The 288358-nt window shown below is 44.8% G+C and overlaps 1 protein-coding gene, 1 long non-coding RNA gene and 1 pseudogene across 6 annotated transcripts; 1 reads left to right on the top strand and 2 right to left on the bottom strand.

Moving 5' to 3' along the window:
- The first annotated feature begins 131092 nt into the window (after positions 1-131092).
- On the top strand, positions 131093-271647 carry ST3GAL1 (ST3 beta-galactoside alpha-2,3-sialyltransferase 1). 5 transcript variants are annotated; one of them, XM_061606950.1, is made up of 10 exons: positions 131093-131432; positions 193308-193381; positions 215645-215839; positions 244750-245628; positions 248331-248527; positions 251527-251706; positions 258967-259012; positions 263928-264047; positions 267498-267588; positions 271437-271647. In XM_061606950.1, the coding sequence occupies exons 4-10, from the start codon at positions 245314-245316 to the stop codon at positions 271475-271477; spliced, it is 990 nt and encodes a 329-aa protein (XP_061462934.1). In that variant the 5' UTR covers positions 131093-131432; positions 193308-193381; positions 215645-215839; positions 244750-245313; the 3' UTR covers positions 271478-271647. The 5 variants fall into 5 exon arrangements, with proteins under 5 accessions (XP_061462934.1, XP_061462927.1, XP_061462923.1 ...); XM_061606943.1 differs by lacking the exon at positions 271437-271647 and having other exon boundaries at positions 131097-131432; positions 193313-193381; positions 267498-268489; XM_061606939.1 differs by lacking the exon at positions 271437-271647 and having other exon boundaries at positions 131097-131432; positions 267498-268489.
- LOC133376160 (uncharacterized) lies at positions 151223-166120 on the bottom strand. Its single transcript, XR_009760411.1, has 4 exons — positions 166030-166120; positions 153972-154066; positions 152381-152545; positions 151223-151830 (listed from the first exon to the last, which is right to left on the bottom strand). It is a non-coding gene; the product is annotated as an uncharacterized LOC133376160 (long non-coding RNA).
- LOC133375837 (5S ribosomal RNA) lies at positions 184453-184572 on the bottom strand (annotated as a pseudogene).
- Positions 271648-288358: the final 16711 nt, after the last annotated feature.

Genomic DNA, 288358 nt, shown 5'->3' with positions numbered 1-288358 from the left:
GAAAAGCTGTTTCAAAAGGGAGGGAGGGGAAAGCGCAATACCTAACTTATCAAAATTACACAGTGGAATTATGGGCACAAGCAAGAGGAACGTCGATCATCAATATCAGGTTGACTCTCCTCAGACAGGGAAGCTATTATCTCAACGACAAAGATTCCTTTGAAATGGAGAGATGGCCATCTGAAAGACAGCCTTCGCTTTGTCATGCATAGCACATGACCTGCTCTGAGGGCCAAAGTAAACGTGACTAGGGAAGATCCATGTGTTTAAAGGCAGATCTGTCCCAATCACTCAGAAGAAGGCCAGGTGTCTGTAATGGGACCCATGGGAAGACCACTGAAATTTCGAGAAGTAAGTATGGTGTAACACCATTGTTCCCTTCAGTGTCTATTCCTCCTATTTCTCCTTTTGTCTTGGTGTTTGTAGCAACAGAGCTACATGCAAGAAGTTTCCCTGACAGCTTCGGACACAGCCTGGCAACCTCATATCTGTTGTTTATAGTGAGGAGGGTTTTCAAGGCTTGCAACCGCCTGCATTATACTTATGCAGAGTCTCAAGGCCAGCGGCCACCTGCATTATCAATCAGATGTGTCCGATTATTCCAGTCATGGGGCGCTTGTGACTGCCTGGGAAAGATCTCATCATCTCTGAGAAACTCAGAGTGGCAGGTAACTTTGTAGAATAAAAAGGTGGGGGAACACTGTTCGAGGAACTTCTCCATGGACTTGGACACGTGTGTGCCACAGTCCATTGGCCCTGGAGTTCATCTCTTGCTGTTAGGATTGTCTTTCCTTTTCTCGTTCTTACCTGTCCCCCTTCCTCTGAATAAAATCATTTAGAAAGGAATAAACCCAGTGTGCTTGTTGCCTTGTCTGAATCCTCGTGAACCACTGCCCCTGGCAGAACAGTGTCCTGAAAGCAAAAGGGATGCCTTAGCAAGGACGTTCTCACCCAAGTACGTAAGTAGAGCCTCGCAGGATCAGACTGTAGGCCCATCTAGTAGACCAGGGCTGGGGAAGGGCTGTAGCTGAATGGAAGAGCATCTGCTTTGCATGCAGAAGGTCCCAGGTTCAGTCCCCAGCATTTCTAGGTAGGGCTGCCTGAAATCCTAGAGAGCTTCTGCTAGTCAGTGTAGACGAACCATTGGTCTGACTCTCTATAAGGCAGCTTCCTATGTTCCTATGCTATGTTCCAGGCTATTAGTTCTGGGCGACTTCAACATCCACGCTGAGTCCTCACCATCTGGAGTGGCCCAGGATTTTATGGCGGCTATGACAACCATGGGGTTGTCCCAATTAATTTCGGACCCCACACATGTTGCAGGCCATACCCTTGATCTTGTCTTTTACGCGGGATTAGATGAGAATGATCCGGGAGTAGAAAGGCTCTCAATAGTCCCTCTATCATGGACAGATCATTCTTTGATTAAATTTAGATTATCCACAATTTGTAACCTTCGTGAGTCGAAGAAATCTACTAAAATGATCCGCCCTAAAAGACTATTGGATCCTGTTGGTTTCCTCTCAGCTCTCGGAGAATTCCCTATCTCTCGAATAAGTGACTCTGCAGAAGCCCTGGTCGAGTTATGGAACGATGAGATGACTAGGGCAATAGACTCAATTGCCCCTGAACGCCCCCTTAGATGTGTTCGGGTTAGATCAGCCCCATGGTTCTCCAGTGAACTGTTGTCTATGAAACGCACATGCAGAGGTTTAGAGCGTCGTTGGCGGAAATCACGGAGTCTATCTGATAGACTCTGTGTTAAGGAATTTTCTAGGATCTACATGGCATCTAGGCACGCTGCACAAAGAACTTTTTTCTCACCTTCTATTTCTTCAGCTGACAACCAACCAGCAGAATTGTACCGGGTGGTTAAAAGTCTTCTTAATCTTGACCATCATGAACCCACCACTGACCATTCAGATGATCGTTGTCAACAATTTGCCTTGCACTTTGAAAACAAAGTCGCCCAGATCCGCTCAGATTTAGATGCCAATACTAATGCAGTTTCTGGGGAAGTACCTTTGGCCTCTGTTAGTTCCATTAAACTGGATTCTTTTCAGCTTGTTCATACCGAGGATATAATTAATGTCCTTAGGGAGATGAAACCTACCACCTGCCCGCTTGACCCTTGTCCCTCTTGGATTATAAAGCAGGCCAGAGAGGGATTGGCTAATTGGGCCTGGAGGATAGTCAATGCCTCGCTTCAACAAGGCTACCTCCCTGGTTCTTTAAAAGAGGCTATTGTAAGACCATTGTTAAAAAAAACCCTCCTTAGACCCTCTTTGCTTAGAAAATTTTTGCCCAGTCTCCAACCTTCCATTTCTAAGTAAAGTTATCGAGTGAGTAGTTGTGACTCAACTTCAGTGTTTTCTTGAAGAAACGGATTATTATGATCCATTCCAGTCTGGTTTCAGACCTGGCCATGGGACTGAGACGGCTTTGGTTGCCTTAGTTGATGACCTCCGCAGGGAATTAGACAGGGGGAGTGCGTCCCTGTTGGTTCTCCTCGATCACTCAGCGGCTTTTGACACTATTGATCATGATATCCTTCTAGATCGCCTCTCTGGGATGGGACTACAAGGTACTGCTTTGCAGTGGCTTCGTTCCTTCCTGGAGGGTAGAACGCAGAAGGTTCAACTCGGGGACTTCTACTAGAATTCCTGGCCCCTAACATGCGGGGTTCCTCAGGGCTCAGTGTTGTCTCCAATGTTATTTAACATTTATATGAAGCCGCTGGGTGAGGTCATCCAGAGGTTTGGAGTGCGTTACCACCAATATGCAGATGACATCCAACTTTACTTCTCCTTCCCTCCAGATGCTAAGGAAGCCGTCCGGCCTCTGAACCAGTGCCTGATCTCAGTGATGGACTGGATGAATATGAACAAGCTGAAATTAAATCCGGATAAAACAGAGGTGCTCTTCGTTAGCTGTAAGATTGACCTAGAAATAGGGAATTTACCTATGTTGAATGGGGTTGCACTCCCCCTGAAGACTCAGGTTCGCAGTTTGGGAGTACGCTTGGATTCAGCTTTAAGCCTGGATGCCCAGGTTTCGGTGGTCTCCAGGAGTGCTTTTGCCCAGTTAAGACTGGTTCGCCAACTGCGCCCGTTTCTGGAAACATCTGATCTAACGAAGGTAACACACGCCTTAGTTACTTCCCGACTGGACTATTGCAATGCGCTTTATGTAGGGCTGCCGTTGAAGACAGCCTGGAAGCTTAAACTAGTTCAGAGAGCGGCAGCCAAAATGCTAACAGGAGCTGGCTTATGGGCCCATACAACTCCACTTCTGCAACAATTGCATTGGCTGCCGATCCGCTTCCGGGCTCAATTCAATGTACTGGTCCTAACCTTTAAATCTCTGCATGGCCTGGGCCCTGGTTATCTATCTGATTGCATGTCCTCTTATGAACCTGCTCGGCCTTTGAGGTCTTCTACTGACCCCCGTCTTGTGATTCCATCAACATCTCAAGTTCGTCTAATGGGGACCAGAAATAGGGCCTTTTCTGTTGTTGCCCCTGATCTCTGGAACTCTTTGCCAGTGGAGGTGCGGTTGTCCACTTCCCTTGGCATATTTCGTCGCCAGGTCAAAACATTTCTATTTTGCCAAGCGTTCAATTAATTAATATATAGGATGCCTCATAATTTTACTATGTTGATTATATGTATTTTAATATTTTAATATAGTTATTATTTTGCCAATTTTATTTTTTATAATTGTTCTTTGTACGCCGCTCTGAGTTCTCTGAAAATAGAGCGGGTTATAAATGTTTTAAATAAATAAATAAATGTACCAGGCGGCCAGATGCCTATGAGAGGCCCACAAGCAGGACATGAGTGCAGTCTCCTGCTTGTGATCATAGAATCATAGAATAGAATAGGTCTCAACTTAAAAGACTTGTTAAAAGAACAAGTTCCTTATCACTTCAGGGTACAGTTTTCCCTGGTTGTGTAAGCCTCATTGAATACATTGGGACTTGCTTCTGAGTAAACAAACATAGGATTGCACTGTAAATATCTTTACAGGTTGTATAAATAATAAACATATTTGATAGTCATGCTTATATAAATATTTTCATAGAATCATAGAATAGTAGAGTTGGAAGGGGCCTATCAGGCCATCAAGTCCAACCCCCTGCGCAATGCAGGAATCCAAATCAAAGCACTCCCGACAGATGGCTGTCCAGCTGCCTCTTGAATGCCTCCAGTGTTGGAGAGCCCACTACCTTTCTAGGTCATTGGTTCCATTGTTGTATGGCTCTAACAGTTAGGAAGTCCAGTCGAAATCTGGCTTCCTGCAACTTGATCCCATTATTCTGTGTCCTGCATTATGGGACGATCGAGAAGAGATCCCGGCCCTCCTCTGTGTGGCAACCTTTCAAGTACTTGAAGAGTGCTGTCATATCTCCCCTCAGTCTTCTCTTCTCCAGGCTAAACATGCCCAGTTCTTTCAGTCTCTCCTCATAGGGCTTTGTTTCCAGTCCCCTGATCATCCTTGTTGCCCTCCTCTGAACCTGTTCTCTGCAGGTGGTACACAGAAGCATCCTGCCTCTGATACTGGAGAGAGTACATAGTTGTGGCAACTAGCAGACATTGGTAGCCTTCTTCCTGCATAAATTCATTTAATCCCCCTTTACATTCATCGACGGTGGTGGACATCGCTACCTCTTGTGGGAGCAAATTCTGCCTTTTAACTCCGTACTGTGCGAAGTACTTCCTTTTGTATGCCCTGCATCTTCCAACATTCAGCTTCATTGGATGTCCCCAGGATGCCCATCCTAATCCACAGGCCCAAAATTCACCACACACACATACACACACATGGGTGACTGTGTGTCCAGTTATACAGAGGGCAGTCCTCTATTTCAAGGAGTCCTGTATTTGAAAGCCTGTCTAGTCTGAGCAACTGAAGCCTTAAATTTCCCCATCAAAAGTTAGCACCTGGACGGCAAACTGAGCAGACGCACAGGTCACCTGGCCAGTCTTTCCCACTATCGTGAGATACGTTGCATTTCCATTTAGATTATAGTAATGATTTTTAAATTGGCATCTATGCATATAAATTAGCATTTGACAAATTATGCAAATCCATGTCATTTTACATCTATTTTGAAGATGTCTATAAGTGGCTACCTACCACCCCCACCAGATACATAATATTACACAAACACACTACTCTTCCAACACACACACACTACTCTTCCAAAAGGAGCTGATTCTTCTTTTTTGTATTGATCTCTTCGGTTTTTCCAGCAGGGCCTATGTGTGACTGGAATAACTTGCTTCCCCAAAATACGATTTGTAGAATAATTATTACTATAATGATGTTTAATCACTAATTTGTAAATTAGTATTGATGTACAATGTAATCAACATATAATTATAATTAACACAGTTATAATTATTATATACTCACAAACAAATTGATATAAATATATTAGCATATGATTATTACAATTAACTCAATGTGAGAACCACGGATTTGGGATTTTTTAAAGGGAATTCAGGTTCTTATTTTAGGTACTGCCATTGGTTTTGTTTAATTGTTTTGTTTTAAGGGTATAATCCTTTGCACATTTACTTGAGAGTTAACTCCACTAAATACATTGGGACATCTCAGATGATAAGATCAGTGAGGAGGGGCTTTTACTAGTTTTACCACCCTCAGAAGCTTGGGGGGCTGTCCTGGCAGAGGGCATTCTCTGTGGCAGCTGAGGAACTCTCTCCCCACAGATATGTGTCTGCCAATTCCACTGTACAGTTTTTGGTGAATGCTGAAGATGCACCTCTTTACTCTGGCCTTTGACACCTGAGATGTATATTTTAGGGACCCACCCTATTTTTGTGATTGTAAATTGTTCTAAATTGTTTTTAAGGATGTATTTTAAATTGTTATGACCCCCCCCCCAGACCTTGGGGTGAAGGGTAAGTAATACATTAAATTATTAATAAAGATAAAATCCATCTGAGTAAACAGGCATAGGGTTATAAGGTTGTTGCTGTTGTTTTGCTATTTATGTTTATATGTTTATGTATAGCACAGTGGGGAGGAGAGCCCGGCTGGGAGTCCAGAGTCTGTGAATTCAAATTACCGCTCGTGTCTCTTGGGTGTCAAGGGCCAGCTAAAGATCACCCCCACAGTGAGTGGCAGTCCATTTTTTTCATGTTTACAAGTGGGACCTCACCTCCTAACAGGAGTGCTCCTGCTTAGTATTCCAGCCACCCATGCCCTTTTCCAGGATGCTCCATTCCATCACCCCGACTTTCCCCCTCCTGCTACACAGAGGTTCAGCATTTCCTGGCTACTGAGCATGCTCCTTGGTCCTCATTGGGCTTTTGGGGGAGGGTGTACCTTTGAAGCATTCTTCTCCTTAAAGTGTTTCTTCTTCTGCAAATGCCGAGGTTCCTCTCTCTTGTGCATGAGTGGTCTTGTTTTGGCTACATAAGGATTCTACAGTGGGAGAATGAGTTCACTATTAGTATGTAGGATGTATTGATTCGTAAGACATGTTGAAACTGTAAATAAAATCTAGACTTTCACCTGAGGGCGTGTGTCTGGGTACCTGGACTGCTGCTTCTTCACTGCAGAGGAGAGCAGAAGCAAGCAGAGACCCTTTCCTGCTCACTGTTCCCCCCCCCGGCCAGGATTCCCAGATAGAACTTACGGTGGCATCCACTGCCCCAGAAGATCTGCAGGACTATGACGCTTGGGAGCTATAGCTGCAGCGTTGGAAGGTCTGCAGGCCAGACCAGTTGGTCGGCCTGCCGGTTGCCGCCGCCCTGTTTTCACTTTACCAGTGGCGTCGGTGTCCTGGGCCGGGGCATGCAGACGGAGACCCCCAGTGTTAAGCTGCACTACTCCTGGGCTGAGCCGCAGGCCATCGCCGTTTTGGACTGGTGTACCGGCCCTTGAAATAGCTGTAAGTTCCTGTGAGACGGAATGCCTTTCCTGGATATTTTTTCTTAATTAATGTTATTTGCTATTTAATTTTTTGTACAATGTATTGCTTTACTGATGTATTGCCTTGTTGATGTATTTTTATATTTCTGTTTACTTTTTGTAAGCTGCCTTGAGGGCCGTTTGGCTGAAAGGCAGGGTATAAATAAATATTAACATAACATATATGTTTGCTCAGCTGCACTAAGTGGGGAAGGATTATGGGGAGTAGCAGTGTGCAAGGGAAGATTAAGCACCCCTCCCACTTAGCGCCCTTCCCCTGAAAATCCTCCTCACGCTCTGCTATGTACTATTGGGGTTCACAAGGCCGGCCTTTGCAGCTGCAAGTATAGTTCAGGGGCAGGGGCAGATTATCCATTAGGCTTAGTAGGCTGAAGCCTAGGGGCCCGGAGCTCTTGGGGGCCCGTGGGGCACTGGCTCGAGGGCCCCTGGAGCTACAGGGGGCCCTCTGCTCTCCTTCCGCAATCTGCGGAAGCATCCGCAGACCACCATCCCCCCGCTATCCCCCCGCTTTACCTACCTTTCCCTTGTTTTTTGCGGCACGCAGATTTGCCATCAATAAAGATGGCGGCTGAGGTTTCCTTAAGGGGCTGAAGCCTCTGCCTCCATCTTGGCTGATGGTACACATGCGTGCTACAGGCGCACGTTGCTGCCATCAAGAAAGATGGCAGCAGAGGCTTCGGCTCCTTGGGGAAACCTCGGCCACCATCTTGATTGATGGCAAACCTGCGTGCGCCACAAAAACAACAGAAAGGTAGGTGAAGCATGGGGACAGGGGGGCCCAAACACCAATCAGCCTAGGGGCCCTCCTCAGCTTAATCCAGCCCTGCTCAGGGGTAGGGAACCCGGGCCCAGGGCTCAAATGTGGCCCTCCAGGCCTCTACATCTGGCCTTCCCTTCTAACTCTCCCTGGTCCACACCGTTCACTGTCTCAAAAGTGCACCCCTAGTGTTTTTGCCTGGCCGGACTGTGTCTGTGGACTCTTGCTTGACTGGATAGAAGATGGGGAGAGGTGTGCAAGTGTGCGCAGAAACCAGCCTACTGTACACTGGTAAATTTTGCATTCATGGCTCTGCCCACTTTTGTGTCTGACCTTTCCCAGTACTTGGAAGTGGCCCTTGGAAGTTTGCCCAGGAGGAAGTGCAGCCCTCAGGCTGAAAAAAGTTCCCCACCGCTGCAGCAGATCATCCCTGAGATGCAGTTTTAGGCCAATCCTGAAGATGCACCTCTTTACCCTGGCCTTGACATCTGAGACATGTATTTTTAGGAGCCACCCTATTTGGGGATTTTAGGTTGTTTTAAAATTGTTTTTAACGCCATATTTGAAAATTGTTGTAACCTGCCCTGGGATCTTGGGTGAAGGGTGGGTAATAAATGGTGATAACAACAACAACAACAACAGGTCCTGGGCTATAGAAAATGGCATGTCCACATGTGCCTGTTGCAAACAGCGTGGCTAGGAGCCTAAAATGCAAGATCGGTGATCCTAGCTGCACGATTAACTTGCCAGCTCCAGCAAACATTGTGAAAGTAGCTTGGGCGTCTTTGCCTTTTGGGGGAAAAACACGTCATGGCCAGAGAGAATTCCCTGGCAGAGAGGGCATTCCCTTGGCTACACATGAAGACAAAGCCCTTTGTATTGAACTTGTCAGACCGTGGAGAGCAGACAAGAAAGAGGATGTGGGTTCAGTTTGGAAAGGGCAGGGCAGGGAAGGATTTTCTCGGTCAATTACTCTGCCTATCATGCATATCGAGGCTTAAGACACCGAACAACAGGAGACTGTTTGCTCATTTGAAATAGATAGATACTGTAGATAGATTCAAAAAGAAGAGATCTGTGGGTAGAATTTTCACTTTACCTAGTGTAAAGACAGGAGATAGGTAGGAAATCATATTTTCCTCCGATCCCCCAGGATATGAAAACAGGAGCCCCTTCACACATCTGGGATACATAAGAAAATAAGAAGAGCCTGCTGGATCAGGCCAGTGGCCCATCTAGTCCAGCATCCTGTTCTCACAGTGGCCAACCAGGTGCCTGGGGGAAGCCCGCAAGCAGGACCTGAGTGCAAGAACACTCTCCCCTCCTGAGGCTTCCGGCAACTGGTTTTCAGAAGCATGCTGCCTCTGACTAGGGTGGCACAGCACAGGCATCATGGCTAGTAGCCATTGATAGCCCTGTCCTCCATGAATTTGTCTAATCTTCTTTTAAAGCCATCCAAGCTGGTTGCCATTACTGCGTCTTGTGGGAGCAAATTCCATAGTTTTACTATGCGCTGAGTAAAGAAATACTTCCTTTTGTCTGTCCTGAATCTTCCAACATTCAGCTTCTTTGAATGTCCATGAGTTCTAATATTATGAGAGAGGGAGAAAAGCTTTTCTCTATCCACTTTCTCAATGCCATGCATAATTTTATACACTTCTATCATGTCTCCTCTGACCCACCTTTTCTCTAAACTAAAAAGCGTCAAATGCTGCAACCTTTCCTTGTAAGGGAGTCGCTCCATCCCCTTGATCATTCTGGTTGCCCTCTTCTGAACCTTTTCCAACTCTATAATATCCTTTTTGAGATGAGGCGACCAGAACTGTACACAGTATTCCAAATGTGGCCGCACCATAGATTTATACAACGGCATTATGATATCGGTTGTTTTATTTTCAATACCTTTCCTAATTCTCCCTAGCATGGAATTTGCCTTTTTCACAGCTGCCGCACACTGGGTCGACATTTTCATCATGCTGTCCACTACAACCCCGAGGTCTCTCTCCTGGTCGGTCACTGCCAGTTCAGACCCCCTGAGCGTATATGTGAAATTAAGATTCTTTGCTGATGACACGCAGCTCTACTTCTCCTTTTCATCTTCTTCAGGTGAGGCTGTCGATTTGCTGAACCGTTGCCTGGCCTCGACAATGGACTGGATGAGAGTTAACAAACTGAAGCTCAATCCAGACAAGACTGAGATGCTGTTGGTGGATGGGTTCTCTGATCGGATGGTGGATATATACCCTGTCCTGGATGGGGTTACACTCCCCCTAAAGGACCGGGTTCGTAGTCTGGGAGTCTTTTTAGACTCTTCCCTCTCACTTGAGGCTCAAGTAGCCTCGGTGGTTAGGAATGCGTTTTACCAACTTCGGTTGGTAGCCCAGCTACGTCCCTATTTGAGTAAAGAGGACCTTACATCAGTGGTACATGCTCTGGTAACCTCACGTTTGGATTACTGTAATGCGCTTTACGTAGGGCTACCTTTGAAGACAGTTCGGAAGCTACAACTAGTGCAAAATGCGGCGGCCAGATTGCTGACAAGGACCAAGCGGTCCGAGCATATAACACCTGTTCTGGCCAGCTTGCACTGGTTGCCAATATGTTTCCGGGCTAGATTCAAAGTGTTGGTATTAACCTATAAAGCCTTATACGGTGCGGGACCACGATACCTTGCGGAACGCCTCTTCCGATATGAACCGGCCCGTGCACTACATTCTGCTACGAAGGCCCTCCTCCGGGTTCCAACTCACAGGGAGGCCCGGAGGGTGATGACAAGATCTAGGGCCTTCTCAGTGGTGGCCCCCGAACTATGGAACAGTCTCCCCGAGGAAGTACGCCTGGCGCCGACTCTGCTCTCCTTCCGGCGCCAGGTCAAAACCTTGCTATTCTCTGAAGCATTTTAAGTTACATTGATTTTAAAAATGTTTATTGTATTGTTGATTGTATCTTAATATTATTTTGTTATTCATTGTATTTTTATACTATTTTATGTTCACCGCCCAGAGAGCTATCACTAGTCGGGCAGTATATAAATTTAATAAATAAATAAATAAATAAAAATAAAATAAATATGCATAATTTTACACTAGTTTATATTGAATTGCATTTGCCATTTTCCCACCCATTCACTCACTTTGGAGAGGTCTTTTTGGAGCTCTTCACAATCCCTTTTTGTTTTAATTACCCTGAACAATTTAGTATCGTCAGCAAACTTGGCCACTTCACTGCTCACTCCTAATTCTAGGTCATTAATGAACAAGTTGAAAATTACAGGTCCCAATACTGATCCTTGAGGGACTTCACTTTCTACAGTCCTCCATTGGGAGAACTGTCCGTTTATTCCTACTCTCTGCATTCTGCTTCTTAACCAATTCCTTATCCACAAGAGGACCTCTCCTCTTATTCAGTGACTGCTAAGCTTCCTCAGAAGTCTTTGGTGAGGTACCTTGTCAAATGCTTTTTGAAAGTCTAAGTACACTATGTTCACTGGATCACCTCTATCTATATGCTTGTTGACACTCTCAAAGAATTCTAGTAGGTTACTGAGACAGGACTTTCCCTTGCAGAAGCCATGCTGGCTCTGCTTCAGCAAGGCTTGTTCTTCTATGTGCTTAGTTAATCTAGCTTTAATCATACTTTCTACCAGTTTTCCAGGGACAGAAGTTAAGCTAACTGGCCTGTAATTTCCGGGATCCCCCCTGGAACCCTTTTTTAAGATTGGCGTTACATTTGCCACTTTCTAGTCCTCAGGCATGGAGGAGGACCTGAGGGACAAGTTACATATTTAGTTAGCAGATCAGCAATTTCACATTTGAGTTCTTTGAGAACTCTCAGGTGGATGCCATCTGGGCCCGGTGATTTGTCAGTTTTTATATTGTCTATTAAGCCTAGAACTTCCTCTCTCGTTACCACTATTTGTCTTAGTTCCTCAGAATCCCTTCCTGCAAATGGTAGAACACCAAATGGGTCCACCTTCCGGAACTGCCTGTCAGAGTCAGAAGGAGAGAGAGGCCAAGATGAAAGGCTTCCCTATGCTTCTCAGAGGAAGCACAAGGACCTAGCTCAGGGCTCGAGCATCTGCTTTGCATGCAGAAGGCGTCAGGTTGAACCCCTGGCATCTCCCGGTAGGATAGGGAGAGACTCCTGCCTGAAAACCTGGATTGCTGCTGCTAGTCAAGGTAGACAATACTGAGCTTGATGAACCAATGGTCTGCCATTAGGCAGCTTCCTATGAAAGAGCAACTCATATCAGTTTGGATTGGAAGCCAGCCTATTGGAAGATGAAAGCTTGTCTTTCACATGCTTCAGATATCCAGACGCATCATTAGCTTCTGTTTGTTTGTTTAGTACTACTACTACCATCAAATTTGATGCTCCTCAAATGCCTCTCTCTCTCTCTCTCTCTCTCTCTCTCTCTCTCTCTCTCTCTCTCTCTCTCTGCCTCTTTAGACTCAGGAAGGGACATGAACCCTGGAAAAGCGCTCGCACTTTGATATTGTACAGATCACCAGCTCTTTATCTGTCATTGTGTAATGCTGAGCTAGGACACAATGGGGCAAGCGTTGTGAAAGGGACTCATTACATCGGCACACAATAAAATAATGTTGAGATGGGTTGCAGGGTTTTGCTCCAAATAGTATTTGGTGCTGCCGGCCAGGCTCCTTTGTTGGCTGGCCAGTCCGAAATGGCATCCTGTGCCCCCCACCTCCATTTAGTAGCAGTCATTCTGGAATGCAGCTCAAATATAGATAATTATATAAGTCATCCTGGGTCAATCGCTCATCTAGCTTTGGTGCATGTGTTTGATTTCTGGCACACCCTAGCCACCAGGGGAAGGGCAATTATCAGCAGGAAGTCAGTGAGGGGCCTCAGTCCAGACTGGAAGCACATTCAGAACCAGGCCCCCACAGTGGCAAGCTGAAGCATGCTTATTGTTTTCTAAAGTGAGCATAAGGTTAACTTGTATTAAGGAGATGGGATTGGAGCTAGGGTTGCCAGGTTCAGGGCCTGAGACTGATCCTGTGTCTTTAGGAGAAGAGAAAGTCAGCCAAGTGCAGGTGTTCTTGCAACACTGTAATGGGAAAAACCACAAGGTGGAATTCTCCCTTCCCTCTGCACAACTTGGTGGGTGGGCCTGGCAACCAAGAGGTCTGTATCTTTAAAAGACCTAATAAAAGGGAAAAAGACAGTCAGAAGCAGTCCTTAAAAGTCTTCTTAAAAATAAAGATCTTCATAATCCTTCCAAATAACACAAAGGGGCTAGCCTGATGAGCTCCTCAGGGAAAGAGGACACATCCGCATCTTTCATTTAAAGCACAGTTATACCACTTTAACAGTCACAGCTTCAGCCAAAGAATCCTGGAACTGTAGTTTGTTCAGGGTGCTTAGAGTTGTTAGGAGACCCCCATTCCCCTCACAGAGCTACAGTTCCCAGAGTTCTCTGGGAAGAGGGGCTGACTGTTAAACCAATCTGGTAACTGTAGCTCTGTGAGGGAAATGGGTCTCCTACAAGCACCCTCAACAAACTACACCTCCCAGGGGGAAACCATGGTTATTTAAATTGTTTTGTTTATGTTTGCTGCCCTGGGCTCCTTCTCGAGGAAGGGTGAGATATAAATTCAGTAAATGAATAAATAATAAAGTGGCATAAGAGTGCTTTAAATGTATGGTGAGGATGTGACCACTGTTATAACATGGGAGCCACCACTGCCGAGGCCCTGCTCCTTCTCACTGGATGATCTGGAGCAGAGGCTCATTTGACAATACTGAAGAGCAAGAAGGGCTCATACAAGAGAAGGGGGTTCGGATTGATACTAAAGTCAAGGAGCAAAGGATTTACACGTGTGGATTGCAGTTTCAGTTTACATCCACTGGAGGGCTCTCACCAGCTTAATTAGTTTTTATCCCCCCCCCCAAAGCCCCAAGAAAATTCCTTAACAAACAACAGGAAGAACAGCAAATTCGTGAGCTCGTTTAAGCAGGCAACTAATTCATAATGCAGTATGGCATCTTTAGACACAAAATAATTGTAAAAGTGTCTGGTAGGTTTCTTTTAAAAAAAATATTCCAGTGAACCTATGCGGTACATTTTTAATGAAATAATACCACTGAAATCCCTTGCATTTTGCAAATTTATACCTCCCAAATAATTCAAAGTGGCATCTCCAGAAGTAGCAATGATGTAGTTCCACAAATTGATAATTATGCGGGATGACATAAATATGCCATCTGACAAGCAGTAAATACACCCCCTTCCAAATTCTATTTCACAAAGCAGTATTGGTAATTAGGACGAATGAAGGAAAATATGTCATCTGATGTATATCAGAAATGACACCTCATGAATAATGCAGGACTTTCTCTATTAATCTTGATACATTGTTTCATGGTTTGCCAAGTTTCCCCCTTTCTTGCTTTCTTTCCCCCCCCCCCTTGCTACTAACCAGCTGCCTGTTGCCCTCCCAGAGGTGACTGGAAAAAATCCATCGGTGGGCAGAAAGCTCAATGATTCAGCTTACGGTTTCAACAGCACATGGAGTTTATTTATTTATTTATTTATTGTATTTATATACGGCCCCATAGCCAAAGCTCTCTGGGCGGTTTACAGAACCTAAAAACATTAAAAAAACAAATATACACATTTAAAACACATCTTTTAAAAACAATTTAAAACACAATTTAAACATTTAAAACAATTTAAAACACATGCTAAAAGGAGTTCCTTGGCTGGAAAGCTGCTAAAGGAATCCATGAAGGAGACAGTCTGAAAAGAGTATGGTCCACCACCACCACCCCCGAGGGAGCATCCACTCAGGCTTTCTAGAAGCCGCCAAACATGTCATTAGTGTGAACAATGAGTTGGGGGCAATCCAAACCACAATCCAAGATTGGTAGCCTGGCCATTGCATTGAGCAAGCCAGCCAGCCTCAGGAAGGATACCTGCAGTTTCCAATATATCCTTGTTAAACTGCTGGAACTTAGGATACTTAGTATAGGGAGGGACGGATCTGTCAATTCAGGTTCTCTCATTTTCTCATTTTTCCATTCTTAAATTCAGTTCTCCACATTTCTGCAGCAATTTGTGATTTTTTTAAAAAAAACAGCATTTTAGTGCAAATTTCTCCTAATGCTAATTGTTAATTATTGTAATTAATTGTTGTAAACCGCCCAGAGAGCCTCGGCTATGGGGGGGGTATACAAATGCAATAACTAAATAAACAAATAAATAAATAAATAATGCACACATATTCTTTGCAGTTTTTACTAATTTACACATTTTTGCACAGATATTTTTGTATGTTGTTTTCACTAATAATTCATTTTTATGCTCACTTTTCCCTGATATATGCATTTTTAAAAACATTGGTTGGTTGGTGACAACAGGATACTGGACTAGATGGGCCGTTCGCCTGATCCAGCAGGCTGTTCAGGCTGTTTTTCTGGAGAACTGCATTGTAAAATTTGGATAACTACAGTTCCTAGAGTTCCCTGGGAAAAGGGGTTGATTGATAAAACACTCTGAGAATCGTAGCCCTGTGGGGGGAATAGGAGTGTCCTCACAACTCTCATCACCCTTCACACACTACACTTCCCAGGATTCTTTGGGGGAAGCCATGACAGTTTAATGTGGTATGATACTGCTTTGAACATATAGTGCAGCTGGGGTCAATGATACAGCTAGGAAATTTTAGAGCCTGGACTTTATGGTCTTTTTGGGAGGTGGGGGGAATGTTAGGCAGTCATGTATGTTACTTCCATTGTGAAGTAATGAACATTCCTCTTCCTCACCACTACTGTCACTATCCCATGATACAGTTGCTTCTATACTGCCATAAGCTTTGATGCACATCTATTTTCATTTTATTTATAAAAAATCCTCCTCTAGGGTGCACACCTTAATGTGCTGAGGGGGTTTGAGAGTGTTGAAGAAGCTGAGAGCAATGCCATCAGGAATCTAGACCAAGAGGCTAGACTCCTAGCAGGGGTACCCAAGGCGGAATGGTCAAAGCTGAAACACCAGACTAAGATGCATCCAAACTCAGAGGAAGGCAATGGTAAGCCACCTCTGAATACCTCTTACCACGAAAACTCAATGAACAGAGTATGAACAGAACTTATAAAAATGCTTATGTATCGCAATTTTATTTTAAAAAATCAAAGCGGTGTACAACAGCACACATCAACCCCATATAAAAACAACCAAATCAAACTGTAAAAAATAGGGTTTTTTCTTTAACTGTTTTTTTTCTTCTTTAGCCTGACGGGATAGAAAGGTTTTTGATAGATATCTAAAAGTCAATACTGAGGGCGTCTGCTGAATCTCTATCGGAAGGCTATCCCACAAGGCTGGGCCAATGACACTGAAGGCTTGATGTTGATACCGGATGAGATTCACCAACTCAGAGGACAACCATCAGCACTCCTGCAGTTAATCCCAGTGGTCAAGCTGAGGTATAAGGGTTCAGGCAGTCCCTAGAGCAAATCCCCCAGGGAGCTATAGGATTTGATGACATCCTTTCACTCCCTGGGGTCAAGGGGAATTGCCCAGAAAAAACATGGCTGCTCCCAGTGTTTACACGGCAGAGAGTGCACTGGGTTAGAAGAGCCAATAGTCTGACTCCATATAAGACAGCATCATGTGCTCAAAATATGTGTGATTTACAATTTGTACCACTGATACTTTATCAGTGTAACCTTAGAGAATGAACAAGCAGTATTAAAAAGATGACTGATGCTATTGCTTTTAAACATATATTTCAAAAAACTAATAGATATAGACTATTTATCACTAACAGTGACAGTAACAACTCATCATTTCCTTGAGGCATGTTACATTTGTGTTGCAGGCACTTAGCAAAGCAGCACATTCATTTTGGACGAAGGATGAATGTGAATCTTAGGAGGTATTTGGGCAACTTTGGAATCTGAAGCAATTTGGGGCTAAGGTGGTCCAAACCAAAGCATATAGGTCCCAAAGTTCTGGAACTGCTTTGGAAAGGTGTTTATGATTTTTGGCCAATTGGGTACATTCTTAAACCTCCTCCAAACCATCTATAAATGGAAAACACCAAGCAGAAAGGTCTGTGGTGTCGTGCTTTGATCGGCAGGCTTGGTTTCCAATCAGAAAATAAATTTACTCCTTTTCATTTCCAATCACATTTGGGAGGGATATAAAGGGGCCATATATCAAAAGCTATTATCAGCTCTTTGTGACTATCTGGCGGCGGCAGCAGCAATGATGGCTTCCATGAATGTCTTGAGAACATCATTACATGTGTGATAGGAATATAGGAACACAGGAAGCTGACTTATACCAAGTCAGACCAATGCTCCATCTAGCCCAGTGCGGCCTACACTGACTGGCAGCGGCTCTCCAGGGCTCCAGACCAGGAGTCTTTCCCAGCCCTACCTGCATATGGCGAGGATTGAACCTAGGACCTTCTACATGCAAAGCAGATGCTCTACCCCTGAGCGACAGCTCCACTGATGCCTGTTCAGTGGGTGGCTGACACCAAACTCCTTGATCAGGTATTTGGAGTTTCACCATGTCCCCACTATCTGGATCAAGCGCCCCCAGCACTTTTCCCCTGGCTGCCCAGTACAGCAGAAAACAACACATTGCCTTCCTGCTAAAGGTGGGATGCGCTGCATGCCACCAGCTTAGAACAGGGAACCACAAGCCGCATCAGGCGATCAGGTAAGAAAGCCAGGAGGGGAGATCTAATCTTGCCACCAGTAGTGGATGACAGGGTGGGATGGTGGCTCTTACCTGACCTCCTGGCAAGTGGGTCACTGCTGCTTACTGGGAGGGAGAGTGGGAGGGCCAAGGTGGGGGAGATCAGTACTGTGCAAATGCATCAACAGGGTTAATATGATACTCCTGCTGGTGCATTTGCACAGCCCCAACCTCCCCGCTACCTGCCCTTCTCACTCTCCCAGTAAGCAGCAGCGACCCACCTGCTGGGAGGTCAGGTAAGTGTCATCACCCACCCTGCCATCCATTGTTGTTTGTTGCTGCTGCTGCTGCTGCTGTTGTTCTTAATATCCCACCTTTTCTTCCAAAGGAGCCCAGGGCAGCAAGCACACCACCACCACCACCATTTAAAAACATTCTCTCTGCCAGTGAATTCAGGCTTGCCAGGGACAGTGCCTTTTTAGCCATCAAATGCTTGAGTAAAAAACAGGAATGTTTTAAAATTCCTCTTGAAAGTCAATAATGAGGGACACAAGCACACCTCACCAGGGAGGGCATTCCACTAATAATAATAATAATAATAATAATAATAATAATAATAACAATAATAATAATAATAATTTTAATTTATAAGTCGCCTATCTGGCCGATGGCCACTCTAGGCGACGTACAACTCAATTAAAATACATCATAATAAATACAGTACAACAATAAAACAGTAAAACAGTGACAGTTCAGAGTAGCAGGCAATTAGTCAAAAAGATTAACCCTCCCCGGAAGTCCCGAAGGCCTGTCTGAAAAGCCAGGTCTTCAAGGCCTGGCGGAATACATTCAGGGAAGGGGCATGTCGAAGATCATATGGGAGGGAGTTCCAGAGAGTGGGGGCCGCCACTGAGAAGGCCCTCTCTCTAGTCCCCACCAGCCTAGCTGTTTTAGTTGGTGGGACTGAGAGAAGGCCCTGTGTGGCTGATCTTGTCGGGCGGCATAATTGGTGGCGTTGGAGGCGCTCCATCAGATAAACTGGGCCGAGACCGTGTAGGGCTTTAAAGGTTAATACCAACACCTTGAATTGGGCCCGGAAAACAACTGGGAGCCAGTGCAGATCGAGCAGCACTGGGGTGATGTGCTCCCGGCGACGACAGTTTGTAAGTAGTCGACCCGCCGCATTTTGTATAAGTTGTAGTTTCCGGACCGTTTTCAAGGGTAGCCCCACGTAGAGCGCATTACAGTAGTCCAAACGAGAGGTGACCAGGGCATGTACCACCAATGGGAGCTGATGAACAGGGAGGTAGGGTTGCAGTCTACATATGAGGTGTAATTGATACCAAGCTGCCCGGCTCACTGCCACAATCTGAGCCTCCATGGACAGCTTGGAATCAAGGACAACCCCTAGGCTGCGGACTTGGTCCTTTAGGGGCAGTTTCACCCCATCGAACATCAAGTCAATATCTCCCAACCTTCCCTTGTACCCCACGAGTAGCACCTCGGTCTTATCAGGATTCAGCTTCAACCTGTTCCTTCCCATCCATCCACTCACGGATTCCAGGCACTTGGACATGGTCTCCACAGCCAACTCTGGTGAGGATTTAAACGAGAGATAGAGCTGAGTGTCATCTGCATACTGGTGACACTGCAGCCCAAATCTCCTAATGATAGTCCCCAGCGGCTTCATATAGATATTAAATAGCATGGGAGAGAGGATAGAGCCCTGTGGCACACCACAATTGAGAGGCCAAGGGTCTGAAACCTCCTCCCCCAATGCTACTTGTTGATGCCTATCGGAGAGAAAGGAGCGGAACCACTGCAGTACAGTGCCTCCTATTCCCAGTCCCTCCAGGCGATGTAAAAGGATACTGTGGTCGACAGTATCAAAAGCCGCTGAGAGATCGAGGAGGACAAGAAAGGTGAATTCTCCCCTATCTAATGCCCTCCTCATATCATCCACCAGAGCGACCAAGGCTGTTTCAGTTCCATGTCCAGTCCTGAAACCCGATTGGTATGGATCCAAATAATCCGTTTCATCCAAGTGTGCTGACAGCTAATTAGCCACCACTCGCTCAATGACCTTGCCTAGAAATGGTAAATTTGAAATAGGGTGAAAGTTATTCAAAACTTGGGGATCCAAGGAGGGCTTCTTTAAGATGGGCTTCACGACTGCCTCCTTGAGGGCTAATGGCATTACACCCTCCTCTAGGGATGCATTAACCACCGCCTTAATCCCCTCGCCCAATTTCTCTTTGCAGCTCACAAGGAGCCACGACGGGCAAGGATCATTTAGACATGTGGTAGGCTTTACAGTTGAGAGCACCTTGTCCACATCCTCAGAAGGGAGAGGCCGAAGCCGATCCCATTTAACCGGCTTGCAACTGGCCAACTCTGGTTCATCCACTGTATCCACGGCGTACAGGATCAAGTTCCGTAAGTGTTCGATTTTATCAGCAAAGTGCTTTGCTAATTTGTCACAGGAGGCCTTTGACTGTTCCAAGGGTTCCTGAGCAACTGGACCGACCAGGCTTCGGACCACTTGGAACAACCTCCTGGGACAGCACTCTGCGGACGCAATGGAGGCAGCAAAGAACTTTTTCTTTTCTGCCTTCACTGCCACTTGATAGGTAGCTACTGCTACTCTAACCTGTGTCCAGACATCTTCGGAACGTGATTTCCGCCACCGGCGTTCTAGTCGTCTCACCTCTCGTCTCAGATTATGCAACCGTGGTGTATACCATGGTGCTAACTGAGTTCTATTCAGGGGGAGAGGATGTTTCGGAGCCACCCGGTCCAATGCCCTGGTGATTCCCTCGTTCCACTCTATCACCAGGGCATCGACCGGGCGGCCTTCAGCAGGTTCCAATTCCCCAAGCGCAGTCAGGAATCCTTCTGGATCCATCAGGTGTCTGGGGCGGACCATTCTAATAGGTCCTTTTCCCCTGCGGAGGGTGTGTGGCATCGAGAAGTCTATATTTACCAAGTAGTGGTCTGACCATGACACGGGTGGAAGAAACCACCCCCAACTTCAGAGCACTTCCCTCCCCTCCCAGGACAAACATAAGGTCGAGAGCATGACCAGCTACATGGGTAGGCCCAATATTACTAAGGTGCAGTTCCCAGGAAGTCATGGTTTCCAAGAAATCCCGAGGGGCTCCAGTGAGAGTGGTCTCGGCATGCACGTTGAAGTCACCCAGCACCAATAATTCTGGGGACAACGCCCGTACAGCCGAGACCACCTCCAGCACCTCGGCCAGGGAGTCTGCTGTGCAGCGGGGTGGGCGGTACACAAGCAGAATCCCCAAACTGCCCTTCGGGCCCAACCTCCAGTACATGCAGTCAGCAAACTTGGTCCTATGAAGAGGAGGTCTGGTAAAAACTAAAGACTCCCGATAGATGACTGCCACTCCCCCTCCCCGCCTTCCTACCCTTGGCTGCTGTGCGTAACGGAAACCCGGCGGGCACATGGCCTCAAGAATGGGGGCTGAGGCCTCATCCAGCCAGGTCTCCGTAATACATGCCAGGTCTGCCCGCTCATCCAGGATAATATCATGGATGTGTGATGTTTTTTGTACTACAGACCTGGCATTACACAACAGCAGTCGAAGGTCGGTAGGAATCCTGCATCCCCCAGTTGTCGTCTGGTTCTGGACAGACCCGGAACATGGGATGGGTATTAAGCATCTATCCCCAGTTCCCCTAATCTGGCCTGGTCTGCCAGCAGTGCCATTCCAGCGTCTGCCGCCCACTTTTTCTATAGTTTGGCCCCTCACCCTCCCTGTCACATCCCCCCCCCGGTGAACTGCCACTCAAAAGGTCCTGTAACAGGTCAACACCAACCGGGCAGCCCCCATAGCAGCACCAAGGAAGTCTCACCTGGTGATTGTAGAGCCTGAGATGGTTGGTTTTGGAAAGGCACCCTTTTTAGCTACTGTTTGCCACCTCTGCTGCATCTGTACTTTGCCTCTGGTGCTGTCTTTCTCACTACTCTTAAAGTAAATGCCACAGCGTCGAGCTGGTCTTCTCAGTTATGAAATAAGAGGGAGAAAGATCCAAATCCCTACTTTGTCTGGTAATGTAGGAGGATGGTCTGTCCTAGGGCTCATCCAAACGGAGCGAGATAATCCACGTTTTCCATATCCGGTTCGTCATCTGACAGTCCTCACTTTGCCTGTTTGTTCACTCTTTCCCGATTAAAAAAAACACGCTTTTTTTTCGCCCGCACACGCAGCGGGAGGACTCGTACTTCTTCTCGCTTTTTCCCAGCTCAACTTGATGCTCCATTGCCTTCACCCCCCTCCTTCCCCCTTTCCTTCCTGTGGCCCTGTACAAAGCATCAGGCTCTCGCTTTTCTCTACTGTGTGTGCCTGTGTGTGTGTGTCTGTCTCCGAGTGAGGAGGAAAGAGCAAAGCGAGCTCCCTGCACCAACCAGCCGCACTTGAGTGAGACCAGCCAGGAAAAGGGGGGCTTTACAAACAACCACAATTGCTGCCCAGTTCACACGCTGGTTAAAAATTAACGGCTGCTTCTGCTTCTGCGCAAATGCACTTTTTTGCATCTGCGCAGTAGAAGTTGCAGAGCCCCCCCCAACACCACCCCATTGCTCTGATTGGTTCAGTTTTCCCGGGCTTTTCCTGGTCATTTTTGAACATGCGCAAAAGTGGAAATACATGATTGGCTGTGAATGAGAGAAGGGGTATGGGGAAACGCCCACGGAACACCTCCTGCTCTAAAGTCCACGGTATTGCATCCTAGCGCCTGAAGGTACAGCGGATGATTCCCGGTTTAAAAAAGCAAATCGCATTTTTTGCGGTAATGCCAAAGCAGATTTAACAGTAAGAAAATCCGCTTTAACAGGTGATGTCGTATGGACCATGGAAAATAAATGAACACGCAAAGTGATCATATCGCAGATTATACTGTCATCTGGATGAGCCCCTAGTGAGCACCAATTATTAGAGCATGCATTACTCTAACACTGTGGTGAATAACAGTGACACAACACACACACACACCAAGTTGTCCTCAAATTAAAACTACAAGGAGGAGGGTATTTTCCTTTTTTTAAAAAAAAGCTTAACATTTAAGTGTGCCTAGAACAAAACCTTCTGTATCTTATTTGTCTGCCATTCATCCCGCAAAATGGCTATGTCTGCAAATTTCATCCAATTCTGCTCTGCCATGAATCCAAAGAGGAGGACAATGTTAGCCTGAAGTACCCTAACATAATGACCCACTATCAAAAGTGGATTTCAAAATGAGTATTTTCTCCACAACAAAGTAAGGAAGGTTAGGATGAGACAATGATTGGCCTAATGTCAACCAATGTGCTTCATGACCAAACAGGGATTGGAATCGAGGCATCCCTGGCTGAAGTCACCTTAGCCACTACAACACACAGTGCCAAAGTTGTTCACTTGTCCGTCCCTGCTATATCAAATGCCTTCCTTAGTCATTCAGATGTAGCAGACTGGGAAAAGTGATTCTATTCTTTTCTGATTTTAACCACTTTTGCATGTCTCCTCCCCAATTCTACTTCATTCCATTTTCACATTATCCTGCAATTTAAAAAGAACCCTCTCAAAATATATATTAAAATATGTATTTTAACACATTTAAATGCATAATTTCTCACACAATATTTGCCTATATATTTTATGACAAGTTTAAGCAGTTGATATTTTTTGTCACAACATTAAGAGAAGCATGAAATCCAGCATGAAATCTACACCACACATTAGTCCAAGAGGTGTAGATCAGGTCATCTTGTATAAAAAGAGGCAACGATCTAATTCCTCACCCATCCACAGTGGCAGGAAGTCCCTTTCCTTGCTGGAAAGGGAGGGGGGAACCCAGACTCTGGGCTCATCCAGACGACTGCAAAATGTGTGACACGCGCGCTGTGTGTGCTTATTATTTTTCGGTCGTCCAAATGACGTTGTGCGGTGTCACGCATTTTCGCTGGTTACATCCGCTCCTTCCAATACCGGCAAAAATGCGATTTGCTGTTTGAAATCGGGAATTTCATTGGGACATTTTTTTCATTGGGAAACAGCGAACAAAAAAGCGAAAAGTGAGGACTATCAGCTGACAATCCGGATATGGAAACGATGAGTTATCCCGCTCCGTTTGGATAAGCCCTCTCTCTGCAAGTCCTTAGAGACTTGTCTGCTCTAGTGACCTAAATTGAGATGAACCAAAAGTTTTGACAAGATTTCATGTCTTAAATTCCTTAAATTTGAGGGCATGTTGCAGAGCAGACTCTATTCAATCAGCCGGAATTGTGCACAGCTAAAGAGCTTTGTTTATTTTTCCTACAAGATGTTTTTATTAGACACATCTGCTCAGTAGGGATCATGGATCTGCATGCTTTGCATGCTTTGCAGTAATGGAAGTATTCTGAAACTGGAGTCTAGCCCTCATTTCTTGACATTTTCCTAGGCCGCTACTGCTTCCTAGAAATACCACCAAACTTTTATAGTCTCCTGAGAATCAAACTGTTGCTGATGTTAAGCATTTGGTTGCATTGTGAATAACAACATGCTAAACGTCATTCTTTAGGGAGGTCTGCCTATAAGTTAACAATAAACTCAGCATGTTTTGCAGTCTAAGTAAGCTGTTTGTTTTCAAAGGCAGTTTCATTTGATATGTCGCTCTGTGCCATGTTCCCATTACAAGGCAATAAGACACGCTTTGCTGATGATTGAGTGCAAACTGACAAACTCAGCTCTCAATGTTTCACTCAGTGATGTGTTAACTTTGGGATGGTGGCCAAGTACTGGTTTGGGGCATGGATATCTTGGAGAAATGATCAGTGTGAACTGAAAATTGCAAATATCCTCTACTTGATATGCATGAGAAAATGGTTGCCACTGTGGTCAGATCAGAGCTTGGAAAAGTTGCTGTTTTGAACTACATCTCCCATCAGCCCTAGCCAGCATGGCCACTGGATTGGGCTGATGGGAGTGGTAGTTCAAAAAATTAACTTTTCCAAGCTCTGGATCAGATGTCCTATCTCTTAAAAATAATATTTTAAAGATGAATTGCTAATTTGGATTATGTCAGCAGCACTGAGGGAATGAGTGGGTTAAATGGGTGGGGAAGGCCATAGCTCAGTGGCAGAGCATCTGCTTTGCATGCAGAAGATCCCAGTTTCAATCCCCAACATCTCCAGGTACGGCTGGGAATTGTTCCTTGTCTGAAACCCTGGGAAACTGTTGCTAGTCTGTGAAGATAATACTGAGCTGGATGAACCTTTGGTCTGACTCTCAGTATATGGCAGCTTCCTATATTCCTATATCATTCCCTACCACAACCATTTCCTCTGAGGAACCCCATCACTCCAAGCTGCTATTTGCTCTGTTACAGAAATGGGCAGGTCACCATACATTTACCCTGATGGAGCAAATAACTCAGTGGAGGAGTGATTTTCATAAGGAGAAAGGGGGTGATGAGTTATATAATTAAAGAGTTGGAGGGGACTCTGTAGCCCATTAGTCCAGCTTCCTGCTTTATGCAGGAAATCCAGAGGACGCGCCTCTCTAAGAGATGTCTCTCCAGTCTCTGCTGAAAGTGAGGGAGAGCCAACTACCTTTCTCCTGCTGTTAAGAAGTTTCTTCTGAATTTCAGCTGAAAACTGTTGGAAGTACAAGAGCAGGGATCATTCAGATAATAATTTAAGGGGTTAATTCTGTAGTGCTGAAGTTAACTAAACAAGAGGGGTGGTGAAGGTGTTGCCTAGCAACCAGTCAAAATGAGTGATCCTTGCTTGAGCTAACACATGCTCTGATTGGCTGTGTAGTCCTGAGGAAGTTTTCCCCTGTAGGTTTAGTGGTGGAATTCTTCCTGATATGTACCAGGCCTGACCTCAGAAAGATAAAATCTTTCTGTTTATTTCTACTCAGGTTATACCCTGTTCTTGTTCAGTTTTGTCAGTAAAGTATTAGCAGTTTCTTTCTCTCTGGGCTCTTTTTCAATTCACTCTGCTAACAAAAACTACCCTCATGTAATTTCAGCCCATTAGATTTCATCTTGCCCTCTGAGGCAGCTGATCGGCAGCTTGGCGAAGGGGGGGAACGGCTGCCTAATGTGGAGCAGCCAGAGCAGAGAGCAAAAGAAAGAAGCAGGCGGTTGCAGAGCAAGCCTGGCTGCTGGGGAGGAGGTGGTGGTGGAGGGGGAGATGGGGGGTGGCAAGGGCTCTCGGAGGGGTGCCCCATCCCCTGCGAAGCCCCTGGAGCCCTTGGCCCCCTCCTCGGGAGAGCTGGAGGTCGTTTTAGCCGCCCCTTCGCTCCAGCCGCTCGTAGAGCGAAGTGGTGGGCTAGAGCACCCTGGAAGCCCAGGGGTGGATCAGAGAGAAGCCAGCCAGAGTGGCAAAAAGGGGAGGAGAGGTCAGGCGGCCTGGCAGCAGCTGGCAGGGGGTGCTGCCAGGCAAGGCACCGAGCAAAAGGGGCAGCAGGCGATGGAGAAGGAAGGGATGCCAGGTGCCTAGGCGCCCCTTCCCCCTCTCCAGAGTGCATTCAGCATCCTTTGGCTGGGATTTCATTCTTGCCTGCAGCCTTCTGCTCTCTCTGCTGATTGAGACTTGCCAGCCCTGTCTATCTCCAGAATGTTTACTATGCATAAAGGCAAAAACACATACATTCGTTTTTGCGTTATATTGCAAATACAAGCACACAAAAATACAGGAATTATTGGCATATCAGCACCACCACCCCCGCCGGCCCTGCTGCAGAGTGGCGAGCGGCAAGGAACTCCATTACACCCACAGGAAATTCAAACTTTTGCGCTGTTACAGTCAAGCGCATGTGCGATATTGTGCTTCGTTGCAAAGGGGAGAGGAGCATACGTCATATTTTGCGGACCAATTGGCTGATAGGGGGAGTGTTATGGGCGGAGCTGGGAAAAAGCGAGAAGAAGTACGAGTCCTCCCGCTGTGTGTGCGGGCGCAAAAAAAGCGTGTTTTTTTTAATCGGGAAAGAGCGAACAAACAGGCAAAGTGAGGACTGTCAGATGACGAACCGGATATGGAAAACGTGGATTATCTCGCTCCGTTTGGATGAGCCCTAGGACAGACCATCCTCCTACATTACCAGACAAAGTAGGGATTTGGATCTTTCTCCCTCTTATTTCATAACTGAGAAGACCAGCTCGACGCTGTGGCATTTACTTTAAGAGTAGTGAGAAAGACAGCAGCAGAGGCAAAGTACTCTTTTACTTGACAACCTTCCCAGGATTTGAAGAGCATCGTCTTATCCCATTCCCCTCATCCTCAGACCCCATCTGCATGATAAATTTAAACCAATTTTATACCACTTTAAAGAGTCATGGCTGTCCCCCCACTCTGAAATAATCCTGGGAACTGTAGTTTGTTAAGGGTGCTGAGAGCTGTTATGATATCCTTATTTCCCTCACACAGTTACAGCTCTCAGAGCAGCTTAACAATCAATACCTCTTGTAAAGGAACTCTGGGAATTATAGCTCTGTGCAGGGAGGTGATACTACCAGTTAGCAATTGTTTGAGTTGACAATATGATATTCCCAATTTAAACTTAATTAAGAACAGAGATTCTAGCTTAAACTTAACAGATCAAGAAATATTTTGCCTCATTCAGGCAGAAGCATTCAGATCACACATGCTGGGTTGCTGAAGATAATTATAGCTTAACTCTTAAGAGGGTTATCCGTGGAAGTAGAAATTGGCACAATGTGACACAATTATAGTGTACAATGACAATTTGGAGTGTGAAAATCACAATAACTGCCAAAAGGCAAATTTGACTCATTTCTAATTCATGTATTGGAAACCCCACAGAAGTTCCCGAAAGGTCCAGCTAACATAGTATCCTGCCATCAGCATATTGATGACAATAGGTTTTATCAGTCTGTAATCACATCCTTTTAGATGACGAAACAACATACTTTCAGAGGAGGAGAACATGTAGATCTGATGGTACTGGCATGTATCTCTTCTATGCAAATCTTAGGTGAAGTCACACCTTAACCTTTTCCTGGCCTTTACACATTGGAGCACCTCTTACATATCGGGGTACCTTGCAGATTGCCTCTAGGAAGAAAACTTTCCATCCAAACATTGTTCATCCAGTTTCCATTTAAAAACAAACAAAAAACATGTCCTCCAATTTTAGCAATGTAAGCATGGCATAGCCCAGGCTTCACTGTCCTCCTGGTACCCTCCAGATAGTTTGGACTGCAGCTCTCATCAGCCACAGCCAGTATGGAGTTGAAGTTCAAAACATGTAGGGGGCACCAGGCTGGGGAAAGGCTGACATCGCTGGTCTATCAATCTGTCAGGAGCTGCACTGCATCACTTCCAAAGGCAGGCAGACTCAAAGACAAGCCTCCGAGAGAGATCTTAATGAACCCTAAATAACTGAGTGGAACGTGCTTGCATGCTGGTTTTTTCCAAATCAGATCAAATGTTTTAATGTTTGTTCTTCTCTCCTCCTTACAAATTGTGTATATTTGCTTGTCCAACACAGGGATGGGCAGACGTCAGGCTTGTCAGTTCTAAAAGCCCAAGATCTGCCAAACAGAGCCAAGTGCAAAGGAGATACAGGCTGCCTTCAGGCAGCAGCTTATTTCATTTTCTCAACGTTTCCTTACCTGATAATTTCCGCATTTTATTTGATCTTTCACACGACTTAAAGCTACTTCTGGAAATCTAGCAGAATATAGTGGAAGTTTAGTATTCATTTCTGTTGTTAAGCGCTTCCAGAAAAAAAAAATCAGTTTGCAACCCCATTAACCCAGAAAAATGGGGGAGTTTAGTGACAAAATTTGGGGCAGTTTATCGGCATACAGCTCTTTCCTGTGGTTTTCAGGGGGAATCATGGGGGACAAAATTGGGCATGTGTGACAAGGATGGGGGAGTAGCAACATGTTCAATGACATTCATTGTTGTGTTCACACGGTGCTCTAGTGTGAATGAAATTTGGTGCAACTTGGAGGTATATTGGTCAAGAAGCCACCGCTCCGTAAGGCAACAGATACTGCAGCGTGAAAGGAATGTTAGAAATTGGGACAGAAGTGCTACCATTATAATCAGTAAAACTAATGCAATAAACCCCATGTCTGAATGCAACAACATTTAGAGGTAGAGAACAGGGTGTCTCTGAGACCACTTTGAGCCTAGGATTTTGTTTTCGGTGCCAGAATTGTAAACACAAGAAGTAGTGATGTGATGTCTACTAACTCTGAGGATTAGACAGATTTATGAAAGATAAGACTATCAATGGCTGCTAGCCCCAATGGTTATGTTCCACCTCTGCTGTCAGAGGCACTATGCTCCTGAATGCCAGTTGATGGGAATCACAGCTAGGCAGAGTGCTGCTGTTGAAATCAGGTCTTGCTTGCAGGCTTCCCATGGACATCTGGTTGGCTGCAGTGAGAACAGGATGCTGGACTAGATGGACCACTGGCCTGATCCAGCAGGGTCTTCTCATGTTCGTGGAACTCACCTCTTAAGACATTTTACACAAAAGTCAAATTCTGGTTAGCTTTCAGCAGCCTAATTCAGCTGGAAAAAGTTGTTTGTTAAATAATTGGGGCTCAGAAGCCCTTTATCAATCTGTGGCATATTACACAAAGAACTACCCGTTGATCTCAATCTATCTTCTGCCCACTCCTAGCTTAACATAAAGTGTTGTCTTTTTTTAATTATTAACATTTTTAAAAGGCCAAATCCTAGGTTCAATTCAAAACACTGGTGAAGGGCTTCACAGTCCTTTATAGATTAAAATTGAGCATATCTGAAGGACCGTCATCTCCCATGTGAACCTGCCTGCTGATATTGAGATCCTCAAGAGAACCCCTCCTGCATGTCCCACCGTTCTCAGAAATATACCTAACTGGGGAGAAAGCCTTCAGGGACTGTATCCCGCCCTAGGAACTCCCCCTCCTCTAAGAACATAACATAAGAACATAAGAAGAGCCTGCTGGATCAGGCCAGTGGCCCATCTAGTCCAGCATCCTGTTCTCACAGTGGCCAACCAGGTGCCTGGGGGAAGCCCGTAAGCAGGACCCGAGTGCAAGAACACTCTCCCCTCCTCAGGCTTCCAGCAACTGGTTTTCAGAAGCATGCTGCCTCTGACTAGGGTGGCAGAGCACAGCCATCACAGCTAGTAGCCATTGATAGCCCTGTCCTCTATGAATTTGTCTAATCTTCTTTTAAAGCCATCCAAGCTGGTGGCCATTACTGCATCTTGTGGGAGCAAATTCCATAGTTTAACGATGCGCTGAGTAAAGAAGTACTTCCTTTTGTCTGTCCTGAATCTTCCAACATTCAGCTTCTTTGAATGTCCACGAGTTCTAGAATTGTGGGAGAGGGAGAAGAACTTTTCTCTATCCACTTTCTCAATGCCATGCATAATTTTATACACTTCTATCATGTCTCCTCTGACCCGCCTTTTCTCTAAACTAAAAAGCCCCAAATGCTGCAACCTTTCCTCGTAAGGGAGTCGCTCCACCCCCTTGATCATTCTGGTTGCCCTCTTCTGAACCTTTTCCAACTCTATCATATCCTCTGCCGAGGGAGACTCATCTCAATCCCTCTCACTCAGATGACCTTCCATAGAACAGTTAAAACCTTCCTTCTTAGGAAAGCATTTGGACAATAATGTCAGTTTAAAATATTGTTGATGGTTCTTGTACTTTTTATTTTGTTTTCCTGCAGTTTTAGTCTCATATGGCTGCTTTACAGTGCAATCCTCTACATGTTGTTGCTATTTATTACTGATACCCTGCTTTTCGCTCCAAAGGCCAAAACTTGTACATGTCTACTCAGACACAAGTCCCATTGAATTTAATGCTTCCTCCCATGTAATTGATATAGGATTGCAGCCTTCTGCATTAATGTTTTAAGAAATAGCTAAACAAACAGCCATACCTCCATGGGGTATGATAGCTTACATCATGATATAACCATTTCTTCTGAAGGACATTCCCTATGGGCCCATGTGGACATCCATCCAGGATCAGCCCTGTGATGCAGCAGAATGTGGCACTTACCTCAGGTGGTGGATTAGAATGGGTGGCAGATCATATCTGCTGCCTGTGGGGCGCTTCTTGCCCCTGACATGCTGTGGGCACCTTCACCACCCACCCACTCACTGTGGCTAAGGCTGCTGCGGTCACTGCCCCTGCAGCTACTGCTGCGATGATTGTGGCACCCACCTGCCCATCATGGAGTGCCACTGCTGCCCAGTCAGTGATGCTCCTACAGGCTTCTCTGTGACCACCACAACTCCACTGTAAGGAAAGGGTCCTTCCTCAGAGTGAGGCATTGTGAGTAAGGTGGCTCCAGAGATCACCTTTGCCTCTGTTGCTTTCCCACAATGGTAGAAAGCCCTGTTTAAAGTTGAAGAGCCTCTATTAAGGAGATTGTTAAGCAGAAAATAATGGCGAGTGGCAATATGGGTGGCGGCCCAGCTTGTAATATGCAGGCCCTGCACCTATCACTGCTGGTTAACAGCTGTCCAGATAAAATATTGTGGAGTGTGACTTCATACCTCCTTATATGAAGACAGACAGAGACTGAGACACAGGATGGTATTCAATGCTAATGCTACTCAGAGTAGACACATTGAAGTTAACAGACATAACTAACTTAGTTTTATTTATTTTAATGGGTCTACCATGAGTAGGACATAGCTGAACACAGACCACAGAAGGTGACAATAGCCATAGACCAAGGCTTCCCAAACTGTGGTCCATGGACCACCAGTAGTCCACAAGCTTCATTCAGGTAGTCTGTGGCATGTCCATATTGAATACTCAGATTGACTTTTAATTCTATTTTTGTTGCTTCAATCATACAGCATTTAGCTACAACATCCAGAAAAATCATTAAGTGGTCCACCAAGACCATCAAACAATTTTCATGTGGTCCATGGGTTAAAAAAGTTTGGGAACCACTGCTGTAGACCATTTCACCTCTTCCACACTTGTGATCAGGTTGTGGCTTCTCGTTTAGTTTAATTTCCCATGCCCATGTTAATTGTGAGTGCTGCTGAACTCTCCCTGCTTTGACAATAATGTGAAATATCCCTGCGTGTCAGGAGTAAATCTTTCACTCCCATTTGGGAGTTTATTACAGGGGACTTCCTCATTCTTAAGTTCTTCCAAGAAACTGTGGGGGGAAAAGCATTGCAGGAATACTACGGATGAAATTGTATTCTCACACTGAGCTGAGCCCTTTAAAGCCACAGTTCACATCAGATTAAATTGACAGCAACATTTATATTAGCACCTGCTAGGAGAAAAGGAACTATCAAATATCACAATTGAAGACATGAACGAATAATAGTTTGTGATAGTGCATTATAACACTATCTAAGTAGATTAAACACAATTTGATAATGCAGTAAGAATGCTCTTCCCCCCCTCCATGAAGCTCAATTGGTTTCCTCTTGATGTGTTTCAGTGGATGTTCAACACATTTTTATTCCATCAAATCTTTGTTTCATAGATAATGTTCTATCCCAGGGGTGAGGAACCTGTTTGGTCCGACAAGCCAGATCCTTATCTCCCTCCACACTGTGGGCCAACTTTGGTAGGTTGGCTGGGCCACTCATGGCTTAATCACCTGACATCCTGATGACATCAGGTCACTGATCAGTGGGTGATACTGCACTCTTGTCAAAGTTGATCCATGGAGTGGGGATAGGGGTCTGCTTCACCAGCGAGTGCCCTGCAAGAATCCTTCTGAGCAAAGCAAGAAGGACTGAACTCTGTGCTCACCAGCTGATGAGTAGAGGGCACAATCCTGCTCTCTGCAATGGTCTGCTTTGCCAGCAAATTCCCCACTCAGCAGGATTGAACCCCACCACTGTCCATCAGCTGATGTCACCCAGTCACATCAGCTGTTAGATAGGTGTGGTTGGGGGAAATAGCCTCATGGGCCAAACTGGACCCTCTGGTGGGCCAAGGTTTGCCAATAGGCTAGAGCAGCCTTTCCCAACCAGTGCGCCTCCAAATGTTTTTGGACCACAACTCCCATCAGCCTCAGCCAGCATTGCCAATGGGAGGCTGATGGGAGTTGTGGTCCAACAACATCTGGAGGCACACTGGTTGGGAAAGGCTGGGCTAGAGGTTCCCCGCCCCTCTTCTATCCAATGTGTTTGCTGAGCTTATGTTATCATATTGTTTCTTTTATGGAATGGAATCATATTTTTTCAATGGTCTTACTTGTTGTAAGCAGTTCTGAGTGATGTGCAAGCACTAGAAGGGCAGGATATAAAACATTCTATAAGTAGATGAATAAATGATTCAATTCAGGATACTGCTGAAGATGGCACAAATTTAATCAAAAGTAAGGCTGAGTTGAGTTTTCCCATTTGGCCCTTTGAGCAAAAATTAGCTATTGCAATTGAGGAGCAGTGGTGTAGTGCTCTTGTTGATGACCCCCCTAGCAACTCCCCACAGCCATACCTCTTCTTCAATTATGCAACAAAAATGGACCTTTGCCCAAAGCAAACATTATGGCTTCAATTCCAAGCCATGTTTTTTTCTCACTCCCTGCCTCTCACTTTGCTTAACATGCAGCTTGATGAAGCGTTTCAGTGGACTGAAAAGCTCGCTCGACTATTTTGTGACGTTTTGGATGGTCGTAATGAAGAGGCTTTGGAATGTTTCAAAATAAAAGTGGCAGTTTATGCTTTAGCCATGCATGCTAACATAACTTACCCCTTCCTTGGAATAGCTTTTATAATGGGTTTTTCTGTCTGAGGAAATCTAATTTATTTGGCATGCGGAGGATTGGCGTGCATCGAGCCCCTCCATGCGAGGAGGTACCTGCCACAATCACATACCCCACACACAAGCGCAGGAGCTCTACAGACATACATCAGTATGCCTGCAAAACGCTTTCCTAGGAAGATGCCTTAGACCATTGGTCCACCTAGCTCAGTATTGTCTACACTGACTGGCAACAGCTCTCCAGGGTTTCAGGCAGGAGTTTTCCCCAGGCTTACTTGGAGTTGCTGGGGATTCAATCTGGGATGCTCTGCATGCAAAGCAGATGCTCTGCCACTGAGCGAAATGTACAGCATGCCTGTAAAGTTTTGCTGTGTTAGCTAAACACACAGATGGCCGTGAAGCATTTTTGCTGCAGGCAGAAGGGCCATGGCCATGTCACTTATCAGCAGTGGGGGCAGGAATAGCTCACATGCCATCATGCCTCCCTCCCACATACCTCTGTGTGTGTGTGTACACCTCTCTAGTAAGGCTGATAAAAATGGTCAGTGGGAGCATGCGATATTCCCTTTCCTATTCCTTTCACTAATGCAGCCAGCACAGACTCAAATGAAACAATACTTTTCCCCTGAGTTTTGCACAAGTGACACTCAGACCTAGCAGCAAACTCATGGGATCGCCTTCCTGGATTTGATACGTGATCTTCACTAAGCACTTTTGGGGGAGATGCTCAAGAATTCAGCACAAATTCAATGTAAACCCCTGCATGGCACTCATGGTAGAAGGAAAGGCTCTAAATCAGTTAGGTATGACATTTTTTAAAATTACATAGAAACCGTTGGGAAGTTTGTAATATCCAAATGAGGATTTGCATGCACTGTAACTAAAGCACTCAAGATCTCAGGCTTCTGCTGACAAGTGCAGAGTCTGATAGGGGAAGGTTTTTGGAAAATCAAGACCTAAGAAAACTCCCTTGCTCCATTGGTGCCATCACCTCTCCTGCTTCCTCTGCAGATTTCCAAATGCCTAATCCACCCCTTCTCTCTACATAATAATTACTGCTAATCTTTGGTTTCTGATCTCTGTTCTTCCAGCAAAAGAATTCTTCTCTGTCATATGAGCTGAGAATTTGCGTGCCTGCATATCCACTTCAAGTTGCAGTCTAATCTAATCAGGTACAATTAGAGGGTTCCCCATTCCTTTTCTCACCAACAATAATCCACTTTCCTTATTGGAGGTATAATCCCTTCTGCCTCATACATTATCCACTGGATTATGTCCTCATTGAATGACGCTGTTCTTCTCAGTTGTCTCTCCAATGAAGTCAAGGTCAATGGTAGCTTTAGAAATTAGTCTCTGAGGGAAGGCTACTATTGTTCACCCCAGTCTGTTGGTTTGCACTTAATGGTATCATAAGGTCAGGCCCCAGCAAGTGTCAGGTATAGTTTATGAAAAAAAGAGAAGGGGAGACATGTCTAGGGGAGACATGACAGAGGTTTATAAAATTAAGCATGATGTGGAGAAAGTAGATAAAGAAGTTATTTTTTCTTTCCCTCATAATCCTAGAACTTGTTGTCCAATTAGGAGCGTAGGAAACTGCCTTATACAAAGTCAGACCATTTGTCCATCTTAGTTTTGTCTACAGAATTGTACTCAAAGAGTGCTTATCAATGGTTCCTTCTCAAACTGGGCAGAAGTAATGAGTGGTGTACCGCAGGGCTCAGTCCTGGGCCCAATGCTCTTTAACATTTTTATTAACGACTTTGATGAGGAGGTACAAAGCATGCTTATCAAATCTGCAGATGATACAAAATTGGGGGGCATAGCTAATACCGTGGAAGAGAGAAACAAAATTCAAAGGGACCTTGATAGGCTGGAGCATTGGGCTGAAAACAACAGAATGAAATTCAACAGGTATAAATGCAAAGTTCTACACTTAGGAAAAAGAAACCAAATGCACAGTTATAAGATGGGGGATACTTGGCTCAGCAGTATGACATGTGAGAAGGATCTTGATCACAAGCTGAATATGAGCTAACAGTGTGATGTGGCTGCAAAAAAGGGAAATGCTATATTAGGCTGCATTAACAGAAGTAGAGTTTCCAAATCATATGACCTCTGTTCAGCACTGGTTAGGCCTCATCTTGAATACTGCATCCAGTTCTGGTCTCTGCACTTCAAGAAAGATGCAGACAAATTGGAACGGGTTCAGAGGAGGGCAACAAAGATGATCAGGGGACTGGAAACAAAGCCCTGTGAGGAGAGACTGAAAGACCTGGGCATGTTTAGCCTGGAGAAAAGGAGACTGAGGGGAGATATGATAGCACTCTTCAGGTACATGAAAGGTTGTCACATAGAGGAGGGCCAGGAACTCTTCTCAATCGTTCCAGAGTGCAGGACACGGAATAATGGGCTCAAGTTCCAGGAAGCCAGATTTCGACTGGACATCAGGAAAAACATCCTAACTGTTAGAGCCATACGACAATGGAACCAATTACCTAGAAAGGTAGTGGGCTCTCCAACACTGGAGGCATTCAAGATGCAGCTGGACAGCCATCTGTCGGGAATGTTTTGATTTGGATTCCTGCATTGAGCAGGGGGTTGGACTTGATGGCCTTATGGGCCCCTTCCAAGTCTACTATTCTATGATTCTACACTGACTGGCAGCAGCTTTTCAGGGTTTCAGAGAGTCTCTCCCTCTCTTGGAGATGCTGGGAATTGAACCTGAGATCTTCTGCCTTCAAAGCAGTTGCTCTCTGTCATTGAGCTACTGATGGACAATTGCTTAACAATGGGAGTAGGCCATTCAATTCTGCTGCTGTGTTATTTGTGCCACATCAATAGACTAGAAAAGAAAAGAATGCCAACTCTTTTCAGGCTGGTCTCCATGGGTAGATTATTACTCGTCATAGGTGAGCAGTAGGGATGGGATCCATTGGCTGGTGATGGTTTGAAAGCATTCCATCAACCTAACAGGCTGGTATCAATTCAAGTTTGTTCTTTGTCTGCAAGCTGCTGCTTTTACTGATCTGTTTTTCCCCCTCAGAAAAAATATTGATATTAATATTGATCTTTTTAAAGGAAATATAGATATTTGTAAAGAAAATATCAATATTTTGAAAGGAAATGTTAATAAATTAAAGGAAATATCAAGAATTGAAGGAAATGTTGATAAAATATTAATATTAATATCAATGTTTTACTTGCGGATTTAAAAAAAAAAGTTTCCAAAAATAGCTGCAGAAAATCAGTTCATAAAATCCAGTCTGCAATGATGGCGGATAAGCAATTTAATGGAAAATTTGGTACCAAATCAGGCAGAATTGTGGCACATCCTTATGGTATGTGCAAAGCTCTTCTCCAACACCACATTTCAAATGAGTTGATTTTTCTCTTATCCGCTGTTTTCACTGTCCAACTTTCACATCCATACATAGAGATCGGGAATACCATGGTCTGAACGATCCTGACTTTAGTGTTCAGTGATACATCTTTGCATTTGAGGACCTTTTCTAGTTCTCTCATAGCTGCCCTCCCCAGTCCTAGCCTTCTTCTGATTTCTTGACTATTGTCTCCATTTTGGTTAATGACTGTGCCGAGGTACTGATAATCCTTGACAAGTTGAATGTCCTCATTGTCAACTGTAAAGTTACATAGATCTTCTGTTGTCATTACTTTAGTCTTTTTGACGTTCAGCTGTAGTCCTGCTTTTGTGCTTTCCTCTTTCATCAGCATTCATTTCAAATCATTCTGGTTTCTGCTAAGAGTATAGTATCATCTGCATATCTTAAATTATTGATATTTCTCCCTCCACTTTTCACACCTCCTTCATCTTGGTCCAATCCCGCTTTCCGTATGATATGTTCTGCGTATAGATTAAATAAATAGGGTGATAAAACACACCCCTGTCTCACACCCTTTCCGATGGGGAACCAATCGGTTTCTCCATGTTCTGTCTTTACAGTAGTCTCTTGTCCAGAGTATAGGTTGCACATCAGGACAATCAGATGCTGTGGCACCCCCATTTCTCTTAAGGCATTCAATAGTTTTTCATGATCTTCATAATCAAAGGCTTTGTTGTAATCTACAAAGCGCAGTGTGATTTTCTTCTGAAATTCCTTGGTCCGTTCCATTATCCAGCGTATGTTTGCGATATGATCTCTGGTGCCTCTTCCCTTTCTAAATCCAGCTTGGACATCTGCCGCTTCTTGCTCCATGTGTGGTAAGAGCCTTTGTTGTAGAATCTTGAGCATTACTTTACTTGCATGGGATATTGATAATTACTGCATTCCCTGGGATCCCCTTTCTTTGGAATTGGGATGTATATTGAACGCTTCCAGTCTGTGGGCCAAGCTCACTAGTGAGTCTTTTTAAAAGTCAGCAATTCTCATTATGTAAACAGATTATTAGTTATTTTATTTTGTTCCGAGAAACTCTGCCCAAGTGGGAGTGTAGCATGGTACAAGAAAGTGCAACTTTAACCTTGAGAACTGATCTGATGGTTACAAGCTTTAATTGGTTTTGTTGATTAATCAGTATGAGCCTATTTTAATTGGTGTGGTTACTTGTTTTACAAATACTAATTGGTATGGTGAGTGGCCTAAATGTACATTTGATCATTTTAAAGGATCACTTCAGTTCTGATGTGTTGTGGCAACAAGGTGTGGAAAAGAAAATGTTACAGAATGCCTTTTCTAAAAATGAGTTGTAACTCTTGCTTAGGCTCAATTTGAGCGGGTAGTACGCCTTTTACCCCACCTCCCCGTGGGAATCTTAAGGTTTCCCTTGTGACCACCTTGCTCAAGACCTCACAAGGAAGTAAGTAGAATGACTGTCACCCATGCTTTATCCTTGCCTTGCCTCTTGGAACATAGGGGCATACTGTATACTGGGACTTTATGTCTGAAAGAATGAGACTACGTATAAAATCATGGTTGGGGTGCTCTAGTAGCTAAGTTGAAACTGCTTTAATTTTCTTTTACTCTTGCAATATTGATTAGACATGTAATCTATAATATGTTATGTTATACTTATGGTGTGGAAATAGTTTTTGTGTTGTAGTATTTGCTATTTGTGATTTTTTTCTATTCTGGTTGTATTATTTTGCTTGAAATTGTTTTGTAATTGTTTGCTTTTATTGCAAGCTATTTCAGTTATGTTCTTCCTTCCTTTTTGTCAGTCGCTTTGAGTTCTATTGTTGAAAAAAAGCGACTAATAAATAGTAGTAATAATAAATAATAATAATACTGGACCCATCTTGCCCAGTGTTGACCAGCAGCAGCTCTCCAAAGTTTCAGACACCTGTCTCTCTCTGTCGTACCTGGAGATGCCAGAGATTGAACATGGGACCTTCTCCAGGGAAAGCAGATGCTCTCCCACTGAGCTATGGCCCTGTGCTTCCTCTGACTCTGAGAAGCATAGGATATCCTTCCATGTTGGCTTATCCCTCCTTCTGACTTGGACAGGAAGCTCTCCAAGGTGCACCTGTTTCCTGTTCCATTCCAGACCTTCATACATGCAAATAAGCTCTTGTTCACAAAGAGATCTCTGCTCATGGGTTGTCCTTTATTCCCAATAAGCTATAGTCCAGGGGTGGGGAACTTTTTTAGCCTGTGGGCCGCATTTCCTATTGGGCAACCTTCCAGGCAGCGGCGTCACTAGGCAGGTGCGGGGAGTGCGGACCGTACTGGGTGACACCATGAGAGGGGGGTGACACCCAGAGCCACCCCTAGGCACCAGGAAGCAGGGCAGGCAGCTAAATGTTCCGAGCATGACTCTGCCCCTCCTCCTGGTGCGGTGCTTCATTCACCTCTCGCTCTCGCTCTCCTCAGCTCAGATGCCACCTGGGTGGAGCGCTCACGTCACTGCCATGCTCTCGCTCCCTCCACCCCTCCCCTCTGCCTTTGCAGTTCCCTGTCACAAATCGATGTGGGCCATGCTAGAGCAGAGATTGGCAGAGGCGTGCAGGCAGTGGGTGGGGTTGCAAGCTGCTGTCTTGGACCTGAGCTTGGGGAGGGGCAAACCCCGGGGATCACCTGCGCTGGGGCCTAGGGCGCAAAATCGGCATGGGCCTTCGAGGCAGGTCGCAGCCTAGAGGGAGTTTGCCTGTGCACAAAGTTTGGGAACTGCTTAGCAACAACTACAGGACTCGTGGGCTGAGCCGATCCGGAGCAAGCCAGCAAGTGGGCGCAAACTGGGGTGTGTGTGTGTGTGGACGTGAATATCTTTGCCCCCCCCCAAAAATGGGGGCAGCCGGTTTATCAAACTCTCCCCTTTACCTGCGTGATGCAAAAAGGAATCTCCCTACCGCCCCCACCCCCCGTCACCTACTCGCGCCAGACCCGATTCTGTGCCTGCCCTAATATGTCAGATTTCAAGGCTGGCTATTTCTTTCTTGCTGTTCCTACGCACTCATGCCCTCTAGGCCTCTCCTTTTTTCCTTCTTTTGAGGCCAGGCCAGGTCAGTTCCTGGGTTCCTTTTCTTCCCATGAGCTCAGGGTTCAAGAGTTAGGTTGCTGTAAAGTGGTATCCGATTGATTTCATTTTTTTTCCTTTTCAAAATGGGTGTCTTGGGAATTTGCCTGTAAAGGGGGAAATGGGTGGAGGACGGAGCGGGAAGAATTTCTGCGTTAACCAGGCGTGAGGTGTTGTTGTTGTAGCTTTTAAAAAACCCGGGTAAAACTCAGATCAGGATGATGGAAGGAAAGAGACAGCTGTGAAAGATGCTGAGATCCAGGGCTCCACATGTTTAAAACTTACCCTCTCCTGAAGGGGGGTAAAAGGCCTTCTTGTTTTCCTTTGATTTCCATGACTGTGATGTTGAGAAGGTCATACAGGAATGGAAGGGGAGGAGAGGTACAATGTTGCAGCACAGAATCCACATGGGACTACATTTGAAAGTATGATATCCACACATCTCAATTTGTTATTCCTATTTCATATTGCCTCTGCTTTAAAACAGCTAACAGAATGATTTCTGGTTGCCTGAATGGGGCATCATTATAAGCTCTGTATGGAATGTAAAGGATACCCTCTTGCATGTCAGAATATCCAAGTTTCATAAGGTTTTGTATTGCTCATGGAATTTTGTCTGAATTTGTGGTTTATCCTATTGGGCCGGTGCCACACTCCCCTTAGTTCCTGAGGCCAGTGTTGTTGTTGTTTTTAAAAAATCCTCTGTGTTTTCAACAAAGCATCTTAATGACACAGACACAAACGTTTATCTAATCCACTGTTTGGGAATAATTGCTCTACAGAAATGGAGGCTGCACTTTTAGAAGATCCCTTGATTGTGATGTTTTGATTTGTCAGTATCAAGAATCCTATGACGAGATGGTGGTACTTTGGGTTGAAATCAGAGCTTGGAAAAGTTACTTTTAAACTACCACCAGCCCCAGCCAGCATGGCCACTGGATTGGGCTGATGGGAGTTGTAAGCTCTGGTTGAAATGGCAGTAATATTCTAGGGCAGCCTTTCCCAACCTTTGGATCCTTAGACGTTGTTAGACTACAACTCCCATCAGCTCAAGCCAGCAAGGCCAATGGTCAAGAATAATGGGAACTGTAGTCTGACAAACATCTGGGGATCCAAAAGTTGGGAAAGGCTGTTCTTGGGGGTTGCTTTAGACTTTGAGAGTTAATCTCAGCTGCAATATTGTTTCATTCAGTGGTTTTGGTCAGCAGGCTGATGAGAGCTGGAGTTCAACAACATCTAGAGGGTCATAGATTCCCCCATCCCTGGTTTAGGATCAAAAATTGCTAACTGTAAGTGTGATAGAAGCTTATAATAGTATGAATGGGCAGAGAGAGAGAGAGAGAGAGAGAGAAAAGAATGTATTGGCTTCTAAATACAATGAAATGATAGAATTTCACTATCAGAAGACAGCACTAACTTAGATGGCTCTTAAGGATTAGAGAAATTATTGGGAGATAAGACTTCTCAATGGCTATTAGGTATCATAGCTAAATGGATCCCCCATGTTCAGAGATAGTATACCTCTGAATACCAGGTGGTTGGTAGGACAGAGGGCTGTAGCCTTCATGCCCTGGTTGTAACCTTCAGAGGAGACTAGAAACATTGTTAGATCAGGTGGACCCTCCCAAGATCCAGCAAGGCAAGTCTTAGAATTATGCTTCCCCACCCCCACAATTTTTGGTTCTATAGATGAGGAAAGAGAACCTCACTTTGGATTCACAGCATACTTCATGACTACACTTTGTCCTGGTATACAGAATCACTTTTTTTATTTGCTGATTAATGTCAGTAAATTAATGTCAAGTCTTGCTAATATCAAAACTGCTGTGTTTCTCTTGACTTGTGTTCTCTTTCTCACAAGAGACTTTTATGCTTAGAGTTGTATATAAGTAATTGCTGGATTTCATAGTTTCATACATGGGGGAATCAGTTATCACTTGTCCCTTTGTCCCAGTAGCCCTAAATGAAACCTAAGATCTCAGTGTATCTACCAATACAGGCTGTAATCCTTTATGTACTTACTTGGGAGGAAGCCCCATTGAACCCAGTAAGATTCCGGAGTAAACGTGGATAAGATTGCATTGTTAGGTCTGCTGTCTTATCCGGCCCCTCATTTTACAAAAGTGCAGTTCTATGCATGTCTACTAAGTTCACTGGGATTTACTCCTAGGTAAGTGTATGCGATTGCAGCCTCAATGCAGACGTAGCAGCTTCAAGCCAGCTTTCTCTCTTGCATCTCATCATTCCTTGGCTTTTGTTTAATATTCAGCCTGATGAAAAGTTTAGTGGCCTAAAGCTAGGCTTAGTCCCTTGATTGGACTGTAGCTCTAAAGTTTTTCTTCCCTTCCCATTTTCACTAAAAGAAGCCCTAATCAGGTGGCTGTAGCTCACACAATTCCCATTACACAAGAGGAAAAGCAGGAGCACATTTGCTGGCTCTGTCCTTCTGATGCCTACCAATCACTTGACCATAGCACTCTCCACCTCACCCTCCTGATCATGCAGAGTTCTGAATTATGCAGGGAGCATCCAAGTGTAGATCGGGCTGCCATCTTCAGATCTTCCCCCCAACATGGGTGGGGAGGAGGACCACCATAGGATATGATGTGTGGGCAGAGACATCAAGAGCAGCTTATATCCGTATTCTATAGTGTTCTAGATTGTGCTAATTGGAAACTGGATTCTGCTCAAACAATTTAGACAATTGATAGACATGGCTGCAAGAAGGCACTTCCATTTTCTATTAGCTATAGTTTGCTGTGCTATCTGAACTTGGACTACTGTGGTTAATCTTAAGTATGGTTAGTAACAACAATCTAGCTTCAAACCATAATTTATGAGGCTGGTTTGTTCTCTCTAACTGTAGTTGAGATGAACCACAGTTTAAGGGTTAGCAGACATAATAAATGACTGTTAATCTAAAACTGAAGTTTCCAATCTCACATAGGGTGTGGTTTTGTGTTTTCTGAAGAAGAATACTAACGTTCCTCAATATGTTACACAGGTGTGTATACATCTAGGGATAAGGCTAGTGAGATCCAGTGCAGTGTAATGTTTGGGGTGTTGGACTATGATCTGGGAGACCTGGGTTTGAATCTCCACTCAGCCATGAAAGTTACTGAGCGACCTTGGGCCAGTCACTGTCTCTCAACTTGATCTACCTCACAGGGTTGTTGCAAGAATAAAATGGGAAGGGGAGAACCATGTACATCACCTTGAGCTCCTTGGAAGAAAGTTGAAAGATAAATGTAAGAAAGAAAATAGATAAGGCACATTCAAGACAGTATTAAGCACATATACAATGCAATCCCAACCATGTCTACTCAGCAGGAAGTGGATAAGTGGAGTTAGGATTACAGCCTTTGTTCCCTTGCATTCAGTGGGAGAGTCACAGTGTAATTCCATACATGTCTACATAGAAATGAGTTCCATTGTGTTAAATGACATTTACTTCCAGATCAGGGTGTATAGGATTGCAGTGTTAAGTCTGGATGGCTTTAAAAAGAGGATTAGACAATTTCATAGAGAATGGGGCTATCTGTGGCTACTAGCGATGATGGTTATGTGTTATGCTCCCCTGTCAGAGTCGGTATGCCTTGGTATACCAGTTGCTGAAAATCACAAGTGGGGAGGCTGTTGTTGCACTCAGGTCCTGCTTGCAGGCTTCCCATAGGTGCCCACTGTGAGAACAGGATGCTGACTTAGATGTGCCTTTTGTCTCATCCGGCTGGGCTTTTCATATATTTTTAAGTATGCTTACTTGCTCCCTGCTAATATGCACATTCTAGAGCTCTGCCTTCCATACCTGATTACTTATGGCAAGTAAGGATTGCTAGTTTATCATTTATAGATTGCTAGTTTATAGATATGGCCCTCCATGGCGCAGGAGTTCGATTCCAATGGAAGGAGGAAGTCGAATCTCCGGTAAAAGGGGTCGAGGTCCACTCAGCCTTCCATCCATCCATGGTCAGTAAAATGAGTACCCGGCATATGCTGGGGGGTAAAGAAAGGCCGGGGAAGGAGCTGGCAATCCCACCCCATATCTATGGTCTACCTAGTAAATGTCGCAAGATGTCACCCTAAGAGTCGGAAACGACTCGCACTATAAGTGCGGGGACACCTTTACCTTTTTTTTTAGTTTATAGATGTCTATAATGGTAGCACCAAAAGAATCAGAATGAACACATGAAGCTATCTTATATGGAGTCAGATGGTGGTCAATGTTGCCAAATGTAATCTAGTGCCAAGCCAAAATGATCCCCCTTCCATTTCACTGCCCTAGTCACAGGCAGCAACACTGTAGTGACAAAAGCCCCCCCCCCACAAAATTCACAGGGAAGGCCTGGATTGAGAGGGTGCACCCCCTCCCCCCGGACCAAGGTCTTCAAGGAAGGACCCTGGTTCAGGGGCCACCCCAAGCCCTCCCACCGGGGTGGGAGAGGACGACTTCCCTCTTGCCCCACCAGGAAAGCAAGGCGGCCAGAGGCCCACGAGATGAACAGATGCGGGGGTGACACCATGAGTTACTGCACTGGGTGACACCAACCCTAGTGACGCCACTGCTTCCAGGGGCCACGTGCCAGTGGTGGGCAGAGTCTGTGGCAAAACTGGATGGAGAAAAAAATGCACATTACCTTTGTACAATAGGCCAGTTTCTTCACACACTCCTCTCTGGCCTCCAGCTAGACAAGCAAGAGCCATTATCAGAATTCATGGACATATTCCAGCCAGGCAGAAACACTCAGTGGGTGCAAACCAGAGCCAGTGAAGCGCATAGTCTGGGAAGAGAGTATGGAGCCTATAGGCTAAATAAGGAAGCCTGGAGAAGGCCCCTGGTTCTCAGTTCCTCTCCCACTATTGTCCCTGAGTGAGAGAGTGTTGCAGCCCAGTAGCCTCATACTCCGCTGGACAAGTCCAGCTGCTCCTCTGTGTGCTTCAGTTCACCTCTTCAGTTAAAATGGCCATCACCCCCCCCATATCGCTCTCTCTCTTTCTCAGACATGGACACCATTCCCACAGCTAGGAAGCTTGGTGCAGGATCCCTGCAAGACTCCGCAATTTACTAACCTGTAGTTATCTGAACTGTCATCAGTATCTGAAAAAGTCATGTTTATTACGATTTTGGTAATAGTACAGCATGTACTTAAATGTAAACCTTGGAAGAAGTGAATCTGTCTTATTGCCAGTCTGCATCCCTTGGTCTTTGTTTTACTCACAATGCCATTCTGGTTTTGCATTCGTCTGTGAAGCTTTTTAAAAAATAAATAAATAAGAGCATCTCCAAATGCATATTTTCCTCTCAAGAGGAAATATTTATTTATTTATTTATTTATTTATTAATGTACCGCCCCATAGCTGAAGCTCTCTGGGCAGGTTACAATATGCAATGTATGTTTTAAAATATGCAATGTAATCAATAGATAAATGTATCAATAGATAAATTTAATTGATAAATCAGTTAAAATTCTTTCAGTCGTATTCAGTGCAAGTCATACTCAGAGTAGACCTATTGAAGTTAATATATATGACTAATGTAGGTTCACTGATTTCAATAGTTCTACTCTCAGTAGGACTTGGTTGAATACATCCCTTTAATTGGATTGCCACCCTAGTCTCAGCCTGATAGCAGTGAGGTGAATAGACACATAAAAATAGCACACCTCTGGTAGATCAGATAATCAAACTATAATGCAGATGTGGGGGAAAAGTGGCCCTCCAATGATAGCTCAGCCAGTGGTTGGGGTTTATGAGAGTTGTAGTCTAACAACATCTGGAGGGCCACAGGCTCCTCAACCCTGTTCTACTAGTTCTGTCTGGCCCAGGTTGTATAGCTGATGAAGCGATCGAGTATAAATGCAATTCAGTTCACATTTAAATCTGAAACTATCAAATTCACACTTTTCGAAACAATATGAGGACCAAAATACAACCAACCTTCACAATTCACACTGAACCTGAATGTTGTGAGGCAGTTTTCCAAACAACCAATGTTGACAAAAATGTATATTTTAGGGGGAAATGTGCTTAAAATTGAATATCTTAGTGAAAATCACAAAAAATGCATTAGGAGAAATTGCTTGCAAAAATGTGTACATTGATCAAGAGGGCATACAAAAATGTGCTTATTAAGAGAAATTCACACTAGAATGTGGATTTTTTTAAAAAAAATCTGCAAATTCGTACAGAAATGTGAAGAACTGAATTTAAGATTGGAAAAATGAGAAACTGGGAGAACTGAAATGGACAGATCTTTCCATCCCTAAGCTGATCACAGCAAAACAACCTAAATTGTAATCTAAATTGTAAGTGTTGCCTCCTGATGACCTAGATACATGTTACTTTCCATTTTTTCCTCCACCCACCAACATAATGTATTCCTCCAGCTCCTCGTGTAATTTACTCCTCCTCCACTGCTTTCCAGATTCATCTGCACACACAAAAAGAAGAAACCGGAGTGTTCACTCACTGGCAAAAAAGGCAACATTTTATCTTCTGTTTACTCTGCTGTTCAATAAGTGAGAAGGGACATTGGTTTTAAGACTTTCAAAGCCCACGCATGAATTACTTACCTTGGTGATTCAGATTCGATGCTGCTTCCAGACTACCGTGGCAGGCCCACAAGGATGATTTTTTTTAAAAAATTATTTGTATATTTTCTTCCTTGGGAGAAAACAACAACTGGGGATATTAATAGGTGTATTTATTTCTTCCCTAACCACAGACTGCTTAACTCATATGTTTGGCTAGCAAAAACCAAGTTGTTTTCATTAACGACAGACACAAGAGATTTGTAAACGTGTAACAAGAGGGGGAGCTGGGGGGCTGCAGAAATTTGCAGGACAGCTGGAGAGCATATGGAAAGAAGAGACGATGAATTGTAGAGTTGGGAAGAAGCTTCTGGCTAATCTCAGCTAGCACTGCTCAAGCAAGGGGGGCTCCAGGGACAGCAAAGAGGACCAAGCAGACCTCCAAAAAAATATTTCCCACTAACTGTTCTGCTGTCCCACATGTCTGCCCGAAAAAAGCATTGATTCGAGAATCACAGCCAATTGACAGTCACAGCAGATTCACGTCAGAGATTGAATTTGAATGTTTTAAAGCCCTTGTGTGGTCTTAAATTAAGAAATGCAGTTTTCCACCCACCCACCCTTCTCTCAACACCCAGCAAGAAGGAGCCAGTGAAGCTGGCTGGGAAGGATGCAGGTTCCCCAGCAGTTGGTGCACACAACCTCTACTGCCGTCAGCTGACTGATCCAGAGACAGGATTGGGGGGGGGGAATCCTTGGTTCCCAAAAATAGCTTTGGCAGCCCAAATAGGCTGGCCACTTATGAATGCCCCAAAGAAAGAGGAAATGCAAAAGAAAGGGACACAGGTGTGTATAAAATCTGCATACACCAGTTTATATGTATAGATGCAAATGTAGACAGAATTACTGTAATTTAAATAGAAAGGCTGTACATCTTACCATAGTGGGGAAGAGAGCGACCAGTTGACCTGTGTGCTTCCTTGCTCTGCTGTCCAAATGCTCGCCATTGATAAGCAACTTCCAGGCCTCTCCCTCCTGAGTATCTTTAAATTGGTCTTGAACCAGGCAGCCCTTCAGATAGAGGGCAGTCCTTCAAACAGAGGAGTGTGCTCCATAAAGTGGGGCCTGTGGCCATCCTATATCAGGGATGAGGGAGAAATTTGATTTAGTTTACATTTGAAGGTGGGCCTTCCTCATGCACACCCTGTGAAACATGTGAGCTGAAACACAACCATTCTTCAAATTCACACTTCTCTGAATATTGCAATGCAGTTTGCCAGCCAACTAATGTGTACAAAATGCACATATTAAGGTAAAGCGTGCATAAAAATGCATATATAGGGTAAAAATAACATACAAAAATGCATTATATTAGGGGAATCTGCTTTTCAAAAATATGTATATTAGGCAAAATAACATACAAAAATGTATAAATGCACACTAAAATGCTGATGAATTTTCATGAGGACCTTTTTTTAAAAAAAAAACTACAAACTGATGGGGCAAGGTGGAGAATTGAATTTTAGACTGGAAAAATGAGAAACTGAAATTGACAGATCCGCTTTTCTCTACCCTACTCCCATATGAATTATTCTACAGTGGTTTACTTCCCAAGATGAATTGTTCTAGACTGGTCCCTGTACTCATGGTATGAGATGAGCAATTATATTTATTCAGTTGCATTGATATGGTTGACGTACTCTGGTGGCCCATGCAAATACATTTCTGTCTCTCTACTGACGAGAAAAGATTCCAGGGAGAGGCACTGACCTTTGTCAGGAAATAGGAGGCTTCAGATCCTCCCTCCCACTTTCTAGGACTGAGGCCTGGTCTAGCAGTGCAGCAAAAATCCAGAACAGGTGCAGTCACATAGCTGAACCTCCCTGCACAATTGACCACAAGATGAATTGAGGCAAGCGTAGCCATTTGTGAGCAGGTCACCTGCCCAGGGCCAGCCCTAGACATTTTGCTGCCCGAGGTGAAGAACAAAATGCTACCTCTCCCCCGTTACAAGTACAAAAGCTGACTAGGACCACATTTGCACCATACATTTATCCCACTATTATTCCACTTTAAACAGTCCTGGCTTCCCCAAAGAATCCTGGGAAATTAGTTTGTGAAGGGTGCTGAGAGCTGTTCGGAAGCTCCTCTTCCCCTCACAGAGCTACAATTCTCAGAGTGGTTTAACCATCGATCCTCTTCCTGTAGGTCTGTGAGAGGAGCAGGGGGTCTCCTAAACAACTCCCAGGACCCTTCGCAGACTACACCTTGGATTCTTTGGGGGAAAGCCATGACTGTTGGAACTGGAATAAAAGTGGAATAAATGTATGGTGCGAATGTAGCCTTAGCCTGGCAGTTGAATCTGACTCCGACACTGGCAATAGGGCAGAGCCGTCCAATATGCCTGAGGGTTATCAGAATAGCTTCAGGGATACAGCGCAGGCCACACAGCTCTCTCCACTCTTGGGCCCTTAGCTTCTGCTGCTTAAGGCAGATGCCTCACTCTGCCTAATGGTAGGGCCAGTTCTTTGCCCACCTCTGTTCTGCTCATACCCCCCTTCTCCTCCTTCCCTATCACCCTTGGGCCAACAATACCCACCTTATCTTGTGAAAGGAGAACAGGTAGAACAGAGGTAGGGAACTCCTGGCCCATTGGCCAATGTTGGCCAGACAGGAGGTCCCATTTGGCCTAAGGGGCCATTGTCCCCCAAAGTCAGGTGATGGGTGGAAGAACAGGACTGAATCCTGCCTTACTATGCACTCTATTCCCAGCAGGGAACAGGATCGCACAGTCAAGGCAGCAGGATTTAAAGCCTGCACATCAGCTGATGGGTGGGGGTTAAACCCCTTTGCCAAAGCGTTCTTTGAAGCATTCACTAAGGGAATGGGCATGTGACAGTGGTGGGGGGTGGTGAGAGAGGAGAAAGAAGCTGGCTTACATAATGGCATAATGTGACTAACAGGTGGGCAACTGATAAGGATCTAGCCGTGGAGCCAAAAAGGTTCCCCACCCCTGGAGTAGGTGGCGATGGCAGCTGATCTCATAGATTGCGGGTTCTAGGATCCTTGTAGAAGAGAGCTGAAGACACCCTGTGTGTGCTGCCAAGCAGAATTTGCATCACCTGGTGTTTTTGTAGCCAAGATTCATAAACCAGATGAAGAGGTGGGTAAGAACCTTTCTCCCTGATCTGCTAGCTTTCTATTTTCAGAGAGCTGGGCTTTTTTTTAAAAAAATGAGGGAGATTCAGAGATGGTATCCCCTATCTGCAGTCTGAAGTGATAGAGTCCATTCTTCCCCTCCTTCTGCTGCATGTGTAGACCAGGCCTGAGTTTTGATTGAGCCAGGATTTATGACTGATTTGTATTACTTGCTTGCCCATCAATCAACATATCACTCAAATGAATCGCTGATGAAGTCACAGGAAGCTCATTGAAAATGTCAGCTTTGTATGCAGCAGCAGTAAAATTTAGTGTTGGGTATGATTAGAGATAGGGCTAAGATTGCAAGCTGACAAGTAGCATAGTGGCGCTATAATATAGGATGATTCAATGTTGTAGACACTTACAGAAAACTGTGTAGAGCTGTGGTCACCTCATCTGAAATAAAAAGTCGTCTTAAAACTGGAAAATAGACCCAGAAGTGTGATTAGAATGGTCAGGGGGTTCAAGCATCTTTTCTATGTGGGGAGTTAATCTCATAGAACTTGACCTTAAGTTTCATCCATGCACTTGTTCGTGCATGTGTGTGAGCACATGCATGCACACACATGCACACACATTCATATAATTTATTTATTTATTTATTTCATTAAACTTATAGACCGCCCCATAGCCGAAGCTCTCTGGGCGGTTCACAAGACAAGAAACATCAAAAATACAATAAACGTGTAGCAATATAAAAACACATTAAAAGTTTAAAATGTTAAAAAAATTAAAACAATATCAGCGCATACTAAACATGTTGAAAAGCCTGGGTGAAGAGAAGAGTTTTAACCTGGCGCCGGAAAGATAGTAACGATGGCGCCAGGCGTATCTCCTCTGGGAGATCGTTCCACAGTTCGGGGGCCACCACAGAAAAAGCCCTTTTCTGCGTTGTCACCCTCCGAGCTTCCTTATGAGTAGGAACTCGGAGGAGGGTCTTTGATGATGAGCATAGTGTACGGGCAGGTTCATAATGGGGGAGGCGTTCCAACAGGTATTGTGGTCCTGTGCCATATAGGGCTTTGTAGGTCAAGACCAGCACTTTGAACCGGGCCCAGAAACAGATAGGCAGCCAGTGCAGGCGGGCCAGAATCGGTGTTATATGGTCGAACCGTCTGGTCCCCGTTAGCAGTCTGGCCACTGCATTCTGCACAAGCTGCAATTTCCGAACCGTCTTCATAGGCAGCCCCACGTAGAGCGCATTGCAGTAATCTAATTTCGAGGTTACCAGCGCATGAACTACTGAAGCGAGGTTCTCTCTGTCTAGATAGGGGCATAGCTGGGCCACCAGCCAAAGTTGGTAAAAAGCACCCCGTGCCACCGAGGCTATCTGAGCCTCAAGTGACAGGGATGGATCTAAAAGAACTCCCAAGCTATGAACCTGTTCCTTCAGGGGGAGTGCAACCCCATCCAGAACAGGTCAAACATCCGCCATCCTGTCAGGAGAACCACCCACCAGCAGCATCTCAGTCTTGTCTGGATTAAGCCTCAGTTTGTTAGCTCGTATCCAGTCCATTGTCGCAGCTAGACATCGGTTCCGCACATCGACAGACTCACCTGAAGAAGATGAAAAGGAGAAGTAGAGCTGCGTGTCATCAGCGTACTGATGGCAACGCACTCCAAAACTCCTGATGACCAGACCCAGCGGCTTCATATAGATATTAAAAAGCATGGGGGACAGAACTGACCCCTGTGGGACTCCATACTGGAGATCCCAGGGTGCCGAGCAATGCTCCCCAAGCACTACCCTCTGGAGACGGCCCACCAGGTAGGAGCGGAACCATTGCCACACAGTACCGCCCACTCCCAAATCAGTGAGTCATCCCAGAAGGATACCATGGTCGATGGTATCAAAAGCCGCTGAGAGATCAAGGAGAATCAGCAGGGTCACACACCCCCGTCTGTCTCCCGACAAAGGTCATTATACAGGGCGACCAAGGCTGTCTCCGTGCCAAAACCGGGTCTAAAACCTGACTGAAATGGATCCAGATAATTGGTGTCATCCAAGAGTGTCTGGAGCTGGTTGGCAACCACTCATTCCAGAACCTTGCCCAGGAATGGCACGTTAGCTACCGGCCTATAGTTGTTAAGATTTTCCGGGTCCAGGGACGTTTTCTTCAGAAGTGGTCTTACTATCGCCTCTTTCAGGAGGCCAGGGACCACTCCCTCCCGCAATGAAGCGTTAATCACTGCCCTGGCCCAGCCGGCTGTTCCATTCCTGCTAGCTTTTATTAGCCGAGAAGGGCAAGGATCCAACTTAGAAGTGGTCGCACGCACCAGTCCAAGCACCTTGTCAACGTCCTCAAGCTGTACCAGCTGAAACTCATCCAAAAAATTAAGACAAGACTGCGTGCTGGACACCTCATTCGACTCAACTGCTACAACATGGGAGTCCAAGTCCTGGCGGATGCAAGAGATTTTATCCTGGAAGTGCCTAGCAAATTCATTACAGCACACCTGCGATGACTCCACCATGTCTGTAGGGCCAGAATGTAATAGCCCTTGGACTATTTTAAAAAGCTCCGCTGGACGGCAGATCGATGATTTAATGGTAGCAGCAAAATATTGCTTCTTTGCTGCCCTCACTGCCCCTAAGTACAACTTAGTATAGGCACTTACCAGTGCATAATTGCATCCGTCAGGAGTTCGCCTCCATCTGCACTCAAGCCGTCTTCTATGCTGTTTCATCGCTCTCAGCTCCAAAGTATACCATGGAGCTGCATGAGCTCTACACCGAAGAGGGCGCACAGGGGCGATTGTGTCAACTGCCCGGGTCATTTCTGCATTCCACAGTTCCACCAGGGCTTCGACAGGAGCACCAGCCTTATCAGCCGGAAAACTCCCCAGAGCCTTTTGAAAATCCTCAGGAATCATTAGTCTCTGGGGGCGGACCATCTTAATGGGTCCCCCACCCTTGCAGAGGGAAGAGGTCGCTGTAAGTCTAAACCTCAACAAGCGGTGATCTGTCCATGACAAAGGGACCGATGTAAAATTCCCTACATTCAGATCACCATCTCCCAGTCCAGTGGCAAAAATTAAGTCTAGAGTGTGTCCCGCTATATGTGTTGGGCCAACAGCATATTGAGACAGCCCCATGGTTGTCATGGAGGCCATGAAGTCCTGAGCCACCCCAGACAAGGTGGTCTCGGCATGGATGTTGACATCCCCCAGCACCAAAAGTCTAGGGGATCTCAACAATACATCCGAGACCACCTCCGTCAGCTCAGTTAGGGAGTCTGTTGGGCAGCTGGGTGGGCGGTACACCAACAGAATCCCCAATCTGTCACGTTGACCCAACACAAGATGCAAGCACTCCAAGCCAGTAGCCACTTGGACAGGGTGCTTGGAGAGGGAGATGGAACTCCTATAGACCACAGCCACCCCCCTCCCCGACCCTCAGATCTACCCTGACGCTGAACCAGATACCCTGGTGGGCACAGCTGGGAGAGACTATCTCCTCCCTGCTCACCCACCCAGGTCTCTGTAATGCACGTCAGGTCGGCTCCCTCATCCACAATTAAATCGTGGATGAGGGAGATCTTATTTTGAACCGATCTGGCATTTAAGAGCAGCATTGTCAATAGGATCAAAATCCCAGAATAGCAGCCAATTTCTGAAGCAACCTCAGATATCACTATACAAATCCATTACATTACTTATGTGATGTGGTTAGGCTAAACAATCACAATATCAAATGAGTTATAAATACCTTAAAAACGGCCCAACTGAAAATTGCTAGCCAGTGGAAAACTGAAACCTCTGCAAAAACCAAAATGATCTGGAAGATTTGGAATATTGCAGCTATGATCAGGTTAAAGTATCTTGAAGAACAGAAGAGAGTAGAGTCCCTGATAATTTATTTAAGAGAAAGCAAACATCATTTGTAAATTATTAGAATACCCAGAATATCTCTACCCAGCTCTTTGGTTTCTTATTTAAAGCTGTAAACCTGCGCCCATTTACCGGGAAGCCAGCATCAACGAACTCCATGAGATTTACTTCTGAGTAGACATGTACAGAATTGTAGTGCTTATGACAATATAATTAACTGCTTTCTGTATATGCGTGCTCTTCTTTTAAAGAAGTGGAAAAAGTAAAAATAGAAAAAAGATCATGGTAACTAGTCCATATATAACTACTCCATGCACAATAGCAGACTGCCAGAGCAATCCAAACTATAGGAACCCAGCATAATTTATGCCACCCTAAATTAAGCCAGAGTAAATTACCCCTGTTCCAAACTCCTTCCAGGAGCACGGCTACTACTGGCTGAGCTGGCCCCCGAGCCTTGTTGTTGTTGTTATGTGCCTTCAGCTCGATTTTAATTTATGGCGACCCTATGAATCAGTGACCTCCAACAGCATCTGTCGTGAACCATCCTGTTCAGATCTTGTAAGTTCAGGACTGTGGCTTCCTATATGGAATCAATCCATCTCTTGTTTGGCCTTCCTCTTTTTCTACTCCCTTCTGTTTTTCCCAGCATTATGGTCTTTTCTAGAGAATCATGTCTTCTCATTATGTGTCCAAAGTACGATATCCTCAGTTTCATCATTTTATTCAGTTCTCCCCATTTCTGCAGCAATTTGCATTTTTTTTAAAAAAAATCCTCATGAAAATCTTCCAACATTTTAGTGCAAATTTCTCCTAATAAACCCATTATTATTATTATTATTATTATTATTATTATTATTATTATTTATACCCCGCCATTTTTCCAAAACTGGAACTCATGGCGGCTTCCAGATAAAAAATACATATAATTAAAAACATACAAAGTCTACATTAAAATAAGATTAAACTATTTCCAATATTAAAACCATACACACATATAGCTAAAAAAGTTCAAACTAGTTTAAAAATGATATAATAGACATTAGCAATGCAGCACCCTTCACGCCCTATCCTTAGCCTTCAATTCCAAAGGCTTGTTGGAATAGGAAGGTCTTTGCTTGTCGGCGGAAGGACTCCAAAGAGGGGGTCATTCTTACCTCCCTAGGAAGGGAATTCCAAAGCCTAGGGGCAGCCACCGAGAAGGCCCTCTCATGCATCCCCACTAGTGGTACTTGAGAAGATGTGGGTATTGAGAGAAGGGCCTCTCCTGAGGATCTCAGGGCCCGGGCAGGCTCATACAGGGAGATACGGTCGGATACATAGCCTGGACCTAAGCCGCATAGGGCTTTATAGTCAACACCAGCACTTTGAATTGTGTCCGGAAACAGACTGGCAACCAGTGGAGCTTTTTTAACAGGGGGGTAGTATGGTCCCTGTAACCAGCCCCAGTTAACATTCTGGCTGCAGCACATTGTACCAACTGAAGTTTCCGAACAGTCTTCAGAGGCAGCCCCACGTAGAGCGCATTACAGTAATCTAAATGGGATGTAACTAAGGCATGTGTCACCATGGCCCAGAGCTTGGAAAAGTTACTTTTTTAAACTACAACTCCCATCAGCCCCAGCCAGCATGGCCACTGGAGTGGGCTGATGGGAGTTGTAGTCCAAAAAAGTAACTTTTCCAAGCTCTACCGTGGCCAGATCAGATAGCTCAAGGAACGGGCGCAATTGGTGCACTAATCTTAATTGTGCAAAAGCACTCCTGGCCACTGCAGAAACCTGGGACTCCAAATTTAACGCTGAGTCCAGGAGCACACCCAAACTGCGAACCTGTGTCTTCAGGGGGAGTGTAACCCCATCCAGCACAGGCTGTATCCCTATTCCCTGATTCGCCTTACGACTGACCAGGAGCACCTCTGTCTTGTCTGGATTAAGCTTCAATTTGTTCACCCTCATCCAGTCCACCACTGACACCAGACACTGGTTTAAAACCGAGACAGCTTCCTTGGAATTAGGTGGAAAGGAGACATAGAGTTGGGTGTCATCAGCATACTGATGGCACCAAACCCCAAACCCCCGGACAACCTCTCCCAGCGGTTTCATGTAGATGTTAAATAGCATAGGGGATAAAACTGAGCCCTGAGGGACCCCACAGGTCAATGGCCAAGGGGTCGAACAGGAATCCCCCAGCACCACTTTCTGGGTTCGTCCCTCCAGGAAGGAATGGAGCCACTGCAAAACAGTGCCCCTAAGTCCCATCCCAGCAAGGCGGCCCAGAAGAATACCATGGTCGATGGTATCAAAAGCCGCTGAGAGGTCCAGCAGAACCAACAGGGATACACTCCCCCTGTCCAGTTCTCTGCGTAGGTCGTCCACCAAGGCGACCAAAGCCATCTCCGTCCCATAACCAGGCCTGAAACCAGATTGAAATGGATCCAGATAATCTGTTTCATCCAAGAATCCCTGGAGCTGGGAGGCCATCACACACTCTATTACCTTACCCAAAAATGGAATATTGGACACTGGCCGGTAATTATCCATTATGAAGGGAGGGCTTTTTTAACAAAGGCCTTACAACTGCCTCCTTCAGGCAACCTGGAACTCTGCCTTGGTGTAAGGAGGCATTAACCACTCCCCCCACCCACTCAGCCAGTCCCTCTCTGGCACTTTTTATAAGCCAGGAAGGGCAAGGGTCTAGCAGACATGTGGTGGCTCTCACCTCTCCAAGGATCTTGTCCACATCCTCGGGCTGTACAAATTGAAAAGAATCCATCATTATTGGACAGACAGGAGCCAAAGTTACATCCCCTGAGACTGTATCAATTATAGCGTCTAAGTCGGAACGAATCTGAGCGACTTTATCTGCAAAGTGCTGTGCAAACTGTTGACAGCGGGCTGTTGAGTGATCTATATTACCCTCTTGGGGGCCAGAATGTAAAAGACCCCTGACCACTCGAAACAGCTCCACTGGACGGCTCCCTGCAGATGCAATGGTGGCAGAAAAGAATGATTTCTTTGCTGCCCGCACTGCCACGGAGTAGGCCTTCAAGGAGGCTCTAGCCCGTGTTCGGTCAGACTCGCTCCGAGTCTTCCGCCAACATCGCTCTAGTCTCCGTCTCATTCGTTTCATCACCGCCAGCTCCTTGGTAAACCAAGGGGCTGGTTTGGCTCCACTTCGTGAGAGGGGGCGCTCAGGAGCGATCATGTCCACCGCCCTGGCCATTTCCCCATTCCAGAGGTCAACCAGAGCTTCGACAGAATCGCCTGCCGAGGTGGTAGGAAAATCCCCAAGAGCCATCAGGAAACCATCCAGATCCATCAGCCTCCTGGGGCGGACCATCCTAATCGGTCCCCCACCCCTGCAGAGGTTCCGAGTCCCAGTGAGTCTAAACCCCACCAGGTAGTGATCTGTCCATGACAAAGGAACTACAGAAAGTTCCTCTACACCAAGATCACCATCATCCCCCTCCACACAGAAAACAAGGTCCAGGGTGTGGCCTGCAACATGAGTGGGGCCAGATACTACTTGGGACAGACCCATGGTTGTCATGGAGGCCATGAAGTCCTGAGCCACTCCCGACAGGGCGGCCTCGGCATGGATGTTGAAGTCCCCCAGCACCACAAGCCGAGGGGACTCCAACATCAGCCCTGAGACCACCCCGGCTAGCTCAGGAAGGGAGACTGTTGAGCAGCGGGGTGGGCAGTACACCAACAGAGTCCCTAATCTGTCCCGACCACCCAACTTCAAATACACACACTCACATCCTGGACACTGTGGGGTAGGGCACCTGGTCAGGGAGATAGTATCCCGATAGACCACTGCAACTCCACCTCCCCGCCCCCCAGGTCTTGCCTGCTGCTGCACAGAGAAACCTGGTGGGCAAAGCTGAGAGAAATTAACCCCCCCAGCTTCATCCAACCAGGTCTCAGTAATACAAGCCAGGTCGGCATGCTCATCCAGGATCAAGTCCTGAATGGCCGTTGTTTTACCATTCACCGACCTGGCATTCACAAGCAGCAATTTCAGCCCGGGGGGGATGTCACCACAGCTATCCAGGGTATTTAAACGGGGAGACAGTTTGGGGGCAACCAGCACTCTGCTGCCTACCCCTCTCCCCTGATAACATAACTGCCATAAACTTGCTGTAGACTTGCTGTAGTTGTGTTCTTGATTGTATTTAGTTGTAATTTCAGCACTGCAGAGCACTCATCAAACACGTCCGCTGTTCAGGACGCCATTTTAGTTCTCAGAAGACCTCTTGGAAGCTAGTAAGCAGTTTTAACAAAGGTACACATTTTGCAAGCCATTTCTCATTATCTAATGCATTTTTGCATGTTATTTTCACTCATATATTCAGCCCTACCTGCAGATGCCACGGATTGGACTGGAGGCCTTCTGTGTGCAAGGCAGATGCTCTAACGCTGAGCTATGGCCCTTCCCCAAAGGACAGTCAATTTCACATTAGCACCCCTATCATAACCATGCTTCCTCCAGAGTAAATGTATTGGTTTTAATCAGAGCTTGGAAAAGTTACTTTTTTGAACTACAACTCCCATCAGCCCAATCCAGTGACCATGCTGGCTGGGGCTCATGGGAGTTGTAGTTCAAAAAAGTAACTTTTCCAAGCTCTGGTTTTAATGAAGTTAACTTTCAAGTCAGCATGCAATCTTATTTTACCTTACAGCTTATAACCTACAAAACAATCTTAACTTGGGCTAGCGCAATTTTGCCTGGCCAAAGATACCACTTTGCCGTACTCCATTCAGGAGGAGCCTCAGGGAGAGGCCGCTGCTGCCTGAGCCATCAGGTGAATGTTGACCCAAGTTTTCAGGAGTGGACCCTAGGTCAGATGACTGAGCTGGACAGGGCTTGGAATAGGTGTAAGTAGCTAGGGAACGGGCGTAGCTCACTGGTGGAGCATCCACCTTGCATGCAGCAGGCTCCAGGTTCAATCCCCAGCATCTTCAGGTAGGGCTGGGAAAGACTCCTGCCTGGAACCCGGAAGAGCTGCTGCCGGTCAGTGTAGACAATACTGAGCTAGATGGGCCAATGGTCTGACTTATTATAAGGCAGCTTCCTATGTTCCCAAGTCTCTTCTTTCCCCGTCCTGCCCTGACGCACCCACAAAACATCTCTTTTGGGGGGACTTCTGCCACTGTAAGTTATGTGGATTTAGGTGCTGCCAGCTGAACCCCAGCTGAGTCAGGGTGAGGGACTTAGGCCACCATAGACCTGGCTGAGCCCTGATTCAGCAGGAAAAGCCCAAAATCCACCGACTCCAAACTCTCTCATTCGGGTCACCTTGGCTTTGGGTCAGTAGTGTAGTGGCAAATTCAGGAGTGCAGGGTCCCTTCATGATAGTTACAGCCATGACCCCTCCCATCCCCTCCTTTTTTGCTGCTGGCTTGAGAATGAGATCCTTGTTCATTCTTTTCCCACAGCAACAAACATCCCTAGGAGCCAATCAGCATGAAAGGGAAGAGTGTTAGCTACTAAGAAGAGTCTTCTCAGTGGCTGACTCACTTCCTTTCACTCTGATTGGCTCCAATCAGCAGGAAAGGACAAGGTCGCATGTTAGAAGATACTTCTCAGTGTCTAACATACTCCTCTGTCATGATGGATGGGCTCACAGGATGCTGGAGATATAGGGACCCTGCTGGGACGCCGTTCCCAAAAAAGTAAGGGGTTTAAGACCCCCCGAGTCCCTGGACTACTGCACCCAGGTTTAGATTCCACTGTGAATTATCATTTGTATGTGAAAGTGACCAGAGTGGTCCAGCAATGGCAGGGGGATAATTGTCGTGGGGGGAACACTTGTCCACCTTGCCAATTTATTACTTTGCCTATGCTGGATGAGAATTGTATTGCTTTGCATTAGTAATCCACGGGCATTGACCAACAGCGTAGTGGCAAATTCAGAAGTGCAGGGTTCTTTCATGAGAGTTATGCAGTGCTCCCTCAGAGCCACCCTCTTTTCTACTTTCGCTCATCTCCCTTGTTCTCTGTGTCATCTCTGAGTCCACACTTCGCTGCAGCAGACATCCCTAGGAGCCAATCAGCATGAAAGAGGAGGCTGTGTGTTAGCTATTGAGAAGAGTCTTCTAAGTGGCTGGCTTACCTCCTTTCATTCTGATTGGCTCCAATCAGCATGAAAGGACTTTTCTCAGCGGCTAACATGCTCCCCTTTCATGCTGATTGGCTGGGACCCTGCGTTCAAAAACAGAGGGGTCTAAGACCACCGGTGACTCCGGATGACTACACTCCTGGTATTCACAATGTCATTTGCAACTACTGGAGGGGTGGGAATAACAGGCTGGAAGTGGGGTGAGAGTGATTTCCCAAACTCTTCTTATATGCAGGACAAGTTGAAGTATTAAACCAGAAGTGATGGATAGCGATCCACTGACATCCCTGCCAACTCCACATTTGCTTGTATCTAATGGGACTGTGATTTTTTTTCAAAATTAGCCACTGGATGCCAATTGAGTCCTTTGACAGTTTAAGAAAACAGCAGGAGTCCATGCATGGCCACACGGACGCACACATACACACACACTCTCTGCTTGAACTGTCCGACTGCTAGGGTTTCCATGCCATTTGTTTTCCTGTGAATGATTTGTTCCATTCACATTCATTGGCAACATTCGCAAGAGAGGAATAAATGTGCTCCCCATGCATTCAGCACCATGCCGCAGTAATTACAAACTGCTAGCTTGAAAACGCAAGGAGAGAACTTCTCTGATGCATATAAGGAACGTATGGTTTATTTGGCTATTTATGGCATAAAAACGATGCTTCGTGCTGAAGTAGGATTTGTGGCTTGGTCTGAAAGAGTGCAGGCATCAGGTTTTATGGCCCTCTTAAATGTTCTTCACAGCTTGGTTTCAAGGAAAACGATGTTGACACTGTGGATGGTGGAAGTGTGTAGGCACAAGGGATGGACAGATCTCTCCGTTTTGTTTTCTCTCAATGTCTCATTTTTCCAATCTTAAATTCAGCCCTCCACATTTCCACCTCAGTTTATGATTTTTTTTAAGTCCTCGTGAAAGTTCATCAGCTTTTTAGTGTGAATTTCTCCAAATATACACATATTTGTGTGCAATTTTGCCCAGTATACATATTTTTGCAAAGCCATTTCCTCTAACAGAATGTGTATGTGTATGTTATTTCCATTTACATGCATTTGTATGTGCACTGTACTATATGCATTTTTGTACCCATTACTTAGCCGGTGAACTGCCCTGCCAAATTCAGAGAAGTGCAAATTTTTCTCTGTGTGGCTGTAGAACAGTTAATGCATTGTTTCGCAAATTGCAAACTGCAAACTTAAAGGCACGCTGAATCAAATTTCTCTCCCATTCCTAGGAGACCCTGACCATAGTAGACACTCTTCTTGTGCTCAGGGGCCAGGCTCAGGTGTTTGTGTGAGCTGGATAGGGAATGTGCAGGCCATCCACTTCCTCTTCTCCCTAATCAGGCTTCCGTCCTCAAGAGTTATTCTACACAAACATCAGATCCAATGGTGAGTGCTTTCCTGGACAATTCCAGTTTGGTTTATAGGTAGTGGATCTTGTGTTTGAATGCATAAAAAGTTTATGGAATGCTGCATGGTGTGGAGAACACGGGTGGGTGGAAGTTATTTTTTCTTCCACTCAAAACATTACAATTCAGAATTGTGCAATAAAACTGACCAGCTGGAGATTCATGACAGACAAAAGAAAGTACTTGTTCACAGCATTAATTTATAGAACTTCCTGTCCAATGATGTGGTGATGGTCATTACCTTAGATGGCTTTGAAGGGAGCTTACATAAATTCATGGAGGCTAAGTCTATCAGCAGATCCTAGGTGTGGTAGCGACATGTTACCTCTAAGTTCAGAAGCAGCATGGCTCTGAATACAAGTTACTGGAAATAAGAGGAGAGCTATTTGTCCTGTCCTGACCTTGGGTCACATTATTCCCGGGGGATGTTTCACAAATATGGCTAGGATTCAACCAAGCGTGCACTCACATTCATGAATGAAAAGTGCTTGTGCATGTGCAGGAGTTGGGCCGGGGATACTTCCTTGGTAGCTTTGGAGGGTGGTTCTCTAGAACTGCTGCTGGACAGGGGAGCTGAAAAGCTTTGCACACGAAAGCAGAACACCAGCCAATCAAAACATTTCAGGGGAAGGCAAAATTCAAACATTAAGTAGCACGGAAATATGGGACTGGTTAAGACATGCTTGTGCATCACTTAATTTTCCATAATTCAGTGACTCACTGCAGACTGAGAGTAAATTAAGTGCAGAAAGAAAGAAAGTAAGAAAGAGCACTGCTGGATCAGAGCAAAGACCCATCTAATTCAGCATTCTTTTCACACAACAGCCAACCAGCTGTCCCAATGGGAAGGTGGCAAGCAGGACCTGAGTGCAACAGCACCCTCCTCCTCACTTCTAATTCCCAGCAACTGATATTCAGAGGCATTTCACCTACAGCAGTGGATGTAGAACATTGCCATCATGGCTGGTAGCCACTGATACCCTCCTCCTCCTCCATGGGTTTGTCTAATCCTCTTTTAAAGCCTCCCAGGTTGATGGCCATCATCACTTCTTGCGGGAGCAAATTTCATAGTTTAATGCTGAGTTGTGTGAAGAAGTCCTTCCTGTTGTCTGTCCTGAGTCTCTCACCCTTCAGCTCCATTGGATGACCTCATCTGAGAAGGCTGCATTTCCAGGAGAAGCAAGTAAATATGGGAAGCATGGAAGATTTGTCTTGGGGCATTGAGGGGCAGAATTGAATTGCAATACGAGAATGTGGAGCTGAACATAGCAGACTAGTAGGGGAAACACACACAATCACTCTTGTAGGAATGGACAGGTCTGTCAATTTCGGTTCTCTCCAATTCTCAATTTTCCAGTCTTAAATTCAGTTCACATTTTTGCAGCAATTTTAAGTTCTTCAGCATTGTAGTGTCAATTTCTCCTAATGAACTCATTGTTATTATTATTATTATAATTTATTAGATTTATATCCCACCTTTCCTCCCAACAGGAGCAGCTTTGTATGTCGTTTTGACTCATTTACATATTTATACAAGCAAAAGAATTTGTGTTATTTTCCCTAATATATTCACTTGCATTTTTGTAAGCATTTGTTGGTTGGCTAATTGCATTGCTAAATTTGAATAAATGCAAATTTCAAAAGATGGCTGTATTTTGGTTCCTGTATTGTTTCGGGAAGCGAGGATTTGATAAATTTGGCTTGAAATGCAAACTGAATCAAATTTCTCCCCCATCCCTATTGTCTTGTGAAATGTAATCCGACAATAAGCATACAAGTGATCATGTGAAGCTGCCCTGTGCTCCAGACCAGAGGAGGTGTGGGGTACAAACACATCAAATAAATAAATAGGATGATGACTATTGGCCAGTTTAGATGTTGCAGACATGTGTGCACAGAGGAAGCAGGAGGTTCAGATTGCATGGAGCATTCCCTAAAGTCTTGATTACATAAGCTCTATTCAGCAATGACAAATCCTTGGAAAGTAAACATGGGGGGGCAGTGGGGCAAACACACTGGCTCTTTCTCCCCCCCCCCTCTTTTTCATCACTTTCTAACTAAAGGACGGCAACTGTGTGAAGGGGAAAACTTTTGTATCTGTGGAACCTCTTTGCGTTTTGAAACCTGGGTGGGTATATGACTCTCCCTGGAGAATGTATTTCAGAAATTAGGGGCCACTACAGAGAAGGTCCTGTTCCTAGTACTCACTAGCCAAAAAGTTCTCATTGGAGCCACAGCGAGCAGACCCTCTAAGGCTGCTTTTAGGGATCAGGCAGGTACATCAAGCAGAGTGCAGGCGGCCCTTCAGATATACTGATCCCAAAACATTCAGGCCTTTCAAGGTTGAAGCCACCACCTTAGATTTGCCTGGAAACAAATCAGCAGCCACTATAGCTGGTGCAGGATTGGTGCAATGTTTAGAGTGCCTAGCCCCTCCAAGCATTCTTGCTGCTGCATTTTGCAGCAGCCAAAGATAAACGTAAGGGAAGTATCAATTGTAGGTAAGGAATCTGGTTTTTATTTTTAAAGGAGACGACTAATATATGTGATGAAAATGTCCCATGGTGAAAAGATACTGGACAATGGTCGCTAAAGTTATAAATGATTTTACTCCCAACTAGGGTTGCCAGGTTCAGGGCCTGAGTCCAATCCTGTATCTTTAGGAGAAGAGAAAGTCAGTCAAGTGCAGGTGTTCTTGCAACACTGTAATGGGAAAAACCACAAGGTGGAATTCTCCCTTCCCCCTGCACAACTTTTAAAGATACAAAAGACCTCTTGGTTGCCAGGCCCAGCCTTCAAGAGGTCTTCTGTATCTTTAAAAGTTGTGCAGGGGGAAGGGAGAAGAACACCTGCCCTTGGCTGACTTTCTCTTCTCCTAAAGATACAGGATCAGTCTCAGGCCCTGAGCCTGGCAACCCTACTCCCAACTCAGAGTAACAATAAACCCATTTTAGTATTTGCTGAACTTTATGAAGCATTGTATAAAGAAAGTAAGTCAGATATCGGTGTTGTACATACTTACTTGCAAAGGGATGTGCTAGACCAGGGACTCTTTTTCAGCCCAGGGTCCACATTCCTTTTCAGGGAACCGTCCGAGGGCCACTTGCCAGTACAATTTTTGCTACAAATTTTACCTTTGTAAAATTGGCTAGTTTCTACACACACTTACACACCCCTCTGTATTCTCCATCAAGAGGAGGAAGAGGCAATACTAGAGTCCAAGGACACATTCATAGAATCACAGAGTCATAGAATTGCAGAGTTGGAAGGGGCGTATAAGGCCATCAAGTCCAATCCCCTGCTCAATGCAGGAATCCAACTTAAAGCATTCCCAACAGGTGGCTGTCCAGCTGCCTCTTGAATGCCTCCACTGCTGGAGAGCCCACCACCTCCCTAGGGAATTGGTTCCATTGTTGTCCCACTCTAACAGTTAGGAAGTTTTTCCTGATGAGTCAAAATCTGGCATTCCAGACAGACAAAACCACAAAGGATGCAAAACAGGGCCAGAAAGGGGTCTGGTCTGGGGAGGGGATGTGGCCTGGGGAGAATTCTGAGGGCCAGATGTAGAGGCGTGGAGGGCCACATTTGGCTCCTGAGCCCACTGTTCCCCACCCTTTGCTAAACGGAAGGGCAGCAGTAAACCGTCTAAAATAGAACTGATTAGGAACCCATGGGAGCAATTGGGGGATAATTAAGCTAATAATGATGATGGGGGAACAGGAGGAGTGTAAGAAAATGCATTACATTAAGGAAAAAGTAATTTCAGGGATAGGAATCAGTTTTATGTTCTTGGTGAAAGATGTGAATTATAAGATAAAAGTGAGGACAGCGAATTAGAAATGCTTGTATTAGCTGAAACCACTTATAAAGGCAACATATTTATCAAGCATTATTGTCACAATGATTATAATGAAGTCATTTCAGTATTCCCTTTTGTACACACACACCTTTACTCTTTTGCACCCTTTTGGACAGAGCTTGGAAAAGTTACTTTTTTGAACTACAACTCCCATCAGCCCCAGCCAGCATGGCCACTGAATTGGGCTGATGGGAGTTGTAGTTCAAAAAAGTAACTTTTCCAAGCTCTGCTTTTGGATAACATATATAAGTAGTATTGTCTTTGTAGTAATATTGCAGAAGTGGGAGGGAGACTTGATGCTGAGAAATACCGGCTTGCCTAAGGACACCTCTCATAACACAGGCAGGATTTGAAACCAGGATTTTTGGGTTCCCTACTCAACTTCTTAGCCACTATGCATTAATCTAGTTAGATGAATGTACTCTTATTTATTTATTATTTGATTTATATCCCACCCTTCCTCCCAGCAGGAGCCCAGGGCGGCAAACAGAAATGCTAAAAACACTTTAAAACATCATAAAAAAACTTAAAATACATCAAAACAAAACAACGTTCAAAACATTTTTTAAAAAAGCTTTAAAAACATCTTGTTAGTTCCTTAACAAAATTCTGTACGTGAGAGGGATTGCATGGAGAAAACCTGTAATCAGTTTCCATGCGCAAAGGGGCCCCATGATCTGGGACAGGTGTGCAAGCACATCAACATCTACGGATGGGGGAAGGAATTCAATTTTGTTTGCATTTTAATGAGAAACTACACAACTCTCATTACTCAAACGAACACGTGAGCTGAACAGAGCCATCCTTCAACATTCATACAACTCCGAAATTTGTGATGCAATTATCCAACCAACTGATGTGTACAAAAATGCATATATAAAGTTGCATAAAAATAAATATATTAGTGAACATAACACAAAAACGCATTACATTAGAAACAATTGCTCGCAAGAATGTGTACAATGGTGAAACAGCTTACAAAAATGTGCTGTTAGGAGAAATTTGCAGTAAAACATTGACAAATTTTTATGAAGATTTTTTAAACTGAGGAAATTGCAAAGTGCTGCAGAAATGTGGAGGACTGAGTTTAACATTTTTTAAAAAGAGAAATAGAGAGAACGAAAACTGATAGATTCCTCCATCCCCATCAGCATCATCCAAATTCAAGCACCTTCTGTATTATTTATTTTATTAATTAAATTTTCACCTCACCTCTCATTCCGCAGGAGTCCAGGGTGACCTTGAGAGAGGCATCTCTTTCTGCAAAGAGGTTATCCTGACTCTCAATACACAGCAATTGCAGCAAACAGCAACCCATTCAAATGACTCCCACAAACACATGCAAGAGACAAATTACACATATATATATCATGTCCTGTCAAATGTGCCCCAAAGGTGAAGCAGTGTCTCAGTTTCACTCAGTTCTGACGCAGTCCCAGAGGCAACACTCTTGTCACCTTCCCCTGCTGCCAGTGTGAGTGAGGAATGGACACAGTCAGTGAAGGCTGAGCCACTTGCTCTGCACACCTCAATATCCCAGGGTCACAATAATAGCAGATGACAGCTAGGCTGGCTCATCCCTTTGATTCCACATCTTCTTTGCAGGGGAGATCCCATTGCCAATTCACAAATAGGGATGCTTCTGAAATTCTTCCCATCTAAATGTATTTTTTGGAGTTCAGCACTATTTGTTCCTGCATTAGAATTCTCCATGGTTCCATTTTTCAGTTCCAAGTTTTATTCAAAGCACTGTGCATTGCCCTAGCTGTGCTCATTTGCCCTAGCTTTGTGCTCCTTTGGTTCTTTTGAGTCTATCCTCTCTTCGGCATGTTTGTGTTTGTTTACATATATGCAAGGAGATTGAATACCCAACTAGAGATATAGAGTCAAAGAATCGGAAGGTATCTTGGAGGTGATCTAGACCAACCCACCACTAAATGCAGGAGTTACAATGGAGGATGCAACTGTGGCATCCCTGACAGAGGGCTGTAGCTCAGGGGCAGAGAAGGTCCTGGGTTCAATCCCTGGCATCTCCAAGTAGGGCTAGGAGAGACTGCCTGAAACTCTGGAGAGCCACTATCAGTCAGTGTAGACAATACTGAGCTAAATGGACCAATGGTCTGACTTGGTATTAGGCAGCTTCCTCTGTTCCTTTGCTTAAATGACTCCTGTTTTCTCATTCCGCTGAACAAATCCAGTGGAAAGACTGAAGCAAACATAAGCTCTTTTTATTTATTTAATTAATTAATTAATTAATTAATTAATTAATTAATTAAGCTTATATACCGCCTGACTAGCAACAGCTCTCTGGGCGGTGAACATTAAAAATACAATAAAAATAACACAATACAGTATATCACAATACAAAACTGTACACAAAACTGTACAGTCTAAAATCAAAATATAATAATTTAGAATTAACAGGAATTAAAATGCCTCAGAGAAGAGAAAGGTTTTAACCTGGCGCCGAAAAGATGATAGTGTCGGCGCCAGGCGCACCTCCTCGGGAAGACCATTCCATAGTTCGGGGGCCACCACTGAGAAGGCCCTAGATCTTGTCACCACTCTCCGGGCTTCCCTATGAGTCGGAACCCGGAGGAGGGCCTTCGTAGTAGACCGTAGTGTACGGGCCGGTTCATATCGGGAGAGGCGTTCCGACAGATATCGTGGTCCCGCGCCGTATAAGGCTTTCTAGGTAAGTACCAACACTTTGAATCTGGCCCGGAAGCATATTGGAAGCCAGTGCAAACGGGCTAGCACAGGTGTTATATGCTCAGACCGCTTAGTTCTTGTTAGCAGTCTGGCCGCCGCATTTTGCACTAGCTGTAGCTTCCGAATCGTCTTCAAAGGTAGCCCTACGTAAAGCGCATTGCAGTAGTCCAGACGCGAGGTTACCATAGCATGTACCACTGATGTGAGGTCCTCCTTACTCAGATAGGGACGTAGCTGGCATTTTTAGGCATTCTTCGAAAGCTTGTGGGAAATGACATGCGGAGAGTAAACAGGACCACAACCACCAGCTCTGCCACCCTGCCAACATCTCCATCCCTGACCTTTGCACACTGAATGGGAAGGTCTGAAAGAGGATTCATTGCATGTTCTATTTGATTATGTTTAGAATCCTCCCCCTGCACACTCAGGGTTCCCAATCGTGGGGATGATTGAGCCTAACATACAAACAACTCCACGCCCCCTTAAGATCTTCCAGCTCAAATGTCCAAAGTTTGGCCGCTGACCTGGTAGGGATGTTGAGTGCTGGGACCTCCATGCTTATTCCCACATGTGTTCAAAGAATGCCAGAATAGGGCTATATTATGAGCCCTGTGCTGTCCTGCTTAATGCCTTGGCCACAAAGAATTAATGAAGCTGCTGAATGGGCAAGGAATGCAGATCACATCTTACCTGCCAGGATAGATGCTGAGACCAATGTTCTGCCTATGAAGGAGTGTGGAAGGAAAAGGAAAAAATTGGGAAGGCTGAATTTCACTACATCAAGAGAAAGGAGAATGTTTTTTTGCAACTGAGTGCCAAGAAGCAGTTGCAGCGGGGAAGGGGAGGGGGAAGGGGAAGCTGCCTCATACTGTATTGTATTGTCAACACTGACTGGCAGCAGCTCTTCAGAGTTTCAGGCAGAGGTCTCCCCCAGCCCTACCTGGAGATGGTGTCGATTGAACTTGGGACCTTCTGCATGCAAAACAGATACTCTACTCCTAAGAGATAGTCATTCCCTATTGGGGGGGGACAGTTCCTGTTGCTTTGGGGGAACTGATCCTGCTGTACGAAATGGGACTGCTTGATTCCCACATGCTCAGCCTATATGTTTTGTAAATAAAACAGGAAGAGCAAGCATCATTCTCCAGTGCTTTCTGACAGCAAGAAACTCTCTGTATGCCTTCCTGCAGGATCAGGGCCTCTCAGAGGACAGAAGAAGAATCTGGATTTTTGTACAACTGGGTCCTTTCCTTATAACTACTCTTCATAATGCATAAGCCGTGGATATGAAACTCACCGTGCATATGGGAATCTGGACCGGAGGATGTGATGATGGCCACTAACTTACATGGTTTTTACCAGAGCTCGGAAGATTACTTTTAAAAAGTAATAAATTACAGTTACAATTACTTGGCCAAAAAAGTAGTAATTACAGTTACAATTGCAATTGCTCTGAAAGTAACTGATTACTTTGCTTTTTCTCAAAAGTAATCACTACAATTACATTTCAGTCACTTTTTTAAAAAATGCGTACAAGGTGCTGGCCTTGGCTGCTTCACATCTAAGTAGCCTAAAACAATATTAAAACTAAACACACACACACAGGTGGTAGTAGAAGGGTTCGAATCCCCACATAGCCATGAAGCTCACTGGGTGACCTTGGGCCAGTCTCTGCCTCCCATGAAAACCCTATTCATAGGGTCACCATAAGTCAGAATCAACTTGAAGGCAGTACATTTATTTTTTTTATTTTGAAGAAGATGATTATGATGATGCAGCATTTCAAATTAATTCTGTATGACAAGCATTCCATGCCAAGCTTGGAAAACCGAGGAGGTATAAAATGTAGGCAAAAATACTTTTGACAAAATGCCATTTATCCTTTATATCTATATCTATAATTAACAATACAGCTGAATGATGTATGTAAAGTATTTTTTCTCTTTCCCTTTTTTATTAGTATTTTAGTACTACTGCTAAAGTTCTGATGAAAGAATAAAGCATTCATTAGCACATTCAAATGGTTAGAACACATCACATAAATTCCACTGAAGTTGGAGTTTTTGCCATAGAAAAGGCAAAAAATACATACCCTATGATAGCCCAATAGACAATCAGAACTAATATAAAACCCTATTGCTTCTCATTTGCAAATGTTGCAAGATCTAAGGTAACTCTAGATCATGTGAGTTCAGGTGATGCATGTTATGTAAATTGGTATAGATATTAGCAGAGATTGTCAACAGTCTGAGATGTGTGTGTGCCAATGTGTGCGTTTACCTAAGTGGCAGGCTTTTACCCTGCACCGAGATCACTGAGACTTAAGACTTAGTAAAATAAGAAAAGCTATTTTATTTATAGAAATACATAGTAGATAGGAAAGGCATACCTAGTTCTAACTAACTTGGAGGCGCAACACTCAGGTTTGGGAGTTGCCCTCCTGGCTCAGGAGGGAGAGAGCAAAGACAAAGGTGTCTCCTCTCTCTTGAATTACTTTATTGCTTAACTGCATTCTGTGTTTGCCTCTGTAATTCTCACTTTTTTTTACCCACTGTTTGAATGTCTTTTGGGAATGCCTACTGATTATTTGTTATCATTTTGGGCTGATTACCTTCAGCTATTATCTCACCGAAGTTGCATACACATGACAGATTTAAAGCACATTTCCACCACCACCCCAAAAAAGAATCCTGGGAACTGTAGTTTGTTACGGGTGCTGGGAATTGTAGCTCTGTGAGGAGTAAACTACAGTCCCCAAGATTCTTGGGGAAAAGCCATGTGCTTACATGTATGGTGTCTACTGGGAGACTCTTACGGATTGATTCTATACTCCCAGAAGTAAATCCTATTTACTGCTATGGGAATTACTTCCAAGTAAGTATGCTTGGAATTGCAGCTTTTAGGTCATGCTTAATAGCCACCTTGTGTCAAACTGAACAGTTTCCAATCAGATTTAAATACTAACCACTTAAACTGGTCAGAGTGTCATTCCCTCTATTTCTGAAGCTCAGGCTGGAAGTGTTGTTGCTTATGTAGCCATGGTATCACCATCCATACCAAACATAATAAGGAGTATTAGTGGGCAAGAGGGAACCCCAAGTGTTGAAGAATACAAAAAAGTGAGAGAGAAAACAGAAAGGGGATGACTCCCAAAACAGCCCAAATGAGTACTGAGCATGCTCTGTTATGAAATGCTCAGTGGCTGTGTGAGTGAGTGAGTGTGTGTGTGTGAGAGAGAGAGAGAGAGGTCTCAGCTAACAGAAAATTATAGAATAGTAGAGTTGTAAGGAACCTTTAAGGTCATTGAGTCCACACCCCTGCTCAATGCAGGAATCCAAGTTAAAGCACACCTGACAGGCCAATTCCCCCCACAGAACTCCAGCCACAGAATTGTCTGAGAAGAGGGGCTGACTGTTAAACCACTCTGGACATTGGAGCTCTGTCGGGAGAATAGGAGTCTCCTAATAACACTCAGCACCCGTCACAAACTACACTTGCCAGGATTCTTTGGGGGAAGTCATGACTGTTTAAAGTGGCATAAATGTCTGGCGTGGGTGTGGCCAGAAGGTCATCCAGCGAGTTCATGGTTGTGGTAAGATATGAACTCAGAACGTCCCAGCTGCACCCAGCATGGAACTACACTTTCAGCAGCAAATACCAGAAAACCAACTAAATGTGTGCTGTCAATGTGCAAAGCATTTGCTGGGGTGTATTTGGGTAGGTGAAGCAGGAGATAGATGGAAGGGGCTGTTTTCCATGCTTGCCACTTTACCAGTGCAATGCCCCATGTTTTTCCTTATTGACCTCCATCAGCTAGGGAAAAGTGGCCAGGGAAGGGGTTGCAGATAAAAAGTTTCAGCAGCAAATTACCCCCTCTCATCACTTCTCCCTAACAAAATGCCCCCCACATCAGTAGCAGACACCAGCAGGGAAGTTCTTTTTTGAGTTGTAATTCAGCTCTCATTCTGTTAATTCCCAAACTACACCAGTTGTCATTTTGACCTACATGCATAGAAAGAAAGACAGTGTAAAGGGTGTGCACAAGGGGGAGGGGATGACAAAGGATTTAGGACTTAAAGATTTAATATTCCATGAGTAGAAAAAAATACCCTATGCAAATGTCTATATTATTGCAGAAAAGTTCAGTTCTACATATGTTTGTCATCTTTTCCTCAAGCACAACTGTTTTTGAGATAACAGTCTTATTCTCTCTTGCCCTTCACCAAAAACCCATGTTAGTTGTCCAGTATGTGAAATGACTGCAAGCAGGTGCAGCCCAAGACATTTTGCTACTTGAAGCAGAAGAGCAAATGGTGCCCTGCCCCCAAGTCAAGGTCAGAGTACCATAGCTTGAAAAGTTATGTTGGCATTTGAGGCAGAAAATCTCACAAGTACCTCTTCCTGACAGTAAATATACAACAACCAAAAATTAAAATAGCTAATAATTTGTTGCATGGTGCCCCAAATTAGTTACTTGGGGTAGTCATCTCTTGCTGCCTAGTGAGAGTCGCTCTATGAGAGGCACATAACTGAAGCAAAACACACAAACAGAAGTATGAGACTGCACCTACCTCCTAGTCTCTTGCCAGTTCCCAATTTTCACCCTCTCTGGAGGGGTGCAAGGACAAGCGGAGGGGGAGCAAAGAGGGTGCAAGGACAAGCGGAGGGGATGCAAAGAGGGTGCAAGGACAAGCGGAGCGGATGCAAAGAGGGTGCAAGGACAAGCGGAGGGGATGCAAAGAGGGTGCAAGGACAAGCGGAGGGGATGCAAAGAGGGTGCAAGGACAAGCAGAGGGGATGCAAAGAGGGTGCAAGGACAAGCGGAGGGGATGCAAAGAGGGTGCAAGGACAAGCAGAGGGGATGCAAAGAGGGTGCAAGGACAAGCAGAGGGGATGCAAAGAGAGTGCAAGGACAAGCGGAGGGGATGCAAGGACAAGCAGGGGGTGCCAGGAAGAACAGAGGGGACGGGCAAGCAGGCTGAGGGAGGCAGGACGAGTGGGGGGGGCAGGGAGAGTAGGCTGGAAAGGGTAACACATACACTCACCTCCACAGCTCTTCACTTCCATTCTGCTGCTTCTGCCTTCTACTCCTCCTTGCTCTCCAGCTCTGTCTGACTCTCCACTTCCTCCCTCGTGCCTCCATAGAGCACGAGGGAAGAGCTAAACAGCGCAGAAGCCCAGTTTGAGGCACATATCTTTCCTCCACCATTCCACCAATCACAGCAGCAGATGATTTCCGCTGCTTTCCCCCCAGTAACGTCCAAATGTAACGCAAAAAAGTTACATTTGCAGCTCAAAAGTAATGAAATTACCACTCGTTCTGTTACATACAAAATGTAACGAAGTTACCCACTCGTTATGCAAAATTGTAACAAATTACAAGTAACTCGTTATTTCTAACGAGTTACTTCCAAGCTCTGGTTTTTACAAAGAGTTTGGCAAATTCAAGGAGCAAAGGTTCGTCACTGGCGTTTAGCCACAAATAAGTACCATTGAATGGAACTTCCATGTTCCAAGACAGAATAGCTTTGATAACTACCAGATGCTTATTGACAAAGAATAAGGATTGCTATCATCTTCACAACTGCATGTGACTCTCGTGAGGATCTGGCTGGTCACCCTCAGAATACTGGGCTAGATCTGATCCAACAAAGCAGTTTATGCTTTCCTAGAACAGTGGTGGGGAACCCATAGCCTATAGGCTTCATTAGGCCTGCCAGAATTCCCCATTCAGCACACAAGGAAGTTTGGCCAGGCCACACCCATCTGCCCCACACCTGATGGATAGGACAGGTGTGGGTAGATAAAGCCCCAGATGAGCCAGATGTGGCCCTTGTGATTTTCCCATGACTGATTCAGATTGGCAGTGCTTGCAGAGAGCTCTGTGGACCACTTGGAAGCCCCAACTATCAGCTGATTTTCAGGGCTTCAAAACACTATGCAAGGGTCTTTGCAAACACCAATAACAAGCTGATCTGTGGTGCATGCAGAGAGTAACCTGCAGTACTTTGAAGCCCTGATTATCAGCTGATTGTTAACATTTCAAGTGGAAGTCCCCATATATCTGGGGATATCACTATCATGTTGTTGTTATGTGACTTCAAGTCAATCTCGACTTATGGTGACCCTATGAATCAGCGACCTCCAATAGCATCTGTTATAAACAACCCTGTTCAGATTTTTAAGTTCAGGTCTGAGGCTTCCTTTATGGAATCAATCCATCTCTTGTTTGGTCTTCCTCTTTTTCTACTCTCTTCTGTTTTTCCCAGCATTCTGGTCTTTTCTAGTGAATCATGTCTTCTCATGATGTGTCCAAAGTATGATAACCTTAATTTCATCATTTTAGCTTCTAGTGACAGTTCTGGTTTAATTTGTTCTAACACCCAATTATTTGTCTTTTTCGCGGTCCATGGCATGTGCAAAGCTCTCCTCCAACGCCACATTTCAAATGAGTTGATTTTTCTCTTATCCACTTTTTTCACTGTCCGACTTTCAAATCCATACATAGAGATCAGGAATACCATGGCCTGAATGATCTTGACTTTAGTGTTCAGTGATCCACTTTGCATTTGAGGACCTTTTCTAGTTCTCTCATAGCTGCCCTCCCCTGTCCTAGCCTTCTTCTGATTTCTTGACTATTGTCTCCATTTTGGTTAATGACTGTGCCGAGGTATCGATAATCCTTGACAAGTTCAGTGTCCTCATTGTCAACTTTAAAGTTACATAAATCTTCTGTTGTCTCACTAACATGACCACACTATAAATCTAAATGGGTACAACTGTCAGGCTTCCCCCAAACAAATACTGAGAATTGTGGTTCTCTGTGTCACATCCAGGACCTTCATTTTTAGCAGCAGGAAAACACCACCATTGGAATAATCCTGTGCATAGATTTACTGCTGATCATTCCATGGTGTTAGGGAGGGGAGGGAGGCTCAGCCCCTTGTGGATTCTGCTACCTCCTCTCCATCTGCTGGGAAATAGACAGAACTCGAAACTGGCAAGCGGTAAAGAAACTTTCCGCATTTCCACTTCATTTGGCCACCAATTGTAAAGAAGCAGCAAAGAGCAAGTTAACCGATGAATCAGCTGATGAGTCAGCATGATGGAAGCTATAAAACTGCTATTAGTATAATACTATGTTTAATTAGGGTACAAAAACTGCATCTCATCGCCTTTGATTAATGCTTGTTAGAGAGTTGCGTATGCCTGCTCAGATTGGAAAACTAGTTATCTTGAGCAGATAAAAGTTCCTGCAGACAAAATGGAGCTGTAAACAAACAAAAAAAGGCCTTGAAAAGAGCAGATCAAAGAAAATAAGGCATTTTATTATGCAGAGAGGTGTCAGAAAGTAGAATGCCCTTTCAGTGTATCTGTTTTATTTATTGAGCTAGTTATCTGATACTGAATTTTATCATGATTTAATTTTTAATCTAATGAAGTGGCCTCGAATTCATGATAGCCTAAAAAATGTGTTTGCCTTTAAGCTGTCACAAGATGCTTTGCTGTTTAAACTTTCCACGTTGACCACCATGCTATAGGAGCAGAACCTCTTAAATAAACAAAGTCTAGGCTGGGCAAAACCCTATGACCTATATAACATCTAGAACAAGTGTCACCTGCAACAAAATGTTGTAGTGTTGCGTGTTACTGTTCAGGATACTCCATTTCATTTTCCCCACCTATTTTTCACTTTCCCTCCCTCTGGGAGTCAGTCAACTTCAGTGGCCATTGAACATGTACTCTTTTCCATTGGGGTGTTTTTTGAGGTTTTCCCCCTTAAGGTTCCCCCCCAACATATGTTTTTGTATGTCTACTAGCCTAGTGTTTTCCCCAAACCTACTGACACCTCCCTCTTCTGTGTATATAGTGCTGTTTTGGCTATCCAACTGCACTCCTCTCTGAACATCAGGAATAGAAGAAGCATTTATTTATTTAATTTATATTTTACCCTTCCTCCCAGAAGGAGCTCAGGGCGGCAAACAAAAATACTAAAAGCGCTTTAAAAGATCTTAAAAACAAAAGACTTTTAAACATATTAAAACAAAACAGCTTTAAAAAGCCACTTTAAAAACATCTTAAAGAGCAATTCCAACAGAGATGCAGACTGGGATAAGGTCTCTACTTAAAGGGCTTGATGAAAGAGGAAGGCCTTCAACAGGCACCAAAAAAAAAAAAAAAGCAGAGATGGCACCTGTCTCATACTTAAGAGGAGGGAATTCCAAAGGACTGATGATGCAGACAAGGTGCTTGCGATGATGCAGCCAACAACGTGTCCTCTCAATCCTTGCCCTTCTTGGCTTATTACAGCTTGCTGAGAGGTTTGACTGAGTGGACCCAGGGTGTGGTCATCATTGCAGGAGGGACTCATTCCAGCCTTCCTGAAATTGGCAGTGATCTGACCACTCCTGAAAAAGCCCACAATGGATCCATTGGTTTGCGACAATTACCTACCGGTCGCAAATACCCCCCTCTTAGGGAAGGTGATTGAGAGGGTTGTGGCACAGCAATTGCAAGTACTCTTGGATGAAACAGATTATCTTGACCCATTCCAATCTGGGTTCAGGCCTGGTTATGGGACTGAATTGGCCTTGGTCACCCTGATGGATGACCTTTATCAGGAAAAGGACAGGGGGTGTGCGACCCTGTTACTCTTACTTGATTTCTCAGTGGCTTTTGATACCATTGACCATGGTATCCTTCTGGGCCGACTTGGTGAGATGGGTATTGGAGGCACTGTTTTACAGTGGTTCTGATCCTATCTCCAGGGTCGTTTTCAGAGAATAGCTTTGGGTGACTGTCTTTCGGCCCCCTGGCAGTTTTGCTGTGGGGTGCTGCAGGGTCCCATCTTGTCCCACATGCTGTTTAACCTCTATATGAAGCCCTTGGGGGTGGTGTTCAGGAAATTTGGGATGACGTGTCAGCAGTACGCTGATGATACCCAGCTCTATTTCTCTGTAACATCTGAATTGGGAGAAGCCGTGCAAGCCCTGGACTCCTGCCTGGACTCGGTGGTGGGCTGGATGAGGGCCAATAAACTGAATCTGAATCCTAGCAGGACAGAGGCACTGTGAATTGGTGGTTCCTGAGTTCAGATAATTGGTCAGTTGCCTGCTTTGGATGGGGTTGTACTCCCTCTGAAAGAGCAGGTCTGTAGTCTGGGGGTATTCCTTGATCCAACTTTGTTGCTAGAGGCCCAGGTGACCTCAGTGGCCAAGAGTGCCTTTTACCAGCTTCGGCTGGTAAGATAGCTGCGGCCATTTCTGGACTGGGATAGCCTGACCACTGTTGTCCATGCACTGGTAACCTCCAGGCTGGATTACTGTAATGCACTCTATGTGGGACTGCCCTTGAGGTTGGTCTGGAAGTTGCAGCTGGTGCAAAATGCGGTGTTGAGACTGCTCACTGGGGCAGGGTATGTTGCGCGGGAAGGACCTCCTGATAAGATGGGATCTGCAGGAGGCCCTCACGTGCAAAGCACAGTGATTGACTGGGTATGTAAGGAGGAAGACGATCTTTCAGGTATCTTGGTCCCAAGCTGTGTAGGGCTTTGTAGACTAAAACTAGAACCTTGAACCTGACCCAGTAGCAAATAGGTAGCCAGTGCAATTCTTTCAGCAGCAGGGTGACATGTTGGCAATACCCTGCCCCAATGAGCAGTGTTGCCGCCACATTTTGCACCAGCTGCAGCTTCCGGACCAACCTCAAAGGTAACCCCACATAGAGTGCATTGGGTTTTTTTAATACAGCTTCACATGGATTTTGCAACTGATTGGCAGATCAACCCATTGCCCCACCAGGTGTGGCCAATGGAAACACTTTGCTGTCGGTGTCTAGTGTGCTTACAGCCTAGTAATAGGTTATAATAGTTTAGTAGTAACACATTAGAATGGGGGGGGGGAAATGACCTCAGAATAATATGACATCAGAATAGTAAAACAAAACAATCCAAATCCAATATGAAGTTGTCTTCCCCACTCCCCCTTTAGATAAGTATCTTCCTTTTCTCTCCCAGATCAATGTTTTCTTCCATGGAGTATAGTGAGACAGGAGACAGACCATTCTTTAAAAAGCGAGAATGAGTGTGATATAGTCAGCATTTCCTGTAATACAGTTGCATGAGCTTAGCAGTTGTGGGATAAGAGGAGAGGTCCTCTCATGGATCAGGAACTGGTTAAGAAACAGGAAGCAGAGAGCAGGAATAAATGGATACTTCTCCCAGTGGAGGGACCTGTGCATTTTAAATTGTTCATGAGCAATCTATGGTTAGGGGTGAGCAGCAAGGTGGGCAAGTTTGCTGATGATACTAAATTGTTCAGGGTAGTTAAAACAAAAAGGGATTGCAAAGAGCTCCAAAAGGACCTCTCCAAAGTGAGTGAATGGGCGGTAAAATGGCAAATGCAATTCAATGCATACAAGGGGCGTGCACCACCAATGGACCACAGCTCCACCTTCCCTAAGAAAGGAATAGGAACCTAAGAAGAGCAATCAGGGGGTACCTGCTGCCGTGCTACCTTTAGGCGATAGTTGTGCATGCACATCTGATTGTTACTGGATCCTATACCATTGAAGCAACCTCAGATACTTTCCCATATTCCCCCACCCCAAACTGTCCTAGGATATCATTTGCTGATATTAGGGCCAAACTGGATGCGATCAGGGAGATCTGTGAATAGGATCACCCGTTGTTTTTGTTTTGCTAATTAGCATCTCCATCGGGCTGCTCTGAAAATACCTTCTGGCTCATAGCAGCCCTATAAGGGAGAACTCCTTGAGGGAGGAGAGGACATGGGCGGAAAGGGTTAATCACTCCCAGAATATCTACATCCCCACATTTCAAAGAAACTCCATGGAGCTGCTAGTTAGCAGAACCAAAAAAATTCTGCTTTGGCTCTCGGAGTGCCACCCATTCAGGGTGCCATTTTGGCACTTTTCGTCGGTGGTGCCATTCAGATAAAAGAGAATAGGTAATGGTATCTAAGTTATCTGGTATTGTGTGATTACTAGCATATTCCCTTTTAGTGCTTTGCAGGAGACATTTATCCTGGGATGTGACCGCCACATACAAAAGGGAATCCCCCTCTTCTTTTCAACATCCTTAGCACCACCACAGGCCCAGACATATTTCTTTGATATTCGTAAAGCTTTGAGATGTCCCATCCCACGTATTAATGCTTTTGAAAGTGAGCTCTGTGATATAAGTACAAACGAGGGATGGGGGAGAATATCCGCCAAGTCAGACCTGGCACCGGATTCCAGCTGAATTTGATAGTTCGTCATCCTTGCCCACCGGCACCTGTTTCTTGCTGCGGGCCGTGGCTGTAATCGGCATGAATTCTACGGCTGCAGCTGCAAATCAGCAAGAATTTATTCTTTCAAACATTCCCCCCTATTTTACATTGATGTATTTCTGTAACACTCCATAAATGGCGCGTTTCCTTTAAGAAACCAGTGTTTCATGCCCTTGTGACCTCTGTCACTTGTCAATCAACCGCTCGCCAAGCCGCAGGCATTGCTAACAAGGAAAAGCAGCTTCAATTAGCCAATTTAAAGCCATGTTTCATTGTACTTGCAAATACCCATACTGTGTGTCGGAATTTCTCTCTATTGAGATGCATGGCAGAGTTGCGTAGCGCTGCGGAACGGAGAGTATTGAGCGAGCTTAGTGTGTGTGTGTGTGAATCTTTGCTAAGATTCTACTTTCCCTGCAAATTAGTCAGACAGAAACTTTAAGCTTTAAAATAAGAAACAACTACTTTATTCTGGAAGTACATGCTTGATAGGAAAGAGTTCTATATCTAGCTAACTAGCTATGCTGGAGCAGCCAGCACTGGTCCCAGTGCAGCTCTCATGCTGGTTGAGAGGGAGACACAAAGGAAAGATGTCTGCTCCCCTCTCGAGAGAAAGAGAACACAGAGAAAGGTGGGAAGGAACTGGGATCAAACATCCTGTTGCTTATCAGTCTAGCAGGAAGGGAAGAGACGGCAGGATCAAAGGGATAGGTATAGCCTCAATCAGCAAGAGGTCTAGCTCTCTAGCTACCCTTATTAACCCCATGCAGCCTCAACCCACCAAGTTGGAGTTGAACCTCATACATTCCAACACTGTGAAGCCTCCTGGGTACGTTCTTTAGCCCCATTTTTCTCTGCTCTCACGTCCCTTCACTTCCCCAAATTTTAGGAACCTTAGTATTTTACAGAAATGTTCCCAATGAAGCCAATTTTGAATCTAGATCGTCCTAAGGGTAAAGGGTAACCCATTCATTTGGCTCCAATCGGGTAACCTCTGAGGCTTTTGCCTTGGAATCAGGAAAGCACTTGTTGCAAGAGGAATGGGAAAATGTTCCTCTCTTCCCAGAGGGTCCTTCAGGATCTGCCCTTCTTTGGTAAAGAATAGATGAACAAACAACACATATACAGACGGTTAACATACATTATAATACCTTGAGACCTCCATGGCTCCTGACATTGATAACTATGAAATTTTGGCCACTGAGCAAAAATAATGGTGGATTGGGATTAAACTACAGACTATCAGAGTGCAAGCGGATCAGAACCATGCAGCAAACCCCATCCCTAGTACAGAGATTGTTCAGGATGACATTCTTCAAAGCCATGAGTTTTAATCTCCTTTGTGGATGCTGCTTCCACATTAAAGAGCCAATGTGACACAATGGCTAGACTCTCAGGGATGGGGAGCTAATGGACCACCAGATGTTGTTAGACTCCATCTTCCAACAGCCCCATCCAACATGGTCCATTGTAGAGATGAGGATTCAGTGGACCTCCAGATGTTGTTGGACTCCATCTTCCATCACCCTGACCAGCATGGCCAATCATCAGGATGGAGAGATATAGTCCATTAACATCTGGTGGGCCACAGGCTCACCACCTCTGGCTACAGCATTAAACGATGACATGAAGACATCCATTTGAATCCTCTGAGTAGGACGTAGTTGAAATACAACCTAGTAGAAAAGCCCTGCTGGATCAGACCCAAGGCCAATCTAGTCAAGTATCCTGTTCTCACTGTAGCCAAGTAGATGCCTAAGGGAAACCCACAAGCAGGACCTGAGCCCAACAGCACTGTCCCTATTTGTGATATTCAGCAGCTGGTATTCAGAGGCATACTGCCCCCTACAGTGGAGGGAGAACATAGCCATCTTGGCTAAAGCCCATGCACCACTCAGGGTGGCTTACAACAACTTAAAATCACAATATCATTCATACAAAAAACATGGAAAATACAATTTAAAAATATAAGAATAAAATACAGAAAATACAGAAAATAAAAAACACAGATAAAAAAGGGCAATGAAATACAGCTGTGGAGAGGGCCATCCATGAGTCGTGGAGTAAAATATTCCACAGTGCTGGTGCAGCCACTGACAAGGCCCTGTCTCTTGTTGCCATCACCCTTGCCTCCACCCAAGGTAGGATACTGAGAAGGGTCACTCCTTCTGAGTTTATGGGGTGGGCAGGATGGCATGGGAGGACACAATCTCTCAAGTATCCTGGACCCAAGCCATTTAGGGCTTTAAAGGGAATCATAAAGACATTGAAGCTACACAGCACTTTCAAGTGTTCAATAAATTGTCTAGCTCTAATCCCTACAACAAGGTAAGCCTCGGTATTATTTTTCCCCATATTGCAGATAGGGGACAGCTGAGGCTTAAAAAGTATGTCTTGTCTAAGATCATCTAGGGTGTTCATAGCAGAAATGAGATTTGAACCAATGACACCCTGATCAGAGCTTGGACAAGTTACTTTTTTGAACTACAACTCCCATCAGCCCAATCCAGTGGCCATTGTAGTTCAAAAAAGGAACTTTTCCAAGCTCTGACCCTGATTCATGGCTCAGTCTTTTGACCAGTCCACCAAAGGTCCTCAGTGAGGTGCCTGTGGTCACCAGTGTGCCCGCCAGTACCTCCTATAGCATCCCTTGAAAGGTATCAGTAAAATGTCCTCTTGGAAATCCACAATAGGCGAGAAACTGTTTCCTCTTCCTGCTCATTTCCTGTTTGCCCTGACTTGGCCTGCCCTACCTTGAACACACCACCTTAAACATGTCCACATTCCATTGAACACTCACCCTCCCTTCCCTTCTGAAGAGCGGAGAGGTGCAAAGAGCAGCAACGGCTTATGCAGGTGGCTGATGGAGAGCATGCCCACACAGTTTTGTGGTCCTGTCTCCTTTTCTTGATCTTCTTAGAAGTGACAGCCATTTTGTCTCCTGCCACACACCCCACAGCAGCCATACTGTTCTCAAAATTCCAAACGTGCCCCAAAACAAGCCCTACTCTACACTATACCAGCTTTCTAGGAGACAGAGACCTCTTTACTACCGTGCTGTCTTTGCCATGTTTGCCATTGCCGCCCTAGGCTCCTGCCGGGAGGAAGGGCGGGATATACATCAAGTAATAAATAAATAAATAATGGCCTATAAGCAGTAATGTGATTTGTGACAGCAAGCGTGTGACTGTTCTGCTCCTTTGCATATTTACTTGGGAATATTGAATTCAGCGTCGCTTTCTTTCAAACAGCTGCCCTTCAGATGGCAGCCTCAGGGCAGGGAGAATAAATAAAACAAAGCAGGCCCATGAAATTGTCCCCTGATCTAATGTTTCCATGTGGCCCCATTTTCATTTTAGATTTGTGACTTGCTTCTCGGATAAAACTTGTAAAAAACAGTCAAAGCACACTGGCACAAGCAAAGCCAAGATTAAGGCATTAAGGTATTTGAAGAGCATGCTTGATTGTGTCCCATCTGGAAAGTAACAACATTACTAATCTTTGGCATACTTTCCCCCCCTCCATGTCCCCAATTGTCATGGAGATATGATATGTGCATGAGATTGCCAATGGATAAGATTTCTTTTTTTTAAAGAACCTTGTTTTCTGAACTGAAAACAAAGGAGGGGATGAATTGGAAGAGGAAATTAAAGCCTGAATTTTTAGATTTACAGGATTATTATTTTTATTTATTTTTCCTAAGGAAAGATTAGCATCACTGTATTAGAAAATGATTGTTTGAGCTCTGGTTGAATTATTCTGTGCCTACGCACTTGGCATTTCTTGTACGAGGCTGCTTATTATTGTTGCCAGAAGTCATCATCATTTCAAAAGCAAAAACCTGCTGTTTAAAGTTGATTTTGTTCAAATAAGTGGCAATGTTTATATTGGTATGTGCTTATCGCTGGCATTGATTTGGCTTAAGTCAAATCCCTTTTGATCCTCCAAAGACCAGGCACGGGTTCGCTTGAATGTGCTTCGGGGAAGTGTGCCAGTAGTAGACATCTTTGGGCTTCAGCGCATACACAGAGAGAGATTGTTATGTTTATGGAAGGCTGGAAGGAGTCTGAATGAGTGTATAGGCTGGTGGGCAATATAATCTAATATAAGGGCAAATATAAAGCTGCTTTAGGCATGGAAGCTTGTGTCCCTCCCCTTTGAGTCTTGGTACCTGTCAGCATCTGCAATGATTTAGCATTTTGGCAGCGTAGTGGATGGTCAAAGGATGGCCAATGTACTCAATTAGCTCATTTTGGCAGGCAGCGAGAGGTCAAGGAACGGTCAATGGTTAGCTCATAGCTCACCTGGTCCTTATCTGAGGGGCCAACGAGCTACCCTTGCCAGGGAGTGGTTGGACTGTTTGATGTGTTGCCAAGAAGAGCAGCTCTAAGTCTTATCTAGACAAGCTAATGACCAAAGGCTGCCAAGAGAGAGTAGCTTTCAGAGGTCAAGATGATCTGCTTGCTAGTAGTCTTAATTAGCACAATGTCTTATGTATAATCAATCAAGTGCCATGATGCTTCAGATCAAATGCTGTGATGCTTCAAAGATAGTAGTCGTAACCTATTAACCATAGAATTGCTTTGATGCCTAGCCTGATATAGAACAATTAATCATGTATTATGTCAAGAAGCGATGATTTGATGTAAGATAGCCACTAATGATGTATTTGTCACTATTGTGCCTTGCAAAGATTTTGCTATATAAGTCACTCTTGTTTCCCAGTTCAGGGTTCAGACTGGTCAACGTTCTATGCAAGAGCCTTGCAGTCTGATCCATTGGGTAGGCATGCTTGTTATTACTCAATAAACTCTCCTTTGTTAGTAAACCTGAGTCTGTCGTATTGATTCCTTGGTATCTCTCAAACCTGAAAAACCCATGGCCAGGGCAACATGAGGGATTGATGCTCATGGCTTGTACACTCATTGCACTTTTGCCTCTGCTAAGCAGATTCCTCAGGGTTTCTGCACTGTATCAGAAAACTGCCAAACCTATTTCATCACCGGCAACAAAAGAACATGGAAAGTGATGGCTTGATCTAGGTCCAGCGCCAGTGGGTGTCCATGATGTGCCCTGGCCGAGGGCCCTGTGGCCCAAAGGGGGCTCTGAGCATCCCATCCTTAGAGTGGGATGGTGAAGCTCCCACTTGGTGATCCACAGCGGCGTTGGCGTGGCACAGTCAGGTTGCTGGATTCAGTGACCCGACACAAAGGGGGAGCTCCCAGGGACCCCACTCCAATACAGGTGGCATGGGTCTTAAATAATTCCACCCACCCTCCACACCTACCTGTCAAATCATCCTATCAGCATGAACACCCCAAGTGCTGTGTGCTCATGTCTGCCATCACCCAAGATGCAAAGGGCACCCCTAAGGGGTTGACACCCCTGCCACCATCTTGGGAATGGCAGGTGTGCACACATAGTGCATGAAGCATTCATGAACACACAACAGGTAGGTGGGGTGGGTAGGCTTATTTAAGCCCTGAACCGCCTGTATTAGGTGGGGGTGTTTGGCCTTATGGCACTGTGGGCCCGGGGCAGGCTGGTGCCCAAGGGCCCAGTCATGCCTGGCACCAGCCCTGGCTTAATCCATCTCTCAGCGCTATCCATTTAAAGTAGTATTCTACCACTTTAAACAGTCACGGTTTCCCCCTAAAGAATCCTGGGAACTGTAATTTGTGAAGGGGGCTTTGTTAGGAGACCCCCTATTCCCCTCACAAAGCTACAATTCCCAGCATTCCCTGGGATTGATTGTTAAATCACTCAGGGGAAGGGGTCTCATCATAATCTCTGCACCCTTAACAAACTACAGTTCCCAGTATCCTTTGGGGGAGGCCATAACTGTTTAAAGTGGTAGGATGATACCTTAAATGTATTGTGTAGATGGGGCCTTAGAGTGGAGGTATATGGCAGGTGGCAAACATGAAATTTGAAATCTTGGTCATTGCATTGCAAAGTGATGGGAAAAGGGGTAATTTGCAGCAAATCAGCCGTAGATTGGATCCACCTAAGTTCTACTTAGAGGAGACCCATTGAAATCAATGGACATGGTGACTTGCAGAGATACGTTCATTTGAATGGGTCTAATCTGAGTAGAACTTAGTTGTATATGACCCAGTGAGTGTGAAGGATGCGTAACCCTTCCTCTGCTGCTGATTTTCTTTCCCCAGCACCATACCCCCACATGAGGGCTCCCAGATGGGTGTTCCCTCATACCTCACGTGTCTCCATCCTAAAGCACTTCTGATATGGCAAAGTGGTATCCCCACCATTAGGCATGACTTCACTTTGGCTTCTCTAGGCAATGCCTCACCCATCTCTGAACTCATCTGTCACACAACTGTAAAACCTCTATTTCAGACAGTGGAAGTATTACAATCTGAGTGCTCAAAATGAATTATGGGGGCAGCGGGATCCCAGGTATTTCACTGAACACTCTCAGTGTTTGAATTCAGTGAATATGTTTAAAAGGAACCTGAAAAATAAAAATCTCAGAAATGTGATTTGGAAATTACGTTCTGATAAATTTCCACCCAGCCAAACTGACAGCTTTGCTGTCCCTCTCAGGAGGTAGATAACATACATTCTGAGTGCTTTGTTTCCTGAGCTGCTGGAGTGGGCTGTCCGGCAGGTTGATGGCTAGAAATAGAGCTTGGGAAGAAAAGAATCAAAGAGAAAGGAGACCAAAGCAAACACAGCAGAAGGAGGGGGGCAGAGCAGGCAACAGACTGAGGAACTGAAGTGTAAAGGAGAAAGAAGCATGAATAAAAAGGCAGAGAAGAAAAACTGAGCAAGAAGGGACTCATACGGAAGGAAGAAGTGGGGACTGAATTTCACATTGTGGCATAACTGGTCAGCCCTGTGGCTGAAAGACATCTAATTCTGAGTAAAGAAAATCAATTGTTGAAAAGAAAAAAAAAGCCCATAGCATGCACAAACTAATATGTCCAATGCACTAATTTTTTATCTCCTGAAGATACTAGACTGCAATCCCCAAGAATGCAATCCTGTTGGTTTTACTTCCTCTGTATAGATCAACAGATGCCAAGGCTTTTATTAAAAATAAAACATCTGGGCAGCTCACTGGCGGTTTAGTATTTTGACCAGATGTGATTAGAACTGGCTGAACTCTTCACCCGTGGGAAAACTGGGCTCTGGCGGAAGAGCCCTCATAAAAGGTTGCTGGCAGGAAGTTAAGCACAGGACTGAAGCAGGTGCTTAAAAATAATGCAGAATACAGATTAACATTCCAATAACCCGGGGCAGTTCCACCAGGCCACAAATAGAAAAGCATGATCCTATCAATGCAATATGCCCCTGTTTACGTGGGCACTATTAATAGCCGCTCTAATGAAAGTAGACGTGCCATCCTTTTAACTGTATGTTCCGCACTGCACAACTCACTTCTCCCTTCCTGCGAGTTTTTGCTTTGACAGAAACAGACCCCGACAGGTGTCTGAGTCTTCTCGAGAAGGGAAGTCGGAGAGACCGCCTGCAGTTTCCCAAATTGTCGACATGTTCCTAATGAAGGGCTTGGCAGGCAAGGCGCAGGAAGGAACAGGTTGTTTTTGCCGGGAGGAAAGGAGATTAAATGGGGTCAGGATAGTTTAGAGCGACTGAAAAGGCTGCAGTAGTGAAGGTGGTCACAAATGACAATAGTCTGTGGATATATGTTCAAAACTCACTGCTTTTGCCTCAGTGTTAAGAAAATGGATTTAACATCAAGAACAGTAGGGCAGTCCAACTAGTTGCCTCAGAGATGCCCAAAGCTTCCTTTAATTCAGTGTTCTCGTCAAATGTTTGGATTTCGCACACACACACAAACCTTTTTTTACTTTCTGGGATCCCTCCCACCACCCCACTCCAGCCCTGGCAATCTGCCCACCATACAAATTTGTTATGCTGCGCTCAGACTAGGGCTGGAGGAATCCTTCAATTTCAGTCTTCTCAGTTTCTCTCTTGTCTTTTCTTTTGTTCAGTGTTAAATTCAGTTCACCACATTTTATTTATTTTATTTATTTATTAAATTTCTATACCACCCCATAGCCGAAGCTCTCTGGGCAGTTCACAACAACAAGACAGCAAAATACAATTAAAACCATTTATAGAACAATTTAAACATACTAAAATACAAATATACTAGCATACTAAGATGCTAAAAATAAGTTGAGATGTTGGCAGCCTTTTGCAATTTGCTCAGCAGCAGCAGACTATGGCCTCATCTGCACTATACATTTAAAGCGGTGTCATACGACTGTCAACAGCCATGGCTTCCCCCAAAGAATTCTGGGGACTGTAGTTGGTTAAGGGTGCGAGAGTTATTGGGGGGACCTCTTCCCCTCACAGAGATATAATTCTCAGAGTGATTTTGAATCCCTCTTCTCAGGGAACTCTGGGAAGCTGCCAGGACTCTTTGGGGAAGCCAAATTAAAGTGACTGATTAAAGTGATGTGGTACTGCTTTAAATATACGGTCCAAATGTGACCTCAGTTAAAACTGAAATGAAATATATTATGCAACTTAACAAGTTGGGCTTTCTGATTGGATTTCTCTGATACTGTGTTTGTCCTTGTTCCAGGAGCCACTTTGAACAACCTGTATCAAAAAAGAGGAGTAAATATATATTAAATCAGACAGTGAGGTATGACTTCTCTTTCTTTTTTGTCCTGAAACTTCAGGGGTGGAAAGAGCATAGAAAAGGAAGGAACTGGTCTCAATCTACTCACACCCTCCAATCAGAGCTTGGAAAAGTTACTTTTTTTGAACTACAACTCCCAGCAGCCCAATCCAGTGACCATGCTGGCTGGGGCTGATGGGAGTTGTAGTTCAAAAAAGTAACTTTTCCAAGCTCTGCCCTACATTATATACACATATTTCCATTGGGCACCAAGAAATACCGCAACCGGGAACAGGATATTAGGTGACTCACAGCACAATCCAATATACATCCACTCAGAACTGATTTCCACTGAGTTTAGTGAAGCTTACTCACAGGTAAGCGAGCAGAGAATGGCCGCCTTAGAGAAGCACCCAGTTCCATTTGCCTTGAAACAACCCAGTCAATTGCTTTCATTTTGGTTCAGGGGTACCTGACCTGTGTTCAATCAACAAGCAGTTTCCCCCAGAGGTCTAATTCGACTGTGAGAGTCACCTGGATGTCCTTTCTGCGCTCTGCTCATTATACATCATCATCAGAAGGGCAAGGGTTGAGCCGTGGGGGGCTGATGGATCAATGGTCCTGCCAGGGGGGCAAATGGCCAGCTGCAAAGCTCCCCTCCATTTTTATAATGATTTCTTAGAGGCACCTGGAGATTTTCCTCTCAGTTTTAGGTTTTCAACATAATAGAAAGAGCCAAGTTGTTCAGGTAAACCTCTCTGTAGTCAAACGAGGCTTGCACTGAGTTTGTGACAAGTAAAGAGCATAGTCTTTTAGTTACTCTGTGCTAGGGATCACCAATGTGGTGCCCACAGGCACACATGTGCCCTCAGAGGCCTTCTCTGTGCCCATAGGGTCCCTGCCTATGCTGAAATTAGGTTGGAAAGAAGCATTCCTTTGTAGCCGATAGAATACATTGTGGTGTGTACTTGGTTGCCCTGTGTTTGTGGTGCCCATAACAGCTTCTCCAGTTTGCAAGTGTGACCACGGGCCCCAAAAGGCTGGTGACTCCCTGCTCCAGGCCAATAAGCAAGCCCAACCCAGAAGCATTTGCCTGATCCACCCCAGTGTATTGGTGTATTCCAAAAGATGACTTGAGTGTCACCCAATCAGATACATCCAGACTAATTAAGAAGAAGAGGAAGAGTCGTAGCTCTGAGGCAGAGCATCTGCTTTGTACGCTGAAGGTCCAAGGCTCAATATCCAATGGCATCTCCAGGTAGGGCTGGGACACACCCCTGCCCCAAACCCTGGAGAGCTGCTGCCAGTCAGTGCAGTCAATATTGAGCTACATGGACCAATGGTCTGACTCAGCTTCCTATGAGCTTAAGCTACCTCTCATTCTCTGAGAATTCCAAGGAGCAAGACATACATATAAGGACTTCCTAAGGCTTGACCCTTGACGAAAGTGGGCGGGAAATTATTCACCACTGGAAGAAATGAATCCACTTTTTTAAAACGATATGTCTGTTATAAGAGTTTTCAAATACATAGCAGGACATGACATCCAACAACTAAGTAAAATAATAAAAAAATAACATATTTCTATCCCTCCTTTCTTCCAAGGAGCTCAAGGCGGCATTCTTGGTTCTCTACCTCCCCATTTTATCCTCCCAACAACCCTGTGAGGTAGGTTAGGCTGAGAGGCAGTGACTGGCTTAAGGTCACCTAGTCAGCTTCATGGCTGAATCGGGATTTGAACCAGGTCCTAGTCCAACACTCTAACCACTACACTACACCAGTAATCAACAAAATCAATGATATGAGCCTGTATCTCCCTGCCCCCACTGCAGTGCCATAAAAGGACATCAGCAGGAGAGAGAGGAGGAGCTTTGCAGAGGCAGGATGGGAGAATTTGACTGTGGAGCAGAAGAGGAACCACAGCCAGGTTCCAGCACATTCAAGCAAACTTTGGAAGCAGGTGATATGGAGGGGTGGGCTGTTCCTCCATGGGATGTGAAGGAACAAGTGGAGGGCACAGAGAGGAGAGCGGTGTCCTCAGACATTGAATATTGCAGAACGGAATGGTATTGCCAATAGGAGGGTATTGCCCTGTAATTTAAAAGAACTAGGAGAGACAGGAGTGGCTGAAGCTCAGAAAACAGGCAGGGTGTGAGTCTGGGTCAGGCAGGCCGAGTGGCTAGTCGTGATCAGGGATGGGTGAGAACGTCTATTCAGTTCGCATTTCAAGCAGAATTTATCAAATCTGCAATTTCTGAAAAAATATGAGCACCGAGACACAGCCATCCTTTGAAATTCTCACTTATTAGAATATTGGGATGTTTCGCCAACTAAACAATATTTACAAAAATGCATTTATGAGGGGAAAGTGTGTATAGAAATGAATACATGAGTGAAAAAACAAGCAAAAAGTCATGAAATGATGAGAAATGGCTTGCAAAAATGTGTACCTTTGTCAAAACTGCCTACAAAAATGGGTTTATTTGGAGAAATTCACACTAAAATGGTGGAGAATTTTCATGAGGATTTTTTTTAAAAAAAATCGCAGATTGCTCCAGAAATGTAGAGGACTGAATTTAACTTGAGAAAAGTGAGAAACTGAGAGAACCGAAAGTGACAGATCTTTCCATCTCTAGTCATGATTAATGAGAGGAGAAGGGAAGACAGGAGTTGAAGGATTTCAGAAGTGCAAAGCTACAGGTGAGGAATCCTTTGCTGAGAAGGGCTCCTGCTCTTTCTGAGGAAAGGGCTCACCAGGTGCACTCTGAAGGAAGAGTGTCCTTGGAACTTTGCGGATACTCTGGGACTATCCTGTACCTGAAGGAGGGAAGGAAAGACCTGACCGGCACCTTCCTTTTTCTTGTGATCCACACAGATGTTCTTAATCAGTTCTGTGCAAGCAGCATGGCTGCCACAATATTCTTTGTTTCTGCCCACAGATCCTTTTCCTGCATCAGAAGCCACTCTGATAAGATCCGTTGACTTTTTTTTTTTGTAATAATTTTTATTATTCAAATTTTCATAAAACAAACACAAACAAAATCAAACAACAAAAACAATACAAAAAAAAAAGAACTTGACTTCCGATGGGAAAATATGTGGAAAAAAGGTTTGAAATTTACATTACGCTATAATCTTAAAGAAAATTTTTATAAAATGATGTATCGTTGGTACATGACTCCAGAAAAGTTGTCAAAAATGTATAGTAATGTTTCTAATGTATGTTGGAAATGTAAACAACAAGAAGGATCTTTTTATCATATGTGGTGGTCGTGTAAACAGGCAAAATTATTTTGGGCACAGATAGGTAGGATGATGCAAAAAATCTTAAAGATAAATATTCAGTCAAAGCCAGAATTTTTTTTATTGGGTTTTATGGATAAACAAAAGGAAAAGAAATATGGAAGAATAATATTATATATGATTACGGCAGCAAGATTATTATATGCACAAAAGTGGAAAATGGAATCAATACCAACAATGGAAGAATGGCTATTGAAATTAATGGATTTAGTTGAGATGGACAAATTGACATGTCTTATTAGAGAAAAAACGACAGATACATTTCTTAAGGAATGGAAGCCTCTTTTGGACTTTTTGTTGAAAGAAAAAAATGAAATGATGATAATGGGATTTGACGATTAATTAAGATAGACTATGGAAAAAAGTGAATTTCGTATGTTTTAGGGGACAGGTTTGATATATATTATATACTTATAGCTGATCTGTAACAAAGATCCGTTGACTTTTCAAAGTGGTCCCTTCCGCTCTGCCCATGACCACCAGATGGCACAAGGATTGTCACAATGTGTGTCTGAATACGTTCAGGTAATTCAGCTCACCTCCCAATTCTACAGCTCCGCACCAAGCACAATAAAGGGTTGAATTGGGATGGACTTTCTGCAAGGCCTCTGGGATCCAAGGTAAGCTGTGAGACCCACCATAGTACCTCGCCAGAAGTGGGAGGAAGCTCTTGAATTGCTCTGCTGTACAGCACCACCATAGTGGAGGCCACTGTCAGAGGGCAATCTAAAGATACAAGGCCTTGTACTGTTTCAGACCATTGGTCCTTCTAGACAAGGGTTGCTGACACTGGCTGGAAGCAGCACTCCAGGCTTTCAGAGAGGTTTCTCTCTGAGTCCTACCTGGAGATGCCAGGTGGGCTTTTGCATGTGAAGCATGTGCTCTGTCACTGCGCTACGTCCCTCTCCCGATACATGACTAAGGCAGCAGCGAAGCAACTCTGGATCTGGCCTGTGCCTGGACAGGGTTCCCTATGCGTGCTGTCTTATGTTCCATGATGGAAGAAAGGTCAAATATAAATGTAATGAAGAACCATAATAATAAATATTGCCGCTACTAACTCAGCAGGGATTAGGTGAACTCTAAAATAGCCTTTAAAAAGTCAGTGTTTGTTTACATTTATTTGCAATTTATAGCAGCCTAATGGATCTTCTTGCTTCATGCCTCTAACCCAAGACAACTCTGGACTGAAATGTCCCTTGGGGGCAGGCTGTGTATTTTCAAAAGGGGTGGGGGGTACATTTCTCTATAAAATTGCTGTATTTGGCATAGCTCGCATCCTTGTTTGGTTTTTAAGAAGAAAGAAGCATAAAGCCATGGCTGACGCAATGAGCACTTCAGCCGGTGTCTGCAAAGCATCTTTTGCGTTCCTCTTCTTATTTTTGTATGACCCAGAGAAAGTGCATTCTGCTTGAAATAGCTTTTTGGTGGGCTTTGAACCCTGTACGCTATGCAGGTTTTATTCATGGGCCTAAAAAGAGCAAACCTAATACGTACTTGAGCGAAACAATCTGTGATGTAAAGATGAAGGGTCTTAGCAGAGACGGTGGTTTTCTTGGGAAGCTCGGACCACAGTGGCTGAATCGGCCAAACCGTGCACAGGTGGGGAATCTCAGGCCTGGGCTGAAAGTGCCCCCCCGACTCCTCTGTCCAGCCCTGAGGGGAAAAAGATGGCGACTGAGGCGGATGCTTAGCAGGGAGCTCCGCGCTTCAACTTAAAAACATCTTTTTTTTTTTTTTCAATAATTTTTTTTTTTTTATTCAGATTTTCATAAAACATACAAAACAAAATCATAAAACATTCAAAGACAAAAAACAAAATCAAAAATAATTAAACAAAAAGAAAAAAAGAAAAAAAAAACAAAAATAAAAAATAAAGAGTAAAATATTGACTTCCCATTTGTCAAAGATCAAATCAGTTATAAGTCTATAATATATAACAATCCTGTCTCTTAAGTCATATTATAAAATCACTTTCCTCCAGTAGTTATCTTACTTAATCATCAAATCTCATAAACATTACTTTATTCTTTCCACAAAAAGTCAAAGAGAGGTTTCAATTCTTTAAGAAATATATCTATCAATTTTTTTTTCCAGATAAGCATATCGATTAATCCATCTCATTACTAATTATGATAATCTTATTGTCATAACCATAGTCAAAATAAACATTTCAATTAATCCATCACATCAGAATCTGTTAGGTTCAGTAATTTCAGTAGCCATTGTTCTATTATCTCTATTAGTTCCATTTTCCATCTTCCATCTTCAGTAGTCTTGTTAAGTCCAGTAATTTCAATATCCAATCTTCCATTATCAGTATTCCATAATAATCTTGCTGTCAAAGCCATAGTCATATAGTAAGAGTCTGATGGGAATTACCTCTATCCCAAATATTTTCTTGCCATCCATTCTGAATAGGTTGCTGAAATACTGCTGTAAAATCATATCTCTGTTCTTTTTTTCAAAATACACTGGGTCATCTCTTAAAAGTTTTTCCATTGTCACATGGCTGCAGTTAATTCCATAGATTTTCTCTATATTGGGCTCCATCACATCATTCCAGTCCAGAAGATAATCCATGCCATTGATAACTTTATCTCTAGAATCTTCATTAATTTCTTCAGAGATAACATTGAGTTCCAAACAATAGATTTTATTTCTAAAGTCCATAGACTCCAAATCTTGTTCCTGTTCCACGTTTGTTCCAATCTCCGGGATCTCCTCTCTCACAGGGACCCCTATTCCAGTCTCCAGGGTCTCCTCTCTCACAGGGACCCCTGTTCCAATCTCCGGGGTCTCCTCTCTCACAGGGACCCCTTCCAGGGTCACCTCTCTCACAGGGACCCTTATATCTTTAATCTCCTGCTTCATTTTACTCAATTCAATTTTCGTTATCTCAATCTCATCCATTATTTTCTGAAACATAGTTATTTCCAGATTCTCAGCCACTTTCTTAATTGCCATTTTAAAAGAAAAATATAGGAAAACCACTTCTTATTTCAGCAACAATTGGGTTAATACTCCAAACTTGGTGACATCACAGTATAAACAGAGCAGACAGCCTTATCTCTCCAATAGTTAAGTAAACAAAATGCAGTTCCCAGGATCGAAACAATTAATGGCAATCGTCAAGAAACAGATTCGTCAAAATAAAATAGACCAAAAAGAGAGTAGTCTCAAAACAGTATAATATTTTTCAAAATAAAAATCTGGAATAGAAATCCCTCTTCTGTGTATATCTTTAGAATGCAAATCCAGGACAGCTTTTTGCAACAAAAACAGAGATAAGCTATTAATTAATGCGTAGCAGAGAGAAGTTACGGCTCCCCAGTGAGATGTCAAAAACCGATCAATCTGGCAAATCTCTTTTAAACAGCAACAATTTAAGTCAAGTAAAAGAAAAATATAGAAAGAAGGGTGCTTGCCTGTTAGTGCGTTCTCTCTTAGAAGATAAGATGAACGTTCGCTTTAACAGATAGAGCTTGCTGTTGAAAATCCGTCCCACCTTCGTCGGCTGGACCTCGTCCCATAAATTAATGAGATCTGGTCGTCCCAACAAAAATAGGCTTTGAGGTTAATCTCTTCGTTTCTCCCTACCCGGGAGAAGTTTAATCAGTCAAAAAAAAAAGAAAAAACTGACTGATATATCTGAATAAGCTTCTTTTGAGGCAGGAGCCCGTCTCAAAAGCAGGCACAGGCTAAGTCACCCTTCCCGGAAGTCAACTTAAAAACATCTTTAAAAAAAACTTCAATGCCATCAATACCATCATTATCATCTGCCGGTTTGTCTGCCTGTCACTACGGGCTGAATATTGCTGCATACCTGGGGCCGTTGTCGCCGCCGTTACCCGCTGTTGTCGTCCTTGCAGGCTGTGCTGCCTGGGGCTTTGCTGCTGCTTGTGTGCGGGCGTCGTTGCTGGGTTGTGCCGCTGCCGCCGCCTGCCCGCTGCCGCCGCTTGCCCGCCTGCCGCTGTCGTGGTTGTGTTGCTGCCTGGGCGTTGCGGCTCTGTTTCATCGCCGCCGCTGCGGGCCATGCTGTGCTGCCGGGGTGCCGTTGTTGCTGCGGTCGGGCCACTCTTCGGAGTGCCGTCGCAGAGGCTGGGCCGTTGCTTTTCATCGCGGCCTGTGCTGCTGTTACCGGCGCTTGCCCGCCCGTGTGCCGCTGCGGGCTGTGTCGCTGCCCGGGGCGCCGTCGCTGCGGCTGGTGCTGTCGCCGCCGTTGTTGCGGGCCCGCCCGTGTGCGGGCGTTGTGACCGCCGCCTCTGCCGCTGCGGGCTGTACTCTCGCCCGGGTCGTCATCGTTGCGGCTTGTGCTGCCGCCGCCGTCGTCGCCCCCGCGGGCCGTGTCGCCGCTGGAACATCATCGTAGCGGCCGGGCCCATTGCTTTTCCACTGCTGCCGGGGCCTTCGTGCCACTGTTGCTTGGACATTCTTTCGGCTGCTTCTGCCTGCTCCTTGTTGTTTCATCGCTGGATCGTTGCTGCTGGGCTCCGTTGCTTCTGCCTGCTCCCATGTCTTTGTTTCATCGTGGCTTTCTGCCTGCTTGCCGCCACTCCATTCAAGTTCGCTGCTTGGGGCGTGTTTTACCCTTTTGGCTTGCTTACTTGTTTGTTTGTTTATTGGGTCGTGGGCAGATATTTTACAACTTTATTTGCAGATATTATTTATGGACGAAGTTTGATGCGGAGGAGTATTCTTAATACCGGCTGCTAGTGTTGATGTTTGGGTGTATTTTAACTTGTTAGTTAGTTTGTTTGTTTGTGCGTGTGAATGAGATTGTGTGGATGTGTTTGTGTGCGTTTATGTGTATTTTATGTGTTGTTGTGTGAATGTGCCTGTTGTGTTTTAGTATTTTTAAATATGTGCCTGGGAGAGCATATTTTGCATTTAACGGGGAGGCTTTTGGGGGCCCCAATTAGCGTAGTGACGGGTTATGGGAGGTATGGCGCTAGGAGGAGAACGTGCCAGGTAAGAGGAACTCGCCCCAGACAAGTTGTGTCTGTGCCTTGTTCCGGTTCTCCTCAAGGCCACAGAACTGCTGGTTGTTCTATCAGCCAGCCCTTAGATCTCCAGGTGCTGCTTTTGAATGCCAGGTCGGTATATAATAAAACCTCCCTTGTCCACGACTTAATTGTGGATGAGGGTGCCGACCTGGCATGTCTAACTGAGACCTGGGTGGGTGAGCAGGGAGGAGTTGCTCTCTCTCAGCTTTGTCCACCTGGGTATACGGTGCAGCACTATGGTAGACCTGAGGGTCGGGGAGGCGGGGTCGCTGTGGTCTATAGGAGTACTTTCTCTCTCACGAGGCATCCTGTCCAGATGGCGACTGGTCTAGAGTGCCTCCACCTTGTGCTGGGTCAAGGAGACAGACTGGGAATCCTGTTGGTGTACCGCCCACTTTGCTGCCCAACAGCTTCCCTAGCTGAGCTGACAGAGATAGTCTCGGAGGTATTGCTGAGGTCCCCCAAACTTGTGGTGTTGGGGGACATCAACATTCATGCCGAGACCGTTTTATCTGGGGCGGCTCAGGACTTCATGGCCTCCATGACAACCATGGGGCTGTCTCAATTTGTTACTGGCCCAACGCATGTATCGGGTCACACTCTTGATTTGATCTTCGCCACTGGTCATGGAAATGGTGATCTGGAGGTGGGGTGTTTCTCATCTACTCCATTGTCATGGACAGATCACCGCCTGCTGAGTTTTAGACTTACAACGACTCTTTCCCTCTGCAAGGGTGGGGGACCTATTAAGTTGGTCCGCTCTCGGAGGCTTATGGATCCTATTGGTTTTCAGACGGCTCTGGGAGTTTTTCCAGCTGATAGTACTGGCGCTCCTGTCGAGGCCTTGGTCGAACTGTGGAATACGGAGATGGCCCGGGCTATTGACACGATTGCTCCCGCGCGCCCTCTTCGATGCAGAGCTCATACAGCTCCGTGGTATACCCCGGAGCTGAGAGTGATGAAGCAAGAGAGAAGGAGGCTGGAGTGCAGATGGAGACGAACTCCAGACGGATGCAGTTATGCTTTGGTAAGTGCCTCTACTAAGTCGTATATAAAAGCGGTAAGGGCGGCGAAGAAATTTCACTTCGCTGCCTCTATCAGGACATCTCTCTGCCGCCCTGCAGAGCTTTTTAGGGTTGTACGAGGACTCTTACATTCTGGTCCTCGAGATACTATTGAAACATCTGAAGCTCGCTGTAATGACATCGCAGGGCACTTCCAAAATAAAATCGCATGCATCCGTAGGGACCTAGACTCCGATGTTATGACAGACGAATCCACTGAAGTGTCCAGAACACGGTCTTGTCTTTCATTATTGGATGAGTTTCAGTTGGTGCAGCTTGAGGAAGTGGACAAGGTACTTGGATTGGTGCGGGCGACCACGTCTGCTCTAGATCCTTGTCCATCTTGGCTAGTGAAGGCTAGCAGGACTACTACCACCGGCTGGGCCAAGGAAGTGATAAATGCCTCCTTGAGTGAGGGAGTAGTCCCTAGCAGCCTCAAGGAGGCAGTAGTAAGACCTCTCTTAAAGAAACCTTCCTTAGACCCAGATGACCTGAACAACTATAGACCGGTGGCGAATGTCCCCTTTTTGGGCAAGGTTCTGGAGCGGGTGGTTGCCGGTCAGCTCCAGGTGCTCTTGGATGAGACCGATTATCTGGATCCGTTTCAATCCGGTTTTAGGCCTGGTTTTGGCACTGAAACAGCCTTGGTCGCCCTGTATGATGACCTTTGTCGGGAGAGGGACAGAGGGAGTGTGACTGTTGATTCTCCTTGATCTCTCAGCGGCGTTTGATACCATCGACCATGGTATCCTTCTGGGGAGACTCGCGGAGTTGGGAGTTGGAGGCACTGCTTGGCAGTGGTTCCGCTCCTACTTGGCGGATCGTCACCAGAAGGTAGTACTTGGGGAACATTGCTCAACTCCTTGGACTCTCCATTGTGGAGTTCCTCAGGGGTCGGTTTTGTCCCCCATGCTTTTTAATGTCTACATGCAGCCTCTGGGTGCCGTCATCAGGAGTTTTGGAGTGCATTGCCACCAGTACGCTGATGACACGCAGCTCTATTTCTCCTTTTCATCTTCTACAGGTGAGTCTGTGGATGTGCTGAATCACTGCCTGACCGCGATAATGGACTGGATGAGAGCTAATAAACTGAGACTCAATCCAGACAAGACTGAGACACTGTTGGTGAATGCCTTCCCTGCCCAGATGGTGGATGCTTACCCTGTTCTAGATGGGGTTACACTCCCCTTGAAGGAACAGGTTCGTAGTCTTGGGGTTCTTTTCAATCCTTCCTTGTCTCTGGAGGCGCAAGTGGCCACGGTGGCAAGGAATGCATTCTACCACCTTCGGTTGGTAGCCCAGCTACGCCCCTATCTGGACAGGGATGACCTCGCCTCAGTTGTTCATGCTCTGGTAACTTCTAGGTTGGATTACTGTAATGCGCTCTACGTAGGGCTGCCCTTGAAGACAGTTCGGAAGCTTCAGCTAGTGCAAAACGCAGCAGCCAGACTGCTGACGAGGACCAGCCGGTCAGCGCATATAACACCTGTTCTGGCCCGTTTGCACTGGCTACCTATTTGCTTCCGAGCCAGATTCAAGGTGCTGGTTTTGACCTATAAAGCCTTCCACGGCGTGGGACCGCAGTATCTTGTGGAACGCCTCTCCCGCTATGAACCGACCCGGTCACTTCGCTCAGCGTCTAAGGCCCTCCTCCGGGTACCAACCCATCGGGAAGCCCGGAGGACAGTTACTCGATCTAGGGCCTTTTCTGTAGTGGCCCCCGAATTGTGGAATAGCCTCCCCGAAGAAATACGCCTGGCACCGACGCTTCTATCTTTTCGGCGCCAGGTTAAGACCTGGCTATGCTCCCAGGCATTTTAAAGCGTTTAATGTTACAATTTTAAATCTCTTTGTTTCAGTTTATTTATTGTGATATTTTGTATTTCTGTACTTTTAATCTTTTGCACACCGCCCAGAGAGCTATTCGCTATGGGCGGTTTAAAAATGAAATTAAATAAATAAATTAAATAAATAAATACTAGGCCACACCCCCTCCCCAGGCTGACCCTGCTCTGCACCTTCTTTGAGTGTTCTTGCCTGGCCGGAATGTGTCCAACTGTGGGCTGGAGAGGAGCATGTTTGTAGAAGAAAGCTCTGGCTTTTGCGTAGCTGGATTTTACCCTGCCCACTACTGGCATGTGGCCCCTGGAAGGTTCCCCATGAGGGAATGTGGGTCTCAGGCTGAAAAGAGTTCCCCACTCTTGTCCTAGCTAGTATGCCTGTTACTGGGATATAATTGTGCTAACAGCAATCATTTCTCTACCTCAATAGCTTCAGGGAGCATTTTGGGTATCACGAGTAACACAAGTTGGACAGGCAACATTTTGTTGCAGTGTTGAGTTCTCGTGTTCAGGTTTTCAGCCATGCCCTCTCCCAGGATACTCCATTCCATTCCCCCATCCCTGTGGTTTTCCATTTCCAGCAGACACTGAGCAATTGTGTAGTGGCAAATTCAGACGTGCAGGGTCCCTGCATGATAGTCACAGCCACACCCCCTCACAGCTATGCCCCTTCTAAGGTTATACAACCTTCTCAAAGCAAGAAAAATGAATCTGGCTCCTGCACCCCATTGTGAGATATATTTATTGGGGCACCGAAGAGAAAAGGGGAAAAGGTCTTGTATTTGGTGCGTGTACTGAACCACTTGGAGGGCAGAGGAAGAAAAGGGGAATGACACATCTACTCCACAGACTTAAATATCCAGGAATTCTGCCTGGAATATCCAGGAACTGTGAGTATGCAACTTGAAATAGGGTACCTTATTAGTCTCCTGTGCTGTTAGGATATCCCAAAGTAACAAGATCTGGCCACTGTCCATTTGGGGATGGATTGTAGCTCATGGGAGAGTGTCTTCTCTGTATGCTCAGAGTCAATCTTGTCACTTCTAGGTAGGGCTGGGAGAGTCTGAGGGAAGGAGACACACTCACTGTTCTGCCGGTTCCAGTGCATCTCCACCTCTCTCTTCTGAAAATGGGAGCCCACGACACTAGTCAAACCCTGCCCCTGTTTTACAGTAAAATCTGGTGAGATCAGTTTGAGTGCATTTTTTAAAATTCAGCTTTGAAGAGATTTTGCAACTGATTGGAAGATCAACCTGTTCCCCCTCCAGGTGTAGCCAATCAAAACACTTTGTTCCAGCGACTAGTGTGTTCACAGCCTAAAACCCTGGAGATCGGCTGCCAATCAGTGTATACCAGCGTTTTCCAAACTTTTTTCCCCACGGACCCCTTGAAAATTCCCGAGGGTCTCGGAAGACCACTGAATGATTTTTCTGCCTACTGGAGCAATTGTGATGCACTGTGCTAGATGCTTAATGATTTGTGATTGTATTTTTATTGCTTTTTGTATTTCTTATATAGAAATAAATTTTATATCATTCAAATTGCAATACTGTACAGTAAAATACAATATGAGAAATGACAGAAGCAATACAAATACAGTTTGAAATTAATATGATTATTTAATGGAGGCAAGCCACAGACCACTTGACTGAAGCTCATGGACCACTGGTAGTCCATGGACCACAGTTTGGGAACCCCTGGCACGAGCAATATGGAGTTAGATGGACCAGTTGTCCAATTCACTCTAAAGCAGCTTCCTGTGTAAAACCAGAAATGAAGCTCCTTAAAGGTCTTGTCTCAGCGAGGTTGTTTCATATCTCTCTCTCCCTCCCTCTCTCCATTGTCTGTGTTTGTGGAAGTTTACACTTTCCTTCTAATGGCCCCAGCTATTGATTGTTGCCAGATGCTTGCCTTTTCCACTCCCTATTTTGGCAGGAGTATAACCTGTGGGCTTCAGTGGTTTCATGAAGCATTTTCCCCACCCCTAGTCCCAGTTCCTGGGCTGGAACTCAAAGCAAAGCACGCTTTGTCCCCGGGAAGTGTAAAAACCAAGAGGAGTTGTTTGGAGAATGAATTTCTTGATGTGGATGTGTGCTGATCCTAGCGCAGGTGTTGCCTGATGCCTTGGAAAAACCTTGGGCGAGGCCATCGTTCAATGACAGAGCATCTGCTTGGCAGCACTGGAAAGGCCCCAGGTTTCATCCCTGGCATCTCCAGGTAGGGCTGGGAATGTCTCCTTTCTGAAGCCCTGGAGAGCCGCTGCCAGTCAGTGCAGACATACAGAGCTAGATGGACCAATGGTCTGATGACTCAGTATAAGGCAGTTTCCTGTGTTCCTAATCATCTTTTTGCCTCATTTTGCAAGCAGACAGAATGCGGAGCGGTGGGGTGTTGTTGTGTTTTCCTTCCATGCTGAGCCCACAAACTAGATTTAAAGATCCTTGTGCTACCAGCACACCACTGTATTGTTAGAAGCAGAACTGCTTGGAAGGAGCTCTCAGTGTTTCTAATAGGGTTCTATATGGGGGATCCGTTGGTTTTAATTTGTTCTGCTTCCTGCAGTGTCTGTCTTCGTGCTTGGCGTTTTAAGCGTGGCACAAAAAAGCGAGCAGAGCCAAGGTGCATTTTCATGCAATAGCATACAACGAACAAGGACAAATGTGAGCATGCATCTATGCACGTGCATATGTACACACACAGGGCTGGGGGAGAAATCCAGTTCGATTTTCATTTCAGTGCAAACTTACCTAATTCTTTCCTCCCAAAGCAATGCACAAACCAAAACATGGCTATCCTTTGAAATTCTCACTTTTCCATCTTTTTCTATGCAGTTCTCCAAACAAATAAGGTGTACGTAAATAATACAGAGCCAGTGCGGTGTAGTGGTTAAGGTGTTGGACTATGACCTGGGAGACCAGGATTCGAATCCCCACACAGCCATGAAGCTCACTGGGTGACCTTGGGCCAGTCACTGCCTCTCAGCCTCAGAGGAAGGCAATGGTAAACCACCTCTGAACACCGCTTACCATGAAAACCCTATTCAGAGGGTCGCCATAAGTCGGAATTGACTTGAAGCCAGTCCATAATAATAAATAAAATGCATATATTAGAGGAAAGTGTGCGCAAAATACATACATTAGTGAAAAGAACACAAAAATGCATTCTATTTGGAAACATTACTTGCATAAATGTGTACATAAATGTATACATATGCAAAGTTGAATTAAAATGTGTAGATTGGAAGAAATGGGCATTAAGGTGCTGGTGAATTTTCATGAGGACTTTAAAAAATAAAATTGCTCACCGATGCAGAAATACGGAGAATTTAAGATGGAAAAAGAGGAAATGGGAAGAAAGAAAATCTGACAAATTCGTCCAACCCTACCGCCCCGCCCTCAAATCTCCAAATTTTCTTCTATGCATTTTGATAGTGAATATTTAGTGAATACTCACCAAATATTATTTTATTTATTTATTTATTGAATTTATTAGTCGCCCATCTGGGAGGTCGTCCAACCACTCTGGGCGACGTACAGCCAAGGATATACAATTACATTAAACAGTAACATATAACATTTAAACATTTGATCTCAGTAAATTAGACTTCAGTGTTTTGACATCATCTGGTCGTTGGTACATGGTAGTAACGTTGATGGCATTTCATAGTTGGCATGCATGTATTTGGCCCTTGACTAAAATGTAATAATTGACCCATGATAGTAGGCACCATTTGACTACTGACAGCCAGTGGATTAATATCTGACCATTATTGTTAAAGCTCTGAAAGTATTTAATTGTCATCCCAAGCCTTTCTGACGTCAGTGGAATAAATCAGGGCTCAACCACATGCCATGTGAGAGGCACATGATTGGATCTCCCAACATTTTTTAAAAATTGAAATGCAGCTGTGGAGCGGGTGGGTGGGATATTTAAACCTTTCCTGTCAGAAAATGGTGCAAGGAGAGAGAGAGTTAAATGCCCCTCCCACTCCCTCTCAAGCTGCATTTCAGTTTAAAAAAATGTTGGGAGATCCAGTCCCATCTGCTTGGCTCTAATTTGTATCCCGTTGATTTCAGAAAGACTTGGGATAACTGTTAAATACTTCCAGAGCTTTAAAAACCTTAATTAAACATTAGCTCCAGCCCCGCATTGATTCAGGCCTGGATCCAAGGCAGGCAGTCCCCAGCCCAGCCTGGGTGAGGTTGGCCTGACTCTGGACTCCTGGATTGTGGCCCTGGGTTGGGTTGAAGAGACTATGCACAGCCCTATTATTTATTTATGTATTTATTTATTTATTATTTCAATTTATATACCGCCCTTAGCAGAATAGCTCTCAGGGCGGTGAACAAACAAGATAAAATACAATATATCATAGTAAAAAATCACAAAAACATGTACAAACAAACAACAGAAAGCACAACAAAAACGAAATACAACACAAATTAAGAAGGATACATGTTAAAAGTAGAAAGATTAAGAAAATTAAAAGATTAAAATGCCTGGCGCCGGAAAGATAGAAGTGTAGGCGCCAGGCGTACCTCTTCGGGGAGGCTGTTCCACAACTCAGGGGCCACCACAGAAAAGGCCCTAGATCTAGTAACCACCCTCCGGGCTTCCCGATGAGCTGGTACCCGGAGGGGAGCCTTATTAGTTTCCTCTGAGGCAAGGACTATGGTATTTGATATTTTTCAGCCAGGCCTTACCATTAGGCAGTGTGCCAAACCTGAGAGGCGTGTAGCTGGCTCGGCTGTAGATTTCTATGGATCTTCTTCTGTGCCCCTTAAGCTAGCCTGCTGTCCTCGGGTGCAGTGGAGGACACTGTAGGAAGAAACTGAGGAAGCTGCCGCCTTATACTGAGTCAGACCAATGGACCATCATGCTCAGGACTGTCTAATAATAATAATAATAATAATTTAATTTGTGGGTCGCCTATCTGGCCAATGGCCACTCTAGGCGACGTACAATTTAACAACAATACATTACATCATAATAAAATACATCATAAAATACAATATAACAATAAAACAATAAAACAGTTCCAGTACAGAGTAGTAGGCTATTGGTCGTAAAAATTTAACCCTCCCCGTAAGTCCCAAAGGCCTGTCTGAAGAGCCAGGTCTTCAAAGCTTGGCGGAATACATTCAGGGAAGGGGCATGTCGAAGGTCATACGGGAGGGAGTTCCAGAGAGTGGGGGCCGCCACTGAAAATGCCCTCTCTCTTGTCCCCGCCAACCTAGCTGTTTTAGTTGGCGGGATTGAGAGAAGGTCCTGTGTGGCTAATCTTGTTGGGCGGCATGGTTGGGGGCGCTGTCTACACTGACTGGCAGCAGCTGTCCAAGATTTCAGACTGGGTTGTTGCCGAACCCTACCTGGAGATCCTGGGGATTGAACCTGGGACCTTCTGCATGCAAAGCAGGTCCTCTACCACTGAGCTGCGGTTTTTCTCTCCTTGCTGACGGTGTTGTAATACATTTCAGTTATCAGTTTGGCCAGCTTCTGTACTTGGAATAGGGGGAGGCCCCATGTGTCTCAGGCAGCAAAAAGTTTTTGACCAACCCCTATTGGCCAAATGTCACACCATTCCGTGGGGGAGGGGGAGAGAGAGAGTGAGTCACCCAAATTTCAAACTCAGAAATGGAATTTTGAATTCTGGGTCATGCAGGTCCAATTTTGATTTTAACAAACAAATCTTAAATTGTGATGGATTTTCCATTTTCCCAAAATGTTGCTTTAACTGTACAAATGACAGTTGGTCAACAATTAATGTGTTTCACGCAGTGCCCTTGTTTAACTTACTGGACATAACTTTTACACTGGTGTTGGCATTTTGTGAGCCATGGCTTCATGCCAGACTGCTGTTAAATCATCTGCCCGCCACCCCTGTGCTCCAAGATTCTACCCTTAAATCCAACCCAATGTTACTTCAATGAACAGCCTGCAGCTTAGCTGAGGGCGTAATAGAAGCTGAGGGTCTGAAAGCAATGGCAAGCTTGTTAAAGTTGTGCCAAAGGGATTTGAGAGCTTGCAGGTGGCTTCAGCACTGCACCCTGCTCTTCAAGTTAAGGGTGTCATTAAATCCTGACCAGTGGCATATAGTCCTCAGTTTTTAAAAAAAATTATGTTCACTGGTGCCCATTAGAAATATGCCCTCCTCAGCTACAGAGAGAAAGACTCAGCAAAGCTGCATTATTGAGCTTTCAACAATAAAAAGTTCACATCTATCTCAAATAATGTTTCATGACTTACAGTGCCTATATTACCTTTCCGGACCTCTTTCAAATAATATCTGGTAATTTCAATGGGACTTTAGTGCAACTGATATTGTGGTGTAGTGGTTAGAGTAGCCTCCCTCAACCTGGTGCTCTCCAGATATTTTGGCTTACCACTCCCATTTTCGAACCTAGCTGTGAATCTCTCCCCTTCCACGAAAACTGGATTCTCTTTGTTCCCCCCCCTCCCAGCCAAAAATCTGAAATGACTTCCCAGTTCTTAAAATAGCCCTATAAAGTGGGCCAGTTAGGTCCAGCTCAGCACATTTTTCTACCTGAGGCAAAAAATCCAAATGACACTCACTGATTTATATATATATATATATATAAATCACATTAAATAGCTGACAGTTGCCACTGTTTAATAATGCCCCAATTCTGTTCACCCAAGGCCGCTGTCTCATGATAGAATCACCTCTGAGGCCAGTATTAGCGAGTAGACTGGTTGCAGAGGAGAGTTAAACTGGAGGGTGCCATTGCCTGCACAGCAGCCCACACTCTTAGAGTTCCAAACCCCAGCGCAATTTGTTTGACGCTCCCAGTTTCCAGCTAACTGTTGCCATTTGAGTGCCACAACCAGTGTCAGGCTTTGAGGGTTTCCACATTGAGCTAGAGTGATCCCACCCTAGTCTGGGTTCCAATGACCCTGCCAAATGACGGCTTTCAATTTTGCACCAGATGTTCAGGGTTTCTGACTTTTCTTCTTGTTTATGTCAGCCATTATTCTACAAGGGCCACGTTCTGCCTAACCTTCTGGGGGCTACCTGTCAGTGGTGAGCGGGGCCAGAGGCAAAAGTGGGTGGAGCAATGAATGTCAATGTTACCTTTGTACAGTAGGCTAGTTTCTGCACATACTTGCACACCCCTCTTTACCCTCCATCTGGACAAGCAAGAGACATGATCAGAGGTCAGGGACCTATTCCAGCCAGGCAAAAGCACCGCAGGAGGGTGCAAAGCAGAGCCAATGAGGGGAGTAGCCTGGGAAGAGGAGGCATGACTGGAGAGGAGTTTTGGCCTGGGAAGGGCCAAATAGAAAGGCCTGGAGGGCCACTTTTGGCCCATCACCTGAGCTTCCCTGCCACTGCATAAGGGAGACTAGTGATGCCTCTCTTTATCATTCATCAGTAGGGTTGCCAGGTCGGAACCATTCAAAAACCTGAGAAAATGGGGGCGGGCCCTAGTGATGTCATGGGGTGGGCCCTAGTGAGGTCATTAAACGTGATACATTGTATCAACCACAGTTGCTTGGAGCATACCATTCAAAAAAAATTCTCTGGAGATTAAAATAGAAATCTTACCTAAAATAGGGTGTTCCTAGGTCCATCTGAAGTGACAAGGTCATTCTTTCTCACAAGCTTAGGGTGATGCAAAATGGAAATGGACTGCCTTCAAGTTGATCCCAGATAGGGTCTTCATGGTAAGCAGTATTCAGACAGAGGTGGTTTACTATTGCCTTCCTCTGAGTCTGAGAGGCAGTGACTGGCCCAAGGTCGCCCAGTGAGCTTCATGGCTGTGTGGGGATTCAAACCCTGGTCTCCCAGGTCACAGTTCAACATGTTTAGGGAACATTTAATATAGCTTACTTGCTTCTGGCAAGAAGGGTTTACGTGCCCCTCAGGCCAGGCCATTATTGGAAGAAAGGAGCTCAGTGTTGCAGAGATGTTAGATGGGAGCACAGATGGATGACCCTGAAGGCAGCAACTGTAAACATGTTTATTAAGGAACTAAGCCCCATAGAACTCAATAGGAGTTACTTCTGAGTAGATATGGTTGCAGCCGTGTTAAGGACAAGGGAGGGCATTCTAGGCAAAACAGACAAATAATTGGGTGTCAGAACAAATTAAACCAGAACTGTCACTAGAAGCTAAAATGATGAAACTGAGGTTATCATACGTTGGACACATCATGAGAAGATGTGATTCACTAGAAAAGACAATAATGCTGGGAAAAACAGAAGGGAGTAGAAAAAGAGGAAGGCCAAACAAGAGATGGATTAATTCCATAAAGGAAGCCACACACCTGAACTTGAAAGATCTGAACAGGGTGGCTCATGACAGATGCTCTTGGAGGTTGCTGATTCATAGGGTCGCCATAAATTGAAATCGACTTGAACATGACAACAACTGAGTGACTCACAGTATAAAGAATAAAATGCAAAAGTTAAAAATATGGCAACACAATAGTTAAAAGTACAACAAACAATAAAATGCACCATAAATTTTCCTTCCTAATAGAGGAAAACAAAAACTACTTGCAGCTCAGATGACAGAATATTATACAAACACTTAACAAACAATGAGAGTTAGTTAAAAAGCCTGGGTGGGCCTCTCTGGGGAGGCTATTCCAAAACAGGGGTGCCACCACTAAGAAGGACACTCCCTGCCTCACGTCACTTGGCAGGGGCTCAAGGAGCAGGGACTCTGATGGAGAGGCAAACCTGTGGGACCCCTCCAGATGTCACTGAACTACAACTGGAGCTGATGGGAGTTAATTTTGGGTAAGTATATGGTGTGGTGTACAGAGCCAGTGTGGTGTAGTGGTTAAGGTGCTGGACTACAACCTGGGAGACCAGGGTTCAAATTCTCACACAGCCACAAAGCTCTCTGGGTGACCTTGGGCCAGTCACTGCCTCTCAGCCTCAGAGGGAGCCTCAGAGGGGTGGTAAACCCCTATGAATGCCGCTTACCATGAACACCCAATTCATAGGGTAGCCATTAAGTCAGGAGCAACTTGAAGGTAGTCCATGTCCATTTCCATATGGTGTGGCAGCTGGCCCATGAGGCCAAAGGGGGCCCTCCTCCCTCAGCCTCCCTGCCTGCCCCCTTACTTACAACCAATCAGGAGACACCTCTGCCTGCCGGGTCTCTGGGTCCATCTACTGTTGATCTTCCTGCCTTCTCCCCTGACAAATCCAATGGGGGACAGCACTTTATTTCGATTGATATTATATCCCACCCTTCCTCCAAAAGGAGCCACCTTTAAACTGGGACACACACACGTCTTCCTTCTGTGCTGGCATGTGCCTCTGGTGCGGGGTGAGCTATCCAGGAAGATTTTGCAATGAAATGGAAGTGAATGAAGAAAACAGGAGAACTATTATGTGTTAGCTTTACAGTTGGGGGTGCAAAGCAGCTCTTGGTCACCCACCAGAAAGGGGCACAGGGCGGCACCTCAGCATGACAAGAGTCACTCACTCACTCACTCACTCTCACACACACACAGAGAGTCAAACAAAAATCAATTTAATTCATACACACAGTGTTGTGCAAAAGGCTGAATGGGGTATACGGCATGGGATTCGGGCTCCCTCCCCCCATAGCAGAAAGGCTTCATTTAGCTGCAAACAAATATGTCTAAATTGTTAGAGTAACCAAGTCACAGGCACTCTTACTCAGAGCTCCCCATACTCTCTCTCTCTTTATCTGCCCAAATTCTGGCTCTGGGTTTAAGGAGCTGTCCTGGTGCCCACTTTGTGGGCTTTGGAAGGGTGTGTGGTTTTTAGAAAGAAGAGAGTGGGTGGGTGGCAGTGAAGGATCACCTGCCCTTGCAACTTTCATATGTGTCTTTTCGATCACAGGGAAATATCCTTCGTGAAACCAGTCTTTCAAAAAACCCTAGCCAGGACACCATCCAACCTCAGGCTCATGCATTCAGCTGGACTTGCTATCAACCCCCCTTTTACCTAAAGTGCGACCCACTCTTTCTGGGCATTTCTTTCTTCCCATACTGGGAGGCTCCAGAAGGGGGGAGGGCGCTTGGCTCTCTCCAGCCTCTCTCTTACTCTCTCTTTCTCCAGCATCTCTCTCTTTCTCCAGCATCTTTCTCTCTCTCTCTCCAGCATCTCTCTCTTTCTCCAGCATCTCTCTCTTTCTCTCTCTCTCTCCAGCATCTCTCTCTTTCTCCAGCCTCTCTCTCTTTCTCTCTCCAGCCTCTCTCTCTTTCTCTCTCTCTCCAGCATCTCTCTCTTTCTCCAGCATCTCTCTTTCTCTCTCTCTCTCCAGCATCTCTCTCTTTCTCCAGCATCTCTCTCTTTCTCTCTCCAGCATCTCTCTCTTTCTCCAGCATCTCTCTCTCTCCAGCATCTCTCTTTCTCCAGCATCTCTCTCTTTCTCTCTCTCTCTCCAGCATCTCTCTTTCTCCAGCATCTCTCTCTTTCTCTCTCTCTCTCCAGCATCTCTCTCTTTCTCCAGCATCTCTCTCTTTCTCCAGCATCTCTCTCTTTCTCTCTCTCTCTCCAGCATCTCTTTCTCTCTCCAGCCTCTCTCTCGTTCTCTCTCTCTCTCCAGCATCTCTCTCTTTCTCCAGCATCTCTCTCTTTCTCTCTCTCCAGCATCTCTCTCTTCCTCCAGCATCTCTCTCTTTCTCTCTCTCTCTCCAGCCTCTCTCTCTTTCTCTCTCCAGCCTCTCTGTTTCTCTCTCTCTCTCCAGCATCTTTCTCTTTCTCCAGCATCTCTTTCTCTCTCTCTCTCCAGCATCTCTCTCTTTCTCCAGCATCTCTCTCTTTCTTTCTCTCTCTCCAGCATCTCTCTCTTTCTCCAGCATCTCTCTCTTTCTCTCTCTCTCCAGCATCTCTCTCTTTCTCCAGCATCTCTCTCTTTCTCCAGCATCTCTCTCTTTCTCTCTCTCTCTCCAGCATCTCTCTTTCTCCAGCATCTCTCTCTTTCTCCAGCATCTCTCTCTTTCTCTCTCTCTCTCTAGCCTCCCTCTCTTTCTCTCTCTCTCTCCAGCCTGCCACCCACAGCAGCAGTGGATGCCGGACGGGGCCAGCTCCTTCTTAGCCCCGAGGACGTCCGGCCGCTTCACCCTTCCTGCTGTGGGCGCTGCTGGGCGGCAGCGGCCGTGATGGGCCCCCCCAGCCAGAGACGCTGTGGCCGCCGCCGCCGCCGCCACTGCCAAGCTCCATCGCGGCCACTCCCGCCCAGCGGCGCCCACAGCAGGAGGGAGAATGACAGTGCCACGCTCGCCCGACCGGCCTTTTAAGCAGCACCCGCCTCGCGTGCCCGGGGCCAGCCCCTCATTGCCGCTCCCACCCGCCCCTGTCCAAGACAGGCTGCACCTCTGGCCTCGGCCGCAGGGCGTCTCTGGGCACATGCAAAGTGTCCTGGCCTCGCCGCCCGGGAAGACAGAGCCCGGCCCCGACGGCACCAGCTCTCCCTGCCTCAATGACAAAGGGCGGGAAGGCGCCGAGCCACACCTGTCACGCATGCGTGTCAATCACGCATGCGTGGCTGAGGGGGCCAATGAAAAGCCAGAGATCCTCCAGTTTAAACAAAGTATTGCTGGAGGCCGGAGACGGCCCCCTTTTGCTGGAGACTCCGGCAGAAAACCAGAGACCTGGCAACCCTATTCATCAGGGCTCTGTACAGGTGAGTGATCCAAGTTGTGCATATGGAGACCTTCCTGCTTTCTCTTTGAACTGTACAACATCCATCTTTCTCCTCTTCCTTTGACACGTGTGTGATCTGTTCCCAGCTCACAACCATCCTCTCTCTCTCTCTCTCTCTCTCCCCCCCCCTGCCCTTATCCCTTGGGGATTTCAATATTCACCTGGATGTTTCCTTCTGATTTCTCCCCATCTCTTGCTCTCGCATCACCTCCTTTGAACTTCCCCTTGCCTGCCATCACTGGGCCTCTTTAAGTGCCTCTCATTGCAGGGAAAAATCACCACTGACATCTCTATGACCCAGGCAAAATTTGCTGGCTAGGGATGGGATCCATTGGCCAAAGCCAGTTTGAAAGCAGTCCGTCCATCTAAGAGCCTGGTATCGATTTTAGTTCATTCTTTGTCCGCAAGCCTCTGCTTTTAGCAATCCTTTCCCCCCCCCTTGGGAAAAGTATTGATATTAATATCAGTGTTTTTAAAGGAAATATTGATATATTAAAAGGAAATGTTGATAAATGCAAGGAAATGATCAATAAATTCAAGGGCATGTAGATAAAAATATCAATATTAATATCAATATTGTAGACACTTTTTAAAAAAAAACTGTTTCTGAAAATAACTGCAGAAAATCACTACATAAAAATCCGATTCACAACGATAGCAAATAAGCAAATTAATGGACAATTTGGTACCAAATGTGAATTGGGTGGAATTCTAGCACATCCCTTGGCTATAACATACATCAGGGATAGCTAGCATGGTGCTTTCTGGATATTATGGACTACGCTGGAGAATTCTAGTATGTTCACCGACAGTCATTCTTTTTAAAAAGTTTGTTCCTTTTCCACTCTATTCCCTATTTGACATATAGGATAATATCACACACATACACACACACCAATACACCTAATGCTCTTTTTATTTGTGTGCATTTTTCGACAGTCTCTAAATGGCTGTCATTTGTACTTGTAAGTTCATTGGGTGTTTTACCCCCATTGCCGCTTGGATGGAGGATCCAGCACAGATCTTGTCAATGTCCAAAAACTCAAGTATATACCTGTGAACAATGCCAACTAAGTGTGATGGGCATCATCCACATCTGTATCCAAAAAGCAGAGAAATGAACACAAATTTCATTTCAGACTTCCACAAAATTCATTTTGAATTGTCAGCATGCACTTGAAAACATCACCATTCTCTGCAAACATAATTTTTAGACACTGGCATGTAACTTGAGTACATTTGACGTAACAAAAGATTGCTAACATATAAAAATGTAAGGCTGGGAAAGACCTCTGCCTGCAACCTTTGAGAGCTGCTGCCAGTCAGCGTAGACACTACTTAGCCAGATGTGCCAAAGATCTGATTTGGTGGAAGGTAACTCTCTGTGGTCGCATCCATACCTGACCACAAAATCCACATTTTCCATATTCTGTTGGTGACCTCAAGATCAATACATCTCCTGTTTGTGGTTGGATTATTGTGAAAACCTGGTTATCAATCATCCATATGTGTGGGGTTTTTTTTCTAAATTGTGTTAGCATTGGCCACCCCTTTTCAGTGATTGGTCCATAGCAGCCATTTGCTTTTTGCATGCTTTTTCAGAACAGCGTAGAAACGTATATCTTTTTTTTTATTCCCACACATGCACAGGTTTGTGGATGTATTATTGGGTGGGAAGGAGACAAGGAGCTTGACATATGATGGAGGAATGCCCAAGGACCCCCTATTACAGGAAAGTCCCCGACATTGGGTCAGAGCGCACAGACATTAATGCGATTGATTATCAGTTTAAGAAAGCATATCAGTTTCTCGGTGGTATTTCCAATGCGGATTTGTGAATGTGAAAATCCATACTAGCTTGCAACATTGTATGGACGAGGGTAAATTAATGAGGACACAAGCTATAACACTGCAGATCATATAGTTGTATGGACAGGCCCTGCGTCTCTAGTTTACTAGATCCATACCCAGTGTTGGCTGCTGCCTATTGAGACTGGTGCAGTGGAAGGCAGGGAGCCCAACTGTAGGTGGAACCAGAGGCAATGAGAGGTAGAGCCAACTAACTCTAGTTTTGTCCCCAACCTCCTCCCTGCTAAGTTTTACAACAGCAACATTGAGACTAAGGAGGAGGAAGTTGATAGGTGGTACCATCGCTTGGGCTGGCTGAAAGTAAGAAGACAGCCCTGTGGAGGCTGGCTGAGGGCAGGCTGAGGTTGGTGGGGCGGTACATGTATATATTGCAACAGACACCATCTTAGAAAAGATATTCCCTCCTGTGGAAGGATAGATGTTCTAAGATGGTGATCACCACCTGCATGTCTATGTTACTTATATTAAAAGGATATTTGAAAACATGTGCTGCCTGACTCGTCACGGATGCCTACTGAGTTGATCAAAAAGCCCATAACACAGCCTTTCCCAGCCAGTGTGCCTCCAGATGTTGTTGGACCACAACTCCCATCAGCCTCAGTCACCATTTCCAATGGCTGAGGCTGATGGGAGTTGTGGTCCAACAAGATCTGGAGGCACACCGGTTGGGAAAGGCTGCCATAACAGATTGATCCAACTCAGTCTTCTCCAGATGTTCTTGGGCTGCAACTTGCATCAACCCCAGCCAGCGTGGCCAATGGTCAGGGAGGATGGGAACTGTAGTCCAACAACAGCTGGAAGGCTATGGATTCTGCATCCCTGAGCTGAATGGTCAGACTTGTTCCATGTTCCCAGTCATCTTTACAACACTTTCGTGGCATAGGTCCATATTAATATCTGTAGACCGGGATAGCCAATGTGATGCCTTCTAGATGCTGTTGGATTCCAGTTCCTTTCAGCCCCAGCCAGTTAGCATGCCCAATGGTCAGGGAGGATGGGAGTTATTACGAGATGGTGGAAAATATCTGGCCACATTCAAACCTCACATTTATTCTACTATTATTCCACTTTAAACAGTCATGGCTTCCCCAAAAGAATCCTGGGAAGTGCAGTTTGTAAAGAGGGCTGAGAGTTGCTAGGTGACTTCTAGGGTAGAAACACAGTCACTGTTGTGCTGGTTCCAGTGCGTCTCCACCTCTCTCTTCTGAAAACGGGGGTACATGATGCCAGTCAGACCCTGCCTCTTTTTACTGTAAAACCTGGTGGGAGCAGCTTGAGTGTGTTTTTGTTTTTGTTTTTTTTAAAAAAAACAGCTTCAAAGAGATTTTGCAACTGATCGGCAGATCAGCCTGTTCCCCCTCCAGGTGTGACTAATGGAAATGTTTTGCTCTGGTGACTAGTGTGTTCACAGCCCTATTCCCCTCACAGAGCTACTGTTGCTAGGGTGGTTTAACAGTCAGTCCTTCTTCCCAGAGAACTCTGGGAATTGTAGCTCGGTGAAGGGAATGGGAGTCTCATAACAACTCTCAGCACCCTTCCCAAACTGCACTTCCCAGGATTCTTTGAGGGAAGCCATGAGTGTTTAAAGTGGAATAATAGCAGAATAAATGTATGGTGTGGATGTGGTCATCGACTACCTCTGGGTATAGGTGGGGGGTTGGGTGCTAAAGCTGAGCATGCTCACCTAGGACCAACTAGCAAGCTATGACAATAGTGGGACATATAGTACTCTCAAGTAGGGATGAGATCTGTTGGCTGGAGCCAGTTCAAAAACATTCAGTAACTGCCTGGTATCAATTCACATTTGTTCTTTATCTGCTAGCCATTGCTTTTGCTATTATGGATTTTTTGTGGCCCGGAAAAAATATCAATATCAATATTTTTAAAGGAAATAGCAATGTTTTGAAGGAAATACCAATATTTCCTTTAAAAATATCAATATTTTGAAGGAAAGATCAATTTTTAAAAGGAAATATCAACAAATTACTTTTCTTACAATCAATGTTTTAAAACAGCTTTTTTTTTTTAAAAAAAAGTCCATTTTCACAAATTCACTGCAGAAATAAAATCCAATATTCAACTATGAAGAATAAGCAAATTAATAGAAAATTTGGTACCAAATCCAAACTGGACAGAATTCTAGTACATCCCTACTCTCAAGAAATCTTCCCAGTCCAGCATCTCTAACTACAGATGCCATGCACTCAGCGTGGAATAGTATATCTTCAAAGCTTGCTCTTTGCAACAGAACCACTGGGATGCACGTTGGGTTTTGTCTCCATAGCTAAAGAATTTCCTGAGCTGGCTGTGTCCGCCCATGAGTATTGACCGGGGGGGGGGGGACTCATGTCTCAAACCCCACCCTCGAGTGCTGCAAACGCCTCACAGCTCCCAAAACAAAAGTGTATTTCCAATTCTCAGTATTTCTCACAGATATCAAATGACACAAGAGCCAGACTCCAACACAAAGAAACAAGGACAGGAAGGGAGTTGTTCTACGAGCCGTAAAACATGTGTTTTTATTTTGAAATCTACATGACAGAACAGACTTAAACTGTTCATTTTTAATTGTGGTCTTGTGGGCCCTTTTAAAATGATAGATTCCAAGCAACAATCCTGTTACAGGAATGATTATAAAATTAGATTATTAAAAAATTAAAATAAATTAATTAAAATTAAATAAGATTATTAAAAGAAGGGAGATTATTAAAAGAAGGGTGGGGAGCGACGCCTATGAAGCATATGAGCATTTTATATATTAATCCAAATTCAAAATAACTTGCTGTTGCAAACTAACGCTGGACCACTAACAGGTTTTTAAAAATAAATAAATAAATAAACCAACAGATACTAAGCTCAAAGGTTCACAAGGACAGGTGGTTTGGTTTTTTAAATGATATTTGTTACATTTGATATTTGTTACATTTTAAGCCATTCTGAGCTGATGGCTGAGTGAACAAATACACACGGCCTATCCTTCCTCTCATGCAAGGGATCCAGAGGAAACTGCCCCATAAATCATGACTACTTTGACAAATGATACCAAAGACAACTTTTGAACTCTAATGGATTGTTTTTGAGCTTAATATGGTTGGAAGTGGAAATGGACTGCCTTCAAGTCAATTCCGTCTTATGGCAACCCTATGAATATGGTTTTCATGGTAAGCGGTATTCAGAGGGGGTTTACCACTGCCTCCCTCTGAGACTGAGAGGCAGTGACTGGCCGAAGGTTATCGAGTGAGCTTCATGGCTGTGTGGGGATTCGAACCCTGGTGTCCCAGGTCGTAGTCCAACACCTTAACCACTACACCACACTGGCTCTCTAAGGTATTAGTGGGACACTGTAAATGTAAAGAGTATCACAGGCTATGAGCCCACTACTCGCCAGATCAAAGCGTTTCCATTAGCCACACCTGGAGGGGGAACAGGCTGATCTGCTGATCAGTTGCGAAACCTCTTTCAAGCTGAATTTTAAAAAAATCTGCTCCCACCAGCTTTTACAGTCAAAAGGGGTGGGGTTTGACTAGCATCATATGCCCCAGTTTTCAGAATGGACAGGTGGGGACGCACTGGAACCGGCAGAACAGCGAGTGTGTTTCTACCCATAATCACCAATGAAAAAAATGGGAATGGACTGCCTTCAAGTTAATTCCGACTTATGGTGACCCTACGAATAGGGATTTCATGGTAAGCGGTATTCAGAGGTGGTTTACCATAGCCTTCCTCTGAGGCTGAGAGGCAGTGACTGGCCCAAGGTCACCCAGTTAACCTCATATAATCCCGCCTCCCCCAAGTCATTTTAATTCAACTGATAGTCCATAGACATCCCTATTATATTTCAGTGATCTTGTAGTGGCATGTAATCCTGTTCCTGTGAAAACATATGGTCTGAAAGACATGTATCGTAGAGTTACAGAGTTGGAAAGGATCTCAAAGGTCATCTAGCCCAACCCCTTGCCACTGCAGGTAACCCACTACTACATAGCAAAGACAGCTGACTATTTGTCTCTGTTTTCCAACAGATGGAGAGCTAGATGGATATTTAGATGATAATAGATTGATATTTCTCTCTGTAGCTCAAGATGGTTCCTTTGTGGGCAGTAATGGCCAGTTGATGTCCTTAGAGCTAGGAATGTACACCACACCTATCTCAGGTATGGATGCTGAGAAAAGTGTTCTGCCGGTGGTGGGAGTTATATTATTTCCAGGAGAAGAGAAAAGATATAGCTGGGATGTAATAAGAAAGAACAGTAAAACTGTAATTGTTTTAGGTGGCTAACAAGGAGCAGAGCTTGGAAAAGTTACTTTTTTTAACTACAACTCCCATCAGCCCAATCTAGTGGCCATGCTGGCTGGGGCTGATGGGAGTTGTAGTTAAAAAAAGTAACTTTTCCAAGCTCTGACAAGGAGGAGCCTTGGCAGACTCCAAGTGCCGGTCTACTCCATCCTGCTCAAGCTGTATTATACTACTACTACTAAAAAAATGTAAATGTACTGCCTTCAAGTCGATTCCGACTTATGGCGACCCTATGACTAGGGTTTTCATGAGGCTGAGAGGCAGTGACTGGGCCAAGGTCACCCCGTGAGCTTCGTGGCTGTGTGGGGATTATAATCCTGGTCTCCCAGGTTGTAGTCCACTACACCACACTGGCTTAACCACTACACCACACTGGCTCTACTATCAATAATTATTACATAACATCAATTATAATGGGAGTGGGGAACCTTTGGCCCTCCGGATGTTACTGAACTACAACTCCCATGAGCCTCAGCAAGCAAGGTCAATGGCCAGGGATGAGGGGGGTTGCAGTTCAACAACATAGGCACACAGGAAGCTGACTTATACTGAGTCACACCACTGGTCCATCCAGCTCAGGATTGTCTACACTGACTGGCAGCAGTGGCTGCCCATGATACCAGACTGAGTACATTCCCAGCCCTACCTGGAGTTGCCGGGGATTGAACCTGGGATGTTCTGCATGCAAGGCAGATGCTCTGCCACTGAGGGCCAAACGTTCTCCACCAGAGCTTGGAAAAGTTACTTTTTTGAACTACAACTCCCTTCACCCCAATCCAGTAGCCTTGCCTGCTGGGGTGATGGGAGTTGTAGTTTAAACAAGTAACTTTTCCAAGCTCTGTTCCCCACTCCCCAATTAAAAGAAAGCAGTCCCTGCTCACAAGCTTACAGCTGAGCAAAGCAATCCTACACAGAGGTAGCCAGTAGAATTTACACCCTCTTAACATATGCCAAGATAAGTTAACCCTATTCTGAGGGAAAATAAGCCTTTAAAAAAGTTTGACTAACACCACCCTTGTTGCTGGGGTAAATTCTGCTGGGCAGGCTGATAGCCAGCCTAAAAGTTCAAGGGGAGTGGGGGGGGAGCTTTTCCCCCCCTATAATAAATTTAATCCATCTTTTTGTAAAACAAAAAATTAGGAGGGAAGGCCCCCCTGGCTGCAGGCCTACCACTGGGTTGCCAGATCATGTGGCTGAGATTAAAAAGGTTCGGAATATAGGTGAAAGTCTCTCCTTGCCCCCCTGCCTCCCCCAAATCCCCCCTTTTGGGGACTTACACCTAAGTTCTTCCGGCTGAGCTAGCATTGCCCTGGCTGAGCTAGGACGAGGGAGGTCATCCTTGTTTCAGTTCACATTTCAAGCAAAATGAAACAATATGAGAATCAAAAGACAGTCATCCTTCGAAAGTCGCACTTGTTCAAATTTTGCAATGCAGTTCACCACCCAATGTCTTAAAAAATGCAAATGCTAGAGGAAAGTGTGCATAAAAATGAATATGAGTGAAAATAACAGGCAAAAATGCATTATATGATGAGACCTTGCTTGCAAAAATGTGTACATTAGTCAAAACTACCTACAAAAAAAGTGTTTATTAGGAGAAAATCATACTAAAATGCTGGAGAATTTTCATGATGATTTTTTTAAAAAAAAATCACAGATGGCTACAGAAATGTGGAGAACTGAATTTAACACTGGAAAAATGAGAGAGAGAACCAAAATTGACAGAGCTTTCCATTTCTACTCTTCTGCAGCTGGAATGTTGCCTAATGTATACAGGTAAGAGTCACATGTGTTGCTCCACACGCCTCTGGCCTCTAGCCCCACCCACCGTTGGCATGTGGCCTCGGAAAGGCTTCTCATAGGAGAATGTGATCCTCAGACTGAAGCAAAAAGAAAAGGTTGCAAATAAACAAAAATTGCAGAAAGCACCATCCACATCCATGCCTCTCTCTCCACAAGGGAACTAAGGCCTTTTAAAAAGGAGGGGGAGATTATCTCTGTAATGTTCCACAGCTTTGGGGAAGTGGGAACTTCAGTGGTATTATCAGTCACCATTGCACAGATTTTCTTATGTTCCTCTCCGTGGAGAAACAAAGTATCCAGACTTTTCCTATGGAAAAAGATGCCTCTCCAATATTAGTCAATAGTTGGCATGGCACAAAAATGTTGATATTTGGATACTGATCACGAAGAGGAAATTAAACTTCTCTGGTAAGAGTGGGGCATGATTTGTTCAGTTACCAAAATGCAGGCACAAAGAGAATACCCATTATTCTTATTATAGCCTGCCTTTGCGACACACAGCAGTTTATGTTGTATCCTTGTAAGACAAGGGTGGGGAATCTCCAGCCTCTGGGCCAATCATGGCCCTGCAGGGGGTCCCATCAGGGGGTCCCCAAACCATGCCCACCCACCATCAGCTGACTTCACTAGTGATGTCAGTTGATGGGCAGGAGGACACGGTTTTATCCTGCTTTGGCTGTGCGATCCAGTTACCAGCAGGGAACAGGATCGTGCAGCCAAGGCAGCAGGATTAAGTCCCTGCTCATCGGCTGAGCAGGGGATTAAAGCCCTGCTCAAAAGTGTCCTCTGAATCAAATGTGTTCCTTATCCCTACTACAAAGAGGCTTTTTGCTCAAACAGGAGTGCAGGGGCTATCTTAAAGTCTTTTCTAAGTCTCCCCATGCTTCCCTTTCAATTCTCCGATATTAGGAGTGTAAAGTGGGAGGGGAGATTTGAAAGAGGCTTTTGCAAATCTCCCCCTCCCCTTTAAGTCTCTGATCATGAAAACTTGAAAAGGAAGTGCGAGGAGACTTGGAAAAGGCTTTTGCAAGTCACTCCCTTCTTCCTTTAAGTCCCTGATTGCGGAAACTTCTGGGATTTTGAAAGATGGACAGCCTCACTCACCTGTCAAATTTGGCCCATGAGGCAGATCCTGATGTGGCTCTGGCTTGTGGAGCCAAAAATGTTCCTTATCCCTGCTGTGAGATAATGAGGGCTGATCAAATGTTCAGAAGCGGGACATGGAAAAGGCCTGCCTGGACTGTTCTGAGGGCTGGGTGGTGGGGCAGAGGGCAACACAAATTCAAATGATCCTTGATGGCAAAAACCACCACAATTCCAAATCTAGCATGTCACGGAAAAGAATCTAGCCTTTTTCTTTCTGAACTAGCTGCAAAGCCTATGTTTGGTTTCCAGCAAAGGATGCTGAGATTTGGGCAGGATCAGGATGTTTTGGACCAGCCATTTGGGCTTTGATTGGACCATAGAACAGCTGATTAATCAGCTGCCCATGCTATTCAAAGACTGCATCCGCCTCTGATTTCTCTCCACAGCTAGTCCAAGACTGTTTGCTGACTAAAAGTAAGGATGAGATGGCACCTTACCTATCCCATATATAAAAGTCAACCAATATAGTGTAGTGGTTAGAGTGCTGGACTAGGACCTGGGAGGACAGAGGTCAAATCCCCACTCAACCATGACACTCACTCCGTGTCCTTGAGTGAGTCACAATCTCTCAGCCTAACCTACCTCACAGGGTTGTGGTGGTAATAAAATGGAGAGGGTGGAGAACCATGTAAGCCACCTTGAGCTCCTTGGAGGAAAGGTGGGATATAAATGTAACAACAACTACAACAATTACACCTTGCAGTTTAAGAACCTAGCTGTAGCCACAGATGTTTCTATCAAACTTCAAAAAGCAAGGAAATTGGGCAGCTATAGTGAATGCACCAGGGGAGCAGGAAAACTGACCTCCTCTCTGTGATATTGTACTGCCCTACACATTTGTAAAAAACTGCAAACACAATTTGGGTTGGGTTGGTCCAATCCACTTCCTGTGTAGCTAGGAAGAATTGGGTAATGTGTGCCTCTGAGCACATGGTGAATGCTGGCAACACCTGCAATAGGCCCAAATAACAGAAAGCAGACATGTGCTGTGCTGGTCTCATTTTAGCAGGGAGGAAGCAACAATATAGAGTTGATGTAGTTCAGATATTCACTTTAAATATGTTGATTTACTTTTCAGTTTTAGTGGTGGCTGAGGGTGCCCATTGGGACTGGTGGGGGGGGGAGAGAAGGGGACCAGCAGTAGGTGGAGCCAGAACCTATGACAGAGAGAGCCACCCCCTGACTGGTTGTAAGTAAGATGGCAGGCAAGTGGGAGGTGGCTTAGAGGGCAGGTCGAGGTTGGTGCAGCAGTGCCCCGTTTGCCCTAATGGACTAGCCTCCATTGGGCAACCCTAATTGGGACCTAGAGAAGCTCCTGTGGGTATCCCAGGCACTCACCAAATCAGGGCCCACTCAGAGAAGGAGCTACATTGGAATGGTTTGCAAGGGCCTGAACAAACAGCGTGGAGGAAAGCAAGGAGGGGATCTGATGGGGTTGACCTTGGGCACTGCCTCCCAACCTGACCTACCTCTCAAGGTTATTGGGTGGATGGGGGCATCATGTATGCCCCCCTGAGCTTCTTGCAGGAAGAGTTGTCAAACGTGGAAATAATAATAAGAGGAAGGAGGAAGAAGCAGGATTGGACCATGAAGAAGGATGGAGAGAGATGGATAGAATGGGGCAGGGGGCAGAATTGTCCCTCTGACTATTTCAGTCAACTCTGAATCAAACAAGCAGAAAGGCCTTCTCCGTTAAAACACGACAGGGATTTTTACACCTGTTGGCACTGTGGAAAGCCCTTGGGTAATCGATCAATAATGGACAAGCCAATTTATTCATGGCAATATACTCTTTTGTGATCTATGAAACACAGGGAGAATTGATTCTCTTCACTGGACAAGTCCCCAATCCTATCTTGACAGATACGGACTGTGACAGACAGACAGGCACACACACACCCTTTCCCTCTCCCCTTTAAGCCTCCAGTTGTTGTGAGTCTGACTTCAATAGCTGCCACCTGGCTCCTGTGTCTTTGCTCCTGTCCTGTGCATCACAGGCAGTCATGTTAACAGGTGAGGCAAGGAACAACCAGCCTGGGCATTGGGAGATATATTCCTGAGGAGGAAGCCAAAAATATGAAAATGAGCACGCATCCCCCCACCCCATTCAAGCTTTTATACAGGCTAACAGACTTTCATTGTCTTACTGGACCATCCAGTGCTTGCGGGAGCCTTTAGGTGAAACCATGTGTGGAGCAACAACAACTAAAATATATGTTAATGTTACATTATAACTGAACCACATTCACAAGAGGAATGGAAAAATCAGCAGCAAATTCTCTTGCATCGTAGTCAGCCAATGGAAGTGCAACACGAAAACAGACAAATCAGCAGCAAATTGGGTTGCTTCATATAACAAAGGGGGGTGCTTGCACAACGGACTTATTTGCACAGACAGGGGCTTACCTTTCTTCTCTCCCCCCTCCCACAACTCCACAAATCTGCTGGGGAGGGCTGAAGGATCCTTTTCAGCAGAATGGGGTCATAGGGGGCTGCATGGGGAGGAGAGGAAGGGGAAGCCCTGTTGCGTCTGCTGGCACAACACTGGATCTTGCCCTGGAATCCCAATACAACTTGGCAAAGCAGCAGCAATTTCTCTTGCAACATAGTGTAACAATGGGATCACAACCCACACATAGACAATTCAGCGATGAATTCTCTTGCCGCATAATAAAACAATAGAATCTCAGTACAAGGCATTTTTAAAGTAACAGTTGTGTGCAAATAGCCACCCAGACCTAGCTTTTGGACACCCAGTGGACACAACATTTAATCAATGAATCAAGAACACAAATTCAGATTGGAAGCCATTGAAACACTAGCTAGAGGTATGAAATTTTTGAGAAATGGAAAAGAATCAGTAGAACATAGGGGCCCATTGCACAATAATTCTTAGGGTTTCTGAAAACTTATTAACAAAATCTCTCTCCCTGTACACTGCGATGTCTGATTCTTTGTATCTTAGTTCCTTTTTTTCTGAATTCTGCTACAGCAGGGCATGGATCATAAACAACAGCTTTTAATTTTACTTTGCTTTTTAATTCATGTATTTACTACTGAGTGGGCAGACTAATAATAATGTTGCTAGGCTAGTAACTTGTGTAAATGCATTTGCAAGGCGTATTACCACCCTGGTTGGAAGGTTTGGTTTTAGTTTGAACCACTTTCAGCTCAATCCAAATGTCAGGGCTTATTCACGTTAGAGACGCTTCCACATGCAAGCCATTTGAATAATATTATCAAATCAAATTTTATTACAGTCAACAGACCATTGTATCATCAGATAAAAGCAGATAATATTATTACAACCTCTTTTTCGAGAAATATTAATGGAATATATATAAATAAGTAAAATAACACTTTAAAAAAATTACCAAGGGCCAAACAACACACAGTTGGTTTGGAGACTATCAAACAATCGTTAATGGTCTAATACGAATAGCCAAGCTCAAGAATTTGACCACTTGTTCCGTAATTGACTCCTTAGTACCTTGAAGTAATATAATCATAAGAGATTCACTAGAATGACCAGGGAAAGACTGGATAATAGGGTATATTGCCCTTCCTGGCCCCTTGAGAGAAACTGCAATAATGATGATGATGATGGACACTAGTAACAATTCCTTAAAAAATGCCCTGCAATACATCTCACCTCTGACACCTCAGAGTGTCCAACCAACTGGCTGCCATACACAGACAGCTGGCTTTCTCAGTGCTGTTGTAAAGACGCTGTGGTAGCTCGCACAGAAACACAGCAAGCTGCCTTATATTGAGTCCGACCATTGGTCCACCTAGCTAAATATTGTCTACACTGACTGGCAGCAGCTTTCCAGGATTTCACACAGGGGACATTCCCAACCCAACTTGAAGGTACCATGGATTGAACCTGGCTGATACTCGACCACTGACCTGCTGCCAAATTCGTATAAAGTGGTAGAGACGGCCAGTGTGGTGTAATGGTTAGAGTGTTGGACTATGACTTGAGAGACCAGGGTTCAAGTCCCCACTCAGTCATGAAGCTCCCTGGGTGATCTTGGGCCAGTCACTGCCTCTCAGCCTAATCTACCTTACAGGGTTGCTGTGAGGATAAAATGGAGAAGGGTAGAACAGTGGACGCAACCTTGAACTCCTTGGAGGAAAGGCGAGATATAAATGCAATGATAAACAAACAAACAAACAAATAGTCTAGGCCAGGAGAGAGATAAGAGAATTTTTTCCTTGCCTGTGGTTCTCCCATAATGCTTCTTTTTTAGCTGCTTCTCTATCTTTCCCTGGGAGAAAACAATGAGTAAAACAAGTTGTTTCTGGTGGGAAAACAGCACAGGCGTAGCTAGAGAGGAGACCTCTTGGTTGCTAGGCTATACCTGTCCTTTGATCTCCTGCTGTCTCTTCCTTTCTGCTAGACTGATATGCAAAGGATGTTGATCCCTGTTCCTTCCCGCCTTCCACCAGTCTTTCTTCTTTCTCGAGAGGGGAGCAGACATCTTTCCTTTGTCTCTTCTCTTAACCAGCATGAGGGCTAGCACTGGGACCAGTGCTGGCTGCTCCAACATAGCTAGTTAGCTAGATCTAGAACTCTTTCCTATCAAGTATGTACTTCCAGAATAAAGTAGTTATTTCTTATTTTAAAGCTTAAAGCCTTGGTCTGACTAATTTGCAGGGAAGGTAGAATCTTAGCAAAGATTCAAACACACACACATAAGCACGTTCAATACACTTCATTCCGCTATGCAACTCTGCAGGGTCCTACAGGACATTGGGCCCAACGACCTATAGCTGAAACACCCCTCAAAAAGCAGGAAGTGATCCAGAAATGCTGGATTTTTATCCCTGCCCTGACCCACTGCTGCTCTCTACTTTTTTCCCACCAGGATGCTGGAGACATAGGGACCCTGCTCCCAAAAAAGTATAGGGTCTAAAACTCTCCAGGACCCTGGACAACTACACCTCTAGTTGGGAGAAAAGCACCAATGCATGTTACAAGTGACCTGAACCAGTGGGGGCAACAGACAGAAAGGCAATCTGTTCTTTCCTCTGCTGATTCCTCCTCTAAGGCATTTGTTGGTTTGCAGGCTTTGCTCCTCCCTTCTCTTCATGTCTTTCTTCTCAGTTAGTTGGTGATGGCCCCCTAAGTGGAAGCTGCATGGCTACTTCAGCAGGTGTGACTTTACCTCTTTGCAGTAATAAACCTTACATTTCTTTATTCTTTCAACTACCAGTCTTAACAGACCAGTTATTTCTGCATTCCGCTGCAATATATACCTATTCAAAACTCTAACATGGTGTTGGTGGTGGGTGCCCAATTTCTCTTTTTTGGGGGGACTGCCCTGTTGGCATTGGTGGTTGGTGTCCATTGAGACTGGTAAGGCGGAAGGCAGAGAAGCCAACAGTAGATGGATCCAGAGCCACTGACAGATTTTTGTTGTTATATGCCTTCAAGTCGATTACGACTTATTCCGACCCTATGAATCAGTGACCTCCAAGAGCATCTGTCATGAACCACCCTCTTCAGATCTCGTAAGTTCAGGTCTGTGGCTTCTTTTATGGAATCAATCCATCCCATGTTTGGTCTTCCTGTTTTTCTACTCCCTTCTGTTTTTCCCAGCATTATTGTCTTTTCTAGTGAATCATGTCTTCTCATTATGCGTCCAAAGTATGATAACCTCAGTTTCATCATTTTAGCTTCTAGTGACAGTTCTGGTTTAATTTGTTCTAACACCCAATTATTTGTCTTTTTCACAGTCCATGGTATGCGCAAAGCTCTCCTCCAGTACCACATTTCAAATGAGTTGATTTTTCTCTTATCCGCCTTTTTCACTGTCCAACTTTCACATCCATACATAGAGATCGGGAATACCATGGTCTGAATGATCCTGACTTTGGTGTTCAGTGATACATCTTTGCATTTGAGGACCTTTTCTAGTTCTCTCATAGCTGCCCTCCCCAGTCCTAGCTTCTGATTTCTTGACTATTGTCTCCATTTTGGTTAATGACTGTGCCGAGGTACTGATAATCCTTGACAAATTCAATGTCCTCATTGTCAACTTTAAAGTTACATAAATCTTCTGTTGTCATTACTTTAGTCTTCTTGATGTTCAGCTGTAGCCCTGCTTTTGTGCTTTCCTCTTTAACTTTCATCAGCATTCGTTTCAAATCATTACTGGTTTCTGCTAGTAGTATGGTATCGTCTGCATATCTTAAATTATTGATATTTCTCCCTCCAATTTTCACACCTCCTTCATCTTGATCCAATCCTGCTTTCTGTATGATATGTTCTGCATACAGATTAAATAAATAGGGTGATAAAATACACCCCTGTCTCACACCCTTTCCCATGGGGAACCAATTGGTTTCTCCATATTCTGTCCTTACAGTAGCCTCTTGTCCAGAGTATAGGTTGTGCATCAGGACAATCAGATGCTGTGGCACCCCCATTTCTTTTAAAGCATTCCATAGTTTTTCATGATCTGCTCAGTCAAAGGCTTTGCTGAAATCTATAAAGCACAGGGTGATTTTCTTCTGCAATTCCTTGCTCTCTTCCATGGAATTGACAGGCAGAGCCAACTAATTCTACCTGAATTCTACAAGTGCAGTACCAACACAAAGGAGGAGAAAGCTGATAGCCAGTGCCACCCCCTGGACCGGTTATAGGTAAGGAGGGAGTCAAGTGGGAGCTGACTGAGCTTGATGGGGCAGTGTCCTGTTCATCCCAATAGACCAGCCTCCACTGTGCATCGGGATGCCTGTATCTGCAAATAAAACAAGCATTACAAGCCTCCAGAGCTCTATCCCAAAGAAGCCGGACCCTAGTAGCACTGTTTCTGGAACTTCTCGCTGCTGCGGGCACTGGAACGCCTATTAATCACTACACAGATTGAAGCTTTTGCTCTTTTGCATTGGTTTACTATGTACCCTTAAGTTCCATCCCAGTGGTGGATGGTGCCCATTGAGACTGGCAGGGCAGGAGGCAAAGAGCCCAACCATAGTTGGAGCCAGTGACGATGACAGCAGAGCCAGTTCATTCGAGTTTTTTCCTCTATTGAGTTCTATTATGGCAATGCCGAGATGAAGGAAGATGAAGTGAACAGGCAATCTCGCCCCCTGGACTGGATGCATGTAAGAAGCCAGGCAGGTGGAGGCTGCTGAGGGCAGCAGGGATGTAGTTGTCCGGGGTCTCGGGGGGTCTTGGACCCCTCACCTTTTGGGGAGCAGACTCCCAATGTCTCCAGCATCCTACAGGCCAATCAGTATGAAAGGGGAGTCTGTTAGCCTCTGAGAAGAGTCTTCTAACATGCTTCCTTGTCCTTTCTGCTGATTGGAGCCAATCAGAGTGAAAGGAGGTGAGTCAGCCACTGAGAAGACTCTCCTCAGTAGCTAACTCTCTCCCCTTTCATGCTGATTGGCTGCTAGGGATGTTTGTTGTTGTGGGAGGAAGGCATTAACAAGCATCTCATTCTCAACCCAGCACCAAAAGAAAAAAATGGGGGTGGCTATGACTATCATGAAGGGATCCTGCACTTCTGAATTTGCCACTACACTGCTGGAGGGCAGACTGTGCTTAGCGGGACAGTGATCCATTTGCCCTAATGGACCAGCCTCACCTGCCCAGGTTCACTCCCTGGCATCTGCAAGAAGAGCTGGGAATGGACCCAATCTGGATTCTTGGAGAGCCACTGCTAGTTAGTGAGGCAGTACTGAGCTAGATGGAACAATGGTCTGACTCAGTATGAGGCAGCTTCCTATACTCCCCACCCTAAAAATGTCTAGCTACAGACATTTTCCTTTTTAAACATTAAAGTAGCATTTTTTAAACAAACAAAAACTAGGCCCTCATTGTGTGAGTTGTATTTTATTTTGTAACCTGAGCTGCTAATTTACTGTAAGGTTTCAAAGCTGTGGTTTATTTCATCTTTCTTGATGTTTTTAATTGCCTTTTATTTTTAATAATTATAATTAACATTTTAGTCTGCCTTTCAGGGCAAAAGGCCTCTCAAGTTGCGGCTTACAGGAAGAAATAGAACACTGCAAAACACAGTGAATAAAGCCAATGATCAAAATCAAAGCAACAATCACCCCAAGAATATCAACATCCAATCACAAGGTATTTCAAAAAGCATCAATCCAGCCAGCATGCCTCAAGAGAAAATAGATGCATCTTGAGAGGCTCCCAGAAGGCTGTAATGATGGCCTCACAAAGGCAGCCACCTCATTACTACCCACTAACCCAATAGCACTCACAGGTGAGTTGGTGAGAAAAAGTGGGTTGCATTTCACTTTAGAAAGATGGGAAAGTGCCTTATACTGACTCAGACTGCTGGTGCATTTGGCTCAGTATGGTCTTCTCCAGGGATGGGAAGCCTTTCCTGGCCAGAGGGCCAGATCCTTATCTCCCTGACCCTGGCAAGCCAAGTTTGACAGGTGGGTGAGGCCGCCCACTTGTCAATCACCTGGCATCAGGTGGCACTGCACTTTGAAGCCCTGATTGTGGGGACTTCAAAGTGCAATGGGGGGTTGTTTGAAAGCCCTTTTGCAAACAGCCCCTGTGCTGCCCTTTGAACCTCCAAAGACCAGCTTGATTTATCTGATGCTATTTTCTGTGTTGTTTTTAACTGGTTTTTTTTAAAGCTGCTTTTCTTGATTTTGTACATCACCCTGAGACAACATGTGCTTGGAAGGCAACCGATATATAAATAAATAATACCCAGAAGTGCCTTATTTCCTCATGCCATCCTTTCACTGTGGCAAGTTTGTTGTCTCACCTTGTTTATACATCATCTTCTGACATTTGCAAGTGCAAATTCAGCATTGTGTGCAGGGGTGATTGCTAACTCCTTAATGACTCAGCTCACAGGCCCAAGACACAAAGGGAAACTGAAAAATGATCTCAGCCCAGTCATGGGCTGTCTCCGATCTGCAGATAAGATCCTCCTGCAACAGATACCATCTTATCAGGAGGTCTGTTCTGCACAGCATAGGAAATGTACCTTTACTGTTGTGGCACCTACCCTGTGGAATTCCCTCCCCTTAAATATTAGACAGGCGCCATCTCTGTTATCTTTTTGGTGCCTACTGAAGACCTTCCTCTTTCAACAAGCCTTTTAAATAGAGACCTTATCCCAGTCTGCATCTGTACAGGAACTGTTTTAAAGATGTTTTTATTGTTTCATCACTTGTTTGTCACCCAGGGCTCCTTTTGGGCAGGAAATAAGTTTAATTAATAAATAAATTTGCAAACATTTTTTGTGTATTCTAGTTTTTATACGTAGATGTGTATGGCAGTGTTTCCCTAAATTCTTCCCCCATGGACCACTTGAAAATTGCCAATGGCCTTGGAGGACCACTTAATGATTTTGTTCCTGTCTGTTGCAGCAATTCTAATATGGAATTAGAATTAGAATTAGAATTAGAATTAGTGCTACATACTGTATGAAGATTTTAAATTGCATTTTTATTGCTTTCGTTTATTTCTTATATTTTATAGTTTTATAATTTGCATTTTGTAGAATGCAAATTGTAATGCAATTCAAAAAATGAAAGAAGCAATAAAATACAATTAAAAATCAATATAAATGTTAATTGTGGACATGTCATGGACCACTTGAAAGAAGCTTATGGGGCACTGGCCTATGGGAAATTAAGATGGCGGGCAGGTCTCACTAGTATCCTGCTTTGCAGTGCCCCGTCCCCCATGCTGCCCAATAAGCAAAGCAAATAAGGGGGAAGATGCAGGCAGGAGTTCTGGGACTTGCCTCAAAGACCCAGCCCTTGGGCCTCCTGATAATGCCCCTATTTGTATGGACAAGTGGGAATGCCTCTTCCAAATTAAAGGACATTTTCCTATAAGAAAGAGGGAAGGAGCCACCTATGCCACCTTGACTTCCTCGGATGAGAGGTACCATACATGATTCTCCCTCTCTTTCTTTTAAGGCAAAACTTGGAGGGGAACCTTTGGCCCTCCAGATGTTGCTGAACTACAACTCCCATCATCCTGGCCATTGGCTATGTTTGCTGGGGGCAATGGGAGTTGTAGTTCAGCAACATCTGGAGGGCCAAAGGTTCCCCAGCCCTGTTTTAGGATAATGTCCTTTATAACCAGGGGTGTAGTCATCCAGGGTCTCAGGGGGTCTTAGTCCCCTTACTTTTTTGAGAGCAGGTTCCCAATGTCTCCAGTATCCTACAGGCCAATCATGAACGAGGAGTGTGTTAGTCATTGAGATGAGTCTTCTAACATGCTTTGTTGTCCTTTCCTGCTGTTTGGAGCTGATCAGGGTGAAAAGAGATCAGTCAGCCACCGAGAAGTCTCTTTTCAGTAGCTAACACTACCTTCCCTTCATGCTGATTGGTTCCTAGAGATGCCTGTTGTTGTGGGAGAAAGCATCAACAAGGATCTCATTCTCACCCCATCAACAAACAAGTCTGGCTGTGACTATCATGAATGGACCCTGCACTTCTGAATTTGCCACTACACTGCTGTTTATAACAGAACAGTTATTCCCAGTTGTCCGTACAGGACTACTACTACTACTACTACTAGTATCTACTACTAATGATGATGATGATGTTCTCCTTCTGTTCTCTATAACTGCTCTGCCATCATCTCTCACTTCCCCACGCATAGCACTCACTTTCATGCTTTCTCACACTTCCTTTAGCTCTTTGACCCCCCCCATATCTCTTTCATATTCATATCCCAGTCTGTATGTGCATTAGGTTTGAACTGCTTTTTTAAAAGTATGACATCGTTTTAATATATGAAATTGTTTTACTTGTATTTTTGTTGTTGATCTTATTTTTGTTCATCCTTCGAGGGGTTTCAGATAGGCAGTGATTCATAAACGGGATGCAGTGAAATAAATAAAAAAGTGCACATGAAGATCCACCTTGTTCGGTTGGTATATTCCACCCACGCTCGGTGTCCTCTTGCTCTGCCTCTCACCGATCTCTCTCGCACCGCACCCCCACGCTGCCCTGTCTCCATCTCTCTCACGCCCCTCTCGCTGGGGAGGGCACGCTTTTCCCTTCCTCCTGCGGGCAAATCCCAACCCGTCTTTCTCTCTGAGCCCGTTTCTCTTCCTTTCCTAAATGCTCAAACTCTTCTATCTCTCACACATGTACGCACAGCACCCACACATGCGCGCGCGCGCACACACACACACACAACCCTCGATGGTGTTGCAAACCATAGCAGCAGCGGCGCTCCGTCAGCTCTTGTGTTGCCGGACACGACTTTCCTGAGGAATCAACTTCCCCAACTCCGCGGCGCTGCTGCCTGCAGTGCCGAGACTTCAGTTCAGCCTCGCAAGGAGGGGAACTCCGAAAGGATGAGAAACCGACGAAATCGCCGAGGGAGGAGGAAAGCCTCTCGCCTGCTTCGCAAGAGGCGCAGCCCGTTTTCAGACTTTGCCTGGCGAGCGGCAGGAGGACTTAGCTGCAGCTCTGAAATTGACAAAACGCTTCTCCAGAGCTGCTTTGGCGCTGGTCAGTTTCAGCGCCGGAGCTGCCCGCCTCATCTTGGCAGGCTGGACGCTCCGGCTGTGGTGAACTGGATCGCATATCATGCAGCTGCTTGTTTTAGAAGGCGGCAGAGCCGGGATGAAAAAGAACTTGCAACTCCTCCCTTTGCTATTCAGGAACACATAGCTAAGGAATAAATTAAATGGGATTAAACCACTCCATCTCTTTCACACGCAAACCATAAGCCAGCTCCGTCCCATATGTGTACTGTAGTATTTATATCTGACTGGCGCGGGCGCAGAGCCCCTCGCTACTTTTGCGTTCTCCCTCGATCGCTGGCGCGCTGGAGGCGAGATCGGCCGAGGTCTCTTCTCTGCCTCCCTCCTGCCGCTGTTTGAAAAGCGCCCACGCGCGCACCCACGCCCCCTCCCGCCGGCCCTCCCTCGCTCGCGCTCCCTCCGTCGCTCCGGCCGAGGAGGAGCCTGCGCTGCGCCCCTCGTCGGTGCGTTTTGCGCGCTCCCTCCTCTCCTTGTGTGTCAGCCTGCCTGCTGCTCTCTCACATCCACGTGGCTTTCTCGGGGAGGGAGCACTATATTAGGAAGGAAAGCAGCCAGCAAGCCGAGGCAGCGCTCGGGGAGTGCATTGTTGCCGCCGCCGCCCTGAGAGAGGGACAAAGTCCCCCAGCCTCGGATCGGGGAGGTGTCTCCGTCGTGGCTTGCTTCGCGCGCGGCGGGTACTTTGGAAGGACAAAGAAGAAGGCGAAAGGGGCGTGCTGGAGCGGCGATGCGATCTGCCGGGAAGCAGCGGCGGCGGCGGTCTCTCCGGACGCTGTAAGTGCCCGGCAAGCTGCCGGCGTCTCGCACCGCGGATCTCTCTTTTCCGGATCCGCCGAGGGAAGAGAGGAGGAGGGACTCTCCCCTCGGCCGGACTTGGTGGTGGGAGGGGGGAATCCTCGGGACTGAAGGGGATGGGGCTGCGGCGGAAGCCCTCCGGCTGAGGCACGGGCAGGCTCTTTCCCGCCGTAGCAGGGATCTGGCCGCGGTTGTGTGCGTGCCTTTAACCCCGAAGCCGGGCTACCTGGAAGGCGGAGTAGGTCCCGCGGCAGCGGCTCGGGCAGGCAGCTCAGCGGCCGGGGAGTAGGAGGGACGTGATGTGGTGGACTGGTGGTCGCTTCCTATACCGATGGTGGTGGTGATATTTTTTAAAAAACGGGAAGTGAGGGCCCAGCGGGCTGAGGGAGGGGTGTGCCTGCGTCGGTTGCCCGGGAGTGGCCGTCCCGGGGCGAGGGAAAAGAAGGCGACGGTTTGGTCCGCTGGAGCTTCCTTGGACAAACGGGACGAGCGCGCTGGAAAAAGCCCGTTATCCCGAAAAGGTTCTCCGCGTCTGGACAGCAACATGGGGGTGGGTGGGTTCTTTTTGGGGGGGAGACGCGGAGCCTTTTTGAAGAGCTCTGCCCTGACCGGAGAAGGGCGGGCTTGTCTCCAACTAAGTTAAAGTAGACCTGTGAGAATTAACGGAGCAAAGTTGATGAGGAAATAGGTTTATTGATCCAGCGATCATGACATGGAAGCTAAGCCAGCCATGTCTCTTCATTTCAATGGGGCTACTCTGAGTAGGACAAGCGTTGTCTATAACCCACTGTCACTCCGATTCCTCCCCTACTTCTCTCTCGATTATAATTTTTTTAAAAAAAACTTGGGAAGCGTGGCGTCAGAGACCTTGGAGCTTGGCTTGCCTCTAAGTTTCTGGCTGGGATCGAAAGCGGGGAGGGGGCGCTCTTCACACCCACCCCACGTGTGTATTGCGTGCGGCGTGTCTCTTAAGTTCATAGCCTTAAGGGAGCTTAGGGGGAGGGGCTGTTCGTTTGCCGCCCTCCTTTCCCCCACCCCCACCGTGGCCAGCAAGCCTGGCGTCTGAGCGGCGCCTCTCGCTGTCCTATCTCCACCACGCCCCGTCCTTCCTTATCTCTTCTCCAGCTCTACAGTGAAGGGCGGGCGCGTTCCTCCCCTCGATTAGCTGCAAGAGAGCGAGAGGCCCCGTTAGCTTCCCCCTCCGGAGGCGGGGTGTGGATAAGGGGTGGATCGGTGGGGTGCAGCCCCGAGTTACGAGCTTTGCCGGTCCGATTTCTGCAAGGGGGGGCGGGGAAGGGAAAAAGGATGGAGGGGGCGGAGGGGAGGAAGTCAACTTTGCGCTCGCCTGGCAGGGGAGGCCACGAGGCCAGGCGACCCGTTTTGCGGAAAGAGACAAGATTGACGCAGGAAGCGAGGTGCGCCGCCTGCTGCTCGCCCCCGCCCCGCTTTTGCAACTCCCGCGCCCTGCCAGGAAGTCCACGGGCTGCTGAAAGCGGATGGTTGTTATCAGGGGTTGTCCAGTGTCTCTGGGGGTCTTAGGCCTCTTACTTTTTTGGGAGCAGGGTCCCAGTAGAGTCTATCTGTCTCCAGCGTCCTACAGGCCAACCGGCGTGAAAGGGGAGTGTGTTAGCCACTGAGAAGAGTCTTCTTACAGGCTTCCTTGTCCTTTCCGGTGGATTGGAGCCAGTCAGAGTGGAAGGAGGTGGATCAGCCACTGAGAAGTGTGTTGTAGTGGTTAAGGTGTTGGACTACTACCTGGGAGGCCATGGTTCAACTCCCCACACAGCCCTGAAGCTCACTGGGTGACTTTGGGCCAGTCACTGCCTCTCAGCCTCACAGGAAGGCAATGGTAAACTCCTTCAATACTGCTTACCAAGAAAACCCTATTCATAGGGTCGCCATAAGTTGGAATTGACTTGAAGGCATTCCTTTTCCATTTCCAGTTCCATTTTCATGTTTATAGGCCCCTAGGGATGTCTGTTGTCATAGGAGAAGGCATTAACAAGGATCTTATTCTCAACTAGGGTTGCCAGGTTCAGGGCCTGAGACTGATCCTGTATCTTTAGGAGAAGAGAATGTCAACCAAGTCCAGGTGTTCTGGCAACCCTGTAATGGGAAAAACCACAAGGTGAAATTCTCTCTCCCCCCTGCACAACTTTTAAAGATACAGAAGACCTCTTGGTTGCCAGGCCCAGCCTCCAAGAGGTCTTCTGTATCTTTAAAAGTTGTGCAGGGGGAAGGGAGAATTCCACCATGTGGTTTTTCCCATCACAGTGTTGCAAGAACACCTGCACTTGGCTGACTGTCTCTTCTCCTAAAGATACAGGATCAGTCTCAGGCCCTGAACCTGGCAACCCTATTATCAACCCAGCAGCAAAAAAGGGTGTGAGTGGCTGTGACTCTCCTGAAGGGACCCTGCACTTCTGAATTTGCCACTATGCTACTGGCGTTCCTTCTTTTGAGTAGCTTCTCAACCTACCTTGAAACCCGGTGCCCCTTTTCAGACGACTGTTTGGCCCCCGCGTTGATCACATGTTCCACTGCCGATGAGGAATGTCCATCTCTCGCTGGCAGAGTGTCTGCTTTATATGCAGAAAGTTCTAGGTTCAAGCCCCGGCATCTCCAGGTAGGCCTGGGAGAGAGAGAACCTTGTCTGAAATCCTAGAGATTTGCTGCTGGTCAGGGTAGACAACACTGAGCTAGATGGACTTGACTTTATAAGGCAGCTCTTCTGATTTGAGTATGAGGCAGCCCTTCCTGCGTTTGTGTGATGTGTGGTAAAACCGCCGAGCAAGATCATTCAGAGGAGTGAGAGTTGAATCCAACTAAATTATACTCGCAGATGAAACCTTCTGAAGTCACTGGACCTAAGTTAGTCATGGCCATTCATTTCTTGTGTCTACTTGTGAGTATGCCAAAGGTTGGATAAGTGCATGTAAGAATATAGGAACACAAGAAGAGCCTGCTGGATCAGGCCAGCAGCCCAGCTAGTCCAGCATCCTGTTCTCACAGGGGCCAACCAGATGCCCATTATGGGATGCCCACAAGCAGGACTGGAGCGCAAGAGCGCTCTCCCCTCCCATACTTTCCAGCAACTGCCAAAAGCATCCTGCCTCCAACTAGAGCTGGGGTGTCTCTGCTGTCTTTGACTAGTTTGTCTGAATAGGCTTGCGGTCAGGTTTGTTAAAAAATGGAGCTAAAGATCACCCCCACAGTGAGTGGCTCGGGTTATGTGCCCTGCCACCTGTGCAGCCGTAGGCAAACTGCATAGTCCCAAGGAGCCCAGATGCCCCCCTGCTGGCAGTTGCAGACAAGGAAGGGGCTGGCTTGTGCAGCTGTGGCAAGCTGAGCAGGCCCTAGCCAGCTGGGGAGGACTAGCCTCAGAGGGAGGCAATGGGAAACCCCCTCTGAATAATGCTTACCATGAAATCCCTATTCATAGGGTCACTATAAGTCAGGATCGACTTGAAGGCAGTCCATTTCCATTTTTTTCATTGGTGATTATGGGTAGAAACACACTCGCTGTTCTGCCGGTTCGAGTGCGTCTCCGCCTGTCCGTTCTGAAAACTGGGGTATATGATGCTAGTCAAACCCCACCCCTTTTGACTGTAAAAGCTGGAGGGAGCAGCTTTTTTAAAAAATTCAGCTCGAAAGAGGTTTTGCAACTGATCAGCAGATCAATCTGTTCCCCCTCCAGGTGTGGCTAATGGAAATGCTTTGATCTGGTGACTAGTGGGCTCACAGCCTGTGATACTCTTGACATTTAGAGTGTCCCACTAATACCTTAGAGCAGCCTTTCCCACCAGTGTGCCTCCAGATGTTGTTGGACCACAACTCCCATCTTTCCTGACCATTGGCAATGCTGGCTGAGGCTGATGGGAGTTGTGGTCCAACAACATCTGGTTGGGAAAGGCTGCCTTAGAGAGCCAGTGTGGTGTAGTGGTTAAGGTGTTGGACTACGACCTGAGAGAGCAGGGTTCGAATCCCCACACAGCCATGAAGCTCACTGGGTGACCTTGGGCCAGTCACTGCCTCTCACTCAGAGGAAGGCAATGTTAAACCTCCTCTGAATACTGCTTACCATGAAAACCCCATTCATAGGGTCGCCATAAGTCGGGATCCATTTGAAGGCAGTCCATTTCCTGTCCTTTATTAATACCTTGTTGCCGGTCATGTTTTATCTATTCACTGTTTTGTAAGTTCCCTTGGAAGTGGTGAAGGGTGGTGTATACATGTTTTAACATAAAATAAAAGTTAGAGTGCCAAAATAATCCACGTGCATTAGCTCAGTCATCTCAGTGCCGCCCTGGGCTCCTGCTGGGAGGAAGGGCGGGATATAAATCAAATAAATAAATAATCTTTATAAGCACCCTGTATGGTAGGTAAGTAGTAATGGCATCTTGCGGACTGGGGTGTGTGTCTGTGGCTCAAATAACAGCTTGCCTGAGGCATGGGCAGCACAGTCCTATACTTTGGGGCCAGCCAGCATGGTGCCCTGTAGATATTGTTGGACTACAACTCCCAGAATCCCTCTCTGTTGGCCATGCTAGCTAGGGCTGCTGGGTTGGAGCCCTACAACGCCTGGAGGGCACCATGTTGGCTGCCCCTTCCGCTCAAAGGAACTCCCACCGTGTTCAATAGGGCTGGTAAATGTGCTTAGGCTTGCGGACTTGGTTAATGACTGAGATGAGCTCCTAACTGGGGACTTCCAATTCACTCAGCTCCATTTAAGCCTCCCAAGAGGTAACAAGGGATGTTTATTATTTCTGAGTAGTTACTGTGAAGTAGCGAAATGGCCTGTACTTGTGAGTGAGTGTGTGCTGAGGCACACAGCATCTGCTTTGCATGCCCAGGGGTGTCCCCTGTCTGAAGCCCTGGAGAGCTGCTGCCAGTCAGTGTAGACAATAGGAGCCAGACGGACCACTGCTCTGACTCTGCAGAAGGCAGCTTCCTGTCCTTTTTCCTTTAGCCGTGTGTGAATATTAGCCTTGGCCAAGGACTAAGAAGTTCTTAACAAAATGATACTTAGTTTCTAGAGCATTTGCTACCAGTGGAGAAGGACTATCGCCAGCAGATCCAGGTGGGGCTTCAGAGTGCTGCCCATCTTGAAACCCTGGAGTGCCACTGCCGGTCAGTAAATGGATCAGTGGTCTGACTCATTAGAAGGTGGCTTCCCTTGTATACTGCCATAAACTCCTTGGAAGAAGCTTCCTAAGTTCTTGTGTTCATCCCAGTTGCTCTCCGTATCCTCAAAGGAAGCCAAAAATGTTGCATGTGCAAATGAGGCACCCTCTCAGAAAAAGTGGTTCAAAGTATGTTAGGAAGCAAAGTACAACTTTCATGGTTCTGCCCCCCCCTTTAAAATATCTGCAAATACTAACTTGAAAGTTGTTCTGAAAGCATGTACTGATATTTAGATGTTGTAAGTGTGTGTGTGTGTGTGTGTGTGTGCGCGCGCGTGGTTGGGGTGGGGGGGAGACTCCCATATTTTCTTGCTACAAATAGATATATTTGCCTTTTTTTAAAAAAGAAAGAAAATAGGCAAGATTTATTATTAGGAAAAGCACATCAGAGATGCATTTGTATGTTCATGTAACTAATATTACCATTCAAAATGATCTAATAATCTTAGTGGTAAACCCAAATGTATTTCTGTAATCCTTAAAAAAAACCAACCCACTTTAATCGTAGCTGTTAGATTTCCTCACCATCTTTAAGATAGGCAGTAGAAGTAAATCTACAGAATGATCTTATTGAACATATTGTCGTTGAAATATCCAGCAACTAGCTTATCGGAATGCTTACTAAAAGGTGTAGTTTTAAAAGAAAAGAAAACATCTTGATGTGTGTGTGTGTGAAGAATCAAGAGTTTACACTCATAATTCACTATAAAGCAATTTGAACATTTCAAAGTGCTTCAAATAAGTTACCTTGGTAAGCAACTAGCTTATTGGAATGCTTACTTAAAAGGTGTAGTTTAATTGAAAAGGAAACAGTGTGCACATGTGAAGAATCAAACATTTACGATAATACTCCTCCATAAAGCAATTTGAACATTTCAAAGTGCTTCAAATAAGTTACCTTGGTAAGCTTTACAGCAAACTCTACAATGAGGCAAGCCAGAAGCATGTGTATTGAGAGAGCCACTGAAGTGTCACAATTAACATCAGACTAGGACTGGAAAAACCCCAGATTCAAATCCTGGCTCACTGTTTGGATCAATCATTCTCTCTCTGTCTGCTCTAACTTATCTCAACAGACCATTGGTCTGACTCGGTATAAGTCACCTTCCTATGTTCCTGCAGGATTTGAGCAGGAATAAGTCATGGAGGTTGAAGGGCTGTAGCTCACCGGCAGAGCGTCTGCCTTGCATGCAGAAGATCCCATGTTCAATCCCTAGCACCTCCAGGAGAGACACCCCCCTCCTCTAAAATCCTGGAGAGCCACTTCCAGTCAGTGTAGAAATACTGAGCTAGACGAACCGGTGGTCTGATTCAGTACAAGGTGGCTTCCTATGTTCTTATGTAATGTATACTGCTGTGAGCTCCTCGGAGGAAGGGAAGAATAAGATCGTGAGACAGAAAATATGTGCACGTTGAAGTATTGCAGATGGGGATCTGGGCCTGTGTGTGTGTGTGTGTGTGTGTGTGTAAGAGAGAGAGACAGACAGACACCTGGGGAGGCAGTCTTGCATAATCCAGTAAGTTCATGGAAAAGCTATGAACCGGGGACTCTCTAGTTCACATTTCTAGGGCATTTTCACATAAAAGGCTTCAATTTCCTATTGAAGCTCTGTTTGCTCTTTATGTTAACATGCGATATTCAAGTGGAAGGGACATTTGTAACCCAAATGATTAGCTTTCTGAGCAGTGTAGATCTTATTTTGGAGAGTATCCATTCTGAGCAGATGTAAACCTGGTGACATTTCCCAAGTATGTGTGAATTTTGAGACAGCCCCTTAAATGCAAAAGAGTCGCTCCTGCCTAGTTTCACTTCTTGCTGGGAGTTCTAATGTTTTGTACCAACAAAGAGCAGGCACAGCCCTGCCATCAATAACTCCTTCTTACTCAGTGTCTGTGTAATTATAGCAATAGGATTTAACGTTCACTTGAAATAAGAGCTGCTTGAAGCTTCCTGGGTGGAAAACATCCTGATCATGTGCAAAGTGCTTCTCCTGGGCCTGCAACCAGGCCTTGCAGGTGTGCGATTTTGGGAGAGTGCCAGAAGGTTGTGACTGCTTTGACACCTGGGTACCTCTGGTTTTTCTCAACTGGGGCACAATCTGTCCAGCTGTGGCTCAGTGGCAGGACAGCTGTTTGGCATGGAGAAGGCCCCAGGTTCAATCCCCGGCATGTCTCAGTAGGGCTGAGGAAGACTCTTGCTGAAACCTTGGAGAGCTGCTACCAGTCAGTGTGGACAATACTGAGGTCAAAGTGGAAATTACCTGATTCTGTATAAGGCAGCTTCTTGTGGTCAGTGAGCCAATAGGGACACTTTTGGAGGGTTTGCCCAGAAAACTCTGCTGTTTCCTGAAATGTAGTGATGGATGGCAAATTCTGATAAGTCGGGGAACTCATCCCATGCACAAAGAACATAGTGAGGAAGGCAGCAAATTATGGGGCACTAGCACTGAAGAGAGGTTTCCCTCTCCTTTAAATTATATTCATCCTTTTCTCTGAAATGGCAAGTTTTGACTGACAGTCTCTCCATGATCGTCTTGCTACTTTTTCGGCTCTTTTAATTCAGCAATTAAGACTGGAAATTGCTGACAGTTTGGGCTCTAGTCCAGATGGTCTCTTCAGTGTTTGTAGCTGGTGATAAATTAATAAAGGGGCATCTCAGGTTTAGGCTGCTGATCAGCATCCCTTTCCTGTCGTAACTTGGCCAAAGGCTTTGGAGCCACAGGATCCCATCACCTGGTACCACGGGCAAAAGTGGTATCTTTTGGCCAGGGGCTTTGTACATGTTGATCAGAGGGATGCTGGGTGGGTGAACGGTATTTGCGTGTGCACCTGTTTGATTCTTAGGCTTGCTGTTTCCCTGTTAGGAATGCATGCTCAGCAAATCTTTAGAGGCGACAGGAAATATGCCGAACATGCCCTCCTTCATGTATGGATGTGCTAGTTAATGTCGAAAGGAACTGCAAGGCACACTGCCCCCTGTAGGCTGCCGGCTGCATTTTCAGCAAAGTTTTTCTTGTGATAGGTTAGTCGTTTGGGAGCTGAAGGGGTTGCCGAAGGCTTGGAACCTCGCATACACTAGTGCAGTCATATCTTAGAGAGTCCGTTTAGTGAGGAGGGAGAAATTAGATTCAGTTTAAAGGCGAACTTAACGAACTCGCACTTTCCGAAACAGTACACAAACCAAAGCACAGCCATCTGTCCAAATTCGTACTTCTCTGATTTTTTTCAGTGCAGCACTCCAGCCAAGTAATGTGTACAAAGAAAGCATGTAGCAGGGTAAAGAGTGCTTAAAATGCATATCAGTGAAAATAACATGCACAACTACATTATATTAGGGAAAACTGCTTTGCAAAAATGTGTATATTAGGAGAAATCGGCACTAAAATGCTCGTGGATTTTCATAAGAGCTTTGTTTTAAAATTACAAATTGATGTGGAGAACCAAATTTACGACTGGAAATCAAAGAAATGAAAATGGACGGGTTTGCCTATCCCGAATGAGCTGTGGAGTTAGGAGAGACCTTGGATGTCATGTGATCCAACCCACTGCTCAGTGCAGTGCAGGATGCAACGTCAGCATTCCTTCTGCTTAATTCCCTACAGTGAAAGACAGCCCGCCCACCAACTCACCCGAAGCAAGTTTATTGTGCAGATGTTTAGCTGAAATCTCCTTCCCTGCAATTTCTATCCATTCAATCTAGTCCTGCCCTGTGGAACAAGATTTTTAACTATACTTTATGGTTGATTAGTATTGTTATACCCATATTGCAGATGTGGGGACTGAGGCAAAAAGAAAAAGCATGAGTTGGGGTCTTCCTGGACCCTATTTGCATTATACATTTAAAGCAGTGTCATACCACTTTAAAAAGTCATGATTTCCCCCAAAGAATCCTGGGAACTAGTTTGTGAAGGGTGCTGAGAATTGTTCAGAAACTCCAATTCCCCTCACAGAGCTACAGTTCCCGGGGTGGTTTAACAATCAATCCCCCTTCCCTGGGAATTGTAGCTCTGTGAGGGCCACAGGTGTCTCATTCCTGTGCTAGATTAAAAAAAAAATAGAAAGCTAAATTGTGAGGCCACTGATCTAGCAGTTGGAGTTAGTTCTAGGGAGCAACAAAAGTAGCAGTTTGTTGAAGACATTTTTGGAGATGCTGCAACTTTCAGATGAGATGACTATTACCACTGTCTTTTGTCCTTCCCTTGTGACAGCAAAAAGCCCCCCTGGTGAGTTAGGCTTCCCATTTCCTGATCCACATTTAATCTGATTTCAATCCCATTACCTTCAGCAGCATATAGGAGTGGAAGGAAAGAAGCACATCAAGCCAAAGCCTTGCTTGACATCTCTGCCTTTAACCCAAGTACTTTGGTCTGCTTGGGTTGCTGAAGACTTGGTATTCTGTTCTTGTTATTCAGTTTTCACAATGTAGACCAGAGGTGATGGATTCAAGTAGTCTGGGAAGCCAAATTCCCCCAGCCTCTGAGCGTCCACATGCCACACTCAAATGTTTCCTTTCCATGAAAAAAATGATGGTTCGACATGAATGTTGACACCAAGCCATCAGTTTGTCTCCCCATTAGACCTGAACTTGCAAGATCTAAACAGGGTGGTTCATGACAGATGCTCTTGGAGGTCACTGATTCATAGGGTCGCCATAAGTCGTAATCGACTTCAAGGCACATAACAACAAAATGTATAGTCTTGTTTTCATTGCCACATGCCCTGCTAATTTAGAAGGAATGAGTAGGGAAGTGAAAGCAATGCTTTGCGGGTCATCAGCAGGTGCAGGTAAGTCAGACCCTTTGCCCTTCGAAGCACATCAGTTTGCTAATCCCAATGAGAGTTTCATTATTTTGTGTAAAATTCGGCAGGGGAATTCTGGCTTAGGCAGTGTAACCGTGACCGTTTCCTCTGTATCTAGGATGCTCCCATCGCCAGATTTGGAAGCCGCGTACACACAACATTAGCCACAACCCATAGCGTTGCTGTAGTTTCTTGAGATATACGGCTGTTCGATGTATTTTTCTCAAACCAGCTTCAATCCAACTAGAAAACATGCCCTTAAAACTTTCTCCTGAGCCTGTAGAAATCTCCCTCTTGTGTGTGAGTGGGACCTTTTGGCTACATAAGCAACTGTACTCACAACTTGGAACATTGGAAATAAAAGGAACTACCATGTAAGATGACTGCAACTTCCTTTTGGTCCTGCTTTGGCTGAATTCCTGCAGGATTTCCAAATGTTGGAACTGTTTTTGTGCATGTGCCTGAAAGTGTGTGTTCTTTTGAGGAGAGGGAATAAAGAAACAAAATCTTTTTTTTAAAAAAACCATCCCCAGTTTATAAAAAGTATATATATGATATATTTCAAAAAGTTTACACCATTGCACACACAAAGTATTTTGATAGTGGGGGAGATTGCTTTTTTAAAAAAAAATGTGCCAAGAAAGGGAAGCAAGAATTCCCCATCACCTGGCTTGCAAAATTCCAGAAATGTGCCTGTGGATTCTGTAAGCTTCCCTACTTGTGAAGTGGGTGCTCTGCCAAAAACCTGTCCTCCAATTTCTTGACAGGCTTTCTTCCCCTGTGAAAGAGGCTTCAGTTCTTCTGCCACTTTGTCAGGGCTCTTTAGAATTTATTTAGAACTTCTCTATACCTTATCTTTGCAAGGAAGCCGCAAGTTGTGTACTTTTCTTTCTTTCCATTAAACATTTCTCCAGCACTCTGCAGCCACCCTGCATGATGTCTTTCCCTGGGCTTTAATAGAAGCATGGGAAGCCAGGGGAGATCTAGACTGGTGTAGTAGTTAAGGTGTTTGACTACGACCTGGGCGACCAGGGTTCAAATCCCCACACAGCCATGAAGCTCACTGGGTGACCTTGGGCCAGCCACTACCTCTCAGCCTCAGAGGGAGGCAATGGTAAACTCCCTCTGAATACCGCTTACCATGAAAACCCTATTCATAGGGTCTCCATTTCAGGAAGCCAGGGAGGCTGACTACTAAGTGCCTCAGATTGGCATGGTCACTGATTTTGTTTAAGGGAAGCCTTATCTTTTTCCTTTTAAAAAAATCTCTACTAATTTCTTTAAAAGTAATAAATAAATAAATTAAATACTCCAGATGACGTGGCCCTTCGGATGTTGGACTCCAGGTTCCCATTGGCCCCAGCTAGCATGGCTAATGGTGAGGGATGATGGGAGATGTAGTCCATCAGCATCTGGAGGGCACCATGTTGGCTATCCCCGATTTACATTAATTGAATTCAGAGCTGGGTGCATGCATGTGTGTGGAATTTGGGAGAAATATTGCATTTTAAGTTTCCACTCCCTCATTTATGCCTCCGCCATGGTGGGGCACAGCAATTTAAAATACAACATTTAAAAACAATTTAAAGCAAGTTACAATCACAAAAGTAGGGTGGGTCCTAGAAGTATATATCTCAGGTGTCAAAGGCCAGGGTAAAGGGGTACGTCTACAGTATATGACAAAAACTGTATGTTGAAGGTGCCGGACAAAGGTTCCCCGTCCCTGTAATAAGGCGTGCCAAGTCACAGTCCGATTTTCTAATTTTGCTAATTGGAGAAGACCCTCCATTGACAATGACACATTCTCATATTTAGGATTGAGGGAATTTTCCTTAAGTTGGGTCAGGTGGAGTACCAAGTGTGGAATATCTTTGCCCTTTTCCCATTTGTCTTGCCCTGTGACACAGAGTTCAGCTTTTTTATTTATCACATTTTTATAGCCAGCCCATAACAGAAGTTTCCTAGTGTGATTACTTCTGCTTTCTTTTTATCGTTTGGGTAAAATGCGCTGGATGATGTTGGGAGAACCAGAATCAGGAGTTGAATCGGACAGCTTTACCATACAGTTGTATATACATACGTCTAAGCAGCAGTAAATCCCATTGAGTTCAATGGGCTTTACTCTCAGGTAAACAGATTTAATATTGCAGCCTAAGAGGGCAGTCTAGACATGGGATTTGATTCATGGTTTGGTGGAGGCCCTTATCCATGAGACGGCAACATGATCTATGCATCATCAGCAAACCCAGGGCTGGAAACTCTGAAAGTTGCTTTTCCACTGCAAAGGGAGAAAAACTGCAATTTATTCCTCTTGCTGCCTCCCACCCTCCGAGGAAGCATATTTAATTCTTCACCTTCCGTGTTCCCATGCACTCTTCACCTAAGTTGGGGATTCCCAAATTCATGTTGGCTGCAGCAACAGAGTCTGCAGGCGGATAAGGTGGTGCAATTGGTGGGGCTGAGGTTCAGGTTGCTGCTGCTGCTACTGCTTGCACAGTGGCTGACAAGAGACTTTGGGGAGGAAAAGATTCCCAGTACAGCTTTTTGCCTTCAGGTGTGCAGACCAGAATGGTGCCTCTTTGTCCTTTCTTCCTCCCCCCCCCCATCCCCCTGTGAGTCAGGGTGCGAGTGGGAGGAAAATCTAAACTGCAAGGGGTGAGTCTGCCAGGAATCAGCTCCAGCATGTGTCGGGAATGGCGCCAACTCCAGAGATTAAGTACACTTGACAGTTGTTTGTCGAACTTTTCCAGGACTCTTATTGACTGGATCCTAAGGCTGAGGCCATCAGGAGGAAGCCCTTGTCAAGAAACACGACATCTGTTTTAATGGAGGGATTGGGGCATCTTGACCGTGAAAGGTTTAAGTGGGGCAGGGCGAGCTTGTAGTTTAGGACGGATTTTAAAATTATGGCATGGGATCTCAGAAGGGTGAGTCATCTGGAGTGGGAACTGTAAAATTCCAGGAAGAGGTAAGATCCCGAGGCCCCTGTCTCTCTTCTGCTTTGTTTTTGCATTTCTTTTTGTGTGGCTTTGCAGGTGAGGGGGGAGGGAGAGATTTTGCTCCATTTCTCTTCACGGGCAGTATGGAGTTACTCCTCCAGTCCATACATCCCTGCATATGGGAGCAGGGTGTATGCCAGAGACTAGGAACCTGTGGCTTTCCAGATATTGTTGGACTCCCATGTTACCCAGCCAGCATGGCCAAAGGTTAGGGATGATGGGAGTTGTAGGCTATGAAACATCTTTAAGGGTGCAGGTTTCCCATCCCTGCTTGTATGAACTCAGGCTTCATATGAAGATCTCGGTACATTCAGAGTTTGGAAAAGTTACTTTTTTGAACTACAACTCCCGTCAGCCCAATCCAGTGGCCATGCTGGCTGGGGCTGATGGGAGTTGTAGTTCAAAAAAGTAACTTTTCCAAGCTCTGACCGTACATTCTGCAGGGAACAGATTGCCTGGGATGAGTTGGGGGGGGGGTGTCTCGTAATGCTAGGATAAGTTTGGGAAAAGGGTGGCCTGAGTTACATTGGTCTAGAAGGAAGGTGGTTTGAAGGGGGAGGGGTGCAATGGATGTTGATAAAACCATGTGAAGATGGAAGAGGGTGAATGAAGGAGGAAGTGCCTCCTGCCCCCCCTCCCCCCACCATCCCATATTGCTGGAATTAAAGTGGCCCAATGATGGAAAGTGAGATAATGGCATACCTTTTTTGTGTGTGCCCAGAGGCCAAGGCTACTGCTTGGCGAAGCCAAACCAAGTTTTAAAGTGTGGATGTGGAATCTGAAGAGAGAAACAGGAGAATAAAAGCTAAAGTTGATTGTAATCATGTGAAGTGGTTTTCCTATCAAAAGAATCTAGAACTCTTCAGGCAGGGGGGGAAGGAGATGCCCGCTGAAAAGTTCTTGCTATAGAAAAACCTGAAGTGTCCAATTATCCTGATTCACCCCCGCTCCACCCCCAAAAATCATGAGACTGGCTTAAAAGTAATGAGATTAAAATAATCTCTCTTTTGGAAAAAATGGGGGGGGGAAGCTGTCTGGTTTCCAAGTCTTGAAGGTTACAGTAGGATTTAATTTCACTTTATGTTGACAGCACAAGGCTTGTATTTATTTATTTTAATCAATGGCGAGGATCAAGAGATTTCTGTCTTGCAACGAAAGGAGGGAATCTTTGGATCTGACCCAATGGTAATGAAACTGGAGCTAGCATTTCCCCTTCTCAGGGCTTTCCATGTCAACAGGGGAGCTTGGCCTATTGGGGCAAATGTCCCACCAACTTCAGTCTGCCCTCAGCCCAGAGCTTGGAAAAGTTACTTTTTTTGAACTACAACTCCCATCAGCCCTAGCCAGCATAGCCACTGGATTGGGCTGATGGGAGTTGTAGTTCAAAAAAGTAACTTTTTCAAGCTCTGCTCAGCCAGCCCCCAGCTGGCTGCCTTCCAACTTACAACCAGTCTGGGGAACAGGGGTTCTGTCCACTACTTAGTCTCAGTGTTGCCCTTGTGGAACTCGGGGGGGGGGGAGGGGGCAAAACCAGAATTAGTTGGCTCCACCTGTCACTGGATCTGGCTCCACCTACTGTTGGTCTCGTGGCCTTACGCCTTACAATTCGCAATGTGCACCAGCCATCATAGAATAGTAGAGTTGGAAGGGGCCTATAAGGTCATCAAGTCCAGTCTTCTGCTCAATGCAGGAATCCAAATTAAAGCATATTAGACAGCTGCCCAGCCACCTCTTGAATGCCTCCAGTGTCGAAGAGCCAATTATTTCCTCCCTAGGTGATTGTTTCCATTGTCGTATGGCTCTAACAGTTAGGAAGTTTTTCCTGATGTTTGGTTGAAATCGGGCTTCCTGTAAGTTGAGCCCATTCTGTGTCCTGCACTCTGGGAAGATCAAGAAGAGATCCTAGACCCCCTCTGTGTGACAACCTTTCAAGTACTCAAAGCTTGGAAAAGTTACTTTTTTTGAACTACAACTCCCATCAGTCCCAGCCAGCATGGCCACTGGATTGGGCTGATGGGAGTTGTAGTTCAAAAAAGTAACTTTTCCAAGCTCTGCAAGTACTTGAAGAGTGCTATTATTTCTCCCCCCCCCGTGCCAGTCTTCTTTTCTCCAGGCTAAACATGCCCAGTTCTTTCAGTCTCTCAGGGCTTTGTTTCCATTTCCCTGATCATCTTTGTTGCCCTTCTCTGAACCCCACCGAATGTCACTGTCAGATTTTGTCCATGGTGTCACATGTTTATTTATACTATGGGTGCCCTCCAGAGTTTATTGGACTCCAACTCCCATAAGCTCCAGTCAGCATGGCCAGTGCTCAGGGACAGCGAGTTATAGTCTATCAACATCTGGAGGGCACAATGTTGGCTATCCCCGATACGTGTTATTTGAATTGTTCCAAAGCTGGGTGTGTGCATGAGTGTGGAATCTTGAAGAAATATGATAGCATTTTAAGTTTCCCTCCACCAGGGTGGGGTACAACAATTTAAAATGCAACATTAAAAACAGTTTAAAGCAAGTTACAATCACAAAAGTAGGGTGGGTCCTAAAAATATACATCTCAGGTGTCAAAGGTGTACCTTCAGTATTTGATGAAAACTATGTAGGGAAGATGCCAGACATACCTCTATGAGAGGAAGTTTCACAACCTAGGTGCCACTACATAGGATACCCTTGCCTGGGCCACACCCTTTCAAGCTTCTGCTGCTAATCTGTGTGAGTATAGAACCAAAAGCAGAGAATCCAGTTTCCTCAGAATCTCAGCTTTCATTTAAAACCAGAAAACAAGTTTCTAGCCCTAGTTACTGAAGATAAGCCTGAGAGTGAGAGCTAAATGGCTGGGGGAAGAATTTCAACTGTGGAATGCGCTCCCCAGTGAGGTTCTCCTGGCGCCTTCATTGACATCTTTTCGGCGCCAGGTAAAGAAATCTTTTTTACCAGGCTTTTGATAGACCAGGATGATACTGGTTGTTATTAGTGTCTGCCAAAGCTTCTTGTGGCTGTATAGGGTTGGTTGTTGTTTTGCTTTTGTTTTTTATGATATGATATCTTTTCATTTTTAACCATGTTGTAAGTCGTTTGGAGACCTTTGGGTAACAAGCAACTAAATAATAATAATAATAATAATAATAATAATGTACCTCCTGATGACTATCGAAATCAGAATAAAAAAATGGGTATTGAAAAATAAATTACGCAAAATAACTGAAATGACGTGAACAAGTTCAGAATGCTTAATTTATACAAATAGCCAAATCCAGCTTTTTGGGGACCAGAATTTTAGTATCTGTACAGCTGTAGCAAAAAAAAACAACACCCTGGGACTTACAGAACAGTCAGCCCACCTTCCTCTCTCATTTGGAAGAAAAACGAAAAATATACTAATTAGCAAATTGAATGACAGTTCGGTCAAGTTGCCTGGCCTCTCCTTCTTCAAGTGGGCTGCCTAACACTTGAAGACTTCTGTGTTCATTTATTAAATTAAATTGTATATTTGTCTACTTTTTTGGCATTAACACGCTGCTCTTTAGTCAAAACGGCTCTCAGCGTGGCTTACAAAAATCACATGCTCCCTCCTCTCAGACTCATAATATATAAAAGACATGACATGACACATCAGGAAAAAGAAACAGGAAGGAGGAGGAAAAAGCAAGCTCAGGCACAAGCTCTTCAAGTCCCAGTTCTTAAAGTTGTAGCCAATGTCAGTGGCAGTTGTCCTGGCCAACCCCCTTGGATTCAGACTCAGACTTGCTCATGTATTTTTCTCTGTTATGTTTAATGTGGAAGTTCAGTCCAGAGCATTTCATGGATCAGCTTACAGGTTGCACAGGATTCTGCATCTCTACACAGCGTAACTAGGCATGACTACTGCAAGCTAAGATATTGTCGCAGCAATTAGACACTCCCCCTAAAACCCTTGAGTAGATTCAGGGCTGACTCTTTCTACTTGGATGGGGAAGGTATCACAGAAAATGAATGTGTGACCAAGCGAGAGCTCCCAAGATCAGTCCCTCCCAAAAAGGGCTCCTCCCCCCTTCCTGATCAGATCAAAAAGCAGAGTAGGTGATAGTGTCCAGCCCAGAAGGACAAGGCAGGTCCCCTATCATAAAGTTCTTTTCACAGATAGCTGATTTGATGGCATTTAGAATTCTCACAGGATTACTATTAAGAACACTCACTGCTATTAAAATTAGGACAGCCACTGCTAACGTAGCTGGATGTCTACAAAGAGCTCCAAGAAAGGGGAGTTCAGGCCTGGCAACCAAGAGGTCTTCTCTATCTTTAAAAGTTGTGCAGCGGGAAGGGAGAATTCCACCTTGTGGTTTTTCCCATTACAGTGTTGCAAGAACACCTGCACTTGGCTGACTTTCTCTTCTCCTACAGGATCAGTCTCAGGCCATGAACCTGGCAACCCTAGCCCTGGGTGATACAGTACTTTCTCTTGTCTGACCTGAATCCAAGGAACAAATGCAGCTGCCTTATACTGAATCAGACCGACTGGTCTGTCCAGCCCAGTATTGTCTACACTGACTGGCAGCAGCTCTCCAGAGTTTCAGACAAGGAGTATCTCCCAGCCCTATCTGGAGAGATCAGGGATTGAACCTGGGACCTTCTGCGTGCAGCCCTTCCCCAAACTTCCAGCATTCAGCTTCCTTGAATGACCCTTCAAACACAGAGCAAACTGTGGGGTGACAATTCTGCTTTTTAGAAGTACAGATTTAAAGAGCTATGCTCTCTTCCACTAGGACAGGTACGTGTTCTGTTTTTATATATTCCTGATTTTGGGATCAGTGTGCTGTAAATTAAGCCAATGAAATGCATTTGTACCCATTCATACTTATTTAAGTGATCAAGAACTTAGACTCGCCAAGGAGTACTAGTATACCAGATGCTTCCACATGACTCATGTGCCTACAATACTTGTTGAAAATGCCTGTAATTATGTATTTGCCTCCTGAGCTCATATTTAATAGGGGGAAAGTATCTAATTATGAATTTTTGAAAAGAGGTTGAAAACCTGACAAATTTGTCAACAAGCTCTGGCTCCGCTTTTCATTTTAATGCAAACTAATTTGTTTTCAATTATAAGTTTAACTTAAGGCATGTCAGTCTGAAAGGTGGGAGATGAGAGACAAAACTCAATTTGAAGTTGCCTTTTTGGATCTTTCACTCTGAAATGCATGTATGCAGTGAAAGTAAAAAGGTGTCCGCTGGAATGGACCTATTTTTGGACATATCATTGCTGCCTCGTATCAAGTTCATTTACAGAGCCATTCTATATATATATGTCTGCTTATCCATCACTTGGGTTCTTTCCCATCACAACCTGTCAGATGTGTCTGAAAACTCAGAAGCAAAATGATGATGCTCTGGTTGTTTGTCCCCAACATCAGGGGAAAACAAACACTCTTATTGCGACAGGCATCCTGAAAGTCTCTGGCTTGAAGGGAGTCTCTACTATTTTCCTGGGCATTATTTTATTTATTTATTTATTATTTTATTTACATCCCACCCTTCCTCCTAGCAGGAGGAAAATCCAAACTATCAGTGCAGGCTTACTTTTTTGTTGTTGTTGTGCCTTCAAGTCGATTACAACTTAGGACAAGCCTATGAATCAGCTTAGGTAGGAGTGAGTTACCTGGGACTTAACTTTGAGTAAGCAGGTATAAGATTCTGGGAGGAAGGGTGGGATATAAATTTCATAAATAAATAAATAAATAAAGTTGTATTCTGCCTATCAATCTCTATGTAACATTTGTAACTGTGAGTTTTGGTTATTTCAAAGTTCCTTCAAATGTAGCTACTCCATATAATTTGAATTCTTTGAAAGTCATAATTTTAATGTCTCTCATATTTTTGGGGAATAATAATAATTATAATAATAGTTACTTCTAGTTCCAGTCTTTTTATGGAAAACTATCAACATCTCTAAGATTCTCCACTCTGGATGCTAATTAAAATCTCTGTCTGTACGCTTCTTAGTAATATTCCTTTATGTAGTTAAATGAGTATCCTACAATATCGTTCTTTCATTCCAATGACATTTTCCAGAATTATACTCTTTGTTCGGAATATTTGCATGTCCAATGTGTAGATCGATGACCACGATTTGGAATCAGATATTTGGAAGGAGCTTCAGCAGCAGCTTTGTCCAACACCTGGCGTGATGCACCACATCCTGAGCTAAAGCATCCCCAGCATTGGGCTGTCCAATGAGAGAGAGAGAGAGAGAGAGAGGTCATTCCTCTAGGCAACTCAGGGATGGGGAGCCTCAGGGCTGAATTCAGCACTCTAGGTCCCACTACCTGGGACCAGGCCACACCCCCTCTCTAGGCCACGCCTCTCACCAGCCCTCCTCCACACCCTCCTCGAATGCTTCTTTGTGTTCTTGAACTGTGATGATGCCTCTTGCTTTTCTGGGTGTGAGGGTGTGCATGGAAAACCTCTGAACTTGGCCCTATCTGCATCATACATTTAAAGCAGTATCACATCAGTCATGCCTTCCCCCCCAAAGTATCCTGGGATTTATAGTTTGTGAAGGGTGCTGAGAATGGTTAAGAGATACCTATTCCTATCACAGAGCTACAATTCCCAGTGTGGTTTAACCATCAGTTCCTCTTCCCAGGGAACTCTGGGAATTATAGCTATGTGAGGGGAGGAGGGGATGATAGTGGTTTCCTAACAACTCTCAGCAGCCTGAACAAATTACAGTCCCCAGGATTCTTTGGGGGGGAAGCCATGGCTGTTTAAACTGGTATGATATGGTTTGAAATGTATGATGCAGATGGGGCATGAATGTAGCCTACTGTACAAAGATGAGTCACATCTCTGGCCCTGCCTGCCACTGGCATGCAGCCCCTGGAAGTTTGCCTCTGTGAGAATGCAGGCCATTCCTGAGGCAACTGGTGAGTTCCTCTTACACTCATTAAGCTTCTTCCAATGTTTGACCAGAATCTGCCCTCCTGTGACCTAAGTATATTAGACTGATTCTGCTCTCTGGGGTAGCAGAGAACAAGTCTTTGCCCTCTTCTTCACTACAGCCCTTTGGGGATTTGAGGAGTGCTATATACCCTTCCAGATTTTCTCAGAGTTCAGGGAATAGTAAAGTATATGTTGGTGTTTGAGGATGGTTCCACCCACACTGGGGATTTGTTCTGGTATCAGAACTGCAACAAAAGAATTGCCATTGGGAATTTATTTGGGGTTTCAAATATTTTGGTTAAATACGTTCAGTTCCATGGTTCGAGGAAATCTGATTATCTGTTTTGAACATAGAAGAATTTCCAGTGGAATTTTCTGATGGTTACTTCAACATTCCTAACTGCCAGCATTGTTTCTGCAATCACAGCTTCAAATCCGTACTTCCAGAGTTCCTAGAAATAATATTTATGGATATTTATCCTGTTTCAAAGGAAAAGAAAAACACAAATTCACATTGTTCTTGATTTCCAATTCCCCATTTATATTGCAATCCTAATCTACTTCTCATTCAAGTCAGATACAAACTTTTAGATCCAAAATCTTTCATAAGAGGAAGAATGCAGTTACAGCATAACAGTGACAAATGCAACTCTGTTGAAAACTCAGTTCTGTTGAGGAGATTAATGCCATGCAGGACATCAACATGAATTCACTGTGTTCGGATGAGAGGATAAAGTCCTTTCAAAAGAAACTTCCTGTTAGAGCAGCGATGGAGAACCTGTGGCCATCCAGATGTTGTTGGACTACAACTCCCCTGAGCACTGCCCATGCTGGCTGGTGCTGGTGTGAGGAGGAGTCCAAAAATATCTGGAGGACCACAGCTTCTCCTTTTCCCATGTTAAGGGATGAATGAAATCCATGGCCAACACAACACATGCACACACACACACACACACACACAGAACAACTATTAATAGAAATAGAAATTTGTGCTCGCTGTTCCTGTGAAGTTAATCATTATGATACAAACCTACAGTATTTATTTATGAAGTTTCTTCTCCATTCCGCCTTGGATCACATCTGACCGAGAGAGGAAAGATTACATCTTCAAAGAAAACAACGTACAGCATTGGACTTTTGTTTGCCAATGCTTGCCTTTCGGATAGTGCAGAATGGCTTTCAAGCTTGACAAATCCTGGAATGAGGAAACATGTTTTATTGCCGTGAGTGATGTAATAATTTTATTACACTCCCTAGTAAACTATGCACAAACAAATTATGCACTCAACTGCTAGCAATAACAGGAACATTCGGCAAAAGGGCATTGGGTGTAGGAACAAATGGAATAAGTTTGATAACCTAGTTTCTACACATACACCACATAGAGCCTCCATCTAAGAAAGCAAGAGGCATCATACGAGTTCAAAGGCACATTCCAGCCAGGCAGTAACACTCAAGGAGGGATACAAAGCAGATAGGGTTGCCAGGTTCAATCCCTGAGACTGATCCTGTATCTTTAAGGAGAAAAGAAAGTCAGACAAGTGCAGGTGTTCTTGCAACCCTGTAATGGGAAAAACCACAAGGTGGAATTCTCTCTTCCCCCTGCACAACTTTTAAAGATACAAAAGACCTCTTGGAGGCTGGCAACCAAGAGGTCTTCTGTATCTTTAAAAAATGTGCAGGGGGAAGAGAGAATTCCACCTTGTGGTTTTTCTCATTACAGTGTTGCAAGAACACCTGCGCTTGGGTGAATTTTCTCTTCTCTTAAGGATACAGAATCAGTCTCAGGGATTGAACCTGGCAACCCTAAAAGCAAAGCCAACAGGAGGTATGGCTGGGGAGGTGGTGTAACCATGTGAAAGTGCAGAGGGCCAGACAGAGAAGTTTGGAGGGCTGTATTCAGCCCCCGGGCCTGAGGTCTCCCATCTCTAGCCTACACTCTAGTATATAAGGCAATACAATATACCAATTTTACTGCTAATTGTGAGGCGTCCTTCCCTGGCTCTCCCTGTCAGGTTCCTACCTGCTCGTGGCTACTGCCTGTCACTAGGCACCACCAGGGACTCCACCAGTCCGGACCGCTCTCTCTTATGGTTTCTCTCCCCGCTCTAGCAGAGATCTCAACAGATCCCCCTGCTAGGCAACCACCAGTAACGTCCCAATACTAGTATTCCCAGAGACTCTGAATACTGGTATTGTTATTCTCTTCACCACTGCCACCATTTGTTACAGTTCCCCTTCAGCCTTGGTCATGACCTTACCCTCCCTTCTGGTCTGTGAAACCCCAGCCAAGGATCAGGCCTTTGGTAAACCAAATTAAATATTTATTACAGATAACAGAGCTAACAAGATTAACAAGATTTCTTCTTAAGGCACATAAGCATATGGTTTTACTCAATACTAATCCGAACTCCACCTCCCTCCTGGCAAACAACTCTCTAAACCCCACCAAGCAACCCACTCAGTTCTCTTCTCCCCCCCCCCGATTCCACTCTCACTCTTCCTTTTATACATTCAGCCATTTTAAACACTCAGCCAATCATCTCGCATTCTACTGCCCATTCACTCCCCCTCCTCTTTCACTCCACTTACCATGTATCTTCTAAAACAACAACACTTACCATATATACATTAATATAGGAACATCACACTAATCCCATTCTGTTTCTCTATTTTAGTGGTGCCTTTGGTTTTATCTCTGCTGGAGGATGGTAATCTGTGTGGAACATGTATATTTTGCTTAGTTTCACTTTATTATTATTATTACATCAATTCCTTGCAGGTCCAGAAAACATCTTAAGTAGATGTACTTCCATAGTTAAAAGGGAATTAAAGCAGAGAATAGTCCTCAAGTGATAGAATTTGGTGAATTTTGGTACACTTCCCTTTGGCGGTGGGAAACTAGTATCCAAAATTTCCACCCAACTTTTTTTCAAGCCCATGACTATCAGTTCCTCTTGGTATTTTAGGTAACGGACCTGTAAGGGCAACCAGTATTTCTGCCTGTGGGTTTATCGCAAGCCAAACATTGCAGACAATAATTTCCTACTTTCTTTAACTGTTATCTTCAGAGAGCCAACAGTGCTGTAAAAATTTACTGAGACTTGATGACTCATGTGTAAATGAAAATAACTTCTCAGGAATTCAGTACTATCAAAATTAGTAACTTCTTGCGGTAGCCATTGTTCAATTCATCATTTTTAAGTCTTTGTAGAGTCAAGTCCAGGAAACAAAACAGGAGTCTGAATTTCCCATAGCTGTCTAAAAGTTGATTGATTTTATTAAAATGTTAAGTCAAACTATTGAGCTTAAGGATATCCGTTTTGTTTTGGATAAGGGTAATAAATATGAATTCCCCAAGTTTCAGTCCATTATTGTATCAGTTCATCTGCTTTTGATTCCAAATGGAGTTAGATATGATTTATCTCAAAAGTGTACCTTCCTGCCATAAGAAACTGAGCAAATTAATGTTTTCAATGAGGAATACCTTTGTCTATCAAAGTAACTAATCAATCAAAGTGATCCTGATGCCAATTTGATATTGCATACATATTCTTCTTTAACTCAGTCTGACAGCATAATACCACTTCACCATTCAAAGCTGGCTTGTACTGAATAAAATTATTAGTCCATTTAGGCTGCAATCCCATAATGCTTACCTACAAATAAGTCTCATTGAACTTAGTTGGGCTGACTCGTGAATAGAGGTGCATAGGATTGCAATATTCACCAAGCTGTCTACTATAACTGGCAACAGCTCTCCAGTTTTATTTATTTAGACCATTTCTGTACCACATTATATAAAAATAACTCTTAAGTGGTGTACAGAAAACTAGAGCAACAAATGTAACAAAATACACAGTAAAACCATTAGTACAAATTACCATCAGCAGTAGCGTGGTTTATTTGTATACTGCCTTTCCATAGTAACCTATGCTCAAGGCTGCTCACAGCATGAAAAAGGTTACACAATTCACTGTTACAAACCAAAATTCAAATAGTCAAACAGTAAGTTAAAGAAAACATCTTAAGAAACATACAATAAATCAAAACAGCATTGTAATTCATAATGACCAATAGTAAAATACAAAAACATAATCCCCAAAACAGCAAAAATAACTGACCACCAGAATTAACTTTTGGCCCAAGCAGAAGCCTCTAAACAGCCCACAGTCAAATGGTCTCTGGCATGCCCAGGTAGTGGTAGTCAGTCAGGGCCACACCCTCCCAGGCCAGGTGGAAAGAGGCCAGCAAGCAGGGAGAGGGTTTTGCAAGATGTGCAGTTAAGGTGGTCTCTGGCCCAGGCACACAAACACACACTTTTATACTGATATCAGTTCATTCTCCTTCCATTCAACACCTCTCAACCAGGCTGTCACCTAGGATCACCCCAAAAATCTCACCACGAGGAGGGTTCCTGGAACCTGCTGACATCACCCTAGCCTCTCACACTAGGCTTGCGTTTATGGGCAGGCACCAAGGTGAAGTGAGCTTCTCAGGCTGCCCACAGCCATGTTCCCTTCAGGTGCTCTCCACAATACCCAGTTCCAGGCAGCAGGAGGCTTGGTTTGGTGAATTTCCCCGGGGGGTCCCAAGGATGGCAAATGGGCCGCCTCTCCACCCACTGTTCTTCCTCTGCCCTCTGCACACCTCTCCTCCTCCAGCTGCTTTATGAGCAATGGCAGAGCTTGCTTTTTATAGGCAGGTGCCAAGTTATGATGGCAGAGGCCTTTCCTAGCCTGCCATCAGTGAACTGAACCTGGGATTTTTGGCATACAAACCATGCGATTCACAACTCAGCTATGACTACCCTCTTTAATTCAACTGATTGCAATTAAAGCCACTAAAATATGCCTAATCTGTTCATGCCCCTGCTAATACAAGCATGTACCTCTCTCTTATGCGAACTGAATTTCTCAAAAGGTTTAGGTTAATTCCCTGGATGTATGTATTATTCGCCTTGATGTTAATTTTTGAGATATAATTTCAGCTAAAGCAATCTTATTTGCACAGTTTTCCTTTAATTTTTATTTTTAATTTGCCCCAGTCTAATTAGAACTGTTGTTTCCATTCCCGGTGGGATCTGATATTGAAAAATGGGGGTCCTATGGCCATAGTTCTGTGCATAGCTTCCTTTATACATTGATAAGAAGGGTTTTGAAATGGTGACACAACTAGGAAGAAAGTCTTCTTTCAGTGCCCTTAACACATTCATTCATTTATTTATATCCTGCCCTTTCTCCTAGTAGGAGACCAGGGCAGCAAACAAAAGGACTAAAAACACTATAAAACATCATAAAAACAGACTTTAAAATATATTAAAACAAAACATCTTTTAAAACATGTTTTTAAAAGCTTTAAAAACATCTTTTTTTAAAAAAGCTTTAAAAACATCTATTTTTAAAAAAGAAAGTTCAGAAACATATTAGAAAGCAATCTCAACACGGACGCAGACTGGGATAAGGTCTCAACTTACAAGGCTCGTTGAAAGGGGAAGATCTCCGGTATGCACCGAAAAGATAACAGAGATGGTGCCTGTCTAATATTTAAGGAGAGGGAATTCCACAGGGTAAGTGCCACTACACTAAAGGTCCGTGTGTATCTGTGGTAGTGCCAAGGACTCCCATCACCAGAGCAAGATAAAGTCAAGGTAGTGGCAATCTTCCATCACTGGAAGGAGCACAGTATTTGTTTCCGTTGTACTTGCCTGTTGATTTTATATGATGAACTGAAGACTTTAAAACAAAGCAAAGGGCAGGAGAGAACAGAGAACTCGTTTGCGAGCAAAGAGTGCAGATCAATGGCAAAACTGCTTATTCGTGTTGGGGAAGGGCCGTAGCTCAGTGGCAAAGCGTCTGCTTTGCATGAAGAAGGTCCCAGGCCTTTTCAGATGGGGCTAGGAGAGTCTCCTGCCTGAAACCCTAGACAGCCACTGCCAGTCAGCATAGACAATCTCACATTTCAGCTTTTTCCTGTGGGGCCGGCCCTACCATTAGGCAGAGCGAGGTAGCTGTCTTAGGTGGCAGGTGCTGAGGGGTGGGGAGCAGACGAGAGCTGTTTGTGCTAAAGGGATGGGGAGGAATTTGATTTGCATTTAAATATGAACCAACCTAGTTTGCACTTTCCGAAGCAACGCATGGACCGAAACACGGCCATTCTTCAAAATCCGCCCTTCTGTGACTTTTGCAGTGCAGTTCTCCAGCCAAATGATGTGTAGAAAAATGTGGATGGTGGGGTAAAATGTGCAAAGAGAAGCATAGATTAGGAAAAACAACATACCAAAATGTGTTGTGAAAATGAGCATATTAAGCAAAATTGCATACAAATGTGCATACTAGGAAAAATTCACACTGAAAGGCTGATGAATTTTCATGAGGGCCTTTTTTAAAAAATTGCAAACTGATGTGGAAATGGGGAGAACTGAACTTGAGAGTGGACAAATGAGACACAGAGAAACCAGCATTGACTGATCTGCCCATCCTTAGGGTGTGCCACACAGGGCTGCCCTATGCCCCCAAGTGAACCTGCTGCCCTCGGGTCCAATGGAGGATGGTGCCTTGTTGCTAGTGGTTGAAGGAAGGTTCCACTGTTAGTCCATTTGGCTAGTCCATGGAATTGAGGTGCATGGGGGAGGAACAGGTTGCGGTCCTGCCCATTGCCTCAGCAGCAAAAGGTCTTGGGTCAGCCCTGCTTCCCTGGATATGATGAAAAGAGGCTTGCTGTTACTAAATCTTCATATTCATTGGGCTTATAAGCCAAGAGTGAGGAACGTTTACCCTCCAGATGTTGCCAAACTACAGCTCCTTTCAAACCTTGCAAGCATGGCCAAGGACCAGGGATGGTGGAAGTTTTAGTTTGGCAGCATCTTGGAGAGCCAAAGGTTCTCCAAATATAGTATAAGCCAAAATCCATTAACTGAAGCAATCACATTTTTCCCCCCATGATTCGCCTGCACTTCCTTCCCTCTCCTCTGCTGAATATCAGATTGTAAGCTCTTTGGGGCAGGGACCTGGCCTCTTGTACTCTGTCAATTTCAGTGATCACAGGTAGAGGGAAATACAGGAATACCCCGCTATACAGACCTTCACTTAGCGGACACTCGCGAGTACGGACATATTTACAGTAGAACCATTCCCCTGTTTACGTACGCTCGCTTTGCAAGAACGGACACTTAACGGCATGACGCCACCGCCCGATCAGTTTCCAACTACAAACCTTTTCTTAAAATAAGGCCTACTGTGTTTATTTTAGTTATAAATGCGTTATTTACATCTGTTATGCCCGTATATGACGATTGTAGTGCTGTATATGCATCGATAAGTGAAAAAAGGTAGTGCTTCACTTTAAGTACATGTTCGGTTTATGTACTCACTCTGGACCCATTGCGTACGTTAATGCGGAGTATTCCTGTATAGCCATGGGGATGTGGTGAATTACCATAGAAGACGAGGGCAAGGCTATCTGCGCCTTGTTCCTTGCTGCCACTCCTCTCATGGAGAGGATCCTCATTGCTCATCTGCTGTGCCCACTGGCCTGTGTGTGTTGTTGATTAACGCCAGATTGGTACACAATGAAGCCACTCTCATCCATGATTTGATTGTGGATGAAGGCGCCAATCTGGTGTGCATTACTGAGACCTGCGTGGGTGAGCTGGGAGGAGCTTATCTGATCCAGCTTTGCCCACCTGGATACTTTGTGCGACACCAGCATAGACTGCGGGATGGGGGAGAGGAGTTGCTGTGGTCTACAGAACTTCCATCTCCGTCACCAGGAAACCACTCTGTCTTGGAGCTGGCTGTGAGGGCCTGCACCTGGTGTCGGGCCAAGGAGACAGTAAACTAGGGTTGCGGCTGGTGTACCATTCACCCTGCTGCCTGGCAGCTTCTCTGACCGAGTTGGCGGAGGCCATCTCGGCTGTGGTGTTGGAGGAGCCCAGAACGATAGTGCTGGGTGATTTCAGTGTCCAAGCAGAGGCTGCCTCTAGTGTTCTGGCTTAGGACTTCATGACCTCCATGATGACCATGGGGCTGTCTCAAGTTGTCACTGGCCCAACACATAGGGCAGGGCACACCCTCGACTTGGTTTTTGCTCCAAATGGAGGAAGGGATGGTCTGGAGATAGGGGGTGGATGTCACCCCATTGTCGTGGTCAGACCACTTCCTGGTGAAGTTTAGACTTATGGTTCTGATTCTTCCCTGCAGAGACAGATTAAGATGGTCTGCCCCCAGAGACTAATGGAATCCACAGGATTCCTGAATGCCCTGGGGGAGTTCCCAGTAGATAGAGCAGGTGACCCTGTTGAAGCCCTTGTCACGCTGTGGAACAGCGAGGCGCGTCGGGCTCTTGATACAATTGCCCCCGAGCACCCTCTCCAGAATTGTGGAGCCCAGTTTGCACCTTGGTACACCATTGAGCTACGGGCAATGAAACAGGCTGGACGACAGCTAAAGCGCAAGTGGCAAAATACGAGCTGTGAGGCTGATTGGGCATGAGTAAAACATCATAACTGTGCCTACTGTGTGGTGATGAGAGCGTCGAAGAAGGCCCTCTTCTCTGCCTCCATCACACCCTCAAGTAGCCGTCCAGTGGAGCTTTTCTGTATTGTCAGGGGTCTGTTGACATCAACTCCAGGAAATGGAGTTTCCTTCAGAGGCCCACTGTGAATTGTTTGCAAGGCACTTTGAGGGTAAAGTTGCTCGCCCCCATAGCAGTCTTGATGCCCCATCCACATCTACTGTAGTCCCCAATGAGATGTCCAGTGCAACATCTGCTGCAACTTCTTGGGAACAGTTTCAGTTGATGCGTCTGGTGGCGTAGACAAGGTGCTTGTGTTGATGCAGCCAGCAATGTGTCCTCTTGAACCTTGCCCTTCTTGGCTTATTAAAGCTTGCTGAGGGGGGTTGACCAAGTGGATCCAGGGTGTGGTCAATACATCATTGCGGGAGGGAGTGGTTCCAGCCACCCTGAAAGAGGCGGTGATCCAGCCACTCCTGAAAAAGCCCACCCTGGACCCATTGGTTTGTGACAACTACCGACGGGTCACAAATACGCCCCTTTTAGGGAAGTGATTGATAGGGATGTGGCGCAGCATTGCAGGTACTCTTGGATGAAACAGATCTTGACCCATCCCAGTGTGGGTTTAAGCCTGGTTATGGGACTGAATCGGCCTTGGTTGCCCTGATGGATGAGCTTTATCAGGAGGAGGACAGGGGGAGTGCGACCCTGTTATTCTTACTTGATCTCTCAGTGGCTTTTGATACCATTGACCATGGTATCCTTCTGGGCTGACTTGGTGAGCTGGGTATTGAAGGCACTGTTTTACAGTGGTTCCAGTCTTATCTCCGAGGTCGTTCTCAGAGAATAGCATTGTGTGACTGTCTTTTGCCCCCCTGGCAGTTGTGCCGCAGGGTCCCATCTTGTCCCCCTGCTGTTTAACATCTATATGAAGCCCTTGGGAGTGGTCATCAGGAGATTTGGGGCGAGGTGTCAGTAGTATGCTGTTGATACCTAGCTCTATTTCTCCATAACATCTGAATCAGGAGAGGCAATGCAAGCCCTGGACCGGTGCCTGGACTCAGTGGTGGGCTGGATGAGGGCCAATAACTGAGTCTGAACCCTAGCAAGATGGAGGCGCTGTGGGTTGGTGGTTCCCGAGTTTGGATAATTGGTTAGTTGCCTGCTTTGGATGGGGTCGTACTCCCTCTGAAAGAGCAGGTTCGTAGTCTGGGGCTGCTCCTGGATCCATCTTTGTTGCTAGAGGCCCGGGTGACGTCAGTGGCTAGGAGTGCCTTTTACCAGCTTCAGCTGGTAAGACAGCTGTGGCTGTTTCTGGACCAGGATAGCCTGACCACTGTTGTCCACGCCCTGGTAAACTCCAGGATTACTGTAATGCACTCTATGGGGCTGTCCTTGAGGTTGGTCCAGAAGTTGCAGCTGGTGCAAAATGCGACTGTGAGACTGCTCACTGGGGCAGGGTATCGCCAACATGTCAGCCTGCTGCTGAAAGAATTGCACTGGCTGCCCATTTGCTACCGGGCCAAGTTCAAGGTTCTAGTTTTTGTGTACAAAGCCCTATACAGCTTGGGACCAGGATACCTGAAAGACCGTCTTATGCCTTATATACTAAGTTGATCACTGCACTCTGCAGGTGATGGCCTCCTGCAGATCCCATTTTATCAGGAGATCTGTTCCGCACAACATAGGAAATGGACCTTTAGTGTGGCGACACCTACCCTGTGGAATTCCCTTCCCTTAAATATTAGACAGGCGCCTTCTCTGTTATCTTTTCGGCACGTATTCAAGACCTTCCTCTTTCGACAAGCCTTTTAACTTGAGACGTTATCCCAGTCTGTGTCTGTGCCGGAATTGTTTTTTAAATATGTTTTTAAAATGAAATGAACCCCCCCCCCAATGTTTTTAACCTTTTTTTAAAAAAAGTCTTGAAAGCTTTTTTAAAAGATATTTTTTAAGATTCTTTGTTTTAAAGTATTTTAAAGTCTGTTTTTATGATGTTTAAAGTGTTTTTAGTGCCTTTGTTTGCTGCCCTGGGCTCCTGCTGCGAGGAAGGTTGGGACAGAAATCAAATAATAACTAAAGAAATAACCTGCCTTGCACAGTGAGGGCATATGCAACATTAAATGCTAATAATACAAAAGCAGGTCAGCAGTTGATAACATTGTACTTATCCAGGCCAACCTTTTTTTTTTATAAGCAGGCATAATTTATTTTCATCAAAGCAGGAAGCGGAAATGGGTGGGGAGGATATGTCTCTCTCTGTGTGTGTATGCTAGATAGAAAAATAATAGCACACTAAGTCTTCCTGTTCCTCCCAGCCGTTTAATGGCACTGGCTGCCAATATGTTTCCGGGCTAGATTCAAAGTGTTGGTATTAACCTATAAAGCCTTATACGGTGCGGGACCACGATACCTTGCGGAACGCCTCTTCCGATATGAACCGGCCCGTACACTACATTCTACTACGAAGGCCCTCCTCCGGGTTCCAACTCATAGGGAGGCCCGGAGGGTGGTGACAAGATCTAGGGCCTTCTCAGTGGTGGCCCCCGAACTATGGAACAGTCTCCCCGAGGAAGTGCGCCTGGCGCCGACTCTGCTTTCTTTTCGGCGCCAGGTTAAAACCTTCCTATTCTCTGAAGCATTTTAATTTAAATTGATTTAATTTTAAAAATGTTATTGTATTGATTTTAGACTGTATTATTTTGTATTATATTGTGTCATTTATTGTGTTTCCTATGTTATTGTATTTCTATGTTCACCGCCCAGAGAGCTATTGCTAGTCGGGCGGTATATAAATTTAATAAATAATAATAATAATAATTAATATGTCTATAGGAGCACTGAACGCTGCCTTATACGGTCTGAGGCCATTGGTCCATATAGCTCAGTATTGTCTGCACTGACTAGCAGGTGGTCTCCAGGGTTTCAGGCAGGAGTCATGAAACTGGGATCTTGTGCATGCAAACTACTGAGCCGCTGTCCTTCTCCCCACCACGAGTGTGTGTGCAGGAACACCATGTTCTTCTCTGTGTGCCCGGGCTGGGCTCCTGCAAGGCAAATGGGCTCAAGTGTGTTTGGCCAGTAGTGGCAATGGACTTTTTTGCCAGCAGAGAGTTTACCTCTGCACGTGGGGAGGGAGTGGTGACTCTGTCTTGGAAGCAAATGTCGGGGCCAAAGTGCTGTACTTGGACTGCAAAATCCTGCGGCATGGAGGGCTGTCAAAATCATGAAGAATGAAGTTCCAAACCTCATTATTCCTTTGTAGCATAAATGTAGGTCCTGGAGGCCTCTCTCTCTCTCACCCCCCCCCACAGAGGTGAGATCTAGGCTGTCAGAGGAGTTGCTTAACCCTTTGCCTACCAGCTGCTTTTTCCCCACTGCAAATGCCCCAGCCCAGCAGTCAGCACATTTTTTAGCCAGGCTCTGAACCTGTGAGCTCAGCTGGGGCAGAAATACTCCCCTGGGTTGGGGTGTTGTGTCTGCAGATGTAGTGGAAGATCAGGCACAAGAGGAGGTTGAACATCCCCTTGTAAGTCCGTCCTCCCCGCATTCCCTGTTATCTCAGCAAACTTTGGGTTGGGACATCTGCATGGATAACATTTAGCTTGGCAGATGATCCTACCACATTATCCCACGTCCCTGGGCATTTTGCCCAGCCTGAAATTTGGTATCAGCTGCTCTTGGCCAAAATGAACAAACAGAAATATCAGTGGAAAATGACCTGTAGGAACACCAAGTTCTGAATGGCTTGTGTGTAGGTTTAGCAGGTTGTGTGTGTGAGAGCACGCATGTGGCCAGTGGTCAGGAATGACAGGAAGGAACTGTAGTCCAGCAACATCTGGAGGGCCACATGTTCCCCATCCCTGATCTGCATACTGTTCTTCCTTGTCTAGATTAACTTGGGGGCTGAAAGAGACCAGCATTAAAGCTTTGATATGTTGGGAGTAAAGCATCAACACATGTTACAAGTGACCTGAACCAGTGGGGGGGGGAATAGACAAAAAGGGAATCTATTCTCCCCTCTGCTGATTTCTCCTCTAAAGTGTTTGTTGTTTTTACAGGCTTTGCTCCTTCCCTTTCTCCCCTCTCTTCCTGTCTTTATTTTCAGTAATGGCCCCCTGAGTGCAGGCCACATGGCTCCTCCAGCATGTGTGACTACCTATTTGTAGTAATAAACTTTTTAGGTTTCTTTAATCTTTCAGTTACCTGTCTGAACAGATCGGTTATTTCTGCATTCTACTGCAATATATATAAAAACTCCAACATGATAGACAATGGCTACATTTCTATGTCATGGTAAGACATCAACCATCAAATTGGTTGGTAGGGTAGAGTTGCTCACCTGCCTTCCCAATGCTGAGCATTGCTGCCGGTTCCGGAGAGGGGCAAGGCGCAGGAGCCCAATGTGGTGCAGTTTCAGAGGCAGGGGCATCTGACTGGCTCCATCGCTGAGCTCCCTGCACCTGGCTCTTCTCCCTCTGAGGAACCAGCAGTGATGCTCAGCACTGGAGAGGCGGGTGAGCAAGGCCACCTTGCCTGCACTACCCTGCTAACCACGGCTACCATAAACCCTGGCTTGCCCTGTGGGAGTGAATCACACTCAGTTTGCTTCTCTCCACTCATGCATGGCTTATGGTTACATCTGAACCAGGAATTGTGGTTGCTTTCACTCAGAAGAAACCATGTTGTAGCCAAGGTTTGTTCTGTTAATTATGGTTTACTGGAGCGAAGCAAAGCATGAGCCCTGCTTGGGATGCCACAGATCATGGCTTGTTTTCTCCATGTACTAGCAGAGATAAGCGGCCCAGATATGGTAAACCATTTACTGTGGTTCACTATGACATGCAAACTGGACTAACGTGGCCGAGATCTGACTGGAAGCAACAATATATGTTGTGAGTTATTGGGGGGGGGGGGAGTTTCTTAGTGAAGCTCTACTGGCTACCCAGTGAAGGGGAGGTGTAGTGCCAAGTCCCATAGATAGCATCTCTAGGCAAGCTAAAGAGATGCAGTCTGTTCTTTCCCTCTACTTTAAAAGATTCAGCAAGACATTGTTTTGGACTATTCTCTTCTTGATCAGGCACACCGTTGTTGGCCTGAATGAGCATTTGAGAAGGCTAATAATTCTCTTGGCATGGTCTTATTTCTGAGATGAACATTTGGACATCACTAGTTGTATCCAGCCTTTGGTACGGTGACGGTACGGCTTCCTTCAGCAGTATGGAGAGGAAAGCAATTTTTGGTGATTCCCCTTTGCTCCCCCCCCAATGCGTCTCCTAAACATGGTCCCTTGGTAGCAGATTTTTTGGAGGGGGGTGTAATAGGGAAGGTGAATTGCCAACGTTTGCATCCCTCCCTTTTTCTGCTATTGGAAGCCTTACCATTAGCTCAGCTATACTACTGGGTACAACCCCGTGTCAGCTTTTAATGTTGGAAGTACATTAATTGCTGGCTACTAGTCTGCAGAACTGGTAGCCAGATTAAAACCCTATGAAAGAGATCCCTGGGGTGCCTGGTTTAGTGGCAGCCAAGCTGAGAAGACAGTAACCCCCTTCAACTAACTTAGGCTGCCATCCTAAACCCCCATATGAGAGAGCATCTCCCAGTCAACTAAGGGAGACTTTCCTCTGAGTAAACATCTGTAGGGCAGTGCTGTTGGTGTGGTTCTCTCAAAATCTGGCATTGATAGTATCTCTTTTACAGTTTATGGATAAAGTTTATCTAGCTTTGTTTGTGAGCCCTGTAAGTTTATCAAGCTGTTCGCAAGGTCTAGATTATAGGGCAAAGGCTTAAAAGTCCTGACAAAAATTTATCAGCATTTTGTGCAAATTTCTCCTAATATATACATTTTTGCAAGGCAGTTGTTCCCTAATATAATGCTTGTGGGTTATTTTCACTAATATACGCATTTGCATGCACACTTTACCCCTGAATATGCATTTTTGTGCTGGAGAGCTGCACTGCAAAATTCAGAGAAGTGTGACTTTCGAAGGATAGCTGCGTTTCAGTTTTGGCAAGGGCAAATTCCGTTCGTATTTTGTTTCAGAAAGTGCCAGTTAGGTAAGCGCGAATTAGGTAAGTTCACTTTTAAATGCAAACTGGATTGAATTGCTCCGCATCCCTAATTATCAGTAAATGCCAACATTTACCTGTTGCCATGCTTACCGTAACAAAATCAGCGGTGCAGATTTGATGCTCTCATCATCAAGCTTTCTTTCCTTTTAGGTCTTGCCTCATTATTGGATCTGTTAAGTGTTGCCTTTGATGACTGGGGAAGGACTGTAGCTCATATTTAAATGAAAGAGCCGGACTCAGAGGAAGACTGTCTCTGAATACCAGTTGCTAGATGGGAAGGGCGGGGAGGGGCAGGGAGGGGCAGGGGATATCCTGCTTGGGTGCCCTAGAGGCATCTTGCTGGCAGTGTAAGGAAGCAGGATCTTGGACCGGATAGATCTTTTGTAATGATCCAGCACTGATGCTCTTACAATATTTCTCTTGTCCTCTGGCTTCAGCTAATGCTCTGCTAAACTCTGTCTCCAGTTCCTGAAAGGTTTTCTTCCCCTGTGAAAGAGCCTTCCATTTTCTTTCTGCCTCATTCTCGGGGCACTTTAGAACTGCTCTAGAATTTCAGCAGGTTTTGAGCATTGCTGAGAGTGCTGTATGTTTTCTTCTCCCTTTCACCAAACATTTCTCTGGGCCTCCTACTCAGCTGCCCACACTTCCTGATCTGGAAAAGCCCCACAAGCGCAGTTGCCCGGTGGTGTCTTTCCCGGGGCTTTAACTGAAACGCGGGCACCCGGGAAGGCTGCAGAGTGCAGATCATGTGTGAGATGCTTTGTGGAATGAAAGCAAGGGCACTCACAAACACCCCCAAGCCACCACTAATGTAAAGTACGCATTGTCAAGAACAGGTAAGGTTGGCCAAAGTAAGATGGCATGACCAGGAAGAATTGTGGGGAATATTTTGCATAGGTTCCTGGGATGCTCTGTGCTGGGAAAAATTAGGGCTTCTCATACCATCCAACTGCAGCTTGTTATTCTAAAGAGGGGCAGCTGAATCTTACCTATACTGCTTGGTACCAAGGTCAGGAGGCCAGAGTTGCTGTAACTTAGTAGCCCTGCCCTTGCTGTGAACTTTTAGGCTATTCCATCATCAAGAAGTGTCACGATTGGCTAATTGGCCTTCTGGCAGTTGCCGGGCAAATCCCCATAAAAGAGGGGCTATTCTTCAGTGAATTGTTCCTATTCTATCTTGACTTTCCTATGTGATGTTTTGTGGTATAAGAAGCCAGGAGGGGATCAGGCTCTTATACTTTATGGTGTGAGTATTAGCTTAGGCTAGTAAATTTGTTATGTCATGTCTGTGTGAACCTCTCATTTATTGTGTAAGGGTGTTTGGACTTAAAGGAAATTGTATGCTGCTCTTTTATATGCACTTATATGCTTTTTTATATGCACTTTTAATATATTTAATAAACTATCTCATATTGTGTGGTGTGTGTTACTTGGGGCTGTGACTCTGAAATCAGTACTTTCATGACAAAGCTACTAACTACTGATTTGGGTTTGGCTGAAGGCTTCAGAGCAGTGACTGCAACAATAACTCTTGCTCTTGGGAATCTCTGCCAGTCTGATTGGTGCTCTGAGTCCCCCTTGCTCAGAGTAGGAGACCCGGTTAAGGGATGGTGGCAATGTACCTACCTTACAGGGTTGGTGTTGGGTGTAACTCCTCCCTGTTAAGGAGAGGCATGGGGAGTGCCTGCCTGGAACAGTTGACCAAAAGTGAGGGTGTTGGATACTGGATCTTTGACATGTTTGAAAAAAACCCTGCCTATAAGAATTTCACTCAAATTTTATCTCCTCTTTGATAATTGTCCAATGCATTTTCTTTCTCTTTAATGGGGGGGAGGGATGTGGGAAAATTCTTTGGTACTGCGTTAGTTTCTGTCCAGCCCTTCAGGAAGGGTCCACGCTCCTTCACAGCATGACAACTGGTCATCCTTATGCAACAGCAGAACAACTTCTGAGATTCGTGCTCTGAGTTTTGTGAAAGTGGCTGACCTTTGACTTCAGAAAGAGTTACTTTTATTCACAAGAAGCCAGCTGGGCAAGGAAATGCAGAGGGTTCCCATTGAGCTGCTCTTTCCCATTTGAAGGAGAGTGCTTGCGACTAGGATGTCAAGCTCTGGTAACAACACAAGTGACCCTTCTGAAGCCAGATGGAGAGGGGGGGGGAGAGAGAGAAAGATCCTTTTTTGGTGAGCTGCACCCAAGACCCTCATTCCTGCAGCACATTTGTAAGTCACATTGGCCAAGAAACCTGTTACCTTAGGAAGTGGCGGGCTCTCTAACCCTGGAGGCCTTCAAGAGACAGCTGGACGGGCACCTGTCTGGTAGGCTTTAAGTTGAATTCTTACATTGAGCAGGGGGTTTGGACTCAATGGCCTTATAGGCCCCTTCCAGCTCTGATTCTATGGATGTAAGAGAGCAAGTGCTGTTGAATAATCGTCTTAGCCTTCTCAATGGGCGGGGGGGAGCAGAAGATAGGATGAGTAATTTGCTGGTTGCAAGGAAACCAGGAGCTGCTCATGTTGGTGCCTTTCTCAAGTCCATTTCCCCACCTTGGCTGTTGGTGGGCAGGATGGACAGCTTTCAGAACCCGGGCTCTCTTTCCCCCAACAACTCTTGAGTTGCCGGTATGTGCGTGGGCTTTTTTAAAAATGAAAATATGTATAGTCTGCCCTTCTGCTGCAATGCAGCTTGCAACAGTTTTGATTTACAAAGTGCAAATGAGCAATTAAGTGATAGCTGTACAATGTGATACAGAGGTGGGAGCGAGCGGCAGATTAAATAGCTTAAAAAGTGGAAGCAGAAGTGTTCTTGCGTTTTAGAGGAAGCTGCCTTATTCTGAGTCAGATCAATGGTTCATTGAGTTGAGTATTGTCTGTAGTGATTGGTATCGGTTCTCCAGGACTCCAGAGTGGGTACATTCCAACCCCTTCCTGGAGATGCTGGGGATTGAATCTGGGACCTTTTGAATGCAAAGCAGATGCTGTACCACTGAGCTGCTCCCCTCATCCTTGGAGATCTAATGCTTGCCAGAGCGAAATGATCTGCTCCAGGCAGCAAATGCCATGAGGGAGAGAGCCAACCAATTATCCTGTAGCCAGGGGTTCCACTGTCAAAAGCCCTGTTCTTGTGATATGGAGAATGGCCTACCCAGTGTCCCAACTAGCCATGCTTTTGCTTTTGTCAGGACCTGGCAAAGAGCATCTTTTCCCCACGTGTAAGGGAGAGCAGACTTTTTTGGGGAAGAGGTAGTCTTTAAGGTAGGGGTAGCCAATGTGGTGCCATCCAGATGTTGTCAGACTACAGCTCCCATCATCCCTGACCATTGGGCCATGCTGGCTGGGGCTGATTGGAGTTGGGAGTCCAATAACATCTGGAGGGCACCACATTGATTAGCCTCTGCATCAACGTATCCTAGACCCAAGGAATTTAGGGCTTTCAGGGTAATCACCATCTCTTTGAATTGTGTTTGGCAACCAGTGCAGCTACTGTATCATAGTTGCCACATGCTCCTATGGGCGGACACCAACCAGCACCCTTGCTGCTGTATTCTAGATCAGTGGAAGTTTCTGGATACTCTTCAAGAGGAGCCCCATGTAGAACGCACTGCAGTAATCTAATCTGGATGTAATCAAAGCAGGGGTAACTATGGCCAAGCCTGTCTCTCTTCTGTAAGCTTCCATTCAACTTACAACTCTGCACTAAGCCATTCATTCTCATAGTGTGAGGCAGCCTCTGACCACACATTAGGATGCCACGGACAGTTGCTAAGGGATCCTAGAATCTTCCCCATTCCAACCCATCATACATATGATTCTTTATTTATTAGCATCATTGGTGTATAGGCCACTTAAGAGTGACATAATAAAAGGCTAAAAGTCTTGGATTTGTGTGAATGTATTCAGTGCTAGTGAGGAATGCACTAGATTACAAGTGGGGTGGTGGTGAGGAGTAGTGGTTTGGGCTGAGATCATAATTGGAAGCTACAGACATGGATTGCAGCCTTGCTGGATCCACTGGCTTCCTTCCCATTGCTTTTGGTAATGTGTGCCCAGCTGGCAATCTATACAATATTTTTAAAAACTAAAATTCCAGGGTGTCTGAAATCCCTGACTGGGAGGGGGCAATCAAGGTGCTGTTCTTTGGGGAGGGGGGAAAACAAGTTTCCATTTCATATGCTACTAACCCAGTGTAAGTCTGTAGAATGACATCCGCCAGGACTGCTGTTTCCCTGCAGAGAGCACAATTGCTTTCTTTAAAAAAAAAAAAAAACACAAAATCAACTCCAATGCAAGATAGAAATAGCAGAGCTGTGATTCTAAGCTCTCCAAGCTGCCATCAGAAGTGCTCAGCGCTGTGAGCTGTTGGATAGTAGCCACAGAAACGGGCGCTGTGAGAAATGTATCCTGTTGGTGATGCTGAAGGATTAAGGTCACAGTAGCAATACGCTGTTGCATTAACTCCAAGGGGAAAAGCTCCCTGTTCCTTGTTCCTTTTTTAAAGCTAAACATGCACACCCTGAAAAAAACAACAAACAGCTAGTCATGTGGCACCTTAAAAAGATTTAACAAATTCATTATGGCATAAGCCAGCCTTCCCCAGCTTGGTGTTCTTCCAATCAGTGATTCCCAACCTTTCTGGCATAACAATCCACAAGTCCAAATTTACTTACAATTTATTGTCATGTGAAATTTGGACCTTAGGTCTTCCCTGCCACCAGACAGCATTCCCCAAGTGTGAATATGTAAGATTCCAGGCTTTCTAACATTTGGCCATAAGTGTCACTGCAGCATTATAATGTGCCAACAAAACAAAAAGTTGTAAGAGGTATTCAGCATACCAGTTAAGGATTGCAAGCAATAATTTTGGGGGGTTTACCCCAGGCTTTGTAACCCACTTGCAGGTCACGGCCTGCAGGCTGGGGTCGCTGCTGCAGATGGTGTCCAGTGGCCATTCCCATCATCCCCATCTATTGGCTGAATGGGGCTGATGGTGGTTGTCGTGTTGAGCCAGTGTGGTGTAAGTGGTTAGAGTGTTAGACTAGGACCTGGGTTGGGTTGCCAGGTTCATGGCCTGAGACTGATCCTGTATCTTTAGGAGAAGAGAAAGTCAGCCAAGTGCAGGTGTTCTTGTAACACTGTAATGGGAAAAACCACAAGGTGGAATTCTCCCTTCCCCCTGCACAACTTTTAAAGAAACAGAAGACTTCTTGGTTGCCAGGCCCGGCCTGCAAGAGGTCTTCTGTATCTTTAAAAGCTGTGCAGGGGGAAGGGAGAATTCCACCTTGTGGTTTTTCCCATTACAATTTTGCAAGAACAGCTGCACTTGGCTGACTGTCTCTTCTCCTAAAGATACAGGATCAGTCTCAGGCCATGAACCTGGCAACCCTAGACCTGGGAGACCAGGGTTCAAATCCCCACTCAACCAAGAAGCTCGCTGCATGATCTTGGGCCAGCTGCTGTCCCTCAAACTAACCTAACTTGCAGCGTTGTTGTGAGGTTAAGGTGGGAAGGAAGAGAACCATGTATGCCACCTTGAGCTCCTTTGAAGAAAGGCAGGAAACAAATGTACTAATTAATAAATCTGTGGCCCTACAGATGTTGGCAGACTCCATCTCCCATTCTCCCTAGCCATTGGCCATGCTAGCTGCAGCTGATGGAAACTGGAGTCTAGCAACAGCTGGAGGGCCAAAGGTTCCCCATCCTTGTTCTGCAGGAAGCACGGTAGATCTAACTTTTAAACCCAGCCCAACGTTTGGGTAAAGTTCTGCAAACTGAGAGATCTCTTCAATCTATGCAAAATGTGGTTTTCCTTCCCCAGCTGCTATGTATCAAAACAGCTACTTGACAATAGCACTTCAAACCAAGAAAATGGAAATTCTCTCTCCTGATGGTGCTGTCACATCCATTTGTGAATTCTAAAAATCCTTCTGCTACACAGCTGTCACAATCAATTTGTGGATATCCCTTCCTAACTGCCATCCTCTCCTTTCTGCATTATTTCTTCTCCACCTGCCTGATTCCAGGCAGTCTGAGTGGTATTTCCTAGTGTTGCAGTGGCAAAATACTCCCCCTCTTTTTTTGGCAAGGGAAAAGAGATTTCAAAGCCAATGCATTTGGTATTGTTTTGCTCCCGGCCTGTTTGCACTCATTTTCAGCAGCAGAAGCAAAATGTTGAATAGGAGCATCATAAACAGGGGAGGCCCACGGGCCCACGAGACATATCTCAGTGATGCATCATATAATCAGTCCTGTTAAACATCTATATTTATTTATTTCTAAAAAGTATTTATATGCCTGCCCTCTTGCAAAACATCAGAACGGTGTGCAGCATCATAAAAAGATGGCTTTAAAAGTGGATTATACAAATTCTTGGAGGCTATTGATGGCTGCTAGCCATAATGGCTGTGGTCTGCCTCCATGGTTGGAGGCTGTATGCTTCTGAATACCAGGAGGGGGCAGGGCTCTTGAACTCAGGTCCTGCATGGAGGCTTCCCACGGGCATCTGGTTGGCCACTGTTTGACCAGGAGGCTGGACTACATGGGCCATTGGCCTGATCCAGCAGGCCTCCTCTTCTTATGTTCATGTAAAGGCAACACAAAAGAATCATTAAAATGACCAGCTACTCAAAAGACCATTTTAAACAGCTGCATAGGGCTTGTGTAGATGCTAAAAATGTCTCCAGCATTTCTTCTTCAGCCACTCTCCATCAATTAATGAGAAAAGAAATTACATTGGAAAATGATAGATGGGCAGATAGAATTTCTGTAAAATTCTCCTGGGTGGAGTGTAGGGTTTTGTGTAGGTTACTTTCAAGGTGGCTGCCGGGTGTTTGGGAGCATCCTTTCTTTCATTCTACAAACCATCTCTCTGGCCGTCTCCGCTCTGCAGCCTTCCTGGGTGTTCACCTTTCCTGAAAACCCTGTGATGTCCTCAGCTGGACTATTCTGTGAGTACAGGGAGGCTGCCTGCTGTGCACCTGATAGCTGTTAGTTAATATTTTTTTAAGTGAGGTCTCTTTTTTTCTTTTAAAGAAATCTGTGTGAAAGTAAAAGGAAGGACTTCCCTTAAAAACAAAATCAGCAAGAGCATTAATCTCAGGCATTCGGTAGCCAGAAGTCAGTGTCGCTGTGCAGTCCTCCTTGCCAGGACTAGGATGAGATGAGACACAGCAGGGCATCCTTCACCACCACCCTGGCAAGTGGCAGCATTGCCATAGGCAAATTGACAAAAATATTTGGAAAAAACAAACACAATTTGAATTTGCTGAGATGTGGTTTTAGTTCATAGACTCAATGCTGAAAATCAGATCTGGACAATTAACCTCCTGGGAATTTGAAAGGGTGAGCTGGATCCTCCTTTCCACCTACCCCACTTTCATCAATACTGTGTTTTGGAGTCCTATTCTGGCCAGCTGTTACTATTATCCCCTCCCCCCCTTTCACATTTGTGTATCTCTTTGACATCTTCTTTAGAAAATGATGAGACATGCACACAGTTGCTAGTCAGCCATTGCATCTAGGAGCATTGCCGGGCCATTGCTGAGATCTCTTGAAGATGCTGTTGGGCCGAATGGTTGCCCCTGTATACAGTGGTGCAGGGTCTCCTGCTCTGGATCTGCACTGGATCAACTGCATGTTGAAGCGCTATTAGACATCAGTGTTGGATTATGCCCTCTTTTTTTCAAAACCTTTGTGCAGACAGATCCTGAATGACGGCTAGTATTGCACTTTTCTCTTTTCAGTTGCACTGTGGTAAGCACATCCCTAGACAGGTCATAAGGCCAAACAAGGTAGATCAAAAGCCAAGGTGGGGAAATGTCAGATGAGGGCCACATGTAGGCTTATGAACCTCTGCAACCGGCCCTCAGAACTCTTCCTCAACCACTCCGTCTCCCTAGCTACACTCCCTCTCCACATGTCATGCCTCCCGCCAGACCTGCTTCACACTAGCCTTGAGTGTCCTTGATGATGCCTCTTGCTTGTCTGGATAGAGTATAGAAAGGTGTGTGTGTTTGGAAACTAGCCTACTGTACAAAGATAAAATCTGCATTTGTTGCCCCACCCATCACTGGCATGTGGCCCCCAGAAGGTTAGCCTGAAAGGAATGCGGCCCTTTGGCTGAAAAGATTCTCCACCCCTGATCAAATGAGTGCAGAGCTGAGGTGTTTTGCCTACTATTTTAAATTATTCCTCTTTGGAGATGAACTCTCGTTTCCCATGTTGTTCTTTGTCATGTTCTTGCAGAAAATGCACTCCTGAGTTCTTCCCAGGTTTTTTCTTTCCTTCAAATATTCTGGCTCTTCTCTGATTCACATGTTCATGCCCATCACTTGATTTCTCAGTGTTTGGTTACTGGAACCTTGAGTAGCAGCCGGATATTGTAAGATGTAGAAAATTCAGCTATGGAAATTTGTTATGTGCCTGCAAGTCGATTTTGACTTATGGTGACCCTATGAATCAGCGACCTGCAATAGCATCTGTTCAGATCTGGTAAGTTCAGGTCTGTGGCTTCCTTTATGGAATCAATCCATCTCTTGTTTGGCCTTCCTCTTTTTCTACTCCCTTGTGTTTTCCCAGCATTATTGTCTTTTCTAGTGAATCATGTCTTCTCATGATGTGTCCAAAGTATGATAACCTCAGAGATGGAAAAGGGAAATCAAAATGATCAGGGAGCAACTCCTCTACAAAGGGAAAAATTGCAATGCCTGGGGCTTTTTAGTTTAGAAAATGCATTAAGTGAGGATTTGATGGAGTGTATAAACTTTTGCAGGGTGTGCAGAAAGTAGGTGGAGGCATAAATAATTGGAGGGTGAGTCAATCAATGGTGATTAGTCATATTATGCTACATCCATGATTAGATCAGAACACTCATTGCTGGGAATCACAAGTGGGGACAGTGCGATTGCACTTGGGTCCTGCTTATGAGCTTACCATAGGCATCTGGCTGGCCAGCCTGAGAAAGGCTATGCTGGAGTATGCAGGCTTTGGGTCTGATCCAGCCCGGCTCTTATGTTTTTAACTGCCTGCATCAATCCCTGGTGGTTCCCATCTGTAATGACCCATTCACACATGGAAACAATCACTTGGTGTGGTGGTCAAGGGAAGTGTGTGTGCCTGCAGGAGTGTAGTCATTCAGGGTCTTGGGGAGTCTTAGACCCCTTACTTTTTTAGGACCGGTGTCCCAATGTCTCCAGCATCCTATTTATTTATTATTACATTTGTTTACCACCCCATAGCCGAAGCTGTCTGGGTGGTTTATAACATAATAAATAAATATAAATTCTACATAATAAGAAAAACAATAGTTCACATTTTAAGTAAATATAACTAAACAATAAATCTCTAAACAATATACATAACATGAGAACAAAATGAATCATATACAAAACAAAAAAGAAAGAATATAACAATTATAAAAGTATATCTAAAAATTTCCCATGAATGTTACACTAAAAGCATATATGCAATATCTTATTCTTGGCATCATCTCTTTTGTCTTCAGCATAAGGATGTCATGGACGTCAAGTGTTCTCTAATTCCCCATTGTGCTTCTCCCCACCTGACCACCATCTTCTGTAAACAATATCATTATGAACATTTCTTCCGTTGTCTTCTGTCTCCAAGATGACCCCAAGACGACTCCAAGTGTGACGCTAAGTGAGCCAATCAGCATGAAAGGGGAGTGTGTTAGCCACTGAGAAGAGTCTTCTGACGTGCTTCCTTGTCTTTTCCTGCTGACTGGAGCCAATCAGAGTGAACCGAAGAGAGTCAGCCACTGAGAAGACTCTTCTCAGTAGCTAACACTTCCCTTTTGTGCTGATTGGCTCCTCGGGTCGTCTGTTGTTGTGGGAGAAGGCATTAGCAAGGATCTCATTCTCAACACAGCAGGGGGGAAAAGGGAGGGGTGTGGCTGTGACTATTATGAAGGGACCCTGCACTTCTGAATTTGCCACTACACTACACTCTCTCTCACTGTGTGTGAGTGTGTGTGTGTGAGAGAGAGATCCGTTCCCTTCCTGACTGATTTCCATATAAAAGACCACTAACCTGCCCTCGAAGGACTGTGTTCCTACCAGGAGATCATTTCATCAGCTCCTTAAAAATCTTTTGTCTAATTACCATTGCAACTCTTCTTTTGAAGTAGAGGAGGTGACTTGACCTGTTTTCCAGTTCTGCAGAGCAGAAACCGAGGCACATGCGGATTATTTTATTTTCTCCTATCTCCCATAAGGAAATCTACCTTTCATCGTGGTATTTCTCTGCCCACTCTAAACATTTTCCTGACTGAATAACTGAAGTGCTCATTTTGAATTCTGAAGTTGGAGTCTACTTTGCTTTGAAGTTATCTTGGACTTCACAGGTGTAAAAGTGTATGTTCTCCAGTCAATTGGACGCATGCAATTCCCTATAGCTTGAATGGAGAACTCTGCGGGCACCTCAAAGGAAAATGGACCCCCTGACATACATCACAAACTTGTGGGCTATAATTTGAGGCAGCTAGCAGTCTCCCCTGACAAGAAGCCAAGAGCTGGTAGGAGGAATAAATTAGCATATTCTTAGAGTTCTCTGACACAAACTGAAATAAATCCTGAGAAGGAAACTGAAAAAGCCCTTGAGTCTTTTTTGAAAGCCACTGGAAGGCTGTCCCCAGTACTTTTTTTTAGTTTAATGAGGTGCCGGTGCACATCCCTTTAAAAAAATACCCACTAAAATTGAAACCTTGGATGCCTTTATCATTGTTTTCAATGACGTTTTTATTGATTTTTACATTTTATTGTATCTTTGTATGTTGCGAGCAGCCTTGGTGTATTTTTATGAAAAGTGTGGCTTATACATACTTGAAAAAATAAATAAGTTTTATTGATTATTTCTTATTTATTTATTACATTTAAATATGTATATATGCTGTTAGATATATGTTATATTATATATATATATATATATATATATATATGGTTGCCATGGGCATCACAGAAAAAGCCTTGGCTGTCCCTGAGCACGTTTGCACAAGAAGCATAATCTCCAACACCTTCATAATTTAAAACAGGGACTTGTTTCCCCGTAAAAACCCCTATCTGAACCCCACTTTCCCCATTCCCCATTATTGAAGATTCTTTGGAATGTTGTATTCCTTTATTCCAGGGGTGGCTAACCTTTGACCCTCCAGATGTGTTTGGACTCCAGCTCCCATCAGCCCCAGACAACATGGCCAATGGTCAGGGCTGATGGGAGTTGTTGGTTTGCTCTATCTTGCCCTGACTTCTTGAAGCAGAACTGTTTTGTAAAGTGACCACAGCAATTTACTACCACCTCTGCTAATATCATATTTACACCAACCATGTCTGCTATTACTACTGTTATCAACAACAACAATTGGGAAATTGAATCTCATGGTAAGCTTGGTTGCACAAGATGGCGATGGCAGCATGCTTGACTAAACCAATAAGGCACTGTTCTTCAACCTTGGGTCCCCAGATATTCTTGGACTATAACTTCCATCATCCCAAACCAGTTTAGCCACTCGTCAAGGGATCATGGAGTTGTAGTCCAACATCTGGGTGGGGGACCTTTTTCACTCTGAGAGCTAGATTCTCTTCTGGGTAACCTTCCAAGGGCCGCATGCCTGTGATGGGCAGAGCCAGAGACCAAAGCGGCTGGAGCAATAAATATACATGTTACCTTTGTACAATAGGCTAGCTGCTACACACACTCTCTCTCTCTTCTGTAGCCTCCATCCAGACAAGCACGAGACATTATCAGAGAACAAGGACATATTCCAGACATGCAAAAAACCACAAGGAATGCAGCAGGGCCAGTGAGGGGTGTGGTCTGGGGAGAGTTCCAAGGGTCAGATAGAAAGGTCTGGAGGGCCACATTTGGCCCGCAGGCTTGAGGTTCCCATCCTTGCCCTAAACAGAGAACAATCCAACATGACTTCGTAGACGTTTTGGCCATATGGAATTCAGGTTTTGTGGGCCCTCTGGTCTTCTCCCAGAACAACTTAGGTTCAAAAATAAGAGCTAAGCAGCCGTCCTCATTGTGCTGGGAGAAATGAGCCTGACATGCGGAACTATAAAAGGCCAAATAAAACAGTCCCATTATAACATCTTGTGATGGCTTTCATGTGTGCATTATTGCATGCCCTATGAACCCTAACTTTCCCCCAGTGTTTGGAGTTGTCAGAAACAGGAGGACCTATATCTTGTTGCACTGGAAAAAGCTGTGTGCCGAGTGGTTTTTTTTGGGGGGGGGGAGGGGAAGGATTGAGAAAAACAGAGAAGTTGTAAAATTCTACATTTTACACATTTGGGTTAATTCAGAAAAAGTGCCAGGAAAAATACTTGAAATACTTTTATGTATTGCAAGCAGTGAGCTAGGTACTTGGCTGTCCCTTACAGATAGCCTGCATCACATCTGAGGCCCATCTGCACCATACATTTAAAGCTGTATTATATCACTTTAAATGGTCATGGCTTCCCCCAGAGAGTCCTGGGAACTTTAGTTTGTGAGTGGTGCTGAGAGTTGTTAGAAGACCCCCTATTCCCCTCCCTGGAGTTCCCTGGGAAGAGGGATTGATTGTTAAACCACTTTGGAAAGTATAGCTCTGTGAGGGGAATAGGGGTCTTTGCATCCTTAAACGACAGCCCCCAAGATTCTTTGGAGGAAGTCATGACTATTTAAAGTGCTTTAAATGTTAGGTGCGGATGTGGTCCTATTTTATAGAAATTCCCTGCTGAACTTTTAACACTATATGTACCTCCCAATGAGAGGCTGGATTGGAGCCTTGAGGTCTGCATTTAGAGTCAGTCTGAAGCTGGAGGTTGGGATCAGTCTCTGTTACATGCTTGCAGGTGTCAGGTTAAATTTATGATTATGGGTTGAAGAAGCTATAGCTGATCTCCATATTTTTAAAATGTTGATTGTTAAAAGTGGTTTAACAGTCAATCCATTTTCCCAGGAAACTCTGGCAATTGTAGCTCTGTGAGAGGAATAGGGGTCTCCTAACAACTCTCAGCTTCCTTAACAAAGTACAGTTCTTTTGGGGAAGCCATGACTTTTTAAAGTAATATAATGCAGATGGGGCCTCAGAGGTGTTCTCTGTGGCCAAATAAAATAATGTAATTAATTGTGTTAATTGTTCCATAATTCCATGCCGTTCATTTCAATAGAAAGTGGGGGAACTTCATTAATAAGATATTGGGGGGAAAATCTGTCACAAATTGTGCAGTTGGGAGGGGAATGATTACTATAGTGAATACCGACTGCATTTGCGTGCTTGATTTCTGTTGCTGTCTGCAGACACACACGCAAACTGATGCAATTTCTGGTACCATTTCCCATCCCAACAGGATTCTTTGAAATCCCTAGATGTGGCAGGGATTTTGTGCTATGCCATGACCTTACAGGCATGGCAACCAGTTTGGGCATTATGACACACTCCTCACGGCAGCCATTTTGTGACTGCTACCCACGAATGACACTTTCCAAGTTTGCCCACTGCCCCAGAAAAGTTGATGACCACTAGATCTTCTGTATTAGGAAGGAGCGCCCATTTGGAGGGCCAGTTGCTGGAAGAGACAGTAGGGGCCAAATGCAGGCCTCCAGGCCTCTCTACCTGGCTCTTTGGATACTCCCTGGGCCCTTCACTAGCCTTGATTCATCCTTGAATGTTTTTGCCTGGGTGGATTAGGCCCATCAGCTGTGATAATGCCTCTTGCTTGGCTGGTTGGAGGATGGGAAAATATCTGTGGAGGGAGTTGCAGAATTGTTTGGCTTTTGCATGATTGGAATGTAGCCTACTGTGCAAAAGTAAGAATTGCTCCTCCCATTTTTGTCAATGGCCCTGCCCACCATTGGCATGTGGCCCCCAGAAGCTTTCCCCACAAGGGAATGAGGCCCTCAGGCTGAAAAAGATTCCCCACCCCAGTTTTAATGCATTCATGTCTCCTTTGCGCCAGCTGCTTTTGGAAATGGAATACTGAACGATGTGGATCTTTGGACTGGTCTAGCCAAGCAGTTGTTATGTGTCGAAAACTGTTTGTGCTGATTTAATGTAAATAAGCAGTTTGGATATGGTTGGCTCCCTCTGTTCCATCACGACTGATGTAGTTTGCCCACCCGGATTTACTTGTGATTTGTGGCAAAGCAGCCACCTCAAGTGATCTGTCATGTACACAAATTATCACTCACGTCCAACGCATGTGGGACTACTTGCACGCTAAAGACATAAAAGGCTGCCTTATACTGAGTTAGACAACTGCTCTATCTAGGCCAGTTTTGTCTTAACTGACTATCAGCATCTTGCCAGGGTTTCAGACAAGAGTGTTTCTCAGTCTTATGTGGAGATATAAGGGACTGATCTAGGGACCTTTTGCATGCAAAACATGTGCCCTGCCACTGAGCCCTTCCCCAAAGGACTAGAAACATGGGTCGTGGCCTTATTTTGAATCACTGTTTATTTATGTAGGTTACTATTGTTTACACCAGAGCTAACCAATGGGATGTCTTCCAAATGCTGTTGGACTACAAGTCCCTTTATCTCAGATCATTGGCCATGATGACTGACCTCACATCTGCACCATACATTTAAGGCACATCCAACGCACATTTAAGCACATGATTTCTCCCAAAGAGTTCTGGGAACTGTGATTGTCCCTTCACAGAGCTACAAATTCCCAGCACCCTTAACAAAGTACACTTCCCGTGATTCTTTGGGGGGGGAAGTTATGTGTTTTAAATGTGCACTGGATGTGCTTTAAATGTGAACCTGCAACATGGCTAACTGGCGTTGTAATCCAACAACTCCTGTGGGGAAGGTGCCATGTTTGGCTAACCCTGGCCTACACAGACCCTAACAATGTACAGTCTTTCCCAGCCCAACCTGTAGATATCTGGGACTGAACCTGTGTGTACAGTAGGGCCCTGCTTTACGGCGTTCAGCTAATACGGTGGTTTTCAATTAGAGTAAGGCCCCACTCATATGGCGCTTGTTCCACTTTTACGGCGTTTTTCAGGCATTGGGCACCATTTTATTGACGGAGTTACGCTTTTTGGCGGGTTTCGCTTTTAGGCGGAGGTCTGGAACGTAACCCGCTGTATGAGTGGGGCCCTACTGTATTTGCATGCAAAGCATATGCTTGACCATTGAGCTACAGCCATTTGCATAATGGCTGGCCATGGATACAGCTCACGCTTTCTAACACGTTAGCAGATGAAAGCAAGGATGCCGTGTCCCAATAACACTTCTGTTTTCATGCCAATCACTATTCTCACACTCCGAATCACAGACTGATTGAGCCACCCCCACTGATTATGCATTACTGTAATTGTTCTTTCCTGCTCTCTCTCTCTCTCTCTCTCTGTGTGCTTATTTTGCCTGCAATAACCGGTCCTGAAGCTGGGTGGCTTTGTCAACTGACCATAATAGGTTTTAGATAATGTAGGAATGTTTAATCTGAAAGGGATCTGGCTGCTTTTATTATAGAATAGCTGCAACTCAAATGCATTTAGAAGGCAGTTGTTACCTGGGGTGGGTGGGTAGGTAGGATGTGATTGATGAAAGGGAAGTGATGAGTGTGGTGGTTTACCAGTCACTTAAATGCATGTAAGATTGTCACTATAGTTACTTTATAGAAAATTTCGTCTTAGAGTTCAGAGTTAAGCTTACAGTACAAGAAAGTCAATGCATAAAGTAAGCAAATTGAAACCTTCTGCAGTACAGATTTTTTATTGCACACCAAAAATAACGCAGCCCCGTCTAATGAAGTTGGGGGTCAACTTCTTGCAGGCATAGCCTTGCCTTCTAGGCTTTCAGAATCTAAGGAATGCTGGTTGTCCAGTCCTGTGCTTTGTAAGTACAATGGGCAAGCTGTCTGCCCATTCTACAGAATGAGGTGGTCGATGAACTGCCAAGTTCTGGACTGTACCATTTCGGACTGCAGAGGGAGGTACCTTTTTCTTTAAGTGCTCACCCATATAGCAAGCTCCTTGCATGTGTTGAACTAACAAATTGGAGGGAAGATGACACTTACCGTTTCTCTCTCTGCTACTATGCAATCTGCAAGGAGCTTTTTTTAAGTGAGGGAGCAAGGTAAGCCGTTTTGCAGTGGTGTAGTCCCTTTTACCACCCCATTCTGCACAATGCAGGGATGTCTAGTTACATGCAACAAAATGATTTGGTAGAATTTTGAGGTAGTAGAGGAGACTGTCCCACTTCAGACTACCGAAGGGTTTATGTGAGAGACACTTTTCAATGCTTCTCCCATGTTAAAAAAAACCCTGCAAATTTAAAAAAGAGTGTTATTATTTATATTGGGCCCTTCTCCTTAAGATTGTGGGTGTGATAATGATAGGAAAAAAATAAAAAACAAACCCATAACATAAAAATACTAAACTATCTAAAACCAACAAGCAACATTTCTTCAGAATGCCTCCAAACTTTCTCTGTTCTGCAGGAGAGATTCAAGCACAAGCCAGAAATGGAGACTTGCACAACTGAAAGGGATTGAGTGCTCAGTCACCCTAGCGCAATGATTCGAAACAAATTTTGCAGGAGGGAGTCAATCACATGCTGCAAATTTAGGTTTGCACAGTTAAAGTGGATTGAAATGTACTGTCACTCTAGTGCAACAAATCCATTTAAAAAGAGCGGCTGTTTTGCGGCTAGGAAAGTGAGAGGGGGAGGATGCACCAAAAAGTGTGGGATGCACAAATGATTAAAGGGAAGACATGTAAACATCCCACAAGCAAAACTGGATGAATGCAGATTGTTGTATAACCGCCCTGCAAACAAATCAGAATGAATGTTCAATAAGGACTGGACATAGTCTAACCACCACCATAAGCTTTATGCACCCTGCAACCAAATCAGGATGAATGCTGAGTAAAGAGTTCATCTGCATGAAACCGCTATGGGATAAAATATAGTTTACATCTGCGGCTACTTCCCAAAGGCTCGATGTAATAAAAAAGTGTTTTCAACTGTCATTGAAATCCATTAGAGCAAAGATCACCACCAGGGTGGCCTCTAGATGTTATTGGACTCCAACTCTCAACAGCAACAACTAGGATGGTCAGGGATGGTGGGAGTTATAGTTCAACATATTTGGAGGGCAGCACATTGGATACTCCGGCATTAGAGAGAAAAACAGAGAGGTTCTAGCTAGCAGCGACTGGTGGTTCCAATGTCAGTGAGGCAGTGAATCTGCTCCAGGTGTTAGTCCGAACTTTCAAAGAGCTGTCCAAGGTGTTCAGTACCTTGGAGAGCTCTTTGAAAGTTCAGACTAAAATCCAGAATGGATTCACTGCCCCCCTGATATCGGAGCTGCCAGTCTCCACTGGTTCTAGTCCAGCTTGTTTCTTGCTGTGCTTGCTTTCTATTTGCAGGGAGTTTTAGGAGGTAGGGGGGCTCTTCAAGAATATGATCTTGCCATCTGGAGCTCTACTACCAAGCCCTTGTGGATCAGTTTTAACACCTCTAAATCAGCATGTGAAAACATTTGAGCTAACGTAGGGGAAATATATTGACGCTGAAAGCAGCGGTGGGTGCTTCCCTTTGAGTGTGGTAGTGGAAGGCTGGGAGAGCAGCAATAGGCAGAGCCAGGGCCAATGACAGGCAGAGCCCCCCCTTCTGATTGGTTGTTAGTAAGGTGACAGGCAAGGTGGTGGCTGGCTGAGGGCAGACTGAAGCTGGTGGGGCAGTGCCCCATTTGCCCTAATATGTCAGCCTGTACTGATGGAAAGGCATGTTCCCCATAAACATGAACCGAATGAGACCACGGGAGCGGCATCAAGTTCATTGCCCCATGACTACCACCGTGCCTGACGGACATAGATGTGTTTCATAAAGTGCATTGTGTGGTGAACCTTAGACTTTTTCTTTTTTTTTAAAGAAATAAGTAAGCATTGCTAAATCAAAATGTAGAGAACCAAAATGAAACACCGAACAGGCAGCACAAAGAGATGTCGATAAAAAGTGTTTCTCCCGGACTGACATTCACCTATTGAAGAAAGGGGGGGAGGAGCAGATAAGGTTGTCAGGCTAACTGATAAGCTTCTATGGAGCAACCAACGATTGTTGCATCTGGCAGGAATGAAAAGCAGCGACAGACGTGAACATCAGTGAGTCCCAACTAAATAGTGGGTGCAGGGTGGGAAGATATTCTTCTATCCCTTAAGAGGTTTGCAATGGGGATAGATGAATCTGTCTGTTCTGGACTATATCATGTCCTAATTGGTTTATTTTTTTTTACCCAAAGTTTTATTCTGGAATTAGTTAACAGCTAAAATTAGTCAAGGCTTAGGATTTTGATACTTCAGTGGCTATTGGACGTTTCCCCCCCCCCCCGAAGAGTGACCCCATCATTTTGTGGCATATTCGTTCTAGAAATGTTTGTTGTTGTTATATGCCTTCAAGTTGATTACGACTTATGGCGACCCTATGAATCTTTTTTGGATATATTGATAGGGTTTTCATGGTAAGAGGTATTCAGAGGTGGTTTACCTTTGCCTTCCTCTAAGCCTATGGCACCCGGTTTTCCCAGGTGGTCTCCCATCCAAGTACTAACCAAGCCTGACCCTGCTTAGCTTCCGAGATCAGACCAGATCTGGGCGTGTTCAGGGTAGTATGGCTGGAGGTGTGTACAAATGTAGAGATGGTTTTATTGCCTTTTAAGTCTACTAAAGCCATAATCTTTTATGTTTTATCTTCTTTATTTTATTGTATGCCACTTCGGCAGCTTGTGGAAGTGAAGCAGAAGGGCAGGCTGTAGATTTTATGTATTTATAGATAGGCTGTATTCATTATTATTTATTTATTTATTTAATTTAATTTAATTTATATACCGCCCTAAGCCCAAGGGCTCTCTGGGCGGTGTACATAACAATAAAACAGTCAAAAAATATATAAATACAATAATACAATGGAATCAAACCAAACAGACGTAAACAAAAATAATCAGAGCAGCAGCAAAATACATCAATAAATATTAATAGTACACATTAAAATGCCTGGGAATATAAAAAGGTTTTCACCTGGCGCCGAAAAGATAGCAGCGTCGGCGCCATAAATTGAATGTGTACGTAGTTACCTATCATGAATGGTGAAATGAAAAATTATGGTTAGCAGCCTTATCCACATTGTTGTTGTTATGTGCCTTCAAGTTGGTTACGACTTATGGTGGCCCTATGAATCAGTGACCTCCAAGAGCATCTGTCATGAACCACCCTGTTCAGATCTTGTAAGTTCAGGTCTGTGGCTTCCTTTATGGAATCAATCCATCTCTTGTTTGGCCTTCCTCTTTTTTTACTCCCTTCTGTTTTTCCCAGCATTATTGTCTTTTCTAGTGAATCATGTCTTCTCATGATGTGTCCAAAGTAGGATAACCTCAGTTTCATCATTTTAGCTTCTAGTGACAGTTCTGGTTTAATTTGTTCTAACACCCAATTATCTGTCTTTTTCACAGTCCATGGTATGTGCAAAGCTCTCCTCCAACACCACATTTCAAATGAGTTGATTTTTCTCTTATCCGCTTTTTTCACTGTCCAACTTTCACATCCAGACATAGAGATTGGGAATACCATCTAGTTTAAGATTTTTGGTGCTCAATATATATGTTATTTTAATGGATAATATTTAAATATTAAACGTATTATTTATTGTAATAGACATGTGAAATAAAGGTTTTTTTTAAAAAAAAATAACAACTTGTAAATAATAATTCAGTTTCCTCATATGTACATGAATGAATTGAGATAGTTAAGAGTAGTAAAGGATCCTCCTTTTTTCTTTTTCTTTTTACTGTGGAGGGACACATAAGCAAGCATCATTTCTCATACTGGGCTTTCTTTACCACTGAGTGAATGAAAATAGTAGTGCATTTGTACTCAGCATAGTAAAGAGACCTAAAAGAGGGCCTTCATTGTGATGGGCCTCCAGGCATGGAACTTCCTCCTTGTCAAAGCATGAATGGCCACCGTATTAATGTGCTTTAGCCATCTCTTTCTTAATGCCTTTGGAGGTTGGCTCTGTTTTATACCTGCTTGGCTCTTTCTCATCCATACACACCATTCATTTCAAGCACAATATTCCCTCCCAAGAACCTCCCAGAGCTATCATTTCCAGGACCCTTAACAAACTACAATTCCCAGGAATCTTTGGAGGAAATAGCGTGCTTTAAATGTATGGTATGTACGCAGCCTGTTAAATGGAATGAAATAGTGACGAACTGAGTATGCACGGTTTGATTGCTGTTTATGATACTTCACGATTCTGTGGTTATTTTTAGAATAACACCTTTTGGACCGGGTTGGGAAACCCTTTTTCAGCCTGAGGGCCACATTCCATTCTGGAGAGTCTTCTAGAGGCCACATGCCAGTGGTGGGTGGAGCCAGAGGCCCAAACCTACATAGTCAGAGCAATGAATGTGAATTTTACCTTTGTACGGTAGGCTAGTTTCTACGCACACTCACACGCACACCCTGATCTTCCATCCAGGCAGCCAAGACACCTTATCAGAGTTCAAGGGCATATTCCAGCCTGACAATAACACTGAAGAAGGGTTTGAAGTAGAGCCAGTGAGGGGTGTGATTTGGAGGAAGCGTATGGGATGAGAGAGTCCCATGGGCCTGGAGACATAGTGGCCTGGGGAGGTGCATTCGGCCCCTGGGTCTTAAGGAAAACCACTTTGATGCCTGCATGATGTAGGCTTGTATCCAGTGCAGGGCTAAGTAAGGATCCTGTCAGTGCAAGGATTCCTGCATGCGCCATGGGACATCCCCCATGCACTGTCCACATCTGTTCTGGGGGTTCCCCTGCATCTTTAGAAATCCCCTGCTGAACACTTAGCAGTGTATGTATCACCCAGTGAGAAGTTGGATCTTGAGGTCTCCATTTAGAATCAGCCTGAAGCTGGAGACTGCAGACTAGCTTAGTCCCTGTTAGGTGCTAACTGTCAGGTTAAACCTAGGACTATGGGATGAAGAAGCAATAGCTAATTTTCATTTTTTAATATATATATATATATATATAAGCATGAAAGGGAAGAGAGTTAGCTACTGAAAAGAGTCTTCTCAGTGGCTGACTCATCTCCTTTCATTTTGATGGGCTCCAATCATCAGCAAAGGACAAGGAAGCATATTAGAAGACACTGTTTAGTGACTAACACACTCCCCTTTCATGCTGATTGGCTCGTAGGATGCTGGAGATGTAGGGACCCTGCTGGGACCCTGCTCACAAAAAAGTAAGAGGTCTAAGACCCGCCCGAGACCCTGGATGACTACACCCCTGTATATATATAAAAAGCTCAGCAGTTACCCAGATCTGGCAGATGTGATTATTTTACAGCAGGGATGGGGAACCTCTGGCCCCCAGATGTTGCTGGACTACAACTCCCATCATTCCTGACCATTCGGCATGCTAGCTGGGGCTGATGGGAGATGTAGTCCAACTATATCTGGAGAATAACATATTCCCCATCACTGTTAACATAAGAAGAGCCTGCTGGATCAGGCCCATGGCCCATCTAGTCCAGGATCCTGTTCTCACAGTGGCCAACCAGTTGCCCATGGGAAGCCTGCAAGCAAAGCACTGGGTCGACATCTTCATTGAGCTATTTACTATGGCCCCAAGTCTCATTACTGGTTAGTCACCACCAGTTCAGTCCCCATGAGCATATATGTGAAATTAAGATTTTTTGCTCCAATATGCATCACTTTATACTTGTTTACATTGAATTGCATTTGCCATTTTGCCACCCATGCACTCAGTTTGGAAAGGTCCTTCTGGAGCTCTTCTCAATCCCTTTTTGTTTTAACAACCCTGAACAATTTAGTAACATCAGCAAACTTGCCACTTCACTTCTCACCCCTAGCTCTACAAAGTCAAATTCCTGTAGGCTACCTCCTTGTATTTGGGGTGGAGGTGAGGGTGAGAGGAGGGCAGATGGACTTGGTTTTTGGACCACAAATCTCAGTTTCTTTAGAAAGGGTTCTTGAACTTTCAGCTTGCAAAACAGAAGTAAACTCCCAATGTCATCAGAGTCTTTTGCAGGATAAACAACCCAGGGAACCCACCTGATCCTTTTTAAACTGGAGATGAACTGGTCTCATGCACACGCTATTGGCCTTGAGTTAAGAAGTCCCTCATTTCAAATCCCATCTCAGTTGTATGCTTATGAAGTTTCCCAAGGCAAAAGAACATTCTGTCAACCTCTCTTCTCTACCCACAATAGTGGAAAGAATTATATTACCCTATTTTAGGAACATCAAAAGTTGCCTTCTGCCAAGTCAGACTCTGTCCATTTAGCCCCAGGTGTGGGGAACCTTTGGTCTTCCAGATTTGCTGAACTATACCTCCCATCATCCCTAGCCACCAGCCATGCTTTCTAGGCTGAAGGGAGATGTAGTTCAGCAACATCTGGAGAACCAAAGGTTCCACACGCATGATCTAACCCTACTGTGACAGGCCATGGCTCTCCAGGATCTCAGGCAGGCAGGGCCAGCCCTATCATTAGGCAGAAGGAGTGACTGCATCAGACAGAAGATGCTGGATGGCAGTGGCAGCAGCCACTGACTCCTCCTCCTTGTCCTCCTGGCTGCACCCTTCTGTTGAAGGACAGACCTCTGTGTGCTGTACAGCTTATCCTGCACCTCTCCAGGTGAGATGGGTAGTATTGACTTAAGATTCAACTCCCAGTCCGGTAAGTTTCTGAACACAGAACTTATTTATTTATTTGATTTATATCCCGCCCTTTCTCCCAGTAGGAGCCAAGGGCAGCAAACAAAAACACATAAGAACATAAGAAGAGCCTGCTGGATCAGGCCAGTGGCCCATCTAGTCCAGCATCCTGTTCTCACAGTGGCCAACCAGGTGCCTGGGGGAAGCCCGCAAGCAGGACCCGAGTGCAAGAACACTCTCCCCTCCTGAGGCTTCCGGCAACTGGTTTTCAGAAGCATGCTGCCTCTGACTAGGGTGGCACAGCACAGCCATCATGGCTAGTAGCCATTGATAGCCCTGTCCTCCATGAATTTGTCTAATCTTCTTTTAAAGCCGTCCAAGCTGGTGGCCATTACTGCATCTTGTGGGAGCAAATTCCATAGTTTAACGATGCGCTGAGTAAAGAAGTACTTCCTTTTGTCTGTCCTGAATCTTCCAACATTCAGCTTCTTTGAATGTCCACGAGTTCTAGTATTATGAGAGAGGGAGAAGAACTTTTCTCTATCCACTTTCTCAATGCCATGCATAATTTTATACACTTCTATCATGTCTCCTCTGACCCGCCTTTTCTCTAAACTAAAAAGCCCCAAATGCTGCAACCTTTCCTCGTAAGGGAGTCACTCCATCCCCTTGATCATTCTGGTTGCCCTCTTCTGAACCTTTTCCAACTCTAGAATATCCTTTTTGAGATGAGGCGACCAGAACTGTACACAGTATTCCAAATGCGGCCGCACCATAGATTTATACAATGGCATTTTATTGTTGATATTTTGTATTTTAACCTTTTTGTACACCGCCCAGAGAGCCACTCGCTATGGGCAGTCTATAAATGAAACAAATAAATAAAAATAAATAAAAATTATGATATCGGCTGTTTTATTTTCAATACCTTTCCTAATTATCGCTAGCATGGAATTTGCCTTTTTCACAGCTGCCGCACACTGGGTCGACATTTTCATCGTGCTGTCCACTACAACTCCGAGTTCTCTCTCCTGGTCGGTCACCGCCAGTTCAGACCCCATGAGCGTATATGTGAAATTAAGATTTTTTGCTCCAATATGCATAATTTTACACTTGTTTATATTGAATTGCATTTGCCATTTTTCCGCCCATTCACTCAGTTTGGAGAGGTCTTTTTGGAGCTCTTCGCAATCCCTTTTTGTTTTAACAACCCTGAACAATTTAGTGTCATCAGCAAACTTGGCCACTTCACTGCTCACTCCTAATTCTAGGTCATTAATGAACACGTTGAAAAGTACAGGTCCCAATACCGATCCTTGAGGGACTCCACTTTCTACAGCCCTCCATTGGGAGAACTGTCCGTTTATTCCTACTCTCTGCTTTCTGCTTCTTAACCAATTCCTTATCCACAAGAGGACCTCTCCTCTTATTCCATGACTGCTAAGCTTCCTCAGAAGCCTTTGGTGAGGTACCTTGTCAAACGCTTTTTGAAAGTCTAAGTACACTATGTCCACTGGATCACCTCTATCTATATGCTTGTTGACACTCTCAAAGAATTCTAATAGGTTACTGAGACAGGACTTTCCCTTGCAGAAGCCATGCTAGCTCTGCTTCAGCAAGGCTTGTTCTTCTATGTGCTTAGTTAATCTAGCTTTAATAATACTTTCTACCAGTTTTCCAGGGACAGAAGTTAAGCTAACTGGCCTGTAATTTCCGGGATCCCCTCTGGATCCCTTTTTGAAGATTGGCATTACATTTGCCACTTTCCAGTCCTCAGGCACGGAGGAGGACCCAAGGGACAAGTTACATATTTTAGTTAGCAGATCAGCAATTTCACCTTTGAGTTCTTTGAGAACTCTCGGGTGGATGCCATCCAGGCCCGGTGATTTGTCAGTTTTTATATTGTCCATTAAGCTTAGAACTTCCTCTTTTAAAACATCATAAAAACAGACATTAAAATATATTAAAATACAACAACCATTAAAAACATATCAAAACAAAACATCTTTTAAAACACTTTAAAAAAAGCTTTAAAAACATTTTTTTAAAAGAAGATTTAAAAATATATTAAATTTCAATTCCAACCCAGATGCAGACTGCGATAAGGCCTCTAATTAAAAGGCTTGTTAAAAGAGAAAGGTCTTCAGTAGGCGCCGAAAAGATAACACAGATGGTGCCTCTCTAATATTTAAGGGAAGAGAATTCCAAAGGGTAGGTGCCACTACACTAAAGGTCCATTTCCTATGTTGTGCAGAACGGACTTCCTGATAAGATGGTATCTGTTGGAAGCCCTCACCTGCAGAGTGCAGTGATCGACTGGGTATATAAGGGATAAGACGGTCTTTCAGGTATCCTGGTCCCAAGCTGTATAGGGCTTTGTACACCAAAACTAGAACCTTGAACTTGGCCTGGTAGCAAATGGGCAGCCAGTGCAATTCTTTCAGTAGCGGAGTGACATGTTGGCGATACCCTGCCCCAGTAAGCAGACTCGCTGCCACATTTTGTACCAACTGCAGCTTCCGGACCAACCTCAAGGGCAGCCCCACATGGAGTGCATTACAGTAATCGAACCTGGAGGTTACCAGTGCATGGACAACAGTGGTCAGGCTATCCCGGTCCAGAAATGGCCGCAGCTGTCTTATCATCCGAAGCTGGTGAAAGGCACTCCTGGCCACTGAGGTCACCTCGGCCTCTAGTGACAAAGATGGATTCAGGAGCACCCCTAGACTATGAACCTGCTCTTTCAGAGGGAGTACGACCCTGTCAAAAGCAGGCAACTGACCAATTACTTGAACTGAGGAACCACCAATTCACAGTGTCTCTGTCTTGCTAGGATTCAGACTCAGTTTATTGGTCCTCAACCAGCCCACCAAGAAGTCCAGGCACCAGTCCGGGGCCTCTCCCGATTCAGATGTTACAGAGAAATAGAGCTGGGTATCATCAACTTACTGCTGACACCTCACGCCCAAATCTCCTGATGACCTCTCCCAAGGGCTTCATATAGATGTTAAACAGCATGGGGGACAAGATGGGACCCTGTGGCACCCCACAGCACAACTGCCAGGGGGTCAAAAGACAGTCACCCAATGCTATTCTCTGAGAGCAACCCTGGATATAGGATTGGAACCACTGTAAAACAGTGCCTCCGATACCCATCTCACTAAGTCGGCCCAGAAGGATACCATGGTCAATGGTATCAAAAGCCACTGAGAGATCAAGTAGGAGTAACAGGATTGCACTTCCCCTGTCCTTCCTCTGATAAAGGTCATCCATCAGGGTGACCAAGGCCGATTCAGTCCCATAACCAGGCCTGAACCAAGACTGGAATGGGTCAAGAATCAAGAAGGTGACACCCTGTCCACCTTAGGAAGCAAAATGTCTTAAAGACGAAGGGTCATAGCTCAATGGTGGAGCATTTGCCTTACATGGAGAAGAGCCCTGCTTCAGTCCCCACATTTCCAGGTAACAACAACAACAACAATAATAATAATAATAATAATAACTTTATCTCCTACCCTTCATCCCAAAGGAGCACAGGGTGACAAACACAGACAAAACAATTTAAGAAGAAAACCATATTAAAAACAGTTAAAAGATCTCAATACAACAATTTCAATTAAAAACTTTCTCAAACACAGTTCAAAAGATTCTTTCACCAATGGTCTTCAGGCTGTCAGGAACAGTCCTCTTCAGCCATCAGATACCTGGGTAAACAGGAATGTTTTCAAATTCCTCATGAAAGTGAATAGTGATGGAGACTGATGCACTTTACTGGGGACAGCATTCCACATATGGGGAGCCACCACTGGAAAGGCCTTGCCAGGTAGGGCTGAGAAAACCCCTGTCTGAAAACTTGAATAGCTGCTGCCAGTCAGTGTAGGCAGTACTGAGCTAGATGGGCCTGTGGTCAACTTCCTGTGTTTCAGTCCTCCAGGCAGGAGCCTTTCCCATCAGTTGCCCCCTGATCTTTTTTAAACTGGAGATGACAGATATTGAACCTTGGATCTTCTGCATTCGAAGCATGGACTCTGCGACTGATTCCCTACCTCGCAGGCAGGGTGGTTTGAAAAGATTACTGTGAGAATATATGCTGTTCCTCCTTGTCCTCCTGGCTGTAACCTTCTATTGAAGGACAGAGTTGTGTGTACTATACAGCTGATCTTGCACCCCCAAAAGAGCAGCATAGCAATGCTAGGTATGTGACACACACACACACACACACACCCCGCAGGGATTTATGGAAGGGATTCAAGGGCATACCAGAACTTTAGGTTAGCACAATTAAAGTGGATTCAAATGGTCTGTCACCCTGGCACAACAAAACCTCTTTTTTAAAAAAAATACTTTAAAGGGGACATTTTGTGGGTAGGAAATGAACTGAAAAATGTGGGATGAGTGAACAGTTAATGGGAAGACACGTCAATATTGTGCAAGCAAATCAGGATGAACGCAGGACAAATAGTCATAGTTGTATCACCAGCCCGTAAACAAATCAGAACAAATGCTCAGTAAAGACTTGCCATAGTCTAACCTCCCTACAACCTTTGCGCAAGCAAATCATAATGATGCTGAATGACCAGGTCATCTGAAACACAGTGTTTTTTTTAATATAAATGAACCTTCTAGCAATTGCAATAAATCTGAAGCCTCAATAGATCTGACTTGTGTGTGTGTGTGTTTTCTCTCTCTTTCCCCAGAATAGATCAGCATTCAGCAGAGATCTATAGTGCAGAGGGAAGAGACTAAATCTACCTCTTCTGGATGCTGCAAGGTACGTGCCTGAATGGAAAAAAAACCCATGTTGCTTTGTCAAAGATGAGAGCATGTGCAGGTGACTCAGCTATTGCAAAACAGTCATTCAAATGTAGGCTTCATGGCCTAAGATCAGGCCTGTACAATTTGTAGCTCGCCAAGCCAAACTCAGCTCATTAGCCATGCTGTGGCCTGCAAGGGGTTTGATGGAGTCCTGCCCCCCCCCCATATTCCTTTATTTCCTGGTGGGAAGTAAAAAAATGGAAAGTTTATCAACTCCCTGGTGAGACTACATTCACTTTGTGGGCCACACATTGTGCAGACTGGCCCTACAGTGGCATGATTCTGAATCTGAGGTCTTCTGTATCTTTAAAAGTTGTGCAGGGGGAAGGGAGAATTCTACCTTATGGTTTTTCCAATTACAGTGTAGCAAGAACACCTGCACTTGGCTGACTTTCTCGTCTCCTAAAGATACAGGATCAGTCTCAGGCCAGGAACCTGGCAACCCTATGTGTGATCCAATAAGCATACCCAGGCTCCATTGCAATCCCAGCCACTGTGGCAGGATGGAGGTGCCTGGAAGGCTCTGGGGCAGGACAGCGTAACCAATCCAATGCTCTTGCCAGGGCATCAATACAGCTCTGACCTTGCCACTCGCCTGCCCTGCCTCAGGTCCTTTCTGGTAAGCTTTAGCAACATGGGCATCAGGAGAGCAGCTCTGTAGCTCCACCTCATCACATGGGCTGCTTTTGGTACCTTGAAATGCTGCAGGAGATGCTGTTGGGGTGCACCATTAGGAACATCACTGCCACAGGCAGTCTGACAGCTGTGCTCCCCTGGAATGTTGCAAGAGATTCTACAGTGCATCTCCAAAGACTGCACATTACTTTATTGACAACCCTCCAAAAACATTGCTTTGGTTGCTTGCACTATCAAGCTGGCCCTGGATTTTATAGGCTGCTGTGCCCTGATAAGCAAACATTCCTTCTTGAGGTGTTGAGGCTAAGTGTCAAGGATATGGGGACTGCCTCATCATCACACACTTCAATGTAGCCACTGAGTTTATGATTTATTCCTACTTCTCCTCCTTGGAAAGTTTTGCTGAGCGCCAGAAGCAGTTCCTTGTGTGGGGTGGAGCCCCTGCACTACCATCTCATCAGGTGAGTCTGCACTGTGTTGACCTCCCCGCCATATTGTCGGTCTCCCTGTCTCTCCCAGTAAACAACAACAGACCCACCCACCCTCTCTGGGAAGCTAGTTGTTGTCCACTATGGTACGTTCTTATGATGTCCAAAAGCTGTGTAGTATCACTCTTTATTTTATATTATTTATTTCATTTGTATGCCACCCACACAGCTTGGTTCTCTGGGTGGTTTATTGACCATTACAAATACAAAATACAATACAATTGAAAAATGGAAATGGACTGCCTTCAATTCAATTCCAACTTATGGCAACCCTATGAATAGGGTTTTCATGGTAAGGGGTATTCAGAGATGGTTTTACCATTGCCTTCCTCTGAAGCTGAGAGGCAGCGACTGGCCCAAGATTACCCAGTGAGCTTCATGGCTGTGTGAGGATTCGAACCCTGGTCTCCCAGGTTGTAGTCCGACACTCTAACCACTACACCACAGTGGCTCTCTCAATACAATTGAAATGATAACAAAAAGGCTAAAACCAAATGTAAGCAGCTAAAACAGGCACAATGTTTTCAGCTACCCTGTGTGTCATCACTAATCCCAGGGGTGCACAGGAGGCTATGCACACACCATGCTTCCTGTTCTGCAGATATATGTATGTCTATGTGCCAAGCTTTTGCTCTCCTTTGTGCAGCAAGGCAAGAGAGAGAGAGAGAAAAAGGGGGGGGGGATTATTGCTGCTTGTTCCAGCAGGAGGCTGGATTAGCAAACAGACTATTTTGCATGGGGATGGTCAAGGGCTGCTAGATGGTGGATTTGCACTGCAGGTTTGCCCACACAAAGGATAAGCATGTGTCTGGTTGGAACGTAGGCTCTTGAATGCAATGCATATTTTGAGCACTGGAAATCCAAGGACTTTGAGAGCTTGGAAAAGTTACTTTTTTGAACTACAACTCCCATCAGCTCAATCCAGTGGCCATGCTGGCTGGGGCTGATGGGAGTAGTAGTTCAAAAAAGTAACTTTTCCAAGCTCTGACTTTGACTCAGGAGGGGCAGGGAAAAATGGCTATCTTCCTTGCAGCATTTTTTATCCCATGACTGATGAGCTGCCATATACTGAGTCAACCCAAATGCCTGCTTAAACCAGTTCTATCTGCTCTAGCGCTCATCAGTGTAAAAATCCTACCTGGGGAATCCTACCCAGCCTGTATCGCTTTGAAATCAACTGTGTCAAGAACACCTGGTTTGTTAAGGCTGCTAACTGAAATGGTTCTGTGGCAAGGAATTGTGGGGGAAACATCTTGCCTGAATTAGGGCCTCTGGAAGGCCATGAGGCTGTCAGGTCTCACAGCTGGACTCAGTTAATTAGGCAATCAGCAAGAACACCTGCTTATCAACCTGAGACGAATACCTCAAGGCCACAGGCCTGGGAAGGTTGGAGAAGCGCATGACCGTTATGCATGAAAGCTGTGGAAGTTTTCATTGTTAGAAGCCCCATGAATGGCTAATTAATTCCTGGCTGTTGCTGGGTTTTTCCTCATAACAGTAGAACTAAGATTCTGGGGTTTTGTTCCCCAGTATTCTTTGGGGCTATGTGATGTTGGGTTTCCATCTGCTATCCAGGCTATAAATGTCTGGGGAGATGTGGAACTGTGAAGTTACTCTGCTGGTTTTCCTATATTTTGTGAGTATAGAATAGATTAGACAGATTTGTTATTTTTGGTTGTGACTTGAACTCTCTGTATTTTGTGTTTTACCTAACCCCAGGGGTGTTTGGTTTAAGGAATTATTTTGCTGCTTTTTTTACACTTATATTTTATTCTAATAAAGCTACTCCTTATTTACCCGCGTGTGTTCATTTCAGGGGGAAATTGGCCCTGAATCCAGCATCTTGGCCAATTAGCCACAGACTACTGTGTAGTTGGCTATTTTGCCTTAAGGCTCCAAGATAAGGAATGCACCTCCGGCTCTTGTCTTATGGAATCCTTGCCAGGTCTATTTCTGGCACTTTGGGCTTCCCCTTGGCCCAGAGTGGGTGACCAGGTTTAAGGGGTGGTGTCAGTTGACCTATCTTGCAGGGTTGTTGTTGGTTTAACTCAGCCTTGGTAAGGGAGGAACGGGTTGTGCCTGGCCGGGATCAATTGCTCTGGGCTTGAGAGTTGACCCTCCAGCAAGAATTCTTTAATTCTTGACAAACTGGGGCTGTGCATCATCAAATTATGTCCCAAAGAGTCACTAAATTAGGACAGTCTTGTGATGAACGATAGCAGTTTTCAATGAGCAGATGTACGCTAGCTGCTCTTAATGGTGTAGACTGATAAATGGCTTAGAATTAGTAATGAGGCTAACATATTGAAAGTATCCATAAAGAATGAAAGGAAAATAGCCCACTCAAGAGTGAGAGAGTTCCCTAAGTGATCAGGCATTTCATTGGTGCCTGGGTTTGGCTTCCTTTGGAAGGAGAGATCATTGTATGCTTATGGCATTTTGGAGCATTTGATTTATTTACAAACATACAAGTAGAGCATAGGCGGAGCTTACTTTCCTAATTTAGGACCAGGTTACATAAGAGACCAGCTTGCCCCATATATCCCCTGCCTGGCATCTGCACACTTCAGATGGGACGCTGCTAAGAGTACCGCATGCCCCAGAGGTGCGTTTAGTATTACTTGAAACTGGGCTTTTTGTGCTGCAGCTCCAGCCCTCTGGAATTAGTTGCCAATGAGATAAGTGCCTAGCATCTTGCTGTTTAGGTAGCAATTGAAGATATGTTTGTTTACAAAGGCTTTCCCTGAAGTGTGACCTAGTCATTTTATTTATTTATTTATTTAGGTTCATTAATTTCATTGGGTCTACCCTGAGTAGTTCTACTTAGACACCTTGAAATTAATAGACCTAAATTTCCCATGTCCATTGGTTTCAATGGGTCTGCTCTGAGTTGGACTAACACTGGATGCAGCCCATATATCTCAGATATCAAAGGCTAGAGATGTCAATAAATTAATGTTGTTTCAACATCTCCAAATTTACACCTAACCTTTCCTACATCAATTTGTAGAAACACTCTGTGTTGCAAGGCATTCTGGGGAACGTTCCAGAGCTTGTCCTCAGTTCACATTGGACGCCACCCAAGTATTGGGCTTCACTTGCCTTCTCAAACTTGAGAACTCCCTCACTGCAGAAGCTGGCCAGTTTTTCAGGTTACCTCCCTTCCCTCTGCTAACACTGTGAAGTCATGCCAAAAGATAAGCTTGAAGTGCTGGCTTTGTTCATTTAGCCGTGGCTGGGAAGAAAAGCCCACTTAACGGAATGCCGGTTGCGAAATAACCATCTCCCGCTCTGCAAAGGAAACAGGTTCACCATTTCTGTCACCACCAACATAACCAGCAGAGACACAATGACAGCTGGGTGTCTTTGCCTACCCTCTATCCCCCCCCTCGCTTCCCCAAGGTGGAATAAAAGCAGATGGTGCATGGCGCATTGAAATGAATTCTCCATGATATAAAGAATTTCTGCTTGGAGACGCTTCCTTTTTATTCTGAAGGAAGGTGTTCTTCTTTGTTTAGCGCTGACTTTCCAACCCAGATCCTGCGAAGGCCTGACACGCTTTGGTTGCTGCCGCTACTGCTTCTCGCTCATTGCTTATACAGCATCTCCCAAGGTGCATCGCCCTTTCCAAACCACAAGAGGGTCAGGTCAGGACTGGTCCCAAGAAAACAGGCCCACTCCCACCCCAGTCAAGGTCCATATTCTCCAACGCCAGCCAGGTTACGTGGGCACCTGAGGCAGAAAATCCCACAAGTGCCTGCTCCTCTCCCTGGGATTAAAGTTACAACAGTGATAAATATGCAGTGCAATCTGAACCATGCCTTCTCTGAAGAGACTCCTGTTTAATTCAGCTGGGCTCATTTCCCAGTAGGGTTAAGACTGCAGCCTAAAATGACTAAGGTTTTGGCTTCCCTTTCATGATGCCCCAAATTGGATGCCTAAGATGGCTGCCTCGCTCTGCCTAATGGTAGGCCTGAGCCTGCCTCTTTGGAGAAGCTTCCGTTCCAACATTTGACACAGAGGAGACGGGGGGTGGTGAATGAAAACGGGGTTAAATAAGAGAAGAATATGCATGTTTGATGTTCTATGCCCCCTAAGTTACCCTGTTGTTTTCAGGTGGGGTGATGCTTGCTGTTCTACCACTTACTTAGTAAGACTCAACTGGCAGTCTGGTAGTGGTCTTCGGTATATGGAAAAGGAGGGGGTGTCATCTTATCCTTTGCCTCAGGCAGCAAAATGCCTTTAGCTGGCTCTGTCTATCTCTGTCCAAGGCATCCTGATTTCTTTTAAAAATGGTAGCCATCAAAAGGAGTCCTGCGGGTGGCTCCACACCACGAAAAGGTGGTGCTGTGAGCAGCCATGGAGCCCTCTCGTGAATGTTTTGGGGCCCTTTCACCCTCTGCACAGAAACTACACCTGATTTGAGTCCCTCTTTTTGTAATGTTTATGTTGGGCCCATTCCATGATCCAGACCAGGGCCCCATATGCACTTTCATATCACTTTCATATCACTTTAAACAGCCATGGCGTCCTCCAAAGAATCCTAGTTTCTAAGGGTGCTGAGAGTTATTAAGAGACCCCTGTTCCCCTTATAGAGTGGCAGTTCTCAGAGTGGTTTAACAGTCAGTCTCCCTTCCTAGGGAATGCTGGGAGTTGTAGCTCTGTGGGGAGAACAGGGGTCTCCTCATAACTCTTGGGGCTCTTAACGAAGACAGTTTCCAGGATTTGTTGCGGGAAGCCATAGCTGTTCAAAGTGGTATGATACTGCTTTAATTGTATAATGCCCTGACCTAAGCATAGTTTAGTCCGGGGTGGAGGACCTACACCCCCCCCCAGATGTAGGTCAACTTCAGCTCTCATCAGCCCCAGCCAGCATGGCCAGTGGGCCAGGCAGTGGCCACTGGTGGCTCAGCACCTTGGACAGCTCTTTGAAAGTTCAGACTCAAACCTGGAGCAGATTCACTGCCTCGCTGACAGCTTCCACTGGAGCCAGGATGATGGGATGAGTAGTCCAGCAGCATCTGGAGAGCCACAGGGTCCCCACCCCAAGACGTACAGTAGGCAGACAGGGGGAAAGGGAATTCAGGAAGGAAGAGCAGTCTGCTTGTAACTGTGAGCAAGGAAGGAGCTCTGAAATAAACCAGCTCATTTAATAAGGATGGTCTGAGTCCAGCTTCTTCCCCCCCCAAAGAAGTCCCAGATCTCTGAATGCAACACAGAAAGCCCTGCTTTCTGCCCACAAATTCACAAATTTGATCCACAGATTTAAAAAATTGCCCTCTTGAAAGTCCTGCATACGTGCATACTGAGGGACTGTTTCTGATAAGATGGACTCTGTTCATCCTCTGCAATTTCCTTGTGTGCCTTGAATACTGGCGATGGAATTTCCCATGTGCTTTGCAGATTTTCCAGTAAGCCGCACAGCATTCAAGTGGAATTGCCAGGGCTGGAATCTGAATCTGTGGAGACACTCAAACAAAAGCAAATGGCATGGGCAGCGAAGGAAAAAGGAGGAGCAACACATTTTACCATCAGTGAAAACAGTTTGAGAGGCCTCACATCACAGTGAATGGTTGTATTGGGAGCAGCCTCAGGAGTTGAGACTGCATTTGCAAACCAATCATAGTTGTGATCTCAAGAAAGATATCACATTTCAGCACATATTGCTGCTTTCTGGGTCCTCTTGAAACCAAGTGTGTGCAGCAGATGTTTGAAAATCAAATAGAGAATGACAAATGGGATCTGCGACAAAATGTTGCAGTCCTTGTTCAGGATAGTCTATTCCATCCCACCTCTCTGAGTTTTCTTCCCCCGCTGGGCATGCTCAGCCCCTTATTGGGCTATTTTGAGGACTCTCCTTTTTTTTTTTTTTTAAAGGTGTGTTTCTTTTTGCATTTCTGCCAACTTTGGTGTTTTCCCAACCATTCTGATATCTCTTGTGCGAATGGTGCTGTTTTGGCTACATAAACAATGACACTCAACTCTGAACATCAGAAATAAAGGGATTGATGTTGTAAAGCAACTTTCCCCAGCCTGGTGCCCTTCAGGTTTTGGGCTGCAATTCCAATCAGCTTGAGCCAGTATGGTCTGGGTTGATGGAAGTTGTAATCCAAAACATCTGGAGGGCACCAGGTTGGGAGAGGCTGTTGTAAGCATCCATTCTGCTTTCTTCGTACTCAAGAGAGGTTTCTCTTGAACGGTAGGTGTTTACCTCTTTCTTGGTCTGCTTCAAAATTGATACGTTTGGGCCAGTGATTCTGCTTTGTAATGGGGAAGGGCTGTAGCTCACTGATAAAGCATCTGTCCCAAGTTCAATCCCCAGCATCTCCTGGGAGGGCTGGGAGTGACCCCTGTCTGAAATCCTAGACAGCTGCTGCTAGTGTTGACAGTACTGAGCTAGATGGGCCAATAGTCTCGGTATGAGGCAGCTTCCTGTGTTCTTATGGAATATTAGCCTAGTTTGCCCATCATGCTAAGCCAAACCATGTGCAGACTCCTGGAGAAGAGACTGCAGCACTTCACTTCCTCATCATTTTGTAACTACGTTGTACTGCACTAAGCCATGGTTTGGCTTTACGTGTTGTCTGAACCAGGCTGATGTTTTTTCTCTCCAGGATAAACCATGAGCCTTAAGACAAACCTTGGTTAAAGTTTGTGGTTAATCTGGAGAGAGCTAAACATGAACTTGGGTTTGGAAGTTGTGCTAAGCCAAACCACGGTTTAGCTCATCACGGTGCCTGGAGAGGATTGAAGCAGCTGTGGTGTTCTCTCAAGGAACCTGCATGCCTGTGTGTTCGTGCTAAGCCATGGTTTGGCTTAGCATGACATGTGAAGCAGGGTATTGAATTGTGTCTTATACACAGAGACCAAATTTCATTTGGATATCCTAATGCTTGAGGGAGATGCATAACAAAGCAGAATGCCTAAGAGGGGTCTCTTAAAACAAAGGCCTCCTTTGTTTGGTCCAAATGGCATGTCTGTAGCTAACAAACATTCTGATGTTTATGATGTGCCAGGGTTGCCCAGACCAAAATCTGAATGGTAAACATGATGACTGCATATATTCATTCATGGAGCAGAGGGAAGAGATGTGAACAGTGAAAACTGTATGCCCATGATAGAGTCTTCCTTTTCGATGGAGGTGGCTGAGCGCCATGAAAATATAGAGGGCATTCTTGTTCATAGAAGCCAAATGAAAATGTTGGTTGCTACAGTTTATAAGGGATCCGTTTCACTAAGTAGGGAAGCAGTAAGGGGCACACCACACTCTTACTCATCCTAATTCAGCTGTTCTCGAAAAAGCCATAACTAGATATTGATGTACTCTAGGAAGACTTGCAAATCTGCAAACCCTCCATCCTTTCCAATTAGGAACACAGAAAGCTGCCTGATAGTGAGCCAGAGTTCAGTACTGGGTACACTAAGTGGCAGCGGCTCTCGGGCGTTGCAGGCAGGGGACATTCCCGGACCTCCCTTGAGATGCTGGGGATTGCACCTGAGACCTTCTGCCTGTAGGGCAGATGCTCTACAACTAAGCTACGGCCCTTCCACTGTATGTATTCGTTTGGAGTGAATGTCAGTTCTAAATTGCAGTTCTAGAACACGACAGTGTTGGTTCCGGACCACATTTAAAAGTATTAGATGTGACATTAGTAATACGTGCACATTTTTAAAATTATGAAATCACAGCTGCAGGGGGCCTTGGGTTTGCAGGCGGGTGTGCCATGCGAGGCTCCCCTCCTGATGCAAATCTCAGCTGTGTATGTGTATGGGGGGGTGTGGTTTTCACTGGGATCATGAAGCAGGGGAGAAGGGACAACCTTTTGCCTCCCAGTCACCTGTGGTTTTGCTGCTGCTTGTGATTTTTAAAAGGCGCAGCGTTAATTGTTGGCACAATTAATGTCCTGTCCAGTTTGGCCTTTAAATGTCAAAGAGGCGGAAACGCAAACACCGTCTGGTCCCAAAAAAGCAGTATGAAGGCCAGAGCCTCTTTTTCTTCAATGCCAACTCTGCTCCCAAAGTAGCTGTGAATTCTGCAACAAAGGAATGAGAGAAGGCCCAAGGATTTGCATGCAGCTGCAAAGTATAAAGGAGCTTTTTACAAGATGGGTGCAAGGCACTTTGAATCTACAGTATTTGGGGTGTATCTCTGAAGCCCTGTAGGCATCGCTTGTAGGATCTACCAGATCATTGTCAGGGGTAGAGCATCTGCTTTGCATGGAAAAGGTCCCAGGTTCAATCCTCGGCATCTCCGGGTAGGGCTGGGAGAGATTCCCTCTCTGAAACTCTGGAGAGCTGCTGCCAGTCAGTGTAGACAGTGCTGAGCTGGGTGGACTGATGGCCTGACTCAGTATAAGGCAGCTTCCCATGTCTGAAACCCGGGAAAGCTTCTTCTTCTTATGTTCCAGAGATTCCATGTGGCCTTTATGCTCTGCTTCCATCCCATCAGTGTCATCAGCATGCTGATGATACGTTGCCCCGAAACTCCTAATCGCCACTCCCAGCGGCTTCAAATAGATATAGATATTTTTGTATAGATATGACATATACTATAGATAGTTTCTCCCCATTGTTTTATGCATGACACTCTTTCTCACTGTTTCGATGTCATTGGCAGAGGGAACTGGAAACCTCACACCAGCGTGTGCTTAAATAGGATACAGTGCTTAATTAATACCCTGATTAATTTTTGATGATTAATTGTTCTCTAATCTTCTCCTGGGTTTATTCTTTCCACACACTATCACTCCGAGCGGAGGTGATGGATCATCCTGTCAAGGTTGAGGTAGCACCGAACTGATTAAAATCTATTTCGCTGTGCATCTCTTTAGCAAGGGCAGAAACTTGGCAGAATTCTTCCTGCCTGGTTTTTGAGCAAAGCCCAGCTTTTTCAATTAATAGGTGGTGGTGTTTTTATGCGACTGTGGCAGTGCCTATATCTCTCATGGATGGTGTGCAAAGCGCCAGAAACTGTCACGGAAGGAAAATTGTTGAATAAAGAAATCTTCTACAAATGAGGCCTCAAACCACAGGAGAAAAAAAAATCTGTCTGTTCCCAACATTCTGTGACACTAGTGTGACCAACAAACAGAATTGAGAGTGGGGCTGTGTGCAGAAAGCGGCACCCAGGTTGCTTGTGGGGGCAAGCTACCGCCAGCATGTAAGACTTTGTGGAATTTGCCCTGGCTGTCAATCTGCTACTGGGCCAATTTCATGGTTTTGTACTAACGTATAAGGCCCTATACAGCTCAGGACCAAGTTATTTGAGAGATTGCCTTCTCCTTGATATACCTGGTAGGTCCCTGCATACTGCAGGAGATTTTCTCCTTAAAGTCCCCAAAATATAAGAAGCCCGCTCCACAATAACTAAGAGCAGGGCTTTCAGTGTGGCTACCCCTGTTTTGTGGAACAACATCCCTATTGAGATATAATACTAGCAAAATGGTAATCGTTAGGATAAATGTGTGTGCAGAGGGTGAGCCTATATATTACAGGGATATGCCTCAGTAAACAGAGCGACTGTTAATACTCTGTCCCATGGATCTCGAAGAAAACTGACTTACCACGTGAGTCTGACCTCATCTGATTTGATTTATTAGACCTTTGCATATTGCTTTATACTAAAACAAAAGGCTCAAAATGATTTGCAATATGTATAATACAACCGATGACAACAACATGTTAAAACAATATACAATATTGGAACAATAACAACTGTAAAAACACACACACTAAAACCTGCACTGAGTAAGTGTAACATCGTTAAAGTGGCCTCTACGCCCTGGAGAACAAAAAAGGTTATTTTCCTGGCACCAAAATGATATCTGCATAGCCATGTGTCTTCATCTGGTCAAACTCAAGCCTTATTCAGTTGTTCCGCTCTACCATCATGCAGGAGGAGAGTAAGGAAGAGCCCTTTGGGCCCACACATGCCACTGTTGTTCCGGCAGCCCTCCACATGTTGGGGCTCAACGTTTTGCAGCACGGAGCCTTTTCTGTTGGAGTCAGGACCCTGCACAATTTGGAATGCTGGAAGATCAGGGTTCTACAATCACAACTGCCTGGGGCTGCTGGGAGATGTAGAAGGATGCCAGATTGGCGAAACTCTGCCCTTGTCCATGGCTTCAGTTACTGTGCGTGTCTCAAGGACACCACCACAACACTGTACCACTTAGCATCCGGGCATTTCTAAAGAGGGATGCCAAGGTGGGTGGCACTCTTCGGCTACGTCTTCTGGGCTCCTGCTGGGAGGAAGGGCGGGATATAAATCAAATAATAAATAAATAAAAATAAATAAATAAAACATGTGAGCCAGGTGGATGGGTATTTTCTTTCCTCTAGGCCTGAATTCTGTGGAACAATATTCCTGTTGAGATATGACAGCACCCACAATCTATACATTCTGGAAACAGCTGAAGACATTTTTGTTTCAACAAGCTTTTCCAGCTGGATGAAAAGGTCTCTGCCTAAGGTGTTAATTCTGTGCTGTTTTAAAACCTCTACCCAATTGTTTTTGTACTAATTTAAAAATTATTTTAGCTGTTTTTAAGGATATGTCCGTAAATCGTCTTGGCACATATATGTGGAAGGCAATCAACAACAACAACAACAATAATAATAGACTAGAGCTTATTGCCAGTCAGTAGGGGAGCCCTCAAGAGTCCGAGTGCCTACATCTACCTGCTTGTGCATGCAAACTCTTCCCCCACCCTCAGCTTTGTCTAGGGTTGCCAAAAGCTTTGAAAATGACAGTTGGCAACTCTCGGCCTCTGTGCTTTTCCAGGTCTAAGCTCTTTACTGCTAACACTCGGGGCCAGGTCTTGGTGGAGACTGATAGAGTGCATCAGCAGGATGAAGCTGGGGAAGTCAAAGAGGTGGCAGGGAGAGAGGAGAGAGTGGAGGGAAGAGAGTGGTCAACAGGCCAGTGGCCATAGGAAGGTGCTTTGTAACCACATTAGACCATTGGTCCATCTAGCTCAGTGTTGTCGACACTAACTAGAATCATAGAATTGTGGAGTTGGAAGGGGCCTATAAGGCCATCAAGTCCAACCCCCTGCTCAGTGCAAGAAAGCAAGCAGTAATGTCTCCCCTCCAGCATATCACCAATGAAAACAGTAATGCTGTTTCAATACAGGGCTTGGGGCCCTCAGGCTTGAGAGCCAAAGGTGGCCCTCCATGGCTCTCGATCTGGCCCTCAGAACTGTCCTTAAGCCACACCCCTTGTTGCTAGGCCACGCCTTTCATTGGCCCTGCTTCACAGCCCAAGTAGGAAGTTTTGCCTGCCTAGAACGTGTCCTTGAGTTCTGACAATGCCTCCTGCATGCCCAGATGGATAGAGAGAACTCTGTGTAGAAACTACCCCTCTCTACAAAAGTAAATTTTAGTTTAGTTGCTCCTCCCCCTTTTGCCTCTGGCACCGCCCACCACTGGCATGTGGCCCTTGGAAGGTTGCCCAGAAAGGAATGCGGCCCTTGGGATGAAAAAGGTTCCCTACCCCTGGTTTAAGGCCAGTTGCCAGGCCTTAAGAGGCAAGGCCATTTCCCCACCTCTGTATTTAAACAGACTACCCAGGCATTTTAAAAAGAGCTGTGGACAGTAGATGAACTGAGAAATTTTGTGCTGGCTTCTGGCCCCTTTGACTCCCAGACCTCTTGGCTCCACCCCCAGGCCCTGCTTAGATCCATGAACTTTAGACTGACCTGGCAAAGATCTTGGGAATCACTGCTTAAGAAAAAAATGGAAATGGACTGCCTTCAAGGCGATTCTGACTTATGGTGACCCTATGAATAGGGTTTTCATGATAAGCAGTATTCAAAGGTGGTTTACCATTGCCTTCCTCTGAGGCTGAGAGGCAGTGACTGGCCCCAGATCACCCAGTGAGCTTCATGGTTGTGTGGGGATTCGAACCCTGGTCTCCCAGGTCGTAGTCCAACACCTTAACTACTACACCACACTGAAAGATAAGGCTAAACCAGAGCAGGTAACACAGGCATGTATTATATATATATATATATATGCACACAACCAGACACACAACCCATCAGTTTATAAAGGCTGAACAGTTTGTTTTTTGGCTAAGTAATTGTTTGCTTTATTGCTACTTACACATTCATTTTAATAGGCAGTAAAACACAAACTTCAGTTCCCACACTTTCTGGGCTTGCAGCATGCATCACATTGACAACCTCCCTGGTTTAAGTAGCAGCATGCAAGATAGGGCTATAAATTTGGGTTATTATTATAGCCAATCTAACATTTATTTATAATTAATGCCAGGGACTTTACATCGTAATACCAATTACTGACTTTCTTTAAAGGGGACGAAGAGATGACTTTTTTTTTTTAATGACTGCTATAGCAACACAAACCAGTTCAAAGGCTGTAAAGAGCAGGAGGGCAGGGAGAAGATGATGGGTGTTCTTGTTTGTTAACGGCAGAAAAGAGGGATCTCCAGTTGCTTCCCGTTAATATTGTTAAGGTGCTTGCTGTTTTCTGTTTTTGTTTCAGGGGCTCTGGTATCATTAGGCTATTTCTGTGATTATACTGGGTACGCTCTACAGCAGTGCATACACATCTTCCGCACTGTCGGCAGACTTAAGTATAATGTGCAGAGCAGCTGAAGCCATGCCTTTGGATGAGCAAACTCTGCACACAATTTGGGAGCTTCCAGACTGCTGCTGTTTTCCCAGTGCTGGCTGGGGCCAATGGGAGTTGTCTAAAACATCTGGAGGGGGGCACCAGGTTGCCCAAAGCTGTTCTAGATTTACCAGTATGTCATTCTTCCTAGCCTTGTGATCCCCCTTTCCTAGACTGAGGAAGGGGACAGATGACAGAGTCAAGAATAGTGTGGCCAGTTGCACATTACACACACTCTCACACACAAACATGGAACAGATGTGCATTAAATTTGCATATGCCAATTTTGTGCGTTGATGCAGATTTAGAAATAATTTCTATATCTTAAAAAAAGAAAGAAACAGAGCTCACCATAGTGGGGAAGACTGACCAGCTGACCTGTGTACCTGCTCTGATTGCTGTACGGGTGTGAACAGTTGCTGCGTGACTTCAAGGCTCCTGCAGGCAGTGGCGGCTGGTGCCTCCGATGTCAGTGCAGCAGTGAATCCGTTCTGGGATTTAGCCTGAACTTTCAAGGAGCTGTCCAAGGTGCTTTCAACTAAAACCCAGAGCGGATTCCACTTCCATGGAGTTACCAGCTGCCATTGCTGCAGGTCTCCCTTCTTAGAGTTCTTTAACTTTACACCAGATTTGAATCAGACAGCCTCTCACACAGAGGATGACTTCAAACAGAGGGCTGCTCGTTCAAGTAGGAGACATGGCCACCCTAGTCAGGGCTGCCAGGTCAGGCCTTGGCCAAGGGCCCCTGCAGCCCAGGAGAGGCCCTGAAGGGCTCCTCCTTAGGCTGGGAGCGTTGAGCTCCTACTCCACAGTCCACACCAGTGTTTCATTGTGGGACCCAGTGACCTGACACTGACGTGGATCGGAGAACAGTAGCTCCCAGGCAACACCACCCAATACAGGTGGTATGGGCTCAAATAAGTCCACTCACCCCACCTACCTCCTGCAGCACCACATCAGCATGTTAGCAAGCTATGTGTGCATGCCCACCATCACCCAAGATGGCGGCAGAGTATCTCTAAGTGGTTGTGCAGCATGCTGATGTGGGAAGTAGGTGGGGCGGGCGGGCCTATTTAAGCCCCACACCACCTGCATCGGGAAGGGGTGCTGGGGAGTATGATGTCATGGGTCCAGGGCAGGCTAGTGCCCATGGGTCAGTCATACCTGGCACCAGCCTTGACCCTAGTCAAGAAGCTGGTTGAGGCTGCAGTGTGCTTACTTTTTTGTTTTGTCTATTTCCAATCTTTATAGACCACTTTTCACTAGAGCAGTTTACATAATAATCAATAAAACTATCTTATCAAAAGTAATATGGTATTTAAAGCAAACAAAAACCACAGGCAAAAAATGAGCTCAACAAACAGCCATAGTACAATTCACTTCAAATGCCAGCTGAAATGGACAGGTCTTTGTCCAATACCTGAAGTTCAACAGGGAAGGGGCGTCACCTGAGAAGAGTTATAAAGAGTTATAAAGAGTTATAAAGAATAGGGGCCACTATACTGAACCCACAGCTCCGGGCGGATACAAGGCGTACATCTGAGCAACAAGGGAAAGCTAACAGTGATTCCCCAAAGACCTCAGTGATTGGGCAGGGATGTAATGAATCAGGTGGTACTTAAGCTATCCTGTACTTAAGTTGTTACTAGAGAGTAAATTCCAATGAATTCAATTGGTCTTATTTCTGACTAGACATGCTTAGGACTGCACTGTCAGCCCAGTTCTACAAGCACTAAGGATCTCTGGGGAGGGGAACAAGCCCAAAACTCATTGCCATGTTGACTGGATCCTTTCGGATTCCCCTCCTCCATTTTAAAGTTCCCGAGGGAGGAAAGGGGGAGAGAACTGTGATTAAGAAGAGCCAGGTGAAAAAGAAGAGAGGGTGCCTGTGTTGTGTAGAAGAGTTGTGTAGAAGAGAGGGGGTTTCAACAAGTGTAGCTTGCACAAAATTCCATTTTCTGCACAAAGGTGCAAGGGCCCTGTCCTCTTTGCCACCCAAGCTGCGAGGCAGATGTTTAAGTCTTCCCCCAAGGTGGCCTTTTTTATTGTGCGTTCCTAAGGATTTGCGTTCATGATGGCGTTGGGGTGGTTATAGGCGATCCCACTTTCAATTCTCTGTGCACCTGCAAAAGTTTCAGGGCGGACACACTGCTTCGCTGCATGTTGGTGCATGTCCTGTAGCTTCTTGCTGAAATCCTGTAACTTTTTATACCACAAAGGTTCCGGGGGGTTGTTCAGTGGTCTGCCAAGACAGTCAGCAGTTTTCACATGGTCCATGCAGAAGAAAGGTTGGAACCAGTGGGCTACACCCAATAGCTTCGGCTCTCCAGGAAATGATGGGTAAATGTTCCAGTATTTATCCACCACTAATGCACTATTATTGCATCATTGACATGTTTCAAAACACACCCCGTGAAAAACACTATTTTGGAGGAGCCCTTAAGTGCCTTTTTCCAGATCTGCATCCCTGCAACCACCTGAAGCTGCTATTAGTCCTGTAGCAGGAAGGTGGTGGGAATTACAGACAAACCACTGACTCTCTCCATCTGTAATCTGAGCCCTACAAGTCCTGATCCCTGCTTGTAGTCCTGCTCGTTTGCACTTGGCCTGGGAGGGTACGGCCCTCACTGACTCCGGCTACAAAGGCTGTTCCTGTTGCTGAAGATGTCTGGAGAGGGCCACCCCATTTGAGGTGTGTTAGGAGGGCAGCTGTGAGAGAACTAGAAAAGGTCCTCAAATGTAAAGATGTATCACTGAACACCAAAGTCAGGATCATTCAGACCATGGTATTCCCAATCTCTATGTACAGATGTGAAAGTTGGACAGTGAAAAAAGTGGATAAGAGAAAAATCAACTCATTTGATACGTGGTGGAGGAGAGATTTATAGATACTATGAACCACAAAAAAGACAAATAATTAGGTATTAGAACAAATTAAACCAGAGCAATCACTAGAAGCTAAAATGATGAAACTGAGGTTATCATTCTTTGAGCACATAATGAGAAGACTTTATTTATTTATTTATTTTATATACCACCCCATAGCCAAAGCTCTCTGGACAGTTTACAAAAATTAAAAACATTGAACATTAAAACAAATACACAATTTTAAAACCATACCAAGCTTAAAACCATGAAGCACAGATAAACAAGTTAAAAGACCTGGGGTCAAAGCTCAGCACATGTTGTTAGAATGCCTGGGAGAAAAGGAAAGTCTTGATCTGGTGCCGAAAAGATAACAATGTTTGTGCCAGGAGAACATCGGGGAGATGATTCCATAATTTGGGGACCACCACTGAAAAGGCTCTTTCCCTTGTTGCCAGCCTCCCAGCTTCCCTTGGAGTAGGCACCCAGAGGAGGACCTTTGATGTTGAGCGTAGTGTAGGGTGGGTTCGTGTCAGGAGAGGTGTTTTGTCAGGTATTGTGGTCCCAAGCCGTGTAAGGCTTTATAGGTTAAAACCAGCACCTTGAATCGGGCTCAGAAACATATAGGCAGCCAATGCAAGCAAGCATTGCATTCACTAGAAAAGACAATAATGCTGGGAAAAACAGAAGGGAGTAGAAAAAGAGGAAGACCAAACAAGAGATGGATTGATTCCATAAAGGAAGCCTCAGACCTGAACTTACAAGATCTGAACACAGTGGTTTATAACAGATGCTATTGGAGGTCGTTGATTCATAGGGTCGCCATATAACAACAACAAAGAAGAAGAACTGGTCTTGGGATATGTTTTGGGGATGTCTGATAAGAGGAGGGCGAGTCCAAGTAAGATAGTTCAGGTGTGAGATAGTTTGCCTAGCCATTGTTTTTGAGCATCAGTGAGCTTCTTAGGGACAAGCTGAGCAGATTGAGCATGTTTTCTGCTGCTCTTAGGCTGATTGAGATCAATAACCTGATTTTTTTTCTTCTGCCTTATTGTAGTGCTTTTGATAGATTTTGCATTGAATTGATACACACAGGTGATACAGCATTTGGAGTGACAAGGATGAGACCCAGGATTGCTGATAGGTGGCTGAAGCACAGCTCTCACGAATAGTCTGCATGTCTCTAGGGTTTTAGGCAGGGAATCTCTCCTATCCCTACCTGGTAGTGGTGAGGATTGAACCTGGGACCTTCTGCATGCAAAGCAGATGTGCTGCCACTGAGCTGCAGCCCTTCTATAACTTCTTGTTGGTGAAAGGAACATTTGCCCTGTGTTTAGGAATCTTTTACTTGTAATGTGTGTTAGCTTCATAATGTAGATGTAAATATCATATTATGAAATGTTAGTTACAGGGAAATAGCAGTGTATCTGCGGTTTGTATCCAACTAAGTTTTACTCATAGTAGACCCATTAAAAATTAATGGTCCCAAGTTACCCATGCCCATTATTTTCAATGGGTCTACTCTGTGTAGAACTAACACTGAATACAATCCAATATGTTGGAAATTTGTTTAGTGTTCTTGTGAGCTGCTGCCAACACAATGTGGAAAAGTGTCATACAAACAGAGTTGATTATGCTTGTGCTATTGGGATGATTAGGCTGACCTCCCTTGTAGGAGCGTTGGGTTGGATCCAATTAAATCATTGTGTGCATGCAATGACTTCCATATGTGCAACAGAACCTTCCCTTCCTCTCCCCTTTCCCCCCCTCTTACCATCCAAAACACTGCTTCAGAGGGTAGGGGCAACCCCCAGAGCTGATGCAGGGGGCACGAGAGGGAGAGTCCCATTGCACTCGCAGAAGACATTCCACACATGCAGTGATTGAGTTGGACACAACCTGATGGTAATGAGTACTGAGATAATGAATCTGAATGCTTGAAAAAAGGGGGGCTATAAAATGTTATCTCTTGCCCTTCCCCTATCCATCAGAAGGAGAAGATAATGCAAGCGGAACTTGATACGGGATGGTCTTTTTCCTGTTTTGCCAACCATCTTGTACATTGAGTGCTGAGACAACTGGCTATTCATAGATCGTGACCGCAGTTCCTTTTTAGCAGGTCTCTCCCCTGCCTAGTGCCTGCTTTCATGCCATTCCTAGTCACCGTGCCAAAAGATTTTGGCGGAGGCGACATCAACAGACTTGGCAAAGGGCAACTCGACAGCCTCCTTGGTTGCCAAACAAACATCCCACCAGTGACACATGCTGGGGTTTCTGTTCCTTGGCCTATCAAGACTTAAACAGAAGGGCCTTCCAACAGTAAATAAAGAAGGAAAGGGAAAGGGCTTGCGCAGGAGACATCCAAGCATGCTGCTTTAAAGTCTTTGGCAGAAATCGCATTTTAAAAAAAAAATATCCCTGGAGGGTTGTGAAGGCGAATGATTTGATTTGGACAAAAAGGGAGTGGATCCCGAGAACAAGTAAAATGGTTGGGCTGCTCTTTCTCTCTCTCTCTCTTCATCAGGAACTAGTTTTACCAGACGAGCACTTTTGAGGATGGGATGGGATGGGAAAAGAAAAACAAACAAAGCAACATGTGTCTTTAAAAATGTGGATCCGTTTAAGATCTGTTTTTGAGAAAATCCATTCTCAAAACCCATTTTTTCTTCCATGCCTTTTCATCCGGGACAGAAATTTAAGCTGAGGACTGTTGAAATTCAGTCTGTAAGCTCCTCCACTCAGGTCTCTTTTGCTGGTAAGCAAGTATCATATATCGTGAGGGTGCTATGCAAATTGTGGGTGATGGCAGCAATAATTCAGGTATCTTGTGGCAATGAATTTCAGAACGCTTTAGTTTTTTTTTTAATTTATGAATCGCTTCCTAGGAAAGGAAAGCGATTCTCGAAGGGATTTCACAATACAATAAAAATATATATAAAACAACACGGTTAAAACAATTGCATGTATAAAAGCAATTAAAAAACAATTACATATACAGTGGAGGCTATTTCATTAGGGCTAGTGAGGCACTGTCCCACCAAGATCAGTTTGTCCTTAACCAGCCCTCACCTGCCTTCCTCCTTACTTGCAACCAACCTAGGGGATGACATTGCCTGCCAGCTTCTACCTCCTTAGGCTCAGGGTTGCCCTCTTATAACTCAGCAGGGAGGAAGATGGGGACAAAAGCCAAATTAGCTGGCTCCGCCTATCACTGGCTCTAGCGCCACCTACTGTAGGCCTCCCTGCCTTCTGCCGTATCAGTCCTAATGAACACTAGCCTCCACTGTACATATATAAAAACAGTTAAAACAATTCCATATAGAAAAACAATTCCAAATACAATACCCTTACCAAGTGGGACAAAAATCTCCACTTGTTGACGACTTTTTGAAAGAGGAAAGTCTTCAACAGGTGCCGAAACGACGATAGAAACAGTGCCTGTCTGATATTTATATTATTGCATTTGTATCATGCCCTGAGCTCCCACTGGAGCTCAGGCTGGCAAACACTTCTGTGGGGAAATATACACAATTAAGAATAAAATAAAAACATGTAAAACTGTTTAAAAATCTGAAAACGACAAAACACGGTAAAACATCTAAAACAAAATTAAGTACAGGTATAACCAAACCATATGTTTGGATGAGCCCACCAAAGCAGAAAAGGTTTCAGCAGGCATCTCAAGGAGTACAGTGATGATGCCTGCCTAATGTCAACAGGCAAGGAGTTCCAAAGTACAGGTGCTGCCATGCTAAAGACATGACTCCTTACAAATGCAGAACAGACACTGTGTGGCACTTGTAGAAGTGCAAGTTCTGCCGATTGAAGTGATTGCGTCGGCATGTATGGGGTAAGGCAAAACTGATCCCAAGTTGTTAAGGCCTTTATATACCAGTACTCAAAATTATAATTTGTATTGTTTGCACTGAATACGTGAATGCATTAATTTATTTTGTCTTGATCCCCCCCTTTATGTATAAAAAGATTTATTGAGTTTTGCCAGGTTTTAATTTTTTCTGTTGTGAGCTATATTGGTATCACTTGAAAAGGGTACAAGAATTTTTATGAAACATTAGATTTAATAATTGCTATTCTCCCAAGCCAAATTCTGTTTTTTCCACTTTTCCAAATCCAAATTAATACGTGATAAAAAATACTTGTTGTGCAAGAAAAAGTGTTGCATTACTATTTATGTTAATAGCTAATTTATAACATATGCAGAAATTAAGTACATCATTGCTCATTGTTATTGTTAATGTTATGTTCTTTTATGGAACAAAACATAAACTGTTGTAAAAATGAGTGCATAATTATTATTTATTTATTTTTATTAAATTTATATCCCGCCCTTCCTCCCAGGAGGGGCCCAAGACGGCAAACAAAACACTAAAAATGCTCTAAAACATCTTAAAAACAGGCTTTAAAATATATTAAAACAAAACATATTTAAAAACATGTTTAAAAAAAGCTTAAAAAACATCTTAAAAGGCAATTCCAGTACAGATGCAGAAATGTATGAATTTCTGTTTTGTCATACTTAACTTGTATGTACGAAATTAATGTGTGGGATCCATTGCCGAAGGATGTAGGGATGATTGCTAGTTCAGATAGCATTTTCCAAAGGGTTAGAAAAATTAAAATGGTGGATAGGCCCGTCATTAGTCATGATACTAAAAGGAGCATCCATGTCCAGAGGCAGTGTACCTCTGAATACCGGATGATGGAGACAAGCATTTAGGAGAGAGCTATTACCTTTTTGTTGTTCTTGTAAACTTTCTGGAAGTATCTCATCAGTCACTTTGGACTAGAGACAGATTTGTAATATGTTCCAGGACTTATTTAAGGCTGATGGATGATGATGATGTAGTGTTGTGCCAGCTGCCACATCTGTGTTAAAAAGAGACCAGAGTGGGGACTGTGCCTTTCCCCCTCTTCTGGCTTCATGACACAGCAATTGTTACACAACCCAGCCACACCATATTGGGTGCAGGGGTGTGTGTAGTGCTGGGGTCAGGTTGCATTGGCAGGCCATCAGTTGTGACCATCAGCCACTGTCAAAGCCCCAGAGATCAGTCCCATCAGCTGCCAAGGTTATGAGGTAGCTAATACTGAACCTATGTCTTCTTAAAGTGAAGGGAAGGGTCACTGAAACTTGAGCCATGATACTTGAGTTTCGTCCTATCCTCGTAGGCCTAGCAAACGAGGTCCAGGACTATGAACAGGCCACAGTTCCATGGGGATGCAGAAAAGACATGCTTGGTGATGTGTGCTGAATCACAGTACCACATTCTGCTTTGTGTGCCAGCGTGACCCAAATTCTTTACCAATGAAAGCTAACCTGTGTATGTTCTCCAAAGTTTGCACATATCTGTACGCTTTGTTTTGCTTCTGTTCACCATATCATCCTTGACCAATGGGAATCTTGTTCAGACCTCACTTCTGCAGGTGGCTGCTGAAATTTCACCAGGCATTGCTTATAGGTTTTGAAGCTTTATTTTTGCAGTCAATAAGGACTAGAAACTTGCTTTTCATATATTTTAAAAGTTGAGATTTTAACTACAATTAACTCAATTCTCTGCTATCCACCCCTGTAGATATATGAAGCCGCTGAGTCTCTGCCTACATCATCTCTGCTGAAGAACCACATATTCACCGGAGAATAGGACGAAACTGGAGAGTAACTTTGGCAAAAACAAGGAGAAGAAGTGGTGACGTGCCGTGACAGGAGAAAATCCATCAACAGTACGCCCAGTGTTCAGAAAAGCAGCCAAGTGAAAGAGGCTGGCAAGGTAAATGGGTCCCTTTGTGTTCTCACAATGCAAAGCTGGACGCAGGTTCAGTAAGCAAGCCTCTGTCCTAGAATCTCTCATGGAGAAAGGAAGAGTGGGGGGGGGGTGAAGAGCTGTTGAATGTTAAAGGAGCATTCCTTCGATGGGCAGAGACTGTGGAAGGCCAAAAAAAAAAAAGGGAAGAGAAGTACATTATTATTATTTAGTGTTTGTGAAACCACCACTTGGAATCTAGTCTGCTTCTGTCTGCATACCTCCATCACGGGGTAAGCAACCAGTGACCCCCTAGAGCTCAGTCTGCCCGCCTTCCCCCCCCCCCCCAAAAAAGCGATGGTTTTAAAATGGGAAAGGATGAAAACAATTCATGGAGGATTTAAAATCATTGGTTATTAATCAAGAAGTTGACGCTGCAGCCAGATGTTGCAGTGTGGGGTAGTCCTGTTCAGGGTTTATTTATTCATTTATTTATTAATATATTTGCATACTGCAATTTCATTTTAAAAACATCAAAGCGGTTTACAACTAAAAACCGCACAATAAAAAACCATTCAAAAATACAGTGAAAGCAAAGGTCAACTACTGCCAAAAAAAAAAAAAAAAGACATCTTAATTGCCCACATAAACCCAGCAGAACAGAAAGGCTTTCAGCAGGCGTTTAAAGGTTGAAACAGAAGGCACCTGCTGAATCTCTGTTTGCCCGGTTCTCTGGAATGTTCTGCCAATGACACTGAGGGCTCGATTTCATGTTCAATGAGCCTCGCCAATTTGGGGGATGACCCACACCGCTCCTGCAGATGACCTCAGTGATTGAGCTGGGATATAAGGGTTCAGGAGGTCCTTAAAGTTCCCTGGACCTAAGTTGTTCAGGGCTTTGTAAATTAATACAAAGACCTTGAACCTCATCAATCTCATCCAGGAATCCGGGCAGTAGCTCTACAAGTCAGCCAGGCCCTTTTCCAGAGTATTCCATTCCAGCTTCAGTTCACACACACGTGCTTGCATGCGCACGCACGCACACACGTCAACATTCCATCACCACTGAGAATGTTCATCCCTCGCTGGGCTGTTTTTGAGGGGGCCCCTAGGGGGCTCTTCCCCCTTGCCAAAGACTTGTTTGGGGTTCCCCTCATCTCCCTCATGTGTGGATGCTGCCTTGGCTATATAACAGGTGGGGAACCTCAGGCCCTCAAGGCCTATCTATCTGGCCCTCGGAACTTTCTGCAGGCTGTGCCGCTCCCTGGCCTTACTTCACTCCCCCTCTCAAAAAGGTTTTTGCCTGACTGAAATGTTTCCTTGACCTCTTGATAAATGCTTCTTGCTTCCCTAGATGGAGGATGAATAAACTAGCCTACCATACAAAGGGACTGTTTGCATTTCTTGCTCTGCCCATTTTTGCCTCTGGTCACACCCATCACTGGCCCTCCAAAGGCTGCCCAGAAGGGGGTGCAGCTCTTGGGCTAGAAAGGTTCCCCCACCCCACTTACCACTTATGTAATAGGGTTACCAGGTCCATGGCCTGAGACTGATCCTGTATCTTTAGGAGAACTCTATAATGGGAAAAACTACAAGGTGGAATTCTCCCTTCCCCCTGCACAACTTTTAAAGATGCAGAAGACCTCTTGGAGGCCGGGCCTGGCAACCAAGAGGTCTTCTGTATCTTTAAAAGTTGTGCAGGGGGAAGGGAGAATTCCACCTTGTGGTTTTTCCCATTACAGTGTTGCAACACCTGCACTTGGCTGACTTTCTCTTCTCCTAAAGATACAGGATCAGTCTCAGGCCAAGAACCTGGCAACCCTATTATGTAAGGATCCACACTCAGAAAAGGAATTTGCTTCTTAGTATCTGGGAGGGCTGTTCAGAGGCTCTAAATGCAGAGCCAGCATACCTCAGTGTATCTGTTGCTGGGGTATGGCAGGAGGGGGGAGAGGAACAATGGAGAAACGCAGTTTCTTTTTAGGCGTCCTGGGCCTCCTGGAGGTATCTGGTTGGGTACTGTAGGGAAAAACAGGGTGCTGGATTAGTCCAGCCGGATGCCCTCCAGATATTTTGAACTACATCACCCATCAGCCCCAGCCAGCTGTCATTGCGGAACCCTCATCTTCCAGGGTTCTGAATTGCACAGGGACCTGGCTCAAGCAGAAAAGGCTCCATCGGGGGGGCCAAACATAAGAGCCCGGCTGCTGGATCAGGCCAGTGGCCCATCTAGTCCAGCATCCTGTTCTCACAGTGGCCAACCAGGTGCCTGTGGGAAGCCCGCAAGCAGGACCCAAGTGCAAGAGCACCCTCCCCTCCTCCAGTTTCCAGCAACTGGCATTACTGCAGGGGCAACAATGGGGATGCGTGGGGCCAAAGGGCTGATGGGATTTGCAATCCAAAACATCTGGAGGGCACCAAGTCGGACAAAGCTCTACAAGGTGGAATTTTGGGCTGATCTGGCAAGACTCTCATGTGTTCTTACCTTTCGCTCTAGCCACCAGCATAGTTCCCAATCCCAGGGGCCCACCTTGAGTTATTTTACTTGCTCACACTAGGATGTGACTGTTGGCAACTGGCTTCCATATAAAAAGTGTATATACACACACACATACTGCATAACTACAATGGTCTCTAAGTGTGTGTATGTGTGTTATTTGGCACCAAATAAAATGCTCCCGATCTACTTTCACCTCGATTGGATCACAGGTGGGTTCCTTTTTTTAAGTTGTTTGTTGCTTTCCGCAGCTAACATCTCTCTGATTTAGATACAAGCTTTCTTTTCTTTTTTTTTGCAATGTGCTTCCTTTCTCAGTATCTCTGAACTTTTGTGTGTGTGTAGCTCCTGCAAACTTTAAGGAGCGTATTTTTATTATGATGCTGCTGCTGAAAATCCATTGTGAGCAATGTTTTAATTAAAGTCTTTCTCTGTTAATCTGTGCACATATGGATGCCGGGTCCTTTGAAATTCTATCTGAACTGGGATGAGGGTGGGGTGCAGGGAGAAAAAAAGCACACAACTTTTCATGAGAACAGAGAGATTGCACACTTTATCTTCACGCTTTAAAAGAAAAACAAATTGCCATCTATCACAGCAGGCAAAAAGGAGTCTGCTTCTCTTTTCTTTTTTAATGTCTGCACAATTTTTCTTTCCCTGTGTTTTTCCTTGCCATCTACCTAATTCACTATTAACATTTTTAATATGCTTTAAGATTCACAGCCAAGAAGCTACATGGGCTTTGTGATGTGCAAATCCCTTTTGAATGTGACTCTCAGTGTATTTCCCTGTTTCAGATAATGCAGAGACTATTGCTTCTCTAATGTATACTAATCTTGTTTCTTTAAAATACCTCCCATGGGTGGAGGAAGAAAATAGCATGGGGAAGCCAGATTTCGACTGGACATCAGGAAAAACGTCCTGTTAGAGCCATACGACAATGGAACCAATTGCCTAGAGAGGTAGTGGGCTCTCTGACACTGGAGGCATTCAAGAGGCAGCTGGACAGCCATCTGTTGGGAATGCTTTGATTTGGATTCCTGCATTGAGAGAGGGGTTGGACTCGATGGCCTTATAGGCCCCTTCCAACTCTACTATTCTATGACTCTATAATGGGCAGCCTCGGGACTTAGGCCCCTTCTGCATTCTAAATTTCAAGCGGTATCACACCACTTTAAACCGTTATGGCTTCCTCCAAAGAATCCTGGGAATTATAGTATGTTCAGGGTGCTGAGAGCTTTTAGGAGACCCCAATCCCCCTCACAGAGCTGCAGTTTCTAGAGTGGTTTAACAATCAATCCCTCTTCCCAGGGGACTGTGGAAATTGTAGCTCTTTGAGGGGAAAACGGGTCTCCTAACAATTCTGTTTAAAGTGATAAAACACTACTTTAAATGCATAGTGCAGATGGGGCCTAAATTCACAGTACTGGGCTGGGTAGACCAGTGGTCTGACTTGGTCAGGTTCATGTGGTCATATAGAATGTATTTATTTGTTTGTTTGTTTATTATTTAATTTCTATCCTGCCCTTCCTCCCAGCAAGAGCCCAGGGCGGCAACTAGAACTGCAACCTAATTGGCTGAAAGCTGAGGCTTACCCCTTACGCCCCATCTGTCCTAGATCTTGAAAGCCTTGTGATACTGCTTTAAAGAGCCATGCCTTCCCCCCAAAGAATCCTGGGGTTGGTAGCTTATTAAGAGTGCTGAGAGTAATAAAAGATGTTCAGCTTGAAAAGCTTGAGAGTATGATCCCTATTTTTTTAAAAAATCTGTTCCTATCTAGGAGCCTAGCATATTTACAGGCTGCTTTGTTTTGCTGGTCCTGCTAAAACAGACCCATGACCCGTATCTGCTGTTTTAAACTATGCTGCAGGCACCATTAGAGGTCCCTGGTATTTTTGGAAGACCCCCCTGAATCCAAAATGGAAAAAAAAATAGCAATTGTTATGAAAATGTACCTTGGAATGACTTTGAGGGAGCTAAGATGCATTGCAGCCTATAACTTCAGCAATTTCTTGTTTTCCTTAAATCCCTTATCTGTTTCATGGGGCAAAAATGGGACTCATTTCCACTCTTGCCCTCAGTGGAGATGGGTGACTCTGATGTCCATGGGGCAGTGAATCTGCTCTGGATTTTAGTCTGAAATTTCAAGGAACTTCCCAAGGTGCTGAAACCTTTTCCCAAAATAGGTTCAGCACCTTGCACAGTTTCTTGAAAGTTTGGACTAAAACCCAGAGTGGATTCACTGCCCCACTGGCATTGGAGCTATCAGTCTCCACTGCTTGCCCCAAATCTTCACCCTCTGAGCTGGCCTATAAATATTGCGGTGTTGGTAGGAAGCCTTTAATCTGCTGGAGATATATTAGAAGATAGGTTAGCGGATCATGGGAGTGCTTACTTGTATAACACAAGTTTAAGTGTGTGTGTGTGTTTGTGTGTGTTTGTGTGTGCATGCGCCCATGCCCCAGTTTAGGAGCATAAAATTTCAAGTATCCAGGTAGCAAGCTGATGAAGAGTTTTTCATTGGAACTTTATAGCACAAGAGGGCAAGGAAAGGGTTAGAGAACCCAATAATATGAGAAGAGATCAGATAGAATCTTCTGACAAAAAGAAAGATGGAGAAGAGTAAAACAGCCTGGCTGGAAGCTTAGATAAGCGCTTTCTCTTTCTAATGCACGACTTAAATAACACACAGTGCTTCCTTGCAACTTTAGTCTCAGCTTGGTTATCTGTCCCATCAGCGATGAGCAACTTGAGCCTGCAAGTTATTAACAAACTCTCAAGAAATTAGCCCATGTGTTCCCAGGTTCGACCTAGGAAAGTATAGCTCAGTGGATGAAGCAGTGTGAATTTGGGATGGGGCCTGCTGTAGTTGCAGGCTCAGACTGGGCCATCTGGTGCACGTAGGTAACCCTTTGAGCTGTCCCTGTAAAGAAAATTAGGGGGAGGCATCACAGCTCATTGAGAGTGTGTGCATGCTTCTCATGTGTGAGTTTCCAATTTCAGTGTCTGGCATCTCCAGTTAGAAATGAATTTTCATGTAGCAAGGGAATATCCCAGGCCATTGCTGCTGCTGAGGCTAAGTGGACCACTTTTGTTGAGTTTATACCATGCTATGGTTGGATATGAAGTAGCATATGAGGCTACCACCTTGCTGAAGCTAAGGAGGTCTGGGTCTGGATGGGAGACTGCCTGAGAACCACATGTATGCCCCCCTTTGTTTTTATGATGAAAGAAAGGCGAGATGTAAATGTAATATATATACATGGCACACATTGAACGAGATCATTTTTTCCTGCTGTTCTAAGTGTGAAAGAATCCAAAGTTATATTCCTGCACTGAGCAGGGGGCTGGAGTCAATGGCCTTAGAGGCCCCTTCCAACTCTTCTATTCTGTGATTTTATGATACTGCAGCCAAAGGGGCATGCCCTCAAAATATGTGTGCGCAGCGGGGTGCAAAATGAGATCCATCTCCCAGCGGTGCTTGCTAACGCATTGGCTTTCTCCTTTCAGTTCGTGGGTGCAGGGGAGACTTGGAAACAGACGACAGGCAGCATTAAGGTTGGCTTATTAGAGACTGGCAGCCTGGCACACAGATGGCCTTCAGCTGAAGATGGGCCAAAATGCACTATGGGAAAAATAGCACTTTTATTTTTATTTAACACCCCAAATCTGAGCAAAGACTCAGCTGGTGAGGTTTGCTTTGGAGGCCTTTGGTTAATCGCCAGATGTTTGTGCGTTTCCTTTCATGCCAACTCAGGCTGGCATTGCATGAAAATGCAGTTACAGCTGACAATGGTGAATGAGTCTAGGTGGATGAAACGAACAGATTTGAGGGACTGCAGTCACTTCTGCAAGAGGGCTGCTTGCCATGTGATTTTCCCCATTATGCATTATGAAGGAGACACTGTGAAAGAAGCTTGAAGCTGTGCAACTTGCAACAGCATCAGAACATAAGAAGAGCCTGGCTGCTGGATCTAGTCCAATATCCTGTCCTCACAGTGGCCAACCCAATGCCTGTGGGAAGCCCACAAGTAGGACCTGAGCACAAGAGCACTTGCCCTACTTGTGATGCTCAGCAACTGGTGGTCAGAGTCCTACTGTCTCTGACACGGAAGCTTTTCCCCCCATGTCTCAGACCACACGTGATTATGTCTCAAGAAAACAATCTTCAGCAGCCACCTCCATTTGAGTGACTGTTGCCCCAAACAATGGAATGGACCTGTGTACTGGGTGCGCCAGGGGCACAAATCCACATACTTGTAGTTAACATAAGAATTTAAGAAGAACCTTCTGGATCAGGCCAAAGGCCCATCTAGTCCAGCATCCTCTTTTCCCAATGCCTGTGGGAAAGCCACGGGCAGGAGCTCAGCACAAGAGCAGCCTCCCCACTTGTGATTCCCAGCAACTGACATTCAGAGGCATACTACCTTGAGGAGTAGAGGTAGAGCAGAGCCAACATGGCTAATAGCCATTGATAGACTCCTACTCCATGAATTTGTCTAATCCTCTGTTAAACCCATCCAAGTTGGTGGACATCACATCCTCTTGTGGGCGCTAATCCCATAGTTGTTAGATTTATATCGTGCCCTAGCACAGTGGGGAGGAGAGCCTGGCTGGGAGTCCAAAGTCTGTGAGTTCAAATCCCCGCTCGTGTCTCCTGGGTGTCAAGGGCTAGCTAAAGATCACCCCCACAGGGAGTGGCTCAGGGTTATGTGCCTTGCCACCTGTGCAGCTGTGGGCAAGCTGCATAGTCCCAAGGAGTCCAGTTGCCTCCCAGCTGGCAGTTGCGGACAAGGAAGGGCCTGGCTTGTGCAGCTGTGGCAAGCTGAGCAGGCCCTAGCCAGCTGGGGAGGACTAGCCTCAGAGGGAGGCAATGGTAAACCCCCTCTGAATACCGCTTACCATGAAAACCCTATTCATAGGGTAGCCGTAAATTGGGATTGAATTGAAAGCAGTCCATTTCCATTTTCCATCCCTCCCAGTAGGAGCCCAGGACGGCATAAAAAATAAGCAGGCTTTGTTTTAATTGAGGAACAGAATTCCAATCGACACGTTGTGGGGCAGGTTAACACCAAGGCCAGTGTGGTGTAGGTTAGAGTATTGGACTACAACCTGGGAGACCAGGGCTTGAATCCCCACACAGCCATGACTTGGGCCAGTCACTGCCTCTCAGCCTCGGAGGAAAGCAATAGTAAGCCACCTCTGAATATCGCTTACCATGAAAACCCCATTCATAGGGTCTCCATAAGTCGGAATCCATTTTTAACACCAAGGCCTTGGGGCAAAGCCCAACACTTTGCCTCCAGAAGCCTGTAAAGTGACATGATCCACCTTAAAATAAATTAAGGGGGCTGCAGTTCTCCTCTTTTGTTGTCGATGGCTCTTTACCTCATGCTCTTGGCAAAATCTTCGCCTTTCTTGATGGAGGCTTTCAGCTCTGAAACGGCCCCTACCACCATCTCCTCTTTGAAAGGAGAGATCTTGCCAGTCCCCAGGGTCTTCTCAATGCCCTGTTTTCCCAAGTAGCAGTGGCATGGAGAATTTCTTCCGATCAGACAAAAGAGCACTCGACGACCCCCAGGACAGAGAAGACAAACCAGGCTCCAGCATAAGCCATAGACAACGTAGCTGACCGTGTGCCTGCTTTTGCCTTGACGGCCTCCATCCTGGCCTCCTGAATCCTTCTGGTGAGGGCTGTCAGCTGGTCCTGAGGGTTATATGAAGCTATAGGGAGGTGCCTTAGATTGAATCAGACGATTGTTCTGTTAAGCCCAGCAGTTTTCTACTCGGGTTGGCAGCACAATGGAAAGAGATGGTAGAGCTGAACTGGCCAGATGGTGCTGTAGATATGGCGGGCAAGCAGGATTGCGCCGTTGATTTCCCCCACTGCCAGTTTCATTTACAGATAAAACTGAGGAGAAGCGGGGAGCGGGGGATTTCGGTTGCTGTTTCTTCAGGGTGCAAAATTTCTGCTTTCCATTTGAATTTCTCCAGAATCCTGCTCAGAGTGTTAGGAGGGAAAGGTGGCCATTTATTTCATCTGACAACAACAGTCCTGCCGAGCACATGAAGAATAAGGGCATGCCAGCTCTCCCGTGTTTGGCTTAAATTACCAGCGGGAAAGAGCCTCTTATCCAGCTAGCTGGTGTAAGCCTGTTAGGAAGTCTGTACACCGATAAGATGCAATAACCATTGATTTACTCAAACGGTTAACATCTCGGATGCTCAGCGCATAATATTAAACGGCTTTCAATCCTCTTCATTGTGATGAATGAGACTCTGCGTGTTCTTGCCCCCAATATGTTGTTCCAGGTCAGAAACAACAACGGAAAAAAGACTTGCTGAGGAATTTATTTTCCTTCTAAACCAGAAGAAGGAAACACATTCAGCCCCAATGAACCATTTAGCACAGTCATTTCCACACAGTCATGCCCCAGGCGACGCTGGGGATTCCTCAGATGTTGGGCAGCAACACAGAAGTGATAGATCAGTAAGGCTCACTTTTAAAAAAAACACTTTTGGGTCAATTAAAGGGGTGCCTTTGATTTTCAAATTCATTTTCTTACATTTATATCTCACCTTTCTTCCATCACGGACCCCAAGGTGCCATAGAAGTGCTTCCCAGGTGATCCCCTACCAGGCCCTCACCAGACAAAGACCTGCTTAGCTTCAGCTGGGTGGTGGTGTTATGCACCTTCAGACTATCTCCTGGGACCATAGACACCAGAGTCTCCTTAGTCAGTTACCACAACTACTGCCTTAACTGAAGGAAGAACAGGGGGGCGAATCACTTGTTTAGTTTTGCTTTAATATAAATGAACTAAAGAAATATATATGCAATCATGTGCATAGATGCCATTATGTATGGATTTCAGGAAATTACCCATCCAGGTACGGACCAGAACAGACCTAGACCTTCAGCAAGACTGTGGCCTCATGTGCTATCCTACCATACCCCAAGATTTAATGGAAAGAAACTTGCATTTTATGGAAGGGAACTGACTAGATTTTAAATATTTTTATTCAAAGTACTAACAAAATAACAGGAGGTAGGCAGTGGCTGTACTTGGAAAAGTGAGGCAAGGAAGGGATGAAGTGGTATTTATTGTGTCTGGGGTGTGTGGAGGGAGCTTTGTCCCACATGTTAGATTTTTGATAATGGTAAATTTCACATTAATAGTCCCATTCTAAAAGTATTTCCCACTGAAGTACGTCCTCTTGGTGTTTTGATGGAGATAACTTTCAAGTAAAGCAAGCTTAGGATTTATTTATTATTGCATTTATGTCATACTTTTCCTTCAAGGAGCTCAAAGTGGCGGCCTCAAGGAATGCAGCCTTGTTTTAATTTCCAGTTTATGTTTCGTTATAACTTGCACAAGATCCTAGCAACGGGGGGGGGGGTGAAGAACAGAGCCGCCCTCCCTTTTCTCTGATACCACTTATGGTAGGCACCATCTTAGAGAATTTCTTCCTTTCCTCTCATCCAGGAGGTTATACCCAACCTAAGATGATCCCTGCTATAAAATGTAACTCCATCATCTACAAATGGTGCAGGTTTTAAATATTTTCTTGAGTCATTTAATGGCTGTTCTTTTAAACTGCTCTTATTGTTTTAATGGGCTTTTTTCATTGCTGCACACTGCCCTGATACTTATGAGAAGGCAATATATAAATACTTCTATAAATAAAATAAAATCATGTAGGAATGGTTTGTTTTTTTTAAAAAAAAACCTTAAGAGTTACTGTTTTCTCTGTATTCCACAGTGCATGGAGATTGAATTAGCTTATTTAAACTCCTGTAATTAATTGGCCGAGCGTCTACTGTCTATTCATGTATGCAGCCCTGTCACGCTCCAATTGGGAGTAAACTGTATTGGCTATAATGGGACATAAGAGCAAACATTCACATGTTCTATTGTACAGTTTCCTTGAAGTGGGTGACAATCCTGTTCAGAAAATTTTCAGGAACCCCTTTCTCAGAATATCTGTAATTGTGGACAAGATTTCACCACCTTGTGAAGCTACCAGGGAAGGTTGGGCATATTGTTTGTGTGAGACAGCAATGATGCCTGATATATTTAGAACCATAGAATAGTAGAGGTGGATGAGGCCTATAAGGCCATTGAGTCCAACCCCTTGGTGAATGCAGGAATCCAGCTTAAATCATATCCGACAGGTGGCTGTCCAACTGCCCTTTGAAAGCCTCCAGTGTTGGAGAGCCCACCACCTCCATAGGTTATTGGTTCTATTGTTGTACCGCTCTAACAGTTAGGAGGTTTTCCCTGATGTTCAGCCAAAATTGGGCTTCCTATAAGTTGAGGCCATTATTCCATGTTCTGCACTCTGGGATGATCATCCAAAAGAGATCCTGGCCCTACTTGGTGTGACAACCTTTCAAGTACCTGAAGAGGTTTCCTTTACTTGGTGACTTGTACTGCTTTTTGCAGGTCCATGGCCTGGTGGTAGAACATCTGCCTTGCAGGTTCAATCCCTGTTTCTCGCCCCTCCTGTTCTCTTTCTTAGAATCATAGAATCATAAAATGGTAGAGTTGGAAGGGGCCTATAAAGCCATCGAGTCCAACCCCGTGCTCAATGCAGGAATCCAACTTAAAGCATACCCAACAGATGCCTGTCCAGCTGCCCCTTGATGGCCTCTAGGCACTCTAACAGGAAGTTTTTCCTGATGTTCAGTTGAAATCTGGCTTCCTGTAACTTGAGCCCATTGTTCCATGTCCTGCACTCCAGGACAATCGAAACAAGATCCTGGCCCTTCTCTGTGTGACAACCTTTAAAGCCCTTGAACAGTGCTATCATATCCCCCCTCAGTCTTCTCTTCTCAAGGCTAAATATGCCCATTTCATAGAATCATAGAATAGTAGAGTTGGAAGGGGCCTATAAGGCCATCAAGTCCAAACCCCTGCTCAATTCAGGAATCTAAATCAAAGCATTCCCGACAGATGGCTGTCCAGCTGCCTCTTGAAGGCCTCCAATGTCAGAGAGCCCACTACCTCTCTAGGTCATTGGTTCCATTGTCATATGGCTCTAACAGTTAGGAGGTTTTTCCTGACGTTCAGTTGAAATCTGGCTTCCTGCAACTTGAGCCCGTTATTCTGTGTCCTGCACTCTGGGACAATCGAGAAGAGATCCCGGCCCTCCACGGTGTGACAACCTTTCATGTACTTGAAGAGTGCTATCATATCTCCCCTCAGACTTCTCTTCTCAAGGCTAAACATGCCCAGCTCTTTCAGTCTCTCCTCATAGGGCTTTGTTTCCAGTCCTCTGATCATACTTGCTGCCCTCCTCTGAACCTGTTCCAGTTTGTCTGCATCCTTCTTGAAGTGCAGAGACCAGAACTGGACACAGTACTCAAGATGAGGCCTAACCAGTGCTGAATAGTGGGGAACTAATACTTCACGCAATTTGGAAACTATACTTCTGTTAATGCAGCCTAAAATAGTATTTGCATTTTTTTACAGTCACATCACACTGTTGGGCCATATACAGCTTCCAATCAACAACAATCCCAAGATCCTTCTTTCATGTAATGTTGCTGAGCCAAGTATCCCCCATCTTATGACTGTGCATTTGGTTTCTTTTTCTAGATATAGAACTTTGCACTTATCCCCATTAAATTTCATTCTGTTGTTTTCAGCCCAATGCTTAGCCTATCAAGGTCCCTTTAAATTTTGTTTCTGTCTTCCAAGGTATTAGTTCTCAGTCTCTCCCAATTTTGTATCATCTGCAAATCTGATAAGCATTGCCTGCACCTCCTCATTCAAGGCATTAATAAAAATGTTGAAGAGCACTGGGCCCAGGACCGAGCCCTGTGGTACTCCACTCGTTACGTCCGCCCAGTTTGAGAAGGAACCATCGATAAGCACTCTTTGAGTACGATTCTGGATCCAACTGTGGATCCACCAGATAGTTGTTCCATCCAGCCCACATTTAGCTAGCTTGCTAATCAGAATATCATCAGGCACTTTGTCAAAAGCTTTGCTGAAGTCGAGATATATTTTGTCCACAGCATTCCCACAGTCTACAAGGGAGGTTACCCGGTCAAAAAATGAGATAAGATTAGTTTGGCAGGATTTGTTCTTCATAAATCCATGTTGGCTCCTAGTAATCACTGCACTGTTTTCAAGGTGCTTACAGACTGACTGCTTTATAATCTGCTCCAGAGTTTTTCTAGGGATTGATGTTAGGCTCACTGGTCTGTAGTTCTCCAGTTCCTCCTTTTTGCCCTTTTTGAAGACAGGGACAACATTAGCTCTCCTCCAGGCATCCGGCACTTCACCAGTCCTCCATGATTTCACAAAGATAATAGAGAGCGGTTCTGAGAGTTCTTCAACCAGTTCCTTCAATACTCTAGGATGCAGTTTATCAGAGCCTGCTGATTTGAACTCATTCAAAGTGATTTGGTATTCCTGGACTGTTTGTGTATCCATCTCAAGCTCTAATCCTGCCCCTTCTACTTCATGTTTCCTGGGAGGGTCATAGACCCTTTTTTGGGAGAAGACTGAGCCAAAGTAGGAATTGAACACTTCTGCCTTTTCTTTGTCATCTGTTATCATTTTGCCATCCTCATTGAGTAACTGAGCCACCATTTCTTTTCTCTGTCTTTTACTATGAACGTACCTGAAGAAAGCATCTCTCGCTAACCTCAGCTCATTCTCAGCTTTAGCCTTCCTGATGCCATCCCTGCAATTCCATGATACCTGCCAGTAGTCTTCCTTTGTGGCCTGGCCTTCTTTCCACTTCCTGTATGTGTCCTTTTTTGTTTTCAGGTCACCTATAAGCTTTTTGTGAAGCCACATTGGCTTCTTCTGTTGTTTCCCCCCCCTTTTTTTTTCCTTGGTGGAATTGCTTGCCACTGCACTTTTAGAATTTCCGTTTTTAGAAACTCCCACCCATCTTGGACTCCTTTTCTCATTAGGGTCGCTTGCCATGGAACCGTACTTCAATTGTTCTGAGTTTATTAAAATCAGCTTTCCTGAAGTCCAAGGTGCGCATATGGCTACCCTCAGCTTTTGCGTCTGTTAAAATCAAGAATTCAAGTATGGTGTGGTCCCTTTCCCCCAGAGTTCCCGTAACTGCCACTTCATCCACCAAATCATCTCTGTTGGTTAGAATCAAGTGAAGGATAGCTGATCCTCTGGTTGCTTCCTCCACTCTCTGTAGGAGGAAGTTATCTCCGACACAACTTTCTTTCAGTCTGTCTTCATAGGGCTTTGTTTCTAGTCCCCTGATCATCCTCATATTTATTTATTATTTATTTATTAATTAAATTTCTATACCGCCCCATAGCCGAAGCTCTCTGGGCGGTTCACAACAAATAAGCATCTGAAGTACTAGATACTACTCATAGGGCTTTTTTCATAGAGCTATCGCTAGTCGGGCGGTATATAAATTTAATAAATAAAATAAAATAAATAAAAAATTTTCCTCCTGCAAACTTGTTCCAGTTTGTCTGCATCTTTCTTAAACTGCAGTATCAAGAACTGGACTCAGTACTCAAGATGAAGCCCAACCAATGCTGAATAGAGGGGAACGAGTATTTCACACAATTTGGAAACTATACTTCTGTTAATGCAGCCTTCTTATCAGCCTAGGATTCTTCCTTTTCTTTTGATGCTAAAATTAAAGCATAAAACCTTCTAGGGACAGTTCCTCAGAATCTGTCAGCAATCTGGCCAAATTATGGGTTTCACAAAACTGGCAGTTAGACCTCTGAAACATGACGTGGACCGTGCATGTCAATTGGAGCAAGAAAGAGGTGGGAGAGGAGGCAGGCAGGCTTGCTTCAGTACCATTTTCCACAGAGAGAAAGCAAAGGCTGGACTCCACGAGTGCAGCTTTGTGTCTGTGGGCGGGTGGTAGGCCTAAATTTTGTCTTCTCTTCCATTTATGGAAGGAGTTAGGAGAGAACAGGGAAGCAGGGAGGAGCCAAAAAAAACTCTGCTGCGGCAAACAAGTTCTTCTTTGATTTTAATTAAGTTGTCAAATTGAAAATAATGGTGTTACCAAGCAACGTGGTGGCTATTATATTCCATTGAAGCAGATGTACAGAAAATGAACTGCAGGCACAATGTTAAGACTGTGTACTGACAGCCCTTTGAGGGAGATTGGAAGTTTTGTAACCTGTATGTGACTTTTTGTTATTAACTAGGAACGTCTTTTTCAGGAGGGCTGTAGGCTTTCATCAGCTCAAATTCTCATTGCTTTGGTGGCAGGGCAATGTTGATTGGCAAGAGCTAATTTGCACTTGGTTGGGCTGTGAGTTAAAGGCATGTGTCTTTATATGTAAGTCTGTTTTGGTTATGGTGAGTTCACTGAGATAAAACAATCCACATCCATGGCTCTTTATAGGGTGACATTGCAATAGATAAATCTCAGCTCTCTGCGAGCTTACAGTCCAAAATTTAACTCAAGGAGAGCGAGGAGGGAAGGAAAAGTGGAATATGACCAAAGCAAAGGGGGAATATGATCAAGGGCTATGACATGGAGGCAAGGTTTGTTTCAAAGGGTTAAGAGGGTTAAGTCAAAAGTTTCACAGAAAAGTGGATAGTGAAAGGTGTGGTGGCTAGGGGAAGAAATGATGCTTACAGATATTTTCCCCATGGAGATATGCATGTACATCACAAGATGCATCTAGGCAGCAGTGGTGCAGTCAGGACCACTAATGGGCACATGTCAAGGGCCCCACTCAGCAGAATGAAGAGAAAGCCCCCCCCCCAATGCAGCAAGGCTGGCTTGCCACATTTTGCAGTAAGCGAAGTAACACACATTACCATCTAAAGGATTACCACCTAATTAAGTCAAGGAGTCTAAAATTGTGGACCATTTTAAATTGGTAAACCACCTCCAGCTTCAGTTGCCTACCACTGCCAACCATTCAGTAAAGTTTCAGTGAGCATTGCAACGTGGCTGTGGATTGGGATTTGAACCTGGATCCCTCTAGTCTTAATCTAACCATTGTACCACATTGGCTTTGCACTGATTGGATATGCATCCAGACACACATCGGATACCTGCATGAGCAGAGGCTTTCTTCCTTGCTGGATGGGGGCACCTGTTTATTCAGCTGCAAATTCTCTTATCCTTAACAACGTGCCCATTCTGCATCCATTATAGCTTATAATCAATCAGTTGGATACCAATTTGGACATATGGACTGCCTGCATTAATTTATATGTTCAACTCAAGATCAGTGGAATATTCTTATTGTTAATATTAGCTGACAATGTTTCTTTCGTTTTTCTCTGTTATATTTATTTATTTATTTATTTATTTATTTATTTTATTGCACTTGTATACCGCCCCATAGCCGAAGCTCTCTGGGCGGTTTACAGCAATCAAAAACATTAAAACACATACACAATTTAACACATGCTAAAATGCCTGGGAGAAGAGGAAAGTCTCGACCTGGCGCTGAAAAGGTAACAGTGTTGGCGCCAGGCGCACCACGTCAAGGAGATCATTCCATAATTTGGGGGCCACCACTGAGAAGGCCCTCTCCCTTGTTGCCACCCTCCGAGCTTCCCTTGGAGTAGGCACCTGGAGGAGGGCCTTTGATCTTGAACGTAGTGTACGGGTGGGTTCGTATCGGGAGAGGCGTTCCATCAGGTATTGGGGTCCCAAGCCATGTAAGGCTTTATAGGTCAAAACCAGCACCTTGAATCGAGCTTGGAAACATACAGGCAGCCAATGCAAGCAGGACAGAATCGGTTTTATATGTTCGGACCGTCTGGTTCGTGTTTATTTATTTATTTTATTATTATTATGTTACCAATCTGGCCGCTGCATTTTGCACAAGCTGCAGTTTCCGAACCATCTTCAAAGACAGCCCCACATAGAGTGCATTGCAGTAATCTAATTTGGAGGTTATTTGCAAAAATTAGGTTTAAAATGTATCTTTCTTAAAAAAAAACTTAGTATGAGCCCCGCTGAATCAGGCCAAAGGCACATCTGCTCCAGCATTCTGTTCTGACATTGGCCAACTAAATGCCCATGGGAAGCCCTCAAGCAGAACCTGAGCACAATGGCATACTGCCTCCACCAGTGGAGGTAGAATACAGCCTTCATGGCTAGAAGCATTGATAGCTTTATCCTCCGTGAATTTGTCTAATCCTCTTTCAAAGCCCTCCAAGTTTGTGGCCTCGCTATCTCATGGGAGCGAATTCCATAGTTTAACTCTGAACTGTGTGAAGAAGTTCTTTCTTTTGTGTGCCCCAAACCTTCAAACCTTCTGCTTCATTGAATGTCCCCAGTTTGTAGTATTAAGAGCGGAGGGGGAGAGAGACCTTCCTTCTGCATTTCAGGAAGTAGCCTATAATAAGGTTTTGGTAATATGCAAGCGTATTTAATTTTAACTGTCTGATAATGAATTGATCGGTTAGATGACATGTTTCTAATTGGCTGGAAAGAAATCTTCACTCCATTAGCGCTCTTAATAGTTTTTGCACAACTGGTCCAGACAAGGGTGTCAACCTGGGCACATTCTTAAGACATTTTGCTCTGATCTACAGTCAAAAGAGCCCGCTCGTCAAATCTCAAAGCCTGTCAAAACCACAACCCAAAGAAGGGGAGGAAGGGTCACATCTGATGTTGTTGCAGGGCTGTCATTCAGAATTAGCAGGGGTATCAGATGTCCTGTGTTTATTTTCTAGCCTTTGGAATAAGCGCTCACAGCCGTGCTTGTCGGTAACTCTACCAGGTTAAAACCTGGCCACAACATGCCTGCCTTAGCTATTAATAATGCTGTATTACTTAGCTCTATGCCATGGGGTGGCTCTTATCCAAATGGTGGGCAAATGCAGGGCAGTGTTAGAACATGCCTCAGAGACGAGGCATCTCAGATGATGTGCTTTCTGTAAGTCTGTAGCACACAAAGGCCTGAGCATGCTAGTTTGTGGGTCAGTGTCGGTTGGAGCTGACCTCTGATTTGCTCCAGACTGCCTAGCATGCCAGTGCCATCTACAAATAGAAGACATGGCAGAATTGGCACAAATGCAGTATATCAGCCTTCACCAACCTGATGCCCTCCAATTGCATGACTGTGTTGGCTGGGGCAGATGGGTGTTATAGTGTAAAACATCTGCAGGGCACCCAGTACGGGAAAGTTACACTATGCTAAACTCCAAGGGTGGGAAACTTTGGCCCTCCAGATGGTGCTGAACTATAACTCCCATCAGCCCTAGCAAGCACGGTCATATGAGATGAAAGTCCTTGTGCAATTGTTCCCTTGAGGCTGGGTAAATATTTTTTTTCTGCAAAAGTCAGAGGAATTCAGCTTCATGAGACTTCAGCTACCATCACAAACCCTTTTTCAGCTATCAAGGCAAAACAACCTGTTTCTAAAAAAAGTTTGAATGTTTTTTAAAAAGCCCAATTAAATGTAATGGAAAAATACAGGAAAAAAACAGCAGAAAGGGAACAGGTTAGGTCCTTGTGTACTAAACAAAGATAGCAATTTTTGCATTCTGGGACATTAGTGTTTACTTATGGAAATATGCTGTGGTTTTCCACCAACTGAAAAAAAGCTAAATATGTTTTAAATTGCAGCTAAGCTGCTTTATATATAGTCCCATGGTCACTTACATAAACAGTGATCTTTAATAAAAAAAAAAAGCTTTCTGCAAAAGGTCAGTATCTTTCTCTCATAATAAGCTAGCCTGTCCGTCTGGCCCCACGGACTCTTCCTATTCCACATCCCAATAAGAGTGGAGCAAGTGCCTCAGGATGTGGTGGGCCCTCCTTCGCGGGAGGCTGCATATCCATCTTATCATGGATGTTGTTCCATCCTATTTTCTAGATCCTGCACTGAACAAGGGCATTGGACTAGATATTCATAAATTAGTATTATAGATCATCACCCTACCTAGAACCTGTACCAAGGTTCTCTTTTCGTCTAGCGCAAAGGCTCTTGTGCTAGCAGAGGGGTGAGTTTTAATGTTGTGCAACAGAGGAATCCAATGCAACAGTTGCGCAGGCAGAAACCCGTTGCACAAAAGATTGCACAATCTGTTGTGCAACAAGGTTACCAGCAACCTACTTATACATTCTCTTGCACAACACCATTCCACTAGCACTAAACATTTCCCCAGCAGAACAAGTACAGGCATACCCCGCTTTAACGTACGCAATGGGACCGGAGAGTGTACTTTTAAGTGAAAATGTACTTAAAGGGAAGCAATTATCTTCACTTGTACTGCACGCAATCCCCACTAGATGGCAGCGGCGTCATGCCAATAAAGTGTCCATTGTTGCGAAGCGCGTACTTTAAGCGGGGTATGGTGGAGTATGGAGCATGCACTTTATAGCGAGGCGACTTTAAGTGAAGCTACTTTAAGCGGGGTATGCCTGTAATACCGCTGAGTGGCTTTCACCTAGCACTACGTTGGATGCTCCTTGGAGGAAAGGTGGTTTATAAACGTAATAAATAAATGAAATAAATAAATAATAAACCCCACAAAGTTTTGAAGAGTAACAAAAGAGTGTTTTTAGTATTTTTGTTTGCTGTGCTGGACTCCTTGTGGAAGGAAGGGCGGGATGTAAACTTGATAAACGTATAAATAAATAATAAATAAATATTTCATTTAAAACATCAAAGCAGCTTACAAGTTAAAAAGAAAACAACCACCATACAATAAAAACATTAACAATACAATAGGAACAAAGAGCAGCTACTGTGAAAGGACACGTTCTTAATTGCCTGGCACAACAGAAAGGTTTTCAGGATGCATTTAAAAGTTAAAACAGAGGGAGGGCATCTTCAGCATATGACAAAAAGTACATAATGAAGATATCAGATGCACCTCTGCGGGGACAGAATCCCACAGCTGCCACCCCTGCCCTGAGTAGCTTCCACCAGTGGAGGAAGGGAACAAAGGAGGAATATGAGCAGCTGGTATTGTCTGAAGGTACATGTTACACTAGCCTTGCTGGGCCTAAACAGGCTTGTTTCTGGTCAGTGCATGGTTAGGGAGACCACCTGGGAACCCTAGGAATGCCACCTTGAGATCTATGGAAGGAAGGTGGGAATTATTATTATTATTATTATACTTGTTAGTTGTTTGTTACCCCAAGGTCTTCAAGCGACTGAAGCTTATTTTAAAACATATGCATAAAATACATTATAATATTCATATAGAAACGTCTGCAGTTCATAAAAAAAAGATACAAAATAACTCACCCATAACAGCATCAGGAAGCTTTGGCAGCACACGAACAGCAAAAGCGACATCATCATAGTTCCATCAAAAGCCTTGGGAAAAGTGAAGCGAAGGTGCCAGGCAGACCTCACTGAGGAGAGTGTTCCGCAGATGGGGAGCCACAACAGAAAAGGCCCTTTCCCTTGTCGTCATCCTCTGAGCCTCCCTCAAAGAAGGGACCTGGAGAAGGGCCTCTGATGAAACTCTAAGGGCCTGGGTAGGTTCACTTACATAGGCTTCAACTCATTTGGGAATGAAAATGAAGGGCTTACATTAGGGGAAGGACTGTAACTCAGCGGTAGAGCATCTGCTTTCCATGTGGAAGGTTGTAGGTTCCATCCCTGGCACTTCCAGGTAGGGTTGGAAATATCCTCCACCTGAATTACCCAGAGAGCCGCTGCCAGTCAGTGTAGACAATACTAAGCTAAGTGAACCAATGATCTCACTCAGTATAAGGTAGCTTCCCACGTTCCTAAATTGAAAGCCACGCCTGGATGCAAAAGAGCGATGTGGTACCTTGTGTAAGTTCCAGGAGACCGGAAAATAGGAAACTGTCAGATTGTTGGCCCATCTATCCCAGACGGACTATTGTCTACTCTGACTGGGAGCATTTCTCCAGGGTCTCAAGAAGGGGTCTTTCCCATCACCTGCTACACAATCCTTAAAAAAAGAAATACTGGAAATGCCAGTGGTTGAATCTGAGACCTCCTGCATGCAAAGGATGTACTCTCCCACTCCTAGGATCTCTTCCTTATTTAACACGGTGCAAAACTTTCCCGATTCGAAATCTACCCCCCCCCAAAAAAAAAAACACAATCACTGTGGAAAGGGCAACAGGCTAATTTGGAAAAACAGGGAATGCAATAGTTGACATGGTTGCATGCAGAGGTTAAGTGAGGACATACCTCTTCAAAACTAGGAGGAAACACCCTCCTGCTCTTGTTCTGATGTTGCCTTATTGCTGGCCTCATGATAACAGAACTTTTCATGAATGTTTGGGAATGAGGATACAAGGGAGGGTGGGACAAGATGTTTGATATAGAGGAAAGGGCTATGATCAGTAAGGGACTGACTGCAATGCCAGATCTGTTAAATACCTTTTATAAAAATATGAAGAATTAAAAGTATGCAAAATTATGAAACTCGTTTTCATTGAAATATGATTTTCATTTAAGGTCAGAACACCATTAGTAACTCCTTTTTAACAAAGACATGTGTTAGGCTAGGGTATTAGAGACATTTGCATATAGTAAGGCCACAAGATCTTTGTTACCAAGTCTGTTTACCAGTCCTTGAAGGCAGAAAGTAATAGCACAGAATGAACCTTTTAATACAAGAGCAATTAAGTTGCCTGTTTTAAAATATTCTGTTGAGAAGAAAGCTCATGCTCATGACTCACCAAGTCACAATACATCCAACAATAATCTTCATATAATGAAGTTAAGGTTAGACAGGTCTGATGATACTTAATCTTTAAGGCAGCAATCCAATACTTGTCTACTCAGAAGTCAGCTCCATTGGATTCAATGGGGCTTATTCCCAGTTAAATGTGTGTTGGATTGTAGCCTAAAGCTGCTTGTGGGTGCAGATTAGGGTTGCTAGGTTCAGGGCCTGAGACATCCTGTATCTTTAGGAGAAGAGAAAGTCAGCCAAGTGCAGGTGTTCTTGCAACTCTGTAATGGGAAAAACCACAAGGTGGAATTCTCCCTTCCCCCTGCACAACCTTTAAAGATACAGAAGACCTCCTGGTTGCCAGGCCCAGCCTCCAAGAGGTCTTTTGTATCTTTAAAAGTTGTGCAGAGGGAAGGAAGAATTCCACCTTGTGGTTTTTCCCATTACAGTGTTGCAAGAACACCTGCACTTGGCTGACTTTCTCTTCTCCTAAAGATACAGGATCAGTCTCAGGCCATGAACCTGCCTGCATGAAACACCTTGTCTGTAGAATTTGGCTGTAGGATTTGTTCTGGCTGCCAGTCTGCTACCAGGCCAGGGTCAATGTTTTGGTACTTATGTATGAACCTCTATACAGCTCAGGACCAGGTTACTTGAGATACTGCCTTCTCCCTAAGATACCTAGTAGGGCACTGCATGCTGCAGGAAATTTTCTTCCTGAAATCCCTAAAATTCCAGAAGCCTGCTCTGCAGTAATTCGGAGCAGAGCTTTCAGTGTGGCTGCCCCTGTTCTGTGGAACAGCATTTCTGTTGAGATATGACAGGTGCTCACTCTCTGAAACAATTGAAGACATTTTTGTTTTGATGGGCTTTTCTAGTTTGATGAAAAGGTCTCTGCCTTAGGTGTTCATTTTGTATTGTTTTTAAAACTGTTTAAAGCTGTTTTTAAAAACCCATTTTAGTTCTTTATGATATGACTGTAAATCACCTTGAGCCACACACACACACACATAGTGATTGATAAATAAACATTGCTAATTTTAAAAGGATGCACTCTTAACCCTATTAATCTGGGACTAAGCCCCATTGAATTCAGTAAGACTTACTTCTGAGTAGACAAGCTAGGATTGGGTTGTATAGCAGACACAGAAACATGTTATCACTCCTTCTAGAGTAGATTCGATCACCTAACATTTTAGTCAGTGCATAGTATGTCACCGTGACATCCCACAACTAGGATTTGGTAGCTGACTGGTTTTGTGGCAGATCCCCATTTTCAAACCTCCAATTCTTCCGAGCCAATCAATTTTTGCTGGTTCTTGGTGCTGTAAGGGAGAGGAACCCTTCAGCAAGGTGCAGTGAGCCTAGTTGTGTGGCTAAAGCACACTTAAAATAATGTTTGAAGTCATTTAATATTAGGAGTAATAATATCTTGAGATACTGTCGAAGGCAGGCTGCAGCTGGGACTTGTCAGAGGCTTGACGCAGCTGATCCTTGTCTCTGCAGAGCCTCACGGCTGTGTGGGATGCACTCTCCCTTCCTGGCATACACTAAAGAGGGAGAGAAGTCAGGGAGGAGAGAGCAGCTGTAGAAGTATCATATCCTGGAAAGGATATGGAGAAAAAGAAGTAGTGTCTCAGTGTGGGAGATGCAGGCGAACCAACAGGGAATGATTCCTGGGCGGCAACCCGGTGGTGAGCCAGGAAAGTAGACACCTTATAGCAGGGTGGGGAACCTCAGGCTCAGGGTCTGAATGTGGCCCTCCAGGCCCCTCTGTGTGGCCCTTGGAACTCTTCTTAGGCCACACTCCTCACTGGCTCTGCTTTGCACCCTGAGTGGGTCTGCTTGGCTGGAACGGGTCTTTGAACTCTAATTGTGCTTCTTGGTTGTCTGGATGGAGGCTAGAGATGGGATGTGTGAGTGTGAGTGTGAGTAGAAACTAGCCTATTGTACAAAAGCGAAATCTACACTTGTTGCTCTGCTCTCCTTTGCCTCTGGCCCTGCCAGCCCCTGCCATGTGGCCCCCAGGAGGTTACACAGAAGGGAATGCGATGCTTGGGTTTGAAAAGGGTTCCCCACACCTGCCTCTCAGCAACAAGTATGGAGGGAGGAGAGAACGGAGAAGGAAATATGCCCCACAATCCCACTCTATGGTGTGGCATACTGTGGAATATACATTTGGAATACTGTGTACCATTCTGGTTGCCTCACCTCAGAAAAAAAATTGTAGAGCTGGAAATAGAAATGGGGTTCGCTGCCTACTTTTGATCCGCTTGAATTCAGAGAGTTTGGCTTTTGTTGCTGATTTGCCCTTTTTTCCCCTCCAACTGCTTCTGCAATTGCTGATCTGCTGATACTTTTACGCAAAAAAGTAATTTTTAATTAAAATGGTTATGAAAATGCTTTTGGTTATTCCACTTTTTTCTGTTCACGTATCAATTAGGCAGATAATGGCCTAAAATTGAAGGGAGGTTAATGGATGTAAATGATGATTGGTATCACTTAGACAGCAGTTAAGAATGTATCAGCTTAGAGACAGTTATGAAGACAATAACGTAAAATTCAGAGTGGATTTTTTTTAAAAAACCATGCTGATGACAGCCACAAGAAATCAATGCCGGTCCTCAAAGACAGCGGATTGTCAGATTATGTAAAAATCTGGTACTAAATCTGATTTAGCAGATATTCTCCCCTATCGCTAGCTGGAAAGGGTTCAGAAAAGGGCAAACAGAATGATCAAGGGGATGAATGAGGAAAGGTTGCAGCATTTGGGGTTTTTTAGTTTAGAAAAAAGGCAAGTCAGAGGCCATATGAGAGAAGTGTATAAAATTATGCATGGTATGGAGAAAGTGGATAGAGAAAAGGTTTTCTCCCTCTTAATGCTAGCACTTAGGGCCATCCAACTGACTGTTGGAAGATTCAGGACAGACAGTGCTTCTCACCGTGCATAGTTAAGCTATGGAACCCACAAGGGGCATTGATAGCTACCAACTTGGATGGCTTTAAAAGAGGATTAGACAAATTCATGGAAGATGCTGCTCTCAGTGGCTACTCGCTGTGATGACTACGCTCTCTGTCCATAGTTGGAGGCAGTGTGTTTCTGTATACCATTTGCTGAAAACCACAGGAGGGGTGTCTCCTGTTGCACTTAGGACCTGCTTGTGGGCTTCCCAAGGGCATCTGGTTGGCTACTGTGAGAACAGGATGTTGGACCAGACAAGCCATTCACCTGTTCCAATGGGCTCTTCTTATGTTCTTATTATGCCGGCCCTGATGGACCATCAGCCTCACAAGTTGGCTTCTCTGATCTGAGGGAGAATTCGGGACAAGAAAGATTCCACAATCTTTTGCAAGATAATCCACAACTGATCAGAGGAATTAGTTCCTTATATATATATATATAATTTTGTTCTGTTCTTATTGCTAACTTCATCCCATAACTGAACTATTTCAAGTGTAATGTTTAATCAGTAAAAGTGTAATCAGTAACAGGCTGTTAGGACAATCTCTCTAAATATTTGGTTGTGCCTTCTTGATAGTGACGTAAAGAAAGAAAAGCCTCAATAAAAGAATTGACACATAAGGCGAAGAGGAAATGGGCACTTTGTTAGCTTTGTAACAGCTACAACCCTGGGAGTTGATTTTATCCTTATATGCCTTCTTGTTTAATAGTGAAATCACAGCCGTTATGACAGGTGGGGTAGGTGCCAAGGGAGGGCTTCTGGTAAAGCAAGGAGACCCTCATGCAATCCCTGGTGGAACATCTGTCTGTAAAGATTGGGTCACCTACGTTCAGAGCTTGAGGGAAGGTGTTTGCCTTCACCTTATGATTATCCTTACACCCTGTGCTTTTTTTTTACTTATGACAGGTGTGCGGAATCTTTGGCCCTCCACTTGTTGCAGAACTACATCCCTGGCCATTGGCCATGCTGGCTGGGGCTGTTGGGAGTTGTAGTTCAGCAACATCTGGAGGGCTAAAGGTTCCCAGTTGTGACTTATGGGTACATAGAAAGCTGATTTACACTAGGTCAGAACATTTGTCCATCTAAAAACATAAGAAGAGCCTTGCTGGATCAGGCCAGTGGCCTGTCTAGTCCAGCATCTTGTTCTCACAGTGGCCAACCAAATGCCTACAGGAAGCCTGCAAGCAGGACCTAAGCACAACAGCACTGTCCTATCTTCCAGTTTTCATCAACTGGCATTCAGAAGCATATTGCCTCCAACAGTGAGGTAGTCCTCCATCATCTACCCCGGAGGTAGCCAACATTTCCAGATGTTGCTGGACTCCAAAACCCATCAGCCCCAGCTATCATGGCCAATGATTGGGGATGTTGGGAGTTGTAGTTCCACAACAACTAGAGGACACCATGTTGGCTATCTCTCATCTGATCTTGCACCAACATCTCAGGCAGAAGACTTTCCCATCACCTGCTGTCCAATATCTTTTTAGAATCGCCAAGGATTGAACCTCTGAGAACTTTTGCATGCAAAGAATGTGCTGTGCCATTGAATTAGGAACACAGGAAGCTGCCTTTTACAGCATCAGGCCATTGGTCCATCTAGCTCAGTATTGATTACACTGATTGACAGCAGCTCTCTAGGGAAGCAAGCAAGGGTCTTTCCCTGGACTCGGCTGCATAGTCCTGTCCTTTTCATCTGCATAGTCTCGCCCTTACTTTTGTTTCTTGGTAACACTAGAGTTTGATGGAACGTTGAGAAATGGCTTTTATACAGCTATATCTATAGTCACACTGGCACTTCCAAAGCTTCAGCTAGTGCAGTTTATCCTTCAGTACGAAACCCCCACACAGACCACCTCCTCCTTCCTTTTCCATGGGAGAGCAATTGGTCGCGCCTGTGTTTTGCCTGTGCAAATGTCAATGTTGAGGACAATGATTTAGAATGCCTTTCTTTGCTCGCCTGAGTGAATTAGTGCTGGGGAACAGTGCAGGTTTCAGCTGTCTATGGAGAAACACAGAGGGGGGAGGGGGAGGTTGGGTTGGACAGGGAGCACAAGCTGCCCACCTGAGATTTATGGACAGTTGTTACTTCCAGCCCTCGCTCATGATGTACGAGGAAGCACAGAATCACAGGAGTCACATTTCCAAGTCTTTCAGATGCCATTTGACTCTGCATGGTGAAATGCCTTCTGCAATCACGTCTTTCAAGCTTACACTCGTGTGACCATGATTTGTCTTGTGAGAGACCTTATTTTATTTTATTTGGAAAGTCTTTAGACAAAAAAAACCCCTCTTTGGGTTAAATCGAGCTCTTTCCAACATGTGCACATGCTAAAGTAAATGGAGCAGTGGAAAGCTATGTGGTTTTCCACAGTAGTTCTGCATGTAAGATAGCTTTAGATGTTGGCCTTATACATTTAGAGCACGTCCAATGCACATTTAAAGCACATGACTTTCCCCAAAGAATCATAGGTACTGTAGTTTGTTAAGGGTGCTGGGAATGTGTACCTCTGTGAGGGGGGAAACCACAGCTCCCAGGAATCTTTGAAGGAAGTCTTGTACTGTGAGTGTGTGTTGGACATGCTTTAAAGGTATGGTGTGGATCTGCCCTAAGTGAAGTCTTGGATCAGGGGAAGCGGGACTGGGCCCACTGTGCTCCACTGGTCCACACTTTCATCCAAAGCTGTGAGCGGAATTGGCACAGCTCTGTTCATACAGCTTCAGAGAGTGCAGAAGGCCAGTAGGCATGATCCCAGTTTTGCTTATGTTGTGTGATCAGGGTTACTGGGGCACTTTGGACAACGTTTTGACTGCCACTGTCTTGCTTTCCTAACCATTGCCCCCTTACCTCTTGGGGCTGATGGCAATGGCTGCTGCGCATATCTCGACTGCGGGGGCAGGGAACCTTTTTTCAGCCCAAGAGCCCCATTCTCTAAGGAGGAACCTTCCAGGAGGTGTGTGCTGGTAACGGGCAGGGCCAGAGGCAAAAGTAGGTAGAGCAACAGGTGTGACTCTTCACCTTTGTACAGTAGACCACGTTCCAGTGGCACACAAGTAGAAATTTCTCCACACACACACACATCTTTCCTTCCTCTATCCAACCAAGAAAGAGGCATTATCGCAGGCCAAGGACAGCTTCTGGCCAGGCAAAAGCACTCGAGGGCATGGAGCAGGGCTGGTGAGCGGTGCACGAAGGGGGCATGGCCTAGGGAGAGTCCCAAAAAGTCCCATAGAGAGGCCCGGGGGGGCTGCATTCAGCCCCGGGCCTGAGCTTTCCTACCCGTTCTCAACTTGCATCCAGTAGAGGCTGACAATATTCAGAGAATTGCATTCAGTGCCGAGTAACTGCAGAGGTGGTATAGATGGGTGAGAATTTCGGTTCAGTTCGCATGTCAAGCAGAATTTGTCAAATTCGTAATTTCCGAAACAATTTGGGAACCGAAACACAGCCATCCTTTGAAATTTGCATTTATTACAATTTTGGGATGCAGTTCGCCAACTAATCCACATTTACGAAAATGCATATACTTGGGGAAAGTGTGCATAAAAATGAATACATGAGCGAAAATAACATGCAAAAAGGCATGAAATGGTGAGAAATGGCTTGCAAAAATGTGTACCTTTGTCAAAACCGCCTACAAAAATGTGTTTATTTGGAGAAATTCGCACTAAAATGGTGGAGAATTTTCATGAGGATTTTTTTAAAAAAAAATTCACAGATCGCTGTAGAAATGTAGAGGACTGAATTTAACATTGGACAAGTGAGAAACTCGGAGAACCAAAACAGTCAGATCTTTCCATCCCTGGTATAGATTAAGTGAAACCTCCCCCTTCCCTGCAAAGGAAAAAAAAATCCTTCGCCTCAAAAATTCTCCCCTATACATTTTGATAGGGAGAATTTTCCCGAATTTTCCAGAGGCATTTGGCTGGGCACCATTGGAAAAACAATACTGGACTGAATGGACCTCGTTCCTGTATGGCTTCCAGCAGTATTACCTGGGATATTTAGAGAGTGATCACCAATAGGAGTATAGGAAGCTGTCTCATATGGAGTTAGACCATTGGTCTATCTAGCTCAGTATTGTCTACACGGACTGGTAGCAGCTCTCCAGGGGTTCAGACCAGAGTCTTTTCCCAGCACTATTTGGAGACAGTGGGGATTGAACGTGGGACCTTTTGGGTACAAAGCATGTGCTCTACCACTGACCAAATGTTTTGCATTGTTTCAAAAGCCTGTGCATATAAAACACTACAAAAAATGAATTCTATCACTCAATTAGTTTGAGAGTATGTGGGAATTTTTTTGGCTCTACTCTGCACGCATCTCCTTCCAGTTCAAAGCATCATATCCAAACCAAAATATCACAGGTTGGTAAGGTTAGGACAGAGCTCTGCTTGCTGCTGTAGACATTTGCCAGCTGCCAATGCAGCCTGAGCTAGATGGTCCAATGGCATCCTCAGAGATTCATCTGTTGTTGTGAAGCAGAGGCATGGAGACTTGCTGTGGCTACTCCAGAGTTCCAACACGTCCTGTTATGAATATTCTGTAGCAGTAATGGCTTAATGTAAGGGTATACGTCATGAAATGCTTGCAAACTGTAATTTTTAAAACACAAAAAGAGAGAGAGAGAGACTGTGTCACAGATACATTACAGAACATCCCGCAGACGAGAGGCTCAGCTTGCAGAGAGCGGAGCCTTAATATATTGAAAAGGCCTCTGTGAAAATTTCTCGACCCCAGAACCCCATCATGGGAGCCACAGAAACAAATGTTCCAATGATTTGCACCTATAGGAGTTGGAAAATGAAACCTTTTATTAAATGGAAAGATCCTTTAAACTCCCCAGTGAAGTTTCTCTTTCTCTTTTGTATTTCCAGGTGGAGAAGGAGCTTTCAGCAGCTTGCGTGAACAAGGTTTTTGACTGTCAGTTGCCTGGAATGATGCCCTTTGAATGAACTAATCGGCTGCCGTAATGAAATAATTTTCAAGAAAAATGTGACCTTTCTTGCTTAAGCCTTTTTCAATTAAGGTTTCTCTACCCCCAGAGCAAGGGGGGGAAAGTCTCTTTAACACTGTTAATAATTTCCTTTCTCAAACGGATTGGGTGGCAAAAAAAGAAAAAGAAAATTACAGTTGTTTGTTTCAATTAAACCTTTGGAGAAATTAGCAGCTGCTCAAGGAGAGCTGAAGAAAAAGAGATTTGAAAGTGGACTTTGTTTCGCTTTGTCTTGTAAAAGAAAAAAGAAAAGGGATGGTCTGTGTTCACTTCATTTCAGTGGCTCCAAGGAGACGACATGCAGGCTGTTCCTTCTGAACAATAAAAGTCTTTAAACTGCTGCCCGTGGCCTAAACAAAGCTCAGAAAAGAAACCTCCACTTCTACTTACCTCAGTCGCCGGCGTTTCACTCAGGCGCCCAGGTGCAGTAAGGCCACAAGCCAAAATGCTTGCCATCCGGAAGAGGGGCCTGAAAATGTTTGTGCTTGCCTTACTTTTCATCGTCACCATCACATCATTCTTGCTGAACTACACAAACAACGCAGTCATTGTCACCTGGGACCCCAAACATCTCGTCTACCAGTTTTCGGAGCAGTTTAAAAAACTGATGAAATACACCCGGAGGCCTTGCAGCTGCAGCACGTGCATTTCCGAAGAAGGGGTCTCACTCTGGTTTGACGAGAGGTTTAACCAAACTATGCAACCTTTTCTGACTACACGGAATGCCTTTATGCCCGTAGAGAGCTACAATTGGTGGCTGGTGAGTGTAGACGGATGGAGCTGGCCTTTTTGGCTTCTCTCGGTTTCTCAGTCTTAAGTTCAGCAATTTTCAGTTTGTTTAAATCCTCGTGAAAATTCGTCTGTGTTTTCATGCAGATTTCTCCTAACAGACTTTCTTTCTGCAGAGTTTTGACTACAAGACACATTTTGCAAGCACTTTCCCCCCAAATAATGCATTTTTATGTGTTATTTACATGAATGTGTGCATTTCTGAGCACACTTTACCCTAGTACACACATTTTTGTACACATTGTTTGGTTCAAGAACTGCATTGCAAAATTCTGGGAAGTGAAAATTTTGAAAGATAATTGTGTTTTGGCTCACATGTTGATTGGAGAAGGGCAAATTAGGCAGTTTCTCATTAAAATCAAAATCAAATTTCTCCCCCATCCTTATTGGTGATTAGGATGGTGTGTGTGCGTGCGTGCGCATGCATGTATGCATGCACACACACTTGAGTATGAAGTTTGGCAAATAGAAAGCAGCTCCCTTTTGTCTGTTGAACGGTTGTTTGACTCCCATGACCCACAATTACATTTTTCCTTGATGTGTAACAACAAGAGCCACCACAGGCCCAGACAGAGACATTATTCCTTTTAACTGACACACATGCTTGTAAATCTCTCCCAGTTTGGACAAATGTCTTGGTGTTATGGAGCTGTGAGATAACATCTTTGCCTTCTAAATCGACACACATGTTCCGCCTCTGGACCTCTTGGATGTTCACACTGCTGGATGTAATGTTTGCATAGGATCTAAACAAGGAAAGTAAAATGTTCATAAGTCCCAACTGTACAGTCATTTCCCAGATTTGATATGGGCTACCAACTGCATGGTTTACACAAGTTGGATCGTATATATGTATGCTTGTAGCTTCTGTGTCAAAGATGGGAAACCTGTAGCCTTCCAATTTAAACCTGAGATCTGTCCCATCCAAAACAAAGTCCCCTATATGCATACACATCTGCACTATACATTTAAAGCACTGTTATCCCACTTTAAACAGTCATGGCTTCCCCCAAAGAATCCTGGGAACTGTAGTTTGTTAAGGGTGCTGAGACTTGCTAGGAGACTCCTGTTCTCCTCACAGAGCTACAATTCACAGAGTGGTTTGACAATCAGTATCTTTTCCTAGAACAATCCATTCAGTTTTGTTTGTGGGATGGTTGTACGACAATGAGCATTTGTCCTGATTTGCTTGCAGGTTGTTTATACATCTTCCAGTTGAACATTTGTCCATCCCACACATTTCAGTGCATTTTCCCCTTCACTTTCATAACCACAAAAAGTTTTTAAGTGGATTTATTGCACTCAGGCGACAGAGCACTTGCCCAAATTTAGATTTCCAGTAAGCTCTTGAATCTCTCTTGCAGTCTGGAGGCACCTAAGCTTAGTGACCATGCAGAGAAACATTTTGTTCCCCGTGGTATCCAGTTTCTGTGGCAAGTCGTCCTTGAGAAACCTCTCGTGTGTGTGGTTTTCCTGATGTCGGAGGGACCTATTAAATCTATGCTCACAAAAAAAGCCTACCAAACCTCCCCAAAATCAATAGCATTAGAGGCAGTGTCCGGATTTTTTTATCGCCTCTGGTTTCACCAGCTGGCTCATTTCTTATTTCACGTTATAATTGGGCTGGGGTGGAGGGGGAACAGCTGCGGAAAGAACTTTTGCTTGTTAATAGATGTTCACATTTGCTTGGAAGGAAGAGGCGAAAAAAAAAACATTTGGAAATTTCAAGTCAAGGTAGAACTTTGCACAACAACTTTTTAAAAAAAGTTTTTTTGCACATTTATTGGGGATGGTATTCTTAGCTTTTGTCCTGTCCTGGTCTTGCAAGGCAACAAGGAACATTCCAGGTGAGCAGCTTCCTCTGATGAAGTCTGCAAGTAAACTGGATGTTTTTATGCTTCCAGGGTCAGATCACCCAATGTAGCCTCCACCACTTCCTTGAGAAATGGAAGAACCTGAAGGGGCAAGCCTCTGGCTTGAGGCCTAGCCCTCCATCCTCACAAGTCCCTCTGAACACATTGCTCTATCACCATGAGCAGGTGTGGGTCACTGGGATGGAAAGGGGCAGGTACTCAGGTGTGAAGGCTCCATGCACATGGGATCCAGAGATCCTGACACAGGGGGAATCTCAGGCTCAAGAGCTTCTGATCCACTGGGCTGGGATCTGGGCTGTCCTCCAGTGTTGCTGGACTGATGGATTGGATCGGCTTCTCTGAGCTGAAGTCAGAGTCCAGGATGCTGCTCAGAGCAGGGTCCTGCCTGACAGCTTTAGTGATACTGTTCAGTAGCTAAAGGTCCATCATTAAGCCGCCTACCTTTGACGCAGTTAGGTTCTGTGAAGAGAGAGTAGAGGGCAGATTTCGACCTCTCCCCACAGTGTCTCCAAATCCAGCACTATCAAAGTAAAGGGAAAGTGTTGACTTTTATAGGAGAAGAGACAGAGGTGAGCTTGAGGACACCACTGGGGTCCTGAGCTCCCAGAGAAAGCAGCCGCTCATTGTGTCCCCTCATTGACCAAACCAACAAGCAAGCCCAGCCTGAAAGGTTTTACGCGGATCAGACCGTGCCACCTACTCTGTTCTGACCTGTTGATGTCCAAAAGGCTCTTTCAGTGAATCCTTTCTTGCAGCTCCTCTGAATATTGTGGAGTGACTCCTACGTTCTTCTTTACAGAAACTGCAAGGAGAAAAGAACCCCAAGGGTTTAAATGAGACCATCCACGAGCTGTTTGAGATCATTCCTGGAGATGGAGACCAGCTTCTGGAGAGAAGTAGTTCGCGGTGCAGGAGATGTGCCGTGGTGGGAAATTCGGGTAACCTTAAGCAATCACAGTACGGCCCAGAAATCGACAGCCATGACTTTGTGTTCAGGTGAGTAAGTGTTCCATCAACACCTCTTTGTCGTTGAAAGCAAAATAACACAGATATCTCTATCATGAAGGTTAAATAGGTGATATCTACAGCTGAACCAAACCACAGCTGCTACTTACAATTTCCAGCCTGTTATTGCAAACTCTTGATTCACACATACCTTCCCCTCACTCAGGTGAATAGAGGAACCGACTCCATTGGAGAAAGGCCTGTGGCTCAGTGATCAAGCACTTGCATCACATGTAGAAGGTCCTAGCAGCTATGGGTAGGGCTGGGAGAGACCTGTCTGAAATACTGAAGAGCTACTGTCAGTCCGTGTCAATAATACTGAGCTAGATGGACCTCTGGTCTTACTCCGTATAAGACCCCTTCCTGGGTTTCTGTGTTTGAGTCTCACTCTTGCCAGATCTCAGCAGAGCTTGGAAAAGTTACTTTTTTAAAAACTACAACTCCCATCAGCCCCAGCCAGCATGGCCACTGGATTGGGCTGATGGGAGTTGTAGTTCCAAAAGGTAACTTTTCCAGGCTCTGGATCTCAGACCCTTAGGGCTGCTCTGGATGTGGCTATCCCACTTACATTAAATAAATAATGTCAGATTTTTGTTTTGATATACTGGCCTGTAACAAAAATAAATAGATAAAACCCAGGGCAGTTTATGGAAAAACTAACAGGCAAGTCGTATTGGGAAATAGGGCGCTACATTACTGCCCTTCTGCCCATTCTCCTGGAGGGAGCACCCTTGTCTTGCTCACACTCCGTCGTGTATAAAGCAGCTCACATTCAGAAGTCTGAAGCTGCAACATCCTTTAACCTAATTCGAACAAGCCTGAGTGGGGCTCCTCACTGCACAGTTCAAAGTAATCCAGAAAACAACTTTGTCAGATGGCAAGCTACACACACACACCACCACCACCAGTGTACATACTACTGTACTTACTTTGAACAAGGTCCAACTACTTTTACGAAGTGTGGCTTTTGTGTTCTTTCAGTAGCTTCAGTGCAGAGACCCACGTCAGGGTGAGGTCCATAAGAAGTTGCCTTAAACAGACCGCTGGTCCACCCAACTCAATACTGTCGGCACTGACTGGCAGCAGCTCTGTAGGATTTCAGGCAGGAGTTCTCCCCAGTTCTACCTGGAGATGCCACCAGGGAATGAATCTGGGATCTTCTACATGGCAAAAAAAACCCTGCTCTGCTTTTATGGCCTTTCTCCTTATAGTAAGAGATTACTAGTGTATATACCTCTCTGCACTGTATGTTTAAAGCAGTCTCATACCACTTTAAACAGTCATGGCTTTCCACAAAGAATCCTGGGAACTGTAGTTTGTTCAGGATGCTGAGAGCTGTCAGGGGACCCCTACTCCCCTCAGAGCTACAATTCCCAGAGTGATTTAACAGTCAGTCCTTTTTCTGAGGGAACTCTTAGAATTGTAGTTCTGTGAGAGGAATGCGGGTCTCCTAACAACTCTCAGCTAACCCTTTACAAATTACAGTTCCCAGGACTTTTTGGGAGGAAGCCATGACTATTTAAACTGGAATAATAGTGCTGTAAATGTATGGTGCAGATGCGGCCTGTATCACTTTGTTGTTGTTATGTGCCTTCAAGTCGATTACGATTTATGGCGACCCTATGAATCAGTGACCTCCAAGAGCATCTGTCATGAACCACCCTGCCTGAATCATTAGATCTACCCATACCGTGGCTTGCAGAAGTGGCACACGGGGGTGCACATGTACCCACTGAGGTGTTCCCTGGCGCCCACAGGGTCCCTCCTCCTCCTGAATTTATGCTGGAAAAACCCTTCCTTAGCTAATAGAATTTTTTTTCAAGTCTAACTGGGGTGGGGATGGAGCAATTGGGGGGGCGGTTTAGAAGAGGAGAGTTGCAGTGTGTGTGTGGTGCCCATGACAGTTTTGCATGTGTGCCTAGGAGCCCCAAAAGACTGACAACCTCTGAGATATATAGTGGCAGTTCCCATGTGTGGCAAAATTATTCTGCTCCCAGTCGAAACCCCATGTAACTCCTTTTTTAAAAAAAATCAAATATAACAAAAGGGGGAAAGAAAAGGATTATTTTAAAAATGAAATAAGAAAAAAGACTTTTTAAAAAAAGAAAACACCCCCTCCCAAAATCAGCTCACATTGAAATGGAAATGTACTGTCTTCAAGTCGATCCCGACTTATGGCGACCCTGTGAATAGGGTTTTCATGGTAAGCGGTATTCAGGGGGAGGGTTACCATTGCCTCCCTCTGAGGCTAGTCCTCTCCAGCTAGCTAGGGCCCGCTCAGCTTGCCACAGCTGCACAAGCCAGCCCCTTCCTTGTCCGTCACTGCCTGCTGGGGGGCAACTGGGCTCCTTGAGACTATGCAGCTTGCCCACGGCTGCAGAGGTGGCAGGGCATGTAACCCCTGAGCCACTCACTGTGGGGGTGATCTTTAGCTGGCTCTTTACACCTAGGAGACACGAGCAGGGATTTGAACTCACAGACTCTGGACTCCCAGCCAGGCTCTCCTCCCCACTGTGCTACACCACATTAAGGATACAATAACCATCAGTACATCCATCTTAAATTAAACATAGAAATTAACATAACTACAGATGTCCAAAGAGGTGTCTGGACTAAACTGATATCTAAAAGACTTACTCCCAGGTAAGTGTGTATTGGATTGCGGAACTTACTCTGTTGCTGTTTTAATAATTTTAACCATGTTTTTAATTACTTGCTTTTAACTATTTTACTGATAATTTTCATATTTTTTTCGTAAACGGCTTAGAGGCTTTCCACAATCAAGCGGTATATAAACCGTGTTAAATAAATAAAAGAAATTAAAAAGAAATATGTTCAAATGCAGCCAGGACAGTGAGCTCCTCAGACCACCAAAGTATAAGTCTCTTAGTGACATAAGAGCTTCCAAAGCCCACTTTTGTCCGTGCAACTCCTTGATGTTGACTGCTTTCCCCGGCCTCTCTCCCCTCCACCCTTCTCTTTGACTGAAGAATGAACAAAGCCCCAACCTTTGGTTATGAGTCTGACGTCGGCAGCAGAACTACTCACCACTTTGTCTACCCGGAGAGCTACAAGGAGCTGGGAGAGAATGTCAACATGATTGTCATCCCTTTCAAGACCTTGGACCTGCGCTGGGTCGTCAGTGCCCTCACCACAGGCACCATCAACCAGTAAGTGAATCCCAACAGCTCCAGCAGAACAAGGGCAAGGAAGCTGACCGTACGTTAACTTGTTTTTTCCCCATGTGGTAAGATGGCTTTCGCTCTTTTCACTTGCCTGCATTCGCCTAAAGAACAGCGTCTTCTTTTCTTACAGTGGCCAGTCAAGTGCTTTTGAGGCTTCCAGAAGGAGGGCATTAAGGCAAAAGCCCTGCTATCCTCCTCCAGCAGCTCATGTTCACAGGGGTGGCTGGTGCTCATTGGGACTGGTAGGGCGGAAGGCAGAGAGGCCCCCAGTAGGTGGAGCCAGAACGAATGATAGGCAGAGCCAATGGGTTTTATTTTTGTCCCTTTCCTTCTCCCTGCTGAATTCTACAATGGCAACACTGAGACGAAGGAGGATCACCCCTTGGACTGGTTGGTTGTAAGCAGAAAGGCAGGTGACGGCTAGCTGAAGGCAGACTAAAGTTGGTGGGGCAGTGCCCCATTTGTCCTAATGGACCAGCCTCCACAGCGTGTTCAGTGGAGCCCCAGTTTAGTAGTGTAACTAATTCTTGCTACTGAACCATTTGCTCAAGTCCTGCCCTCTGGAGCAACAAGATGCGCTTCATCACCTGAGTGGACGGCACTTCAGAAACTAACAGGCTATCATGCTCCCCCACTTGACCTTCCATCCTCTTTTCTCTAGGCTAAACGCACCCTGTTCTTGGGGTTTGCTTTCCAGATCCCTCACCATCTCAGCCGTCTTCCTCTGGGCATGCTCCAGTTTCCTGGCTGTCGCTTTGGCCCATGCCTCTGGGCAGCCCATGGCCTCTGACACCTCTTCCTCCGTAACAATGGAGCAACCACTGTGCACTGATTATGCAATAGAGCAGTGAGCTGACAAGACCCTTTCTCCCCTCCCCCCTTATACATGCTCTACCTGGTTGTGTTTCCTCATTGGGGAAGGGAAGCACCTCTGTACATGTTCAGAGGCACCATCTATTTATTTTCCTGTCACATATTTTAGGGCAGGTGTGGGGGGGAGGTGGCTATTACGCTGACTCTCATCCCAGCTCAGCCAAAACTTGCCATTTCACACTCTGGCGAGGCCCATTTTGAACTGTTGATAATGCATTGTAGAACAATCATGTGGGTTCCCCCCCCCGACTTTAATCTTTAGATTAACTTTAACTTTAATCTTTAGATTAAATGACAACCAACTTCTTGGCATTTAAAAACATGCAGGATGGGCTTTTGCAGAATAAATGAATACCACACAACAGATGGAGTACAGCAGGTGTGAGGACACTTTGGCCCTCCAGATGTTGCTAAACTACAACTCCCATCATCCCTGACCATTTGCCATGGAACATAGGAAGCTGCCTTGTACTGAGTCAGACCATTGGTCCATCTAGCTCAGTACTGCCTACACTGACTGGCAGTGGCTCTCCAGGGTTTCAGGCAGGGGTCTCTCCCAGCCCTGCCTGGAGATGCTGGGGATTGAAACTGGGGCCTTCTGCATGCAAGGCAGATGTTCTCCTACAGAGCTGTGGCCCTTCCCCATGTTTGCTGGGGTTGATGGGGATTGTAGTCCAGCGACATCGGGAGGGCCAAAGGTTTCCCATACCTCCTCTAGGGCCTCGGCTCCTTTGTTCTGGATTGGCTATAATTCCTTACATTTCAGGTCTGGGTCTTTGGCTGGGAGAAAAGCCAGAGCCTGACCTTGTCTGAGGGCCTCTGCCCCAGGTTTTTGACAGGTCCCTGCACTTTCTGGCTTCCCTACCTATTTCCAGCCTCTGTCTGTCTGTCTCCTTTGTGTCCCAAAGCTGTCTCCCACATTCAAGTCCTGTTAAGAGAGGATCATATCTCTAGTGCACTGCCCTGCCATTGATTTCATTCATTTTTTTTCATCATAAAATGTAGGGCTCAGTGTTAAGTCATACTTAAAGCAGTATGAAATTAATGGGTATGAGTTACTTAAACCCACTGAGTTCAATAGGCCTATACTGAGTACAGTAGGGCCCCGCTCATACGGCAGGTTCTGTTCCGGACCGCTGCCGTAAAGCAAAATCCGCCATAAAGTGGAACGCATTGACTAACATTGTCTAAAATGGGGCCCGACGCCCAAAAGACGCCGTAAAAGTGGAACAAGTGCCATAGGAGCGGGTCGTTTCTGCAATTGACAACTGCTGTATCGGTGGAACGCTGGAAAGTGGAATGCTGTATGACTAGCACTGGCTCTCGCCCATACAAAATGTACATAAAATATCGCAAATATGTGATATATAAAATAAAAATAGTAATTAATAAAATGCTATCATCAGTGGGCGCTCTCTACTTGTAAATATAAAAGTAAATGATTTGCGGAGGGGGGGTCCCCTACAGATTAATACATACAAGATGTGCATGGCTTAAAATGCTCCTTTTGGCCGTTCAAACTGGATAAGGGAATAGTGGACCAAATGACATTCATCCATTGGCCAGATTTGGCCCTTCAATTGCTAGCTGCCCACCACTAATCTACCACAGGGGAACCTCCAGCCTGTAGGCTCAATTAGGCTCACCAGTGGACCTGCATGATCATTTCAGCCAAGCCACTCCCACATGCCCTACACATGATGTCATATATGACATAAGGCAGGGGGCAAGTGACATCAGGGGAATGACAAGTGGGCAGCCCCACCCACCTGTCAAAGTTGCTCCATGGGAAGTGGAGTGGGGAATAGGTACAGATCCAGCTGGATCCACTTTCCCACCTCCGACCTACCAGCATAACGTGGGATGCAGCCTTTCGTTCTTGCACACCTTCCAACTTTCTGGTTAACAAGCGGAATCCACCAGGAGGTGACAGTTGTTTGAAGGGCAGGCAGCTGCTGTCTTTACTGCCGTCTGATGAAATTCTGCATCCTGCTGACAACCTTGTTAATGTTCAGCCACCCAAAGGAAAATGAAATAGGAAGATATTCCGTGATTCAGACTGTCATTTTGCAAGATCTGAGAACCTCTTTGCTTGAGTCAGACATCAGCTATCCATTAATGATTACTCAGAGGGTACCAGGTATAGGCTTTGGGCCAGTTTAGCAGCTGACTTTTACAGCTGCAAGATAAGGATGGCTGTTTTTTCAGTAATCTAGCTGGCCTATAAGGAGCAAGATGATCTTGAAGATATCCTGGTCCCAAGTTGTTTAGGGCTTTGTACGCTAGTTTAGGTTTATGAGATTTGTATATCACTTCCAACTAAGAAAGCCCCAAAGCAATTTATAATCAATTTTTTTAAAAAAAATACAATATTTTTTTTAAAAAAATGCAATAATAAAATTACATAAACATGATTTATGGCAACAAGGGAGAGGGCTTTCTCAGTGGTGGCCCCCAAATTATGGAATAATCTCCCTGACGAGGTGCGCCTGGTGCCAACACTGTTATCTTTTCGGCGCCAGGTCAAGAATTTCCTCTCCTCCAAGGCATTTTAGCATGTGTTTTATATTGTTTTAATTTTTTTAATTGTGTTTTAAATTGTTTTTTAAAATATGTATTTTAAATTGTGTTTGTTTTTAGTTATTGTAAACCGTCCAGAGAGCTTCGGCTATGGGGCGGTATACAAGTATGAATGAATGAATGAATGAATGAATGAATGAATGAATGAATGAATGAATGAATAAAAACAGACTTAAAATATGGTTAGTGCCACCCAAATGCCTGGTAAAACAAAAACATCTTTTCCTGGTACTGAAACAATGATAAGGTTGGTGCCAGGTGCGCAACCCCAGGAAAAGCATTTCATGAATGGGGGGTCTACTACAGAAAAGGCCTGTTCTCTCGTTGCCACCCTCTGGACCTCCCTCAGAGGTGGCATGCAAAGAATGGCTTCAGATGATGATCTTGGAGAGCTTAAAAAGCCTGAATTAAACAAGAGTTGTAACGCTGCCCTCCTAAACGCCAGCAGAGAAGGAGTCGTGCTGCTCCACTTGGGAAGATGGGTTGCAAGAGCAGGACTGTCACCGTACCAATATGTGGGAAAAGAATTAAGAAATGGGTCCCCAAATGCATGTTGGCAAGAAGGCTAGAAACTTTAAGAAACCCTGGTCCCAAGTTGCTTTAGGGCCAAAACTTTGTACCTGATCCAGTAGCATAGAGGCAGCCAAGGACAGTTCTGCAGCACAGGTATTATATGCCGTAGGATGGTTCCTTCCATCAGTAATCGAGCCGCTGTGTTCTGCACCAGCTCAAGCAGCCAGATCCAGGGATAACCCTACAATTTTTAGTCTTTTACTGGTATGGCTGCCTGTGTTATAGTCACAAGAACACATCCCATGTAGAATAGGGGTGAGGAACCTCTGCCCACTGAGGGGTCCAGGGTGCCCTGCAAACTATTTCCCCCAAACCACGCCCACTCGCTCACTGGCTAATGTCATTTGTGGAAACTTTGATCTGGGGAACAGGCACCATTACGGGTGCCACATAATACTCGTTCTGCACTTGTAAGAAATCAGTCTTTTAGTGTGGCAGCACCTACTCTTTGGAACTCCCTGCCTATTGACATCAGGCAGGTGCCTTCGCTGTATTCCTTTCGGCTCCTCCTTAAAACATTTCTGTTTGGGTAAGCCTATCCAGTCACGCAGAATGTTCACGTGTTTTAAAATCTTTTTGCTTATTTTTGAATGCTTTTAAATACCTCTTTTTAATTGTCTTCTACTGATAATTTTAATGTTGTTTTTGTAAACTGCCTGGAGGTCATTATGATCAAGCAGTATATAAATGTTCTGAAATAAATAAATTCAGGAAGGGGTTTGCATTGCAATCCCATGCTAAAACAAAAGAAAAACAGTCTTTCATTTAGCGGCACCTTACAAGGTGCTTTGAAGTCTGATTTCAAAGCACGTCACCCCGATATTGTGATGTCAGGTGATTGACAGCTAGGCTGCTCCACCCATCTGTCAAATTAGATCCATGAGGCTGATCCTGATAAGGATCTGGCCTGTGGAGCTGAAAAGGTTCCTCACCCATGATACAGAAGGATTTGAAATGTTTTCCTGATATGAATTGTTACTGTGATTTATGTTGTTGATGTTCAGTGAGGTATTAAATTTAATACATCACCATAGGAAGATCTTGCCTTTTGAACAGCAGCAGATACTGATAAATTTATTAAAATAAAATAAAACTGAGCAGGAAGTCTCTGGGAGGAGCTGCTGCCTTGTTGCATGTTGTGGAAAGCAGACGTGTAAGAGCTGGAGAACTCAATGGGGAGAACTTTCCCTCCAGATCTGGGGAACCTCTGGCTGTTCAGAGGTCTTCAGAGACTCCCATCTCTTATCAGCCCCTGCCAACATGATCCACGGTCTGGGATGATGGGAGCTGTTGTCTAGCTGAAGGCCACAAGTTCCTCATCCTTGCTGTAAGCCAGCAGAGGGGAGACTCTGCTCCTCAGGCCAAATTAGGTCCAGGAGACCACCCCACTTGGTCTACAAGGGCTTTTAGCCAAGCCAAGCCCTGCCGGCCCGTACCCCTGATGTCAACTCCCTGCTGAAAGCAGGACCCAGAGGCTCTGCCAGTCCGAAGATCGGTGATGCCTGCAAAGCCTTTCAAACACCTCCATGATTTCAAGCCACAGATTGTGCCACCAGTTCATTGATAGGTGGGTGGCCCCACCCACCTGACAGAATGGCACAGTGGGATTGGTGGACCCAGGCCTCCAGCCCACCAGCTGGACATTATTCCCCGGCCCTGCTCTAACCTAATGTACTCATGTACTTGATCTTAATGAGACCGAGAATGGATATTGCCATCACCCTAAGGAGGTCCCTATTGCTAATGGACTACTGCCATCCACTCCTGTGGGACAACATCTGCTCCCCAACCATGACACTGGGTAGCCTGGCCCTCTCTGACAGGCTTGCTGTGAAGGACAGCAGAGCATCTCTGCAGAGAACCTAAAATGACCCCTGCTGGATCAGGCCAGTAGCCCATCTAGTCTAGCATCCTGTTCACACAGTAGCCAAACCAAAGTCCATTGGAAGCCCACGAGCAGAACCTGAGTGCAAGAACATCCTCCCCACCTGCAATTCCCAGGATTCAGAGGCAAACTGCCTCCCATGGTGGAGGCAGAGCATAGCCATTGTGGCTAGTAGCCATCGATAGCCTACTAACCACGATGAGAGTGCACATAGAGACACAATGGATCCCCCTTGCGATATAGAAGTTCCCCCCCTCTACGTGCACATACTGCACCTGTCATGATAATGGATCTTTTACTAGTTAATGCTAAACAGAACTAGGAAATGGGACAAGGAAATGGTTGTACATAAATAGAAATGTACGCACGCATTTGTGATTGCATGCTGAGATACCATGTGCCACATGGCCCATCCTCTGATTGTGTTTGCACTGTTGTTTCTTTTTTTCTTTTGGGATGGGGAGGAAGGTGGGCAGGTCCCCCCTCCCTTTGATCTTGCTGTCCATGAAAAGTGAGTGAGAGGGAACAAGGTGATCTGAACGAATGCTTGTAATAAGGTGGAGCAAAAGCGGAAGATATTTAGGCAGCTTAAAGGGTAACAGCATCAAAGCAAAATTCCTGGATGGGACAAACACGTACTGTAACGTTCATCAAAAGTTTCACATTTGTGGGCTTTATTTGGGAATTGAGAAAAGCCCTGATTCTTATTAGCCTCTCCTCTAGAATTTATGAAGGGATTAGTCTCCTCTTGGTGGACAAATTAATTTTAGCAATAGCTCCATCCAAACCAGGATACCATAGATGTTTCCTGTGACAGGGAGTTTAAAAAAAAAATTATGTGCCTGGTAAAAATCTGCATGGGCTTCTCAACGGATATCACCTAAGCCTTTCTGGTTGCCTTTTCCAAAGATAAGCAAGAGTAAACCTGAGAGTCCTACCAGGGGGCAGGACAGAACGTTATTTCGGAAGAGTCACAGGAGGAAGGATTTTCACAGCAAAGGGGTTGAGTGACAGCTGCGAGAAGGAATGTGTGTGTGAACCTTCTGTGACATCACAGTCACTCAGCCATTCACTAAAGGGGGATTGCATATTGATATGTAACTAACAGCTTGTGCTCACCTAAGGTTATGTCCCTGTTATTTGTGTTTCACTTTTGACAAATTGACTATATATTGCAAATCTACAAGTTCTGCATTTTAATTTGGTATCTCATTCACAAATGACATCTACGCTGGAATCTTGAATGTAGAAATAAGGATGGGTGCCTCATATAGACTATATGTTCCATAGCTGTATGTAGCTTTTACTGACTCAGCTGTGTCCTTCTTTAACAGCACATATCTTCCAGTGCCACGTAAAATCAAAGTCGACAGAAACAAGGTGAGTGTTGCTCTGAAATGGTCACAACGTTCTTTCGTACATAAGTATAGGCCATGTTCAGATGACCCTTCAAACCATAGATGGAACTTCTCTGAAATCTGCAATAGAGTTCCCATCTTAAAAAGTTACTGATTTCTTTTATTTCGGTTTATGAAACGCTTCCAGTAAAATATCTCAAAAAGATTTAGCAATAAAACATCGACAGTAAAAGCATATATAAAGCAATTTCATTTTATATACAAATCAAACAATTTCAAATTCAATACAGTTACAGACTGGAATAAAAGGTCCCCACTTAAAAAGGCTTGTTAGAAAAAGAAGGTCTTTCAACAGGCACCGAAAAAGCAATATAGACAGTGTATGCCTGATATGTAAGAGAAGAATAGGTATTGCCATGCCAGAAGCCAAATTCCTACATTGTATGGAATAGAACTCCTGATGACGTGGTATCTGCAGTGATCAGTGGGTATATACCAACAGAAAATGTGCATGTGAGGATAAGATAGATTTAGAAGTGTGTGCGTTGAGACAAATTTCCTAATGAAATATGTATTTTGCAGTAAAATACATATTTAGAGACTTAGGAAATTGCCTTATTCTGAGTCAGTCCATTAAGCTAGCTCAGTATTGTCTACGCTGGCTGGTAATTCCCTCTCAGTCCTACTTGGAGATGCCAGGGATGGAAACTGGGACCTTCTGTATTCAAAGCAGATGTTCTCCAACTAAGCTACAGCCCATTACATATTTTGCAATAAAACATTTAAATAAATGTTTGAAACATGGAGTTTTACACAAGTTTTTTTAAAAAACTAATAATCACCGATTAATGCAAAATTGTGGTGGAATAGACTTGTGAATGAACACATGTGAAATGCCCTGGAACTATCCTGATTCCTCCGTGCCTACTACTAACCTGTATCATTTCAGAGTGAACAGGCCGAAGTTTGAAGGGCAACTTTCATAGTGACATTATTCAAAATTCCCACCTTGAAAACCTAACAGAAGCAGGAACTGAGCTAAACTGTCTTAGGTGTGGCTGTGCCTCCACCTACTGGTGGTGATAGGAACTACACCTGTGGCATTTTCTTTGACCTTTATTTATTAAAATAGGTTTCTCCCTGTTCCCAATTTTATTCCATCAACCCTTTAAGGTAGGTCAGACTGGGAGGTGCATCCAGTTCTGTTCTCAGTCAGGATCCATATTCAGGAGTACTGCCTGCTGAGCATCATTTATCATTATTTTTGGGTTCAGGGCTGCTGACAGGGAGAATACAGGGGATATATACCAGGCTCCAAGCCAGCGGAGCCCCAGACTCTTAGCTTTCATTTTAAATAAAAAGTAAGTCAGTCAATAAAGGAAGTTAGAAAGCAGAACCTGGAGGCAGCTGTCTAAGGCTTTGGCAGGCAGCAAGGTTGGTAAGGATAATTAATCACTGTTGCCAAGCAATCAGGGGAAGGAATGCTAAGCACCCCCACCTGGGACTCTAGAGGGGGGGGGGCTTGCACAACAGCAGACAAAACAGGAGAAGCTCCCTGCTGCTGCTGCTGCTGCTGCTATCCTGGTGCTGGACAGAGGAGGATACTTTGTTTAAGCATCCATGTTATTTCGTCCACTCTGCAGATATGCTGCCTTGACAGTATAAACTTCATTGGTCGGCTTTGGTATATTTTGTTGGGAAGCCACGCCCTTGAAATAAATGAGGCTTCCCTCCTATTGAGAAAGAAATGGCAATATTGTGTTGATTCCCCCCCCTCCCCAATTATCCATGCCCCTCAAACAGCCAATACCAGTCTGCTTGTCGTCATTGGGCTGTTATTTATTCATGTACAATAACTATAAAACAAACAAAAAATTCAGAATGAATTGGCAAATACAGCTATAAAATAATCAAAAGCTTTACAGCTGCCGCACGTTAAAATCCCTATCTGCTGTACTTTAACACAAGGATACTTTTTGTGCTCCTCAAGGTTGGCAAAATGTTTTTTTGGGCGTGAAACTGCACGTGCTTAGAGGATTTGTTGCTTGCTGTATCTTTGAATCTTCTTCCCGAAAGCCCAAGACTGTGTGCATTGTCTTCCCCTCCCCCCCTTTTATTTTCATAACAGCCCTGTGAGGTAGGCTAAGCTGAGAGTTGGTAGTTCAGACATCAAAGTTGTGAAAGTGCACTTATTTGGAATTTGTGTTTTGCTTGTTATTATCAGGATTGGCAAACCTTTTTACTTTTTTTCGTTTGTAAATATCAGAACTATGAAACAGTACAGTTAAAGCAAGGGGGTTGCTATTCAGGCTTTGTGCGTGTTTATTTTTTCTTTACATGAATGACATTATATATTTGCATCTTGCTTTTCCTCCCAGGAGCTCAAGATTGCTATATTTATAAACATAAAATTCAGAAATACAGAAATAAACAGCATTACTTTAAAATGTGACTCATTCAGGACAAAACAATTTTCAAAAATAACAGCAAGAAATCAGCAGCATGTCTAGTAAAGACACATCTATTAAAAGCCAGTTGAAACAAATGCATTTTTAAAGCCTTTTTTAATGCAAGGCTGAAGGGATCACCCATACATCCCTTCGGAGGGAGTTCCATAAGATAGGGGCCACCATTGAGAAGGCCATGTCCTGACTGATCTTAAAGCAGTAATGGATGGCATGGTGGGGTGGCATTGTTCACCTGGCCTCAGGTTGGTCATGTCATCGCTGCTTACCAGAGGGTATAGGAAGAGGGAGAAGGCAGCAGGGAGGTTGGTGCGATGCAAATGGCTTGGGACCACAATACCTGACGAAACGCCTCTCCTGACACGAACCTACCCATACACTACTGTCAACATCAAAGGTCCTCCTCCAGGTGCCTACTCCAAGGGAAGCTTGGAGGATGGCAACAAGGGAGAGGGCCTTTTCAGTGGTGGCTCCCAAACTGTGGAATGATCACCCCAATGAAGTTCACCTGGCGCCAACATTGTTATCTTTTCGGTGCCAGATCAAGACTTTCCTTTTCTCCCAGGCATTCTAGCAGCATGTGCTGAACTCTGACCCCTGGTCTTTTAGCTTGTTTATCTGTGCTTCATGGTTTTAAACTTGGTATGGTTTTAATTGGTTTTAAAATTGTATATTTGTTTTAATGTTTAATGTTTTTAATTTTTGTAAACCGCCCAGAGAGCTTTGGCTATGGGGCGGTATATAAATGTAATAAATAAATAAATAATAAACACACCAGGGGAGGCAATCTGGCTCTCCTGCCCATGTACTTGCACTGTGCCATCCTCCTTACCTCTCCCCCTCCCAGTAAGCAGCAGTGATGCAACTGACAGGAGACCAGATGAGTGGAGCTGCCCCAGCCTGCCGTCTGCTACTGTATGCCATGAGCAAGGTCTCTGATGCTGATCTCACGACATGGTCAGATTCCTATGGCCACAGGCAGTCCTTGATATAATCTCCTCTCAGATTGTTTAGGGCAGCTTTCCACAACCCTCCAGAAGTTGTTGGATTACAACTCCCATCATCCCTGACCATTAGCCGTGCTGACAGGCCAATGAGAGCTGTAGTCCTAGAGACCACAGAAGGATGACTTAGAGCTTTACAGTCAAACACAACACTTCAAACTGGGTCCAGAAATGAACTGGTAACCAATGCATCTGTTGAAGAATCAGTGCAGGATGTGCAGACTGCTTAGCAATAAGTACGTGAGCAGCCTCATTCCGCACCAGTGTTTTGTTTTCATATATTTTAAAGTCTGTTTTTAAGATGTTTCAGAGTGTTTTTAGTGTTTTTGTTTGCCATCCAGGGCTCCTTCTGAGAGGAAGGGCAGGATATAAATATAATAAATTATAAATAAAATAAATAGGCCAGTATTGTCTACTCTGACTGGCAGCAGGTCTCCAGGCTTTCAGGGCGAAAGCCATTCCCGTCACCTGTTTTTAAGCAGAGGCATCGGGGATTGAAGCTGGGCCCTTCTGCATGCCAAGCGTGTGCTCTGCCAATGAGCTACAGACCCCACCCCCAGTAAAGCTTATTGACTCTTAACACTCACTCAGACTTGCAGCCACTGGTGAAACTATATGCAGAAGCCAGCATGCCCAGAACTCAGTGTGTGCCCATGGTTAGCACAGTCCTGCAACTCTTGATGAGCCTGGATCACAGTGGGATACAAAAAGCCAGCGTGCCTAAATGCCACCCTTTTTTTTCATTTGGACAAGCATGTCATGACTGGGGAAGAGTAAAGTATTTTTCCATTGCTTCCCTTTTTGTTTAGTTTTACCTGCCTGCAAGATTCTAAAGCGGGGTTCACCTGTGTAGTCCAGAATATTGTTTGGATACAACTCTCATCCTCCCTGACTATTGGCTTTGCTGGCTGGGACTGATGAGAAGTGTAGTCCTAAACATCCGGAGGGCACCAGATTGAGGTGGGCTGTTCTAGAGTGAAAGGCCGACTTTACTGTCACAACTAACCATTCATTGGGACAGGGATGAGGAACCTGTGGCCCTCCAAATGTTGTTGGACTACAGCTTCCATCATCCTTGACCTTTGGCCATGCTAGCTGGTGCTGGTGGGAGACTGAGCCCAACAGCACCTGGAGGGCCACAGATTAGCTACCCATGTTCTAAAGGCTGTGACCTACCCTGGTGCTTTCATTATATGACAGGTCAATTTTTTTTTCTGATTTTGACATTTGTGTTTATTTATTTATTTATTTATTATTAGATTTATATCCACCCTTCCTCCCAGTAGGAGCCCATAAAAATCCTACCATTGTTATGTTTTGAAAATGTATAATTTGGAAAATTTTACTGTGATTATGAATTCAGTGACTTCTATGTTGTCCAATTTCAGATTTCTTTTTGGCGATCTCTTTTGTTTCAATGCTATATTTGCAGCCAAATTAACAAGGCCTGTTGATTCATTCCACACAGATCATGGTTTATCACCCTATCTTTATTAAATACGTTTATGATAGCTGGCTGCAACATCATGGGAGATACCCCTCCACAGGATTCCTGTCTGTGATATTTGCTCTTCACATTTGTGATGAGGTATGTGCAATGCTAAGGTTCAGTTTAGATGCACTGACAAACTGTGGTTTACCACTACATCCATCAGAGGAGATCAAAAGCTTTCACTTTCTTAACTAAGCACAGTTCTGCACAGTGAGTATGAACATCACAAATCATGACATAGAGCCATCATTTCCATGTCCATCTTTATTATGTACATCTTCACAGCTCTTCACAGCTATGTTGAGGTACACATAATACTAGGGCTCAGTTTAGACGTCATGGGAAACTCTGGTTTGCCACTATGTCCAAAGTTGTTTTTTAATGCATTTTGAAAGCTTTTAAAAAAAAAGGTTTTTAAAGATCTTTCGTTTTTATGTTTTTTTAAGGATGTTTTTTTTTTTTAAAAAGGATGTTTTAAAGATCCTCCGTGGCGCAGAATGGTAAGCGGCGGTAACACAGCCGAAGCTCTGCTCACGGCCGGAGTTCGATTCCAACGGGAGGAGGAAGTCGAATCTCTGGTAAAAGGGGTCGAGGTCCACTCAGCCTTCCGTCCATCCATGGTCGGTAAAATGAGTACCCAGCATATGCTGGGGGGTAAAGAAAGGTCAGGGACGGAACTGGCAATCCCACCCCATATATACGGTCTGCCTAGTAACCGTCGCAAGACGTCACCCTAAGAGTCGGAAACGACTCGCACTATACGTGCGGGGACACCTTTACCTTTACCTAAGGATGTTTTGTTTTAATAAATGTTAAAGTCTGTTTTATGATGTTTTAGAGTGTTTTTGTTGCTTTTGTTTGCCACCCTGGGCTCTTACTGGGAGGAAGGGTGGGATATAAATCTAATAAATAATAAATGAATAATGTCCATCAGAGGAGGAGATCAAAGGTTCTCACTTTATGTGCTAAGCGCCGCTCCCTACAGTGTGTTCGAACATCACAAACATCATACAGCCATCATTTCCAAGTCATAAGAAAGTTATAGACTCTCTTTATTAGATGATCAGTGGTGTGGAAAGAAGTTCCATAGGGAACTGGAAATATTTAGCCTGGAGAAGAGAAGCCACTGGGATGGCATGATAGCATTCTTCAGATCACATAGGGCAGATATTTGTTCTCTGCTGCTCTAGAGGGCAGGAACTAGATCTAACGAGCTTAGATTATAAGAGGGTAAGTTCTGGTTAAATATTAGGAGAAGCTTCTTGATAGTAAAAGCACTTCAACAATGGAGCCAATCACCTAGCTGACTGGGGGTCTCTCCCTAGTTGCAAGTCTTCAAGCAAAGGCTGGACAGCCAGCTGTTCAGGATGTTGTAGAGCTGGGTTTTCTTGCACTGAGTAGGGAACTGGATTAGATGGTTTACAAACCATGAGTGCAGGGAACTGTGGTTTATTTAACTGAGGTTACAGAACAAGCCAGGATTTGATTCTGGCTTTTTTTTTTTTAAGTTATTAAAAAACTGCACAATTCCCCAGGTTTAGATGTAACAGAGAACTGTGCTAACTTTCAAAGAGGAAACAAAAGCTTCCAGTTTCATAGCAACATGAGGGGAGTTGGAAGTTAGCAAGGCTCATGCATGCTGTTTTACAGTTTCCTGCTATTTCTGCCATAGTTCTCAATAGCCATCATTTAAACAAACCACAGTGGACAAATTTGGACATCACCGGAAACTGTGGTTAGTTTTAAATCAAAAGCAGATGTTTTCAGTCACCTCCTCTGACATGCAAAGAGAGAGAGGGCCCGCATTGTTCCAAATGGTAGGCTGCCACAGCCACCCTTTCCTCATACCCACTGGGGTAGTATGTGCAGTGGGGAGAGGGGGAATAAATCTATTGGCCCTCTCCCTCCATCAGGTCTCACCCACTGCCTTCATCACCTTCTACTTCTCAGTAAGGTGAACTTCTGCAGCTGGGAAACCTCTCTACATGTGGAAAGTGATGAAGCTGGTGATGGAAATGAGATGGAAGGGCCAGGCCAACAGGGTCATTCCTGCTCTTCCCCCATCATGCGAGACTCCAGTGCTTGAAGAGGCCTTCAATCCATGGGAATGGTGAAACATGAGATTTAATTCTACACAAGGTAGTGAGGTCACCAACATGGATGGCTTTAAAAGAGGATTAAACAAATTCATGGAGGAGAAGGCTATCGGTGGCTGCTGGCCATGATGGCTGTGCTCTACCTCCATTGTGGGAGGTGGTATGCCCCTGAATACCAATTTCTGGGAATCGCAGGTGGAGAGTGTCATGACCCCCAGACCCTCAAGCTACTGGGTTCATGCATCAGACTCAGACCCCCACCCTTAGGGAAATGAGACTGGAACCAAAAAGCTATTACTTCACCCTTGCCAAGGCTATGTACGCTCACAACAACCCTGCAAGGTAGAAGGTAGGCTGCCACCACCCCTGTATACTGGTCCACTCAGAGCCAGGGGATCTCTGAGCCCAGAAGATATATAAAACCAAGGTCCTAAAAGGCAAGAGTCACACTCCTTGCCAGGCACCTCTGGTTTAACACTTAAAATCCAAGCCTTTAATTTCTTAACCTTCTTTGGTAGTTAGTGACTGAGATTGGTCAAGGTACTGAATCCAGAACCACCCCTTCTCTCAATTGAACACACCAGGTTAAATAGAAGTAGCTTTATTAAGATATATAAGTGCACATAACATATAGCAGCAAGTAATCCTTTAAGACCATTCACCCAACAGGGGTTTAGGTTCTTACAAGAGAATTCATACACACAACAAGAAAATAACAAACTAACTCACCTAACTACTTACACATGAGGTAGTTGGTTGCGTGGCACCTCTCCTAAGAGAGATGGATGTTCAACATAAAGCAATGGAACCAGACATAAGTTGCCTTCCCATAAGCAACCCCTGGAACCATAAGGCAGAAAGGTTTGGAACTCTGGTGCCAGTCAGCATAGGCAGAGAACAGAAAACAAAAGCTATGGGTCTCTAGCCCTATACTTAAGGGAAAAGGATCCTAACGGTCCAAAATTAATTGACCAATCAGGAATTGGCTGATGTAACTTTCTTCTCGATGTTTCTCACATTTTCGCGCCTTCAGGCCCCCCTCCCAACTGTGTTTTCCAACTGTACAGGCCAAGGATGACCTTGAGTACCAGGCACTTGCTAATCAGCAAAGATAAACAGGTGCAGCTTGTTAAGGCTTCTCTAACCATCTTCAGCTGGGAAGTGAAACACAGATTTGCAAATTGGCAAAGGCTTGTCTTTTCCAACTGTAACCGTCTCCCAGAGTCCCTTACTGGAGCCAAAGTATTGCTATTAGATTTTTAATAACTCATGACCATTACAGGTTCATGACAGAGAGAGTGTTTGCAGGCTCCCATAGGCATCTGGTTGGCCACCAGAGAGAACAGGGCATTGGACTCGATGGGCCTTTGGCCTGATCTAGCATGACTTTCTTTATGTTCTTGTGTAAAAGGGCGAGACTTCTACAGAGTTCTTTTCTCTTCCTTTGCAGGTAGACCTTTATGGCTTTGGAGCTGACAACAAAGGGAACTGGCACCACTATTGGGAAAACAATCCATCTGCAGGGGCTTTCCGCCAGACAGGTGTTCACGATGGGGATTTTGAATCCAACATAACGTTAACTCTTGCCTCAGTTGACAAAATACACTTCTTCACGGGCAGATGACCCTGGTCCCAGGGAATGCTGTGATTTCCAGCTGCGGGGAATACAGAGACGTTTGTGGAAATTAATGGGGTCTTTGAGTTGACTGCGTCTTGCACCTTAGCTGGCAGAGCCAGGAACCAGCACAGGGTTGCAGTTTGCAAGCAGTTATTGATTGGTTCCATGTATTGCCTGAGATTCCTTTAATGATGTTTGAAGAACATAGGAGAATGCTTATCAATCTTGTGATGGCAAAGGGACCTTTTTGGCTTCATCACTCTCCTTTTGCTAAGATGTTTTCATCCTGAAAATCTTGCCTTGTGCAACTTAAAAGGAAACAAAGCTATTTTTTGCTTTCTTTCTCAATTATTGAGTACATATATTTCTCTCTCTCCCTCTCTCTGGGACAAAAACATAGCAAAAGGGATGCAGGATTTTCATCCTGACCACAGTGGATGTGAAATATCCTCTCAATTCAAGATTACCTCAAAAGGAGCTTATTTTGTTTTTTTATCTTTCCCCAGAAACATCCTTGCAAGACCTCTAAGTTCTTATACTCTGTAACAACCAACCGTATGTTTGTCTCCAGTAGACAAAATTGGCACCAGCCTGCATTTGCCAACAGCTGGGAAATTTGGAAAAATACTTTCCAATTATTACTATGGGTTTTTTTTTCTGTGTGAAACATATGCTGCTGTTCATAGCCATAATTAAGAAGGAAAGAAGAGTTGAAAAGGAAGACGTTAAGAAGATGGAGTAAACTATTCACTATTGTTTACCTTTGAAAAATGTCTTTCTGACTGCTCTGAGCATTGAACTCTCTTATAAAGCAGAGAAATGGATTGAAGTTAGTTTTATATATGTCTGCCCATGTGTGTTGTGCCACGCACACCTGCATATATATACACACACTCTATATATATATATATATATATATATATATATATATATATATATATATATATATATATATATATATATATATATATATATCTGTCATTGACATGTGCCTTTCTAAAATATCTGGAATATAAAAGGGAGGGTTGTTTGTCTGCCTCTCACAAAGACTGAGATCCCTCAATTAAACCTTTTTTAATATGAAACTAACTGACCAAAGTTCAATCCTCCTCACCATATCATTTTGTATCGACAGTTTTCTTCAGTCTACTTGAAAGGTTCACAAACAACAGTCAGGTTTTGGTTTTGAGAGAAAAACATTTTTGCCTTATTTTAAAAGAGCATTTTTTTTAACAAACCAAACAAAATAAGATTTTTGCTTCTATTTTTTACAGCTGTGGTAGATGATTCCTATATAAAATGTCCTGGAGTGGACAGGAACTGTCCCTGCAGTGGGGTGTAAACCATGGATGTGGTTCAAGGTCTGTGTATAACCAGGCAGTGCCAGTTTAGTCCATATTCAAGAATGAGATCCATGCCAAGAAAATGAGGCTTCCCTGGAAATAAGTCCCAATGAACTCAGTAGGGTTTCTCCTGAGTAGACATGTACAGGATCATACTGTCAGGAGCCATATAAGCAATGAAAAGAAGTGATAATCAATGGTCAACAAGGAAAGCACCTTAAGGGAAGGAGGCAGCAAGAGATGAGGCTAGAACGTTCTAGAAAGCATTGCCTTGAGGATGACTAGAATGTTCTAGAAAGCATTCTCTTGAGGAGGATGAAGAGAGGGGAAACCCTCATTAGGAAGGCACTACCACAGGAACAGTGTGACAGTGTTAAGAACATGGTGTGTGATGGCTTCAAGAAAATGGAGGTGAACAGAACCACTTTAAAGTCACCTCATGTCACTAGACATGGGGCCCACTGAGTGCCCGCAGAGGCCCGAGGAACATTGGGGGGATCAGAGTGATTTTTCTCACCCTAAAATCTAGATGGTTAAGCCATCTCTTTTTAAAGAGATATATATTGTTATTATAATATGAGACAGAAACCTTTCTTGAACATTTCTTTGAAAGTTCTAAGGCTCTTTGCTTCTTACGGGCAACCTACATGTTATGATAAACCTTTTTTTAAAAAGAAACAAATCTACAACAGCAAAGAAGCAAGCTTAAACTGGCTGATTTTCAACAGGAAACTGTGGGGGCCAGCTCCAGATCAGGGCCCCGTGGTTGCTCTTTCTTCAAAATAAAAGTGGCCAGTTTAAGGACACCTTTTTAAAAAGTACGTTGTTTAGCTCTTAGCACCATTTAGTTCAGTTTTCCTAAATTTTGTGGCACAGCTTTAATTCAAATCTTCTTTAGAACCGGTGCCACAATAAGAATATTGCCTGAACGAAGGCTGCTTATATTCTGCTGTAGGGTTGCCAACTTTTATTTTTACTTTGCTAGCCTCTGCACCTGTGCCTTAACAACAATTTGATCTGCAGACATCGGGACATGTTTATTCTTATCTCCATGTTGTGAAAAACCTTTGCCTGGTGATTTCTGCCGATCAAGCTACTGTTTAAAATGCACAAGAGCAAACCAGGCTGTTCTTTTCCTAATCAGTTGGCAACCCTGTTCTTGGACTGCAGATGTCATTGTTGCTTTTAAAACGCCACATCCTGAGCTTATAGGGTAGGAATGACATCCAAATAAAAGGATCTGTCATTCGTACCAGAGGAGGAATTAAACTCAAGAGGCACGCAGAAGATTTCTACGTTCAGCTCCTGGTATCTCCACTTCAGGTTGGAGCTCAGGTAGATCCCTGCATGAAATTGGGTGAGTTTTGCCTCCATTCTCCTCTCTGCTGAATTCTACAAAAGCAGCACTGAGACTGCAGAGGAGGACGCTGGCAGACAATGCTGCCACCCCCTGGACCCTGGATAGGCAGGTGGGGACTGGCTATGGGCAGACTGAGGTTGCTGAGGCAGTGCCCCACGTGCTCTAATGGGCCTGCCTCCACTGTGTATAAGGCAGTCCCCTGTAACCTGAACACAATCTGGAAATGGGTAAGACTTGTTAAAAGTTTGTTCCCATTGCAGTACGTGAGTTTTCATTTAAGTGTGGTTATGGGAAGGACTGGAACTGTTTACAGGGCAGACTTCCTGATCGCAGACTGCCGCACCCAAACCCTCAGTACATGGATTTTCTCCTTTAGTCATGAGGGTTAGAGGTGGGGAGTGGGCTGTCAATGGCTGCAGAGACTGCATTGTTCACTGAATCTTGATTAGAGGTCAGATCCATGCCTTTGTTTTCTGCAGGCCAAGCAAGAATCCCAGGGGAGATTTTTTCCTTATCATTGTAAGCAGTAGTGATGGGAACCAGCTTCCCCAGTTGGATTTCTGTGTGTCGTTGCACAAGATCCCTGTCAGGGGGGGAAAAAAAGGCAGCATCCCTAGCCTGTCAAAGTATCCTCCCTGATTTCAGCAGAGCTTGGAGCGTCTTCTTACTTGGTTTTCCTTCATGTTGTATTTTTAAGAAGCTGTGGCATTATTTTCTTAAAGAAAAATAATCACTCTAAGGACCTATCATTTTACAATCAAAATGAAAAAGTTGTTTTGGATGTAATTCTTCCCCCTTTCTCTTCCCCATTGGGGTTCTTTTCTTTTCTTTTTTACAGCATTATTCTGTATTTTCTGCTTTTTCTCCCAGCATTTGGTTTGACAACGCTGCAAGGGTCTCCTTGCAGTTAGACACCCCCAAACAGCTGTTGCCTGAATATTTGATCCTTTAAGACAGGGATGAGGAACCTGTGGCAATGATCATGGATTGTCCCTGCTTTAATGGCTATCTATTCCCAGTGGCTTCTCCAATGATGCAGAGACTGCATTTTCTCTCTTTTACCTCTAGGTCTCGAAGCCAGCATTTTTCACACTTCTGATACCAGGTGATCAGTGGTTTCTTGAATGAAAGTGGAGCAGTGGCGGCAGCTGGCCCCATGTCACTGGGGCAGTGAAATCCTCTCTGGGTTTTAGCTGAAACTAAGCTGAAAGCACCTTGGACACCTCCTTGGAAGTGCAGACTAAAACCATTCCCCCGGAAAGGAGCAGCGTGGCACCGATGGGCGGGAGCGGCCGCGATGGGGTTGAGGAGTCTGTGTGTGCGGTCGTTCCGAATCCAGTTGCGGGAAGAAGGCCGCTGGTGGAAGGAGCCGGTGGTTTGAGGCCGGGTCGTTTGTAGGCTGTCGCGCAGAGAGAGGGAGAGAGAGATTTGTCTTGAGTCTGCTATATTTAGTGAAGCTTGAGTCTGCTGTATTTAGTGAGCGGCCTGCCAGCCTCAGCCAGTTCCCCTGCTCCGGAAAGGACGGCTGGCCGCTTCACTAAATACAGCAGACTCAAGCTTCACTAAATACAGCAGACTCAAGACAAATCTCTCTCTCTCTCCCCCCCCTCTCCCTCTGTGCGACGGCCTACAAACGACCCGGCCTCAAACCAGCTCCTTCCACCAGTGCCGCGGCCTTCTTCCCCCAACCGGATTCGGAACGACCGCACGCACAGACTCCTCAGCCCCATCGTGGCCGCTCCCGCCCATCGGCGCTACGCTGCTCCTTTCCGGAGTAGGGGAACCGGCTGAGGCTGGCAGGCCGCTCACTAAATATAGCAGACTCAAGACAAATCTCTCTCCCCCCCCTCTCTCCCTCTGCGCGACGGCCTACAAATGACCCAGCCTCAAACCGGCTCCTTCCACCAGCGGCCTTCTTCCCCCAACCGGATTCGGAACGACCGCACGCACAGACTCCTCAGCCCCATCGTGGCCGTTCCCACCCATCGGCGCCACGCAGCTACGGCCTCCACTCACCACCCTCACTTCTGTGGCCGGCGGGAGCGTCCAGGCTCTGCTGCACAGGGGGGGCCGCGGCAGTAACTCAACTCCTCCTCCTCTCTCTCTGCAGTCCCTCCCTCAATTACAAAGGGCAGGGCGGGAAGGCGGCCAGCCACAGCCTTCACGCATGCGTGTGTCAATCACGCATGCGTGGCTGAGCGGCACGCTCAAAAGCCGGAGATTAGCCTTTTTAAAGGAACTATGGCCGGAGGCCGGAGACGGCCCCCTTTTGCTGGAGACTCCGGCAGAAAACCGGAGACCTGGCAACCCTACGATCAGCTGACAGGTGCAGCAGCGCAGCAGCAGAGGCTCTGCAGCACAGGCTCCTCTCAGGAGCAGCTGGGATCGGCTGGAAGGCATGAAGAGAGCCATTGGTAAGGGCAGGAATGCACTGCATGCTGGGAGGGCTGTTGGTAAGGGTGGGAACGCACTGCCTGCTGGGATTGCTGTCACGTGAGCAGTGGCAGCTAGTGCAAAACTCCCGCGATCTTCTGTGTCCCTGGCCTTGCTATCAGAATTTTCCCGGTATCATTTATTGCGGAATTTAGTGCAAAACTTCCACTACATTCCACCAGAATGCTGGAGCTACCCGTTGTGTCGTGTGAAAGCTCAAATTTTATGCGCAAATTAACAGGAAATAAATCGTCAGAATAACGGAATAAAGTGCAGTGTGAAAGCACCCAAGGTCTGACTTGGAGTTGACCCACTGAAATAAATTGACTTGCCTAATTTAAATTGCAATGGGTCTACTGTGAATAGTTGGATACAACTCAGAGCTTCTTTCTGTGCTATGAAAGGGCTTCGCTGGCTGATTCCTGCAGATCAAGCGGCAGTTAAAGGCGCAGGAGCAGGCCTCGATAACTTGCCTGTTCAGCTGGCAATTGTAATCACAGAAATGCCGTAGGGAAGAGCGGGTCCATCACCCTGTAGGGCTGGGAATGTCACCTGCCTGAAACCCTGGAGAGCTGCTGCCAGTTAGTGCAGACAATACTGAGCTAGGCGGATGAGGGGAGCAGACTCAGTATAAAGCAGTTTCCTGTGTTGTTCCTAATTAGTCTCAGAAAACTAGGCTGGGGAGGAATCGCATCTTGGCATGTGGAAGGGCCCACATTTAGTCCCTGGCCTTCCTGGGTAGGGCAGGGAAAGGCACCTGCCTGAAATTCTGCAGAGCCACTGCCCGTCAGTATAGACAATACTGAGCCAGGTCAACCAGTGGTCTGATTCAGTGTAAGGCACTTCCTTGTGTTCCTCCTGGCGTTCTTATCTGTAGTCCCAGGCTGTGGTCTAAAGGCACATAAGGCCAGCTCCTTGCTGAAGCTAAGCAGCTACGTCTGGTCAGTGCCTGGATGGGAGACCACCTGGGAACCATATGTAAGCCGCCTTGGGTTTGATGAAAAAAGAAAGGCGGGGTATAAATGTAATAAATAAATAAATAGTATTTTCCACGTAATAAACTGAAAGTATAATAAGATCAAGCTCCTTAATCTTGGCCTGTGTTTCTTACCAATGCAAACGACGGCCACATTCACCTCATACATTTATTCCGCTATTATTCCACTCTAAACGGTTACGGTTTCCCCCAACGAATCCTGGGGAGTGTAGTTCGTGGAGGGTATTGAGAGCTGTTAGGAGACATCTGTTCCCCTCACAAAGCTACTATTGCCAGAGCGGTTTAACAGTCAGTCCTTCTTCCCAGAGAACTCTGGGAATTGGAGCTGTGTGAGGGGAATGGGGCGTCTCCTAACAACTCTCAGTACCCTTCCCAAACTGCACTTCCCAGGATTCTTTGGGGAAAACCATGACTGTTTAAAGTGGGATAACAGTGGACTAAATGATTAGGGTGAATGTGGCCTCTCTCTTTTAAGTATTTATTTGCGGGTATGGGTGTGGGTGTTCTGAGCAAAGCCAAGTTTTTTCAACACTGCTCTCAAGTTGTCTTCTTTTCCTTCTGTTTTTTTTAAATCTTATATGGCTGTTTTTATGATTTCTCTTTTCAAATGAAGGATCACTTGTGGGTTTTTGGTGACATATTATTTATTCCTCAAATTTTCAATATGATACAAATGACAAAATAAATTTTTGTATTGTAATAACTGACTCTTCTTGAATGCCTTTTATTAGACTTGTCACCTGATTAAAGAAATTGTTCTCATTTACCACAGGAGTTGGTTAAATTGTTACTCAATTAGATTTGTCCATCATGCATATGCGTATGAAGGAAACCATTGTTCTGATGGGGGGATTATTCTTTGTATTTTAATAAAAGATAGGATATCACCACCACATTTTGATGCTGCTGAAAGAATTGCACTGGCTGCCAGTTAGCTACGAAACAAAGCTTAAGGTGCTGGTTCTAGTGTATAAAGCTCTATACAGCTTGGGACCAGAATACCTAAAAAAAAATCCTCTTACCCCTTATATATCCAATCAATCACTGCACTCTGCAGGCAGATGCCATCTCATCAGAAAGCCCATTCCCCATGAAGTAAGAACAGGGCCTTGAGTGTGGTGGCCCTTACCCTTTGGAATTCCCTCCCCTTACATATTAGACAGGCACCGTCTCTGTTGACTTTTTGGCACCTGCTTGAAGACCTTCCTCTTTTATCAAGCCTTTTAAGTAGAGATTTTTATCCCAGTCTGCATCTGTATTGGAATTGGTTTTTAAGATGTTTTAATTGTTTTATCACGTGTGTTTGCTGTCCTGGGCTCCTTTATGAGGAAGGGTGAAATAGAGATTTAATAAATCATAATAAATATAAGAAGAGCAGCATACAAAAATACATTATATTAGGGGAAATTGCTGGTGCTCTCGCTTGCTCTCCCCCTCCCTCCAGGGGGGCGCAGATTGTACTCTTCTGAAAAGAGATAGGGGAAACTGCATGTATCTTGAAGACTATGCATACTGATGGGAGAATGTGCATATTACTTGGATAATGTGCAAAATGCAGCCAAGATATGTGCATTCCCTGAGGCCTGTTGGAGATTATGCATAATAGCTGGAAAATGTACACAGTTCAGCTAAGATATACATATTCCCCAAGGCCAGTTGGGGACTATGCATAACTGCTGGAGTATGTACAAAATTCAGGCGATATATGCATATTTTCCAAGGCTTCCCCCCCCCCAATAATTTATTTATACCCCACCTTCCGGCCAAAGGCCCTCAGGGCAGCTTACAAAAAACACAAATATAAAAATACAATATAAATACATATAAAAACAAATAAATACATATAAATACAAATACATAAAAATACAATATAAAATACATCAATAAAATAATACAATTTACAAAATAAATGTTGATTACATGCACAATTTGCTCTTCATGGAAGTGTAATATGCACATTCTCCATGAGTGTGCATAATGGCTGGTTATTATGCACATTAACCACTCAACTTACATATATATGGCAAAGTGGCATACAAATGTGCATATAACAAGAAATGCACCTTAAATGCTGATGATTTTTCATGAGGTGTTTTTTTTTTAAAGTAAGCTGTTGCAGAAATGAAGCAAACTGAATTTAAGATTGGAAAAATTAGAAACTGAAATTGATAAGATTATCCCATCCCTACATGCTGCCTCTAGTCCTGAAAGCAGCATACAATACCAGTAGCCATTCATAGCCTTCCATGAGTTTGTCTAAATCCCTCTTAAAGCCGTGTAAGCTGGTGACCATCCTCACATCTATAGGTATTCCCTGATGAATACCTCTCCAAATATGGCATCCAGCACTTACACGGGGTTTTTTTAAGTCCCTGTGTTAAGTCATTGACATTCTTTTTTAAAAATAAAATTGGCCTTGTTAATCAGAGGCACCTTTTTAAAAAAATTATAAACTTTATTGTATTAAAAAATAGACTACAAAACTGAGTATCATTTTCAGGTTGAAAGGAAACAAGACACGGGGAGGTCACTTACATGTTCAAAACAAGCAATTGGCACACTTACTCATATAACTTCAGAATTTGTCAAACATTAACATAGAGAACAAAAGGAAACAAAGGAAAGGAAAAACAAACAAAAAGATGTAATCTAATAAAATTTTGTTCAATTTAACAATTATGAGAGATTATGTGATTACCGTCACATGTATCAAGATCTGATCCAATATTCTCTTGCCATTCTTTTCTCCCCATTCACCCACATTACAAAATCTTGTTTCTGTTTATTTTTTAAATCATCCCCAGCATTCTTTGCAGTTCTGCTTGTTCTTGCGCCTTTTAAAGTAATTTTCAATGTATGTTTTCCCCACAAAGATTAACCTAACTGATCAATCATTGTGGACCTACTAAGATTGAAAATTTTTCAACCAAGCTGTACAACTGCCTCTTTAAACACAGTTGGGGTCTGCAGAAATTTGCAGGTGTCCTTTTTTTTTAGCTCCAAGCCATGAAAAGCATTGTGTGCCATTTTCCCAGAAGTCTGTTAAAGAAGCAGAAACGGGTCACCAGGCCCCAGGATTCATCACCATTCTCCTCTGGCCAACTGGCACCCAACATTTTAGCCATATTCTCAGACACTTGAATGCCAGGGGCAAGGGTTGATTTGCACATATATTCCTGCTTTTGCAGGATTCTAGTATTCCTGAAGGACCTGGAATCATCAAGACCAATTTACAAATTATTTTGGTAAAGATTGGAGAGGAAAGGCAGGTGCCACAGACACTTTAGGATCTTGCAAGAGGAAACTGGGCTGCCATACTGCCTAGAACAAGCAGCACCAACCTTTTTGGGGCCATGGGCATACATGCAAACTGGAGAAACTTGTGGGCATTGCACATACTCCGCAACCAAGCACATATTACATCCTAGCCTAATTTGCACACACAAAAAGTAATTATTATTATTTATTAAATTTATATCCCACCCTTCTTCCCAGTAGGAGCCCAGGGTGGCAAACAAAACACTAAAAATACTCTAAAACATCTTAAAAACAAACTTTAAAATATATTAAAACAAACATCTTTAAACACGTTAAAATCTTTTAAAACATCTTTTTTTTAAAAAAAGCTTTCAAAACATCTTAAAAAGTAATTCCAGTACAGAAGCAAACTGGGATAAGGGCTCTACTTAAAAGGCTTGTTGAAAGAGGAAGGTCTTCAGTAGGTGCTGAAAAGATAACAGAGATGGCACCTGTCTAATATTTAACGGGAGAGAATTCAAAGGGTAGATGCCACAACACTAAGGTCCATTTCCTATGTTGTGTGGAACAGACCTCCTGATAAGATGGTATCTGCAGGAGCCCCTCACCTGCTGAGTGTAGTATCAACTGGGTATATACAGTAAGGGGTAAGACGGTCTTTCAGGTATCCTAGTCCCACGCTGTATAGGGCTTTGTACACCAAAACCAGAACCTTGAACTTGGCCCAGTAGCAAATGGGCAGCCAGTGCAATTCTTCCAGCAGTGGGGTGACATATTGGCAATACCCTGCCCCAGTGAGCAGTCACGCTGCCACATTTTGCACCAGCTGCAGCTTCTGAATCAACCTTGATAATCTCAATAATGAAGTCAGTTGAGCAACAGGCCGCACAGGCAAGTTCAATGCCAGACTAAACTAGACACAAAGCCTGCAGCTCTCCAGACCACATGATCAGCCATGGGCCTTGCAGGTTCCAGGTTTGATGATGGGAGGTGATTGAGAGGACAGCTGCATCTACTGCTGAAAGAGTTCATTGACCTGGAGTTCTAGAATTAAGAGATGAAAAGAATTGTCTTTTTTTTTTCTAGTCACTTGCTCTGCATACATAAGGTCCCAGGTCCAATCCCAGAACCCCCAGGTAGGGCTAGGAATGCCCCCCCATCTGAATCCCTGGAAAGCTACTGCCATTCATGGTAGACCAGGGTCTCTGAAACTGGTCTGTGGACCACCAGTAGTCTACAAGCTTTATTCAGGTGGTCTGTGGCATGTCTTCGGATTTGTGGCTGAAGATGAGAAAGGAGACACCCATCACATTGAATATTCATAATTGATTTTTAATTGCATTTTTTGCTGCTTTTATTTATTAAATCATTCTGTTGCCATTTGAATTCTGGGGGAATTCAATTGCTGCAAAGGGCAGAAAAATCACCAAGACCCTCAGCAATTTTCAAGTGGTCCTTGAGGGGGAAAAAGTTGGGGAACCACCGTAGTGGAGATTAATGTTTATTTATTTATTTATTTATTAACTTGTAACCCGCCCTTCCTCCCAGCAGGAGCCCAAGGCAGCAAACAAAGCACCAAAAACACTTGAAAACATCATAAAAAAAGATCTTAAAATACATTAAAACAAAACAGCGTTAAAAACATTTTTAAAAAAACAACTTTAAAAAAGGGTTAAAAACGTTATTAAAAAACATATTAAGCCATTCTAACACAGACGCAGACTGGGATAGGTCTCAACCTAAAAGGCTTGTTGGAAGAGGAAAGTCTTGAAAAGGCGTCAAAAAGATAGTAGAGATGGTGCTAGATAGCAGAGATGTTGAGCTAGAGAGACGCAATGGTCTTTCTCAGTGTAAGGCACCTTCCTATATTCCTATGTATGAAATGCAGACCGTGTTACAATAGCTGCAGTGAGAGAAATTCCTAGCCTGACTGCCACAGGGCCATTTCCTTGAGCTGGGCTCTTCCTCTGCTGCAACACACAAATGAGCACCTGTTCAATATGTGGCCAAATCAATATGCCAGCTAGGATCAGTTAATAGCAACAGTAATTGCCTACAATTATTTAACCAAACAGTAAGAGCAAACGTTGGAGAGCAGTGTTTAAGAAATGTCAATCTGGGCCAATCCAGCTAAGCCCTGCAAATAAACAACGGAAGAATCACTTTTCAAGGATCCGTCAAGCCCAGCCTGCTATCTATTAACAGCAAGCTCATTCGCAAGTGTGGAGTCATACAGCCAAAATGACATCGTCCGGGCATAAGTGGGGAAGTATCGGTAGACCTAGCAAAACTAAAAGGTTTGCAGAACTTATATATATATATATATATATATACTGTAGGAAGGAAGGCAAACCCTGAAAGAGAGGAGACCCAAAACAGCTCAATGAGGGCTGAGCATACTCAGTGGGCACAGAATTCTGGCAGACAGTTGAACAGGGGGATGGATACTGGGAGAGGGAGTATCCTGCAATACGGTTGGTTGGGTACAATGGCCGGTGTTTGAAAGCTCCCACTTGTCAGTATCTATTGCCTATACATAATTTCATTTACTATTTGAAGAGGGGCAGAAAGGAATGGGCTGTTTGGTTCTACACTTCATATGTTGAGAAAAAATTGTCTGGACCTCATTCACCAAATGGAAGCTTCCAGGCCATGTTCAAGATTCTAGTTTTTGTGTACAAAGCCCTATACAGCTTGGGACCAGGATACCTGAAAGATCATCTCACCTCTTATATACTCAGTCGATCACTGCGCTGTGCAGGCGAGGGCCTCCTGCAGGTACCATCTTATCAGGAGGTCTGTTCTGCACAGCATAGGAAGGGGACCTTTAGTGTGGTGGCACCAACACTCTAAAATTCCCTCCCCTTAAATATTAGACATATCTGTTCATCTTTTTGGCACCTACCGAAAACCTTCCTGTTTCAACAAGCCTTTTACGTAGAGACCTTGTCCCAGTCTGCATCTGTGATGGGGATTGCTTTTTAATATGTTAACCTACCTTACAGGATTATAGTGAGGATAAAATGGGGAGAGGAGAACCATGAATGCTACCTTGAGCTCTTGGGAGGAAAGATGGCATATAAATGTAATAATAATTTTTAAAAATCAGGTATGCTCCTCCAAGTATATAATGTATATCCAGAAACTGATGTACTGTATAGTGGTTACAGTGTTGGACTACGACCTGGGAGACCAGGGTTCGAATCCCCACACAGCCATGAAGCTGACTGGGTGACCTTCGGCCAGTCGCTGCCTCTCAGCCTCAGAAGAAGGCAATGGTAAACCACCTCTGAATACTGCTTACCATAAACACCCTATTCACAGGGTCACCATAAATTGGAATCGACTTGAAGGCAGTCAATTTTTTTTTCATCTCAGGATCTCATACACATAAAACTCTGTCACCCTCAGACAGAGGTTTGTGGACTTTAAAAATATTGTGGTTGTCAAAAATATCTCCATCCCTAACCCATATTCCAGGTCTTCTGCTGCCTTCCACATCCTGGTGCCCTCCATATGTTGTTGGACTACAACTCCCATCATCCCTGGCCAATGGCTGTGCTGTCTGGGGCCAATGGGAGTCCAAAACATCTGGAGAGCACCAGGAAGGGGAAGGCTGATCTGGCTCTCCAAAATCTCAGGAAGAGGTCCTTGCCATTGCCTTCTATCTGCTCCTTTTTGTTTGAGATGACAAGGATTGGACCCCAGACATGCAAAACATGCTCTTAAGAACAAAAGAGCCACCTGCTGGACCAGGCCAGTGATCCATCTAGTCCAGCATCCTGTTCTCTCAGTGGCCAATCAGATATCTATGGGGAGCCCAAGAGCACTCTCCCCTCTTGCAGTTTCCAGCAGCTGGTATTTGGAAGCAGATGCTTCTAACCATGCAGGCAGCGCATAGCCAGCATAGCTAGTAGCCACTGATAGCCTTAGGGACATTTTTGATGCCTCAAGTAACGGTTATAAAATAGGCAAACTTGCAGTTAAAATGCCTGAAACTGATGGCTGTGGAAGACTTAATGGTCCAAAAATTATATGACAATAGATCAATGGGTCTCCATATCGGGTAAATCTGGACTTGTGGGTCACCATACTAAAACGTTTGGGAACCACTGATGTAGACCATAGTTCTGTAGAATGATTTTCAGCAATATGGACAATACACTTCTCATCCCTATTAAGTTTGAGTAGCTGCCTCTCCAGTACCACATAGTCCCAGAAGTCATATTGTCATAGCTGAGGTTCTGTTTGAAACAGATAATATGGTAGCTAGTTTTTGTTTAGAGCAGCCGTTCCTTTTGAAATGCTTCCCTGAAAGAACTGTAGCTATCACATTTTGTTATGGCCACTAGAGGGTACTGTGTTCCTTCAATTAGGGCTTACTATTGCTTAAAAAAAAAAGACCTCTGCACAAAATGACCAGTCAAGATTAATGTTTTTATTAGGTATGGAAGAGCATTCAGTTATTTGACTCCTGTTCCACACACATACCATGTTCTGAAGCGGTACAGTTCAGACCCAGGTTTGTTAGAACCTCCCCTACTGTTTGTGAGAACTAGGCCTAGGTTACACAATGATTTGATCTGCAATCCAGTACATGTCTACTCAGAAGTAAGCTCCATTGGGTTCAATGGGACTTACTCCCAGGTAAGTGTATATTAGATTATGGCTTTAGCTGCTAAATAAGCTAAAAGCTTCTGTGTGAGCCCAGCAAATAGCAGTTGCGGTATTCTGAACAGAAAGGACAGCAATTTCCTCCAACCCTCTCATCAAGCATTCCTGACTTCCAGCTGTTCAAAAAGACTGAATGAAATTCTCAGGAAGAATGGATGCACTAATGTTCTTGGGGGGTGCTGAAAAGGTTACTGCAGCAGAATCCGCTCCAAGACAGCTTTGGTGGATGGGAACAAATTGCAATTAATTTTTGTCGGAGATATTGAAATGTACCTACTCTTCCCCCCACATCACTCCTGCCAAGCACATCCCTGAAGTTTATGACCAGAAACAGAAGGCAGTGGACTCTCTTTTATTAGAGAGCTTTAAACAGAGGCTGAATGGCCACCTGTCAGGGATAGATTTCCTGCTTTGGCAGGTGATGGCTCCTCCCAACTTTATGATTCCATTAAATACTGCTCCATCAGTGAGCCCTGGAGGGTTTACCTGGCTGTGATGATGGACGGCAGCAAGAGTGCTCTGAACAGCACCAAGGCAACATGTGATTTCCCACAATGCCTCAGAGCATGCGACATCTGAGATTATTTGTTCATTTATTTTTATTTCCAGTAGCTATAGATCACTTTTCACCATAGATGGTCAGAAAGTGGTTTATGCAACAATCAAAAGAATCCATCAGTCAAAAATAATATAGTATTTAAAACAAACAAACTCCATGGGTAATAATGTAAGTTCCATAAACAGGCACAGAACAACTTATTTAAATTGCCTGCTTAAATATAAAGGTCTTTGTCTAGGGCGTGAAGTTCACCAGGGAGGAGGGCATGTCTGATATCAGCTGGGAGGGAGTTGTGCAATACTGAATGCACAGCCCATGGTGGACACAAGCCATGCAGCTGGGCATGTGAAGACAATTTACAATAAGAAACTTGTTTGAAGCTTTCCCGAATATTGCCATGTGTCAAACCCTGAGTGACGACCAGCGTCCTAAATCACACAGGGAGTCTGAGCGTAGAGTAGGCACCCTGCTTTCTCCTCCAACATATGGAGAGTAATGGGACTGAGTGATGGGGCTGCAACAGAGGGAGTGGGGCCAACAAGCATGGCCCCCCTCCCCAACCTCATGCAATTCTAACCACATAAGGTATGCATTACCCAAATAGGTCTATGTTCAAGCAACATTATGACTGGATAGATATGCCTAACTGTACCATGATCCAATTTCCCTCTATATCATGGACGGGAACTCCAGATGTTGTTGGATTCCAGCTTCAGCCCCAGCCAGCATAGCCAGTGGTTAGGAATAATGGGAGGAGCTGTAGCCCAACAACATCTGGAGGGCCACAGGTTCCCCACCCGGGTCACTATAGAAACATGTTGGATTCATCAGCTTGGTGGACAATGACTTGGAGTCAATTCTTTTCTTCCTTTTCTTCACATTGCTCTATTACGCTGAGCAATCTTATATTTTGATTATCTGCTTTTGTACGTTGCTATTTTTCCTTGCTAGTTGCTGTTTTTTTCTTATGCTGCACTAATAAGGGCTGTAGCTCACTAGCAGAGCATCTGCTGTGCGTTCAGAAGGTCCCAGTTTCAGCCCCTGACATTGCCAGGTAGGGCTGAGAATGTTCCCTGTTTGAAACTCTGGGAAGCTGCTGCCAGCATCAACAATACTGAGTTAAATGGACCAATGGTCTGATTTGGTATAAGGCAGCTATCTATGTTCTTACTAGGTGGGAGCAAGCCCTATTGAGCAGAGTGGGACGTGCTTCCAAGTAAACATGCAATAAATTACATTGTAAGGCTGCATTCCTATATACCCTTAACTGAGAGGAGGAAGGGGGGGGATTCAATTTTGTTTGCACTTGAATGAAAAGCTATCTAATACGTAAACCAAAAAATGGCGGTCGTTGGAAATTCGTGCTTCTTCAAATCTTGCGACGCAGTTCTGCAGCCAAATCATGTGTATTAAAATGCGTATATTAGAGGGAAGTTGCATAAAATGCATGCATTCAGTGAAAATAGCATACAAACGTGCACTGTAAGTGGGGAAATTGCTCGCAAAATGTGTATTTCAGTCAAAATCGCATACAAAGATGTGCTTATTATGGGAAACTTGAGCTGAAATGCTGACAAATTTTCTTGAGGATTTTTTTTTTAATGCAAACTGCTGTGAAAATGTGGAGAAATGAAGGAAAGACTGGGGAAAAAAGAGAAAACAGGAGAACCAAAACTAACAGATTTGTCCCTGGGGTCAGCCCAAATGAATTCAACCCAGACAGAAAGAGCTGGGCATGTTTAGCCTGGAGAAGAGAAGACTGAGGGGAGATATGATAGCACTCTTCAAGTACATGAAAGGTTGTCACATAGAGGAGGGCCAGGATCTCTTCTCGATCGTCCCAGAGTGCAGGACACAGAATAATGGGCTCAAGTTGCAGGAAGCCAGATTCCGACTGGACTTCAGGAAAAACTCCCTAACTGTTAGAGTGGTATGACAATGGAACCAATTGCTAGGGAGGTGGTGGGCTCATCAACACTGGAGGCATTCAAGAGGCAGCTGGACAGCTGACGAATATGCTTTAATTTGGATTCCTGCATTGAACAGGGGCTTGGATCCCATGACCTTATAGCCCCCTTCCAACTCTATGATTCTATGACTTAACATCTGGGCTGCCATACATAGAACTGTATTTCAAGCCTAAAACCTTAAGTGTGTGTGTGTGTAGAAAAACATTTTCTCTCCCAAAATGTCACCTTCTCTTGAGTTAAACTTTGAGCATGAACCATTTATTTTTGTATCTCTTTGCATAACAAGACACAGGGACGCCATTCATCTAGATTTCGAACTCATGAGAAGATACAAATAGGTTCTTTCCGATGCACCTGTAACAACAGGATGGATTTCAGGACATGCAGATATCTCCCCCACCCTTTTCTTTTTTCCTGTTTTTCCCCTGATGTCACCGACAATTATGCCAGTTCATCACAGGATCACAGAGGTCACCCAGGGAAGAATGAGGCAGAGGCAAAAGTCTCTTCGTGTTCAAGTCCATCTTGCCTGTTCATCCACCAATTATGTACCACATTGACTGCTGTGCATGATGATAATAACATATAGCATTTATACAGAACTCTTTTTTAGTGCTTAAAGTATTCCATATACATTTTTAAGTAACCATTTTTATTATTCATTTAAAGCTTTTTTTAAAAAAAAAAGTCCGCTCTTCAACCTAAAAGGGTTGCCAATGTGGTGCCTGTGGACACAATGGTGCCCTTGAGATCTTCCCATGGTACCTGCTAAGCCCCTGAACTTTCCCCCTTATCCACTGTCCCCTTGCTCATAATGTAGTGAGGGTGGCTACCTTTTTCCCACTTGAAAAGTGCGTAGCAATGAAGAAGGAAGTTGGAAGAGTGACGGTCTTTCCCACTTCCTCTTCCAGCTCGATGTGCTTTTCAAGGATAGTATTAATTCTACTGGATCTGACTTTTACTCAGAACTGTTGAGGAAATGCTTTTTGTGCACACACACACACACATACAGACTTTCTTTTTGTCTCTTGGGGTGGGGACTGATCCTGAGGAGAGAAGTGACCAAAGGGGGTGGTGCCCACAGCGCTTGCTCAAAAATCCACATATGCCCACAGACCTAAAAAGGTCAGCATTCCCTCCAATAGATCAACAAAAATCTTACAGGCTGACAATCCAAAAGCCATGACACAAAAGGGAAAAAAAGCAAAGTGCACAGTCCTTCCACACACAAAAATCACCTTAACCCAAGCTTCTTTTTTTCTTCATTTCAGCAGTATAATTTAGGGGAAAGTCATTTTGTGGCTGCTATTGGAGTAGACAGTTGAGAGTCAGAAATTCTTGCTGATCTACTGTAGGTCACCCAGCGATCTGCTGCTAGACCCAGATCTACCTTCTTCCCAGATCTCATTAAGCACCTTTCATCAATGAGAAATTGCCCAATTGGTTGCTCCGGTCCTGTGGTCAGGCTGGGCTGACGTAGCTGTAGTCCCACCTCCAGCCACAGGAGTGGCGCTGTGGTGCTGAAGAGATCGGAGAGAAGCTTCCTCTGTCTGAGACCTGCCCTGGTGGCAGCACAGAAGAATACATGCTTGGCCTTCCTTCAGGAATCCGTGTTTCAAAACCGTTGGGGTCTTGCATCCCAACAGAACAAGGGTTATGGAACCTGTTTTCAGCCTGAGAGTCATGTTTCCTTCTGGACAGCTTCCCAGGGGCCACACGCCCATGGTGGCAGGGCCAGAGTCAAAAGTGGGCAGAGCAATGAATGTGAATTTCACCTTTGTACGGTAGGCTAGTTTCTACACACACTTGTGTGCCTCTCTCTAATCTCCATACTGGCAAAGAAGGAGCATTATCAGAGGCCAAGGATGCATTGCAGCCGTGCAAAAATGCTCAAGTACAAAATAAGACCAATGAGGGTGTGGCCTGGGCAGAGGGGGTGTGGCCTGAGGGGAGTCCCAAGGGCCAGATTGAGGCCTGGAGGGCTGCATTTGGCCCCCCAGGCCTGAGGTTCCCCATCTATACGACAGAGCCTAAGGAGCCTTCTGTCCATCCCATGCTAGAAGGTTGAAAGTGAAGGGTGGATCAATGAACTGGAAGCTGTCTTTGGGCCTAGGGTTGCCAGGCTCAGGGCCTGAGACTGATCTTGTATCTTTAGGAGAAGAAAAAATTCAGCCAAGTGCAGGTTTTGTAATGGGAAAAACCACAAGGTGGAATTCTCCCTTTCCCCTGCACAACTTTTAAAGATACAGAAGACCACTTGGAGGCTAGGCCTGGCAACCAAGAGGTCTTCTGTATCTTTAAAAGTTGTGCAGGGGGAAGGGAGAATTCCACCTTGTGGTTTTTGCAAGAACACCTGCACTTGGCTGACTTTCTCTTTTCCTAAAGATACAGGATCAGTCTCAGGACCTGAATCTGGCAACCCTATTTGGGCCAGATTTTTCCCACAGGCATGTGGTCCTTCACATGTTGCTGGACAGCAATTCCCATCATCCCTGGCCATTGGCCAAGCTGGCCAGGGATGATGGGAGCTGAAGTCCAGCAACATCTGGAGGGTCACAGGTTCTTCATCTCTGCTCAAAATATGTTGCTCAGTCGTTAGCTCTGCACTAGCAAGTATAAATACAATTGCGGATTTTTCCCCATGGAGGGCAGTGGTGTGGCATCCTTCTGCATGCTATATCCTCTGAAGAATTTAAGACACATAACTTCTTGTAAACTTTTGAACCCTGTTGGCACTGACTTATGTTTTGGTCTCCATTTCAGATTAACCATCTTATGGCTGCAGAATCTTGCAAGCAAGTTAATTGGTAACTCAGATCCTTATCAACAGCTTTGGCCATTAATTTCTATCTTGCAGAGCTGGGCTGTTTTTCTTTATCTTTTTTTTTTAATAAGTAACCACCACCCTAAGAAAATAAATACACCTGTTCTTGCACAGCACAAGTAATTCTCCATTTTCATTTGGGGAATGAACTTGTTTACTACAAGGTCAGAGGCCCAAATGTCCAGCTTAGCAAAGTTTTTGGTTCCTGATCTAATAATTCTGACCTAATGATAAATTAAATTGAAAATTGAGATTTTTAGCCTGCTCTGTACCACTTCAGTCTGGAGGCAGGACTCACATGATTGAATACCATTTTTTATTTTACAAAGTCACCCTTCACATAGAAAATTAGCATGCCATGGAGAAGACTATACCTAATCCTGTCATCTTAGCATGCTAGCTTTCTATGTGGAGTGATATTTTTACTTTTTGTATAGAGGCCAGTGTGGTGTAGTGGTTAAGGCAGCCTTTCCCAACCAGTGTGCCTCCAGATGTTGTTGGACCACAATTCCCATCTTTCCTGACCATTGGCAATGCTAGCTGAGGCTGATGGGAGTTGTGGCCCAACAACATCTGGAGGCACACTAGTTGGGAAAGGCTGGGTTAAGGTGTTGGAGTACGACCTGGGAGACCAGGGTTTGAATCCCCACACAGCCATGAAGCTCACTGGGTGACCTTGGGCCAGTCACTGCCTCTCAGCCTCAGAGGAAGGCAATGGTAAACCACCTCTGAACACCGCTTACCATGAAAACCCTATTCAGAGGGTCGCCATAAGTCGGGATCGACTTGAAGGCAGTCCCCAAAAATAGAGGAACAGTCAGTCACATGAGTCCCAGTTGCAGTCTGAAATGGTGCAGCTCAGACACAAGCTTACTCTCACAGAGAGAACTATGCCTTAAGTCAGGGATGGAGAATCTGTGGCCCTACAAATGTTGTAGAACTACAACCCATCATCACTGACCGTCAGCTATGCTGGCTGGGGCTGACAGGAGTTAGAAGTCCGGCAACACCTGGCAGACCATAGGTTCTCCATCCCTGTCCTAAGAAAACACATTCTGCAGATACCTGACAGGCCATTTCACATGACAGTTCTGCCCAGAGATGTTCTGCAAAACATCGAAGTGCAGAAGATGAAAGGCTCCTTTCAGGAAACTCTGGAGAATTCTGTCAAGTTCCATATATTCTGCCAAGGCCAGTGGGTGCAATGAATGGTACCAATGACAATGAGGGCTGTCTTAATTCATAAACACACTGGAAAACTCACAAAGGACACAA

The sequence above is a fragment of the Rhineura floridana genome, chromosome 1 (genome assembly GCF_030035675.1).
Source record: "Rhineura floridana isolate rRhiFlo1 chromosome 1, rRhiFlo1.hap2, whole genome shotgun sequence".
NCBI lineage: Eukaryota > Metazoa > Chordata > Lepidosauria > Squamata > Rhineuridae > Rhineura > Rhineura floridana.
The sequence above is the reverse complement of the archived record's forward strand: the minus strand, read 5'-3'. Positions and strand labels throughout refer to the sequence as shown.

Coding starts and splice junctions, on each gene's coding strand:
- ST3GAL1 (XM_061606943.1), top strand. CDS start 245,314: ATGCTTGCCATCCGGAAGAGGGGCCTGAAAATGTTTGTGCTTGCCTTA. Junction 251,707..258,966: donor ACCACAGGCACCATCAACCA/GTAAGTGAATCC, acceptor CTTCTTTAACAG/CACATATCTTCCAGTGCCAC. Junction 259,013..263,927: donor TCAAAGTCGACAGAAACAAG/GTGAGTGTTGCT, acceptor CATTCCACACAG/ATCATGGTTTATCACCCTAT.